This window comes from Syngnathoides biaculeatus, chromosome 18 (genome assembly GCF_019802595.1).
Source record: "Syngnathoides biaculeatus isolate LvHL_M chromosome 18, ASM1980259v1, whole genome shotgun sequence".
In the NCBI taxonomy this organism is placed as follows: domain Eukaryota; kingdom Metazoa; phylum Chordata; class Actinopteri; order Syngnathiformes; family Syngnathidae; genus Syngnathoides; species Syngnathoides biaculeatus.
The window spans coordinates 6,847,090-7,135,447 of NC_084657.1; the positions used below are offsets into that span (position 1 = coordinate 6,847,090).

The following is a 288,358-nucleotide window of genomic DNA, read 5'->3' on the forward strand; positions in this document are numbered from 1 at the left end:
TTGAGGAAAGAGACCAAGTCCTCTTCTGTTGCCTTTCTCTCAGCTGACTTTGGCAAAGCAAGTTGTAGTTTACGGCTACCTGAATGCAGGAAGCTACCGGCGCTACCTGGCAGGTAAATAAGCTACGACCCATAGGTTACCGTTTCTCTACGCTTACTTATTACAATGAGAAACCTACTCATTGCAGTGAGTAACTTACTCATTACAATGAGAAACTTACTCATTACAATGAGAAACTTACACATTACAATGAGAAACTTACACATTACAATGACAAACAAGTGAGTCCCCCCCAATGACCCTTTAGGGGCACCAGAGTGGAAAAAGTAAAACAAACAAAAATGCAAAAAAAAAAATGTTCAAAATATTGTTAAGCGGCGGCACAGTAGCTCAAATGGTAAAGTGTTGGCCTCACTGTTCTGAGCATTGATGAAAGTCCTCCGGATTTTCCTGGAATTCTGGATTTTCAAGTTTTCACGAAATTTCCTCTGGAAAATTGAGGAAAAATTGCCTAAAATTAATCCGGATGTTAGTTGACAACATTGAACGAACATGCGTCTGAGTTCGTTATTTTGCTTTCACAAGCGTAGTCATGTTGAGGCACCTACACTAGTAATCTACTTCTCTTGCATTCTCTCAAGACATCGCTTATTTTATTTTGTCTTGACATTAATTTGCGTGTTTATTTTATAAACGTTAACCAAACAAGCCTGCTCCAACCGGTATTCATCCGGAAACAGGACATGCAAGTTAACCGTATTGAGCATGTACGAAAGCGCACGTTCAGAACTGCTTCACGTAATGCGAGCGCATTTATGTCGAAAGTCATCAATATCATGAGCCATGTCAAAGGAAATTCAGTTATACCAGGGGTGCTCATTGTGTCGATCGTGAGGCAGTGTGACAGCGTAAAAAAATAACAACAACCACATTAGACTATCATCCACCTCGTCGCTTGATTCCGGTGTGGCCAATACCTCGAGCGCATGCACATAAAGGCGCGTTCTAGCAAGCCGGCCTCCTATTTACGGCAATCGCAGCAATGTTCTACTAATATTAATTTATATATAATTGGAAATGAGCATTTCAGCGTTTGAAATTTTAGTTCTCTATTTTAGTTTTGTATTTATTTTATTTTTAATTTACGGCTATCTTATATTAATCCAGTAAGTTATTTTAAGGCTATCCCGAATCACACCCACAATTTTATCTGCGAGCATGACTGACCACACCCGTACATTTTTCAAATGTGAGTCACTGTGTGTATATATTTATATCAAACTATTAAAGGGAACTCATTATACTATTAGTATTAATAGATATCTAAGATAGTGAGCAATGTGGTCCAGTGTATCAGTACAACGCGACATAAATTTGAGACTTAAACATTAATAATAATTATTACAGATGAACTTCTTTAACATGTTTTGCTGTACGGTGTAGAAATTCTAGGATATATTTTCGTGTATATTCTATATCTATACTACAATATGTATAATGTGGGGAAAGAGGCAATTTTAGATGGCTTTTTCCTGAATAGTTCACTTAATTCATTTGTCTTGAGATAAGATGGCATATTTTAAGCATATTTTAATGACAAATGTGACTTTGTGCTATCCAGTGACAGGGTGATGGGGGGCAAAAAAATCTGGGGTTGGCCCTTGCGGAATCTCTACCCAATTTTTTTTTTTTTTTATGGTGAGGATTTAGAAATTTTACTTTCAATTTTTGCCTGAATTTTGTTCACAGATATCGCCAGAATGCACCACAGCCATCCATTTTTCAAAGATTTCCCCCAGACCCCCATAGCAGGATTTCATACCTTCACTGCTCACGTTTGTATTTTCAGGAATTTTCACAAAAGTCCACTTTCATCTCTATCTGAGGACCCGGGTTCGATCCCGGCCCCGCCTGGGTGGAGTTTGCATGTTCTCCTCGTGCCTGCGTGGGTTTTCTCCAAACACTCCAGTTTCCTCCCACATCCCAAAAACATGCAACATTAACTGGACACTAAATTGCCCCAAGGTGTGTGATTGTTTGTCTCGATGTGCCCTGTGATTGGCTGGCAACCAGTTCAGGGTGTACCCCGCCTCCTGCCCATTGACAGCTGGGATGGGCTCCAGCACTCCCCGTGACCCTGGTGAGGATATGTGGCGAAGAAAATGGATGGATGGATGGATGGATGGATGGATGGATATTGAGAAAAATTGGTTAAAAGAAAAAAAAAGCCCTAAAAATTATCTATTTATTTATTTGAATCCTCTATTGATGATTCAAATGGGGGGCACAGTGGCAAAATTGGAAAGCGTTAGGCTCACAGATCTGAGGTTCAATTCCAGACCTCCCTGTGTGGAGTTTGCATGTTCTCCCTGTGCCTGTGTGGGTTTTCTCTGGGCACTCTGGTTTCCTCCCACATCCCAAAAATATGCAACATTAATTGGACACTCGAAATTGGCCCGAGATGTGACTGTGAGTGTACTGTTTATCTCAATGTCCCTTGTGAATGGCTGGCAACCAGTTCAGGGTGTAGCCTGCCTCCTGCCCGTTGACAGCTGGAATAGGCTCCAGTAATCCCCGTGACCCTTGTGAGGATAAGCAGCAAAGAAAGTGGATGGATGATTCAAATCAAACGAACACTTAATGAACTCCACCCGGAAAATAATGTGAAGTAAAAATGTGGTACATTGTGAAGTTAATGTTTGAGAACAGTGTTTTGGCAAAATCATTTTCTGACACCAGAACCAAGGAGACATTCTTGTCTTTGTGGATTTTTATTTAAAAAAAGAATTGGGTTCAATAAAAGGTACCCTACCTGAATCATTAGTGGGTTTTAAACCATTAAAATTTTGTTGTAACATTGGTGTAGGGAAGAGAACTTGTTTCAACCAAGACAGTATGATTAAAGTGCCACTGACATCCCTATATACAAATTAAAATAGATATTATGAAAATTACATATAATATTATTCACTTCAATGTCCATACAAACAAAAAAATGAGCAGCGAGGGTGTCATTCACCCGCAAAGTTGCGGAAGTCTCACTTGTCATCCCAGTGGCAGCCATATTGCCTGGAACGTCATTTACAGATGTCACACTGGGACAGTCGCCACTGAGAAGACGCAGTGGCACCTGCTATGGGAGACGGACAACAGAGATTTTCGGATTTTTACGAACTCTCTTCTGAGACGCAAACTTTTTACGAAGAAGAGAACATCTCACAATCGAGTGAAGTGACCGGGGAAATATGACCCTCTCCTTTCGAGTCATATTTAGATATGTGGATCACTCCTAAATAACAACAGACTCCCCAACAGACTGACAAGGAGCCCGATGAAATATTCAAAGTGATAGGCCTATAATTGTTCGATTTCCTAACTGTTTTACAAATCTTGTGTAGCATACTCAGGAGGACCCATACCGGGTGAAGTAACTACTTCAGGGGTGCCCAGACAGCGGTGGCCAGTTGGAGGGAGAGCACCTTTCTCCTCCCCGCACACGGCCAAACCACCTCCCCACCTGATCCAACTCTGCGTTAGGGATAATGCTGCAACCACCAGCGAATGACAACAATGCTCTGGCCGCCGGCAAGCGACAATGCCACTACCGCCAGGTATCGCAACGATGCAGTCGAAACATTTACCACCACTGACTTCTATAATTTATGAAGGCCCCATAGCTCAGTGGTTAGAGCATTGGTTTGGTAAACTAGGGGTCGTGAGTTCGTATCTCACTGGGGCCTCTACTCCCCAAGAGGGGTTGCGTCAGGACGGGCATCCAGTGTAAAAACTTTGCCAAACAAATATGAGTGTTCATCGGAGATGACACGCTGTGGCGACCCCTAACGGGACAAGCCAAAAGAAAGCTACTTACTTACGTGCTTTATGAAATTATTAGGACGTGGATCTTTTGTTACGCGAACAGAGCTTTTTATGATTGCTGCTTTCGGAGAGGTTGTTTGAGTTTGGTGACTAAATTCCTAGTTAGCTAGTTTGCTCATGTTACACACTACTAAGCTACTAAACTCTCTTTGTACTTCTTGTTTTGTGTTGTGTTGTGTGTGATTAAATTGTCTTAAAAGCAATACAAGTGCTTTGTTATATTTTGTTTGACCCAGGAATTTATTCTAGATTCACACGTAAAATGCTATAAACTGTGAGACAAATTAGTCCCCCAAAACTATTATTTTTTAATAGCTCTATACACATGTACTCGTTATTTAGAACCCACAAAGCTCTCATCCTTAGCACTTGTGCAATCCATTTTTTTTTTCCGATGAACCGGGTGTTTTGGAAAAGTGTGAAGAGTGAATCCATCCTCCCCAGTGTTCTTGCAAATTCCAGCAATACTACTAGCCGGCATTTTGGCTAACACGATGAAAAAAAAACCTTCTTTCGGCTTGTCACATTAGGGGTCGCCACAGTGTGTCATCTTTTTCCATCTTAGCATATCTCATGCAACTTCCTCTCTTACCCCTCCATCCTCATCCTTTCTACCAACATACTCTCTCGCCTCTGAACATGTCCAAACCATCGAAGTCTGCTCTCTCGAACCTTGTCTCCAAAACATCCAACTTTGTCTGTCCCTCTAATGAGCTCATTTCTAATCCTATCCGACCTGCTCACTCCGAACGAGAACCTCAACATCTTCATTTCTGCTACCTCCAGTTCTGCTTCCTGTTGTTTCTTCAGGGCCACCGTCTTTAATCTGTACACCACTGTTTTATAAATTTTGCCCTTCATCGTGGCACCTTACGCCAATTATTCCACCCCGCTTTGACCCCTTTCTTCACTTCCTTACCAAACTCTCCATTGCTCCGTATTGTTGACCCCAAGTATTTGAAGTGGTCCACCTTCACTATCTCTTCTCCGTGGAGTTTCAGTCTTCCTCCCATATATTTGGCCGGTGCAATAGGTATAAACCAATATAAACACTCGACACTGCTACTGTAAAAAACGTCCCTTCCTGGTTCTTCTGCAACACAATGCCTCAAGAGGATTTTCATGGCAGGAGATATATGACATCATGACGTGTGGTGAAAAAACAGATGGGTCCATTCCGGCTGAGTTTTTTAATTATTAAAAACATACTAAAAAACATGCTTTACATGTTGGTAGCACTTTAAGTTTAATCACATCTCTGTGATTGTGTCACAGACTAACAAAAGAAGTCAAGACAAAGAAAATGTGATGTGTTAGGGTGTGGAGCAGGCACAACTTGTAGTTGCAGACATTTCAATCACAAGGTAACTCAATTTTTTAATCGAGATTTTAAAACATTCTAACCTGGGACTGACATCTGTTGGCAATTTATTATTTTTTTTTTTTTTAGGCATAATTGCTAAATGCTGCTTCACGATGTTGGCTTTGGAGTTTGTACTCCATTATTGGACCTCAGTCTGTCGATCTCAGACCCCCGATGGATTTGTAATCCATTAACATTTCTCGTGTCCTCTCCCCTCTACTCAAATGACTGCACCAAAACTCAAAGCACCCGGGTGTCAAACTCCTGATTTTCGCAGATGCCACCACGATCATCGGCCTCATCAAAGTTGCATATCAATGGGAAGTGGCGAGACTGGAGCTTTCGTGTGACCAACACCACCTGCCATTGAACACTAAAGACTGGAAATAATTGTGGATTTCAGGAGGCATACTTCACCACAGCTGCTCTCATGCTGTCAAACAGTCATGTGTAAACTATCGAGACCTTCAAGTTCTTGGGAATTAGTCTCACAGGACCTGAACTGGGAGACATACATCAACTCCATCTTCAAAAAAGCCCAGTAAAGGATGTACTTCTTGCAGCTTCTGTGGAAGTACAGCCTGTCACAAGAGATGCTGAGCTCTACACAGTGGTCATCGATTCAGTACTGTGTACAGTGTGTCTGTTTTGGGGCAGTCACAAAAAAAAGGACAAGTTCCGACTGCAATGGACAATCAAAATCGCTAAATGGATTGTTGGCACCACCCTACCCACCCATGAAGACCTGCACACTACTCGAACTAGGACGGGAGTGGGCAGGATCCTTTCAAACCCCCCACATCCTAGCCACCAGCTCTTCAAGCTCCTTTCATCGGGGAGGCGCTACCGATCAATGCAAACCAAAACTAGGAGACATTCAAACATTTTTTTCCCCCCTCTTGCCATCAAGTCATTAAATTCTTGATTTTTCAAAGTGACTAACTTGTGACTGGGGAGTTTAGTACCTGTTACAAATTCCATTTTAATGTTAGTGTGGCGTGCTGAACTGCAGATTTGAAGCTGTGAAATGCAATAGACATCTGAAACAAAAGTCAAAGTAGCTAGCCGTCGCGCTTAACCCCCCAAAATATATGAGCTCTCCCGCTCTGGTTAAAAACATCCTGTGTTCACCCATATATTTTTGCTTTACTGTGCATTTTCCCCTGCCATTTTCAGCATGAACTTGACAAAATTATTTTCTCCAAAGTTTACCAGCAAACTGGGAATACAGCTATTTTGATTCAATGCAAAAGCCAGTTTTGCAACAATACCGTGTTAACCATTCCTGCTGCGGTCACGTGACTGCGGTCGGGAGACGTCGTTGCTGTGCTGAGGTCATCTTGCTCAGGGTTAACTACTCTCGTTCCTTCTCTCGTTGCACAGGTGACTTGGGTGCCAGGAACACCAAAGCCACGCTTCCTTGGTTGCCATGTTTTTTTTCCCTTCTCACCATCCTGCTGAGCCGCCTCAGTCACACAGCGACACACAACGCACACCCACACTGAAGTTATGACAATATCTGTAACACTCTTGATAAACCTATTCAACGGTCGCGCACAACTACCGTAATGAACTCAAGCAGAGCATCAAATGCAATACTTCCTCAACCTCAATAGTGATGATGAGGTGTGTTTGGTGAAATTAAAAGTATAATGTAACCTGTTACACATAGTACAGGTGTACCATAAAAATGAGGCCTAAAATCAATCAGTGCTCATTACTTGGGGCTTGACTGCACAGGAACAGACCGGGCCGATGCGTCCCTGTCTCGATCTGAGCATTTCATTGAATACAAAACTGAAGGTAAAAGCCAAGAACAAGCAAGGATGAAGTCCTGCATCTGATGATGTCTGTGTTCCAGATTTCAAGCTGTAATTAATTGCAAAGTATTTTAAACCAAGGATGGAAAAAGTCAAACTTTGTTAATTGCTCCTATGACTTTTTGGTCCCTTAAAAAGGTGTTGAGGCATGTATTGAAAATTTTTATTCCTAAACCTGCCTTATCTGCATGTACCCCTCAGACTAAAGCATAAAGTCTACATTTTAACTGCATTTCATTTCAAATCCATTGTTGGTTTACAGCCAAAATGATTAATTGTGTCAATGTCAGAATATTTATGCACTTGACTGTAGTCCACCGTGCTCTTTTGGTTGTCATCATATTACAAAAATAAAAATATTAACATTTACTGGAAATAAGCATTGTGAATCCATTAATACCTGTTCATGGCTCAAAAATGAAAACTGACAATGCAATATTTATCATCTTACAACAAGCTCACTTGTTCACTAGAACAGAGCATTTCTTGTCTTAATTCGTAACAGGGAAGTACACAACTGTCATGTAGGTTCAACCTAGTCGAGACTAATTATTACAATTGTTTTGGACTACAGGCAGTTGTAATGACATGAATTGCTGGCACTGCATTAAGATTAAAGTAACTGACAAGTGACGAAAGGAAAATTACATTTAAAGACCCTGACTATCCCATTTTGAACAACCTGCTGTTGTCATTCACCATTCCTTTTTTTGGGGGGTCAATTTACAGTTTCCAAACAGTCCAAACTGAAAACAAAATATATAACCTCTGATAATGTCCTACCTCCCTACAGATTTTACTTAAACGTGTATTATGAGAATGTTAATAGATGTTAGAATAGAATATAGTGAAGACTATTTTACTTTTATTGCACTTTCATTATTTGCTTAAATATGACCTTATACATTTAATCAACAGATAAAGTGTTGCCCATTTGCTAATCAGACAAGGATTTGTTGTGGAGCATGTGGTTGTCCTTGAGCTTTTTATGCCGAAAACCGGCTATATCCCAGGCGTTGCCGTGGAGATGAAGGACACCAGGTAAGGACCTGAAAGTTACCATCCCAGCCCAGGACCAGAGCGCGGGGGCGGGGTGGGGGCAGCCACTCTTAACCATGGACCCATACAATAAAAACCTCGTGTTACTGGGCAGCTTTTGTCTTCTTTGGCTATCCTGCCAGAAGACACACTTCTCGTGTGCGGCAGATACCTAGTTAAGTGTCTGTGCTTCTGACTTCTCCAGGTCGCGGCCAAAACCAAAAGGTAAGCAGGAGCCTGTTTACTGTCGAATTCTGCATATTGAACTGCCTAAATTTGAGAAGTTATTGGTATCAATTGTTCATGCCTCATGAGTTATTGAGAATAACAGATAAAGAGAATAAGAGATAAAGAGAATAAGAGAAGTTGTATATCCCGTCGTAGCTGACGTATATTGTAGACGTACAATTGCACGGTGGTGTTCACCTGTTACACCTGAGGGGGATGGGATCCCTTAAAAACAGAGGGTTTGCCGTCGGTTTGAGCCTGGGACGTCACAAGGTGGCGTACGAAAAAAAAAACGAATTGTATAGGCTAATTTGTTGCGCGATAGGAATTCGGTTGGGTTTAGTCGAAGAAGAGTGACCACTAAATTAAATAAATAATCATGGATGTTGAATTTGATCATGAATGTGCTGAATATGATCCAACTAAAGATTAAATATGCATTGAAATTGAGCAGCAAATATGATGCTTAATGTTGGCAAAAAAAAAGCAAGATAAAGAATGGAAGCGCGCATTAAAATAATGGCAAAAGCACAACTGGGGTAAAATTCGCGATTCAGACGGACTCACGATTAAGTTATGGGCAATGACAGAGACTATGTAAATATAATAAATAAGATAAATATAAATGTAAAAGACTATTAAAGATGTAAGCGACATATCAGATAAGGGCTCATGGAACTTAAAGAGATGAACAGAGAAAGGCGCACTCCGCATTTAATAATGGTGACGGTGACTGACTTTGGAACGGGACCAGGAAACTACCCGGTGCTGGTCAGGTGGCATGTGACGTTGAGGGCATCAAGGAGCCCATGAGGAAAAGAAGATGGAACTAAGAAACGTATTTGATATGTGGACGCGAGTGAAGGACCGCAAAAATGAGAAAGGAGGCACGTCGAATACGCACACACGCACGCGCCCTGAATCATACGTAAGTACGCACCACGCACGCAGGGGAAGCAAGAGGCGCTGAAGGGGGGTTGGTGAAAACGGTCTTGTTGATTTGATGTGAAGCGTCCTCTCGCAATGGAAATAACACGATGACGATTATTATTATTATATTACATTATGGCAGCACCGTGGCGCAGCTAGTAAAGCGTTGGGCTCACAGTTCCCGGGTTCAATCCCGGACCCGCCTGTGTGGAGTTTGCATGTTCTCCTTGTGCCTGCGTGGGTTTCCTCCCACATCCCAAAAACACGCCACATTAGTTGGACACTCAAGGTTGCCTGTAGGTGTGATGAGTGCGATTGGTTGTCTGTCTCTATGTGCTCTGCGATTGACTGGCAACCAGTTCAGGGTGTATCCTGCCTCCTGCCCGTTGACAGCTGGGATTGGCTCCAAGCACTCCCCAAAACCCTTCTGAGGATAAGCAGTAAAGAAAATGGATGGATATTATATTATATTATATAACAAGCAAAAAAAATGCTACAAGGGTGAAAACTTTTTATTTTCTCATGCTTTGTAGAATATCCAATTTTTGATAATATTACTTGCACTGTATGCGGTTTTAATTGTCTTTTTTAAATCTTGTTTTTCATTTTTATTGTTTTCATCCCATTTTAAATGTTTTATCTTTTTGTTCTCAAATGCCTTTAATCATGTAAAGCGCATTGCATTACCTCATGTATGAAATGTGCGATACAAATAAATTTACTTTGCCTATGATAGAGGCTCCGGCAGGTCCAATATACAAGCCGTTTGATCTTAAAAATGTTGATTGTCTTACTGCTAACTTCTCGTCTCTCTTCTGGTGGTAACGCATGGGTGTCTAGTTTTGTGGAAACTTTACAGGGGTATACACTTTGCATGGGAGACTGGAGACAAGCAGCATCTCGATCATGCATTAGTATTGAACACCGAGAAATCGAGACAACTGCAGGTATGCTTAACGTACCCAATGGAACCACATTGAGAGCACACTTCGAGCGTTTGGCCGCAGCTATCAGAGAGAGGTTCCCCACTCCTGTAACAGGCGCACCCACTTCTTTCCCCTATGTTAAATGACCCACTTGACTAACTGTACTAAACTTTGGACTGAATCGACTGGACATCATCCTGGACAGTCTGGTAAGGAGGCGGCTATGTTCAGGACTGGGATCCTGACAGGTCTCCCTGAACCAGTACAGACGACTCTTAAAGCTGAGCCTGACCTCCTGTCCAGAGATGAGTCTTGATTCAGACGACACTTAGTGCATCGCCTCAAAATTTATTTAAGACAAAAACAGGGTAATAATGAAATTACTAAACTCCAAAAACAACTTCTTAACTTGAAAGTAGAACAGGCAAGACGTAATGGTCCAAAACCACACCAGATGTAATTTTTTGGCAGACAACCACCTACACAGGCAGGTGGGTTCTAGGGTAATAGCCGGGGGGATACGCAGGAAGGCGTGGTGGGGCCGGGGAGAGTGCAACAACGTGATCAAGGGTGTTTTGGTTGTGGTTCTCTCGATCACTGGATTAAAGACTGTCTTACAGCTCCTCCACCTCAAGCTCCAATGCAAAGGCGTGGTGGCTGGTCAAACAACTGAGGGGGCCAAGGCAGAGGCAGAAATGACAGTTTTGGCAGCCCACCTTGGCAACAGGATGGACAGCAGCAGGTTGGACAGTACCACTAGGGGTGCCCAGGAAGCCAGGGGTTCCGGCGATGCAGGTGCCATTATCCCCATCTCTGTTGCGGGGTGAAAACTGAACACTCTCGTTGACACAGGGGCAACACATTCCACACTCAACATCTCGCTCCTGGACACTTTGTCACAACACACTGTGCAATTGATGGCCTTCTCAGGGACTCAACAGGCCCTGCAATGGACTCAACCCCGATCACAATCTTGGCTGGACAGACCTTCCACCATTTCTTTATAATGCCGGCAGCTGACACCTCTGGATAATGGCTTATGACACCTGAGAGTGAACCAACTCCAACTGTGGAGATTTATTGGGCCCAACTTGAACCAGAACCAGAAACACCGCTCAAACATCAATTTCTGTTGTAGAAGCCCTGATTAAACACTCTTAGGGCTTACCTGCTTCTACAAGATCCATACCATTGCACACAATATTACGACCTCAACCACGATCTAATACACATGGAAAACTTTGCATGCATACAAGGTGATGCTTGGGACATTACATCCGCACATACATACACAGTAAGAAGAGGGTGTAGCGGGATCCTGCTCTCTTACACCAGATCAAATGACATGGTACAAAATGCAGGAAAGGTCAGTACCCCACATTTCACTCGCTCTGTCTCCAGGACACGAGGCCCGGCAGCTGGGACCCATGGTGAAACCACTGACTCAAATGACTAACTGGGAGGACACACCACACCATAACGTACAGATCTCCAAATCTACATATGCATACCGCATCATTGTTCCGGATGCACCTCCGACAACTAATATCACCATATTAGAACACGAGGCCCTAACTAGAGAACACGGACATGCCTACTGTGACCATGACGACGCCGAGTCAATGTTAAACAAACTGCCTAAATCAGTTTGGTCCTCTGGACCCTTTGATGTTGGACATTGTACTCAAACACCAGACATTAAAATCACTGTTTTTCTAGGATCTCATTTTTACAGACCTCAATATCCTTGGCCCGCAGATGCTAACCAGGAGATGGAGGACACTCTCACTGGCCTGTGGAATTCTGGAGTCCTGGAAAAATCCACCTCCTCGTGGCGTACACCACTCAGGTCAGTTTTAAAAGCAGTTGGTAAGACTTGGCGTATGGCACATGATTTGAGAGCAGTTAATGTTAACGACAACATTGTTACCTCTACCACACCCCCACAGAATGTTGTCTACCATCACATCTGGTTTGAAATTCTTCATAGCAATTAATTTGGCAAATGCATTCTTCTGTGACCCACTCGCACTCGAGTGTAGACAGATATCAGGGACACAATTTGCAATACACCAGGTTGCCACAAGGCAGCTTTTTCTCCCTTTTATTTTCATTTTCACGTCTCGTGTGCGACAGATACCAAGGTAAGACCCGGACGTCTGTACTGCACATTCCTTTGTAATAAATCCATTTGCTTTTAACTTTTTCTAATCATTGGTCATATCTTCCTCGATTCTTGAACACACGTAGGGTCCAAACTCGCAAATCCCTACAATAGTTATTAGATGTTAATATGCCTCTATTCATTCATATTTTGGCTCCGATGAGGCTCTGTGGGATGTTCAAATAAATGATGGCACCCTATGGGTTATCAAGTGGGCTTCCTTCCGTCAAGTGTTTCGCTGATCGGCCCACGACACTCTCAAGAGGGTTCAGCAGTGAATCCCAGCATCCCAGTTTCACCCCCAAGGTGCCATCAATTCTTCTCAAGGCCCAACTGGGGGTCTTTCCTCTTTAGCCACAGCCACTGGCTGGCCTTTTCCACCGCCTTGGAGAGATCTCAGATTGCGTGCCGATGGGCCTTCCCTCTTACTCCCAACTGAGGAGCCTGGATGTTGAGGAGGCTATAAACCCTCTGCAGCCAACTTCCACTGGGCGTACCACTGCTCTCCAGCCTTGCTGTTGCACTTCAGCCGCAAGTCCTGCATGCCTCAGCCGCTTCTGCTCCTCATCTGCCGCCTCCCAGGGCACTGTGAGCTCGATGATGTAGACGAGCTTGAGAGAGGTAGAGCAAAGCACTAGATCTGGTCGTAGGGTGGTAGTTGCAATCTTAGATGGAAAGCAGAGCTTCTTGTCCAGGTCTGCCAGCAGCTTCCAGTCTCGTGGACTGCCCAGCTGTCCGTTGCCTGGTGGCTCGTTGGTGTGGCCGGTTTGACTCTCTCCCTCTCGAACGAACAACCTTGGTTGGCAGTTGGCTGACAAATGTGGGAGGGCGTTCACCCTCATCTGCTGGTCCTCCAGAACAGCAGCAAGACACTTTAGCACTTGGTTGTGCCGCCAGGTGTAACGACCTTCAGTAAGGCTGGTCTTGCAACTAAGCAGTATGTGCTTCAGTGTTGCAGGATTTTGGCATAACAGGCACTTGGGATCTTTGGCATACCACTGGGTTAGGTTTGTGGGAGAAGGCAAGACGTCATAAACAGCGGAGGATAAAACTTGCCCTGAACGCATCCATCTCCCAAAGCTCTTTCCAGGTGATTTTCCTTGCCTCCATTCCTTCCCAGGCCAATCACTGCCCTTGCTTGGCCTGCGACACAGCTTGGGCAGACGTTTGCGTTTCCTCTTCTCGACGTACCTACTGGACCACCAGCTTGTGCCGCTCAGCAGTCGTGGCCTTGCTCCACACTGGTCTACTGGCCCCGAGCCCAAGGCCACTCCTCCCCTCCTGCACTCGGCCAACGATGTCCTTGTGTCTGAGTGCTGCCTTTGGCTGTTCAGTTGTGGCCAGCGGTGTCCACTTCCTCCTAGTGGCCAGAATGGGGGCAGTCTGGGCTACCAGCGGATCGCTGGAATCCAGTAGCACCATTTCCAATCTTACTTTAGTGCACTTGTACTCCTCTGCCAGGCTGGAAATGGGCAGGTGTAAACATCCCGTTACCATAAAGCCCCATGCTGCTGAGGCACCTGGAAAACCCAAGCCACTTCCTCACAAATGAGATGATCAGTCTATACAGCTTTTCTACCTTTGAGAGTAGGATTTCAGAGGGTTATTGGCTAAAGGAGTCGAGGAAGTAACCCATACTGCAAGCACCAGAGCTTCAACTTCCCAGGAAGCAGGGTTCTGTCAATTCTTTCCAGGCCACTGGCCATCTCCTTTCTGAGCTGCTCTAATTGCTCTTTTGTCCTTAAGAGCGGCATAGTACCACCGGCCAAAGCTCTTCACAGGCTTCCCGGAGACAGTTGGAATTGGTTCCTCACCAATGTGAAAGCGGTGGTTTGACAGTTTTCCCTTGACAATGGAGATGCTTCTCGATTTACGCTGCTTGAGCTTCATGCGAGCCACCTCGATGTTGTCCTGGAGCTTCTTTAACAATCGTGCTGTGCAGGCCTTGGTTGTGGTAAGGTCATCCATGTAAGCTCTGACTGGAGGCAGCCTCACCTCAGGTCTTATTCACTGCCCACTAACCACCCACTGAGAGGCTCGGAGGATGACCTCCATGGCCAGGGTGAATAGCAGCGGGGAGATGGTACACCCAGCTCTGATTCCCACTTCCAGGTCCTGCCATGGAGTGGTGTACGCTCCTCAGAGCTGGATATCCTTGAAATAGGCCTTAACAAAGGTTTTAAGCGCTGCTGGCATCTTGAAATAGCCAAGCACTGTCCACAGAAGATGATGAGAGACTGAGCCAAAGGCGTTTGCTAGGTCCAGGAACACCACATGAAGATCTCTTCCCTCCTTTTGGCGACTTGGATCTGATGCCAGATGACGCTAGTGTGTTCCATGCATCCAGAGAAGCCAGGTATTCCTGCTTTCTGGATTGACGCGTCAATCAGGTTGTTAACTCGCAGGTATTCTTTTATCTTTATTATAAGCAATCACGCTGAAGAAAATTTTCCCTTCGACATTTAGGAGGCTGATCTGTCGGAACTTCCCAATCTCTGATGAGTCCTTCTCCTTTGGGATAGTTCTACGCCAGGCAGTTGGTATCTCCCTCTTCTGCCACACGACCCTCATCAGCTTTCAGTGGAATCCCATGACATCTGGTGTTTTTTTAGAGCCTACATGGAACTCCATTGGGACCAGGCGCTGATGCAACCCTTGCTCTAGTTGCTCTATGTAGAATATGGATTACCACACCCCACCTGGGTGGACTGATGTCCAGCTCGTGCTCTGGTGGATTGATTGGTGGCATATCCAGTGGGCGCATCACTTCTTCATGACAGCAGTCATCTGTGCAGGAATTTTTCAGGTGTTCTTCCAGGATGCCATTCGTCACAGAGAGTTCCGCTTTTCTCTGTTGCAAAGAGACTCTTCGCAAAGCTGAGGGATCTTTATAGAAACGTGATCTTGCATGCTCTTTCCTTAGTTTTTTTCCTCCCAGAGGTTTTCAGCTTTCCTCAGTGCTGCCAGCCTACCCTGGATTTCTTCCTGCAACAGGTTTATGCCCTCCCTCTCCTCCCACACAACTTCTTCAGCTACCTGCTCTCCTTGATCAGGCAATCTATCTCATTCTGCCTTATGGACTTTTGGGGGATAGCTGAGGCAGCATGTTTGCCTTCCACCACTCCAAATTAATCCGCCCCATACACATAAATGAGGTCACCCATCCTTTCCAGCTTCTTTGTACTGGTGCCTCTGATTCCTTCCAAAATGCTGAAGACATTCATGTTGACCTTCTTCCACAAAGCCTTGTCGCAGGCCTTTGGTCATTTGATAAATGGTGTACACCCCTGGATCTTCCTCTCTGCAGTTGGTCGTAGAGGTATATACACATTTCTGTTTAAACAAACTCCAGATAACATTTCAATTAAAATAGACTGCAAGTAACATACTGCAAAACAAAATGGCACAGGAAGATATTTCTGGCAGAGGGCAATAAATCAACTCATGAGACAGCAAGGTGTGTGTGGTTATTCAGCAGCAAGCTATCAATAAGCTATCAAAAGAAATGTGACAGGCAGACTACGGTACATTGATGTTGAGCCAACAAAGCAGTCTGATTGGAACTGAAATTTTACAACTTTATTTTTTAGCACGTTGGGCTGTCGAAAGGGTTCACCATCGGTGTCAGCATATGACAACGATATGGATAAAAATACAGTGCAGATGAAAAAAAAAAAACCTCACTAAAACAAAAAATGCTGTTAATTCAATTTCTTCATCGCAATGTGAAGTCTATGCTGTTGAGACAGAAGTGAAAAAAAGGACATCTCCAGCTAAACCAATCTGTTCAACAAATGGATATTACAAAAATGAAAAAAAAAAAAATTAACATTTACACTTCAATAAATAGTGTGACTATTTTTCCAATTCCAGTTATAATTCATCTTCTATGTGGTTTTCAGATCTGGCTTTCTCAGTTCCTGAAAATGAAAAGAGAAAAAAAGCTGTTTATGTTTAGTTTATGTTGAATAAGTTATAAATTTCACTTTTTAATTAACCTTAAGCCTGATTATTGCAAGATAATGAAAAAACTATGCTGTTAATTTCTAATTTACTGAATGACATTCAATTCACTTTTTTCCCCACACATTGGAAGCGTGTCAAAATTGTACAGCACCTGTTTCTGATTCTTCAGTGAGCAGTGATTGGCTGTCAGATTCTATCTGAGCAGTGCTTTCCTCTGTGGGCGTGTCATCACCTGGCAGCTTGTCTTCTAGGCTTTCTATATTTGAGATGGTTAAGTCATATGTTACGCATCACATCATGATTTACATGTGAAAAGAATTGTTGGTACCCCTCTGTTAATGAAAGGAAATAAATCGTCATAGAAAGCTTGAAATCAGAAAAAAATTTAAATCATTGAATCATAATAAAAGAAAGGAATGCTTTTGAAACTTATTTCAATAGAAAAAAAAACTCAAACAGGCCTGGACCAAAATGATGGTAACTTTTGTGTTGCACAACCTTTTGAGGAAATCAATTTCTGACTTTCAATGAGACTTCTGCAGATTCAGCAGGTATTCTGACTCATCTCCAGCATCTGTTGGAGCTGAAATATGGCATATGGAGAAAGCGCCCTCATATAAAAGACAAGGGGAGCAGTTTGCTCGTGAAGATCGGGCCAAAATACCTGGAGAGGTCCTGAAGTCTCATTGGAGAGAGGAGAAAAAAAAAAAAAAAAAAAAAAAAACACAAAAAAAGGTTTGATTGCAGTGATTACCCCAAAAGCTTATACCACAAAATATTACGCGTACCGCCATTTTTATCCAGGCCTATTTCATGTTAGTTTTTCAAATAACTGTTGACTAAAATTCAAAAGCAAAGTCTGATTTTCATTGGTTAATTTACTTCTTTGTTTTCTTTTGTCAGAGTTATGTTATTTGTGAGGCATCTGATCTGGATGCCTCCTGTACGGCTCTCTGGAGAGGTGTTCCGGGTACGTCCCACCAGAAAGAGAGCCCAGGGACAACCCAGGACACGCTGGAGAGACCATGTTGCTCGGCTGGCCTGGAAACGCCTTGAGATCCATCCGGAAGAGGTGGAAGAAGTGGCTGGGGAAAGGGAAGTCTGGAAATCCCTGCAACGCGACTCAGAAGCGGTAGAAAATGGATGGATGGATGTTATTGATGTGACCATGTGTGTTTTTCCTTTCATGAACAGAGGGAAACCAACAATTTTGTCACGTGAAAGTGTGCAAGTCATCACCCACCATTGATTGTTTCAGTGCTCTCCTTTGTAGGAGGGATTACTTTCTGTTCAGCTGTGCTGTTGGCTGAGGTGCTTTTGTCGGAGCTGGTGGTATTCTTGGCCTTGGCTTTAGACTTCGGTTTGGCAAACTTTGCCTTATTGAGCAGATAGTTGACTTCTCTGTCCAGCAGGGAAAGCTTTGCTTCAATGTCTTTTGAGAGGATGACTGGATGGTCTTTGGGAGAATGTTTCTCCTGCTTGGCGGCGGACTCATTCCTCCATGTCTGGACAGACGGTGTGGTTTTCATGCATTATACTTAAAAAAATACTCATTGTGCAACAGCTGAGAAACCCAAATGATTTGTTTTTGTAAAGTTTTTTTTTATTTATTTTTTTTTTTTTAAAAAAAAAAAGGTCACTACCTGACAGAAGTTCTAACAAATTTACACCATCTGGGCTGTACTACATCAACCAGAATTTATCCTCCAATGTGTTAATATGCCTATACCCCAGACAAGTGGGATATTGCAACAGTTACCTTTTCAAAAAGTCATGTGGAATCACAAAATCAGATAACCTCAAATACTAAACTGAAATTACTTGTCAGAGATTAAAACTTAATGGGAACCTAAACGATAATGACAAAGTCTTAAAGTACAGCTAGTAATTTATTTTTGAAATAGAGCTACAAATGATGAATTGTTTTTGTACACACCATAATTTGGTAAGGGATGGCCACAATTTGAAAACTATACATTCTCAATTGGTGATTAATAATGGTTGCTGCTGTAAATTGCTGCCCTTCTAAGTCAAATGTGTTAATATGCACACCTGCATTGTTTACCAGCGTTTTTCTTACATGTGCATTGCATTTACTTTGCTTCTAATGCTAGAAAAATAGTTGTCTTCAATGATGAGTTTGAAAGGATGAATGTGGACATCTCCACACTCAAGAAACACGGCCAGCAGACTCAGGCTCGCTAGGGGAAGACTTCCAATGAGCCACGGATACACGGATGGGCTTTGTAGTAAGAAAATCATTGCTGGCTATGATAGAACCAGGCAGCAACGGCTCAGGGCGACTACTCACCCTCCACCTGAACACCTTCACAGACCCTGTCACCCTAATCAATGCATACGCCCCAACATCGTACTTGTCATCTGATGCCAAAGACAAATTCTCAGAGACTCTCGAAGGCATTAGCAGTAGTATCCGCAGGAAGGAACAGATGGGCCAACTGGAAGACTTCAATGTCAGAGTGGGTGCAGATCACATCTCCTGGCCCTCCTGCCTTGGACAGTACACAGTGGACAGAATGAATGAGAACTGCCAACGACTGCTTGAGCTGTGTGGATATCAGAATCTGTGTGCATCGCCAATTCATTCTTCAAGACCAAGCCCCAGCATAAAGTCTCCAGGAGACACCCGCCCTCAACCGCACCTGCGTGACCTCATCCTTGTCGGACGCTTCGCCATAAAAAAATGTTCTTCACACATGCTCTTACCACACAGCGGACTGAGACAGACCACTAGCCAACGAGTACTGGACAGAGGTGAGTGAAGCCATCCAGACAGCAGCATTAACAGGGAACAACCGAGGGGTGTACAATGGCATCAAGAAGGTGCTGGGACCTATGCAGAACAAGACTGCTCCCATCAAGTCCTCTACTGGGGATATCATCATGGACAGAGGGCAGCAGTTGGAGAGATGGGTGGAAAACTATGCTGACCTCTACTCCGTGCAGAACACTGTCGCACCTGCAGCCCTTGCTGCCATTGAATGCCTGTCTGTCATAGACTAACTCGACGCAGAGCCCAATGCTGAGGAGCCTACCAAGGGCATTGACAGCTTAGCTTCTGGCAAAGCCCCATGCAGTGACAGGATTCCTTCTGACCTGCTCAAGCACTGTAAGACCACCTTATTGCTCCTGCTGCACAATGTCCTCTGTCAGTGCTACCAGGAAGTGGCAATGACTAGTAAGGGGGAAGTTTGAAAGGCACGACAAAGGATGAAAAATGGAAAGGCAATTGGTCCTTATGACATACCTGTGGAGGTTAGGGCGAAGAATGGAGGGAAAGTGGTCTAGTTCCCATTTTTAAGAACAAACACGATTTGCAGAGCTGTGGGAACTATAGAAGAATAAAGTTGATGAGCCACACTATGCAGTTACGGAAAAGAGGAGTGGACGCGAGACTCAGGACAGAAGTAAGTATCTGCGAGCAACAGTAAGGTTTCATGCCAAGAAAGAGTACCACATATGTATTATTTGCCCCGAGGATGCGAGTGGAAAAGTATGGAGATGGCTGTAGTGAACACTTATTTCCAGAAGAGGGAGGAACATATAGTGACCTACAAGAGCGGAGGGAGAAGCACACAGGTGGATTATATTTTGTGCAGACGATGTAATCTGAAGGAGATTACTGACTGTAAAGTAGTGGTAAGGGAGAGTGCAGCTCAACAGCATAGGATGGTGGTGTGTAGGATGACTCTGGTGGTGGGTAGGAATATTAAGAAGACAAAGGTAGAGCAGAGAACCATTGTGGTGGAATCTGAGAAATGAAGAATATTGTGCGGCCTTTCGGAAAGATGTGAGACAGGCTCTCAATGGACAGGAAGACCTCCCAGAAGACTGGAATACAACTGCCAAGGTATTCAGAGAGACAGGCAGGAGAGTACTTGGGGTGTCTTCTGGAAGGAAAGAGGAGAAAGACACTTGGTGATAAAACCCCAAAACACAAGAAGTCATCCAAGGAAAGAGATGAGCGAAGAAGAAGTGGGACACAGGACTGAGGAGAGGTGAAAGGAGTACATGGAGATGCGACGTAGGGCAAAGGTAGAGGTGGCAAAGGCTAAACAAGAGGCACATGAAGACATGTACACCATGTTGGACACGAAAGAAAGAGAAAAGGATCTGTACAGGTTGGCCAGACAGAGGGATAGAGATGGGAAGGATCTGCAGCAGGTAAGGGTGATTAAGGATAGAGATGGAAATGTGTTGACTGGTGCCGGTAGTGTGCTAAATAGATGGAAAGAATACTTTGAGGAGTTGATGAATAAAGAAAATGAAAGAGAAGGAAGAGTTGAAGAGGCAAGTGTGAAGGACCAGGAAGTGGCAATGATTACTAAGGGGGAAGTCAGAAAGGTACTACAAAGGATGAAAAATGGAAAGGCAGTTGGTCCTGATGACATACCAGTGGAGGTATGGAAGCAATTTGGAGAGATGGCTGTGGAGTTTTTGATCAACTTATTCAACAGAATACGAGCGGGCAAAAAGATGCCTGAAGAATGGAGGAAAAGTGTACTAGTTCCCATTTTTTTAAGAACAAAGGCGATGTTCAGAGCTGTGGGAATTATAGAGGAATAAAGTTGATGAGCCACACAATGAAGTTATGGGAAAGAGTAGTGGGGGCGAGACTCAGGACAGATGTCCGTATCTTAGAGCAACAGTATGTTTTTATGCCCAGAAAGAGGACCATAGATGCATTATGTGCCTTGAGGAGGGAAGTGGAAAAGTACAGAGAAGGTCAGAAGGAGCTACATTGTGTCTTTGTGGATCTAGAGAAAGCCTATGACAGAGTACCAAGAGAGGAACTGTGGTACTGCATGCGTAAGTCTGGTGTGGCAGAGGAGCATGTTAAAATAGTACAGGACATGTATGATGGCAGCAAAACAATGGTGAGGTGTGCCGTAGTTGTGACAGAAGAATGTAAAGTGGAGGTGGGACTGCATCAGGGATCAGCTCTGAGCCCCTTCCTGTTTGCAGTGGTAATGGATAGGCTGACAGATGAGGTTAGACTGGAATCCCCTTGGACCATGATGTTCGCAGATGAGATTGTGATCTGCAGTGAAATCAGGGAGCATGCAGAGGAACAATTACAAAGATGGAGACATGCACTGGAAAGGAGAGGAATGAAGATTAGCCAAAGTAAAACAGAATATATGTGCTTGAATGAGAAAGGTGGAGGGGGAAGAGTGAGACTCCAGGAAGAAGAGATAGCGAAGGTGGAGGACTTCAAATATTTAGGGTCAACAATCCAGAACAATGGTGTGTGTGTGGTAAGGAAGTGAAGAAACGGGTCCAAGCAGGTTGGAACAGCTGGCGGAAGGTGTCTGGTGTGTTATGTGACAGAAGAGTCTCTGCTAGGATGAAGGAGGGGTTCATACTCAGTCTGACCAAAAACATTTAAGGGCTTTTTAGGGGCATTCTTAGGGGCTGACACGAAAAATATTCAGGGCAGACACGAAAAATTTAGGGCCATCGTGGGAAATCAAGAGTAAGGAAAAAAAAAAAAGAACCATTCTTGGTTCATCAAATGTTCCAGTACCTCAGTACCTGTGACAGTGATCACCTGTCGCCCCTTGTGGTAGTTGTCATTGATATGACCATTGTCAACGTCTTCACATAACAGTAAACAGAAAAACTGATTCTAACTACAATTGCTACTATATACACAAATGTCTCCTACTGATGTCTGTTTCAGCACCCCTACTCTAGCTCCTTGAGCCTACTCAGTGCCTCCTCTTTGTTGCTGCAGAGGTGCCAAAGTGGCTCTCTTGTCCTTTGCTCTGCCTCTGAGTGCAATGGCCTCGGTGATAAACCTCAGATTCCTCTCTTCTTCTGCTTCCTCACACAGCCTGTCAGCCTTCTCAAGCTTCCCAAACTCCTTACTTTCAACCCAAGCTTCTTGAAAAATGCACTTCCCCGTGATACAAGTTGGATCGATGAAAGAACTACACGACGTCGTAACGAAGACGAAATGAAATGCCTACTCACGGAAACAAACAATGGAATATCGACAAGATGGCGACTAGTTGTCAACACGGTGACTTCCGTTGACAATTTTCGGCTGATTTGGACGCCAGACGGATCGCTTTTTTTTTTTTTTTTTTTAACTGTATTTTTTTTTTAGGGAGAATTTTGGTGGTAGAGGTCCTCCCTTAGATTTTTTTTTTAATTTAAGGCCTTTACCAGTTTTCGTGGATTTTAAGGACTTTTAGGAGCCCCTAAATGCACCTTCGAAAATTTTGGGGTTTTTAGGGACTTTTAGGGCCGCGTGCGAACCCTGTTAAGGGCAAAGTTTACAAAACAGTGGTGAGGCCGGCCATAATGTACAGATTAGAGACCGTGGCACTGAAGCAACAACAGGAAGCAGAACTGGAGGCTGCAGGAATTAAGATGTTGAGGTTCTCGCTCGGAGTGAGCAGGTTGGATAGGATTAGAAATTATCCCTTGAGAGGGACAGCCAAAGTTGGATGTTTTGGAGACAAGATTCGAGAGAGCAGACTTCGATGTTCAGAGGCGAGAGAGTGAGTATATTGGTGGAAGGGTGCTGAGGATGGAGCTGCCAGGCAAAAGAGCGAGAGGAAGACCAAAGAGAAGGTTTATGGATGTGGTGAGGGAAGACATGAGGGCAGTTGGGGTTAGAGAGGAAGATGCAGAAGATAGGCTAAGATGGAAAAAGATGACACGCTGTGGCGACCCCTAACGGGACAAGCCGAAAGGAAAAGAAGTAGAGGACATGTATGAAGTTACCAGAGCAGTGGTGAGGTGTGCCGTAGATGTGACAGAAGAATTTAAGGTAGAGGTGGGACTGAATCAGGGATCAGCTCCTCCCTGTTTGCTGTGGTAATGGATAGGCTGAGAAATGCGGTTAGACTGGAATCCTGTTGGACAATGATATTCATAGATGACATTGTGATCTGCACTGAAAGCAGGAGGTGGAGGAAAAGTCAGAAGGGTGGAGGCGTGCACTGGAAAGGAGAGAAACGAAGACTATATGCGCATTAATGAGAGGGGTGGAGGGGGAACAGTGATGCTACAGGGCAATGAGAACAGCTGGTGGGAGGTGTCAGGTGTCGTCTGTGACAGAATAGGCTCTGCTAGGATGAAGGGCAACGTTTATAAAACAGTGCTGAGGTCAGCCATGATGTACGGATTAGAGACGGTGGCACTGAAGAGACAACAGGAAGCGGAGATGGAGGAAATGAAGATGTTGAGGTTCTCTCTATGAGTGAGCAGATTGGATAGGATTAGAATTTAGCTCAGATGGAGAGCCAAAGTTGGATGCTTTGAAAACAAGATTCGAAAGAGCAGACTGGAATGGTTTGAATATGTCCAGAGGAGAGAGCGTGAATATATTGTAAGAAGGGTGATAAGGATGGAGTGACCAGGCAAAAGAGCGAGAGGAAGACCATTAAAAAAAAAAAAAAAAGTTGATAGATGTTGTGATGAGGCGGCACAGTGGAACACCTGTTAAGCATTGGCCTCAAAGTTCTGGGGAGCCGGTTTCAATCCTGGCCCCCCCTGTGTGGAGTTTGCATGTTCTCCCCGTGCCTGTGTGGGTTTTCTCCGGGCACTCATGTTTGTTCCCACACCCCCAAAACATGCAACATTAAATGAACACTTAAAACTGCCCCTAGTTGTGATTGCGAGTGCAACAGTTTGTCTCCATGTGCCCTGGGATTGACTGGCAACCAGTTCAGGGTGTACCCTGCCTCCTGCCTGATGACAGCTGGGATAGGCTCCAGCACTTCGGCGAACCTTGTGAGAATAAACAAAGAAAATGGACGGATGGATATACTGTATTTATAATGTATAACGTGCCAGAGGATGGAAAGCTTAAACTTCCGAACAAAACGTACCCTGCGTACACTCCAATGAGCCAGCAAAGACTCAAATATCCACAAACACCTAATTCATCCTTGAGTATTCAGCTTGCTTTTTATGATTTGATAAATATGATCAAAGACTAAGTGTACAGTAGTCACCACTTATGCCTAATGTATCCACTGAGAAAGCAGTTGATGTCAGATTTAGTTGCGCAATGGCAAGGTGATGTCCACCCGACAATCACAGACCGTGACTCGGTTTAAAACGTCATATCTATGTAGGCGATATTACTCGCATCTTGTCTTTATCAAGCAGCAGTCACAAAGGCACCACTAAAAATGATCAACTCAAGCTGCTTGACACCCATCTTCATACGCTGATCATTTTCACTGCTGGTTTATTCCTCTCTCCTGTCTTTGTGAAAACTTTGGCTCAAACTGAAAACGTTGAGTGGTTATCGCTGCCACTGCCACTTGTCGCTACTGCTCAGAAAACGGGTGAAACTGGGTGCAACCCCTTTTGATGTCAATACCCAGGATGCACTGTGATGCAAACACTGTCTCTAAAGTTTTGTAAAAACTAAATGATTCCTAAAATTCATCTTGGTACATTACTTTAATCAAAATTGATTAAACCAAAGTTGTCGAAATTCCTTTTGATTGTTACAGCCCTATTTCAACATGACAGATTCCCAGTGGCATTACCCCACCTATGTTATGGTAATGAAACCAGCTCAATAGGTATGAAAATTGTTGGATTTTGAAAGAAAAATGCGCTGAAAATTTACATCCGAAATTAGGTCAATAGTGTAGAAAAATCTAAATTCACCTACCTTTGTCTCATTTATCACTTTTTCTAACATATTCAGCTCAACTTCGGAAAATATTTGATCATCCTCTGGAATTAGTCTCGCACTCCTTGGAAGAATAGTAAAAAAAAAAAATAAGAAAAAGCAAAAGCAGCGGCCTCAAATTTCGATCAATCTCACCGCAAAAAGATGCTGGAGGTGTTGAGCATACTGTCCAGTGCAGCAAGGCGATCAGGCCATTTCTGTTGCTCTTCCACTCTGAAAAACATATCCTTGCACATATGCTTGAGCTGTGAAAGCTTTTCCTTTAGCTGATTGGTGGTGGCAGAGTAGCCTTCATCATCCATCCACACCGACGCTTCATTTAGCTTTGATGAAATCTGTTCCCTCTCCTCTTCTGTCAGCACCAGCTGGTAATTCTCCTGGTATAACTTGTCCTGGAAAAAGCATATAAATATGGAGTTTTGTAAGGTGTTTATTCTGAGGTCCTCGATCACTAGCCTGTATTTCGATTGAATTGTTCCATGCAAGTATTTTTTGGGACATGTTGAAAAAAGACGTCTTGGGAGCAGTCCTGTTCAACAGTGGTTTGACTCAAGGAATGCGGTAGCTGAAAACCCATATCTTGCATACATCCATGCGGGGTGGTTGTTGAAGCAGTCAAGCTCCAATCAACTCTCTGTGCATCTCCAACATTTTTGAATGGGTTTTGTTTCAATCATCTCCAGGATGAGTTTATCCCTAATACGTTTACACTTTTTATACCACATCTTTTCCTCACTTTGCCTATGAATGTGCTTAGACGCAGAGGTCTTCGAACAGCTTCTTTAGCCAAGACTTTTTGTGTCTTTCCCTCTTTGTGCAAGGTGTCAGTGGTTGTCAAATATCAAAGTCAGCAGTCTTACCTATGATTGCGTAGCCAACAGAACAAGACAATTTGAAGGCCTTTGCAGGTGTTTTAGTACCTGATTAGAGTGTGGTAACAGGTGTCTTCAATAGTGCACTCCTCTACAATCTTCAAATTTTATGAGATGCTGAATTGAGGTTTTCATTGTCAGTTATAACAACTAAAGAAATTATATTCCAATGACCAACAACTCTACACCTGCACTACCTTTAGGAGTGCTCCTGTGTTTCAAACTTGAATTTGAATTGGAGGCCGAAATGTTTTGAACTAATTGTAACTTGTTTCTAAGTTTCTGACTTGACTTTAATTTTAATTAGAGGCGGAGCAGTTTTGACCTAACCAACTTTTTATCCAGTTATCGAATTTGACAAAAGTATCAAAACAATCCCAACTCTTGTGCAAAATAGACTGATCATCTTGACAAATATGTTTACAAGTGGTGAACAGAAACATCACTGCAAGACTGGCCGATTGGCAAGCCAGTGTGTTTTGACGATGACATCACTGCGCAGGCTCTGAGGATTTCGACCAATTTCCATACCTTATTATGGTCGAGAGCGTGCCAGCTGACTTTGGGCAAGAGGCGGAGATAAACCAGGATTTATGCAACATCTATCGTGAAAGTCTTAATCATATCAGAAACTCCGTTTGATAAAATGTTCAAAAGAAAAATAGGGAGGACAACTATGTTTACCTCAAATAAGATCAAATAATTGTAAATATCAGCCAAATATAACCCAAGTTAACTGAAAATGCTGTAATTAAATGATTTCATTTCTGAAGGGAAAACAACGTTATGGAAAAAAGTTATTTGGTCCTGTGTGTAAAAACTCAGTCTCCAAATGTGCTGAACATAAATAATACTAGTACTTGAATGCAGGAGAAGCCAGGTTTGGATTAAGAGCATTTTAAACCTATTTGGTGGAATACACTGTAGATTGTAATCAATATTCACCAAACCTCAGTCAAGGTATGATATCACAGGGATGAATGGGAAAACAATTACAGTCACTCACATTTGAAAAACGTACGGGTGTGGTCAGTCATTCTCGCAGTTATAGTTACGGGTGTGGTCCACCAGTCATGCCCGCAGATAAAGTTGTGGGTATGCCGCGACTGCCATAAATAAGAAGCCAGCTTGCTAGAACGCGCTTTTGTGTGTGCGCGCTCGACGCATTGGCCACGCCTGAATCAAGCGACGAGATGGATGATAGTCTAAGGTCTTCCCAACCCCCAACCCCCCCCCCCCCCTTTTTGGGGACGCCGGCACATGATCAACCAAAACTGCCTCATGATCGACGCATTGAGCACCCCTGGTGTAACTGAATTTCCTTTGACATGGGTCATTATGTTGACTTTCAACATAAATGCGCTCGCAGTACGTGAAGTAGCTTGGAACATGTGCTTTTGGCATCACTTCCGTACATGCTCATTATGGTTAACTTGCATTTTCTGTTTCCGGGTGAAAACTGATTGTTTAGTTAACGTTTATGAAATAAACACGTAAATTAATGTCAAGACTACACAAAATAAGGGAGATCTTTCAATTTAAAATTTTTTCTACTCCTAACAAATTTTACACGTGTGATTTTTCGTGCTTGATTGTGCAGATTTGAGAGTGCAAAGGCCCGCGGTCGCGCTCGTGAAATGTGCCTATAACTAAACCGAGCCAACGATGAACTATTGAATTTGAATGGTGGCTTGCAGCTTTGTTTCATTTTTTTTAACCCACAATAATAAGTTTTTCTTGGTGTAAAACTGAATTATTGCTTGCAGAATATCTTGAGCAACGCATGTTGAAAGCTAAATGATGCTCCCAAACAGTTTTAAGGTTAATGTTATGTTGCCTCCGATATTTAAAATACAGAATTAGCTTTTTGTGCATTGTATTGTCTGTGCTTTCATCCTCAATCAGGCTGTACCAAGGTGTGATTTTAACAAACACCATCTCATCCTGTACTTTCTACTTTGGCTTCAGACCATACCTTTTTTTACTCAAAAAAAAAAAAAAAAAAAAAAAAAAAAAAGTCATCCAGTTTCACCACTTTTTATTCTATTATTCACATACCCTGACATCAATTAAAGCAACAGCACTTTTAACTTTTATCATTATCGAGTAAAAAAAAAAAGCAGCATGCTCTACGTAGCCCAGACTGAGTGGATGGTGTTTGTAATTATGAGTGTACCCCTTTAAGAGACGCGGGGGGGGGGGGGTGTCAGGTAAACGAGCAGGAGACCTTTTGCTCCCTTGTTAAAAAATAAATAAATTTGAAAAAAGTCAGGCTGTGGTTCATTGCGCTGGATTGGTTTTCATGTACCCTGAGAATATCTACGTATTTTTACTCGTAACAAATTCGTACTCGACTGTGCAGATGGCACAGGCCCATCAAATGTGAGTGACTGCAATTATCAAAGATGGAGAGCTTAATCTTACCTGAGTTTCAAAGATAAAAGCTTCTAGGCTGTTGAGCATTTTTTCCCTCTCTTGCTTGGCCATGTCTCGATCTGTCAAATCTAGCAACCTGAAAAAGATGAAAGTGTTTTGACTGATTAAAACAAGGAGAAAGACAAGGACTAAAAGGAGGTTGAAAATACATTAAAACTGATTATTTACTTCTTTTTGGAAGCATTAAGGTCATTAGCCGTGGGATCCAAGACATCATTGAGGATGAGCTCAATCGCAATGTCTTCGGAGATCTTTGTCTTTTTCAAATGTTTAGCGACGTTTTCATCATCCTTCTCTGCCTTGGATTTCTTTTCAGTGTTCTTTTCCTCCTGTAACAAAATCGACATACATATAACGTCTCATTTGCAAACAAGAAATTGTGGTAAAAATATACCAACCACAACCATGGTTTGCATTATTGTGTTTTCTGTTATCATACCCAATCTTAAACAGTTGCCTAAAAAGTGTCTACTCTTTGGAATTACAGTAGAGATTTTCGCACATTGCTGATCCAATGTATGTATGTATGTATGTATGCATGCACGTATGTAATCTGAACGAGGTTACTGTAAGGTAGTGGTGGTAGGAGAGAAGGTTGCTTGACAGCATAAGATTGTGTTGTGCAGGGTGACTCTGGTGGTGGTTAAGGAGTTTAAGAAGACAAAGGTAGAGCAGAGACCCATGTGGTGGAAGACCAAAGAAAAGGTTGATGGATGTGGTGAGGAAGGACATACATGACTGTGGGTGTTAGTGAGGAGGATGCACACGATAGCCTTTGATGGAAAAAGATGACACGCTGTGGCGACCCCTAATCAAGACAAGCCGAAAGGAAAAGAACCCTAACCTCGAAAGAAAATCATACGGCGGTCTATGGCATTACCCGGTGGTCAAATGGTGTAATGATACTCAAAACGTTTTCCTCAAATTTAAAAAGCTCTCGATCACAGTTGCAGGGAAAATATTCTAAGAAATTGTTCACAATGTAATGAAAAAACAATGTTTTAGAAGTCAATAGAGACAATAAATGGCCTAATGCAACACCCATCAAGTCAATCGCTCACTTGTTTCTGAATGGGGAAGAAAAAAAAAACATGATCCGAATTTAAAGGTCATCTTTGTGGCATTTTTTTTAAAATATATAATCTGTATTGGACTAAAGACATTTTTGTCCATCACTTGGATAAAGGATCATACAGGAAAACAAACAGTCTTTAGAAAAGTGCAATAATTGCATTTGTAATTATCAATTTTTTGTTCGATATTTTGGTGACTGAAATTGGTAAATTGGTTTGTTTTGCTTGAAAAAAAAATAGCAAAATAGTCTGATCAAGCAAATGATAAATTTGTGAGAATTTGGCACAAAAAAATATGTAGTGTGACCATAATTTACTCATTTTTTCCACATTTTTGCTTATTCTAAAGCTTGAGTAAAGTTTTCTAACAAAAAAAGAAAAAAATATCTTATGATGACAACATAACATTTTCAGACGTGTAAAATTATGAAAAAAAAATAACATTCAAATATATGGTCCACGTAAGATTTAGTGGTTGTCCCAGGGGAAAAGGATTAGGAGGCCTCATTATACGAGCTGGCCCCTTTTGAGTTCAACATTTTTACAATAAATCATTTTTTAAAATAAACCAATTTTCTCGCCTCCTACTAGAAATGAAATGCTTTGTATAAATATGCCTTAGCCTCAAGAAGAATTGTCCAATGTGAACAAGGCTCTAAAGAGCTTGTTGTATACCTATAATTAAGAATTCTTAACTTAGATGAAGTTGGAAAGGGTCACAAAAGTACGTGTGATAGCGTTGATATTCATCAGGCCATGATAAAATACTCTATAAATGGAAGGAGCAATGTTGACCAAATGATGTTCATATTTACCTTCACATCCGACAAGGGGCTTGCGTCTTCTATCTCCTCCTGGTTTTTCTCTTCCATGGTACTTTTCTCAGAGCCCTCTGTGGTACGCTCCCCGTTCTGGGTATCATCCTTTTTACTCTCCTCCTTCTCCTCTTTTACAGCTTCATCTCCCTCATCCTGAATACAGAGGTCAGTATTTTTTGTGAACTGTATTATCTCACCTGTGAGTATTCTCATTTATCCAGTTCATTTCATAGAGGATCGCCTCAGTTTTTGTGTGGAAACTAGGGTTGTGATGGGGGAAGAAGGAAAAGGGAAAAAAAAAAAATCTAAAGAGGCTAAATCGACCACAAAAATTGATGCAAAAAATCTGTCTCAGGGCCATACACACTATGAATAAAAGCATATTTGAACCACCAGGACCGAGATTATGTCATCTAGAACATTTTGCTGGTCTCCGCCTTTACCGGATATACAGGGACTATTGTTGCAGACAGATGCACTGTTGGACAAGTGAAAAACATTGCCAAAAGGTACAGAAGAGCATCTGTAAATGATTAGATACAATAAGGAAAAGATGGGCCGTGGAAACTATGGCCCGCGTGAGAGATCAGGACCGTTGGTCTTTTTAATCCAGCCTTCTAAAGATTGGTACAGAATTAAGGTTTTATGTGAATGATTACATTCATTTCCTTTTGACTTGTAATCACTGTCATTTCAACACCAGGTGGGGCAGTGACTTGATTTTGCAAAGACCGGACCAGAAGAATGAGAGAGAGCCCTTTCCAATTATCGCTCTTCTACTGGTCAGATCAGAACCCATTTGAAGCACTGTCCAAGAAAAGGCAACAGTGAGTGGCGAGTGTTAAAGAATGGACACCTAAATACATTGGTACCTCTATAGTTTCCATTAAGGCTGATCGAATTCAAAATCATGATCAATATTATAGATGCCACAATTAAATGAGCCTGATCATTGGTGATTCTTTTCTTTTAAATTGCGGGAACTGCTGCAATTAATGATTATAGGTATACTGTTTACATGATTATAAGGATTTGAATGCAAAAATAAAACAAATCAGGGGGAAAAATATGTATAGTAAAAAAAATGAAAAATTCAAAAGTTTGCAGCATGGTGGCACAGCTGTAAAGCAGCCTCATAGCTCTGAGGACATTCCGGCCCTGCCTGTGTGGGTTTTATACGGGCACTCTGGTTTCCTCCCACATCCCAAAAATATGCAACATTAATTGGATCCTCTGAATTGCGCGTCAGTGTGACTGTGAGTGCGACTGTTGTCTGTCTCCATGTGCCCTGCAATTAGCTGGCAACCAGTTTAGGGTTTACCCTACCTCCTACCCATTGACAGCTGGGATAGGCAACGCAAAGATTCAGGTTACAAAAAGCAATTTTTTTTTTGTCTGTAGTTACGAAAGAAATTCATGATACAAAAGGAAAAAATGGCGCTGGATTCAACCAAATGTAAACATCCTGTACTGTATCTTGGTGTGAAAGCGGCGCCATAGAGCTGCTCTCACATTGGCCACGGCTGGGGCAGTTTCCTGGCATCACATTGGCTAGAAGGGATGTCAATCTTTAGCCATGACGCACATCACTGAATCCATTGTCATACACTCACACACACTCGACAATTTTGCGAATTTATTCATCTTTTTTCAACATGTGTCCCAAGAAATTGATGGCCAGTGCCAGTGAGAAGACAGTTGTTTTGTCCATAAAAATAAAGTGGGAACTTTTCACAAAATATGGAAAAAAACATGCACGCATGGGGCTTCATGCTGCTGCTTGACTTGACAGGTTTGAAGTGGAGGTTGAACCTGAAGTTGAGGAAATTGTTTCGCTGGGAAAGGCTAAGGAGAACGTCACAAGTTGGTTCACCACGAGGATCTTTCGACTGAGAAAGCAAAAGGCTGGAAGCAATACAACACAATGCAGGAGCAGTTTATGGCTTAGTGGAGGAGCCAGGCACTATTAAGTCAGCCACAATAAAAGACGTGTTGAGAAAATTTCCGACATTTTCGAATGTATTCAGAAGAATCATCCGGAAAATGTGTTAAGTCGTCGGGCGATCACTCACTTTGATGACGTTTGCCTTGCACATTTCCGCAAGATAATTAAAAGCCGTCAAAGTCAAACATCCTTGGATTGGTACTTCAGGAAACATTGAAAGATAGTTTGTTTTGAATTTATAATTTGTGGAATTTATTAATTGCGTCGTGTGCGTCCTTCCGCTTCTGAAGATGCCACGATGCATTTTTGGTCACCATGTACTCAACACCAAAAGGTAAAATGAGCATAATTTTTTATTATTCTTTACATTTTGTACCCCTCCTCGAGCCGTCACCTTATCATGGTGGAGGGTTTTGTGTGTCCCAATGATCCTAGGAGCTAAGTTGTCTGGGGCTTCATGCCCCTGGTCGGGTCACCGATGGCAAACAGGTCCTAGGTGAGGGTCTAGATAAAATACGACTCCAAATCCCCTATGATGAGTACAAAAATTGGCTCTTGGTTTCCCTTGCGGACATGGGTCACTCTCGAAGGAGAGCGCCTGGTGGGCGGGCTTGGACCCATGGGGCTCGGTCGGGCACAGCCTGAAAGGGTAACATAGGTTCCATTCCCATGGGCTCACCACCTGTGAGAGGGGCCAAAGGCAGGGACCTTGGCGATCCAATCCCCGGCTCCAGAAACTAGCTCTAGGGACATGGAATGTCACCTCTTTGGCAGGGAAGGAGCCCAACAGGTCCTGTTGTTTGTACTTATTCACCAAACACCAGTGCAGAGTACCCACCCTTTTTGGAGTCCTTCAAGGAAGTGCTGGAGAGTGCCCCCTCTGGTGACTCCATCATTCTGCTGGGGGACTTCAATTCCCACGTGGGCAATGACAGTGATACCTGGAGGGGCGTGATTGGGAAGAACGCCGCCCCGATCAGAACTAGAGTGGTGTTCCGTTAATGGACTTCTGTCCTCATCACGGATAGTCCATAACAAACAATGTTCAGGCATAAGGGTGTCCACATGTCCACCTGGCACCAGGACACCCTAAGTCGCAGTTCAATTATCGACTTTGTGGTCGTGTCATCGGTCTTATGACTGCATGTCTTGGACACTCGGGTGAAGAGAGGGGCGGAGCTGTCAACTGATCACCACCTGGTGGTGAGTTGGCTCCATTGGTGGGGGAAAATGCCAGTCCGACGTGGCAGACACAAATGTATTGTGAGGGTCTGCTGGGAACGGCTGGCAGATTCCCGTCAGAAGGAATTTCAACTCCTATCTCCGAAAGAACTTTACTCATGTCCTGGAGGAGGCGGGGTACATTGAGTCAGAGTGGACTATGTTTGCGCCTCCATTTGTGAGGCAGCCGACTGGAGCTGTGGCCGTAAGCTGGTCGGTGCCTGTCGTGGCGGCAACCCATGAACACGTTGGTGGACACCAACAGTGAGGGATGCTGTCAAGCTGAAGAAGGAGTCCTATCAGGCATTTCTGGCTCTGGGACTCCTGAGGCACATGATAAGTACAAGCTGGCCAAGCGGAATGCAGCTTTGGTGGTCACTAAGGCAAAAACCTAGGCGTGGGAGGAGTTCGGTGCGGCCATGGAGAACGACTTCAGGACTTCGAGGAAATTCTGGTCCACCACCGCCGTCTCAGGAGGGGGAAGCAGATGAGAATCAGCACCTCAAAATCCAAGACTATGGTCCTCAGTCGGAAAAGGGTGGTGTGCCCTCTCCAGTTTGGGGATGAGATCCTTCCCCAAGTGGAGGAGTTCAAGTATCTTGGGGTCTTGTTCACGAGTGAGGAAAGAATGGAGGAGGAGATCAACAGACGGATCAGTGCAGTGATGCAGACTTTGAATCGGTCCGTTGTGGTGAACAGGGAGGCGAAGCTCTCAATTTACCAGTCAATGTACGTTCCTTCCCTCACCTATGGGCATGAACTGTGGGTCGTGAACGAAAGAACAAGAGAACAAGCGGCCGAAATGAGTTTCCTCCACAGGGTGAGAAGCTCGGTCATCCGGGAGGGGCTCAGTGTTGAGCCGCTACTCCTCTGCATTGAGAGGAGCCAGATGAGGTCGCTGGGCCGTCTGAGTCCGATGCCTCCTGGACGCCTCCCTGGTGAGGTGTTCCGGGCATGTCCCACTGGAAAGAGACCCTGACGACGACCCGAGACACGCTTGAGAGTGTCTCTCGGCAAAAGTGGCTGCAGAAAGGGAAGTCTTGAGTATCCCTGATGAAGCTACTTCCCCCGCGACCCTACCTGGAAGAGCGGTAGGTGGGTAGGTAGGTAGGTGGGTAGGTGGGTTGGATGGATGGCTGGACACTTCAGTCTGCTTCTGGTCCACGACCTGGTGGCAGCGAAAACAAGGAGGGTCCGGCAAACTCGATCTTACAATAAATAAATCCTGCCGATTTTGTACTGAATCTTTTTACTTGACGTGGGACGCTCCTGGTGACGATTTCAGTGGACTAAGAATAATTCTGTGAAATCTTAGTACGCAAATTGGAGACTTATTACGTTTGCGTTTGAAGCAGTGCAGCCTAGCTTAGCCTAGCCCCGCTTGCTAACAACTGGACCCATTAGAAATCAAATACTTACCGAGGGGGGTGGAAAAAAAAAAAAAAAAAAAAAAAAAAAAAAATCACTGGTGCCTACGGGACCTGCAAAACCTTTGTGTCGTGTACAATGAGGTCCATGAGTACAGGAAGAGTAGTGAGGAAGGTGGACAAGATGAAAGGCCGAATTAGGCTTGCCCCTCGGCCCGGACTTCTCTTGCTTGGTTGGCTTACAATGTGACTGAATTGTGATCAATTCGTTAACGTTGAAGATACATCGAACATAATCCTGTTCAACCAACGCAACTTGTACAACGAGGATCGTGAGAACGACTCAAGCTACAACTATTGAGAGGCATTGGTTTGAACCTCTTTGATCCCCATATCCTTTAAATCTACATCATCTTAACATTTATTTTATTTTTTTATACTTGAACCATCTTATCCACATACCCTTAGAACTTTAACATAGACTAGGTAGTATGTGAATTTTGTAACTCGTGCTGACTGTTTGACTGCTTCTATTTGTACTTTAACATAGATTAAGTTGTATGTGAATTGTGTACCTTATGTGTTGACTTTGTTGATTCGATTGCTTTTTTGACTATCTGCAGCCCTTTGGGGAACAATATTGCGCAACCTGCCGGCTAGTCCCAAGCCCCGATAAATGCAGACTGTTGCGTCAGCAAGGGCATCCGGCGTAGAACTGTGCCAAACATATATGAGCGTTCAAACAAATTCCATAACGGATAGGTCATTGCACGGGCTAACTACACGAGCCCCCGGAACTGTTGATCTGCAAGGCATAGGTAGAAATTCAGATAATGTAGGTCGAAGGCAAAAAAAGAGGAGGAAAGTGACTGCAGAAGAAGAGAAATGCACTGACCATACAGCTGTGCGTTGGAACTTTGAATGTTGGGACGATGACAGGAAAAGCTCGGGAGTTAGTTGACATGATGATTAGAAGAAAAGTTGATAGTGTGCATCCAAGACAGCAAGTGGAAAGGGGAGTAAAGCTAGAAATTTAGGAGCAGGGTTTAAATTATTTTACCATGGAGTGGACGGGAAGAGAAATGGACTAGGAGTTATTCTAAAGGAAGAGCTGGCGAAAGGCTCCGTCACACCATCACGTTCTGGTCAATGTCCTCTGAACATTTCAAACGTTCTATTTTTTGAGCGTTCTCAAACACAGATGACACATGTGGCGTGTGATTAATGTGTGTCTAACACACGAAAAGCGTGTAACAGCGACCAAATAAGATACCCCTAAAAATCATTAGCGTGTGCAAACGCATCATTGGGGCACGACGAGCGATTTGTCAACATAAGACGTGTGTGTTGAGCGTGTGACCAATGGGTGAATAACGACAGAAGAGTTTTGCTGGCGTGTTAATTTTTACAGTGGAACCGGCACTAAAACGTTGGAAAGTTCATAGTCACTTCAGTTGTTGTCGTGAGTTAGAACAGTGAGCATCATGCTGCCGAGAAGAAAAAAAGTTAGGGCGCAGACTTCAGCAACTAGCGTTGCTAGTAAGAAAGCTAAGCCTCTTTCATCACGAGCAATGTGTTTGGGGGAAAAACAGCAGCAGGAGGAAGAGCACGTCCGTGAAGTCACTCACCATGTGACACCCCCTGGGGACCCTAAACACCTTGCAAACCCCAGTGAGGATGGTCTGACAAAGAGACAAAAGAAGCAGAGAAAGGATTGCAGGATCCTGGACCGAGCTGTTGAGGATAGTCTGGTGGAGTTTTTCTGCGAAAACGAACTGCTGCTTTCTGGATCTTCTATAGTAGGTGCTCTCTACTGCATCTTAATATTAAATGGACCTTGGTTTTCCAAAGCATCGGTTTATATACCCATATGCATGGAAGTTCGGGAAAAGCTCGAATGACGCTCAATGGACACCAAACGACATTTCACTTTGGTTACACGCTGTGTGCGCTAGGGGATTGTTCAGTGGGCGTTGACATGTTGCCAGTGAGTCGTTCACTGCAAAGCAAACAATTAAGTATCAACCAAGTAAAGCTAGAGTTACGACTGACTAACGATAGGCAAACCCGTGCAATGCTCGGCGAACCTTAGTAAAATGTTCCATGGATGTTCTTGAACGTAGCAACGTTTAAAATTAAATATTGCTGAACGCTGGTCTCGGTGAGAACTTTTGTGCAAGTTCAAAACTTTTTTTTTCCCGGACCGGTGTTCTCCGCCGATTCCCAGCGATCATTGACGTTCACTGGCGTGGAAACAACGCTACTCTGGAGCTATCCCGGCGACCATGGGCGACTACCAATGTTTCCTCAAACGCGATAGGACGCTGGCCAGATCGTCATGGTGTGACGGGGCCATAAGAATTTATGTATCCAATCCAATATCCAATAAATGTCATTTCACTTCATGATTGTGTCCCACTTGTTGATTCTTGACAAAAAAAAAAAAAATATATATATATATATATATATATATATATATATTTTTTTTTTTTTTTTTTTTTTTTTTTTGAAGCCTGAAATGTGGCAAAAGGTTGAAAAGTTCAAGGGGGCCGAATACTTACTTTCACAAGGCACAAGGTTTGTACATATTGGTTGGTTTGTATATAAGGTTTTATGATATCCAATAAATGTCATTCCACTTCATGATTGTGTCCCACTTGTTGATTCTTGACAAAAAAAAAATATATCTATATATATATATCTTTATGTTTGAAGCCTGAAATACTAAAAAGAATACTTTCACAAGGCACTGTTTGTATATAAGATTTTATGATTAAATATTTAACTATATCTTTGTCTCAAATATGCAAAGTACAAATGTGTGTTTCTTTCGGCTTGTCCCTTTCGGGGTCGCCACAGCGTGTCATGTCAGATGAACCCACATCTATGTTTGGCACAATTTTTACGCCGGATGCCCTTCCTGACGCAACCCTTCTCAGGGAGTGGAGGCCCCAGTGGGATACGAACCCACAACCCCTGGTTTACCAGACCAGTGCTCAAATCACTGAGCTACGGGGCCTCTCAATAATGCAAAGTACAAATACTGTTTACATATTTTAAACATTCTGGTACCCACATAAACATACATCCCCCGCTACTTTGTGGCTTTTCACTTTTTGTGGGTGGTTCTGGTCCCAATTAACCGGAAATCGAGCGATTACTGTCCAATGCCTTGTCTGTTGTTGTAGAGTCCAATTAGCTTCCATTAAAAAAAATATAACCAAATTCAAAGCACAACATAACTATTTAGTTTGTGCCATTTGCAATGTGATAAATTCTCTAATTTTAAGATGCGATGACTGTCGGGAGTACGTGCAAATAGAAGAAAAATCGGTGAAACGATGAGATTTTCTCTTTTGATCTGGTCTGCAAAATGTGTTGAAGCCAATGTAGAAAGTGGATTTACAGAAGATAATGTGTGGATGGAATAACGCTAGACTACCTCACGTCACATTACACAAATTATTTGAAAGCAATTAAAATTGTACACAGATGTAAATTGGAAATCGGAATCAAGACTTTGTGGGGGAGAGTCCCAAAGAAAGAAAAAAGGAAAAAGGTGACATTGGTAACCAAATCGAACTCAGAGCATATTAAAATTCTCCTTGACAATGTTCTGCAAGCCATCAAAAGGAATGCCTCTCTGCTGCCACAAAAAGTCACAATCACAAGGCAAAATACCTGGGTGTACCACAAAGCAGACGGGCCAAAAGTAATGCCTTTGAATTTTCTAATTCAATCAGTCAATGTGAAGGATCAATTAAATCAATAAGTAATGTTAAAGTTCCACCTTAGCACACCAACATAGCTGAACGCACAGAATACACACAAAAAGCTAGTTCTATATTTCAAATATAGGGAACAAAATGTTCAACAATGTTTTAGAACCATGATTCAGCTGTCAGCATGGACTGCAAAAGAATATTGTGCAAGCAATAATTCAGATTTCACACAAAAAAAAAAAAAGACATACGAATGTGATCTTAAAATTAAATGAATTTGGAAACGAGCTTTCAAATTTAGAGTAAGCTTGCTTTGCAATTTTTTTTTTGGTGTAGTTCAAAGAACAAAAGTTTTACAAACTTACAATGAAAAAAAAAAAATCAATAGAAGTGTTGTGATGGGAATGTAAATGCTATGTGATCCTTTTAATAAGACATGTAACTCCAATGGATGACATGTATGCTGTTGCTTATAGTGGTCAAAGGGGCCACTCAAATTAAAGGAAACACTGCCTGTGACGCAACTGGGATTAAATTGGTACAGAAAATGGACCTATGAATTAAAAATACCCAAATACTCACTGTGAACACCATCTCATATTTAGGGATGTCAATGTGGTGAGATTTGCCAAACTCATTCAACTCTTTCAAATACAATTTAGCCCATTGTATTCATTGTGCAGGTTTTCACATTAATAAAACTTTTTTAAAAAAAGGCATTTTACAGGTGTCAGTATTAGATCCACTGTACTACATTTGCCAATAATTTACCTGGACTGGTTTGGTCACATTTGCGGATCCTCCTCCAAACAATGTGGAAATCGTGTTACCCAGTTCTGAAAGACAGTAAAATGTGGATTCCATTTTGTTTTGCTGCAATATAGCAAAAAACAATAGAGGCGACTCTTGCGTAAAGATTTGTGCTATTTTCAAAAGTCTGTCGCCGCTCTTTAAGCACTGCTTTTTCAAAGTTGCATTGTTTTTGTTGCCACTTCATACAAATTCAACATACCACTATGTTGGTGTTCATTAGAGATTGAGCATCTGGTTTGTATCTAAAATGTTCCCAGAAAATCATGGTAACGTTAAGTTTTGAAAATAATTCCGTTTATGCCTGGCCGTTACGAAATTGAGCCTCGAGTATGCTAGTGCACGCATTTGAAAGGCATGCACTCCCCCAAACACTCATATGCACACGGCAAATCAAAAAGGAGGGTGGCCTCCCTCTTGTAGGCCCTATCTGATCGGTTAGGAGACCAGCTGGGTTTCATGTGTCTGTTTTCGAGTCACTTTTTCTTTACCATGTACTATTGACGTTGAAGTACCATATTTTCCGCACTATTATGGGCACCTAAAAGCCTTTAATTTTCTCAAAAGCCGTCGGTGGACTTTATATATATATATATATATATATATATATATATATATATATATATATATATATATATATATATATATATATATATAATATTGAGCATTTGCAGCTCAATCAAATGGGATACATAACAGCCCCAACCTCTACTGTAGCGTCTATTCCATGCCTCTTATAATGTAGTGCGCTAGATAATGTGGTGCGCCTTATATATGAAAAAAAAAAAGTTTTAAAATGGGCCTTTCATTGAAGGTGCGCCTTATAGTGCGGAAAATACGGTACTTTTTCTCACATGAAAAGTGGCTGGCTTCAAACCAAACAAAAGGTGCTCCATGGTGATTTAATATCTCGATGTAAATACTACAATTCTGACCTTTTGTCTCATTCCTTTTTTATTCATAAACCCGAATGTCTTCGGTATACAACAAAAACAAAGGCCTTGGCCTTCCCATACTTTTGACAGAGAGTATAGAGCTCGTGCACGTGAAGTCACCATTTTCACGGCGTCTTATTGCCAGTCAAACAGAGCTGCTCAACGTTTACGGAGACATTGAACCGGAGGAGAGTATTTACAATACCAAAGACCTGTTGTGCTGTTGGTTGTCACAACAGACGAGTCAGATACTCAAAGAGCTCATTTTATAAACATACCATCTGAAAAGATCAATGGATTTCGGCAATTAAACGTGATGGCTAGAGCCCAACCAAACACACTTGCCTGTGTAACTATTGCTTCATTTCAAGTAGGGATTATTCTTAATCTCAAATTACCAATTAGTATCTAAAATCCAAAATTGACTCTATTGAGAACAATGCGTATTAAAAAAAAAAAAAAAAACGTCTCTCGCAGAGAAGTTTAGTGTGTGTGTGTTCGTGTGGCCGGAATACACTTCCTGTACAGAGGAGCTAAAGAAAGACTGTGTAAAACTAGGGGTCATTTATTTAAATATTGGCATTTGTATTGAAAAAAAATCTGAGTGGGTCCATCACTATGTGGCATTTATTCTTGGAGAACAGATCCAGCAACGAAGTATTTGTATGCGTCCAGACTTTTATACGCTTTCAAACTTTTCCTTGAAAATCTTGATTTACTCACCAGACACGTGTATATCCAGTTATCGGCGAAAACATCGACTTCAGCATTAAATATGGGTCCACTATCCCAAGTGTCTAATTTTTCCACATACCTTCATTTATTATCACTTTCCAAATATTTAACACTATCGGACAAAACTCTGGGCATCATGCAATAAGACATATTTTGGTTTCGTCTCAACGGAACAATGCTTTGTGTGACCGGCAATATGGCCAGCTCTATATCACGGCCCTATTCTTTTAAAAAAAAAAAAAAAAAAAAAAAAAGTTTGTAGATTGTTCTTTTTGGGGAGACTGGAACGGGGAATGGAGTTAGCATTGAACAATGCTTTGTGTGACCGGCAATATGGCCAGTCACGTAATTTTGGTGACGTAGGTGGATGAGCTCTATATCAGCCCTATTCGGCCCTATTCTTAAAAAAAAAAAAAAAAAAAAAAAAAGTTTGTAGATTGTTCTTTTTGGGGAGACTGGAACGGATTGAACACATTTCCATGCAATTCAATGGGTGATTTGAGACTAGAGTTTCATTGTTATGAGAGTGGTCAAGGAACAAATTGAACTCTTATCTTAAGGGACCGTTGTATTTGATTTTAGAAAGAGGACTTCTACCTCGTCTTGATGGACCTGCATATTTACACTAGTGAACCAATCAGGCAACAGCAGGGAAAACACCTTAGATAATGCTGAAAACAGTATTTTCTAAATTATCTTCATAAGATGCAGGGGTCTTTCCCTACCCCTGACTAAGTGATTAGAAGACTTTGCGTCCAAGACTTTTGTAGTGTATTAATCTAAGAGCATACTGGTTAATGTAGATTCTTCTTCCTTCTCCTCGACAGCAGTTTCAAAAACAGACTCTACCTGTGGAATAAAAAAAAAAAAAAAAAAAACCATTAACATTAAAAAAGGATGATGAAATTTGGAATTAAAAAAAAAAGCATTAACTTCATTAAAGGACGATGAAATTATCGGTTTTGCAGTTTGAGGATTTTACAATGCTACTGTCAAAACCTGTTGTACCAGGTACCCTATGGACAATTCTGCCTTTTGTGTAGCATATACAATGTGAATGCTTCCCCAGGAAAAGCATGGTTCCCCCGGACTAAGTATGTGTTAGGCAAAATGATCACTAACCCTATCCAGTAGGAGAATTCCACTTTCATCCATATTGAAGTGAGCCTTGATGCCCTTAGACTCTGCCTGACTGTGCTTTTGAAAGCTGGTACCCACTCCAGACAAATTGACAGTTGTCAGATTGAGAGAACCAAACATGCTACAATTTAGAAGAAAATAAGAGAAGAATGTGGTTAGCATTAAATCAAAGGGGCATTCAGTTCGAAAAGTCATACAATTTAGATAGGGTTATTTGAATGGAAACTCCAGATCGCAAACTATACTAATGCCAGCAACTACCTGAGATCTTCCTGCGACAGGAAGCTGAGATCTCCATAGTTTATATTGAAAGCAAAGTCGTCATTGTAGCGGTTGAATGTGATAACCTTTCGCTGTGGGTAGGGTGCCATCCTCTGAAAGAGGATACGTTTGTTGTGTTTCAAAGCTTTGGCGGCATCTTCCTCAACCTCTCGAGTGAACTCAACCTGACAAAATACAATCATAGGTGCTTAAGAGTCACAGAGATAGCCTACCAAAAAGAAAAAAAAAATCATTGCATACAAAGTAAATATAAAAAGAACAGTGCAATATGTCTTCTCATAGAATGTAGCTCACCTCTTAAGACAGTTGAGAAACCATTTAAGCACTGCAAACATTTGACAGACTAGAAACTGCATGCTAGAAAATATTTTGTTTCATTGTTCTTTCAAATTTCAATTTTAACAAAGTACACAACTCAAGGTGCTTTTCATTTTCAATTTTCCTCTACAGTTAACATCTCTGGAAAGACTGAAAAATGGTTGTTAACCAACGCTGCCCATTCAACCTGACTGAGCTTAAATAGGATCTTATAACTTGCAGAGAAATACCAAGAATGGAGGCCGTGATTGGTGTCAAAGAAGCTTTAAAAAAAAAAAAAAAAAAAAAAGAGCCAAAGGCCTTACACGTACCTACTGTTTAAATGTTTCAATCACTTTACACAACTGTCTGAAATTTTGAATTTGTCATTATGGGAGGGGTAAATTTTTAATGTGGAAAAAGTACTTTCTGGTGGCACTGCATCAGTGAAATTTCCCCTCATTATTCCTGTGTGGTGGGTCTGTCAAAAAAAAAGTTTCCACGTATTTAAAAAATAAATAAAGTGGACTGTAGTTGGGGCAGCCTCCTTCTCCCTCAAAACAATCAGGTTGTGTGCAAATAAGAGGGGCAAAAGCAACAATCCTGTTCCCTCCAGTCTTCTCTCTTCACCATACAAGTCCTGGGAGACTATGAGCTTGCACACTGGAATTGAGGACATTGTCTGGTGTAGCTGGTCAGGCCGTTACGAGAATGGCAGTCTCTCCCGCATCTGGGACAGATGAGTGGAGTTGCTGGTTTATATGCTTGGGTTGAGGCATTTCTTTGTCTCTTTGCCTTCGACAGTTGGGCGAGGGTCCCCCCTCAAAAGTTTGACAGCCACTCTTTCACTGTCCGTCTCCACATTAATTTGAAGCGTTTTCAGGTCTCTCTTGCAGACATCCATAAAGCGGAGTTTGGATTTGCCTATGGGATGGGTTCCTTGTGTCAGTTCTCCATAGAATAGGTCCTTTAAGTTCTTTCATCCTCCATATTGACTACATGGCCAAGCCTGCGCAGACGCCTCTGCTTAAGTCAACTGTTCATCCTAGGAACCATGGCTCTGTGCAATACGCTGGTGTTTGTCACCTTATCCTACCAGGTGATGCCCAGGATGCAGTGGAGAAGATTATGCTCCAGTTTGGTTCTCATTGTCCACGCCTTGCTTCCATAGGGAGTGCTCACGACGCAGGCCTTGGAGTTTATCAAACTCTCAAGTCTAGCCAGTGTAGTAGCAGCTTTGCCGATGCATCTGTCTAGCTCTGTGTCGAAAGAGAGAGAGTCAGAGATGGAGCCCAGATACTCAAAAGTCATGAACAACTTCTAGTGCTTAGTCAGAGAGTCTGATGTCAGGTGGAGAGCCTGTATCCTGCCCCATGATTTCCGTTTTCTTACGGGTTGATTGTCAACCTGGAGGCCTCACATGCCCAGCTGAACCAGTCCATGAGAAATTGAAGCGCCTCCACTGTATGGGTCCGATTGCTGAATTGTCCGTGAAAAGGAGATCATGAGGGGATTTCTGCTGGATCTTTGACTTGCCCTTGAGAGGTTATAGAGTTTGCTATCTGATCGACTTTGAAGATAAGATTCCCTCAGTGGCTGATCCAAAGGGGTGCTTGCTTCAGCAGGACAGTGAAATATATTCTGAACAATGTTGGAGCTAGGACACAGAGCTGTTTAACACCACTCTTGATCTTGAAACTCTCAGATTGAGCCATCGAAGACGACTGTCAGTGATTGTATCGTGGAAGGATTTGATGATGTCCTGCAGCCTGGGCGGCAAACTTCTTTTGGCAGGATCTTTAAGAGACCATCTCTGCCGACTTTGTCAGGTCCATGAAGACGACAAATAGCGTGAGTCTTTGCTCTCTGCCCAAGTAGGCACCTACTATCCTTCAGGTAAAGGCCACGTTATACTCCCGCGGGCGACAATGCCCGCATAGTATAACATGACCTACATATTGCCGCACGCGCGCACGCACACGCACACACACACGTTCTTCTGCTAACACACCCGGCAGTATCCACTCGTGTTGTCATCCACACAGTGGGTTAGTGGAATTTGAGTTAACAAGATGTAGTCAAATGGATACAAGATTTTATAGCAGTAGTCTGCAATCGTGAAATCAAATTTGTCTTGTAGTCTGATGAGTGCATAAAGTGTCAACTCTTAGCAGTTTCGTCTCCCCATGCAGCTGTCAATTATTCAATTTTCAAGAACTACTGGCCGTCAATTTACAGATCTACGTCAAAGAAACTAGGGAATGCAAAAAAAAAAATAAAAAATTTAAAAAAAAAAAAAAAAGACCATCACTTTTGTATTCTAATATACTTGGCACTATGGCAACACGGAGTAAACAACTTTTGCGGAGCCGATCAATAACATGATCGATCGGGGAATGACAAAGCCAATCAACCGAAAATGTTCATGGTCAGCCGATACCAATTTCATGGATCAAGTCGATGTAAAGTCTATCCACACTATGAGCCAGCTGCAGCTGCTTTCACCCTACAATCTCAGGAAGGTGACATACATCATGTAAAAATCTTTCAAGCCCAGTTATATTGTAGAACGTACAGCAATTCACTTTCTTTGGTTTGTTTTTTTTTTTCGTTTGGGAAATTTATCATAAGAAAAGGTAACTAATATATGGATAAATTGAACTAAGTGTGCCATAAAGTAGTCTATGTGAAATTCAATATTCAAACAATGTGCTGTAAATTTTCAGATTCAGGACTCCAATTTTCCTTAGTGTAAAAAAAGTGATGTTCAATTCCATTTAAAAAACATGAATTTTGATTATTACTAATTCAAAGGGAACGAAGAAAAGCCATTACAACTTGTTCGAGCAGGTAGTAAAAAGTCAATTTCCAGTAAGTGTTCAAATCTATCACTTCATAGTGTGTGTGTGTATATACAGTGAAGAAAATAAGTATTTGAACACCCTACTACATTGCAAGTTCTCCCACTTAGAAATCATGGAGGGGTCTGAAATTTTCATTGTAGGTGCACGTCCACTGTGAGAGAGAATCTTAAAAGAAAAATCCAGAAATCACAATGTATGATTTTTTTTTCAACAATTTATTGGTGTGATCCAGCTGCAAATAAGTATTTGAACACCTGAGAAGAGATGTTAATATTTGGTACAGTAGCCTTTGTTTGCAATTACAGAGGTCAAACGTTTCCTGTACTTCACCAAGTTTGCACACACTTTCTAATGAGTTTAGGTCTCAGACGGGCTAGGCCACGCCTGAATCTTGATATGCTTTTTACGGACCCACTCCTTGGTTTTCCTGGCTGTGTGCGTCGGGTCATTGTCATGTTGAAAGACCCAGCCATGACACATCTTCAATGCTCTTGACTGAGGGAAAGAGGTTGTTCCCCAAAATCTCACAATACATGGTAGTGGTCATCCTCTCCTTAATACAGTGCAATCGTCCTCTCCCATATGCAGAAAAATACCCCCAAAGCATGATGCTACCACCCCCATGCTTCACAGCAGGGATGGTGTTCTTGCGCTGGAACTCATCATTTGTCTTCCTCCAAACACGGTTAGTAGAATTATGACCAAAAAGTTCCATTTTGGTCTCAACTGACCGCAAAACCTTTTCCCAGGATTCCTCTGTATCATTCAAATTGTCATTGGGAAACTTAAGCAGGCCTTGACATGTGCTGATTTAAGCAGGGGAACGTTCTGTCTTATGCATGATTTCAAACCATGACATCTTTGTGTCTTAACAACAGTCACAGCTCTTTTCAGGTCATTGACCAAGTCCTGTTGTGTAGTCCTTTCTCAGGATCATTGAGACCCCATGTGGTGATATCTTGCATGAGCCTCCACTCCAATTGACCCCTCCGTACAGGGCACTTAACCACGCCTCCTGAAGTTACGTCACCCCACGTGTGCTAACCTCAAACAAACAATTAGCAAAAATGGCGGCGCAGGAAGAAAAGACGAGAGCGAAATTGTCCGATTTACCAGCTGATTTCTCACTCGCATTCTTAGCGAATAGTGAAATATCGAAAAGCAGACAGCAGGGCTTCAAGTATTTCAGCGAGGGGTATTTCAATGTATATGCATGCATATCGACGGAGAAATCATTGATATTAGTGCGAGATCTTTCCGGAGTCAGAGGAAGACCGAGAAGCCACTTAATATATTATAACCCAAAGACGAATTCGTCATTGACAGTTTCCTATTTTCGTGTTACATATCACACTTATGTGGAGAATCTGTATATGTATCTGTATAGCCGTTTGTGAACCACCATATGAAGGAAAAGAAGGCGAGGCTTGATTTAAGAGTTGTTTCTCTCGGTTTCTTTGTGTAACGTCACGCGCTCCCCTCAATAATTATTCTTGAACTAGTGCCGAACCTACGTAAGTCCCGACCGAGTAAGACAATCACTACTTTAGTGTCCTCAAACATCCTTCCTTCAGTCTTGGTGTCTCGGTGCACGTCGAAGGCTTTTAGGACTGCTAGTCCGGTTTAGCTTAGTTCATCGCCGAACAGAGACACATTTGTGCAGTCAGATCATCGCAAAATATCGCTCAACACAGATCAAGTGTGACAATCATTCACACGTAGCTATATTATGCAAGCGAAGAACTGCTAATTCATTTATGAGACATGTATTGAGAATCAAATATAGGGCACACCTTCGTGCTAACAAAGTCCGGTTTAGCTTATCTTGGGAGCCGCCCAACAGAGACACGATTGTGGAGTCAGATCATCGCAAAATATCGCTCAACACAGATCAAGTGTGTCAATCATTCACACGTAGCTATACTATGCAAGCGAAGAACTGCTAATTCATTTATGAGACAGGTATTGAAAATCAAATATAGGGCTTACCTTCGTGCAAACATATCTGTTCTGGTTGATTTTAGATGGATTCAGTTGATCATACGATCTTCCACAAAGTTTGATCCATCAAAGACATTTTTCGTACTGGGTCTTCGGTTTTGGAAAGGGTACGAATTGAACTCCAACTAGCCTTTCAGGATACCTGTCGTCACTATTCCAAAGTCCATGACTAAACCTCTTAACCATATCAATTGTTAAAGAACCCAAATACGCGATAAAACGCAAACAAAAGCTATACTGGACCATGCAACGTTGTCTGAGGTAATAGCGGACGCCAACTAGGGGCGTGGTTTATGCAGATCTCTGGCCTCTGATTGGTCAGCGACAGGCTGACGCAATTTCTACAGAGGGGTCATTTGAGATTGACAGTCATGTTTAGCTTCTTCGATGTTTTAAATGATGTGGACAGTGGACTTTTTTCACCAAGCTGGTTGGCAATTTCTCCGTAGCTCTTTCCAGCCGTGTGGAGTTGTACAATTTTGTCTCTGGTGTCTTTGGACAGCTGTTTGGTTTGGGCCATGTTACAAGTTTGAGTCTCTAATTGTATGGGATGAACAGGTGTCTTTATGCAGCTAACAACCACACACAGGTGCATCTGATTGAGGATTGATTATACATGAGTGGAGGTGGACTTTCAAAGGCGGACTAACAGGTCTTTGAGGGTCAGAATTCTAGCTGATAGGTGTTCAAATACTTATTTGCAGCTGTATCACACAAATCGTTAAAAAAAGAAAAAAAAAAAATACATTGTGATTTCTGGATTTTTCCTTTTAGATTATCTCTCTCAGAGGACATGCACCTATGATCAAAATTTCAGACACCTCCATGGTTTCTAAGTGGGAGAACTTGGAATGTAATGTGTTTAAATACTTATTCAGGGTTCATTCATACTCAGTCTGCCCCCAAAAATTTAAGGGGTTTTTCGGGGCATTCTTAGGGGCTGACACAAAAAGTTTAGGGCCATCGTGGGAAATCAAGAGTAAGGGGAAAAAAAAGACTCACCCAATGGTGCCATTAACTGTTCTTGGTTCTTTAAAGGTTCCAGTACCTCAGTACCTGTGATAGTGATCACCTGTCGCCCCTTGTGGTAGTTCTCATTGATATGACCATTGTCAACGTCTTCACATAACAGTATACAGAAAAACTGATTCTAACAACAATTGCAACTATACACACATTTACAAATGTCTTCTACTGATGTCTGTCTCAGCACCCCTACTCTAGCTCCTTGAGCCTACCCAGTGCCTCCTCTATTTGTTGCTGCAGAGGTGCCAAAGTGGCTCTCTTGTCCTTTGCTCTGCCTCTATTTGTTCTTGAATAGATTTGTACAGCTTCCAATTAACATTGGGGCCATCCATCGAGAGCTGGAACAGCTTTTGCTGACCGAAGTCACACACGATAGGGTCCAGACACTCCTGAAGATCAGTTGCTGCTAAATGTCCCAGGAATTCAGAGGTGAGGTACCAAGTGCGGACCCGAACATCAATCCACAATTGCACATGAATGTCCAGCTGCTTCTCTTGCATCTCATGATTTAGAGACTCAAAGAGGAGGACATACTTTCTGCCTCAGTAGAGATGAAAAGTGGGCAGTGATGCCAAATGTAGCCAGGTACGAAGTCTTCCTTTCCCCACAGTGGTAGTTTTTAGCAATGTCACTGTCTGGGAACATGACTGCAAACACTTTCGAATTATTTTCACAAGATTCATAACTGTAATGGCTGCAGATCACTTTCAAAGTCCACACGATCTCTGCCTTTAACGAGTCTGTTTTCGTGTATTGAACTACGTTCATAAAGCCTGACTTCTGGCTGGTGAAAGTCATCGATAACTGGAGAACTAACTGTAGGTGTGCATGCATTGCCAGTACTACTGCTTGAAGTTGATGCTTCACTATCTTGATATTTTGACAGAAACAGATTCATACTAACGGAAGATGAGACTGTTCGCCAAATCAGCGTGTATCCTGTTTTTCCGGTGCGACTCCAGTGCTTTGATGCCCATCTTTCCAAGCTGGTAACTCTGTTTGCACAGATGACAGTAGAACATGTGCCAATCTTTTGGATCTCGACGAACCCAGCTCCAAAACTCCTTACTTTCAACTCAAGCATCTTGAAAAATGCACTTCCCCATGATACAATTTGGATCGATCAAAGAACTACGCTAAGTCGTAACGAAGACGAAGTGAAATGCCTACTCACGGAAACGAACAATGGCATATCGACGACAAGATGGGGACTAGTTGTGAACACAGAGTGACTTCCGTTGACAATTTCCAGCTGTTTTGGAACCCAGACGGATCGCTTTTTTTTTTTTTTTTTTTTAAATAAATATATATGATTTTAGGGAGAATTTTGGCGGTAGAGGTCTTCCCTTTGATTGTTTTTAATTTAAGGCCTTTTTAAGGGCTTGACTGGTTTTCGGTGAATTTTAACGACTTTTAGGGGCCCCTAAATGCACCCTCGGAAATTTAGGGGGGCTTTTAGGGCCGCGTGCGAACCCTGTTATTTTCTTCACTGTATATATATATATATATATATATATATATATATATATATAAACAAACTGAAAACTCTACCAGACTGCCAGGGAATTCCAAAGTTGAGTTTGACAATATATTGGGAAAATGGATTGTTAACATGTGGCATGTGAATACTTTGGATAACTGCACTTGAAGTTTATTTCTGATGTTTTTCTTCCGTTTTGTTTGAACATTGGATTAGCCACTTTTGTTCTTTTTCACACCCAAAACAAAATGGGGGATATTCTTTACACGTTGCCCTGATATTTAGTGTGTGTGCCTGACAAAAGAGAGCAAAGGATTAATTATTTATTTTGACAGAAAACATTTGTGAACTGTTGTTGAGGAAAGTGACACGCGACTAAAGAGGTGAATTAATATTACCAAAATTATAATAGTCATGGGAGAAATATGCAGTCATATAACTAAAGATAAATAAAGTGACAAGGTTGTAAAAAGATGTTCATTACAAGGAATATTGTGTGCAAAGTTAAAAAAAAATAAGTACAGTGCTAAATTACAATTTGTCCATTGTTGATCCCTTTTAAAACCACGGGGCTCATTGGTGACATCGTGGTACGTGTTTTTCAAATAACCCTAACTTTTTCGTGCAGTTTTAATCATTCAAATGGCCACTGAAAGCTGTGAAACCAACATCATTGTGGTGCTGAAAGGGAAAATGAACCAACCTGAATGGGGAAAACTGCTGCATCACGGACCAGGAATGGCATGACTTTGAAAGCCTTACTTAGAACAGCAGCCTGATAAACTGCTCCCATGGCTGCTGCCTCATCTGCATTGAGATTTTTTCCCAACTCCTCTCTATTCGGAAAAATGTGTTTACACAATCCAAGATCAAAATATTGAAGTCATTTCATAATTTCAAGCATGCAAGTCAGATTTATCCAAGTTGACACTTACTTCCCCACTGCTTTCAGCAGCACTTCCTGAACCTTGGGGACACGGGTAGAGCCACCGACTAAAATCACTTGTTCAATTTCATCCTATCATCACAGAGATAGGATCAGATTAGTTTTCATCCTTTATAATGAATAATTCACAATTTCAAAAGATATTTTAAAACTATATTGAAAAACTGAAGCGATATAAAACCCAATTGTATGAAAATGCTCTGTTAAACAGAATACAATGACTTGCAAATCTTTTAACCTATATTAAATTGGATAAACTACAAAGACGCTTTAATGTTGAAACATGTACATTACTAATATCTCATTTTGAATTTGATGCCTAAAACACGCTCCAAAAAAAGCTCGGACTGTGGCAACAAAAAAAAAAGCTACAAAAAGCATAGGTTAATGCTCTGTCATTGCATGGAAACATGGTTAAACGATAACATTACAGACTATCATTGAGCTAGGTTGACAAACATGCTACTGGATAGACAGAGTGCTCATCGACGGAGGGAAGACTCATGGTGGGGGACTTTGCGTTTACATCAGAGATGCCTGGTGCCGTGACACTGCAGTGATTTGTCACTGTTCAAACGCAAGTGGAGTTGATGATCGTCAAATGGCAGTCTTTTTACCTGCCGAGGGAAATTTATGGCTATTCCACTATCAGGCATTTACAGCCCTTCTTCGCTCAACTAACAACAAGAGCGATGCACTGTATGAACTCCACCGGCTCAGTGAGCAGCAGACATCACATCCTGATGCCTTCCACATCGTGGCTGGGGATTTTAACCATGTCAACCCCAAGACTGTGTTTCCACAACTTCATGGACATGTCAAATTTCCCACAAGACAAGACAACATACTGGACAATGTTTACACACCTCACAAAGGACCGTATAATGGCCTCCTCCTCACAAAGCTGGGAGCCTCAGACCACACTGTCATGCTAATGCCTGCATACAGACAGCGGGTTAAGGTGATGCCAGCCAAGAAGAAGAGCCGGGGTATGGCCAGAGGGGTCATCAGAGGCACTGAAAGACTGTTGTGTCACCACAGACTGGAGAATGTTTGAACAGGCAGCCACCCGCAACAATATCACAGACCTCCAGGAGTACACAGAGGCGGTAACTGCCTACATGTGGAAGTGCATGGACGATGTCACGGTCTCCAGAACCATCTCTATTAAGGCCAATCATAAACCATGGTTGACAGGGGAAGTCCACAGGCTCCTGAAGGCCCTGAATGCGGTCTACAAACCTGGGGATGAGGTGAGCCTCAGGACAGCTAGGGAAAACCTGCCAGGTAGGATCAGAGAAACTAAGAGGCACTACGCCAGGAGGCTTGCCAACCGCTTTAGCGACAGACACCAGGAACACGTGGCATTGTATCCAGACCATCACGGACCACGACCCCCCAACCGCACAGACAACAACAACTCCTCTTGCCAGATCAGCTCAATAACTTCTTCGCTCACTTTGAGGCAGAAAACACCACCCCAGCACAGAAGATCCCTCCGCCTCCCAACAATCGCGTGCTGCTGTTGTAGCTGGATAGGGAGTGGAGATCACTAAAAGACTATAACGCAACGGCCTCCGGATCAGGTGACATTCCTGGCCACGACCTGAGAGACTGCGCACATGAACTCCCAGATGTCCACAGACATCTTAAACTCCTCATTGATCCAATCCATTGTTCTGATTTGCCTCAAAGCCACCACCATCATCATCCAAGTCCAAAGTAAGACATTTCCCTCTTGCTACAATGAGTACCACATGGTTGCACTCACTCCTATCATTAGGAAGTGCTTCGAGCAGCTAGTAATAGAGCAAATCAAATTTTCCCTCTCCCCCACAATGGACCTCTACCAGTTTGCATGTCAGTCCAACCACTCGACAGATTATGCCATCTGCATTGTCCTCCACTGAGCCCTCACCCAACTAGAGACCATAGACTCATGACAGAATGCTGTTAATCCAGACAGCATTCAACAAAATCATCCCTCAGAACATCATCCTCAAACTAGACCAGCTGGGACTCAACATCTCCCAGTGTAACTGGCTGGCTTCATGAGGGGGAGACCCCAGCCGGTTCGAGTCGGCAGCAACACCTCAGACCATCATGTTAAACACGGGTCCCCCAAGAATATGTGCTGAGCCGCCTCCACTAAAAACTCTGCTGACCCACAACTGAGTACCCACATGCATTGGGCACCCCTGATCTACGAAATTATTCACTAAATGCAAAACTAAAATTATTCTATAGTTTGACGACACAGCATGGGATACAGCCACTGCAGACCATACTTTTGTAGCACAGTCCTAAATGTTGTGAGGAATTAACCTTTAACCCTCAAGAACCCAAGATTTCCAAATCCTCTGAAAATTTTAGGTCCTAATGAAATTAATCAATAAACAAAGGAAAACAAAAACATCACATTTGTAAATAAAATAATGATTTACTTCTGGTTTATATAATGGGCCACATATGACCCAGTGGGCCTTAACTACCAAAAAAAAAAAAGTACATTTAGCGCAGACATATGAGACGTTGGGCTTTAATGGTAAAAACTGTGGTGTATTGTTTATACAGTTGGCCTTTAATTATATGGTGTCATGTGTGACCCCCATGGGTTCTCTAGAGTCAATATAGAATTGTAAAAAGGACTGTTCACACATGTCAGGATGAGCATTCTAACTTCTGCTTTCATTAGGTAAGGCTTTTGACTTAAATTATTTTGACTGGCCAGCGTGGCTACTGTAGGCAATATTCATATTGCGAACATACGGTTTCAAATAGCCATTGGCAAGACCATTGTTACGAGCACTAAAATAATCCACATAGAGTGGGTGGCTACTGAAGACAGACCAGTTTGATACTAGCACTTAAATAGTCCCCAAGATGTGAGTGGATATTGAACACTGACCAGGTTCATTTCTGAAGCAGTGAGGGCATCCTGCACCGGGCGAGGCACTCTTTCAAATAGATCAGCACATAGCTCTTCAAACTCTGCTCTGGTGACCTTAGCCTTGAAGTCAATTTCATCAATTAAACCTTCGACCTGAAAGAAACATCAGAACTGTGAACAAATTATATACAGGTAGATCAGTGGCACAATTACTTAAAAGTACAGTTTTTCATACAGTTCCCCAAAAAGGATGACATTCAGACACTATCAGTTACTCAATATCACTGATAAGGCTGCAAGATTATGCCAACGGTGTCCGGCAGCCTTCTCAAAATTTAAGGTTGGTACCCAAAATTGGTAGTATAGCGGTACCTCTAGTTACGAAATAATTCGCTCTGGAAGTTGTTTCATAATGTGAATTTTTCTTCGGTAGAAGTGCTTTTTATATGGAAATGGCCTAATCCGTTCCAAGCCCCCCCAAAAATAAGCATTCACAGTATATAATGTAAAAAATAAAATTATGGCTATGACTATTGAAAGAGTAGGGTGAGTGACAAGCAAAAGGCATCATGGGGGACAGAGGATGAGGAAAACGTTTGACAGCCGAGAGAAAACATATGTACGAATGTACACATGCACACAACTTAATTCCACCGAAGATTCTTGGGGTTCATGTAGAAGAAAGATGAATAAACTTACAAAAACTCAAAAGTTGTAATTTTCCAATGTTCGCTAGCTTGTGACAGCGTGTGATTTGGTGACACTTGATGTCCAAAGAAAACAAAAACCATCATGGGTGAAGATTGACATCCCCCCCCGAGTTAACGGGATTCCAGAAAGATGCTACGGTGATAGCCAATGAGAGCGCGGCTCTATCACGCCACACAAAAGATACTGGATGTTTACATTCAGTGGAATTGGGGGGCTGCAAATCCAGTGCCCATTTTTTCCCCCCTTTCGTATCCTAGCTTTTCCTTCGTAACAGTCACCTATTCTTCCAAGGAGGTGTTTCATAACCTGAATTTTGTGTGAGACGTTAAGTAGAGGTACCACAGTATATATTTTGTCGTTATTTGTATCTTTATTTTATTCTCACTGGGTAACAACTCCACGGGTTCAAATTTTAAGTGACAAGACAGTTGGAGTTTCTCATTTATCTAGGTTTTAGGAGAAAACATCCTGGTTCATGAAGGACAATGACCATAGGATTCCATTACAATACTTGGCATTTCATTAATGCCATGTAAGACAAAAGGACTGCGATGAAAAGGGTTATTAAAACAAAGCTCAAGTCTGCCTAGGACATTTGTACAGTCTATTGCATCTTACCAAATGTTTTTGGTTTCATGAATTATTGTAATAAATGTCTGTTTTTCATATGTATACAGTAGAATCTGCTGTAGGAATACATGATGTATTTTACCAAATTTTGTGTTGGAACTACAATTTTAGTTGTGTTTTGAGTTGAAATGGTTTCGTAATCCTGGTCATCAGCATTAGCCTTAAGTATTTGTGTAAGCCGTAATTACATGTACAATGGAATGGCGCTTAAACACCACCCACGGTTTACGAACGAACTACCTTGCAAAATTTGATTTGGTGTATGAACTATTTTTCATTTCATTCTGAGTGTCATGCATTACATAAATTGACAATTAGCCTTCAACATGGCTCCCAACATAATGAAAATGCAAGTGATTGTAGTATTAGGAGGCTAGAGAAAACGTGCTCTTGGCAGGGTGGTGAGCTCTTGCAGATGAGGTTAGGGGTTTCATGACTCTTAGTTTTATCAAATTGTTGAATTGAACAGGGACGCTTTTTTCAAATGGCCACTGCGATGCAGAATGCCAAATCAATCACTTTAGGTGCATGTAACACCACAGAATGGCAAACCCCCACAAATAGCAAGAAATATGCAACTAAGTATGTAGTAGTGTGAAATGTGTAATCTCGTCATTACACTCTGTAATGTGAGCAACATTTTGCATTGGTTATCTGAGAATACAATCAACAATTGTCAGTTTTGAAATTTCAACATGCATTAAAAGTAGTTTATGTAGAACACAATTTTATGACTGAATGAAGTTTCCAGTAGCTGGACTCACCTGGGCCATGAATTCTATGTTGGCACTCAGCACTGTCTTGAGCCTCTGCGCCTCCTTGAGTAACTTAGCCATAGCACGGTGGTTCTCTCTCACATCTTTTGAGGTTTTCTTCTGCTCGTTGAAACGTCTAACCAAATGGTCCCGGAGGCGTAAATCCATCTCAAACCCACCCAACCCACGATCAAACCTAGAAACCACAAAAAGAATGGACATATCTAGGTGCTACTACTATTTTGCCCTCGAAACAAATGAAATAAAAAGAAGACCTTGCAGTTCATTCAAAATGGTATACTTTCTGATACAGTCTGTTGGCATTGATATCTGGTTATCATTTGGTAAGTTTGCCCTTCCTATATTTGTACAGACTATTGTTGACCCAGTACGACTTTCAACCAGTGATGTTAACCAATTTTTGTGAATAAAATGATTTGGACAACCTGTTGAGTGCCATCTGTTTGTGCTATAGACATAAGTACAGTAGAGATCATCTTTTTAAGAAGGAGGGTGTGTTCCAACTACAGGGGGATCACACTCCTCAGCCTCCCTGATCAGGTCTATCCATTCAGGGACCAGATGAGATTTCACGGGCATCTGTTTAAGATGCCTCCAAAATGCTTCCCTGGTGAGGTGTTACGGACATGTCCCACTGGGTGGAAAACCCATGGATACACAGTCTCTCGGGCTGGCCTGTGAATACATTGGGATCCTCTCGAAAAAACTGGGGGAAGTAGCTGGGGAGAGCAAAGTCTGGTCTTTCCTGCTGAGACTGCTGCCCCCACTACCTGACCTAGGATAAGCGGAGGAAAATGGATGGATGCTCTCCTTAATAAATTAAAAAAAAACATGCTCAATTTTGAGTGTTGCTGTGAGGAACGTATTGTTTATTGTACTGTATCACGATTCAGAGACCTGTTAACATATTACGACCACGAATGTAGTTTATTTTTTTTGCAGACTCACCCAACACCTCGAATCTGCAACTGGGGCTGGGTGCCAGACTCCTTTGTTTTCACTGTCTGATATGTGACAATGGTAGCAGTTGTGCTGCCTGAGCCCATATCATAAAACATCACATTCTGAAAGGGAACAGTATCATGTTATAGAAAGTGGTTAGCTCTGTTTCCTCAATATATTATAATAAAATGACAAAAAAATGGATCACATTTAGCTTCAAAATAAGAACAATTTACATTCATAAATTTTGTAAAAAGTCATGTGATTGCATTAAGGGTTGAGGACTGACGAAAGCTTTTTGGAGTAATACTGAATTGTACCTTCCCAGTGCTGTCAATATCCTTCCTTCTAAAGACTCCATAATTCAAGGCCACGGCTGTGTTGTCATTGATGAGCTGAAGAACCTTCAGACCTGCCATATGCGCAGCATGCAGGAATGACCTTCGTTCTGCCTGATTAAAAAAGGCTGGAACGGTGATAACTGCATCTTTGATTGGCTGTTCTGCACATGTTGTGGAAAGAAAGTAGAGGAATACTCACAAATGGACAAATGAAAAATGTGATTGTTTTTTTTATCCAAAAGCAAACTGACCTGCAAAGTCCTGAGCCAGTCCACGAGAATAATTGAGCATCATCCCAAGAAGCTCTTCTGGTGTGTACTGCAATTTCCTGACAAATGGACAAAAATGTTTTTCTGTCCATTATAATTAATTGAAATAATTACATTTGTATTGGTTTTTCAAGTACCGAGGATTAATCAGCTGCAGCTCGTTCAAAATGCTGCAGCTCTGTTTGTGACCAGAACAAAGCAGTCAGAGCGTATTTACAAATCTAAAAAGTCTTTACACTGGCTTTCAGTTACCAACAGAGGTGATGTCAGCCCCAACTGTGAGTGTTATCAAATCCAGATTAAAACCTTTCCCCTACTTCCACTTTTCAGGGATATTTCTTGCACTAAACTGTTTTGTCTTCTTTTCCTTTCGGCTTGTCCCGTTAGGGGTCCCACAGCGTGTCATCTTAGCCTATCTCCTGCATCTTCCTCTCTAACCCCAACTGCCCTCATGTCTTCCCTCACCACATCCATAAACCTTCTCTTTGGTCTTCCTCTCGCTCTTTTGCCTGGGAGCTCCATCCTCAGCATCCTTCTACCAATATACTCACTCTCTCGCCTCTGAACATGTCCAAACCATCGAAGTCTGCTCTCTCGAACCTCGTCACCAAAACATCCAACTTTGGCTGTCCCTCTAATGAGCTCATTTCTAATCGCGCACATATATTCTGTTTTACTTCAGCTAATCTTCATTCCTCTCCTTTCCAGTGCATGCCTCCATCTTTCTAATTGTTCCTCTGCATGCTCCCTGCTTTCACTGCAAATCACAATATCATCTGCGAACATCATGGTCCAAGAGGATTCCAGTCTAACCTCATCTGTCAGCCTATCCATTACCACTGCAAACAGGAAGGGGGTCAGAGCTGATCCCTGATGCAGTCCCACCTCCACCTTAAATTCCTGTCACACCTCACCATTGTTCTGCTGCCATCATACATGTCCTGTACTATTTTAACATACTTCTCTGCCACACCAGACTTACGCATGCAGTACCACAGTTCCTCTCTTGCTACTCTGTCATAGGCTCTCTCTATATCCACAAAGACACAATGTAGCTCCTTCTGACCTTCTGTACTTTTCCACTAGCATCCTCAAGGCAAATAATGCATCTGTGGTACTCTTTCTCGGCATGAAACCATACTGTTGCTCCCAGATACTTACTTCTGTCCTGAGTCTAGCCTCCACTACTCTTTCCCATAACTTCATTGTGTGGCTCATCATCTTTATTCCTCTATAGTTTCCACAGCTCTGAACATCCCCTTTGTTCTTAAAAATGGGAACTAGAACACTTTTCCTCCATTCTTCAGGCATCTTTTCGCCCTCTAGTATTCTGTTGAATAAGTTGTCAAAAACTCCACAGCCATCTCTCCAAATTGCTTCCATACCTCTACCGGTATGTCATCAGGACCAACTGCCTTTCCATTTTTCATCCTTTGTAATGCCTTTCTGACTTCCCCCTTAGTAATCATTTCCACTTCCTGGTCCTTCACTCTTGCCTCTTCAACTCTTCCTTCTCTCTCATTTTCTTCATTCATCAACTTCTCAAAGTATTCTTTCCATCTATTTAGCACACTACCGGCACCAGTCAACACATTTCCATCTCTATCCTTAATCACCCTAACCTTCTGCACATCCTTCCCATCTCTATCCCTCTGTCTGCCCAACCTGTAGAGATCCTTTTCTCCTTCTTTCGTGTCCAACCTGGTGTACATGTCTTCATATGCCTCTTGTTTAGACTTTGCCACCTCTACTTTGCCCTACGTCGCATATCGATGTACTCCTTTCGCCTCTCCTCAGTCCTCTCAGTATCCCAATTCTTCTTCGCTAATCTCTTTCCTTGTATGACACCCTGTATTTTGGGGTTCCACCACCAAGTCTCCTTCTCCCCTTTCCTACCAAAAGACACACCAAATACTCGCCTGCCTGTCTCTCTGATTACCTTGGCTGTCGTTGTCCAGTCTTCCGGGAGCTTCTGCTGTCCATCGAGAGCCTGTCTGACCTCTTTCCGAAAGGCCGCACAACATTCTTCCTTTCTCAGCTTCCACCACATGGTTCTCTGCTCTACCTTTGTCTTCTTAATCTTCCTACCCACCACCAGAATCATCCAACATACTACCATCCTATGCTGTCGAGCTACACTCTCCCCTACCACTACTTTACAGTCAGTAACCTCCTTCAGATTACATTGTCTGCACAAAATATAATCTACCTGCGTGGTTCTACCTCCGCTCTTGTAGGTCACTATATGTTCCTCCCTCTTCTGGAAATAAGTGTTCACTACAGCCATCTCCATCCTTTTTGCAAAGTCCACCACCATCTGCCCTTCAAAGTTCCTTTCCTGGATGACGTACTTACCCATCACTTCTTCATCGCCCCTGTTTCCTTTACCAATATGTCCATTACAATCTGCACCAATCACAACTCTCTCGCTGTCTGGGATGCTCAGAACTACTTCATCTAGTTCCTTCCAGAATTTCTCTTTCAACTCTAGGTCACATCCTACCTGTGGTACATAGCCGCTAACCACATTATACATAACACCTTCAATTTCAAATTTTAGTCTCATCACTCGATCTGATACTCTTTTCACCTCCAAGACATTCTTAGCCAGCTCTTCCTTTAAAATAACCCCTACTCCATTTCTCTTCCCATCTACTCCGTGGTAGAATAATTTAAACCCTGCTCCCAAACTTCTAGCCTTACTACCTTTCTACCTGCTCTCTTGGATGCACAGAATATCAACCTTTCTCCTAATCATCATGTCAACCAACTCCTGAGCTTTTCCTGTCATAGTCCCAACATTCAAAGTCCCTACACTCAGTTGTAGGCTCTGTGCATTCCTCTTTTTCTTCTGACGCTGGATCCGGTTTCCTCCTCTTCTTTGTCTTCGACCCACAGTAGCTAAATTTCCACCGACGCCCTGCAGGTTAGCAGTGCCGGGGGCGGGTGTTGTTAACCCGGGCCACGACCGATCCGGTATGAGATTCTTTAGATGAACGCTCATATTTGTTTGACACAGTTTTTTACGCCGGATGCCCTTCCTGACGCAACCCTCTGCATTTATCCGGGCTTGGGACCGGCCTACAGATTGCAGACTGTTTTAATTGTACTTTTTCCAAATGTTTTTTGTATTTGAATGTTTGTAATCATGTAAGTGCATTGAGTTACCTTGTGTATGAAAATGTGGTAAACAAATAAATTTGCTTTGCCAAGTGTTCGCGAAACAAAGTAGGTGTTTCGCTATTCAGTGGAACCTCAACATGCATACCTGAAGTCAAAATTTGGCATTCAACCAAAACTTTCACGACAAAAAATGATGGGGGTTAGGGGGTATTAATGATTCCAGTGGGAACCAGTCCAAGAACAATTAATTGGGCCATAAGAGCATTGAGCCAGGGTCTTCAACTTGACAGTCTCCCTCTAACTACAACAAACATTTTCCAAACTTAACTGAAAAGGTAAATGGGGCGGCAAGATAGTTACAATTATTATGATCATTATAATTGCGATTATTCAGCTCCGTAGCGCAGTGGTTCGAGCACTGGTTTGGTAAACCAGGTGTTGTGGGTTCGTATCCCACTGGGGCCTCCACTTCCTGAGAAGGGTTGCGTCAGGAAGGGCATCCGGTGTAAAAATTGTGCAAAACATATGTGCGTTCATCTGAGATGACACGCTGTGGCGACCCCAAAAGGGACAAGCCGAAAGAAATTTTTATAATTCCGATTATTCACATATTATGAGAGGTAAAATGTTTATTTCACTAATTTTCAAAACATCAGTTTCAGTCCAAATTGAATCTGAATGATATAAATGTACACCCTCCGACCCCCGAAAAAAATGCTACTTTAACAATGGCTAACAGAAATTCAGCATTACAAAGTGCAATCATAAATTGCAACTTAATGCAACCCAATAGAGTTCATGCATAAAACAATGTCAGGCTATAAGCACCAACTTATTTATAAATCCTCGTCAATATAATGATCCGTTGAGGATGACTAAGAACCAATACTTTGGAAATTTTAAGATATATTTTCGATGAGGTGGTGGTCAGAAGGAGCTACATTGCGTCTTTGTGGATCTAGAGAAAGCAGATGACAGAGTACCAAGAGAGGAACTGTGGTACTGCATGCGTAATTCTGACGTGGCAGAGAAATATGTTAGAATAGTACAGGACAGGTATGAGGTTACCAGAGCAGTGGTGAGGTGTGCCGTAGATGAGAGAAGAATTTAAGGTGAAGGTGGGACTGAATTAGGGATCAGCTTCTTCCTGTTTACTCTGGTAACGGATGGGCTGAGAAATGAGGTTAGACTGGAATCCCCTTGGACCACGACGTTCACGGATGATAGTGATCCGCAGTGAAAGCAGGGAGGAACAATTAGAAAGAGGCATGCAGTGGAAAGGAGAGGAATTAAGATTATCCAAAGTAAAACAGATGATCTGGTGTGTTATGTGACAGAAGAGTGAGGCGAGCCATGATGTACGTTTTAGAGACGGTGGCACTCGAGAGAAAACAGGAAGCATAGCTGAAGGTGGCAGAGTTTCTCTCTAGGAGTGAACAGGTTGGATAGGATTAGAAATGAGCTCAGAGGGACAGCCAAAACTTGATGTTTTGAAGACAAGGTTCAAGCGAGCAGACTTTGATGGGTTGGACATGTCCAGAGGCGAGAGAGTGAGTATATTGGGAGAAGGGTGCTGAGGATGGAGCTGTCAGCCAAAAGAGCAAGAGGAAGACGAAAGACAAGGTTGATGGATGTTTTGAGGGAAGACATGAGGGCAGTTGTTGGTGTTAGAGGAAGCTGCAGGAGATAGGCTTAGATGGAAAAAGATGACGGGACTAGCCGGAATGAAAAGAAGAAGGTGGGGTGGATGACTGGTAAAAACATCTGCCTGCCAGTTCTGAGCACACGGGTCAAATCGGGTCTCATCTTTTGTGGGGTTTGCATGTTCTCACAATGTCTGCGCGTGGGTTTTCTCTGGATTGTCCAGTCTCATTCCACATCACAAAAACATGCATGGCAGGGCCCTGGCTAGCCTTTTTTCATCATTAGCCATTATTTTTTTTTTTTTTTTAATGGGCATCAAGTTGGCATCTGATGAACTGCACTTATACCACTGCCATCCATTGTTTTTAGGAAGATAATCCCAAAGTCTTATAAATTTTCCGTAGCATCCATAGGTAGCATGAACCGATGGCAAGAAAGCGTGGGTTTGACGGGGAACCCGGATGCAGTCTCCAGTGTAAAGAATTATTCGCTCAACTTCCAGTAAAGCTTCAGACAAAACTTTTGGCACGCTAAAGGCAGGAATCAAACACAAGTTCTTGTAATATACATAAATGTCTATAACACTACAGAATTGTATGCTAGGATAAACAGGCAATTTACATGTCTGCCAATTTTTTCGCCATTTTAAAACTTTACTCGCCAGACTCAGTATGTGTTCGCATATGCCGAATTGGCGAGTGGGTAGCGAGGGCCCTGCATGGTAAGTTAATTTAAGACTCTGAACTACTCATAGGTGTGAAAGTGAGGGCGAACATGTATTTATGTGCATTGCAACGCAGGTCAGGGTGTGCCCTGCTGCTGCCACAGACATAGCTGGGAAAAGCTCCAGTAAGCATCTGACCTTAGTGAAGATAAGCAATATGGAAATTTAATGATTGACATCTTTTCCTCCAAAACAACCATTTGCACTCAGATTCAAAACTACAGGCAATTTAGGGCCTCATATTAAACCATGCATGTTTTTTGGATGTGGGAGGAAAACAAAATTCCCAGAGAAAACTCAAAAAAAGCACGGGAAGAACATGTAAACGCCACACAGGCAAGGGTGGGATTTGAACCCCACTCCTCAGAACTAGGAGGCAGATGCGCTTACCAGTTGTCCACTGTGCTGCAATTTTTTATGCCTGTGATATGAAAAATAAGGCACACACACACTTGAGGTGAAATGTTTATATGCATCGTGAAAACATTTCATTTTTTGTCTCACTGTCTAAAGTTAAAAACTTAACTTCTCCTGTTTTAGGTCAGTACAGATCACCAAAATGATTAAATTTTGTTAAATGCCGCAAAATTGGGAGAGAGAATTCCTCAAAGAAATTTTCATTTTCTTCTTCGAGGTCAAAGGTTTGCATACACAAAAAAGTATTCCATCTTTAAAGAACATGGGGAAGCCCAGAAGATGAGGTCATGACTTTGGAAGCTCCGACTACAATAACTGACAACAACAACAAAAAAAAAAGTAAGTTTCTTTCAGCGTCCCCACAGCGTGTCATCTCAGATGAACGCACATATATGTTTGGCACAATTTTTACGCCAGATGCCCTTCCTGACGCAACCCTTCTCAGGGAGTGGAGGCCCCGGATATGAACCCACAACCCCTGGTTTACCAAACCACTGCTCTAACCACTGAGCTACGGGGCCTCAATAAGTTAACTGACAACATGTGAGTTAATTGATGGCACACCTGGGGATGTATTTAAGGCCACCACACAAACACTGATTCGTTGTTGGAAATCATAGGGGGTCGGGAGGAGTAATCTTCCATGAAATCAGAAAATCGTGGAGCTCCACCTATCTGGCTCATCCTTGGGTGCAATTTCCAGATGCTTGAAGGTTCATCTGTTCAAACAAGCCCAGAGCAAAAGCTAAAGACCTTGTGAAAATGATGGATGAAGCTGGACAAGGCTTTTTGGCCAGCAAAGGCTGGTTCGAAAAATTAAAAAAAAAAAAAAAAAGATATAGCCTCAAAAACGTGCCTTTGTATGGTGCTGCTTGTTGTTACGTGGAGGAATAGTTTCCTAACCTGATCAGTAAAAATGGCGGGTGCACGTTTTTAACATGGATGAAACAGGCCTTTTTTGCAAGAGGACGCCTATGCGTACTTCTTCAAGGACTGTGTTTATTAGGATTATAGGAATAATTGTGAATATAATTATCATACATCTGCTTCCAATAAAGAAATGCTTTGCTCTGCTTTAGATAATGTGGCAGCCACTTAACAGGAGATAGCACAAGAACATCTAATCATCAGAACTGTTAGAACCAGGAGCACCTGTTAAACAAATGATTACCACATATGTACTCTGCAATCTTCTACACACACGCGCGCACACACACACACACGTACACTTTGTTTCCAAATATGATTTTCTTCCCAGTCTCGTTTTTGTAACATCCATATAAATAAGGAGCGTTTTGAAACCAAATAGAGGTACTGAGGAGAGGACAATCAGAGAGTACGGTGGTGAATTGTACGAGACACTTCCTCTCATCTCTCCTCGCGAGCTGTCAAACGAACTGGTGTCTTTGCTTCCTTTTTTGTGTGGCAATTCTTCAGGTTAGTGAATTTAAAGCCTCTATGAGCCTCTCCTTTGCAGTGTGCGTGTGTGAGAGAGCAATAGACTGCACAGGCGTGTGGAGCACTGAGTGTGAGAAGGGAAAAACAAACCGCGAGCAGTTTCTAGTGTGTACGATTTACAAGTTCAGTCCCCCCGGCACCGTTAACCTGCAGGGCGTCAGTGGAAATTCAGCAATTGTGGGTCGAAGACAAAGAAGAGGAAGGCACAAAGCCGGCAACTGAATGTAGGGAGTTTGAATGCTGAGACATGACGATTAGGAGAAAGGTTGATATATTGCGCATCCAAGAGACCAGGTGGAAAGGCAGCAAGGCTATAAGTTTAGGAGCAGGGTTTAAATTATTTTACCATTGAGTAGGGGGTCATTTTAAAAAGGAAGAGCTGGCTAAGAACATCTTGGAAGTGAAAAGAGTATCAGATAGAGTGATGAGGTTGAAATATGAAATTGAGGGTGTTATGTATAATGTGATTAGCGGCTATGCCGTACAGGTAGGATGGAACTGAGAGTTGAAAGAGAAATTCTAGAAGGAACTAGATGAAGCCGCTCTGAGCATCTCAGAAAGAGAGAGTTGTGATTGGTGCAGATTGTAATGGACATGTTGGTGAAGGAAACGGGGGCGATGAAGAAGTGATGGGCTAAAGTAGAGGTGGCGAAGGCTAAACAAGGGGCATATGACGACATGTACCCCAGGTTGGACACAAAAGAAGGAGAAACGGATATTTACAGGTTGGCCGGACAGAGGGAAAGAGATGGGAAGGTTGTGTAGCAGGTAAGGGTGATTGATGATAGAGATGGAAATGTGTTGACTGGTGCCAGTAGTGTGCAGAATAGATGAAAGGATACTTTGAGAAGTTGAAGAAAAGAGAAGGAAGAGTAGAAGAGGCAAGTGTGAAGGACCAGGATGTGGCATTGATTAGCAAGGGGGGGGGGGGGTTCGAAAGGCACTTGGTCCTGATGACGTTCCGGTGAAGGTATGGAACCAATTTGTAGAGGTGACTATGGAATTTTTGACCAACTTATTCAACAGAATATGACAGAGCGAGAAGATGCCTGAAGAATGGAGGTAAAGTGTGCTAGTTCCCATTTTTATGAACAAAGGGGACTTGCAGAGCTGCGGCAACTTGTGAGGAATAAAGTTGATGAGCCACACAATGAAGTTATGGGAAAGAGTAGTGGAGGCTAGACTCAGGACAGAAGTAAGTATCTGCGAGCAACAGTATGGTTTCATGCCTAGAAAGAGTACCACAGATGCATTAATTGCCTTGAGGATGTGAAATGAAACACACAGAGAAGGTCAGAAGGAGGTACGTTGTGTCTTTGTGGATCTCGAGAAAGCCTATGACAGGGTACCAAGAGAAGAACTGTGGTACTGCATACGGAAGTCTGGAGTGGCGAAAAAATATGTTAGAATTGTACAGGACATGTATGAGGCCAGCAGCCGTAGCCGTAACATAAGAATTTAAGGTGAAGGTGGGATTCCACCAGGGATCAGGTCTGAGCTCGTTCCTGTGATAATGGATAGGTTGACAGATGAGGTTAGACTGGAATCCCCTTGATCAATAATGCTTGCAGATGATATCATGATATGCAGTCAAAGCAGGGAGCAGGTTGAGGAACAATTAGAAAGATGGAGGCAGGCACTGGAAAGGAGAGGAATGAAGATTATCTAAGTAAAACAGAATATATGTGCATGAATGAGAGGGGTGGAAGGGGAAGAGTGAGGCGACAGGGAGAATAGATAGCGAGGGTGGACAACTTCAAATATTTAGGGTCAACAATACAGAGCAATGGAGAGTGTGGTCAGGGAGTGAAGAAACGGGTCCAAGCAGGTTGGAACAGCTGGCGGAAGGTGTCTGATGTGTTATGTGACAGAAGAGTCTCTGCTAAGATCAAGGGCAAAGTTTATAAAACAGTGGTGAGGCCGGTGTGACAGTCTGAGCGCTCCCGGTGCTGAAAGGTCTCTGTGAGTAATGCGCATGTGGGTATATTTTGTAAACTTCCCGCCATTCTTAAACATCCCCATCCATGCTTCAACAACTTGTAACCGAGTGTTCATGCTCGCTATGGACGTGTCAGAAAGACAAAGACAACCAACGTACATATATGTGTATAGCTTTCTTTTTTGTTCTTTTTTTTAAAAGGTCTGTTTATGTTGAATTATATTATATGGCGGAAGGTGTCTGGTGGTCTATGCGACAGAGAGTCTCGGCTAGGATGAAGGGCAAAGTTTATAAAACAGTGGTGAGGTCGGCCATGATGTACAGATTAGAGATGGTGGCACGGAACAGACAGGAAAAAGAACCAGAGGTGGCAGAAATGAAGAAGTTGAGGTTCTCGCTCGGAGTGAGGAGGTTGGATTAGATTAATTAGAAATGAGCTCATTAGAGGGACAGCCAATGTTGGATGTTTTGGAGACAAGGTTCGAGAGTGCAGACTTCGATGGTTTGGACATGTCCAGAGGCAAGAGAGAGCATATAGGTAGAAGGGTGCTGATGATGGTGCTGCCAGGCAAACGAGCGAGAGGAAAACCAAAGAAAAGCTTGATGGCTGTTGTGAGGGAAGACGTGAGGACAGTGGGTGTGAGAGGAAGATGCACAAGATGGGCTTAGATGGAAAAAATATGATACGCTGTGGCGACTCCTGATGGGACAAGCCGAAAGGAAAAGAAGAAGAAATGTGTCTATTGTTTTGCCATCTATACATAGAAGATTAAAGAGGTGTTAAAAGCGCTCACTTTTTCTTTTTTCCCCAGAAAATTCCATCAACGTGCCAGCCACCTTGTCATGGAGCTAGATTATTAAATGATGAATAAAAACTTACTCTGAAGCTTTGAAGTAAACCGTCTCTCGAACTGGGTCGACTTGCAGTTGGTGCTCAGGAAACTGTTTCCGGTAAAGTGTTACTTGTAGGTTGTCGTGTTTCTTTCCCATGAGATTTCGCAGGTGTCGATAGACGGTTTTAGGGTTCTTCACAGACTGAAAATGCAACCATGAATTAAATAAAATGGCATGCGTAAGGGTGAAACAACAATCACCAGTATAAAATGTTTATAGATGGCAATTCACACAATAAAAATGTTACGATTGAGGATGTCATACCACTCCCAAAGCATTGTCACCGAAAAGTCTTTCATTTTCCTTGAGGCATACAGCTGCGGGTGTTTTCCTCCTCGACTCCCTAAAATTAAACCAGACGTGATAATTAAAGCAATGGGATAACATCCAACCTCATTGGTTTTACCTGCCACAGAATTACAGTTGTGATACCAGATGTGTGGTTCGTTGTGTGTTGAGGATTATTGCTACCCACTTGTTTAGAACAATTTCCATTGGGACACCAGGTTTAACGATTGCCATCTTCAGCCACTCACTTCCAACATCTATTGACATGACAGCCACAGAACCTGCAAAAATATACCACAAAAGGATTCCATTACAAATTGCATTAGATTTATTTCCCCACACAGAAGTTTTTCTGTACTGCTATAAATACAAAACAAGTGCGAATACCTATGTGATAAGGGAACATTGATAGAACCAGGCAAAAGACAGCAGCCAATGGAAAGTTTCTTTCAACCATGACGATCTGAAATGACAGTATGGAAACATTAAATTCAAGTTTTTCCACTTAACCATTTCATATACAGTGCAAGTAATATGGTGTTTCGCAGGGATAAATTTACAGTGGGTGCGTAGTCAGGTCCCCTTAAGTTTTTTTATTATTACATTGCAGCCGTTTCTACAATAATTTAAATTCAGCGCGCGCGCGCGCACGCACACACACACACACACACACACTTAATGGGACATTTTTTCAGATTGATTAAAAAAACAAATCTGTCATAAGTATGTAGACCCTTTATTGTGACATTTAACGTGGGTGCTGTCCATTTCTTCTGATCATCCTTAAGATGGTTCTAAACCTTCATTGGAGTCCAGCTGTGTTTGAATACTGGCTGGATCTGATAGAAAAAACGCACTTGTCTAAATAAGACCTTACAGCTCAATGTGCATCTCAGAGCAAATGAGAATCATAAGGTCAAAGGAACTGCCTGAAGAGCTCAGAGAAACTTGCGGCAAGGCACTGACCCAGCCAAGGTTACACTTAAGGCTCCTAGGAGCACAGTAGCCTCTCCAAACTCCCGAAATGGAAGACTTTTGGGATAATCAGAACCCTTCATAGACCTTGCTGTCCAGCCAAACAGAGCAATGGGAGAAGAAAAGCCTTGGTGAAAGAGGTAAAGAGGTGTGCCTGAGCTCCAGCGATGTAATCAGGAGATGGGATTACGTTTTCCATAGAATACTTGTCTCAATACACTATGCATAAAATGGGATTTGCTCCATTTCATATGTGAACAATGGACCAAAAATACAAGACGCCGATTTTCATATGATAATGAAATGCAAACCAATTAGGTCTTTTTGAATTTGGCTTACCTGACCTCCAAAATATTCAAATTTATTATTTTTTAAATTCCCTAATGCTAAGAACATTTTAATTGAACTGGAAAAATACACAATCACATCATAGAATACATACAGTGTTCCCATTATTTGCGGGGTTATGTTCCATACACCCTTGCGAATAACAAAAATCCATAAATATTGGATGCAATATATATATATATATATATATATATAAATAATGTGAGTCAGTGCACAATATTACGTCGAACTTACATATAGATTTGAGGCACTTTTACAAGACCCAAGCCAAGAATGCTCATCCTCCACCACCACTGAAAGGTATGAAATTAAATCATCCAAGAAAAAAATTGGGACCCCAAACATTAATAGTTGGTGATTGAGCCATCAAGGATGTGAAACGCTTTTGTAGTGAGAAGAATACCAAAGTACTGTGTTTTACAAATGACACGGTGTCTGATATCTCTCAAAAAATCCTGGAAAGCACTGATCAGCACCCAACTGTGAAATCTGTCATTATACCCACAGGGGCCCTGGATGTTCTCAAGCAGCAATGAGAGGTACTGAAGCGAGATTTCAATAATCTAACAAAAGTGCAAGGGAGTGATGCTGAGGTTTTTATAAGCAGATCTCTCCCACTTGTAAGATCTGGAGATGAACGTTTCTCAAGGCTCCGTCAATTGAATAGGTGGTTGGGCAAGTTGTGCACTGAACTATACGCGAGTTTCACTGACAATTTCTGCCTTTTTTGGGAGCGTAAAAATCTTTACAAAGCTGATGGTTTGTCTAAATAGACAAGGAGTTAAGTTTTTAGCTGCCAACATTTTCTACTGTGTGTGTCGTTCACCACCCTTTAAAGAAAAATGTTTACAAAAAACAAGGACAAAACGATCCAGGTGTTCCCAAACAATCGGAGGAACAAAAGATAAGGCAAGACAAGGTGCACACAGATTAATTTGCATCATCCAAACAATCTGATGAGCAAATGACAAATGGAATGTGCCAGGCCTTTAAATCTCCCACACCTCTTCCTGCCCCATTGGACCCATCCACACCTCAAAATCTCCCCTCTAAGACTACAACAACCATACAATCCCCAGTGGATGTTTGGTCCCCCTCTCCCAGCCTGAATACAATGTTGGGTCTGATGGATAGGATGAAGACTAATGTCAACAATGGAGTCCAGCCCATACAACAAGATCTCCCCCCCCCCCCCCCACCTGAAACCACCGTCCACTGAGAAGTGAAAGGAACCTCCTCCACCCATGAAGACTATCTGTAAAGCTTGACTGATATTTACTGGGTCTTTTCCAGAATAACTCAGACCCCTATGGAGCTCAGGCATTTTTCATCCCTGTAATACAAGGGACAGAAAGTTGTTCAAAAAGATATGGCACCAAAAAAGTAGAACTTCCAACTTAGTGAGGATAAAATGTGAGTCTATCAAACCATTCTCACCAGCCATCTCTGAGAGACTAGCTCTTTTTAATATCAAATCCCTGGGTAACAAATCAATGTTTATCAATGACATCATTAAAACCTATGGTCTGGACTTTTTGTTATGAAATGAAACTTGGTTAGCAGAAAGTTGAAATACCATTTTAAATGAGGCAACACCAGCAGAGTTTTATTTTATGAACAAGTGTTGAACATTGAAAAAAGGTGGTGGTATTGCTGTTATTTTTCAATCGTTATTTCAATGTAAAGAAATTATACCGGGTGATTTTAGCTCTTTTGAATGTGTGTTTAGTTAAGGGTGGCCCAAAGGTTATCATTTTAATAATTTATAGATTAAGATACAATGGAAAATTTATGGATGATTCTTCAGAACTGCTGTCAGTTATTTGTACGGAGTACAATTATTTACAACATATTTCCTACACCCAGGGATGTTTGCCTTTTACGGCTTTTATACTCATGCGGAAATGTGCAAGGCACAAACAAGGTCATTGAAGTGAGCGATCGCCTGACTAGTTAATCAGCTTTTCAGAGTGATTCTTTTGCATAAATTTTGAAATGTCATGTAATTTCATCGACATGTCTTTTATTCTGGCTGACGGAATAGTTGCTGCATCCTCCCTCTAAGCCGCAAACTGCTCCTGCATCGTTGTGGGTGAACCAACTTGGGTCGATGAACTTGCTTCTCAGTTTATGATCTTCGTGGTGAACCAACTCGTTTATGTCCTCCTTAACCTTTCCCAGTGAAACAATTTCCTCAGCTTCAGGTTCAAACTCCACTTCAAACCTCTCAAGTCGAGTAGCAGCAGCCATGAAGCCACACGCATGCATGTCTTTCATGTTTATCAATGATTACTTGTTTTGAGGGACAAAACAACTCTTCTTCTCCTTACAAGCACTGGCCATCGATTTCTTGGGGCCCATGATGAAAAAAGACGAATAAATCAGCAAAAAAGTTGAACTGTGCGAGTGTGCGTGAGCGTATGACAAAAGATTCAGTGACGAACATTGAGGAGTGCATCACGGGTAAAGATTTGCCAGTATGCTTACCGGCATGAATGATGTCCTGAGAGCCGCTAAGCATGCTGGGAGCGCTGCAAAGCATGCAGGGAGCATGTAAATAGCGTTTAAAGTGCAGGTCTTGCGCCCATTGTTTTGTGAGTCATTATTTATTTGCGAGTTATGTTATTTTGTTCGCTGTCGTGTGATTTCAGTTTCGATGTGACATTGTGTGTACAACATTGTCAGTAATGACCTGCCTACACACGTAGTGTGTGGGGCAATGTAAGCTTCTTCTGCTTACAGATGTGAAATGCTGTTGTTCCTCACTGCTTCGTGAGCGGCATCATATGGTAGCTTGTATATACACGCTAAAACGCGTGCTGGCATGCATGCTAATTTATTTGTATAGCGCAGTTCATACATGAGGTAACTCAACGTACTTTACATGATTAAAGGCATTTGAAAACAAAGATTAAACATTTAAAATGGGATTAAACAATAACGACAAAATATTAAAAAAAGAAAAACACATACAGTGCAAGTAATATGATCAAAAAGTGGATATATTCTAAAAAGCTTTCAACCTGGCTTTAAAAACCATTCACACTTGGGGCTGACCTCACTTCTGCTGGCAATTTATTCCATTTGTGTGCATCATAATAGATAAATGCTGCTTCACCATGTTTCCTTTGGACTTTGCCCTCCACTATTTGACCGGAGTCAGTCGATCTCAGAGCTCTTCTGGGATTGTATTCCGTAAGCATTTCTTTCATGTATTCAGGACATTAATCATTTAGTGATTTATAGACCAGTACCAGAACTTTAAAATCTACTCTAAAGCTGACTGGAAGCTAGTGCAAGTACTTTAGGATTGGAGTGATATGCTCTGACCGCTTTGTTTTGGTCAGAACCTGAGCTGCAGCCTTCTGAATGAGCTGCAGCTGTTTAATACTCTTTTTGGGGAGTCCAGTCAGAAGACCATTAAAGTAGTCAAGTCTACTCGAGATAAAAGCATGGATGAGCTTTTCTTGGTCTGCTTGACACATACAAGACGTCACGCTAGATATGTTCTTCAGATGGTACAAAGCAGTTTTTGTGATTGATTTGGTATGATTGTTGAAAGTAAGTTTGGAATCAATTGGAATACCAAGGTTTCGGACTTGGTCTTTGGTTTTTAAAGATAGAGAGTCCAGGTGTTTACGAACAGCAATTCTCTTTTCTTTATTGCCAAAAACAATTGTCCCAGTTTTGTTGTGATTGAGTTGAAGAAAATTTTGGCTCATCCAGTTATTTATCTGACTTAAGACAGTGGCACAATACCTCAATTCAACTGTAGTCATCTGGAGACACTGACAAATACAACTGTGTCATCTGCATAGCTCTGGTAGTCAAAATTAAAGGTTTGACTTATTTGACCCAATGGCAGGATATACAGGCTGAACAGGATTGGTACTTCAGGAAACCTTGAAAGTTGTTAATTTCTTTTGAATTTATAGCTTATGGAATTTATTGTCCGTGCCTCTGCCTCTGAAGACACCAGGATGACTTTTTGCTCGCCACGCACTCAACGCCAAAGGTAAATGAACATAATTTTTTATTATTCTTTACATCATGGACATTTTGGGCTTCCGGTTCCCGAACAGGTGACAACAAAACGAGGAGGCGCTGGCCAGCATGATTGTACCATAAATAAATCCTGCTGAATTTGGACCGAATGTTGTGAATACTCAATCTGGGACGTCCCTGGTGACGACTTCAGTGGACTAAAATCATATCTGTGTCATCATAGTACCCAAATTGGAGCCGTATCGTTCGCGTAAAAGCTTCAAGGCCTAGCTTAGCCAAGCTTGCTAACAACAAGACATCTGTAATCAAATATTTGCTGAGGAGGTAAACATCAAACGCTAGTACTTGCACGACCTGCAAAACCTACATATCGTATACAACGAGGACCATGAGTACTTATAGGAAGTTGGGCAAGTGAAAATGTCAACTTAAACTTGTTTCTAGGACCAGACTCCCTTAGCTTAGCTGGCTAAGAACGAGACGCGTTTGTGATCAAACCGTTGCTGTTGAAGAAACAAACGTTGGTCACTACAAAACTTGCACGACCTAAACAACTTATACAACGAGGCCCATGAGTACTTATAGGACATTGTACAAGTGGACACAATATTCAACTTACTGGCATGAGAGCCATTCTGGTTTGAATCTCATCCCCATATCCTTTAAATCTACATATTTATATTTTCCATACTCAAACCTTCTTACCCTCATCGCCTTTTAACTTTAACAAAGACCAGGAAGTATATGAATTGTGTACCTTATGTGCTGACTTATTAGATTGCTTTTTGACTATCTCCAGCCCTACGGGGAGCACTATATTGTACAACTTGTAGGCTGGTCCCAAGCCCAGATAAATGCAGAGGATTGCGTCAGGAGGGGCATCCGGCGTAAAACTGTGCCAAACATATTTGAGCATTCATCAAACAATTCCATAACAGATCGGTCGTGACCCGGGTTAACTACGGCAACCCCCGGCACTGTTAATGAAATTCAGATAATGTAGGTCAAACACAAAACAAAAAAATAAGAGGAAAGCAGCTTAGTCAGCAGAAGAGGCATGCACAGACCCTATAGCTGTGTGTAGGGACTTTGAATGTTGGAGTTAGTTGACATGATAATTAGGAGAAAGGTTGATATATTGTGCATCCAAGAGAGCAAGTGGAAAGGGAGTAAGGCTAGAAGTTTAGGTGCAGGGTTTAAATTATTTTATCATGGAGTAGATGGGAAGAAAAGAAGAGCTGGCGAAGAATGTCTTGGAGGTGAAAAGAGTGTCAGATCGAGTAATGACAACTGGGGAAGAAACATTTGCTTGTTGAATTATTCCAATGAAAGTGGAGAGATGTTCCTTTGCCATATTGTGAAACTGCAACGCACATTTCATCACTGGCCCCGGTGTCAATGGTAGATTTCAAATAAGGTATGTAATGTGGCATTGCATTTAAGGTTGACAACTCCTGAGGGAACTCTATTTTGCCATCGCCGTGACCACAAAAGAAGCTTCACTCCCGAAAAGCTATTTGATGTTGAAATAGTGCTGGTACCAAGAAATGTAGTTTAGGTAGAAGTGTCACTAGTACCCAGCACTCCTGCATTTTGTTCACATAATGTTACATGGGGACCACAGCGCAAGACCTCTCATGCTAGTTTTATGTGATGAAAAACCATAAAGCCTCAGGCAACAGATTCCTAGTCTCTGGATATCCAGTCTGCAGCCAAACAACTGACATATCTAAGGATTACTGGGTTACTGATTTTGTATCGATCCCGGAGTCTACAACCGATACAGTTCTGAGTTGTATCGCTTGCCTTTACGAACCGATACGTACGTATATGCATCAGTTTATTGTTCCCAACCCTAGTGGACATATGGAAATTCTATATGTTGCATGGATGTTCAGTGGAACCTTAACAGAACAGACTAATAGCGCTCGTGCACGCGATGTCACAGTTTACACGGCGCCGTATTGCCGGTCAAAAGATTAATGGGTTGCCGGTTAAACAAAGCTGCTCGGGAGTTTTTTTCCCCCAATGTCCAAGTATACTTCCATCTTCCCGATCAACCAATACTGCTATTTCTTCATTAGATGAGGATAAATCCGAGAAATCGCCGCTGGGCATAAATGGTGTCCCATGTAATCGAGCCTTTGTTGCGGCACGTAACACGTCACATCTGCGCACGTAGGTCATGTGACTCTTGAAAATGGCAGCCCCCCTGAAAATTCGTAATTGTCGATAAAAATCTTCTCAAAACACTTAAAACAGATGATTTAACATCATGTCAAAATAGAGTACATATTACATGACCTATTGCATAGGTGTCAAACTCTCGCCTGTGGGCCAAATTTGGCCCGCGGTGTAATTATACTCGGCCCACGAGTCAATTTCAAATTAATATTAGAGCTGGCCCACCGATATTAAAAAGTGTGACACACTTGTTAGGTTCCATATTAAAAAGGTTCATTTGTTCAACCTTGGCCCGCGACTTTGTTCAATTTAAAATTTTGGCCCATTGAATTTGAGTTTGACGCCCCTGACCTATTGGATACATTGTTAATGCAAATCAGTGGATTTCCCCTTTAAAGTCCTATTTTCAGACAGTTACTGATTAAAAATGTTAGGTATTCCTAATATCATTGACGGGGCAAATATAGTAGTTGTGACACATTGAAATACCCTTCTTGCATAATGGTAATGACAAAAGTGTATAACTGTAAAGACAAACCTAAAAATTCTGTGAGCCCTTCAAGCTGTGCAGACAAGTGCATAAATGCCAAAGCCATTACACTTGCAAAAATATACAAGATTATGAGAAGTAAAAGACAAGAGATTGTTTGGATACTTTCACAAATTCATACATCTTCAAATCTGAGGGAAAAAGTAGCAAACTGGCTTTTTCATCCTGGAACTTCAGCTCACAGATCACCTCAGGTGCTTTGAAGGTGGCATCAACAGTAAAGACAGGTTGCATGACAAAGAAGGCCTGTTTGTAAAAGAACCCAAAATAAAAGAACTCTGAAAACACTAAAGACGTACGTTTTAATTTTTCATGGAAAAGGCATTTCAGGAAAAGGAGAAAAATCCTAAAATAATACCAAAATTTAATTAGCATCTTCATAAAATGTTGGAAATCTTTACATTTCATTTAGGACACATAAAGTCATTTTGACAAACAACACTGAGTATTTAGTACTTACTATTTGGCATTTGGTTTATTTTTCCTCAGAAACTGCCATTAATTCAACTAGTCCCCGGAAAAGGAATTAATTTTATAAGGGGAATTCAGAGGGCCATTCCTTTACTGTTATTGATCAAATTATATGTAAATAAACCATTTAAAACTCAATCGGGCAGCATGGTTTTGCCGAGGAAAGTAGTACAATGAAAAAACACTTGACAAAGGAAACGTGAGGTCTGCCTTGTGTTCTCGGCCTTTTAAGTTGGCTTTGACTTTATTGTCTACATATTTAGTGGACAATGGGGATGGCTTTAATGTCTATAAATTTGTTAGAAATGGAAAGCAGACGATGCCCTTAATTACCTAACGTTGTGGATATGGACGGCTTAATGTTGCACGTTTCGCTTCCAATTAATACGGTACACAAAAGGCCTTTTCTATTTTCATGTATTAAGAAAGCTGCATGAAAATTGTTTGTATGACTACAAATTGGCAACATGCTAGTAGCTTGCAGTAGTGTGTCGACAGAACCGAATGACTGGAACCCTGCGTTAACTTACCTTTCTTCAGTGTATACTTCCTTTCGCGTTTCTTCTGCTATTAAACAACCACTTCGAGGCAATTTGGAAGGTATATGCCTTCGTGAGTTGCTACAAGGTAGTTCACCACCGGCTTCCCTTCTTCAGTGGGGCCCAGAACGCGGCGTCACCTCATTGGATCGACTCAGTCGCTGATGATCCAAGCACACGCACACCTTTTTTTAAAAAATATATTTCCGGTTGAATACAATATATAGTTTATGACATACAATTGTATTCTATATAATAATAATAATAATAATAATAATAATAATAATAATAATAATAATAATTACAGTTCTCAATGATAAGCGTTTCATTTCCTTTGTTGGCGAGTGGGGGGGAAACAACAGTCTTATTTTGGAAGGACAGGATTTAGCGTCCGACACTTACAACGTAGAACTTGCCAAGGCCAACGAGCCTGAATTCAGACTCAACCCTCAAGGTCTTCGCAATGTGATTGGTCCACGTGCTTTGAATATAAACGTAAACACAGGCAGTTGGTCCACGTCCATGCAAGGGGGATTATATCATGTCGATCATTTCTTTTAACAGGATATTCAATAATATATACTATTCCGATGTTCGTAAGCATAGATATGTATAGAGTGATACGATTCTCCCAACTAGGAGGCCCTTTCACATGTATTTTTTTATTATTATTATTTCTAATCTGGAATATTGATAGAAGACGCTTGATTGTTCATAAAACTGTCAATCATAGGTTGCGAAATGAGAAAGTTACGACTTGATTTCAGTATCCATGTTCCATTACTTTTCTGAGAGATTACCTTTTAAACATGGCCGCCTCGTAGTCATGTTGGTTACAGCCGGCACGCTACATCATGCTGAATCTGTTCCGAGGTCTATTCTCGTTGCTTCGACGGCATGCAAGGAACTGGTCTCGAGTCGCCGTATTTTTTGTTTTAAAACACTTTATTGATCATATATAAAACTATAGGAACGAATACATAAGTATTGTACGAGAGAAGAGTTGAGAGGATCCATCCATCTTCTGAGCTGCTTATCCTCACCAGGATCGCAGGTGTGCTGAAGCTGACTTCCGTCGAGAGGCACGGTACACCCTGAACTGGTCGCAATAGACGACCGATTTCCAGCCTTTATTTAACCAAGGCACATGTTTTCCAATTGAAACCCCTTGCAGCACACCAATACACAAAATGTAACAAAAAGTGGATACATTAATTACTGTATGTCCTCCCTGCCATACAATAGATGAACAAAGATGCACTATTTCTTGTAATTAAGTCATTTTTTGAGCAATTACTTAAAATGTTATAATGTCCCACTGCAATAAAACAACCATTCTCACCTGCAAACAATTTAGTCTTCAATTAAACTGCCATGTGTGTTTTCAGAATGGGAGAGGAAACCAGAGTACCTGGAGAAAACCTCCACAAGGATCCAGAGAACATGCAAACCCTACACAAGCGATGCCTAAATTTGAACCTGGACGTCGAAACTGTGAAGCAGATGTGTGAACCAATCGTCCATTGTGTCGCCAGAGCACAGGAGATTTTGAATAAAAATATGAACTGAAGATATAAGTAAGAAGCTGTTTTTTTCTATTTAGGGACTCACAGTAAATATTATAGTAATATATTGTGTGGTTTCCTTGTCTAAAATAAGGTTTTGAAATAATTTTGCAAGAATAAAAAATTAATTCATCATAAAGACTAAATTTATTCCTTTACTGAGGAAAGCAAACACTACATTTTTCAAAAAGAGTCAATAACTGTTCACCCTACATTGAATACATGTCCGTTAAATGCCGGTCTTTTTACATTCAGAGGGCGCGAATGACCCATTATCAAGGCTGTTTACATCCCATCGGATGTTAAGACTAGCACTGCACTTTCGCTTTCTTGCTGAAGGTCATCAATGAACAGCAGCGGCCTTACCCTAAAGGCATTCACATGACAGACAGGGACTTTAACAAAACCAATCTAAAGACTGTACTCCCGAACTTCTACCAGTATGTCAAAGGTCCAACAAGAAGTGGAAACATCGATCACGTGTACTTTAGTATTAAGCACGGCTACAAAACCACACCTCTCCCCCACATTGGTGAGTCAGACCACATCTCCCTGCTGCGTGTCCCTTTGTACACCCCTTGCAGACCCAGCCCCCCACCAAAACTGTTAACAACCTGGTCAGAGACTGCACTCAGAGAACTAAATGACTGCTTCCAACACATAGACCTTTTGGGGACCTGGAGAGATATGCAGAGACTGTTCTGGACTATATCAAGTTCTGTATAGAAACTGTGTGTAAAGAAAAGCGTCAGGGTTTTTTCAAACCAGAATACCTGGATGATCAGACTGGTCCGCTTTCTCCACAGGACCAGCAACAATGTCTTCAGGTCGTGTGAGAGCTCTTGACAGCACGGCTTGAGCTGAACAAAAATTTACTGGAAAAAAAAATGCCAAAACAGACTACAAGAGGAGGATACAGTCCCATCTTGCCAGCAACAGACCTTGGCAGGTGTGCCGGGTCTACAGAGCCTCATAAACTTCAGAAGCTACAGGTATGATGTGACATTAGGAGACACAAGCAACTCATTGTCAGAGGACTTCAAGAGCTTCTTTGCTCACTTTAAATCATCCCAGCAACACTTCGCTGCTCCAATGCCCTCCTGGCTCTAATTACTCTCCAACTACTACACCTCCAGGAGCACGATGTGAGGCGTGCGCTCCTGGCTTTGAACCGCAGGAAAGTTGCTGGCCTGGGTAGAGTACCAGGCAAGGTACTCAGAACATGTGCCCACCAGCTCTTCAGTGTCTTCTGCAGGATCTTCATCCTATCACTGACCCAACCAACCATCCCCACTTGTTTGAAATCTACGACAATCATTCCCATCCCCCAACAGAAATCCTTAAATTGCCACAATGACTACTCCCCTGTCGCACTCACACCTCTCATTCTGAAGTGCTTCGAGAGGCTGGCAAATAGATCAATGGAGGACCCCGCTGTGTTTAGCCACCCGGAACAACAACTGTGCTCCGGTAGGGTGCTCTATGTGAATTACGGCTCAGCCTTTAACACAATTACACCGGACATTCTGATGACTAAACTGGATGTCCCGCAAGTCCCTCCTCTCACAAGCACCTGGATCAAGGCCTATTTGACCAACAGACCCCAGATTCTTGGATGGACTCTGACTTTTCCTCTACCCACACAGTGAGAACTGGTTCGCCAAAGGGATGTGTGCCGAGCCTCCTAGTGTACTGTCCCTACACCTTCGACTGTATCCGAGCCCACAAAAATAAAATCAGCATCAAATTTGCTGATGACACAACAGTGGTCAGGCTGATCTCAAATCGAGACAAGGTACCCTCCAGAGAGGAGCTTCAGAAGCTCACAACCTGGTGCTCCGACAACAATTTGGTACTGAACACTATATAACCAAAAGAGATCATTGAGAAGTTCACGATGAACAGAATTGAATCGGGTCCGCTCTTAATCAATGCCGAGAGTGTGGAGAGAGTGCACACATTCAGGTTCCCGGGAGTCATGATCTCTGAGGACCTCTCCTGGACTGACAACATCTCAGCGGTCATCAAAAAGGTTCAACAGCAACTCCACTTCCTGAGAGTCATCATAAAAAACAACCTGGACACAAAATTGCGGCTGGCCTTCTACAGCCCATACATTGAGAGCCTGCTGACGTACTGTGTCTCCATCTGGTATAGGAGCTCCACTGAAGCAGACAGAACAAGGCTTCAGAGGACAATTAAAGCAGCACAGAAGATCATCGGCTGCCCTCACCTCTCCATGGCAGAGATTTACTCATCTTGGTCCCTCAGCAAATCTCGGGAAATTATTAAGGACACCACAGTTCTCAAGTGTTTGACCTCCTGCCATCTAGAAGGTGGTACAGATGTGCAAAAGCAAGGACCAATAGACTGACATTTTTTTTTTTTCCCCGAGAGCCATCACGCCCTGAACTGTCATCTTTTCTCTAGCCGTGCTATTAATGTGAAGGCACGCCGATTTCAGCATCTTGACCAATTCAATTTATGCATGCCATTTTGCACATCTATTTTTATTTCTTTTTACTCTTCTTCTTTTCCTTTTGGCTTGTTCATTAGAGGTCGCCACAGCGCGTCATCTTTTTCCATGTGCGCCGATCTCCTGCTACTTCCTCTCAAACCCCAACTTCCCTGTCTTCCCTCACAACATCCATCAACCTTCTACACAAGCCAAATTTCCACCGACGTCCCGCAGGTTAACAGTGCCGGGGGTGGACATTGTTAATCCAGGCCACAACCGATCCGGGATGGGATTCTTGATATGAACGCTCATATTTGTTTGGCAAACTTTTAAGATGGATGCCCTTCCTGACACAAACCTCTATTTATTCGGGGTTGGGACTGGCCTACAGACTGTACTGGCTCGTGCAACCAAACGGCTGCATTATTGTTTTTTATTTTTAGTTCATTTTTATTCTTATTTGTTTTTATTTGTAACCTTGTTTTTATGTATGCATTGACAAAGGAGAAGCGCTCCAATTTGATTGTACAGAGTATAAATCCCATTCATGGACAGCGTCCCATTTTAGGACATCATGATGTTCACACATTATATCCTTCAGTATATCAAAATATTTAAGTGTTTTAATCTGAAGATATAATTTGGTATCAGGAGAGGATAACTCATCAAAGTTAGCACAGAGTTATTTCCCTTTCCTTCCTGACCCAACATAACTGCCTCAAGTTATCATATAACTTAACCATAAACAAAAAAGAAGTGTTATTTCCTTGATTGTGGCCTGTTGGGAGACTTTTATCTCAATAAGGCAAAAAATTGCCTCTCTGCCCATTAAATAGGATCATAACAAAAAACGGTATTATTTGATTCATTCATTCAACTCTTTCAATCACAAACCGGGATACAACTTACCAAAATCTATTAGTACGGTGACATGGGCAGAATAGGAGTACAAGTGTTTCAGGTGATATTTCACCCACCCCTCCCCCCAAAAAAGATGTTTGCCAGGGTCGTAGGTATATATAGATGTAAAAGACATTTTGTCAGGTTCATCACTTAACTGCTGGAAAAATATATAAATAACAAGGACAGAAGAGGTCTTCAATTTGCTCATGAGGAGGACAGGTTCAGCTGACTAGCTGCACCTCCGAAACACATTCTGAGTCAGTGTCTATGTCTTGTGTCTCTTTTTATTGCTTTCTCAGGTCAAAAGTTTACAAATTCACCAAGTACAAATGGTGACGCAGATGGCAACACAAACACAAAAGTAAACATTTCTTCAAAGTTCAGCAGGGTCCAAAAAACATCTCGAGATGAGCAGGGCATCTAATTTAAAGCATGTTTATGGTGTTCAGGAGTACCGGCTTGAAGTCAGCAGGGGGAACATCGGCTTTCCAGGTTTTGCTGGGTCACACAGCCACTCCCAAAGAGAATGATTTGGGCAAGAATATTAGAAACAAATGCATGATGAAAGAATTTTAACCCATTTCCCTTGCTTTATTTGTAAGGATATACAGTAATAATATGGAAGTGTCTTAGTGCTTTTCCAGTGTAAATTATCAACAAAACATTTCCTATTGTAGTTGCCTTTAGCGCCGTATTTGGCAAAGATGTCTTTTCGCCCTTTTTTTAAGAGAAGTAAAACTATTGGAATACCATCTAGAACTTCACCAAGTTTTTTCGAGTAATTAATGTTAAATTTGCTCAGAAACTCAGAGTAACATAAAACAAGCCCGTAGTTATTTATAAATTGCTTTCCAGATCCATGCAATTTCTAAACCAGTATGGGGAAAAAAAGAAAGCTTGAGTCTTGTTTTGGCCCTCATTTTTTGTGGTTCAGTTAGTTCATGCTTTATTTTTCACAGTGAAGAAAAATAAGTATTTGATTACCCTGCTGTATTGCAAGTTCTCCCACTTAGAAATCATGGAGGGGTCTGAAATGTTCATCGTAGGTGCATGTCCACTGTGAAAGAGATAATCTAAAAAGAAAAATCAAGAAATCACAATGTATGATTTTTTAGCGATTTATTTGTGTGATACAGCTGCAAATAAGTATTTGAACACCTGTCTATCAGCTAGAATTCTGACCCTCAAAGACTTGTTTGTTCGCCTTTAAAAATGCACCTCCACTCCATGTATTATCCTGAATCGGATGCACCTGTGTGAGGTCGGTAGCTGCATAAAGACATCTGTCCACCCCCTACAATCAGTGAGACTCAAACTTGTAACATGGCAAAGACCAAAGAGCTGTCCAAAGACACCAGAGACAAAATTGTACAACTCCACACAACTGGAAAGGGCTACGGAGAAATTGCCCACCAGCTTGGTGAAAAAACATCCACTGTTGGAACAATCATTACAAAATGGAAGAAGCAAAACATGACGGTCAATCTCGATCGGAGTGGAGGCCCATGCAAGATTTCACCTCGTGGGGTCTCAATGATCCTTAGAAAGGTGGGGAATCAGCCCAGGACTACACGACAGGACTTGGTCAATGACCTGAAAAGAGCTGGGGCCACTGTTTCCAAGGTGACTGTTGGTAATACACTGATGATGATGTCATGGTTTGAAATCATGCATGACACGGAAGGTTCCCCTTCTTAAACCAGCACGTCAAGACCCGTCTTAGGTTTGCCAATGACCATTTGGATGATACAGAGGAGTCATAGGAGAAAGTTTTATGGTCAGATGAGACCAAAAAAAATCACCTCATTAAAGAATACAGAGAAGTGCAAGTTTACGATTAAAGTTCAATTCAGTTGTATTTTTTTTTTTTTTTACATTGTCAGTATTGACATTTCTTTCTCCACATGTGGAGCAATTAATTTTTTAACTTCTGGATGCAAATGGGATTTCATTTTATTAACAATATTGTGGCCGATCATGAATGTAGAAGTGATGCTTAAATATTAATATCACTTGTTTTTGACAGTTTGATGAATATATCCCATTTATATACTGCTCATTTGTGTGTGTTAATACAGCATTTGAGTACCATCCATCCATTTTCTTAGTCGCTTTATTCTCACGAGGGTCACTGGGGAGTACTGGAGCCTATCCCAACTGTCAATGGGCAGGAGGCGAGGTAACCCTGAACTGGTTGCCAGCCAATCACAGGGCACATAGAGACAAACAGCCACCCTCACAATCACACCCAGGGGCAATTTCGATTGTCCAATTAATGTTGCATGTTTTTGGGATGTGGGAGAAAACCGGAGTGCCCAGAGAAAACCATGCAAACTCCACACAGCCGGGTCCGGGATTGAATCCGGGACCCAAGAACTGTGAGGCCAATACTTTCCAGCTGATCCACTGTCCCACCCCTTAACAAGTTGAGATGATGGTCAAGCAATGGATTGGTTGGGAATCAAACCCCTGTTAACTACTTGGAAGGCAGCTATGCTAACCACTATATCACCAACACACCATTTGAGAACCAATCTTCATTATTTTAAGAGAGAAGTGCTTTCCTAAACTCATCAAAGGGGTGTTTCCAGTGATTGTGTGTTCGCTTTGAAGTAAACATTTTTGTGAACATAAACACAGAAAGAAACTTCTGTGCTGTATTTGAACATTCAGTTGGTATAATTCCTTTGTTATGGGGGTTTAGTTCAAGAGTAAACCTGAAGTGGAGTGTCAAGCAACTTGAACTTTAAACTGGAGTTTGAGACGCCTGACTTAAAGCAAACAACATTCAGTCTTACTAAATGCTATTATGTTAGCACTATTGGAACCTGTTGTTGTGGGCTATATATCCTCTCTCAGCGCAACTGATGGTAGTACTGGAATAAAACTCTTCAGTGTTTATGATAAACACATGGGCCTACTGCACAAAAGACCAGGATGAATAAGAGTATTCACAGGCCTGCTACAGCGCAATTGTAGGTCAAGATGGTGGTACATAGAGAGGCTAGTTTTATTTTGGGAGTCTTCAAAGTTTGGGAAACAATGAGTAAATATACAAAAGAGTGAAATATGCATGTCGATGCTCCAACTAAACCATACTGTACCAGTACGCCAATTCGTATCGTCCTTTAAAAATCTCAATAGATAACTGATTTGGTCTCAGCAACATTGGAAAGTTCAGGAATGCAGTCTGTTTGGGAATCTCTGTTAATGAAACATTTGTATCGTTTCATGAGTTGACCCACAAATTCAGCCTTTACAGAAACCAGTTTTTCAGATCTTTGCAAGTCAAGGATAATGCCCGAAAGCACTCCCCTGACATTCCTAATATTCCATCTACATTCTGACAAGTTTTGTAGTTAATCTTATATATTTGAAGCAGACTTGCTCCCTGCAAACTGAGGTTACGCAGTGACCCCCACGCAGTGGGATAAACTACATTCTTCAAAGTCGGCCTGGTGTGACAGTCCGACAGCAGGGCGCTTGGGCTCAAAAGTAATTAGGATGTTCACTCGGCCCCTGATCACGTTTCCAACTTTAGTCCAACACATTCTATTTCCTTTGTTGTATGCCAATTTTCCTACATTTGATCATTTCTTTTTATTTTCTTTCTTTAGTCTAACGTTTTGTGTATTTCCCTTTAGATCCCTTCTAGTTGTCATTAAATAACTTTCTTTCGACTCGTCCCGTTTGGGGGTCGCCACAGCGTGTCATCTCAGATGAACGCTCATATTTGTTTGGCACAGTTTTTACGGTGGATGCCCTTCCTAATGCAACCCCTCTTGGGGAGTTGGGGAATTGTAGTTGTCATTAAATATACTATAAAATTCCAGTCTTGATTGTATTTTGTGTTCTGAATTCAAGCAAACCTCTGTCATCTAGAACTCAAAAAGTGTGGCAACCTTCTGATTATGAGAATGATGAAAATGTTTCTCATTCCGTTAACTAATTTTGTCCACGTGAAAATTGACGTGGTACCCCTTTTGCGAGATAAAATAGCTTGATTTATAACACGAAAATTTCAAAGTATGAAGTGATCTTAAACGATCTATGTGTGAGCTGTATTCTATTTCAGTAGACACAGCAATACAGGATTTGTAAGCATGAGAAAACTATGATTAGCCTCTCAGTAAAGCTAGAGTGTTAACTTTTTTTGTGTGGGAAAACGTGGTTGGCATTTTCTCTTTCTGCTTTGTGTATCACAGTGCTTTTCAACCACTTCGCCACGGCACAGTACCGTGGTGTGGTGTAGTGTCTGGTGTGCTGTAGGAAACCATCCATCCATTTTCTACTGCTTTTCCAAGTCGGGTCACGGGGGAAGTAGCTTCAGCAAGGACACCCAGACTTCCCTTTCCCCAGCCACTTCTTCCAGCTCTTCAGGAGGGTCCCGAAGTGTTCCCAAGCTAGCCAAGAGACATGGTGTGTCCTGTCCAGCTTGTCCTGGGTCGTCCCCAGGGTCTCTTTCCGGTGGGACATGCCCGGAACACCTCACCAGGGTGCCGTCCAGGAGGCATCCAGATCAGATTCCCCAGCCACCTCATCTGGCTCTTCTCAATGTGGAGGAGCAGTGGCTCAACACTGAGCCTCTCACGGATGACTGAGCTTCTCACCGTATCTCTAAGGGAGAGCCGGGACACCCTGCGGCGGAAACTCATTTTGGTCGCTTGTATCCCGGATCTTGTTCTTTCGGTCACGACTCAAAGCTCGTGCCCATAGGTGAGGGTAGGAACATAGATCGACTGGAAAATTGAGAGCTTTGCCTTTCGACTGAGCTCCCTCTGAACCACAACGGACAGAGTCACTGCAGACGCTGCACCGATGAGTCTGTCGATCTCCCGCTCCATTCTTCCCTCACTCATGAACAAGACCCCAAGATACTTGAACTCCTCCACTTAGGAAAGGCTCTCATCCCCGACCCAGAGAGGGCAAGCCACTCTTTTCCGACTGAGGACCATGGTCTCAGATTTGGAGGTGCTGATTCTCATCCCAGCCGCTTCACACTCTGCTGCGAACCGCCCCACTGAGAGGTGAAGATCACGGCTTCATGAAGCAAACAGAACCACATCATCTGCAAAAAGCACCTCCAAACCAGACACCCTCTATGCATCGGATGCGCCTAGAAATTCTTTCCATAAAAGTTATGAACAAAATCGGTGACAAAGGGCAGCCTTAGCAAAGTCCAACTCTCACCGGAAACGAGTCCGACTTATTGCCAGCAATGCGGACCAATCTCGGTCGTACAGGGACCAAACAGCTCGTATCAGGGGGTTCAGTACCCCATACTCCCGAAGAACCAACTACAGGACTCCCGAGGGACACGGTCGAATGCCTTCTCCAAGTCCACAAAACACATGTAGACTTGTTGGGTGAACTCCCATGCACCCTCGAGGATCCTGTCGAGGGTGTAGAGCTGGTTCGCTGTTCCATGGCCAGGACAAAAACCACATTGCTCCTCCTGAATCCGAGACTTGACTTCCTGATGGACCTTCCTCTCCAATACCCCTGAGTAGATCTTACCAGGGAGACTGAGGAGTGTGATCCCTCTAGAGTTGGAACACACCATCCGGTCACCCTTCTTGAAAAGGGGGACCACCACCTCAGTCTCCCAATCCAGAGGCACCGTCTCCCATGTCCATGCGATGTTGCAGAGGCGTGTCAACCAGGACAGCCCCACAACATCCACAGACTTTAGGAAGGGCGAATCTCATCCACCACCGGGGCCCTGCCACTAAGGAGCCTTTTAACCACCTCGGTGACCTCTACCCCAGAGATAGAAGAGCCTGCTTCAGAGAACCCAGACTCAGCTTCTTCACGGGAAGGCGTGTTGGTGGAATTGAGAAGGTCTTCGAAGTATTTTCCCCACCAATTCACAATATCGCGAGTTGCGGTCAGCAGCGCTCCATGCCCACTATATACAGTGTTGAGGGTGCACTGCTTCCCCCTCCTGAGGCGCTGGACGGTGGACCAGAATGTCCTCAAAGCTGTTTTGAAGTCGTTCTCAATGGGCTCATCGAACTCCTCCCATGTCCGGGTCTTTGGCTCAGTGACCACCGAAGCTGCATTCCGATCTAATTTCACCTAATTGGCAAAAATGAATCCGCAGATAACGTGGAATCTCCGACTGTACATGCTGTCCTGTGATGGGAAGAGTAATTATGTAATACACTTCTATATCAGTAGGTGGCAACGAGTAGCTAATTTCTTGAAATAGTGATGCCAAGAGGTTACAGTGGCACTGTTGCTAACGAACCCATACTGTGACAGTTGAGCTGAGGTTTTTGAAAAGGAAAGATGCTAACTCAGAATTTAACTCTGGACAAAATTCTGACTCAGATGAACAACCAAGCATGAATGAAAGTCAAACTAAACCAAAGACTCTTTGCTCATGGAAAGTCTCTCCCGTGTGGCCATATAGTGAAAGCTTTCTTTCATTTGGATTTACTCTCACTGGGGATCCAACAATTATGACTCCATTGGTGCTTGGTGTGTGGTGAAAAGCCACCCAACAGTCCAATTCTTCCAAATAAGCTTAAACGGCATCTTGAAACGAAACACCCTTCACTTCAGCACGAGAATGCAGTTTTGTACGCCTTCAGCACACGCAGAGGAACAGGCAACGCTGATGAGAAAAAAAACAAAGATAAACAAGAAAACTCTTTAAGCAAGCTATCCCTGAACCTGTAGCCACATTTAATAAGTCACGGACTGTGGCAGAGATGATATTTCCCGCCTGAAAGCCATTTTAAATTTGATGCTTGGACCTAAAGCGGCTAGAAAATAGCCAAAGTCCCTCTTTCATTTAACACAATTTCCAGATGTATTGGTGACAGACATCAAAAGTTTAGTTTTGGAAATCATCCGTATTGGTAGTAAATTGCCATTGCAACTTGACGAGTCCACTGATAATTGTTTACATGCCCAACTCCTGGCCAATGTGCGGTATGTGAATCGAGGAAAAAAAAATTTGTCAACCATTGCAACAAACACAACAGAAGAGGAAAATTCTGAATATCAATAAATATCAACGTGAACTTAAATGAAAAATCTCCACGGGTCTCTGCACTGATGGAGCGGCAGCTATGGTCGGACACACGTGAAAAAGAGACCTCGATGTGATTGTTACGCACTGCTTTTTTTCCACTGTGAGGCCCTCGTAGCCAAGAACTTACCAGCAGACCAAGTTTTGGATGATGCTGTGTGCATGGTGAACTTTGTAAAATCACGACCCATGAAAAGTCGCATATTTTAATCTTTGCATAAGGAAATGGCCACAGAACATAAAGCCTTATTGTTTCATATGGATTTTGTCCCATGGAAAGTTACCGGCCCATGTTTTTGAACTGCTGGAAGAAATAAAAGTGTTTCTGGCAAATGAGAGGTTAGATTACGCAAAACTGTTTGCAACTGATGAGTGGTGTGCAAACCTGGCATACCTGGCTACATTTCCATCATCTGAATGAACTGAAAGCATGTAAGCAACGCTGAAATGATTACATGCTTACACGCACAGATAAAATAAATGGATTCCACTCTAAGATGCAACTCTGGAAACAACATGGAAAATGGAAATCTTGAAATGTTCATACTCACCAAGCAATGGCAAAGTGTTAACAGCAGCCACTGGGTGAAACATTTCAAAACATTTGAGAAGATGTCGTTTTATTTTTCTTTAGCCCCCATTCAGTCCCTTGACTGGGTGAGGGACCAAAACACTTGGTGGAAAGGACATGACTTTACAGGAACAGGAGGAACGAATTGAACTGAGACAAGACCGTAGTTTAAAGCTATGCATTGCTGATCTACCTTTAAACAGTTTTTGCTTAGCTACTACCAAGGAGTACCACATTCTGCCAAAGAAACTATGTTGACTTTGCTCACATTTTCCACATCTCTGTTCGTGGAGTTTTTCAAGCCTGACTACTTTAAAAAGTAAAACCAGAGATAATGAGAGCTGTTGAGAAAGAGCTTTCTGTGTCTTCCATTGATTTCTTCTCTATGTTCATCCAAAGAAGCCCAGGTTGAGTGACTAAAATATGAGTATTAAATGTTTTTTGTTTGTGTTTGATTTTTATTCACATGCTTTGGTGAGAACACCTGTACTGTGTAGCAAACGATCAATGATCAACGATGCCAGCCATTTGCCCCTCCAACCAGCTCTACTCCTATTGTTTGGACAGATCCCCAACCAACCCAAGTTACTGAGGCGCTGGGTAGCATTATAACTGATTTAGCAAAACAGATTGCTGATAGTTTCACAGCACAACAGCTGACACAGTTGCAGCCAGCAACAGTCTCCTGTCGGCCAGCCTTCCCCTTGTCATGATGAACAGCTGAAAGTTGTCGTTCAGTCTGACGCTAAGGCGCCACCATACTTTAGGAATGACCGCACAGATGCATTCTCCATTAATGAATGGGAGGATATGATGAGGTGCTACCTAGACTGGACTGTAAAGCACCTACAGAAGTGTTTGACCTGATGATGTCCAGGTTGACTGGCAAAGCAAGAGATGTGGTCATAGTACGCAGCTGCCCAGCATTGCATGGGTCTGAGATGCTGACTATTGTGTTTGACATACTTAAAGTGTAACTTCAGCGAGCTGACTTTCACCAGTCTGCCCATGGAAGGACTTTTACAGCACCATTCTGTGGCCTGGTGAAGATGTCGTGGATAACTTGATCCACCTCAACAAGTCTATCGATGCTGTAGATGAGTATCTTCGCAGTTGGGCAAACTGGTAGAAGACCCTAGTGCAGAGGTCGTTATGATGTTTATTAACCCCTGTCCCGATCCTAATCTTACCTTATCTTTTCAACTGAAGCCTCCCGAGGAATGGACTATAACTGAGGTTTAGGACCGGCTAGATAGTCATATGAGGATAACAAGGGTGACTGTAGTTCACTCACAAAATCCTAGGTGAGTTTCTGCCCCTGTCAGGGCCTCATTGAGCTCACCGGCCAAAGTGGTATTTCAGTGCCTGTTTCATTGATGTGTGAGACTACAGCTCACCCTATGGCCTCCCTCTCATCCACTGCAACCATTGGGCAATCTCAGTCACCTAACAGTACTGTGAATCTTGTCCCTTGCCTTATATGCAGCAGCTGACCCCTACTATCAACATATGGTGATTCTATTTGACAAAGTTCTGTCTTTGTGCACTGTTTCCCTTTCTACTAGTCAAAAGCGTGCCAAGCAGCTCAGTCCAGCTCAGTCTTCCTCGTGGCCAGCGGGATGCTCAACATAGATCATGCGAAGTTTGTGGCTCAGGGGCTCACTTAACCAATTTACACTCTCTGATTTACACTGAGCCTGTCTCTCAATTGTTACAGTCCTGGCCATGTGAGGTATGCATGCTCTCAGACTCCAAGAAATCCAGCTGCACCAGTGCTCCCTTCCTCCACACAGACTTTAAACTAGCCAGCTCATGTGACAAGAGTGGCAGCGTTCAAGATATGATATAGACACCAATGCACCAGATCTTTGGTCTGTGTACATGAATTGTTGCAATATGTACCCTGCTGACAAGACAGTTATCCCGGTGGGGGTCACAAAGTGTTGAAGGAGTGAGTGAGTTGTTTTATGCTCAAATTTCAATCAGCGGATCTGTGGGTTGGGTGACCTAAGTATTGTTGGCTGTGAGATGTCAGATGAGAAGAAGAGGTTAGCTGAGGTGGTGTTGGACCATCAAGATGTCTTTTCTACGGACAAACTGTATTGTGGTGAAGCCAAGGAGTTTATCATATTCACCTCATGGATGACCGCTTCTTTCGGCTACCTTTCCGACATATTCCCCAGCACACTATCATAAATTGAGAGATGTGGAGCCAGAAATGGAGATGAATGGCATCATCAGCAAGTCCATCAATAATTATGCCTCGCCATTTGTGATGGTTTGGCGGACTTGAGAATCTGCTCAGACTTTTGGTGGCGTAATGCCAAAACTGTGAAGGATGCCACCCTTTACCCCATTAGTCCGAGTGTCTTGCTGCTCTTGGCAGAAACACCCTCCTTCAGCACCATGGATCTCATCAGGAGTCTATAACACCCCCGTTCAAGAGTCTGATGGACTTTACACAGCCTTCACTACACCGATTGGCCTTTATGATTACAACAGGTTTCCTCAGGGCTTATGCAACAGTCCAGCTTCCTTCATGTAAATGATGTGCAGCATCTTCAGTGACATAAACTTTTCCAATCTCCTTTGCTATCGTGATGACTTACTGGTGATCACGTGTTCAGAAGAGGAGGCCCTGGAATCGCTCGAAGTTGTATTCTCTTGCCTGAGGGAAAGCAATCTGAACCTTGCACCAAAAAAATGTCACCTTCTCAGACGGTCTTGTCAGGTTCCTGGGCCATATGGTGGATGCTAATGGAGTTTGAGGGTCATTACTGGTTTCCAAAAGGCAGATCTCATGGATGCTCATCGTATTACCCCCATCCCCAAAGAAAGTGACATCATTCGTTGGTATGGTGATGTTTTACCAACATTTCATGGATGCTCTCTGATTACTAAGACACTCTTTGCTCTGACTGCAAGCCAGAAGAGGAGAACGAAAGGCCCCCATAGTCATGGGAAAGCTGGATATTTCTGTGAGTTGACTCTCATGATTGGACTCCTCTTATGCTGGACGACCAGGTGCTAGTGGAAAACAAGGGACTCCGTGGCAAACAAAAGTTTTCTGACAAATGGGAGCCTGTTGTATACACAGTTGTGGAATCTAAACCTGCTTGTCATAGCTACCGGATCGGGAAGGCCATGAACGTGTGGTGCAATGCAACTTGCTCCTTCAAGTGAAATTTCTACCTTTGGATGTGTGTTTGGATGACAATGCTCCCCATTGTGCCATTGTCATCACCCATGACTCCTCCAACTCTTCTTTTCATGAGCCTCAAGTGTCAACCGTGGACACTGTAGCTGCAGGAGCTGTCACTTCCCTTGCGGACCTGCTGGCCTCTTTGAGTGAATGTGATGAGGACCGTAAGACCATCCTGAGTCCAACAGTCTCCTGCCGACTCAGACCTCATCATGGATGTTCCATTTCTACCTGAGCAGTCTTTTCCTGTCCTCCATGGGTTGGGTAGCGTGAGTGCCTCCCCTCACCTTTCCGTTGGCTCACAGCCTGCACCTGTCGACGCTACTGGTCGTGGTGAGTCTAATATTGAGCAGACACTTGTTTCATGTTTTGGTAGAGTTGTTAGATTGAGTCAATGACTCAGGTTGAAACACTTCTTGGTATTGAGAAAGTTCAGTCCCCTGCCTTACATGTGTGACTCTGGTTGCTGTATTGAATTGCTTCTTTGAGAGTTCCTATATGAAGTATGTTGAACCACATTTTATTTATCTTGTGTCGATGCCCGAGTTTTGTATGGCCTGTGTGTGTGTTGCAAAAAGCATCACATTTTGTCATTAGAGTACAGTGTATTGTGAGATTCTGGTAGACGCCAAGCAAGTCTGATCTCTTAACCCTTTTTTTGTAGTGTCGCTGATATTGAAGATTTAACTCGCTGCAGGGGTGGCTTTTCTGGAGGTGGTTTCTGGTGGCCCAATTTGTTTGAGTTTTTGAGCATTTTTTGCCCTGGTTCCATGTGTGTATTGAATGGTCACACAAAATGTTTTCGCGTCTGACAAAAAGATTCCTCCCAATCCTGTGTAAACTGTGTATTAGCTTGATGATCCTCCACTTTAATGTTTCTTCTTCTGTGGTGCCGACTATAAGTGTTTTCTGTGGCCCCACCTCTAACATTTTATACCGTCTTCCTCTGGTTGTGAATACAAGGAGATCATCTCCAAAAAGGTCCCAGTGTCGCATTGTCCTTGAAACAGACACAATCCAGAAGAGCACTGGTCAAACATGTACTGTCGAACCATCAAACTCTCTGTCAGGCTTTGGCCCGTGATTTTTCAATCCGGACACCGCAACGGGGTTATCGGTAGCTTTTATTGTTAAACAGGAGACTCTCAAAATGCCTAAAGCGTCACCTCCTTGCTTCCCCTTTTATGGCTGTTTTCTTTCTTGTCCTTCATATCTTCTTTTGGTTTTAGCTTTCACACTTAATAGTACTTCTTTTTTCCCTTTTTTGAAACACCCTCTGTTTTGCTAGGAAGTCGCCGGGCTGAACAGTTTTTTGTGTGTTGTTTTCCTATTTCTACAGAACACTACAAAGACTACGTAAACGCTCACTACTATACTTTCTTTCAATGGTGCAATCATTTGACCTCATCATAGAGATATACCCACACTGGCATCTACTGTATATTCAAATATAAACACACACGTTGAGTAAGAAGTTCATCGATAACCTTGGTAGCCAAAATAGGGGAGGGTTGTATGCACTACTGTTGTACTTTAGTAACAGAATAGCTTTGAGTACCCCCCCAACCTGTGCCAACTTCGAAGGAATTGTAACCTATATCCACCATAAAGCTAGATTCAGCTGCTGAAGCAGACATGCTCCCTGAAAACAGGTGATACAGTGACCCCCCCGAACATGATAAACTGCGTTCTTCGAAGCCGCCCTCTTGCGAGAGTCCCACAACAAGACCCTTTGGACTCCAAAATAATTAGCAGGTCCCCTTGAAATGTTGGTTTACAGTCATCAAATAGTCCTTTCATCCTCTAAACCCAAGACAGCCCAAAAGGGATCAATCGATGATGGGAGGCAAAGACTACAACAAACTAGAGTATTTCCTAAAAACGTGCACACAAGGAGTAACCCATTGTCATTAGAGTATTGCAAGAATGACATCGCTTGATGCTTAACCAAGGACAAATGTAGTTTAATATTTCAAATGTATTCCCTGATATCTTTGTCACTGGTCTTTCAGTTTTTTTCTGAGCAAACCTTAGATTTTGAGAATTCTTTTGTCTTGATTTGCCTTCAAGCAGCATGTGATTTTAAACCATAAGCAGTTGATTTGTCAAGGTTAAAGTATAAACAGTCAGTCTGATATTGTTGACCTCTGAGTAAAGAAAATACCAATTTATGGTAATATTTGTTTTTAAATCATTCGCCCCCCCCCAAAAAAAAAAAAAAATTGTAGACAAGATTCAAGCTAATGGATGTGGGGTCTTCTCCAAGTCGGCAAACCCACTTGCCTAGGTCCCACCTCTACAGTATTTAACTCTTAACTCCAGTCAACTTGCTCTCGTGCATGTTCCCCCCCCCCCCCCTTTACTGGCTGGTAGCAAGAGAAATCTCACCCCTCCCCCTTTTGTCCTTTTATTTGGGCACACGGCTCAGTAACTGCGGGCCTTGGAGATGGAGATCAATCTCCCTAAACTCTGTAAAATCCTGCTGCCAAACCTCTCGAACTGTTGCTGTTTGGCTCACAGCCAATGAGTCCTCTCAACTTGTGAGTGAAAGCAGCCGGGGAGACAGACTGTCTTATTCTCCTAAGAAGGCATGACGCACAACTTTTCTGTCTTCTGCCTCTTTCATTTTTGTTTCATTTAGGTGGATCTTTTTCTTCAACCAAATCTGCTTCCAAGCTCCTGGAAAGCACCCCCAGGGAGACTGCTCCCAGAGGACAGCTGATGTCTGGACGTGAGTAGGCATGGCCTAAGAATTGCAGGGAAATTACTAGTTTCAGACAAAATCACAACTGTGTCCTCTGTCTCTCTCCCGTCAGCACAGGACGCAGTCAGCGCCCACATTTCCAACTTTAGTCCAACACAAGATGCTCTAGTTCCCTTTTCGTACGCTTATTTTCCTTCCTTTTACCATTGTTAGTGTAATTTTCTTTCTTTAATTAGATCCCTTTGTGTTTCCCTTTAGATCCCGTTTTGCTATCATTAAATATACTATAAAATGGCACTCTTGGGTTTTATTTTGTGTTCTGAGGTCATATAAACCTGTCATCTAAATCTCAAAATTTCAGTGTAGCAACCTTTAGATTACGACACCCATAAAAAGAGTTCTCCTCACTTTCTCTAAATTATATTGACATAAAACGTGACATGGTTCCACTTTGATGAGAGAAAAATCGCTTCATTTATAAAAATGCAATTTAAAATTACAGTAAACCAAAACTAACAGGTGTCGCTTCCATTTTTTTTCATCCTAAATTAATTACACATTTATTCAACCCATATACACGATATATTTATTCAATCAGAAACTAGCCAAGGGATGATAAATAAGAGCAAAAGTTGGTTAAAAGCAATACAAAATTACATCCAATCTTGCAATAAACATGGTTGAGAAGTATCGCAGATGTGACCTGGATATAAATAAGTACACTTTACCAGAGACATGATTCGGGTGAGAAATAGTGTTGCTTAGTTTTTTTTTTTTTTTTTTTTTTGTATTTAGTACTGTATTTTTCTAGCTGTTCCTCTTGGTACGGATGAGAAGGTCCCTCTGCAAATTCATTTCTAGATTCCCAACAGGTTTGCTGCCAGGTGGGTCCGTAAGCAGAGTGAGTTTGTTAAAAACTCCTCGGCCAAAGTAGTCAGCTACAACAGAGAATCCGTCATGAGAGCTCTGCAACTGAAAACCACAAGAAGAAAGAAGAGCTGACATTAATTTTCGTCTGACATTGATGTAGTAACAGTAAACGGTTTAAAAAAATGGACTGAACGAAAAAAAAAAAACATGCTTTAAAAAAGCTTGACTGAAAAGTTTAAATCACTACAATACATGGATATATCCAACAGCCAAGCAAAAGCAAAAAGGGGGACAGTCATATTTACAGATGTTACAGTACTTACGAAGCCCATCAATGTGGTTTACAATGACAGCGTCCTTATGCGCCGCCCACCATCGGTGCTTTAGTTAGCAAAGCGGTCTAGGGAACGTAGAGTGAAGAGGAACTAGAAACGTTGCTTATGTTTGTTTACTCTTGATAATAATGGCAAAAGTAAAAAAGAAATGCTGTTATTTTAAAATACAATGTCTGTCGGAATATGTGAATGTGAATAGATGGAAAGAATACTTTGAGAAGTTGATGAATGAAAAAAATGAGAGAGAAGGAAGAGGTGAAGAGGCAAGTGTGAAGGACCAGGAAGTGGCAATGATTACTCAGGGGGAAGTCAGAAAGGCACTACAAAGGATGAAGAATGGAAAAAAAGTTGGTCCTGATGACATACCGGGAGAGGTATGGAAGCAATTTGGAGTGATGGCTGTGGAGTTTTTGACCAATTTATTCAACAGAATACTAGCGGGCGAAAAGATGCCTGAAGAATGGAGGAAAAGTATTCTAGTTCCCCTTTTTAAGAACAAAGGCGATGTTCAGAGCTGTGGGAATTATAGAGGAATAAAGTTGATGAGCCACACAATGAAGTTATGGGAAAGAGTAGTGGAGGCTCAACTCAGGACGGAAGTAAGTATCTGCGAGCAACAGTATGGTTTCATGCCTAGAAACAGTACCACAGATGCATTATTTGCCTTGAGGATGCAAGTGGAAAAGTACAGAGAAGGTCAGAAGGAGCTACATTGTGTCTTTGTGGATCTAGAGAAAGCCTATGACAGAGTACCAAGAGAGGAACTGTGGTACTGCATGCGTAAGTCTGGTGTGGCAGAGAAGCATGTTAAAATAGTACAGGACATGTATGATGGCAGCAAAACAATGGTGAGGTGTGCCGTAGTTGTGACAGAAGAATGTAAAGTGGAGGTGGGACTGCATCAGGGATCAGCTCTGAGCCCCTTCCTGTTTGCAGTGGTATTGGATAGGCTGACTGATGAGGTTAAACTGGAATCCCCTTGGACCATGATGTTCGCAGATGATATTGTGGTATGCAGTGAAAGCAGGGAGCATGCAGAGGAACAATTAGAAAGATGGAGACATGGACTGGAAAGGAGAGGAATGAAGATTAGCTGAAATAAAACAGAATATATGTCTGTAAATGAGAGGGGTGGTGGGGGAAGAGTGAGGCTCCAGTGAGAAGATATAGCGAGGGTGGACGACTTCAAATACTTGGGGTCAACAATACAGAGCAACGGTAAGTGTGGTAAGGAAGTGAAGAAACGGGTCCAAGCAGGTTGGAACGGCTGGCGAAAGGTGTCTGGTGTGTTATGTGACAGAAGAGTCTCTGCTGGGATGAAGGGCAAAGTTTACAAAACAGTGGTGAGGCCGGCCATGATGTACGGATTAGAGACGGTGGCACTGAAGAAACAACAGGAAGCAGAACTGGAGGTAGCAGAAATGAAAATGTTGAGGTTCTCACTCGGAGTGAGCAGATTGGATAGGATTAGAAATGAGCTCATTAGAGGGACAGGCAAAGTTGGACGTTTTGGAGTCAAGGTTCGAGGGAGCAGACTTCGATGGTTTGGACATGTTCAGAGGCGACAGAGTGAGTATATTTGTGGAAGGGTGCTGAGGATGGAGCTGCCAGGCAAAAGAGCGAGAGGAAGACCAAAGAGAAGGTTGATGGATGTGGTGAGGGAAGACATGAGGGCAGTTGGGGTTAGAGAGGAAGACGCAGGAGATAGGGTAAGATGGAAAAATATGACACGCTGTGGCGACCCTTAACGGGACAAGCCGAAAGGAAAAGAAGAAGAAGACTGTGTTCGTAGGAACCTTAAGTACAGCAAAGTTTTTTTTTTTGTAACCTTGGCCAGATCTGTGCCTTGCTACAATTCTGTCTCTAAGCTCTTCAGGCAGTTTGACCTCATGATTCTCATTTGCTCTGACATGCACTCTGAGGTGTCAGGTCTAATTTAGACAGGTGTGTGGCTTTCCTAATCAAGTCCAATATGATCAAATACAGTTGGACTCCAATGAAGGTGTAGAACCATCTTAAGGATGTTCATAAGAAATGGAAAGCACCCAAGTTAAATATCACAATAGTTGTCGGTCTGATCTCAAAAGGAGTCGAGGCACCCTACACAGAGGAGGTCCAGAAGCTCACAACCTGGTGAACAGTCAACAATTTGGCACTGAAGACTTTAAAGACAAATGAGATCATTGCTGACTTCGGGAGAAACAGAAGTCAACCGGCTCCACTCTTCATCAACGGCAAACGTGTGGAGAGAGTCCGCACATTCAGGTTCTTGGGAGTCCTGATTTCTGAGGACCTCTCCTGGAAAGACAACATCACAGCGACCATTAACAAGGTTCAAAACCATCTCCAGTTCTTGAGAGTCCTGAGAGAGGAAGAAGAACCTGGACACAAGGTTGCGGTTAGGCCTTCTACCACTGATCTATCGAGAGCCTGCTGACATACTCTGTCTCAGTTTGCTGCAGGTGCTGCACTGAGGCAGACAGAGGAAGGTTTCATAGGATAATCAAAGCAGCGAAGAGGATCGTTGGCTGCCCTTTCCCTTCCATGGCAGACATTTATTCCTCTCTGTGCCTCAACAGAACTCAGAACATTAAGGAAACTACACACTAAGGTTATCAACTGTTTGAGCTCCTGCCATCTGGAAGGCAGTACAGATGAGCAAAAGCAAGGACCAATCAATAGATTAAGGGAGCCATGACCACCCTGAACTCCCATCTTTCTTCTAGCTGCGCTGGTAACGCAAAGGCACACTGTTCTCAATATCTTCAGCAATGCTTTTATTCACTTTGTTTTACGCGTGGAATTTTATTTATTTCTATTGAGTTTTTTTATTCTTTAATTGCTGTGGTGACCCTGAACGGGACAAGCCGAAAGAAAAAGAAGGTATTGATTTTATGTATGCACTGACGCTCTAGTTTTGTTGTATCGTTGTATCATGACAATAAATGACAGTCATTCATACATGAAAGAAATGCTCATGGAATATAAACTCAGAGCCCGACTACTCTGAGATTGACAGACTCGGGTCACAGAGTACAAAGCGAACATGGTGTAGCAATCCTTTTCACACAAATTTTCAGATTCATTCAAATCTTAGAAAGAACCATAGATGGTACTTTGTTGTCTGAAAGTGACAAATCTGCCCCAGCCAGTTGTTTCAATTTACAGATCCCTCTGGTGTATTGCTACAACATTAAGAGGCTCTCTCCAATGAAATTAATGAAGATGGCTCAAGTGAGAAAGACAGACCATTTGTAATAGAACCATAAAAATGATCTCTGCAGAAACTAGGATGCATTTGTGCTAGTTTTCATGGAAAGTGCATATTCTTCTTCGTCTTCTTTTCCTTTCAGCTTGTCCTGATAGGGGGTCGCCACAGCATGTGATCTTTTTCCATCTAAGCCTATCTTGTGGATCTTCCTAACACCCACAGTTTTCATGCCCTCCCTCGCAACATCCAGAAACTTTTTCTTTGGTCTTCCTCTCGCTCTTTTGCCTGGGAGCTCCATCCTCAGCACCCTTCTACCAATATACTCTCTCTCTCTCGTCTCTGAACATGTCCAAGATAAATCTGCTCTCTCTAACCTTGTCTCCAAAACATCCAACTTTGGCTGTCCCTCGAATGAGCTCATTTCTAATCCTATCCAACCTCCTCACTCCGAGCGAGAACCTCATCATATTCATTTCTGCTACCTCCAGTTCTGCTACCTGTTGTTTCTTCAGCGCCACCATCTCTAATCCATACATCATGGCCGGCATTACCACTGTTTTATAAACTTTGCCCTTCATCTTAGACTCTTCTGTCACATAGAACACCAGACACCTTCCATGGAAAATGCATATTTAGTAATGGAAAAATACTATACAGTACATCCAAAATTATAATAAGGATCTTCACAAAATATGTTGCAAATAATGCAACTTAATTTCAGACACCTACCTAATCGTGAAGACATTTTGGGATTAAAAGCTTGAAAAACAAGTTGTTGTTTTATCTTTTTTTTTTTTTTTTTAAATAAGAAACTGACCTTTCTGTGAATTACTACCAAAAACTCAAATCCTGTTCTAATATCAGTAAAATATTTTTTCAAAAGGAAATACAGTGGGCCATTACTTCACCATTAAAAAAAAAAATCAAATATGAAAATGACCCATAAGTACAAATATCAAAATATATGAAAATGTCCTATGCATACAAACAGATAATACAAGGAAATGTGCTTAAAAACAAACAAACAAAAAAAAGGTAATATGGTCTCATTTTAATTCACAACGCCATGTTATATATGTATACAGTATACATGTATACGGAGCTCAGCGGTGAGAGCACTGGTTTGGTAATCCAGGGGTTGTGGGTTCATATCCCACTGGGGGCTCCACTCCCTGAGAAGGGTTGCGTCAGGAAGGGCATCTGGTATAAAAATTGTGCCAAACATATATATGCGTTCATCTGAGATGACACGCTGTGGCGACCCCAAAAGGGACAAGCCGAAAGAAATTTTTATAATTCCGATTATTCACATATTATTATGAGAGGTAAAATGTTTATTTCACTAATTTTCAAAACATCAGTTTCAGTCCAAATTGAATCTTGAATTGATACGCTGTGGCGACCCCGAAAGAAAGAAAGAAAGAGAGAGAGACAGACAGACAGACAGACAGACAGACAGACAGACAGACAGACAGACAGACACACACACACACAGTGTTTATCTTGTTCACCAATTGTGTAAATAGCAAATATGTAAAAAAAAAAAAATAAAAACAAAAAAAAAAAATAAAAACAAAAAAAAAAAATCAATTGCAGTGTTACTACCTGTCTATTAAAGTGGTCATGCAAGTCACGCTTCTGGTCCTGGGCACGGAGCATATCCATTACTTTGCGGTTTTCAGGAGCACAAGTTGGGCACTCAGCCTCGTTGTCAGCATAGCTTTCAAAGCAGTGTTGGTGAAAGGAGTGGCTGCACAGGAAATGAACAGATGGGAGCTCCAGAGGACTGTTGCACATGTTACACTTGGTTTTCTGGAATATCTTGGCGCTGTGGGCATTTGAGTTACAGTTAGTGAAGCAGTTTCAACGTTTTTTTGAGAAACTTGACATGGATATATTGTTACTGTTGTCAATGCCACACCACACTTGAATTATTACTCTCACCTAATATTCAAAGGTAGCCCATGGTGGACCCAGTGCTGAATTGCTCTCCACATAATTACAGTGCCTTGTGAAAGTATTCGGCCCCCTTCAACTTTTCAACCTTTTGCCACATTTATGGCTTTAAACATTAAGATATACAATTGAAATTTTTTTGTCAAGAATCAACAAGTACGAAACAATCGTGAAGTGAAACAAATTTATTGGATATTTTATACTTTTTTTTAACAAATAAAAAATTGAAAAGTAGGGCGTGCAATATTATTCGACCCCTTTACATTCAGTGCAGCAAACTCACTCCAGAAGTTCAGTGAGGATCACTGAATGATCCAATGTTGACTGATGAGAGAAAGAATCCACCTGTGCGTAATCAACTCTCCGTATAAATACATCTGCTCTGTGATCATCTCAGGGTTCTATTTAATGTGCAGAGGGCATCATGACAACCAAAGAACATGCCAGGCAGGTCCGAGGTACTGTTGTGGATAAGTTTAAAGCCGGATTTGGACATAAAAAGATTTCTCAAGATTTAAACATTTCAAGGAGCACTGTTCATGCAATCATATTGAAATAGAAGGAGTATCAGACCACTCCAAATCTACCAAGACCCGGCCGTCCCTCTAAACTTTCACCTTGGACAACGAGAAGACTGTTCAGAGATGCAGCCAAAAGGTCCATGATCACTCTGGATGAACTGCTGAGATCTACAGCTGCGGTAGGAGAGTCTGTCCATAGGATAACAATGAGTTGTACACTGCACAAATCTACCCTTTATCGAAGAGTGGCAAGAAGAAATCCATTTCTCAAAGATAGCCATAAAAAGTCTCGTTTAAAGTTTGCCACAAGCCAACAGGGAGACACACCAAACATGCGTAAGAAGGTGCTCTGGTCAGATGAAACAAAAATCGAACTTTTTGGCCACAATGCAAAACCATATGTTTGGCGAAAAAGCAAAACAGCTCATCACCCTGAACACACCATCCCCACTGTCAAACATGGTGGTGGCAGCCTCATGGTTTGGGCCTGCTTTTATTGAGCAGGGATAGGCAAGATGGTTAAAATTGATGGGAAGATGAATGGAGCCAAATACATTCTGGAAGAAAACCTGTTGGAGTCTGCAAAAAAACTGAAACTGGGATGGAGATTTACCTTCCAACAGGACGATGATCCAAAACATAAAGGCAAATCTACAATGGAATGGTTCACAAATAAACGTATCCAGATGTTACAATGGCCAAGTCAAAGTCCAGACCTGAATCTAATCGAGAATCTGTGGGCGAAGCTGTAGACGGCTGTTCACAAACACTATCCAAACAACCTCACTGAGCTCGAGCTGTTTTGCAAGGAAGAATGGGCAAGAATTTCAGTCTCTCAATATGCAAAACTGATAGAGACATACCCCAAGCGACTCGCACCTGGAATTGCAGCAGAAGGTGTCGCTACAAAGTATTAATGCAAGGGGGCCAAATAATATTGCACGCCCCACTTTTCAAGTTTTTGTGACAAAAAAAAAAAAAAACGAAAGAAGGGGAGAAGGACCTCTACAGATTCGCCAGAGAGAGGGATAGAGATGGGAAGGATGTGCAGCAAGTAAAGGTGATTAAGGACAGGGATGGAAATATGTTGACTGGTGCCAGTAGTAAGTAACTAAGTAGATGGAAATGGTACTTTGAGAAGTTAATGAATGAAGAAAATGTGAGAGAAGAAGAAGAAGTAGAAAAGGCAAGCGTGGATGACCGTGAAGGGGCAATTATTAGTAAGGGGGGAAGTTAAAAAAGGCACTGAACAGAATGATAAATGGAAAGACAGATGGTCCTGATGACATACTAGAGGAGGTATGGAAGCAATTTGGTGAGGTGGCTGTGGAGTTTTTGACCAACTTATTCAATAGAATACTAGCGGGAGAGAAGATGCCAGAAGAATGGAGGAAAAGTGTGCTGGACCGCATTTTTAAGAACAAAGGCAATGTTCAGAACTGTGGAAACTACAGAAGAATAAAGATGTTGAGCCACACAGTGAAGTTATGGGAAAGAATAGTGGAGGCTGTACTCAGGACAGAAGTATCTGCAAGCAACAGTTTGGTTTCATGCCTAGAAAGAGTACCACAGATGCACTATTTGCCTCGAGGGTGGTCGTGGAAAAGTACAGAGGAGGTCAGATGGAGCTACATTGTGTCTTTGTAGACCTAGAGAAAGCCTATGACAGAGTACCAAGAGAGGAACTGTGGTACTGCATGCACAAGTCTGGTGTGGCGGAGAAATATGTTAGAATCGTACAGGACATGTATGAGGGCAGCAAAACCGCAGTGAGATGTGCCGTTGGTGTGTCAGAAGAATTTAAGATGGAGGTGGGACTGCATCACGGTTCCGCGCTGAGCCCCTTCCTCTTTGCGGTCGTAATGGATAGGCTGACAGACGAGGTTAGACTGGATTCCCCTTGGACCATAATGTTCGCAGATGAGATTGTGATCTGCAGTGAAAGCAGGGAACAGGCGGAGGAACAGTTAGAAAGATGGAGGTAGGAACTGGAAAGGAGAGGAATGAAGATTACCCGAAGTTAAACAAAATATATGTGCGAGAATGAGAGGGGCGGCGGAGGAAGAGTGAAGCTCCAGGGAGAAGAGATAGCGAAGGTGGACAACTTCAAATACTTGGGGTCAACTATACAGAGCAATGGAGAGTGTGGTAAGGAAGTGAAGAAACGGGTCCAAGTGGGGTGTAACAGTTGGCGGAAGGTGTCTGGTGTTCAATGTGACAGAAGAGTATCAGCCAGGATGAAGGGCAAAGTTTATAAAACAGTGGCGAGGTCCATGATGTACGGATTAGAGATGGTGGATCAAAAGAAACAGGAAGCAGAACTTGAGGTAGCAGAAATGAAGATGCTGAGGTTATTGGTTGGTGTGAACAGGTTGGATAGGATTAGAAATGAGCTCATTAGAGGGACAACCACAGTTGGATGTTTTGGAGACAAGGTGAGAGAAAGCAGACTTCGATGGTGTGGACATGTTCAGAGGCGAGAGAATGAGTATGTTGGTAGAAGGGTGCAAAGGATGGAGCTGCCTGGCAAAAGAGCGAGAGGAAGACCAAAGAAAAGGTTGATGGATGTTTTGAGGGAGGACATGAGGACAGTGGGTGTTAGAGAAGAAGATGCACAAGATAGGCTTCCATTGAAAAAGATGACACGCTGTGGCGACCCCTAACGGGACAAGCCAAAAGAAAAAGAAATTTGAGAAAGTTTAAAATATCCAATAAATTTCGTTGCACTTGTTGATTCTTGACAAAACATTTTCATTTTATATCTATGTTTGAAGCCTGAAATGTGGCGAAAGGTTGAAAAATTCAAGGGGGCCGAATACTTTCACAAGGAACTGTATAATAACCTTGTAAAAGGGTTATATAATTAATTCTCTTAAAAATTCTCAAAACAAACAAAAAAAAACAATAACATGAAATATTATTTTCCCAAATTTTCCAAAGATTAAACAAAGAAATCAACTTGCAGATAAGTATTCATAACTTTTGCTCAGTACTTTGTTCATGCACCTTTGGCAATTATGAGTGGTTGCCTGAGAGGCCAAACTCTGGTGGTGATATAATATTTTAAATTTTAGTGATTGTTTTGTTTTAGTGTGCTTACACTGGATTATTTAAGCACCTTGAAGAAATTATTAGTACAATTGGATTCATGGCAATTCTCACAAAAATCAAGGCTTTGCAATTGTACAAATGAGTAACTATGCTTAAAAGAATAAATCAATAAAGTTATTAAAATACTTGGGTTACACTGACATTCCAACACTACTTTATCTTGTGTGTGGATGTTGTGCACACAATGTCTATAATATTTAGAATTCTGCGATCAGGGTTTAAGGTTTTATGCTGTCGATTGCAGTACCATAGCTGTAAAATTTTCAATTTATTTATGTTGAGTCATATTGTCTTCGTCGTACAAGTTTGTTTGGGAGAGTCACTGATGGTGTAGTTGTAAACAAGTCTGACTTTGGTGCGGGCAGCGTGGGATCGATTCCCACTCAGTGATGGTGTCCATATGTGGGCACCGACTGGCTGGCGACCAGTTCAGGGTGTAGTCTGCCTTTTGCCAGAAGTAAGATGGGATAAGTTCCAGGACTTCTGCAACCCTTGTGAAGGTAAACGGCTTGTAAAATGGATGTTTGTTCGAGTTTGCTTCACAGCTCTTGTAGCCCTGCACAGTGTGAAGGCTGGGTGATCATGGAAAAAATAAAAGGTAAATTGGCAACCGATTGGCAACCGATGGTTCTAGGTGAGGTACCGGACAAAGCAAGGCTACATAAACCCCTTTGATGAGTAAAAATAATGAAGCTTGGGTTCCCTTGTCTGGATGCGGGTCACAGTGCTACCCCTCTTGAACAAGGTCTGGAGGTGGGGCTCGAAGGGGAGGTGGTGGCCGGGTCTGCACCCATGGGGCTTGGCTGGGCAAAGTCTGAAAGGGTAACATGAAACCCGAGTTGCGTTCTGTGATTGTACTTCTGCGCTCATCACAGGTTGTTCATAACAAACACCATGTTTAGGCATTAGGGTGTCCATATGTGCACTTGGCACCAAGACACCCTAGGTCGCAGTTCGATGTGCCCGCATGTCTTGGACACTCGGGTAAAGAGAGAGCCGGAGCTGTCAAGTGATCAACCTGGTGGTGACGTGGGAGCAGATGCCGGTCTGACATGGCAGGTCCAAACGTTTCGTGAGGTCTACTGGGAATGGCAGGCAGAATCCCCCGCCAGAAGGAATTTCAACTCCCACCTCCAACAGAACTTTGCTCATGTTCCAGGGGAGGCTGGAAACATTGAGTCGAAGTGAACTATGTTCTGCGCCTCCGTTGCTGAGGTGCCCCAATGGAGCTGTGTCCGTTAGGTTGTCTGTACCTGTTGTGGCAGCAATCCATTAATAGTGAGGGATTCCATCAAGCTGAAGAAAGAATAATATTGGGCTTTTTTGGCTTGTGGGACTCCTGAGTCAGCTGAGAGGTACCGGTTGGCCAAATGGAATGCAGCTTTGGTGGTTCCTGAGGCACAAACCAAAGCGTGGGAGGAGTTCGGTGAGGCCAGGGAGAACACCTTCAAGACGGCTTTGAGGAAATTCTGGTCCACTGTCCAGCTTCTCAGGAAGGGGAATCAGCAACAGCGCTGCTGACCTCGACTCGGGAAATTGTGAGTCAGTGGAGAGAATACTTCGAAGAGCTCCTGAATTCCACAGGCACGTCTTCCCAAGAGGAAAGTCTGGGTTCTCTGAGGTGGGCTCTCCTATCTTTGGGTTTGAGGTCACTGAAGTGGTTATAAAGCTCCTAAAAGCCCGATGTTGAGATAGGGATGACATTTGCCCAGACTTCCTCAAGGCTCTGGATGTTGTGGGGCTGTTCTGGTTGACACGCCTATGCAACATTGCATGGCCATCGGGGACAGTACTTCTGGATTGGCAGACTGGGGTGGAGGTCCCCCTTTTTAAGAAGGGGGACCGGAGGGTGTGTTCCAACTACAGGGGGATCACACTCCTCAGCCTCTCTGGTAAGGTCTATTCAGGGGTGCTGGACACTAAGGTCAGTCGAGAAGTCTAATCTCATATTCAGGAGCAGCAATGTGGTTTTTGTCTTGGCTGTGGACCAGCACGTGACAAGAGTAATGCAAACTAAAACAGGCAGACCTGCCATTAGCTTCTTTCCTCTTGCCATTAACCTTTTAAACAGATCACTTACAACTCCGTTGCAACACATTACCCATTTTGTCTTGAGATTGTTGTCAAATTTCTGTTGGGTCAGTTCTACGTTACTCATGTACTCACTGTAGCAGTCTCACCACTGTGTACTATTTTCATTCTGTAGTTGACCAATACTGGCCACTCATCTGCCTGGGTAGCATCTACACCATTTGCAAAATTTTGATTGTTCCAGATTATCGCACTACTCGTCACTTTAAACTGCATAAATTTCTTGACGTTTCCGTGCCATTTGCACAATGGTCATTACACTGGACTATTGTTCTATTAGTCATCTTAAACTGCTCAAATTGCTCAAGGAATCATCTTTTTGCACAAGCGTCTCCCCACCCCCTCACCTCCAAAAAATTGTACAGGCAGTACCACGTTTCTGGTAATCTTTTATTTCTCAGTGACTGTGTTTTTTTTTTTTGTCTTTATGTCTGAAATTCCTTGCTTTTTATATACTTGGCAAATAATGATCATTCTGATTCTGAACCTGTTGGCAAATAATGATAATACTGATTCTGAACCTGTTATTATGCATATATTAGTGGCACTGCATTCAACATGTCAATGCGACAAAAGACAATGCTGTTATAATGATTGAAACAGTTTATTTACTCCAAATGTAACTTCAATGGGAATATTTGTATTGATGGCCAACCAAATCGACCAGCAACATGGACCTGATTGTGGAAGATTTTCAGGGTACTTCTGAATGATGTAGGGAAATTTAAAACACATTAACCAACCTTGTCTTGAGCTCCTGGATCTCAGACCGTAGGTGAGCAGTTTCCTCCCGATATTGGCCTATTTTATATTCGTCGTCCTCAATCTGTTGGCTCTCCCTTTGCAGCTTGTTGATCAGATAGTCTTTGATAACAGATAGGGTTGCTGTCGAGTTGTGTGCCAGCGTCTGCACGACTACAAAAACATGTTTTGCTCTACATTTTTTTTAATGGGTAAAAAGAATATATACAATATGAAAAATACCAAGTAAAGGGGGCATCAGGTTGTTTTGGTCAATGTGACCCAAGACCTCACTGATGTAGGCCTTGCAGTCTTCTTCTTTTCTGGCAAAGTAACCCAAAGCTTGCTCCCAAAGGCAACCTTCCTGGTCTCCATAACGTTTACAAGATTCAACCACTTTGTCATACACCTCATTCTGCATATGGTAGTGCATAATCTGTTGGTAGCTGGGGGGGTAGGGGGGGGGGCAAATGGAGTGTCATTTAGATCAAATTATTATTATATGACCATTCACAGTAATAAAATACATGCACTTGGAGATATTTAAAATACAAAATACAAACTCGATGAGACTTTCTTTTGGAGTGAACAGTCTCATTGCAGCTATTATCTTTATGTTTACATGATGATTAAGTGCAACATTTGATCATCATCATCTAGTATTTTTTTTTTTTTACAGAAGTGACTAAGATGGTAAGTAAGGACACAATGGGGTTGAAGAGAAGGAATAATACAGTGAAAACAGTGTTGAATGGGTAGCTTTTCAGTTTTTTGTTTGTTTGGGTTTTTTTGGGTGGTGAGTGAGAAAGTGTGTCTGTTGGCTCCAGACAACGGAGAAAACTCCCTCCCCAGGTTTTGTACTTAGTACAGATGAGAGGAATAGAAGGTAGGTATCAGGAGACCAGAGGTTGTGAGCAGAGTGTGATGGAGTTCACTCAATGATGGTGAGGCGAGATTATCAAGGGTTTTACAGGTTGTGGGAAAGACTTTGAAGTGTAACCTTTGGGGCATGGGCAGCCGGTGGAGTTAACAGCGTACAGGAATGGTCGCAGGTCCGGAAGTGGATGAGCAGATGGGCAGTAGAGTTTTGGATGCACCGTGATTTATTGAGTGATTTTGAGGACAAGTTAGTGAAGACTGACGTTATAGTCCAGGTGGGAGGTTGGTCGTCCACTCCTCGGAAGGTTTGCCACTGTTCCCAGGTTCCTCCATATGAGGATAATGGCTCTGACAGCGAGTCGCTGCCTTGGAAATGGCTTTATAACTTTCTCCAGACTGATGGGTTTCAATCACTTTTTTTTTCCCCATTTCTTCTTGACTTTCTTTGGATCGTGGGAGGATGGATTGGTTCTTGAGATTTTTTTAGCCTTGTGTTAGACATTTTATGTATTTTATGTATTTTATATATATAAAAAATTAGTTCTACCTTCAATTTTCACAGACTTTGTTCTTCGATATCTCTGTGTCATGCTGTTCGTAACACTTTTCCCTAGAGAGACACTTCACTCCTTCAACTCTACGTTCAGACAAGATAAAAATATCACATTGGGATACTTATCAGTGGGCATTTAAATTAACTGACTAGTACAGTCTTAAATTCAATATCAAACATATTGAATTTTTTTAAAGGATTGTAATGGGGTTGTTATGGTGCAACCAGCAGTCATGACTGCGCAGCTATGTATGTTTTTTTTTGTCTTTTCTACATTTTTTGTGGTTTTAAATGAAGTATTGTCTTTGTGCGTAGCTGTTTTTATGTAATGTTTCTGTTTATGCGCGGCTGTGTATGTTATGCTCACATTGCTCTGACATTGAAACTTTCCGCGCGAGTACAAGAATGTAAGTGTTTTGCTTACCTAGATTGCGATAATTATCAGTGTGCATTCAAAGCTAACTAACTAGTACAGTCTTGGGTGCAATATCTAAAAGAATTTTTAAGAAGGATTGTTCTTTTCAGCCTCTTGGACATTTCCAAAATCAAACCCCATTGTTGCGGCTACCAGCAAATACAGGGTTATTCAGGAATCATCTGTCAATTCTGTGCTAACCTACCCATCCACTAACAATGCCGGCATCTTCTTCTCACTGGCGCGCCGTTGAGGGTATTTTTCCAGTATTTGTGTCCAATACAAATTGGACCAAATTACGTCCGGTATTTACAATGGTTGTTGGAAATGGTTTTTGTATTTTGCTGAAGTGAGCATTGATAGGATCATGTGTCACTTTATCAAGGTGGGGGGAGTTTTGTCTGGAATTGTTCTTCCACGATGAATGCAGCTGCAAACCCACAAGCTGTCACTGGACTAAGCTTGGCTGTATCACTTCGCACTTACGGTTTGTGTCCTGTGGCTTGTCATCTTTTCCATGTCATGTTGCTTTGTCGTCTTGGTAAAGTCTCTAATTTCTCACGCCTGTCATGCCATTTGTTCGTGATGCATGATTTTACTGTTCAGAGTCTGATGAACATTTTCCTGGCCTCGTCCCTCATGGTGTTTCGTATTCCTGTCTGCCTTAATGTTTTTTTTATTTTAACTTCAATCATTAGTGTTTGGCAATATGTTTTAGCAGTATGTGCTTAGCTTCATTAGCTATTGCCATTTATTTTGATTAATTGTGACTTGATTGAATAATCCAAAGGGGGTACTTGTGTTGGAAATGTTATGTATTTCAGATATATTAAATATTAGTTCTATTAGTTCTACCTTCAACTTTGAAAGATGTTCTTCTATCTTTCTGGTCATGCTGTTTGTAACTCTTGTCCCTGGAGCATTTATCCTCATGTTGTTCTATTGGCTTCATGTGTATAAAACATGGTACAGCTGGACATAGATAATTGTTTTGTTTGGTCTTTCTCTGTCTCTATCACTTTAATATAATGAAGGGGCTTATAGTCTGGACTTCAGGATGGCGTGACAACTCGTAGGACTTGTACATTTCCTCTCATTCCAAATATTTTTCTTTTTGAATTCAAAAGCAAGGTTGCAATGGTAAGGAGGAATTTATAAGTCATGGTGACCAATGAAACATGCTGTGGCTATTCTGCAATATGAACACTCGCTTGCATGCATGTGTTGTGTGTACAGACGTTTACTTACAGTTTGCCCTTCTCGTACAAGTAAAGGACACCCTCTTTAAAATTGTGCATCTGACAGAGGACCAGGGCTTTATCAAACACAGTGCTGTCACTTCTCAGGAGTGACAAAGCTTCACCCTGCAGGATCTTTTTCCTCTGCAAATAATTCATGTTGATAAAAATAAGATCATCAATAATTGTATGGCTTCTAAAATAGATCGGTAAAACAATAACAGTTCATAAATCTTTATAAATTTCAGTGGGTTTATCTGACCTCAGGATCCTTTTCATGTGCCCAGTCTTGCAATCGGAGCTCAAGCAGTGTGTCATAAACACCTTGAGGAGAATTGGGATCCACCTCAATCATGTGCTCTAGGTAGGCTTTGAGCTCCCGGGGGTGGTTGGCAAAAATTGGAATGAATTCCTCAGAGTTTGCCTGAAACAAAAATGCAGTGGGTACGCAAAGTATTCAGACCTCTGCAAATTTTTCACTTTTATTGGAGCCACAACACCATCAGTGACTACCATTTGCTAAAATCATTTAAGTTATTTTTTTTCCTTATTGCAATCAGCATCCCAGATTGACAGGAAAAAGAATTGAAGTCTTTTCAGATTTATCCATCCAATCAATTTCTAAGCCGCTTATCCTTATAAGGGTCGTGAGTGCACTGTAGCCAATCCCAGTTATCTTCGGGCAAGAGAAGGGGTACAACCTGAACAGGTTGCCAGCCATTCGCCAAAAAAAAAAACACCTGAATGACTCAAAGATGGTGAGAAATAAGATTCTCTGGAACAATATCAATCCCTTTACAGTGGAGCCCCACATACTAGCAGTTTGTTTTCATTTAGATTATTTTTTGGACCACTCATTTATTATTTATTAACATGGTACAAATTGCTCCACACAAAGGATTGTCCATTCTTGAGTCACCAACAAGAGGAACCCAGCAGAAAGTTCTCTGAGGACATGGCGAACGATACCCAAGCATTTCAATCAATCAATCAATCAATCAATCAAAAGCCTTTATTCTCATGATATGCTGTGCATACAATGAAATGAGTGCTACTCCACAAGGTGCAATAAAATAGAATAAAAATCGAAGAACATCTTGGTAAAAAAAAAAAAAAAAAAACATAAAACATCAAGGCACAGTTGTTGCTAAAATAAATAAATGCAGAAAAGTGCAGTTGTAAAATATTACATTACATTGTTATGTTCAGTGGTTTGAGTTCAAGGACTTGATGGCTCTGGGGAAAAAGCTGTCCTTGAATCTGGTTGTCCGTGTTTTGTGGGACCTGTACCGCCTGCCAGAGGGCAGCAGGTTAAACAGGTGATGACTAGAATGTGAAGAGTCCTTTACAATATTAGTTGCTCTGCAGTGATAGCAGGAGTTGGCAATGTCCTCTAGGGAGGGCAGAAAGCAACCAGTGATTTCCTGGGCGCTGTTGACCACTCTTTGCAGAGCTTTCCTGTGGTTCTGCAGAAGGCCTGCAGCAGCTTAGCTTACAAGTTGTTCTTCCTGAGCACTCTCAGGAAGTGGAGTCGGTGCTAGGCCTTTTTCACCACCGCAGTGGTATTTACAGTCCAAGTGCGTTTGTCTGTGATGTAGACTCCCAGAAATTTGAAGGAGTGGACTCTCTCCACACACTCCATTGATGAACAGTGGGACCGGGTCGACGCCGCATTTCCGGAAGTCCAGGATGATTTCCTTCATCTTTGTGGTGTTCAGTGTAAGGTTGTTTGTAGAACACCACTTTGACAATTTACCAATCTCATCTCTGTAGGCAGACTCATCTCCTTCTGAGATGAGCCCGATCACGGTGGTGTCATCAGCAAACTTGATCATGGAGTCGCTGGGATGGGCTGGTATGCAGTCATATGTGTACAGAGAGTAAAGCAGAGGGCTCAGTACACAGCCTTAGGGGGACCCGCTACTGAGGGTGATTGAGGAAGAGAGGTGTGGGCCAAGTCTGACAGACTGTTGACGGTTTCTAAAGAAGTCTTTAATCCAGCATCAGATGGAAGGAGATAATCCAAGGAGGGAGAGTTTGTCAACCAAAATATCTGGGATGATGGTATTAAAGGCTGAGCTAAAGTATATGAAAAGCATCCTGACGTAGTTTCCTTGGCGTTCAAGGTGGCTCAGTGCAGTATGGAGAGCTCAGCCACTCTACTCTTGCTTTGGCTTACTTTCTCTTCAAATCAACCTGTCGACCCATATGTCCAGCCGTCAGGAGAATCGATCTCCCTGCCCATCGTTTAATTAACAACCTGAGTAATAATTCCTGATAACCAAGTACAAATTGGTGCATACAGTGAAGAAAATAAGTATTTGAACACCCTGCTGTATTGCAAGTTCTCCCACTTAGAAATCATGGAGGGGTTTGAAGTTTTCATCATAGGTGCATGTCCACTGTGAGAAAGTTAATCTAAAAAGAAAAATCCAAAAATCACAATGCATGATTTTTTTAACGACTTATTTGTGTGATACAGCTCCAAATAAGTATTTGAACACCTGAGAAAAGATGTTAATATTTGGTACAGTAGCCTTTGTTTGCAATTACAGAGGTTAAACGTTTCCTGTAGTTGTTCACCAAGTTTGCACTCACTGCAGGAGGGATTTTGGTCCACTCCTCTACACAGACCTTCTCTAGATCAAACAGGTTTCTGGGCTGTCGCTGAGAAACACGGAGTTTCAGCTCCCTCCAAACATTTTCTATTGGGTTTTGGTCTGGAGACTGGCTAGGCCACGCCAAAACCTTGATATGCTTCTTACGGAGCCACTCTTTGGTTTTCCTGGCTGTGTCCTTCAGGTCATTGTCATGCTGAAAGAACCAGCCACGACCCATCTTCAATGCTCTGACTGAGGGAAACAGTCACCTTGGAAACAGTTTTCCCAGCTCTTTTCAGGTCATTGACCAAGTCGTGTCGTGTAGTCCTGGGCTGATTCCTCACCTTTCTAAGAAACATTGAGACCCCCACGAGGTGATATCTTGCATGGGGCTCCACTCTAATTGAGATTGACAGTCATGTTTAGCTTCTTCTATTTTCTCATGATTGCTCCAACATTGGACCTTATTTCACCAAGCTGCTTGGCAATTTCTCCGTAGCCCTTTCCAGCTGTATGGCGTTGTACAATGTTGTCTCTGGTGTCTTTGGACAGCTCTTTGGCCTTGGCCAAGTTACAAGTTTGAGTCTTACTGATTGTATGGGGTGGACAGGTTTCTTTATGCAGCTAACGACCTCACACAGGTGCATCTGATTCAGGATAATACAGGAAGTGGAGGTGGACTTTTAAAGGTGGACTAACAGGTCTTTGAGGGTTAGAATTCTAGCTGATAGACAGGTGTTCAAATACTTATTTGCAGCTGTATCACACAAATCATTAAAAATCATACATTGTGATTTCTGGATTTTCTTTTTAGATTATCTCTTTCACAGTGGACATGCACCTAGGATGAAAATTTCAGAAGTTACAATATAGCAGGGTGTTGAAATACTTATTTTCTTCACTGTAACTGGGTTTAAACTAGCAGTCACTTCATTCCCTTCTCCATCATTGCTCAAGGGACATCCAGTCATCCCGCTCTGATGTCATGAGATCATCCTTCTTTACAAATGTTTATCTGTACCTTTTGGGAGTAAAGTCCTTCTGCATTGGTTCCCCAATTTCTCCTGTAGATTTAATTACAGTCCCTAAAACACCACTTCCTGTTGTGTACTTTGTGTGTGAGGAAAACACTAAGACCGCTGTAATCGAGAACTATTTTTCATCCATGTAGCGAGCTGTAGGAATAATTGTGATCATAATTGTCATACATCTGCTTCAAATAAAGAAATGCTTTGCTCTGCTCTAGATAACGTGGCAGCCTCCTAGCAGGAGATAGCAAGAACAAAAACGTCTAATCAGAACTGTTAGAACTGCTGCCCGTTAAAGAAATGATGACCACACATGTATTCAGCAATCTTCCACACATGCACACGCACATGAACAAACATGTACACTTTGTTTCCAACTGTTTTGCTTGCCGTCTCCTTTTTGTAACATCCATGTAAATAAGGGGCGTCTTAAAACTAAATAAATAGAGGTGCCGAGGAGAGGATAATCAGAGAGTGCAGTGGTGAATTGTACGAGACAGATCCTCTCCTCTCTCCTCGCGAGACTTGAACTGGTGTCCTTGCTTCCTTTTTTGTCCTGTTTAATGAATGTCTGATTGGTGAACCTGACACGAGCCTTGTAAAATATCAATATTGATCGAGGTTTTTCCCATCACTTTTCTAAAAATGTATAAAAATAGAGACAGTGCCCTCCAACAGACAAATTATAATTTTTTAAGTTTACTTAATTAACTCGGATGTAGATGCAGGAATCTACTTTCTGACAGTTTCTTTTTTCAAATTCTTCATGCTTTTCCCAAAAGCAATATACTCTACACTATTCATGGTCCTGATGTCCCGCAAATAGCAGGAGTCCACTGTACAGTATTTCATTCTCTTCATGTGTTATTTTGTACTCCTAATTACCTTGTTATCTTAAGAACATGCCAATGCCCACCAACCTTGTTATGCAGGTTCCTCTCCATGTGGCTGTCAATTTCAGCGGTATCCCCACTTGGATGGTAGTTGGTGCATAAGCCCTTCAAAAGCAGTGTTGTACCTTCAGGAATATGATGCATTAATGTCTTTCCGTAACGCTTCATGTTGCTTTCAGCTTGTTCAAAAGGTAAGCGCCCAATGTAGCGTAATCCTTCCTCATAGTTCTGGGATAAGAAAGAAAATAATATGGTAGATGAGGACACTTAATACTATGTGTAGTACAGTACAGAGATACCTCTACTTGCAAAATTAATCTGTTCCGGAAGTTGTTTCATAACCAGAATCTTTCGTAAATAGAACCGCATCTTACATGTAAATAGCATCATCTGTTCCAAGCCCTAACCCCTGCCACATTCAAAGTACATAATGAAAAGAAATTATTTAAAAATATGTTATTTTACTTTTGCCATCTGGCGACTATGCGAAGAGAAGGGTGAGTGACAAGCAAAAGGCATCTTGGAGGCAATGCCGAGACAAAATATACGTATGAACGTATGCACGGACACAACTTAATTCCACTAAAATTTCATGGGGCCCATGGTGAAGAAAGAAGAATAAACTTTCAAAAAATACAACCGAAAAAGTCTTACTTTTCCAATGTACGTTAGCTGGTTACAGCCCCAGCATGATTCGGTGACAGTTGAGTGTCCAAGAGAGCAGCTATATCGTGCCACACAAACGAAGATACAGGAAATAAATCATCATCATGGGTAAAGACTGACGCCCGTCCAAGCCAATGGGATGCCAGGAAAATACTACGCGATAGCCAATGGGAAAGCAGCTCGATCGCGCCACACAAACCAAGATAAAGGATGTTTGTGTTCGGTGGAATTTGGGGAATCCAGCGCCATTTTTTTTTACATTCGTATGCTGAATTTCATTCATAGCTACAGAAAATATTTTTTCGTTTTGGAACCTGAATTTTTCGTTACTAGAGATGTTTGTTAGAAGAGGTACTACTGTATGGATGAACATGAGATTTTTTTTTTTTTTTCAATTGACGTATACAGAACTTTTTCTTACATTAAATCACTCCAAGTTATTCAACCCCTAAAATCCGGAGTGTGTAGGGTTTTCATATTGACCGTTTGAATGTGGATAACTTGAGAAGCGGGGATGAAAATATAAAAATAGTACCTGCATTTGGTTTAACATGACAACTTACAAAATTATAATAATGTTTGATTATTAATGGACGACTTTTCCTTTCGGCTTGTCCCGTTAGGGTTCACCACATCGTGCCATCATTTTCCATCTTAGCCTATCTCCTGCGTCTTCCTCTCTAACCCCAACTGCCCTCATATCTTCCCTCACAACATCCATCAACCTTCTCTTTGGTCTTCCTCTCGCTCTTTTGCAAGGCAGCTAAATCCTCAGCACCCTTCTACCAATATACTCACTTTCTTCGCTCTGTAGATGTCCAAACCATCGAAGTCTGCTCTCTCGAATCTTGTCTCCAAAACATCCAACTTTGGCTGTCCTCTAATTAGCACATTTCTAATCCTATCCAACCTGCTCCCTCTGAGAGAGAACCTTATTTCTGCCACCTCCATTTCTACTTCCGGTTGTTTTTTCAGTCCCACCGTCTCTAATCCATACATCATGGCCGGCTTCACCACCAAGTTAAAAACTTTGCCCTTCACCCGAGCAAAGATTCTTCTGTCACATAACACAACAGACACCTTCCACCAGCTGTTCCAACCTGCTTGGACCCGTTTCTTCACTTCCTTACCACACTCACCATTGCTCTGGATTGTTGACCCCAAGTATTTGAAGATGTCCACCCTTGCTATCTCTTCTCCCCGTAGCTTCACTCTTCCCCCTCCCACCCTCTCATTCACGCACATATATTATGTTTTAGTTCAGCTAATCATAATTCCTCTCCTTTCCAGTGCATGTCTCCTTTCGAATTGTTCCTCCACCTGTTCCCTGCTTTCACTGCATATCACAATACCATCTGCAAACATCATGGTCCAAGGGGATTCCAGTCTAACCTCATCTGTCAGCCTATCCATTACCACTGCAAACAGGAAGGGGCTCAGAGCTGATCCCTGATGCAGTCCCACCTCCACCTTAAATTCCTCTGTCACACCTAAGGCACACATCACCATTGTTCTGCTGCCATCATACATGTCCTGTACTATTTTAACATACTTCTCTGCCACACCAGACTTACGCATGCAGTACCACAGTTCCTCTCTTGGTATTCTGTCATAGGCTTTCTCTAGATCCACAAAGACACAATGTAGCTCCTTCTGACCTTCTCTGTACTTTTCCACGAGCATCCTCAAGGCAAATAATGCATCTGCGGTACTCTTTCGAGGCATGAAACCATTCTGTTGCTTGCAGATACTTACTTCTGTCCTGAATCTTGCCTCCACTAATCTTTCCCATCACTTCATTGTGTGACTCATCAACTTTATTCCTCTATAATTCCCACAGCTCTGAAGAACGCCTTTGTTCTTAAAAATGGGAACTAGTACACTTTTCCTCCATTCTTCAGGCATCTTTTCGCCTGCAAGTATTCCATCTCTCCAAATTGCTTCCATACCTCCACCGGTATGTCATCAGGACCAACTGCCTTTCCATTTTTCGTCCTTTGTCGTGCCATTCTAACTTCCCCCTTACTAATCATTGCCACTTCCTGGTCCTTCACACTTGCCTCTTCTACTCTTCCTTCTCTCTCATTTTCTTCATTCAACTTCTCGAAGTATTCTTTCCAACTATTGAGCACAAAAGTGGCACCAGTCAACACATTTCCATCGCTATCCTTAAGGGCCACTGTCATTAAATGCATGATTTTTAGTATGTTATACATGAAAATAATGGCAGCCGACATGGACCCATGCGTTTTTTTTTCCCCACCACAAAACATGATTTTGACGTATAGAGCTTTTTGTAACTCCCATCATGAAAATCCTCTTGAGGGATTTGTTTTCGAGAAAAAGCAGGAAGTGACGTACGAGGCAGGACCGCCCTCAAATGGACTCATTTGTTTCTATTTGTTTTACCTCCGGGAAGGTAGCTCGTTTTTCCTTCGTGTTAGCCAAAATGCCGGCTTGTTGCATTGCTGGACATTGCTTGAACACTCGGGAGGATGGATTCACCCTTCATAAGTTTGCAAGAGACCCGGTTCGTTGTGAAAAATGGATTGCACGGGTGCAATGGGCGAGAGCTTCGTGGGTTCCAAATGACAGGTAGGTGTGTATACAGCTACTAAAAAAAAAAACTTGGGGGGGGGGCGCGCCGTAATCCATAAATCAGGGTTGTTAAATGTGTCGATGTGCACATCTGAAGGCTACTGTACAGCGGCCGCTGAAGGATGGCCTCTGAAGCCCTTGTGGATCACTACTGGCCTTGTTGCCCGGGGTGGCTCATGTCCGCAGCGGAAGTGGGAGTTTATCACCGCCGAGCAGTGGTTGATAGGGCGGGGAGGTGGTTTGGCTGTGATCGCATGTCATTGAAATATGGCTTGAAACAATAGGGTAATATTGCCCCGGTAACTTCACTCGGTTGTGTGATGTTCTCTTCTTCGAAAAGAGCTTCCGTGTCAGAAGGGGCGTGTTTGTCTCCCATAGTAGTGTCCACCGCGTGTTTTCAATGGCGAATGTCCGGGCTGACGTCATGGACAGGGGATGCAGTCAATTTGGCGACCACTTGGATGTCGTCGAATGACACGTCACTTTGCGCATGGATGACGCGCTCTTCACTCATATTTATTTTTTCATATGGACATTGAAGTGAATAATGTTATATGTATTTTTTATTTCAATATCTATTTTAGAATGTTTATAGGTATGACACTAGACCTTTAATCACCCTTACTTGCTGCACATACTTCCAATTTCTATCCCTCTGTCTGCCCAACAAGTAAGAGATCCTTTTCTCCTTTTGTGTCCGACCTGGTGTATATGTCGTCATATGCCTCTTGTTTAGCCTTTGCCACCTCTACCTTTGTCCTACTTCACATCTCAATGTACTCCTTTTACCTCTACTCAGCCCTCTCAGTGTCCCACTTCTAATCTCTTTCCTTGTATGACTTCCTGTGTTTTGGGGTTCCACCACTAAGTCTCCTTCTCCCCTTACCTACCACAAGACACACCAAGTACTCGCTTTAGAGATGAAAGTGGACTTTCGTGAAAATTCCTGAAAATACAAATGTGAGCACGAGGGGGGTGGGTTTTTTTTTTTTTTTTTTTTTAAATGGATGACTGTGGTGCATTCTGGCGATATCTGTGAACAAAATTCAGACAAAAATTGAAAGTAAAATCCCCGACCAAAAGTCCTGACCCAAAAGAAATTGGGCAAAAGTTCCCCAAGGGCCAAGTCAAGAATTTTTTTGCCCCCCATCCCCCTCTCACCGGATAGCACAAAATCCCATTTGTTATTAAAATATGCTTCAAATATGCCAGTTATCTCAAGACGAATTAAGTGAACTATTCAGTAAAAAGCCATCTAAAATTGCCTCTTTCCCCACATTATACATATTACAGTATAGATATAGAATATATACGAAAATATATCCTAAAATTTCTACACCGTACAGCAAAACATGTTAAAGAAGTTGATCTGTAGTAATTACTATTAACGTTTAAGTCTCTAACTTGTTACGTCGCGTTGTACTGATACACATTGCTCACTATCTTAGATATAGATCTAGTAATACTAATAGTATAATTAGTTGCCTTTAATATTTTGATATATATATATATATATATAAACACGCAGCCTCTGACATTTGAAAAATGTTCGGGTGTGGTCAGTCATGCTCGCAGATAAAGTTGCGGGTGTGATTAGGGATGGCCTGAAAATAACTTACTGGATTAATATGACATAATTGTAAACAAAAAATTAAATAAATGCATAACTAAAATGGAAAAAAAGTTCAAACTCAGAAATGATCATTTCCAATTTCAACTGATATTAGGAGAACATGATATAAAACGGTATTTAAAATTTTTCATCAATAAAAATTCTTGACCTGACAAACTTTATCTGAAGCAAAGTTCAATGCACTGGCCTCTCAAGGAATAAACACGAACGGTCTATACTCGCAATGTTTTGAAAATGCTGAAAGTTTATTTCAACATAATCAGCGTTAGTGGCAACAAGCTCACGATACATTGCAAACAAACATTCCTGTTGGCAATCGTGGCGTATTGTTGTAGGAGGGCCATGCACCACGGGACTGCCGTAAATAGGAGGCCGACTTGCTAGAAGGCGCCTTTTTGTGCATGCGCTCGACGTATTGGCCACACCCGAATCAAGCGACGAGGTGGATGATGGTCTTAATGTCTCTTTTGGGGGGGCACGCCGTCACACTGCCTCGCAATTGACGCAAAGAGCACTCCTGGTATAACTGAATTTCTTTTGACATGGCTCATGAACGTAAATGTGCTCGCATTACGTGAAGCAGTTCTGAACATGCGCTTTGGTACATGTTTCGCAATTTTCCCTCAATTTTCCGGAACAATTTCCATGAACATTTAAAAATCCGGAATTCCGGGAAAATCCGGAGGACTTTCATCAGTCTCTTGCCTGACTCTCTGATCACCTTGGGTGTCGTAGTCCAGTCTTCCGGGAGCTTCTCCTGTCCATCGAGAGCCTGTCTCACCCCCTCCCGAGAGGCCACACAACATTCTTCCTTTCCCAGCTTCCACCACATGGTTCTCTGCTCCTTTGTCTTCTTAATCTTCCTACCCACCACCAGAATCATCCTACACACCACCATCCTATGCTGTTGAGCTACATTCTCCCCTACCACAACCTCCCAGTCAGTAACCTCCTTCAGATTACATCATCTGTACAAAATATAATCCATTACAATCTCCACCAATCACAACTCTCTCTCTCTCTGTCTGGGATGCTCAGAACTACTTCATCTAGTTCCTTCCAGAATTTGTCTTTCATCTCTAGGTCATATCCTCCCTTTGGGGCATCGTCGCTAACCACATTATACATAGCACCCTCAATTTCAAATTACAGCCTCATCACTCGATATGATACTCTTTTCACCTCCAAGACATTCTAAGACAGCTCTTCCTTTAAAATAATATGTACTCCATTTCTCTTCCCATCTACTCCGTAGTAGAATAATTTAAACCCTGCTCCTAAACTTAGTTACTTAACCTTACTACCTTTCCACCTGCTCTCTCGGATGCACAATACATCAACCTTTCTCCTAATCATCATGTCAACCAACTCCTGAGCTTTTCCTGTCATAGTCCCAACATTCAAAGACTCTACACTCAGTTGAAGGCTCTGTGCATTCCACTTATTCTGTCGACAAATCCGGTTTAATTGGACCTTCCGTGGACTAAGATTTTGTCAGCCATGGCATCATTAAACACAAGTGCTCTTTAAATAGTTACAGGGGAAAGCCACAAGTGTTCTTTTGGGTGCCATGACCACCTGACAATACGGTATAATATCCTGTAATCCCTCTCTACTTCGCAGATCATCTATCACGGATTCAGTGGTTTTAACAGGAGCGACAGTTTTCATGGATTTTTTTCAGGGAGAAATTGTCTAAATGTTATCAATTATTTTAGCTTTCACAGTTTATGGCACAGCTTCCGTCTCTACAAATTTAGTGGCAACACAGTAATCCCTCTCTACATCGCGGATCATCATCATCATTAGCGGATTCAGCGCATCGCGGATTTTTGGCTTTAATCTGAAATGAGAGGGGTATTTACATCCAAAAAGGTGGATGGTGTCGTCTGGCCCACTACAATTTTGTTGAACAACCTGGTAAAAAAAAACTCCACAGCCACCTCTCCTAGATGCGTCCATACCTCTAAAGATATGTCATCAGGACCAACTGCCTTTCCATTTGTCATCCTCTTTAGTGCCTTTTTAACTTCCTCCTTATTAATCATTGCCACTTTCTGGCCCACCATACACACCATTATTTCTTGTCTCCCTTAATTCTCTTTTTCCTCATTCATCACCTCCTCAAAATATTCTCTCTATTCAGCACACTACTTGCACGACTTAATACATTTCTAACTCCATTCCTATCACCCTAACATGCTGTACATCCTTCTTATCTTTATCCCTCTGTCTGCCCAACCTGTAGATATCCTTTTTTCATTATTTAGCATTAAAACTGGCATAAATGTCATCATATGCCTCTTGTTTGGTGTTTGCCACCTCTACCTCCGCCCTACGTCACATCTCAATGTATTATTTTCTGTTCTCTTTGGGACTCTCAGTGTCTCACTTCTTAACTAACCTCTTTGCTTATATCACTTCCTGTTGTTTGGGGTTCCACCACCAAATCTTCTCTCCTTTCCAACCATATTAGTTTGGCAAAGTCTTAAGACGGATGTCGTTACTGACACAACCCTCTGCATTTATCCAGGCTTGGGACCAGCCTACAGTTCACACTTGCTTGTGCTGCCAGGGAGCTGCTTGAGGTGAGCAGCAGCATAATGTACGATCAGGTGTAGCAGTAATGCCAGGTCAACACAGACAAAATGTTTAATGCATTAGCGTGTCATAGTTGCTTCCGTGTTACTCTGATTTGGTTTTTTTTTTTTTTTTTACCTTCAGATCTTCCAGCTGGATTTTTAAATACCACTCGTGGTGCATATGCCTCTCTGCCAAGAAAACAGCATGTCTGTGGTAGCCGGCCTGTCGAAGAACCTTAATGGCGATCTCAACATCAAAGTGAACCTCGCTTTCACTGCTCTATTGAAAACAGTACAGAGGAACACAATCAGAACATATGGTGTAGGAGTACTCATTTTCTAGTAATGGAAGCATAAAAAGACTGCATTGATGATTGGGACCTTTTTCATTATATCTGCCTCTAAGTCACCTTAATAAACTCTTCCAGCTTCAAACTGTCCTTCAGTTTAGTATAACAGTTGAGCAGCAGTGTGGTGTGGTCTGCATTGGCCAGTGATTGCCGGTGCAATGCTTGTAGAAATGCAGTCAGGTTGTGGATCCTCTGTGCATCCAGAAATTTCCTTATGACATAAGATGGCTCAAGTTTTCCAATCGTGCTGTGGGAAATGAGATAGAAAACACAAAAATGTTTGTCTTCATTTCTAGAGAAACAAAGAAAATTCAACGTAACGAGAGTTTTAATACCCTTTTAACTGCCTGTAAAAGCAGGTGTTTTTCCTCCGTGTTGTTCAGAGTAAATGTCACTGATGCATAATGGGTGGGGACAAAGTCAACCTGGCAATTTTGTACTTTGGTAAGTTGTACAGGTTAAAACATTCCATTTTCAAAGATGCTGACCTTCACAATGGTTGCGGGAGTGCTGGAGACGACCGGAGCTAACTTCAACTACATTGCTACCTCTACTGATGAAATTAATCAGTTGCGGAAGTTGTTTCTTAAGGTGAATTTTTTGTAATTTTGTAACATGGAAATTTTGTAACGTGGAAATAGCATAATCCATTCCCAGCCGCCCACCAAAAATAAGCAATCAATGTACATAATGTAAAGACTTGTAAAAATTCTGTTCATTTACCTTTGGTGTTGGACGATTATGTGAAGAGAATGGTGAGTGACGAGCAAAAGGCATCGAGGGGGACGGAGAAGACAAACGTTTGACAACTGAGAGAAAACATACGTACGGATGTACACAAAACATTCCATTTTCCAAGATGCTGAACCTCACAATGGTTGCGGGAGTGCTGGAGACGACCATAGCTAACTTCAACTACATTGCTACCCCTACTGATGAAATTAATCAGTTCCGGAAGTTGTTTCATAACGTGAATTTTTTGTAATTTCGTAACGTGGAAATTTTGTAACGTGGAAATAGCATAATCCATTCCCAGCCTCCCACCAAAAATAACCAATGTACGTAATGTAAAGACTAATAAAAATTCTGTTCATTTACCTTTTGTGTTGGACTATTATGTGAAGAGAAGGGTGAGTGACGAGCAAAAGGCATCGAGGGGGACGGAGGAAGCAAACGTTTTACAGCAGAGATAAAACATACGTACGAATGTAAACAAGCACACCATTTAATTCCACTAAAGTTTCTTGGGGCCCAAGGTGAATAAATAAGTGAAATGTAGAAAAAAATGACTTGGGAAAAAAAAATAAAATAAAAAAAAAAAGCGAACGAAAAATTCACAAAAAAGTTGTACTTTTCCAATGTGTGCTATTGTGATAGCAGGAGCATGATTCCGTGACAGTAGTATCCAAGGGAATTAAAAAGCATCATAGGTAAAGACTGACATCCCTCCTCGCCAATGTGATTCCATGAAGATACTACGGCGATAGCCAATGGGAGAGCAGCTCTATCGCACTACACAAACCAAGATAGTTTATGTTCAGTGGAATTCAGGGAATCCAGTGCATATTTTTTTAATTTTGTATTGAATTTACTTTGTAACTAGAGACTATATTTTTCCGAGGAGTTTCGTAACCTGAATTTTTCGTTACTGGGGAAGTTCGTCAGTAGAGGAACCACTGTAATTGAGTAACCGACAACTATTCATTTATCAAATTAAAAAACATCTATTTTGATAACCAAATACTCTTGTTTCACTTAAAATAGTCCCAACACTCTGAATTTCAGATTCTCAACTGTAAATATTCTCACGTTTTTCTCATCCTCCATGAATGCAGACTGATTAGCTTTGTGTTTTATCAAAATAAGACAATTTCAGACATTTTGCTTTTCGAGTTAAGAAAATAAGTGTTTGAACACCCTGGTATATTGCAAGTTCTCCCACTTGCAAATCATGGAGGGGTCTGAAATTTTCCGCATAGGTGCATGTCCACTGTGAGAGAGAGAATCTAAAATGAAAAATCCCGAAATCACAATGTATGATACTTTTAACGATTTATTTGTGTGATATAGCTGAAAATAAGGATTTGAACAGCTGTCTATCACCCTCAAAGACCTGTTAGTCCCCCTTTAAAAGTCCACCTCCACTCCATGTATTATCCTGAATCAGATGCACCTGTGTGAGGTCGCTAGCTGCATAAAGACATCTGTCCACCCCATACAATCAGAAAGACTCAAACTTGTAACATGCCCAAGACCAAAGAGCTGTCCAAAGACACCAGAGACAAAATTGTACAACTTCCACATGGCTGGAAAGGGCTATGGTGACATTGCCAAGCAGCTTGGTGAAAAAAGGTCCATTGTTGGAGCCGTCATTAGAAAATGGAAGAAGCGAAACATGCCGGTCAACCTCAATCGGCGTGGCGCCCCATGCAAGATATCACCTCGTGGGGGTCTCAATGTTTCTTAGAAAGGTGAGGAATCAGCCCGGGACGACACGACAGGACTTGGTCAATTACCTGAAAAGAGCTGGGACTACCGTTTCCAGGGTGACGGTTCGGAATACACCAAGACGTCATGGTTTGAAATCATGCATGGCATGGAAGGTTTCCCTGCTTAAACCAGCACCTCTAGGCCCGTCTTAAGTTTACCAATGACTATTTGGATTATACAGAGTAGTCATGGGATAATGTTTTGTGGTCAGATGAGACCAATTTTTTTGGTCATAATCATACTAACCGTGTTTGGAGGAAGATGAATGATGTATTCCATCTCAAGAACACCATCCCAACTATAAAGCAAGGGGGTGGTAGCATCATGCTTTGGGGGCACATCGGACAGGACGACTGCACTGTATTAAGGAGAGGATGACCACGGCCATGTATTGTGAGATTTTGGGGAACAACCTCTTTCCCTCAGTCAGAGCACTGAAGATGGGTCATGGCTGGGTTTTTCAACATGACAATGAGCAGAGCACACAGCCATGAAAACCAAGGTGTGGCTCGGTAAGTAGCATATCGAGGTTCTGGTGTGGCCTAGACAGTCTACAGAACTAAACCCAATAGAACATTTTTTGAGGGAGGTGAAACTCCGTGTTTCTCAGCGACTGCCCAGAAACCTGTCTGATCTCGAGAAGATTTGTGTGGAGGAGTGGGCCAAAATCCCTCCTACAGTGTGTGCAAACCTGGTGAACAACTACAGGAAAGGTTTGACCTCTGTAATTGCAAACAAAGGCTACTGCACCAAATATTAACATTGGTTTTCTCAGGTGTTCAAATACTCATTTCCAGCTGTATCACACAAATAAATTGTTTGGAAAAAAATCATACATTGCGATTTCTGGATTTTTCTTTTTAGAATATCTCTCACAGTGGACACGCACCTATGTTGAAAATTTCAGACCCCTCCATTTCTAAGTGGGAGAACTTGCAATATAGCAGGGTGTTCAAATATTTATTTTCTTCACTGTATGATGAAACAACTAAACACGTAGAGCTACAAAATATAGGCGCACACAAATGTGGCATTTCCACCAACAGTAAAAATTAATTTTCAAAATACCTTGGGAACAATGTGGGAGAGAAAATCTTATTCTTGGCCCAAGGAAGAAATGTGACACATGATCTAATTACCGAATGTACTGCTGAATGGCACCATCATGGTCTCCCTTCAGGTAGAGGTGATCACCATACTGTCTGAAGATCTCAGATAATCCATCACTGTCAAGATGCTGGCTTTTAGCCAGGTTTATGGCCATTACAAATAGATTCTTCTTAAACAGCATCTTGAAAAAAAGAAGTTGTTGGGATAGTAAAAAAAAAAAAAATTCTGCAGTCAGGTAAATAGAGAATCAAGACATTCATTCAACAAAATTACTGTTACTACATCATGTATATCGTATACAGGTTATTCACAAGACTTACTTCCAGCTTTGTCTGCGTGTCCTTCTCCTGAAGAATATACACTGTCCCATCTCTGGTGAGGACGTAGAAAGAGCCCCACTCAGCCACAACATCAATGACATCATCAAATAAGGCGCTATAGGCAATTAATTTGTTGTCCAAGTCATAGATTGTCAGAAGCTGTCTGTCTGATGGGCAGCTGTCCCTGCTACCAAACCTTGTCCTGTACAGGCATTGACATACAAACATGGATTTTTCCTTCAAAGGAATAAAATTGGTGTTAACTAAGACTAAAATGAAACCTCAAATCAATAAGAAACGAGATTTAAAGAGGGAAAATTCACGATTAGGGAAAAATGGCATGAGAAAAAGGTCAAATATTACATGTAATACTGTGGCTGAAATAACTCTTTAAAATATTTATCTCAAATATATTTCCAAAGGCGCTATTGACCTGAAAATGTCACCAGATGTTGAGAACAACCAAAGTAATCCATCCATACAAAGAAAGTACAACAATTAAGATCAGAAATTGGATTGTGTGTCATAATGTGGAATGAGATTTAACTGGTATTAATACTTTGTACAAAAGTCTTTGTTTGCAATGACAGATTCAAGAGGCTTCCTATATTGAGAAACTTGTTGCATGCATTGCTCTGATTTTGGCCTATTCCTCTTCACAAGTAGTTTTCCAATCTTGAATGTTTCGTGGGCTTCTTTTATGGACCTTGATTTTCAGGACATTCCGTAGGTTTTTCTATTGGATTCAAGTTAGGGGATATACTGGGCCATCCAGCAGCTTTATTTGTTTTTCCTTTTAAACCAATTGAGAGTTTCCTTGGCAGTATGTTTTGGATCATTATCTGTCCACCTCTGTTTTATCATTCTCATAGATGGCAGCAAATTTTTGTCAAGAATGTCTCAGTATATTTCCCCAGACAATTGTTCTTAAATAATATGAAGTTTACCAGACCCAATTGCTGAAAAGCAGCCCCAAAGCATCATGTTCTCAAATCTGAACTTCACGGTTCCTATAGCGTTTTAAGGGTGATGTGCAGTGCCATTTCTCCTCAGAATGTGGTGTGCATGATGGAATTCAAACAGCTCAAGTTTGCTCTCATCCGACCAGACTAAATTTTGCCATTTAACTGGCTTGTCCAAATGTTCAGTATCTTGGCTCAGGCTCAGACGTGGCTTGATCCAGGTGTGCCAAGAAATTTGCTTTCCTCCTCTTCTTCGTCTTTGAAGTCTTCAAGGACTCTTTCTATATCGATATTACCAACAGCCTTCTTTCAAGTATTTCTCAGTCATGTTGGGAGATATGCCGAGCTAGCAGAGCTGCGGCTCATGTTTACACCGCTCTTCCGTTACTCTGCAGCTCACTGTAAAGTAACGTTAGCAGTATGTGTGAAATGCAGAGCGCTGGGATGTTTATTACAATTTTGGGAGCGTTTCTCTGTTTCTGCCGTTGCAAATGAGTTTTGCTCTCCGGAGACACTCCACACAAGAAAACCTTTTTTCTCTACAGCACATCTTTGTGAAGAGAGCTTCCGCTTCAGATGGGATAGGCCCCTTACTCGTGCTGTGTCTGCATCATCGATCAGATGGCGCCATGAGTGAAACAATGGTTGGGAGAGAAATGGCAGGAATGAGAGAGAGATGTGGCTGGATCGGCACCTATATCACCCATTTTTAAATTCATTTCTTGATTGGGACCTGCCAGATTTTCAAAAAATACCGATGCTGATATGTGCAAAGATTCCAGTGCCGATAATCAGGCAAGCCGATAATTGGATTATCTCTCATCTGAATACTTTCCATACCCACTTTAAATAATTGAAATTGGTTCAATTGTGAGCCCTGGCATTATAATCTAAGAAATTTTAACCTTTATAATGGAATTATGGAAATAATTTTTTCCACCATATGACCATTTTTGAAAAGGGTCTGTTTTCTCCCGTTCAAGCTTGAAGGCATCTTTTTACTCACGCAGTTGACATCTCTCGCATTGCATCACATGGCTTACGTATTGCCCCATTAGGCAGCACTGCCAAGTCGGTGTGCACGTCAAAAAAAAGTTTCTGCGCGGAGAAAGTCGGGGTGACCATTTCTCATGATTAGTTTGTTTTAGTCACGTGGAGTAATGATGTATTCACTGTTCCTCCCAGCTCCACATACCACCTATGGCTACCACATTCTCAATCGATTTTGCCATATAATTAAACATATTATTTGGTCATTTAGGTCCATTTGTTCAAGCAGACACTGTTCCACGGTTGCCATTTTTGTTGATTTGTTCCTTATTATGGAAAGGAAAAACACCTACTGGAAATAACCAAAAAGTGCTGAGCAAACTCCACCCTGAGGCTTCCTAGCCAATAACAGCTCATAATGACACCTCTGACTTCGAGAAGAACTGCAGTATATTTTCAAAACTGTGTGCGAGTTTCGCATGAGTACAAAGGCAAACTACACGCGGGATACCCCCAGTGACATCAGCGCGTTCGCTGGACGTGCAAATATAAGGAGGCTTTAAATCTCTTAATTTTTTACATGCCTGGTTTACGTTCTCGTAAGGAGCGTTGATCTTCTCAACAAGGTACACTGTGACCGGCTCCAAACTTCAAGTGTTATACGATGTTTCACTTTCACGGGGCGCTGTACATATGACAGCCACCAAAATGCGTTGAAAGAAAAATACCTTAATTTCCGGCCTATAAGCCGCGACTTTTTTCACACGTTTTCAACCCTGCGGCTTATGCAGCGATGCGGCTAATTTGGGCATTTTTTTTCTAACGGCCGCAAGGGGGCACTCTAGCGGAAAAGGTAAGAGTGAGACCAGTGGAATATATCTGCCGTGGAAGTCACTTTTACCCGTCTGGCCCTGTTAACGCTCTGCTAGCGTGTTACTGCCGTGTCTGTGATTTTTACCAGTATGTTTTTTTAAGTGGCCCTGTTAGCGCGGCGCTAACGGTAAACTCTGTGTACCGTTTTTCTTTGTAAATATCTCGTGTTTCGATGTTGATTTTAATGTTGGCACTTGCGGCTTTCACACAGCTGTGGTGTATGTACAGACAAAATGGTATTTCCTTTACAAATGTACTGGGTGAGGGTGAGGCTTATAACCAGGTGCGCCGCGAATTACGGTATTTCACTTGACAGCAGAATATGCCCATGTACCAATTTGACAGTGAATGCCCACATTCCAAGGTCGCACAAGGGTTTGTATATGACATACTTATGTGGAGGGGAGAATCTGCACAGACAGAGAAACGCAGACCTGTAGGCATTTTCTCAATTGCGCACACAGGAGAATATGCCGTTTAACCCTCTCTGGACCAAATAAAATTTTGCAGAGAGAAAAATCTGATACTTTCAGAAAATGATACTCTGGACTTGGAATTTTCGATTATATTAAACCTGTTGCAAATTTTCAACGCCTGCTCAGAAAGGGTTAAAGCACAAGTGAAGACAAACCCAAACTTTTCAGAAAGATTAGAATTAATCACTGCACTGAATATTATTCTTTCATTTACATCATTTGCAATCTTACTTGCTGTGTCTGTATTCAAGGTTAGTGTTCTTACTTTGTATTCCAAATAATTAAGAAAAGATATCCATGATGCCAGCGGGTCAAAAGCTTGGTTCCATCAAAAGCAAAGCAGGGACCTCGTTCGTCCGGCTGATACAGGTACACACATTCATCACCAGCCACAATAAACTGAGAATCTTGTGAGGGATCTGTGAGGCAGGAGCAGCGAAGAGCACACCCATGTGTATCCAGCTCTACTTTTGGATATTCTTTGACAGACAGGCTGTAGCACTAAACAAGGCAGAGAAGGTGATGGATTTTGACATGAATGTCACAGTAACAATATCAACAGCATTTCGTGGTTGACAAAGAAAACCACAACAATATCCAGTACTCATTTACTCTCGTAGCTCTCAGACTTACATGGACTTTCTCAAGAGTGGCAACAAACAGATGTGTGACTTTTGCAACCTGACGAAAGGCAAGGCCTGTGACTGCGATGGTTCCCTCATGCAGAATGAGAGTTTTACTGTGACGATCTCGAGTGATGTCACCTTTGGTCAGAACCACACTGCCATCTGTGAAGCCTGTCAAGAGACAAAGTATACCTTTGAGCCTACGTCAAGGAAACTCTCCGAGCGTCATGCATTGGAAAATCAGAAAGTAAAGAAACATTTGCTCCCCTACACACCAATAGCCATAAAGTTCAGGTTCTCATGTACACTGAGGCAGGAAACTTCCGCTGGTTTGTTGCCTGGAATTGCAGGGAAAATTCTTGTGCAGAGGGGACTTCCACTGTCTCTTTTGTCCAAGTTCCAGACCTTTACCTGAGAAACAATTAGAATTAATGCCTGCATGTAACAGAACAAAAGGTCTCATGTGAAAAGAGTCAGATGATACTTACCAGAGGGTTGATTCCATGTTCATCCTGTCCAACTGTTACAAGAATACTGTGTTGTTTCAGTTGGTAGATATGGGTTACTCGTAATTTATAAGCCTGAAAGGTGGTCAGCTGCATGAGTCGCGTCAAAAGCCAGATGTTGCCACTTATATGTAATATGGCTAAGGAAAAATATACACAAAAGCAGTACATGCCTAGTATTTTGCTAAATGCATGCTATCTAATCCAATACAGCATTTTTTTATGCTGCCGTGATTTTCAATATGTCCTGTACTGGAAAAAACATGCTTATCAATCCATCCATTTTCTGAACCGCTTAACCTCACGCTGGATGCTATCCCAGCTGTCATCGGGCAGGAGGTGTGGTACACTGAACTGAACTGGTTGCCAGGCGATCGCAAGACAGATGGAGACAGACAACAGTCACAGTCACAATCACATCTTAGGGCAATTGAGAGTCTCCAATTAATATTGCATATTTTTGGGATGTGGGAGGAAACCGGAGTGCCCGGAGAAAACCCATGCACACCTCACCAGGGAGGCGTCCAGGAGGCATCCGAATCAGATGCCCCAGCCAGCTCATCTGGCTCCTCTCAATGCAAAGGAGTAGCGGCTCGACACTGAGCACCTCCCGGATAATCGAGCTTCTCACCCTATCTCTAAGGGAGAGCCCGGACACCCTGCAGAGGAAACTCATTTTGGCCGCTTGCATCCGGGATCTTGTTCTTTTGGTCATGACCCACAGCTCATGCCCATAGGTGAGGGTAGGAAAGTAGATCGACTGGTAAATTGAGAGCTTCGCCTTTCGACTGAGCTCCCTCTTAAACAACGGACCGATACAATGTCTGTCTCACTGCAGACACTGCACTGATCCGTCTTGTCAATGTGACGCTCCTTCCTTCCCTCACTCATGAACAAGGCCCAAGATAGTTGAACTCCTCCACTTGGGCAAGGATCTCATCCATGACCTGGAGAGGGTCTGACTGTGGACCATAGTTTCTGACTTGGAGGTGTTGATTCTCATCCCAGCCACTTCACACTCGGCTGTGAATCACCCCACTGAGAGCTGGAGATCACTGTTTGATGAAGCCAACAGAACCACATCATCTCCAAAGAGCAGGGATGCGATGCTGAGGCCACCAAACCAGACACCCTCTTTGTCTCAGCTGCACCCAGAGATTCTGTCCATGAAAGTTATGAACAAAAATCGGTGACAAACGGCACCCTTGCCGGAGTCCAACTCTCACTGGAAACAAGTCCGACTTATTGCTGGAAATGTGGACCAACCCGGACAGCGGTCGTACAGGGACCAAACAGCTCGTATCAGGGGATTTGGTACCCCAAACTCCCGAAGAACCTCCCACAGGACTCCCCGAGGGACACGGTCGAATGCCTTCTCCAAGTCCACAAAACATATGTCGGCGAACTCCCACGCACCCTCGAGGATCCTGCCGAGAGTGTAGAGCTGGTTCACTGTTCTATGGCCAGGACGAAAACCACATTGCTCCTCCTGAATGCGAGATTTGATATCCCGCCGGACCGTCCTCTCCAGTATCCCTGAATAGACCTTACCAGCGAGGCTGAGGAGTGTGATCCCCCTATAGTTGGAACACGCTCTCCGGTTACCCTTCTTGAAAAGGGGGACCACCGCGCCAGTCTGCCAATTCAGAGACACTGTCGCCGATGTCCATGCGATGTTGCAGAGGAGTGTCAACCAGGACAGCTCCACAACATCCAGAGACTTTAGGGAGTCCGGGCGAATCTCATCCACCACCAGGGCTCTGCCACCAAGGAGCTTTTTAACCACCTCGATGACTTCAATCACAGAGATAGAAGAGCCCGCCTCAGAGCACCAAGACTCTTCCTCACGGGAAGGCGCGTTGGTGGAATTGAGGAGGTCTTCGAAGTATTCTCCCCACCAATTCACAACATCCCGAGTTGAGATGAGCAGCGTCCCATCCCCATGATACACAGTGTTGTTCCATGGACTCACCGAACTCCTCCCACACCCGGGTTTTTGCCTCAGTGACCATCGAAGCTGCATTCCGCTTGGGCACCCGTTATCTATCAGTTGCCTCGGGAGTCCCACAGGCCAAAAATGCCTGATGAGACTCCTTCTTCAGCTTGACAGCACCCCTCACTGTTGGTGTCCACCAACATGTTCTGGGGTTGCCGCAATGACAGGCACCGACCAGCTTACGGCCACAGCTCCGGTTGGCCGCCTCAGCAATGGAGGCGCGGAACATTGTCCAGAGACTCAATGTCCCCCGCCTCTTCCGGAACGTGAGCAAAGTTCTTTCGGAGGTGGGAAATGAAATTCCTTCTGACAGGGGAATTTTCCAGCCGTTCCCAGCAGACCATCAGAATATGTTTAGGGCTGCCTTGTTGGACCGGCATCTTCCCCCACCATCGGAGCCAACTCACTACCAGGTGGTGATCAATTACAGCTCTGCCCCTCTTTTCACTTGAGTGTCCAAGACATGCGGTTGCAAGTCCGATGACACGACCACAAAGTTGATCATCGAACTGCAACTTAGGGTGTCCTGGTGCCAGTTGGACATGTGTACACCCTTATGCCTGAACATGGTGTTTGTTATGGACAATCCGTGATGAGCACAGAAGTCCAGGAACAGAAGACTCGGGTTCTGATCGAGGGGGCCATTCTTCCTAATCACGCCCTTCCACGTCTCACTGTCATTGCTCACGTGGGCATTGAAGTCCCCCAGCAGAATGATGGGAGTCCCCAGAGGGGGTACTCTCCAGTACTCCTTCTAAGGACTCCATAAAGGGTGGGTACTCTGAACTGCTGTTTGATGCATAAGTACAAACAACAGTCAGGACCCGTCCCCCTACCTGTAGGAGGAGGGAGGCTACCCTCTCATCCACAAACCAGGGGGCAAAAAGTATACCCACACCTGCTTGGCGCCGCTCCTTGTGGGCAACTCCAGAATGGAACAGAGTCCAACCTCTCTCAAGAGGAGTGGTGCCAGAGCCCAAACGGTGCGGAGAAGCGAGTCCGATACTTCTCGACTTTTCCCAACTTAGGGTCCTTCCGTGCCAAAAAGGTGACGTTCCATCTGCCTCAAGCTAGTTTCTGTAGCCGGGTATCGGATCGCCAAGGCCACCGGGTATCGGATCGCCAAGGCCACCGTCCAGCTCACATCGCACCCGACCCCTATGGCCCCTCTCACAGATGGTGAGCCCATGGGAAGGGGGACCCATGTTACCCTTTCGGGCTGTGCCTCGCCGAGCCCCATGGGTGTAGGCCTGGCCACCAGGTACTCGCCTTCAAGCCCCACCTCCAGGCCTGGGTCCAGATGGGCGCGCGGTGACTGTGTCCGGGCAAGGCAAACGAAGATCCAATTTTTGTACTTGTCATAGGGGAATTGGATTCGTACTTTGTCTGGTCCCTCACCTACGACCTTTTTTCCATGGGTGACTCTTCCATGGCCATGAAGCCCCGGACAACTTAGCTCCTCGGATCATCGGGACACACAAACCTCTCCACCACGATAAGGTGATGACTCCAGAAGGGGACGAGACAGTTCTTCGAGATATCATTCTATAGAATACCATCTTATAAAATGAGAAAACAATGGATTTCGGCAATTAAACGGGATAGATGGTGCCCAATGAAATACAAACACGTGTGTCGCGATCATTTCATTTCAGGTAGGAATTATTCTTCTCAATCTCAAATTATCAAGAAGTATTTATAATGCTAAATTGACTCATTTGAGAAGAATGCATATTTAAAAAAATAATAAACCATCTGTCGCAGAGAGGTTAACGAAGGTTAAAAACTGTTAAAATGGAATCTATCCGCTCTGTAAATTTAAGTCGGGTTCAAGAGCAAGTTCAAGAGCGGGTTCAAGGATTTTTCTGCGTGGAAAAGGAAAGGTGACACACCCAAACAGGTCCATCACTTGGTCAGATTGCTTCTATTTGGTACGATATATGAAATAACTTGACGTTGTCGCCTTGCTTTGATTGGGATCAGAATATTCAACGTGGACGTAGCACCACAATTCGTTTCATTTTCGCTGCCGAGTTACGACGGAACAGCTTCTTACCATGCATAGCTGAGCAGGCTAACATCTGAAGGATATCTCCAAGAACAATATGACCACGTCCAGAGTCGCAAGCCGATATTCCACTTGGAAGATCAAAGGTTTTCCCATCATCCAAAGGATCCTTCACAGTGTCTTTATCAAAAAATGTAAATTTTCTCCATTGCAAGAATGCTGCCATCGTGTTAACGTTCACGGCGAAGCTCGATTGCAAAGGACAATACAAACGTCATGTGACACCTTAATCACGTGAGCAAACCGGAAAAGTTGTCGACAGCATCCTAGAAATAAACCTGCCGGTTTACCGACCCGCCTGAGCGCCTGCCGTGGTGGCCATGTTGCCAGGGGCAACGTTCCCATCACAAGCAGTAGCGACAGTGGGAGGGCGTGTACATTTTACGTGTGGGAGACGGGAACTGAGGAGCGAGAAAAAATATGTTAAAGAGAGGAAGACCTTGATGCTGTCTGTAAAAAGGACTCAAAAAAAAAAAAAAAAAAAAAAAAAAGGCCTTCCGAGTAGCAAACCAAGATTCCTACCAAAACCCTTTTTGTAGCATATACATATAAAGATGTGTGCAATGTTAAAAATGCCATCCGTTGTATAGGAAAACAAACATTAAAATAAAATCCAATATTTGAAGTGATGATGAGGGGAACAGAGGATCAAATAAAAGTAAAGCATGTCGTTTTGTTGTTGTCGGTTTTTTTTCTCCATTTAATTGGCTTGTTTTGGAGTTACTGATGGTCTAGTGGTACCCATGCCTGACTTCAATGCTAACAGCGTGGGATAAATTCCCGCTCAGTGATGATATTTATATGTGGCCTGTGCCTGAATGATGGCCAGTTCAGGGTGTAGTCAGCCTTTCCCCCCAAAGTTAGCTTGGACAGGATCCCATGACCCCAGGATAAGTGGCTTGGAAAATGGATGGAGGGATGGTTGGTCTATTTTGTCTGCCACTGCTTCTTATGGGAAAACTTTTTGTCCACAGTCAAATATTTAGCAAATACAGTGAAGAAAATGAGTATTTGAACACCTTGCCATATTGCAAGTTCTCCCACTTAGAAATCATGGAGGTGTCTGAAATTTTTATCGAAGGTGCATGTCCACTATGAGAGAGATCATCGAAAAAGTTAAAAATAGAAATCACAATGTATGAGTTTTTAACGATTTATTTGTGTGAAACAGCTGCAAATAAGTATTTGAACACCTGTTATCAGCTAGAATTCTGACCCTCAAAGACCTGTTAGTCTGCCTTTAAAAGTCCACCTTCACTCCATGTATTATCCTAAATCAGATGCACCTGTGTGAGGTTCATTAGCTGCATAAAGACACCTGTCCACCCCACATAATCAGAAAGACTAAAACTTGTAGCATGGCCAAGACCAAAGAGGTGTCCAAAGACACCAGAGACAAAACTGTACAACTCCACACAGGTCGAAAGGGCTACGGAGAAATTGGCAAGCAGCTTGGTGAAAAAAGCTTCACTATTGGAGCAATCATTAGAAAATGGAAGAAGCTAAACATGACGGTCAATCTCAATCCAAGTGGAGCCCCATGCAAGATATCACCTCGTAGGCTCTCAATGATCCTAAGAAAGGTATCAGGAATCAGCCCAGGACTACACGACAGGACTTGGTCAACGACCTGAAAAGAACCAGGACCACCGTTTCCAAGGTGACTGTTGGTAATACTCTCAGACGTCATGGTTTGAAATCATGCATCTCAAGACCTGTCATAAGTTTGCCAATGACCATTTGGATGATACAGAGGAGTCATGGGAGAAAGTTTTGTGGTCAGATGAGACCAAAATGGAACTGTTTGGTCATAATTCCACTAACTGTGTTTGGAGGAAGACGAATGACGAGTTTCATCCCAAGAGCACTATTCCTACTGTGAATAATTGGGGTGGTAGCATCATGCTTTGGGGGTGTTTTTCTGCACATGGGACAAGACGACTGCACTGTATTAAGGAGAGGATGACCACATTCATGTATTGTGAGATTTTGGGGAACAACCTCTTTCCCTCAGTCAGAGCATTGGAGATGGGTCGTGGTCACATGACAATGACCGGAAGCACGCGGCCAGGAAAACCAAGGATTAGCTCCGTAAGAAGCATATGAAGATTCTGGCATGGCCTAGCCAGTCTCCAGACCTAAACCTAATAGAAAATCTTTGGACGGAGCTGAAACTCCGTGTTTCTCAGCGACAGCCCAGAAACCTGTTTGATCTAGAGAAGATCCGTGTGGAGGAGTGAGCCAAAATCCCTCCTGGAGTGTATGCAAACCTGGTGAACAACTACAGGAAACGTTTGACCTCTGTAATTGCAAACAAAGGGTACTGTACCAAATATTAACATTGGTTTTCTCAGGTGTTCAAATACTTATTTGCACCTGTATCCCACAAATCAATTGTTAGAAAAAATCATTTTCTCTATTTCTCTCACAGTGGACATGCACCCACGATGAAAATTTCAAACCCCTCCATGATTTCTTAGTGGGAGAACTTGCAATATAGCAGGGTGTTCAAATACATATTTTCTTCACTGTATATCCTCCTTCCATGAAATCTCTACATCAATCATCCCTGTCCCCAAAAATCCAGCCATTGACCATTTGGATACTTACAGATCTGTTGCATGTAAGCCTGTGATCATAAAGTGCTTTGAGAGGCTGGTTGCATGTCACATAAGGGACTCACTCCCTCACTCAACCCTCACCAGGTTGTCTACAGGGGAAACCAGTCCACCGATGATGCCATCGCAATAGCACTTCACAGTGCACTTCGCCACCTGGAACACCAAGGGATCAATGTGAAGATGCTCCTCATAGTCTTTAATACCATCATTCCAGCTATTTTGATTGGCAAACTCTCCTTCCAGGGGCTATCCCCTTCCATCTGATGCTGGATTAAGGACACTCTCACAAAACGTCCACAATCTGTCAGATTTGGCCCATACCTCTCTTCCTCCAACACCCTCAGCACCAGGTTCCCACAAGGCTGTGTAGAGATTCCTCTCCTGGTGGCACGGTGGGTGGTTCAGCTGGTAAAATGTTGGCCTCACAGTTCTGAGGACCTGGGTTCGATCCTGGCACCCCCTGTGTGGAGCTTGCATGTTATCCTTGTGCCTGCGTGGGTTTTCTCCAGGCAATCCAGTTTCCTCCCACATCCAAAAACATGCGACATTAATTGGACACCCTAAATTGCCGCTAGGAGTGATTGTGAGCGCGACTGTGTTCTGTATCGATGTGCCCTGCGATTTGTTGGCAACCAGTTCAGGGTGTACCTTGCCTCCTGCCTGTTAACAGCTGGGATAGGCTCCACCACTCCCGTGACCCTCGTGAGGAAAAAGTGGCGAAGAAAACTGATGGATGGGTGGATGATTCCTCTCCTATACTCTCTGTACACACATGACTGTACACCAACCCATCCCAGCAACTCCGTCATCAAGTTTGCTGATGTTACCACCATGGATGAGGCTGCCCACAGAGATGAGGTTGCAATACTGTCAAAGTGGTGTTTAGCAAACAACCTCACACTAGACACCACAAAAATGAAGGAAATCATCCTGGACTTCCGGAAGTGTGGCATGGACTCGGTCCAACTGTTCATCAATGGTGTCCACTCTTTCAGATTTCTGGGAGTCCACATCACAGACAAACTCACCTGGACTGTAAATACTGTGGTGGTGGTGAGAAAGGCCCAGCACCGACTCCACTTCCTGAGAGAGCTCAGCAAGAAGAATCTGGAAGCTAAACTGCTGCTGGCTTTCTATAGAACCACTATGGAGCCATCAACACCTTGAACTCAAGACCACTGAATATAAACACTACCTCACCACCATAATGTAAATCTGTGCAACTTCACTTTCTTTTATTTTGCTTTTCTACCTCAAATGGGTAATTTTACCAATGCCTGGACATGGGGAATAAGACTCTCAACACCATTTTTTTTTTTTTTAGTTCTTTTTAGCAATAACTGTACCTTGATTGTAAATATCTTTAGCTGAGTCACTTTATCTCACATCTAATGTTTTATTTTATTACATTTAAATTGATTGAAGGACCTTGTGGAGTCGCGCTTATCTCGTTTGGACAATGACAGTAAAGGCTTTTCATTTGATTTAATTTGATATGTGTCGGACGGGACAGTGAGGACTGGTGAGTACATCCACCTCATGGTTCTGAGGAATCAAATACGGCCTCATCTGTATGTTCTCCCTGTGCCTGCGTGGGTTTTCTCCGTGTAGTCTGCTGTCCTCCCTCATCGCCAAAACATGCATGAAAGGTGAATTGAAGACTTTCAATTGTCCATAGATTTAAATTTGAGTGTGAATATTTGTTTGTTTAAATGTGCCTTGCGATCTGCCAGCCAGTTCAGGGTGTACCCTACGTCCTGCCCGCAGTTAGCTGGAATATGCTCCATTACACCCATCCAGTGAGGATAAGTGGTGTAGAAAATAGTTGCATGTGTATCACACTTCACTGTAAATCTATACTTCATAAGAATCTGTGGTATGACATGGTCATATTGTACCTCCTCAAAAAAGGGTGCAGCCAAATCTGGTGTGACTAATTAGCACCAGTTTGGTGTGGTGTAGTGTATTCTAGTGTAGAACCTTGCTAAACACACTAGGTTAACGTTATAAATAGACGCTTTTTCCTCCACAGGAATGCGACAAGACCAGCAACAACCACCAACACAAGGACAAAACTCCCCAAAAAACAAGCCAAGTGCCAAAATGACAGTCACAAAATGTACTGTAATGATAAAGTTCCTATTGCAGGAATATTAAATGAAATGAGACTGAAGCAAAAAAAAACCCTAAGTTTTGACAGGTTTCCATTTAAAATGTATGTACTGAATTTCAATGTCTTATGTAGTTCACGTGGCGGCATGGTGGAGGAGTTGTAAAGCGTTGGCCTCACAGTTCTGAGGACCAGAGTTCAAATCCTGGCCCCACCTGCGTGGAGTTTGCATGCTCTTCCCGTGCCTGTGTGGCTTTTCCCTGGGCACTCCGGTTCCTTTGCACATCCCAAAAACGTGCATGAATTGGAGACTCTAAATTGCCCCGAGGTGTGACTGTGAGTGTGGCTGTTTGTCTCTATGACCCCTGTGATTGGCCGGCAACCAGTTCAGGGTGTATCCTGCCTCCTGCCCAATGACAGCTAGAATAGGCTTCAGCACTCACGTGACCCTCTTGAGGATAAGCAGCTCAGAAAATGGATGGATGGATGGATGAAGTATTTATGAATTAAACATTTCATTTCATTTATGACACCTCTTTGAGCCGTCACCTTTTTGTGGTGGAGGGGTTTGTGTGTCCCAGTGATCCTCGGAGGCAAGTTGTCTGGGGGTTCGCACCACTGGTAGGGTCAACCATGGCAAAAAAGGTCCTAGGTAAGGGACCATGCAAAGTGTGACTCCATAAACCCTGATGACGAATCCAAATATTGGATTTATGTTTCCCTTGCCAGGAGGCCGGTCAACGGGGCCCACCTCTTGAGCCAGGCCTGGAAGTGGAGCTTGAAGGCGAGCACCTGGGACCACACCCATGGGGCTCAGGCGAAGACAGCTCGAAAAGGGTATGTGGTATCCCCTTTTCCATGTGTTCACCATCTGTGGGAAGGGTCGGGTGCAGTGAGGGCTGAGCGGTGGCTGAAGGCTATCCGATCCCCGGCGAGAGACGCAAGTTGTAAGGACGTGGAATGTCACTTCCAAGGCAGGGAAGGAGCCCGAGTTCGTGTGTGAGTTCGAGAAATTCCGACTAGATATAGTCAGGCTTGTCTCCACACAGGACTTGGGGTCTGGTACCAGTCTTCTTGAGAAGGGTTCGGCTCTCTTCCACTCTGGTGTTGCACATGGTGAGTGACGCCATACAGATATGCGTGTGGTTATTGGCCCCCGGCTCGGTGCCAGTATGTTGGGGTTCACTCCGGGAAACAAGAGGATAGACTGCCATCAGGTGAGGGCATGGGTTCTGACCGTTGTTTGTGCTATGCACCAAACAATGGTTCAGAGTAACCAGACTTTTTGGAGTCCTTAGAGGGAGTGCTGGAGAGCGCTCCCATTGCTTTGCTATTGGAATTCTATGTTCACGTGGCCAATGACATTGAGACCTGAAAGATTGTGAAGAACGCCCTCCCCCACCACCACTCCTCCTTCTGATCAGATCCCAAGCAGTATTCTGTTGCTAGACATCTGTGTCTATCACGGTTTGTTCATAACGAACATCATGTTCAAGCATGAAGGCCTTCATCTTTGCATTTGGCATTTGTAGTTGTGTCATTGGGGGAGTTGTCGATTGATCATCACCTGGTGGTGAGTTGGTTTCGATGGTGGAGGATGATGGCGGTCTGACAAGGAAGGCCCAAACAAACCATGAGGGTTTGTTGGGAATGTTTGGCAGAATCTCCTATTGGAAAGGGTTGTAAATCCCACCTCTAAGAGAACTTTGGTCATATGGTCAGGTCATGCGGGGGACATTTACATCTTTTGTCTTCGTTTCACTTTTTGAGTTTTTTTTTTTTTTTTTTTTGAGAGGGTAGTAACTTTGGTTTCGAGGCTTCGTTGGGGATCTATGAACACATCACATGTTTTATGCACGGCGATGTGCCTGCCTATGCTGAAGTGATTGCTAAATTTAGCATTTATCTGCTGACATATGAATGTTTCTGTATTCTTGTGCACTTTTTGGTCTGTTTCTTCTGCGAGTTCAACTTCACCACATTTTTTTTAGAATTGTGCGACGGGCGGTGGACCACAGGAAGTTTTGGTGAGCTCATTGGTCACTCGCGATCACACCTAGGGGCACTTTAAAAGCAAAGCAAAGCAAATTTATTTGTATAGTGTATTTCATACATGAGGTAACTTAATGTGCTTGACATGATTAAAAGCATTTGAAAACAAAGGGATAAAACATTTAAAATTGGATAAAAACAATAAAAAATGACAAACAAAACCTGTATAAAAAAGACAATTAAAACCACGTATAGTGCAAGTAATATGATTAAAACATAGATATACTCTTAAAAAGCATGAGAAAAAAGAAGGGTTTTCAACTTGGAGTTAAAAACATTCACACTTGGGGCTGACCTCACCTCTGTTGGCAACTTATTCCATTTGTGTGCAGCATTGTCATTAGCAAGACTTGTCCAAAGGGGTGTGGCCACACCACTGCTCTGGGCGGTGACACCTGTCATTGCTCATAGCTATTTCACATTGGGACTGTAATTAGACAGGCATTTAAAGGGCCACTGTCATGAAATGGATGATTTTTAGTATGTTATTAATGAAAAAACGGCAGCCAATATGGGCCCATGCGTTTTTTTCACCACAAAACATGATTTTGACATAAACAGCTTTTTGCAACTCGCGCCATGAAAATTCGAGAAGAAGCAGGAAGTGACGTAAAGGACAGAGGTGCCCCCAATGGACTCATTTGTTTCCATTAGTTTTACCTCAGGGAAGGTAGCTCGTTGTTCCTTCGTGTTAGCCAAAATGCCGGCTCGTTGCATTCCTGGACATTGCTTGAACACTCGGGAGAATGGATTTACCCTTCATAAGTTTGCAAGAGACCTGGTTAGTCGTGAAAAATAGGTTGCACGGGGGCAGAGGATGAGAGCTTCGTGGGTTCCAAATGACAGGTAGGTGTGTATACAGCTACAAAAAAAAAATACTAACATAACAAAAAATCCGCGTACGAAATATATCGATGTGCACGTCGGACGGCATCGTGCTGCTACGTTGCTTAACCAGCGAAGGCTGCGCTTCGGGCTCGCGGACGGCGGCGGCTCTGAAGAACGCAGCCGACAATGCCTCACTCAGCCGCATGCAACGACAACGCAGTAAAGTGCCCCAGCTCGACGATGTTGTCATCACGTACTGCAGTGGCTATCAACAACCCTCTAAAGCAGCACGGCTCAGCTCCGTGATAAGCCACCTTGGCGCAGAAAATGAGCCCCATCGGCCGGCTGCGATGAGCTGCAATGGCTCATCTCCGCCGCAGAAGTGGATCGGATGGGGAGGCGGTTTGGCCGTGGTCGCATATCATCTGAACATGACTCGAAACAATAGTGTAATATTACCCCGGTAACGTCACTTGGTAGTGTGGTGGTGTTCTTTTCGAAAAGAGCTTTCGTGTCAGAAGGGCCGTGTTTGTCTCCCATGGTAGGGTGCACCGCGTGTTTTCATTGGCGAATGTCCGGGTGCGTCACGGACAGAGGATGCAGCCAATATGGTGACCACTTGGATGTCGTAGAATTACACTTCTGCAACTTTGCGCATGGATGACGCGCTCTCCGCTCACATTTATTTTTTTCGTATAGACATTAAAGTGAATAATGTTATATGTATTTTACATTACAATATCTATTTTAGAATGTTTATAGGGATGACACTTGACCTTTAAGTTGGAGTTTTTGTCACTGGCATTTGCCAATTCATTGCTTTGAGTTAGTGAGTTTGCACTGGGTCACCGGGTGCGGACACTGCTTCTGAAATAAACCCCACTGGACATTATGCCTTTGCCTCGGATTCCTGCATTTGGTCCTCCCCCGCACCACTTGGCTCGTGACAGAATGAACTGGTCAGACACGGACCCAGCGGACTCAAAGATTAATCACGTTCCTGTCCTGGCGGCGACCCTTCCCCGGCCCCCTGATGACCGTGTCTCGGCGGCGACCTGTCCACGGCCGCCTGACGACCTCATCTTGGCGGCCACAACACCTCCACGGCTGCCTCACGTTCCTGTTTCGGTGGGTACGGCGACCAGTTCCTGGCCGCTTCGCGTTCCTGTTTTGGCAGCGATGTGACTTGTCCCCGGCCAGTTCGCGACCAGGCTTGGCGGCAACCGATCCCTGGCTAGGGCTGGAGCACTGCCAGGAGGGGAGTGGCCTGGTCGCCGCTCTGGTCGGTGTACCTCTGGCACTCATCACAGCTGTTGCGCATCCGGCACGTTAATTGAACATGTATTTATGTTAGTTTTCGTCAACCCACTGGACATTATGTGTTTGCCTAGGATTCCTGCATTTGAGTCCTCCCCCACACCGATGGCTCGTGACAAGGATATGACCACGTTTGCTTTGGACTCTGCACTCCATTATTAGACCTGATTCAGTCGATCTCAGAGCTCTACTAGATTTGTATTCTGCCAGGATTTCTTTCATGAATTCGTGACCTAAATCATTTAGTGATTTAAGACCAGTGGCAGAACTATTCTAAAGCTGACTGGAAGCCAGTATAAGGACTTTAGAATTGGAGTTACATGCACTGACCTCTTTGTAATGGTCAGAACACATGCTGCAGCATTCTAAATGAGCTGCAGTTGTATAATGCTCTCTTTGTGAGCTTTTCAGCCACAGCAAACAGAGCACGAGTATTGCTGAGGTTCTGACTGATGATTTCAGAAAACAGTTGCTCTCTAGCTCTGACTAACTGTTGGTTAAAATTACAAAGACAACATTTAGTGTCCAATTTATGTTGCATGTTTTTGGGATGGAGGAGGAAACCGGAGTGCCCGGAGAAAACCTGCACAGGCACGGGGAGAACATGCAAACTCCACAAAGGCGAGTCTGGGATTGAACCTGGGACCTCAGAACTGTAAGGCCAATACAACATTTGCACCACTGTGCCGCCACTTAAAAATAATAATGAAAAAAAAAAAGTCAACCTTCAAACATGTATTTAAACTATAAACCATGAACATTTCTGAAAAATAAAGTTAATTAATTAAGTAATTAATCGGTTAAATTGAGCTCATTACTTTATGACTGCCCCGTGTAGATTTTACTTTCTGCCACTCCATCGATGTAGTTGTTCATGTCAGTATTGCAATGAATTAACGCTACCATTAATTTTAACCCCTCCTGCAAAGGAGTGGAGCCTTCAATTTGAATGGAGTACACTTTTCGTGTAGTTTCAATTACACTATAAAAGTGGCAGAAGTACTTTCCAGAGGCTAACATTTACCCATTCATAGACCAATGAGCAGACTGCTGCCATACAAGACGATACCAGCCCGACTAGGAGAAATTTAGGGTTCAGTGTCGTGGGCAAGGACAACAACAGCAGAGTCAGAGCTGAGATTCAATCTTTTCATCCCTTCGGTCTCTGGACAACCTGCCCAAACAACTCATCCACAGGCATTCGGTTTAGTTTGTCTGGTCAAGTGTTTAAATTGACAATGTTCACATCACATCACCTTAATAAAATGCATTCCACAACTGTCAATCTGGCTATCTGGTTTATGTATGATTTCAAATTGAAAAAAAAACGCAAGAAACTCTACGCCATGAGGAATAGTTGCCATTTTAATAAGTCTTCAGTAAGCAAATTATTGTGTCAGCAGAAAATGTATAAAGCCGAATAATTACATCAGCAGTGTTATAACAGGGGCTGAAAGCTCGTGTGTACAAAGAGACAAAATGGGCGAAGTGAATTCTCAACTAGCAGGTTAAATAAGGCAAGGCTCCATTTGTCAACTGATCTTAAAAAACATTTCAATCGGAATGAGAACCTATTAAGTAGATTAGACAAAATGCTTTAAATGTAAAGAGGTCAAGATATACAGTGAAGAAAATAGGTATTTGAACACCCTGCTATATTGCAAGTTCTCCTGCTTAGAAATCATGGAGGGGTCTGAAATATTCATCATAGGTCCATGTCCACTGTGAGAGAGAGAGAGAGAGAGAAGAGAGAGAGAGAGAGAGAGAGAGAAGAGAAAAATTCAGAAATCACAATGTATTATTCTTTACTGATTTATTTGTGATTTTGCTCCAAATAAGTATTTGAACATCTGAGAAAACCAAAATTAATATTTGGTACAGTAGCCTTTGTTTTCCATTACAGAGGTCAAACATTTCCTGTAGTTGTTCACCAGGTTTGCACACACTGCAGGAGGGATTTTGGCCCACTCCTCCACACAGATTTGATCTAGATCAGATAGGTTTCTGGGCTGTTGCTGAGAAACACAGAGTTTCAGCTCCCTCCAAAGATTTTCTATTGGGTTTAGGTCTGGAGACTGGCTAGGCCACGCCAGAACCTTGATATGCTTCTGACAGAGCCACTCCTTGGTTTTCCTGGCTGTTTGGTTCGGGTCATTGTCATGTTGAAAGACCCAGCCACGACCCATCTACTTCAATGGTCTGACTGAGGGAAAGAGGTTGTTCCCCGAAATCTCACAATACATGGCTGCGGTCATCCTCTCCTTAATACCGTGCAGTGGTCCTGTCCAATGTCCAGAAAAACACCCCCAAAGCATGATGCTACTACCCCATGTTTGACAGTAGGGATGGTGTTCTTGGGATGGAACTCATCATTCGTCTTCCTCCAAACACGGTAAGTGGAATTATGACCAAAAAGTTCCATTTTGGTCTCATCTGACCACAAAACCTTCTCCCATGACTCTGGTCGTTGGCAAACTTATGACAGACCTTGACATTTGCTGGTTTAAGCAGGGGAACCTTCCGTGCCATGCATGATTTCAAACCATGACGTCTTAGAGTATTACCAACAATCACCTTGGAAACGGTGGTCCCAGCTCTTTTCAGGTCTTTGACCAAGTCCTGTCGTGGAGTCCTGGGCTGATTCCTCACCTTTCTAAGGATCATTGACACCCCACAAGGTGATGTCTTGCATGGGGCTCCACTTCGATTGAGATTGACCGTCATGTTTAGCTTCTTCAATTTTCTAATGATTGCTCCAATAGTGAAGCTTTTTTCACCAAGCTGCTTGCCAATTTCTCCGTAGCCCTTTCGACCTGTGTGGAGTTGTACAGTTTTGTCTCTGGTGTCTTTGGACACCTCTTTGGTCTTGGCCATGTTACAAGTTTGAGTCTTTCTGATTATGTGGGGTGGACAGGTGTCTTTATGCAGCTAATGAACCTCACATAGGTGCATCTGATTTAGGATAATACATGGAGTGAAGGTGGACTTTTAAAGGCAGACTAACAGGTCTTTGAGGGTCAGAATTCTAGCTGATACACAGGTGTTCAAATCCTTATTTGCAGCTGTATCACACAAATCGTTAAAAAAAAAATCATCCATAGTGATTTATGTATTTTTCTTTTTAGATTATCTCTCTCACAGCGGACACGCACCTACGATGAAAATTCAGACCCCTCCATGATTTCTAAGCAGGAGAACTTGCAATATAGCAAGGTGTTTGAATACTTTTTTTTTCTTCACTGTACACAGCATATAGAAAAAAAAAAAGCCTGCAAATACATTCCCGTAAAGTGTTCAAAGACCATTCACTGTATTACTTCTTCTTTTCCTTTCGTCTTGTCCCATTAGGGGGCGCCACAGCGTGTCATCTTTTTCCATCTAAGCCTGTCTCGTGCATCTTCTTCTCGAACACCCACTGTCCTCATGTCCTCCCTCACAACATCCATCACCCTTTTCTTTGGTCTTCCTCTCGCTCTTTTGCCTGGCAGCTCCATCCTCAGCACCCTTCTCCCAGTATACTCATTCTCTTGCCTCTGGACATATGCAAACCATCTAAGTCTGCTCTCTCGAATCTTGTCTCCAAAACATCCAACTTTGGCTCTCCCTCGAATGAGCTCATTTCTAATCCTATCCGACCTGCTCACTCCGAGCTAGAACCTCAACATCTTCATTTCTGCTACCCCGAGTTCTGCGTCGTGTTGTTTCTTCAGTGCCACCGTCTCTAATCCTCACATCATGGCCGGCCACAACCACTGTTTTAGAAACTTTGACGTTCATCCGAGCAGAGACTCTTCTGTCACATAACACACCAGACACCTTTCGCCATCTGTTCCAACCTGCTTGGACCAGTTTCTTCACTTCCTTACTGTTGTGTATTAATTCGTCACAAATTGAATGTTTTTATTTTACGAATGCCTATCAAAACAACAACAATAAATCCGTTTAAACTCGTGTCAACCACCCCGAACCAACTTGTCCTGCAAACAAAAACATCAAAACGGGAAAAGCTCTTATGAATGTACGTTATACAAACGAGTCTGATAAACTTTGAACTGGTTACATCTTTGCTGAGCTTTTCCGGGTTCACACTTTTCGGGACCAAATTTTATACTTTCATAGCTTACAGTAAAATCAATACTTATTCAAAATGACAGTACTAACACAAAAAGGTTTTTAACAAGTCATGCATGTCCATCCCTCCATTGTCTGAGCCGCTTATCCTCAAATGGGTCACGAGAGTGCTGGAGCCTATCCCAACAGAATATACCCGCTTCAAAGCCAATTAATAATTTTGCTTTTATTTATCATGTGCAAATATTACACCAAAAGAATTCAGCGGTCCCTCTTTTTTGAAGTCTCATTCATTTTGGACACTGTTGTGCTGACCGTTACCTGGAGATTCATACACCGAGAGAAAAAAAAAAGTACGTCTTGCTAAAACAAAAATTAATTCCAAAATTCCTTATCCTTTACTTTTGGCAATTTGTCAATAAAATCACTTTCTATAGGTAATTTATTTCTGCACATCATTTTGTTTATGCAAAGGACTTACTGATGACAATGGGTTTAACTTCCATATTGAAAGAATACAAAAGTAAAATTGAACGGCTTTATTTGTAAAAATAGCTAAAAGGGGAACTTCCATACACAGCCGAGAGCAGCACAGGTCCAGGGCTTGGGGGAGCAGTGAGCTCGCTCGCACGGCTCAAGGGAGTCACGAGCGAGCTGTGGGGCTTGGGGAGGGAGCTCACGGCTCCGCCGCTCAGTTGATCGGAAAGACGGAGGAATACTTCCATACACAGCCGTGAGCGGCACTTTGTACATTTAACTTTTAACACCCGTAAACTAATTCGATAAATGTAGGTGTGTTTCCTAATAAAAACACGTATCAGCTACCTTTAATGCAAGGGAATTATGCCTTTTTATTTAAGTATTTTTTTCGGTTTTATTTTATTATTTGATTTAATCAGAAGGGTATTTTACATATCCCAAAGAAAGGCTGTCAGGTCCACAAAAATAGTGCAGAGGAAGGAAAAGGATGAACAAGGAAAGGACAGTTTTCCTTCAAAGAGGGTTTGTCAATAACAAGTAAAATAAATATCAACAAAGTTTCACTGATCAGCACAGTAAATGAGGACAAGATTCTGGCCAACTTCTCTCATGAAGCTCTCAGCAAAGCCCCTCTGGCCACTGAAACAAGACATTAAATCAAACAAAGCTTTTAAACGACATTCCTGGTAAATGTCACATCAGAGGCATAACAGAGTCAGGACTTATCCGTCTTTTTGACAGGTGTGTCTTAAAGCTCAAGTGTCGTCAAACGGATAATTTTTGGTATATTATTAATGAAAAACCCACAGCCAATATGGTCCCATGTGTTTTTTCACCACAAAAAATGATTTTGACGTATACAGGTTTTTGTAACTCCCGCCACGAAAATCCTCTCAGGGATTTGTTTTCGAGAAGAAGCAGGAAGTGACGTAAAGGACAGTCGCGCCCCCTCGTGGACTCGTTTGTTTCCATTAGTTTTACCTCTGCGAAGGTAGCTCGTTGTTCCTTCGTGTTAGCCAAAATGCCGGCTCATTGCATTGCTGGACATTGCTTGAACACTCGGGAGAATGGAATTACCCTTCATAAGTTTGAAAGAGACACTGTTCGTTGTGAAAAATGGATTGCACGGGTGCAGAGGACGAGAGCTTCGTGGGTTCCAAATAACAGGTAGGTGTGTATACAGCTACTAAAAAAAAATAGTTTGGGGCGGAGCACGTAATCGGTCTCTCTCATAACGTAGCAAAAGATCCTCGTATGAAATGTGTTGATGTGCGCATACATCTACTAAAAAAAATAATAGTTTGGGGCGGACCACGTAATCGGTCTCTCTCATAATATAACAAAAGATCCACGTATGAAATGTGTCGATGTGCGCATCGCCCAGCCAACAATGTCTCACTCAGCCTACAACGTAGCTCGCCTCCACCCCCTCCTTATATAGCACGGCGGGCCGAAACTCAGACACACAGGCTGAGGCGCCGCGTTCGGCGGTCACATCTTCCGCGAAGGTTGTGCGTCGGGCTTTGCGACAGGGGCGGCTCTGCAGAACCCAGTTGAGAATGCGCTACTCAGTCGTGTGCGAGCATGAAGCACGCCGGCTCGACTGTGAACACAAAGCAGCACCGCTCGGCTCCGTCATAAGCCACACCGGCCGGCTGCGATGAGCTGCGATGGCTCATCTCCGCCGCGGGAGTGGATTGGACGGGATGCGGTTTGGCCGTGATCGGAAATCATCTGAATATGGCTCGAAATAATCGGGTAATATTGCCCTGAGGGCTCGAAACAATAGTGTAATATTGCCCCGGTAACTTCACTCGGTTGTGTGGTGTTGTCGTTTTCGAAAAGAGTTTCCGTGTCAGAAGGGGTATTGGAAAAATCCAAATATCTCTGTTGTTCGGCTTCCATAGTAGCAGGCACTGCATGTTTTCAACGGCGGAAGTGACGATGACGTCAAGGACAGATGACGCGACTAATATGGCGACCACTTGGATGTCGAGGGACACTCAATTGCGCAACTTTGTGCATGGATGACGCGCTCTCCGCTCACTTTTTTTTTTTCTCGTATAGACATTCAAATGAATACTGTTATATGTATTTTTCATTACAATATCTATTTTAGAATGCTTATAGGATTTCAGCCACACTTTAAGTACCAAGTCACATAACTATTGCCTCGTTAAGATTACACTGCACTGCTATGTTGCTGTGGCAAATAATTTCAACACAAGAGCGGTTGGAATGAGTCTACATTCAAACTCATGTTAAATGGGAATCAACACACACCTGCCATAATTTAAACTGCCTCTCATTTCACCAAAATAAAGTTCAGCTTTTCTACGAGGTCTTTCTTGATTTTAAATGTATTTATTTTTTTTTTGCTTTCTAGCAGAAGCCGGAAGGTTTTGTGCAAACAGACCTGGACGACATTGTGAGGCTCAATTTAATTGATAATTTATTAATCCAAGACACTGTATATAGTTATATAGTATAGCTCATCAATTATGTATACATTTTGCTACTCCGCGTTTTTCATCTCTCTGACCAAGGCCCTCCTTCCTTGGTTACTCACCCAGGTCTGACGGCCTCATATAAAAAGGTTGCTGGTGGTTCCAAACTTCTTCCATGTTCAAATAATAGTAAGCACAGTGTTTTTCGGGGCCTTCAATGCTGCTGAAATTCTTTTGTATCCTTTTTCAGATTTGTCCCTTGACACAATCCAGTGTCAGAGGTCTACAGATAATTCCTTTGACTTTATTGCTGGTTTCTGCTCTGATCAGCATCCCAACTCTCAAGACCTAATATATACAAGTGTGTGTCATTCCAAATGACGCTCAATCAACTGAATTTAGCATTCAAGTTGTAGAAGAATCTCAAGGATGATCAGTGAAAATCAAACAGACCTGAGAGAGAGTAGGAATGTGCTGCTTCGATCAAAAATGATTTATTCCCTATGACGTCATCACTTCACACGTGACCAGCGCCCATGCCCGCTGACGTCACCTCTTGGGACGTGTGTGTGTGTGTGTGTGAGTCCAACGTTCATCTGCATGTAATTCTAATTACTTTCAAATGATTTGTGTAGAATGTGACGCTTGATGTAGTCCAACTTCCATTCTATCCACACGTTTCCTTCCATAAACTTCCTTTCTACTTTGGCTTCCCAACATTTTTCATACCAGACCTTTCTTTTTCAAAAAAGAGAACATCTTGTCCAGTTTTATCGCTTTTTCTTCTATTTGCGCATACTCCAATATTCATTGCATCTGCAATCATTACATCACCGCAAATAATACAGTGGGCCGTTGCCTTTTCAAAGTTCATTGTTCACGGCACCGCATATTCATGAATTTTGTTTTCATAATGTACCCTATATCTTAACTTAACTTAATCTTAACTTCACTCCTAAATAAACAGGACGCCTTATGTCCATCCTGTGTTCCAAAATCTGTAAATGTTGTCATGTGACTAGTCCAATGCTGTCCACCTGAACACACTGGTTACATTTTTAGCATGCATGCTAAGATGTGGTCTAGCCTAGCGTGTATGCAAGCTAACGTGATGGCACTCACAAGACCGTGAGGAACAGTGTTCTCTCTAAACTCCATACTGCTTATGTGGAACTCTGCACACAGGGTTCATACTCAGTCTGACCCAAAAAATTTAAGGGCCTTTTAGGGGCATTCTTAGGGGCTGACACAGAAAAAATTTTGGGCCGACACGAAAAATTTAGGGCCATCGTGGGAAATCAAGAGTAAGGAAAAAAAGACTCACCCAATGGTGCCATCAACCGTTCTTGGTTCATCAAAGGTTCCAGTACCTCAGTACCTGTGACAGTGATCACCTGTCGCCCCTTGTGGTAGTTCTCATTGACATGACCATTGTCAACGTCTTCACATAACAGTATACAGAAAAATAGATTCTAACTACAATTGCAACTATATACACAAATGTCTTCTACTGATGTCTGTTTCAGCACCCCTACTCTAGCTCCTTGAGCCTACCCAGTACCTCCTCTTTGTTGCTGCAGAGGTGCCAATGTGGCTCTCTTGTCCTTTGTTCTGCCTGAGTGCATTGGCCTCAGTGATAAACCTCAGATTCCTCTTTTCTTCTGCCTCCTCACACAGCCTGTCAGCCTTCTCAATAAGCGTTGATATGTCAGTCTCTATTCTGGCTTTTTTGGCTTTGAGGCAGTAGAGATGAAAAGTGGGCAGCGATGCCAAATGTAGCCAGGTACGAAGTCTTCCTTTCCACACAGTGGTAGTTTTTAGCAATGTCACTGTCTGGGAACATGACTGCAAACACTTTCGAATTATTTTCACAAGATTTGTAACTGTAATGGCTGCAGATCACTTTTAAAGTCCACACGATCTCTGCCTGTAACGAGTCAGTCTTCGTGTATTGATTGTATAAAGCCTGACTTCTGGCTGGAGAACTGTAGGTGCGCATTAGGGATCGCAAGCAGTTACAAATAACCGGTTATAACCGGTTTTCGTTTTTTTTTTTTTTTTTTTTTTTTAAACGAAACCGTAATCGGACTTTCGAAATCGGTTAAAATTTCCAATCATTTCTTCCGGTTCCGGTACTCCACATTGCGCTATTTTTTCAACATCATTTCCACTTTTTTCAAGTTTCGCTGTTAGAGTAAAGTTGGACTCAAAAGAACATTCAGTTAAATCAAAGAAACATCAAACATGGCATTGAGGAAACGCTCGGTATACTTTCATGCCCTTTCTGAAAGTCCGAAAGAAGAATGTTAACATTAAAACATTTTTACAAAAAAAAAAAAAAAATTAACAAACGAGTGCGTTGTTGAAAGCCACATTCAACAAGCTTGTTTGTCAATATTGTATACAAACTACCCCATTACCGCGGAGTAAATTAACGATCGAAAGTGTAGCGCCGGAGAAAAGGAGCCGGAGGCGGAGTGTCGGACACAGGAACAAAAATTGTTTTATTGGCAGACATCAAAACACTACTCGCATAACGGGGAACTCTGTGAACTCGTCACTCCGGAAGAGCAACAACAAAAACAGTCCGTGCGGGACACCGCACCCCAACTCGAGGTCCCGCGGGTGAATTATGTAAACACCACTATGGTACCGTTTTTTTTTTGCTACAGTTGTTCGGTTAAAACCGGTTATGATAGTAAGCGTTTTTTTGCGATCCCTAGTGCCCATCCACTGCTTGTACCACTGCCTGAAGTTGATGCTTCACTATCTTGATATTTTGACAGAAACAGATTCATACCAACGGAAGATGAAATAGTCTTTGCCAAATCAGCGTGTCTCCTGTTTTTCCGGTGCGACTCCAGCGCTTTGACGCCCATCTTTTCAAGCTGGTAACTCTGCTTGCACAGATGGCAGTAAAACATGTGCCGATCTTTTGGATCTCGACGAACCCAGCTCCCAAACGCCTTACTTTCAACCCAAGCTTCTTGAAAAATGCACTTCCCCGTGATACAAGTTGGATCGATGAGAGAACTACGCTACGTCGTAACGAAGACGAACTGAAATGCCTACTCACGGAAACAAACAATGGAATATCGACAAGATGGCGACGAGTTGTCAACACGGTGACTTCCGTTGACAATTTCCGCCTGATTTGGACGCCAGACCGATCGCATTTTTTTTTTTTTTTTTATTAATTCAGATTAATTCATTTTTAGGGAGAATTTTGGCGGTAGACGTCCTCCCTTTGATTTTTTTTAATGTAAGGCCTTTTTAGGGGCTTGACCGGTTTTCGCGGATTTTAAGGACTTTTAGGAGCCCCTAAATGCACCTTCGAAAATTTAGGGGTTTTTAGGGACTTTTAGGGCTGCGTGCGAAACCTGGCACATGGACATTGTGCTGCATGCAAAAATAAATAAAGTAAAAATACAACCTGAATTGAAAGTACCATATAACATAACTATTCAGTTTGTGCCATTTTGTAATGTGATTGAATGAGTGACGGGTGAATTGCTGCATCCTATTCACATACGTACTTACGCACCCCGTCAACCGATGTTTACAATGACAGGGTCCTTATGCGCCGCCCAACACTGGTGTTGAGTTCGCAAACATTTTTGGGCACGGTAGAGCGAAAATGTGCGAGACATGTTACTTTAATCTTTTACCCTTGTGGTGAAAGTAAAAAAGTAAAAAAAAGAAATGCACTTATTTTGAGATGCAATGACTGTCGGTGTATGCGCAAATAGAAGAAAAAGCGGTGAAACTGGACAAAAGATTGTCTTTTTCTAGCGAGAAAGTTCTGGTATGAAAAAAGTAGAAATTTAGTTTACGGAAAGAAACTTGTGGACTGGATGGAAGATGCACTTACTCAAGCGGAGTGGTACATTATTGCAGGAGAGAACAAACGACTGGGAGAAAAAGAACGAGCTGTGTTAGACGCTAAAGGAGATCTCACAGCTTGTGGATATTTGTGCTACATTTCAAGCTTTCAGTGCAGTGTGAAAGAGGATTTAATTCGATGACTCATATCAAAACAGCATCTCAAAATCATTTTGAAGTGACACATTTGGACCAACTGATGCTCATAAAGTCCAAGCAAGTAGCAGACGAAGCCATCAACCTGGACAAAGTGTACAATCATTGAAGAAGTGAGAAGGACAGATGTGAAAAAGTAAGGTAAATTTTAAGTCAGATTTGTACATATTCTAGTGACATTTATAAAAGATGTTTTATTTATGGCTATTAATCATTAAATTATATTATGACTAGATCATTCATGGGTAGGAGAAATGCTAACAAAAGGCAATGTATCACAAGCTACAGCACACTTTACTGTGGAAAATGGGAATGTTTTAATGTGAACAAAATGTTATTTCTGAAAGGTGTGTATGTCTCATTTCTTCCAAAGCAAGAAACTCACCCAAGGCCAAAACTGGACTTCACTGGCCTAAGCCAAAGCAGAACTCTCACATAACATACTACAAATCTCACAAACGATGTTCAATCAAAGACTTTTGTCTTTTTCATTTTGAGTGGGGCAAATGAGTTACATTAAAAGTTAACTAATGGAAATTGCTGTTGTAATTTGATTCTTTTAATGAGCCATTTAAACTTTCCATGGTCCCAGGTGTGATACAGGTGTGTGGCCACAGTGAGCACCTCTGATGTTGCTCACAGTGGCCTCAGTGTGCTCAGGGAGCTTGTCTCTGTGGCCAGACATATGAAAAATTAGAGGCAACATTGGTGGGCGGTGCTTCGAGGCGAGGGGGGATGGGAGGAGGATCTTGACGTGGTGGATCCTGGAGTCGAACATAGTCTTCACCCTATCCATCCGACCTAACACAATAGCATAACTAGCAAATAATAAAAAAATAATGACGGAAGAAATAACTGATTATTTAATAACTGCATTTTCAACACTATTTACATTCTTTTGGGATGCTAGAGTCTCTTCAGAGCAGCTACTGGCTGGTGCGAAAAACTGGGATTTACGTATGACCCGATTTGTCAACTAATTGTAAAAATAATTGGCAACTAGTGAATTATTATATTACTACATGCACAATACCTTTAACTGCTATACATCTTGGCTGATTTATAACGTGGAATTTGGAAGGCTACACATATTCTCTCCACTTTAATGTTAACGAGCAGCAAAAAAAGGAAATACAGTATTAAAGTTCGCCCAGCTAAACATAAAATTGCAATTGTTCCTCACTTTGTTGGGAGCGCCATCATATGGTAGCTTACATTCACGCTAAAACACATGCTAGCATGCATTTAAACAATGTAACCAGTGTGTTCAGGTGTACTTCATAGAACTAGTCACACAATTACAGATTATAAAACTTGTTGTGCACTTAAGGTGCATTTTGTGTGTGTTTCTTTCGGCTGTCCCTTTTGGGGTCGCCACAGCGTGTCATCTCAGATGAACGCATATACATGTTTGGCACAATTTTTACGCCGGATGCCCTTCCTGACGCAACCCTTCTCAGGGAGTGGAGGCCCCAGTGGGATACGAACCCACAACCCCTGGTGCTCTAACCACTGAGCTACAGGGCCTCTAAATGCACTTAAGGTGCATTCTCCAATTTGAAAAATTTAAGACTTTTAAGTTTGGTTTATGGTTGCGAAAACTTGGTACATATAAATAGGGGCGGCATGGTGGAGCAACTGGAGAGAGCAGGGGTGCTCAATGTGTTGATCGTGAGGCAGTTGGTCGATCGCGTCACACCGTGCCAAAAAAAAAAAAAAAAGACATCAGCCTATCATCCATCTCATCGCTTGATTCAGGTGTGGCCAATATGTCGATCGCACGCACATAAAGGCGCGTTGTAGCAAGCTAGCCTCCTATTTACGGTATCTCTTTTGCTTTCTCCACAGCAGTCGCGAGAGGCTGGATGCTTGAAGAGTAGATCTTGGGGTAAAGAAGTCTGGGTTCCCCTGGGTTAGAGCGTTGGCCTTACAGTTCTGAGGACCGGGGTTGAAATCCTGCCCCCCGTGTGGCGTTTTCATGTTCTCCACGTGCCTGCGTGGGTTTTCTCCCGGTACTCTCCACGCCTCTTACATCCCCAAAGACTCTCGTTAGGATGAGCGTCTCCGAAAAGTGATGGATTATACATAGGTATTTAAATACTGCAGATTTTCGTTATTCGTTGGGGGGGGAGACGTAACTACCGTGAATAATGTACTTATGTACGCATGTTTGAAAGTTTACATTAAAAAAAATATCAATTAAAAAAAAATGCCTTAAGATATGTTTTCACTTTATCATGGAATATTTTTTTTTAAAAAAAGAGAACTATATTCAAATCACCTTTTGAATAAGTCTGTACCATTGGAAAATGTGGAAGACATGAAGGGGTGTGAGTATTTTTTTACTTTATTGATCGAAGAATATGAGGTTTCGCTTAATTTTCAGAATAATTTATTCCATTTCAGTGCCTGATTTTGTAAATCTATTCAATACTTTTAAATTACACAGACAACTAAAACAAAGGTAAACATTTTTCTCTCCTGCCTGCACCGAGGTATTTCTAATGTAATGTGAATCTGGTAACTGCTACAAGTATACAAGTATTTATTTCAGTTTTCATCAGCATAGTGCCTTCTTTTCCTAATTTTCCTCAAGTATTTCTTCTACATCAATAAGATTACTGGTGCCTGAGATGACTGAAGTATGTTTACGTGTACTTCTTCTCGTCTACATCTTGCATTTATATTATAGTGCAACTACGCAGAGAGCATATTTTTGGTACTATTTTACAATTCACTAAACATTTATAGATGAAATGTTCAAGGCCAGAGTATTGCCTTCAATTTAATTTGCATCATAATTTATAAACATCAGAAATGCTGGACATTAATTAAAGTTGAACTGTATTGTAATCTTAATTGTCTTATTTTTAGTTTGCACATACCTCAAACACTTCAAATTGGAAGCTTCTGATGGTTATATAGCATATAACAACACATACCCCTGTCCGACACATTTGAACAGTCATATGTAGAGTTCTACATCTAAAATACCTTTATCAGCTATACATCTTGACTGATTTAGCCTTCATATACAGTGTGGAAGTTGAAAGGATGCACATATTTTCTCTACTTTAATGTTAAGGATCAGCAAAAAAAAAAAAAAAAAAAGAAGCAAATATCAAAGATAACCGAAGTAAAAATAAAATTCAGTTTTGAAATGATTCAAATCTACCTGGATTTGTGCAGCTGTGCCTACTACACAAGTAGCTGTATGACTATGGCGTGAATGAATAATGTGTGCAACTTGTTAAAGCTTCTTTAAGTATCAGGAAAAGCGCGCCAAATGTAATGCACATTATTACTATTATCTAGCCCTATGGTAAAGGTAATTACCCCCTAAACTTAATACTGTAACTGGTTGGCCCAGCCTCAGCAGCAACAATTGATAAGCATTTTCTAGAACTGGCAATGAAGTCTTTCACATCGCTGTGGAGATATTTTGGTCCACTCTTCCTTGCAGACTTGTTCAGCAACACTTTAGACACCACTGGAGGGTTTTCAAAAATGAATGTCCTTTATAAGGTCAATCCAAAGCATTTCAGTCGGATACAACACTGGACTTTTGGCTAGGCCACACCAAAACCTAAATTTTGCTGTTTTTAACCACTTAGAGGTTGACTTGCTGATGTGTTTTGGATCGTTGTCCTGCTTCAGAAACCAAATCCGCTTCAGCATGAGGTCACAAATTGATGGCTGAATATTCTCCTTCAGGATTTTCTGGCAAAGAGCAGAATTCAGAGTTCCATCAATTACAGCAAGTCATCTGGGTCCTGAAGTAATAAAAGCTGCCCCAGACTGTCATACTATTATCACCATGTTTCATTGTTGTTATGCTGTTCTTTTTCTAGAATGCTCCATTACATTTATGCTGGACGGAAAAATACACAGCTTTCGAAAGTTTCAACTTTCATGTCGACAATCCATAGAATATTCTCCCAAAAGTCTTGGGAATCATTCAGACATTTTTCAAAAAAAGTAAGGCATGCCTGTGTTCCTTTTGCTCAACAGTGTCTTTTGCTTTATAACTCTACCGAGGACGCCATTTTCCCCCAGTCTCGTCGTTAATTTTGAGTCAGGAACACCAACCTCAACGCAGGCAAGGCCAATCAATCCTGTCCATGATCAGCAGCTGATACAAGTTTGTATTCGGTCCCTTTAGCAACACCGATCTGTTCAGGTGTCGGAACTGGCTGGATGGTAGGCACTGATCCAGGTTTTAACATTTTTTTTTTCAACATTTAAAACCCATCTCAGACATGAGTACACCAGTAAAAGAGTCTGGGGCAATTGTTCACTGCATATGACAGACTGCTGACTAGATTTTGAAAAATTAGCTCTCTTCATTTGCGCAAACCTGACCCACTGTCTTCTGAGGCTTGGTTCTTTGGGAAAATAATGTAAACTGTGACCAGAAGAATTCAAATTGTTACAAAACTGAACCACACGTTTCTTCACCATTGTTACGGATTGATTTTAGCTTACATTCATTGAGAAATTCTCAAAATGTTTTTTTTCCTGTCAACAAGCTGTGTGCAAGCGAAAAAGTTGCTTAGTTGTGACGTCAGAGGTAAACCATCACGAAACCATCACGAAAGGGGGCGTCCGGGAAACTAGGTCAATGTTCGTGGATTTTAATTCATAAAGACATTTTTTGGTAAAAACATCGAATGAGATATGCATTTTGTGGTACAGTTGAACATATATTTTCGTCTAGATAAGATAACTTGTGCTCGAAAATTGACGTTCCGTACACTAAGAAAGTCACACGCCTGTCTATATAAGACCTTACAGCTCACAGTGGATGAATGAGATTCATGAAGTCAAAGGAACTGCCTGAAGACATAGACAGAATTGTGGAAAGCCACAGATCCGGTCAGGGTTACAAAAAAAAAAAAAAGAACTGCTGCACTTGGGGTTGTGAAGATCATAGTAGCTTCCATAAGGCTTAAGAGGAAGACGTTTAGGACCAAAAGAACCCTTCCTAGAGCTGTCCATCCAGCCAAACTGAGCAATTGGGGGAAAAGAGCCTTGGTGAGGTAAAGATGAACCCAAAGATCACCGTGGCTGAGCTCCAGAGGTGCGGTTGGGAATGTCAACCATCACCACACCCTCCCACTAGTTGGGGCTTTACGGCAGGTGTATGCCAGAAAGTCTCTCCTTAGTGCAAGACACATGGAAGCCTGCATGAAGTTTGATTGAGAAATACCTGAAGGACTTTAAGATTGTGAGGAATAAGATTCTCTAATCTTATGAGACCAAGAAATAACTTTTTGGCCTTAATTCTAAGCAGTATGGGTGGAGACAATCTGGTACTGCTCATCATCTGTCCAATCCAGTCTCAACCATGAAGCATGGTGGTGGCAGCATCATGATGTGAGGTGTTTTTCAGCTCCAGGGACAGGATAACTAGTTGCAATTAAAACAAAGATGAATGTGGCCAAGTACAGAGATATCCCGGACAAAAACCTTCTCCAGAGGACCTCAGATTGGGTTGAAGGTTCACCTACCAACAAGACAATGAGCCTAAGCACACAGCTAAAATACTGAAGGAGTGGATTCAGAACAGAAATGTTCTTGAATGGCCCAGTCACTACCCAGACTTAAACCCAATTGAGTGTCTCTGGAAAGACCTGAAAATGGCTGTCAACCAACGTTCACCATCAACCTGGATTGCCAGACTGGGGTGGTGGTCCCCCTTTTTTAGAAGGGGTGGGTGTGTTCCCACTACAGCGGGATCAAATTCCTCAACCTCCCTTGTAAGGACTATTCAGGGGTGCTGGTGAGGAGGGTCAGTCGGGATGTCGCATCTCAGATTCCGGAGAACCAGTGTGTTTTTCGTCCTGGCCGTGGAAATGTGGACAATGTCTAGACCCTCGGCACGATCCTCGAGGGTGCATGGGAGTTTGCACAACCAGTCTACATGTGTTTTGTGGACTTGGAGAAGGCGTTTGATGGTGACCCTTAGGGAGTCCTGTGGGGAGGTTCTTCTGGAGTCTGGGGTACCAAACCCCCTGAAACGGCTGTTTGGTCCCCGTACAACCGGTGTCAGAGTTTGGGCCGCATTGTCAATAGGAAGTTAGACTTATTTCTGGTGACAGTTGGAGTCCACTAAGTCTGCCCTTTGTCACCGATTTTATTAATACGTTTTATGGACAGAATTTCTTGGCACATCCGAGACGTAGAGGGGGTCCTTTGTGGTGGCCTCAGCATGCTCTTTGCAGATAGTGTGGTTTTGTTGGCTTCATCAAGCTGTGATCGCCAATCCTCACTGGAGCGGTTTGCACTTGTGTGAAGCGGCGAGGATGAGAATCAGTATCTCAAATCTGAGAACCTGGTCTTCAGTTGGTAAAGGGCCTTGTGCCCTCTCCGGGTTGGGGATGATATCCTGTCCCAAATGGAGGAGTTCAAGTGCCTTGGGGTCTTGCTCACGAGTGAGGGAAAAATGGAGCGGGAGATCGACAGACATCAGCGTCTGCAGTGATGCGGGCTTTGGATCGGTCTGTTGTGGTAAAGAGGGAGCTAAGTCGAAAAGCAGGGCTCGAAATTTACCAGTCAATCTGCGTTCTTACCCTCACCTTCGGTCATGAGCTGTGGGTTGTGACCGAAAGAAAAAGATCCCGGATACAGGCGGCCGAAATGAGTTTCCTCCGCAGGGTATCTGGGCTCTCCCTTAGCAATATGATGAGAAGCTCGGTCACTAGGAAGAGGCTCAGTTTTCAGCCGCCACTCTTCCACATTGAGAGGAGCCAGATGAGGTGGCTAGGGCATCTGATCCGGATTCCTGCTGAAAGCCTCCCTAGTGAGGTGTTCTAGGCACGTCCCACTTGAAAGAGACCTTGGGGACAACCCAAGACATGCTGGAGAGACTACGTCTCTCAGGTAGCCTGGGAATGCCTCGGGATCTCCCTGGAAGAGTTGGATAAAGTGGCAGGGGAAAGGGAAGTCTGGACATCCCTGCTAAAGCTATTGCCCCTGCGACACAACCCAGAAAAGCAGTAGAAGATGGATGAATAGATGAGTCTTCATACTTATGGCTCCATGATATTTATTTATATTAATAAATCTGGAAAAATTTTTAAAAATTCTTTTTTCTGTCAATGTGGGGTGATGTGTGTACGTCAATGAGGGGGGAAATGAATTTAAATACCAGCAAATGGCTCCAAAAAAATTTAAGGAGGTCTGAATACTTTCTGTACCCACTGTGCAATCATAGAAAACATTCTGTTGCTCCTGAAAAATCAAGACAAAATGCTCTAAAACAGTTGGCAACAAGGGATTTTCTTCTCTGTAAATGGCTGACAATGAATGAGCTAAGATTCTGCTGATTGTTATTGTTCTATAATACTATACTACTAATACTATAAATTTATTGGCAGTGGAACCTCAGAATTCGAATGATTCGTGAGTCGTAGAAATCGGACTTCAACCCCCCAAAAAATCTGAGTATAAAATGTCATCGAGTTACATCCAGTTTCACAGAGTCCCGAGCAAAGCCAAAGAATGCCAAATTCACATGGGATGGTTGCCGAGATGAACCACTACCCACTTCAAGTCAGGCAGTCATTGCGTGAAGGTGCACATTCGCGAGTACTCCTCAATATTTTTAATCTTTTATTTGTCCAGTCTTTTTTTCGCCATGGGCCCAAGGAAACACAGTAGTGCGATAAGCAGCAAACGAAAAAGGAAAGTCGTCTTATCCATAGCGGATTTAACAAAAGGAGATAATAACGAAGTATGAAAAAGGTGCGCATGTTACGGATCTCGCTAACTAGTATTGTAAGGCTAAGTCGACTATTTTGACTATCCTTCCTTCTTCTTTTCCTTTCAGTTTGTCCCATTAGGGGTCGCCACAGCATGTCATCTTTTTCCATCTAAGGCTATCTCGTGCATCTTCTTATCTAACAGCCACTGCCCTCATGCCTTCCCTCAAAACATCCATCAACCTTTTCTTTGGTCTTCCTCTCACTCTTTTGCCTGGCAGCTCCATCCTCAGCACCCTTCTACCAACATACTCACTCTCTCGCCTCTGGACATGTCAAAACTGTCACGTCCCATCGGAACGAGAGTAGGACCCAAATGCATGACTCGGACGATGCCAGGTAGTTCAGGGAGAAACGTTTATTATATGCCGAGGTCGGGCATCGAGCAGGCAGTCCGGTGCAGCAGCGGTAGTTGGGACGTCGGGCGAAGGGAGCAGGTGAGCGGGCAGGCAGGAGTCGGTACACAGGGGAACGATCAAATCAGGCAGAAGTATCAAAGGAGTCAGGCATACAAGGTTGGTCGGAGAACAGGCGAAGGTCGGTACACACGGGTTGTCGATCAGGTATACGAGAGTGCCGGAACGGGACATGAAGCTCAACGAACTGGCAGGCACCAGTCGTCATCGGGGTGATATAAATACACAGACTAATCAGCCCGCATGAGACGCAGGTGAGCGCCTCAATCAGCGCACTCGCACGGGCACCCATGCAGGCACCCGCACAGCTCGTGCTGGAGCGGCAGGATCATGACAAAAACCATCTAAGTCTGCTCTCTCGAACTTTCTTGCCAAAAGATCCAACTGTGGCTGTCCCTCTAATGAACTCATTTCTAATCCTATCCAACCTGCTCACTCAGAATGAGAACCTCAACATCTTCATTTCTGCTACCTCCAGTTCTGCTTCCTGTTGTCTCTCCAGTGCCACTATCGCTAATCCGTACATCATGGCTGGCCTCACCACTGTTTTATAAACTTTGCCCTTCAACCGAGCAGAGACTCTTCTGTCACATAACACAGCAGACACCTTCCACCAGCTGTTCTAACCTGCTTGGACCCGTTTCTTCACTTCCTTGTCATACTCACCATTGCTCTGGATTGTTGACCCCAAGTATTTGAAGTCGTCCACGCTCGCCATCTCTTCTATCTTTGGCCTCACTCTTCCCCCGCTACTCCTCTTATTCATGCACATGCATTCTGTTTTACTTGGGCTAACCTTCATTCCGCTCCTTTCCAGTCCATGCCTCCATATTTATAATTGTTCCTCCACCTGCTCCCCTGCTTTCACTGCATATCACAATATTATCTCCGAACATCATGGTCCAAGGGGATTCCAGTCTAACCTCATCTGTCAGCCTTTCCATTACCACAGCACACAGGAAGGAGCTCAGAGCTGATCCCTGATGCAATCCCACCTTCACCTTAAATTGTTCTGTTATGCCTACAGCACACCTCACCACTGTTCTGCTGCCCTCACATGTCCTGTACTATTCTAACACATTTCTCCCCCACACCAGACTTCCTCATGGAGTAACACAGTTCTCTCTTGGTACTCTGTCATAGGCTTTCTCTAGATCCACAAAGACACAATGTAGCTCCTTCTGACCTTCTCTGTACTTTTCAATTAGCATCCTAAAGGCAAATAATGCATCTGTGCTACTCTTTCTAGGCATGAAACCATACTGTTGCTCACAGATACTGACTTCTGACCTGAGTCTACTCTCCATTACTCTTTCCCATAACTTCATTGTGTGGCTCATCAACTTTATTCCTCAAAAGTTACCATAGCTGTGCAAGTCCCCTTTGTTCTTAAAAATGGGAACTAGAACACTTTTCCTCCATTCTTCAGGCATCTTCTCGCCCGCGAGTATTCTGTTGAATAAGTTGGTAAAAAACTCCACAGCCACCTCTCCAAATTGCTTCCATACCTCCACCAGTATGTCATAAGGACCAACTGCCTTTCCATTTTTCATCCTTTGTAATGCCTTTTCAAATTCCCCCTTGCCAATCATTGCCCCTTCCTGGTCCGTCACACTTGCCTCTTCTACTCTTCCTTCTCTCTCATTGTCTTCATTCATCAACTTCTCAAAGTATTCTTTCCATCTATTCAGTACATGACTGGCACCAGTCAACACATTTCCATCACTATCCTTAATCACCCTTACCTACTCCACATCCTTCCCATCTCTATCCCTCTGTCTGGCCAACCAGTCGAGATCCTTTTCTCCTTCTTTCGTGTCTAACTTGGTGTACATGTCGTCATTTGCCTCTTATTTAGCCCTCGCACCCTCTACCTACGTCACATCTCAATGTATTCCTTTTGCGTCTCTTCAGTCCTCTTAGTGTCCCACTTCTTTTTTGCTACCCACTTTCCTTGTATGACTTCCTGTATTTTGGGGTTCCACCACCTAGTTTCCTTTTCCCTTTCCTACCAGAAGACACACCAAGTACTCTCCTGCCTGTCTCTCTGATCACCTTGGCTGTAGTAAGCCAGTCTTCCGTGTGCTCCTCCTGTCCATCGAGCGCCTGTCTCACCTCTTTCCGGAAGTCCCCACTGCATTCTTCTTTCGCAGCTTGCACCACCTGGTTCTCTGCTCTACCTTTGTCTTCTTAATTTTCCGACCCACCACCGGAGTCGTCCTACACACCACCATCCTGTGTTGTCGAGCTACACTCTCCCCTATCACTACTTTCCAGTCAGTAACCTCCTTCAGATGACATCAACTGGACAGAATATCATCCACAAGTGCACTTCTACCTCCGGTCTTGTCGGTCACTATATGTTCCTGCCTCTTCTGGAAATAAGTGTTCACTACTGATATTCACATCTTTTTTTGGAAAGTCCACCACCATCTGTCCCTCAAAGTTTCTTTCCTGGATGCCGTACTTACCCATCACTTCTTCATTACCCCTGTTTCCTTCAACAACATGTCCAACATATCGACTATCCTAAAGAATAAAAATGTGATAAAAGACAGCTAGTGTTGCCATAGGAGTGACTAGCATTCTAAAGCAAAGGCCACAGAAAATAGAAGAAATGAACAAGCTACTGGAGAATTACCCAGTCAAATCATGGAGTCTAACGTCAGCGTAACCCTTCCACATTCACTCCTTCCACATCCATCCATTGCTGCCATCACAACATGATCAAAAAGGTAAATGATACACATTTAAGTTGCTTTAAATTTATGTGTTTTTTTAAATACAGGGTGTAGATGTTTTTACATAAATAGGAATTAAAATGGGAATTTACAATTTGGACGGTGGTCACGGATTAAACATTATACATTATGAATTTACATTATTTCCTTTGGAAAAAAACGTTTCAGATGTTGAACAAAAAGGACTTTGAACACCTCACCAAAACAAATTCTATTCGAATTCCAAGGTCCCACTGTAGCTTGCAAACTACTATAGTGAACTTTAAAAATACACAACTTTTTCATTTTATTTTGTTCCATGAGTGATTCAAAATGTCACAAATACAAACGTACACAGAGTAAATTTATTGAAATGCTCCATGACAACATTCTTTGGGGTTGGAACAATCAGGTGACCAAAATTGCACTGATTCTCACTACCTGTGAATGTTTTCCATGGCTGCCACTTCAGCAAGAGCAGCTAAACTAAAGAAAGCAGGTAGTTCCTGTGTGCAATTGCTCCCCTCCACTGGTCTGGAATCACCGTAGCACCCTTTTTCATTCCATAGTGTAAGTTGGGGTAATGGCATTTTATCCTGCACCTGGTTCAGATCCGTAATTTTGTCTGCAAAAGAAAGACAAAAACCATACAATTCTTGAAGAACTTTTAAGATATTAATTCATGGCATGCTCACATCACCTGTGATATTTAAGGGGAAATCCACTGGTTTGCATTAACAATGTATCAAATAGGTCGTGTAATATGTACTCTACTTTGACAATGTGATGTTAAATCCTCTCTCATTTAATAGTGTTTTGAGAAGATTTTTATGAACAATTACGAATTTTCAGGGGCGCTGCCATTTTCGCGAGTCACATGACCTACGTGCGCAGATGGGACGTGTTACATGTCATAACAAAGGCTCGATTACATGGGACATCATTTATGCCCAGCGCTGATTTCTTGGATTTATCCTCATCTGATGAAGAAATACCAGTATTGGTTGATAGGGAAGACTAATGCAGCCCTATGGGGGCACAAACCCGTGCAATCTGTAGGCCGGTCCCAAGCCCGGATAAATGCAGAGGGTTGCGTCAGGAAGGGCATCCGGCGTAAAAACTGTGCCAAACAAATATGAGCGTTCATCTAAAGAATCCCATACCGGATCGGTCGTGGCCCGGGTTAACAACGCCCGCCCCCGGCACTGCTAACCTGCAGGGCGTCGGTGGAAATTCAGCTACTGTGGGTCGAAGACAAAGAAGAGGAGGAAACCGGATCCAGCGTCAGAAGAAAAAGAGGAATGCACAGAGCCTACAACTGAGTGTAGGGACTTTGAATGTTGGGACTATGACAGGAAAAGCTCAGGAGTTGGTTGACATGATGATTAGGAGAAAGGTTGATATTCTGTGCATCCAAGAGAGCAGGTGGAAAGGTAGTAAGGCTAGAAGTTTGGGAGCAGGGTTTAAATTATTCTACCACGGAGTAGATGGGAAGAGAAATGGAGTAGGGGTTATTTTAAAGGAAGAGCTGGCTAAGAATGTCTTGGAGGTGAAAAGAGTATCAGATCGAGTGATGAGACTAAAATTTGAAATTGAGGGTGTTATGTACAATGTGGTTAGCGGCTATGCACCACAGGTAGGATGTGACCTAGAGTTGAAAGAGAAATTCTGGAAGGAACTAGATGAAGTAGTTCTGAGCATCCCAGACAGCGAGAGAGTTGTGATTGGTGCAGATTGTAATGGACATATTGGTAAAGGAAACAGGGGCGATGAAGAAGTGATGGGTAAGTACGGCATCCAGGATAGGAACTTTGAAGGGCAGATGGTGGTGGACTTTGCAAAAAGGATGGAGATGGCTGTAGTGAACACTTATTTCCAGAAGAGGGAGGAGCATATAGTGACCTACAAGAGCGGAGGTAGAACCACGCAGGTAGATTATATTTTGTGCAGACGATGTAATCTGAAGGAGGTTACTGACTGTAAAGTAGTGGTAGGGGAGAGTGTAGCTCGACAGCATAGGATGGTAGTATGTAGGATGATTCTGGTGGTGGGTAGGAAGATTAAGAAGACAAAGGTAGAGCAGAGAACCATGTGGTGGAAGCTGAGAAAGGAAGAATGTTGTGCGGCCTTCCGGAAAGAGGTGAGACAGGCTCTCGATGGACAACCGAAGCTCCCGGAAGACTGGACGACGACAGCCAAGGTGATCAGAGAGACAGGCAGGCGAGTACTTGGTGTGTCATCTGGTAGGAAAGGGGAGAAGGAGACTTGGTGGTGGAACCCCAAAATACAGGGAGTCATACAAGGAAAGAGATTAGCGAAGAAGAAGTGGGATACTGAGAGGACTGAGGAGAGGCGAAAGGAGTACATCGAGATGCGACGTAGGGCAAAGGTAGAGGTGGCAAAGGCTAAACAAGAGGCATATGAAGACATGTACACCAGGTTGGACACGAAAGAAGGAGAAAAGGATCTCTACAGGTTGGCCAGACAGAGGGATAGAGATGGGAAGGATGTGCAGAAGGTTAGGGTGATTAAGGATAGAGATGGAAATGTGTTGACTGGTGCCAGTAGTGTGCTAAATAGATGGAAAGAATACTTTGAGAAGTTGATGAATGAAGAATATGAGAGAGAAGGAAGAGTTGAAGAGGCAAGAATGAAGGACCAGGAAGTGGAAATGATTACTAAGGGGGAAGTCAGAAAGGCATTACAAAGGATGAAAAATGGGAAGGCAGTTGGTCCTGATGACATACCGGTAGAGGTATGGAAGCAATTTGGAGAGATGGCTGTGGAGTTTTTGACCAACTTATTCAACAGAATACTAGCGGGCGAAAAGATGCCTGAAGAATGGAGGAAAAGTGTTCTAGTTCCCATTTTTAAGAACAAAGGGGATGTTCAGAGCTGTGGGAACTATAGAGGAATAAAGTTGATGAGCCACACAATGAAGTTATGGGAAAGAGTAGTGGAGGCTAGACTCAGGACAGAAGTAAGTATCTGCGAGCAACAGTATGGTTTCATGCCTAGAAAGAGTACCACAGATGCATTATTTGCCTTGAGGATGCTCGTGGAAAAGTACAGAGAAGGTCAGAAGGAGCTACATTGTGTCTTTGTGGATCTAGAGAAAGCCTATGACAGAGTACCAAGAGAGGAACTGTGGTACTGCATGCGTAAGTCTGGTGTGGCAGAGAAGTATGTTAAAATAGTACAGGACATGTATGATGGCAGCAGAACAATGGTGAGGTGTGCCTTAGGTGTGACAGAGGAATTTAAGGTGGAGGTGGGACTGCATCAGGGATCAGCTCTGAGCCCCTTCCTGTTTGCAGTGGTAATGGATAGGCTGACAGATGAGGTTAGACTGGAATCCCCTTGGACCATGATGTTCGCAGATGATATTGTCATATGCAGTGAAAGCAGGGAGCATGCAGAGGAACAATTGGAAAGATGGAGACATGCACTGGAAAGGAGAGGAATGAAGATTAGCCGAAGTAAAACAGAATATATGTGCGTGAATGAGAAAAGTAGAGGGGGAAGAGTGAGGCTACAGGGAGAAGAGATAGCGAGGGTGGACGACTTCAAATACTTGGGGTCAACAATACAGAGCAATGGAGAGTGTGGTCAGGAAGTGAAGAAACGGGTCCAAGCAGGTTGGAACAGCTGGCGGAAGGTGTCTGGTGTGTTATGTGACAGAAGAGTCTCTGCTAGGATGAAGGGCAAAGTTTACAAAACAGTGGTGAGGCCGGCCATGATGTACGGATTAGAGACGGTGGCACTGAAGAAACAACAGGAATCTGAACTGGAGGTGGCAGAAATGAAGATGTTGAGGTTCTCGCTCGGAGTGACCAGGTTGGATAGGATTAGAAATGAGCTCATTCGAGGGACAGCCAAAGCTGGATGTTTTGGAGACAAGATTCGAGAGAGCAGACTTCGATGGTTTGGACATGTTCAGAGGCGAGAGAGTGAGTATATTGGTAGAAGGATGCTGAGGATGGAGCTCCCAGGCAAAAGAGCGAGAGGAAGACCAAAGAGAAGGTTTATGGATGTGGTGAGGGAAGACATGAGGGCAGTTGGGGTTAGAGAGGAAGATGCAGGAGATAGGCTAAGATGGCAAAAGATGACACGCTGTGGCGACCCCTAACGGGACAAGCCGAAAGGAAAAGAAGAAGGTTGATAGGGAAGACTGAGGAATATTTCCATACACAGCCGTGAGCAGCTCGCCCGCTCAGTTGATCAGGAAGGCGGAGGAATACTTCCATACACAGCTGTGGACGGCACAGCCCTGAGCGGTGCCGGTCATGCTGCCGTGGGCCGTGTAACTAGTTAGCATGCCAGAGTCTCCTTCGTTATCTGCGCGATTGAGCTCTCCACCAGCAGCCCAGTACAGAGCCCGCGCGCATGCGGAACGGAGGACGTGTGTGTGTGGGTTTCAAGCGAGAGGTGGTTGACAGCCAATCGCAGCACACACAGAGACAGACAACAGTCACAATTCACTCACAAATTTAAAGTGGCCAATTCATGTTGCATGTTTTTGGGATTTGGGAGGAAACTGAAGTGCCCAGAGAAAACCCACGGAGGCACGGAGAGAACATGCAAATTCCACACAGGCGAGGCAGGGAGTGAACCCTGGACCTCAGAACGGTGATTACAACGCTTTCCAGCTGCTCCACCGTGCCGCCATTATCACTAATCAAGTGGAATTGGATAATTTCCTGCAGCACACCAGAAGACCTCTCATGGCACACTAATGTGCACACTCAACCAACTTGGGTTTTGTTCTTCATCGGTCTTCCTCCAAACCTTTGTCCCTTTATTCCCAAAAGAAGGGCACACTTTACTTTCATTGGAAAAAGAGGACAAAGGAACACTAGCCAACAGTCCAGCCATCCTACTCCTTGGCCCACTTGAGACACTTCTCAAGTTGGCTCAGGCTCACAAGTACCTTGACCTGAGGAATCAAACACTTATAGCACATCTACCAGATGCGTCTGAATGTGGTGATTTTTGATGTTGTGACTCCCATCTTATTCCAGTCCTTCTGCATCTCTGCTAGACTCTTGACTCCTCTGATAATTAGCTTAAATCCATGGTCATCTCTTTTGCTGGTGCATCTTCTGCCAAGTTTTATTCTTCCACTAGACGTTCCATTCATATGCTTTGCCACAGCGGTTTTATGAGCTGGAAGCCCAAATAATGTAAAAATAAACTTCTTTTTTTTCTACTTTTCTCTTCTACTTTTCCTTTCGGCTGGTCCCGTTAGGGGTCCCCAGAGCATGTCATCTTTTTCCATGTAAGTCCATCTCCTGCACCTCCCCTCTAACACCAACTATCCTCATGTTTCCCCTCACAACAACCATCAACTTCCTCTTTGGTCTTCCTCTTGCTCTTTTGCCTGACAGCTCCATGCTCAACACCCTTTTACAAATGAAAACATTCTCTCGCCCCTGGACATGTCCAAACCATCGAAGTCTGCTCTCTCAAACTTTGTCTGCAAAACATCTAACTTTGGCTGTCCCTCTAATGCAGTGGTCCCCAAATGTTTTCCTGTGAGGGCCACATAACTTTCCGCTTCTCCGATGGGTATCAGTTTGTAAGAGAAAAAGTGTTAATGCAGGAGTATCTAAACGTAAAAATTAATTTTTTTCCCAGAAACCCACACAAAATCAAATAACCTTTTCTGGATTCTTCACAGAATAAAAGTCAAGAAATAAATAATAACACTCTTAATGAAATAAAGACTAAATATCCCTCCCCAGGTTACTCACAGAAAAAAGCCAGGAAATAAATTACACTATTAATGAAATAAATAATAATCAAATCTCTCATTCAGTCCTAATGAAAAAAAAACACTCTTTCATCTTCTGCTGCAGCTGGATAAATACATTACCGCTATTTTTTCAATGTCTGATGATAGTACTCACTGATAGACTCGCGGTATTAAAGACGTCTTCTCGGGACAGACCTCCTCCGCGACAACATTCATGCATTTCTTGACAAACTCTCCATCAGTGAAAGGTTTACCGCTGCTTACTATCAGTTGAGGAACCTGAAAGCTAGCCCGAACAGATGACTGGTTCAGGTGAGCTTGGTGTACAAATATATTTTGGTTAGCTAACATTCCACTTTTTAGCTTTGACAGTTTGTCTGCTCGCATTTGGCCTTGGAAGCTATTGTACCTGTCTTTGTGACGGGATTCAAGGTGTCTCCGCTGATTGTATTCTTTGAATACCGCTACCCCATCTTGACATGAGACAGATAGCTTTTCTTTGCATTGAACAAAGAAAATAATTGTTTGTCCACTCTGGGAGAAATACTCTGCATTCTGAATGAATTTTTCTCTAACGTACTTTTTTGCCATGATTCCATTCTCTTTGAGAGGGGCGCATTTAGGATTTTTTTCTGCCAGGTAAGGGCACAGACCCCAGATGGGTGGAACAATGTCACGTTATGTGTTTATGAAATAGTTACTAACTAATAGTTAATAATGAAAATAGTTCAGAATTAAGGAACATTTTATTGCAAAAGCCCAACTTTATTATCAAATACAAATATACATAGATGAAAAATAAAACTACTCTCTACTACTCGGAGGCCTACGTGCGACATAAGTGCGTAAACAAAGGCTCCTGGGAACTCCGGGCCGGCAGCTGCAGATGGTTCTTCGGACGGGAATGACGCGGAGCCCAACAAGCGAGCTCCAGCGGCGGGCCCCGAGCCGAGCTTTCAGGCGGCGGAGGCCTTTAGCCGACCCTCTACCGAGCCACTCCCACGTCGCAGTAGCCACAGACTCTCTGCTGACCCAAGCTCATGTTGCGGTGGCAACAGATTTCCTGGTGGACCACGCTCATGCTGCAGTAGCAACTGACCAGCGACCAAGCCAAGTCCACGTCGCCGTAGCCACAGACCCTCTGCCACGCCATGCCCATGTCGCAGTGGCAAAGGACCTTCCATCAAATCCCCCTCACGCCACGGTAGCGACTGACTCGTTTCCGAACCTAGTTCACGTGGTGGCAACAGACCCGCTGCTGCATCACACCCACGTCGCGGTGGCGACAGACTACCGGGCGAGCGTCAGAGTAAAATAGCGGACTTTGTGAACAAAGACAAGCATGCCATAGCACCTCCATTGCTTGTTTTCCAAAAAGACAAAACTCAGAAGCGACCTGCAGAGGGCTTAAGTACAAAGGATGAAGAGGATTCAGATAAAGATGAGACAAGCTATTTTCCTAGAGTGAAAAGGGGGAGGACTTTATCATTCCCGTCACTCCATTCTGTTTCCAAGAACAATGTATTCATGCCCCCCAGTTTCTGCCAGTCTCCCAGAGGGAACTCTGACTCTGAGCCAGACGAGAAGCCAGTCGGCTTCCGTCTAAAGCCACCAACTCTCATTCACGGGCAAGCGCCCAGTTCAGATATGCCAAGTCGGAAACCGAAAGAGCAACAACGCAGCATTCTGCAGCCTGCGATTCTTCAGGTGCCACCCTCCAAGTCCCACGCACCTGTGCAGGCGGCGATAACTCCATGGCCGCCTCCCACTCCTGTCCCGGCAACGATGACTTGGCCGCCCCACGTCCTGTTCAGGCGGCGATGACGACTCCCCGGCCGCCTCCCGCTCCTGTCCCGGCGGAGACAGGTATGCGGCCGCCTCACGTTCCTGTCCCGGCAATGGCGAAGGTTCATCAGACGCCTCACGTTCCCGCACTGGCAACGACGACATCACAGTCCCCTTTGTTCCGTCTCATATTCCTGGCTAGACTGCGACCGGCCCGTGGCTGCCTCCCACTCGTGCTTCGACGGCGACCCGTCCCCGGCCGCCTCACGTTCTTGACTTGACAGCGACAGGCATTCTTCCATTTCACGTTCCTGTCTCCACAGCAACAGGTATACGGCCGCCTCATGCTCCTGTCTCGACGGTGACCACCTCACGTCCCCGTCTCGACAGCTGCCGCCTCCCTCTCCTGCTTTGATGCCAACCGGTCCGCGGCCGTCTGCTGACAACGCTTCAAGGAGAACCGATTCCCGGCAGTCTGAGGACCACACCACGGCGGCAACCAATCCTCGAACGCTCCACGACCAAGCCTCGGCGGCAACCCATCCCCAGCCGCCTTATGACCTAGCCTCGGCAGCGACCAATCTCCGGCCGTCTCACGATCAAAACTCACCAGCAACCGATCCCCGGCCACCTTATGACCTACCCTCGGCGGTGACCGATCCACAGCCTCCTCACGGCCGATCCTCGGCCACCTCACGACCACGTCCTGGGAGGTCTTCGTCCGGAGCCGTCTCCTGCTCCCGTCTGGTTCCTGGTTTGCCTTTGGGTTCCTCCTCGTGGACGTCCGCCCAAATCACCCCGTGGCAACCCTGGTGCTTGGCGTCCGAGCCGACCTCCTGACATGCTCAACCTCGCTTTGGGTGGCCTGGACGGCCACCAGACAGAGTAGAGTTGGGGGTCCGTGCCCTCCCCCAGGCTTACTTCCACCCTCCCCTGGTCATGTTTTTTGTTCTGTTTTTTGGTTTTGTCCTGTCTGGGATGCGGCTTAAGGGGGGAGCGGGGGGGAGGGTTTCTGTCATGAGCAGGACTTGGCCACTGCCAAGAAGGGTGTGGCCACGCCACTGCTCTGGGCGGTGACAGGTGTCACTGCTCACAGCCGTTTCACATTTGGACTGTAATGAGACAGGCATTTAAGTTGTTTTTTGTCACAGGCATTTGCCAGTTTGTTCCCTTGAGTTGCATTCACTGCCAGCATGAATCTCCACCACCGAGAGAGTGTAATCTGAGCTATCCTCGTCACAGCGATTCTGTGCCACCATAGTTTAGTCCCGTCTTAGCTCATGTTTCCAACTTTGCCTCCTAATCATCAGACCTCACTTCATGTTTTTGGATTTTGCTTATAGCCTAACGTTGTTGTGCCTCATGCTTCGTTCCCGCACTATTGTGATTCTGTTCCTGATCTCCCGTGTACAGACCTCTGCCTGCCCACTGACCTGCCTCCTATGCCTGACGTCCTTGTTACTGCTGCTCCCGCTGACCGCCTGCCTGATCCCCGACACTGGACTGAATAAATTCGTTTCCCGAAGTGCCTATACAGCTCCCAAGTCATGCATTTAGGTCCAACCCCATGTTCTGGTCGTGACAGTGTTCACCATTTGTCATCCATCGCTACCGTGTACCTCCATCACAGTCTGGTTTGGGCCCACCACAAAAAAGGAATAATTCAGACTGCAGCGGACAATAAAAATCGCTCAACGGATTGCCGGTACCATGCTACCCAATATCGAGGATGAGCAGGCAGGATCCGTTCGGACCTCCCACATCCTGGCCACCAGCTCTTCAAGCTCCTTCTGTCGGGAAAACGCTACAGATCAATGAAAGTCAAAAGTAGCGGGCTGTAGATTTCCTTGGTGTACCTAATAGTAGGGCTGGGTGATATGGCCTGAAAATAAAATGGTTGACTTTTTCACAAAAACATTAAATTTACTAAACAAGTTTTGCTTTTATTTTAAGAAAACAATGTAGTCCCTATTTCCCTTTTGGAACTAATGTGCAAATCTTCTGTCTTGAATAAGATACTTCTGTATACATAAAAATAGCAATAATAAAGCCACTCCGACACTGGAACTGATAATGTGCAATTTTAAAAGTTTTCTTGAGCTTTGTTTTTAAAAGCAAAAGAGTGCCACTTGTCTCCCCATCTCTGTGAAAATGAACACGATAGTGTGGTTCATGGATGATAGGACATGAAGTATGTACTTGTCTTATCTTTTCTACATTTAAACTCGTATGACTGCATGGTTTGACTGGACCACCTCTTTAATTGCAGATTAAAACGACACCCCCTCCAGTACTGCTGTGAAAAAGAGTAAGGCAACTTCAGCAATATTTGTGGCTAGGTAGTACATACTGTACCTGGAGGCTAACTCTAGCTAATCCTACACTTAGAAGGAATAGTGTTTGAGTGGCATATTGGGAGTTAAATGAGACCAAAAAATATGCAGGTATGCCTTACTTGATTTTTGATTTGACTGATTTACCATCTTCTAACAGGTTCACATGCTTGTTTTTGGTACAGCTCTCTCATTACAACTCTAATTAGAACCTGTATGACTTCACAAGCAAAACCCAAAACTAAACAACCATTTATTGATTTAATAATCAATGTAATGGTACTCATGTGGGGAATCAGTCACATTTTTCAATGGATTTGCACTGAAGAACTATGGAGGGTTCAAATAAAATGTGGAGCCACTGCAGATTGAAATGTAAAAAAATAAAGTGGCCTCACTTTTCCATGTTGAAATAGTAAAAAAAAGGAAATTAGTCATAAGAGACTTCTTCTAACAAGGAAATAGGTTCTTTTGGTTAGTTTAGTTCATCCAAATGAATCCGGAGACAAAAGTAATTGCCCACCGATGAGTTCAACTCACTGTAACCTAGGCAAAAGTTTTGGTAACCCAAGCAAAACTGGTGAAGGCTACTTACGAATCTCAATCCTTTGTTGAATTAGTCTGCTGCTGCTTTGTCTGTTCATCTTCGCATGGAAAAACTACTTTGACAGACATGGCAGAGGAAAGCGGATTTTGGAAACTACCATGGCAGACAGTTACTTTTATAAAGCTAAATTTTATATACCAGACAAAACAGTCATTTCAGTGAACTGTGCGTTATGGCAACTAAGTGAAAAAAACATCAAAGAGGATCGATTGTAATACTTACCCTCAAGCAGAGATACACTGCAATCAGCTGTCCGTACCAAATGTGTTATCTTTGTCTTCCTAGCCTTCCTCTTCTGGCTACCAACTAGTATATCCATACTAGGGGTGCCTTGCACATCTGGGCAGATTATAGCATTGGTGGCACATGATTTGGCCTTTGAAACAGAAAGCAACACGGTGGAATCCCTCTGTCCCACTGCTGTTGAAAAGGGTCTTATTAGAACAATTACAAACACTACAACAACGCTACTAACTCTACACAAAGTACTGGACCGTATTTTCCGGACGACAGAGAGGCTAATAAGCCGCAACCACTGGTTGTGGCGGGGTTTTCCATACATTAGCCAATCCGGACCATACGCTATAGTGTATGTACCGGTATGCTTTTAAATTACACAATTCACATAGAAAGACTGTAAATGTTGATTTACATATATTGCTTCCAAACGCTGATTGTAACATGGCAGTAAATCAGCTCAAACATAACAGAAAAGTCATTTTATTCAATTTATTTTTTATTTATGTTTACAGAATCTGTTATATGGGCCCTCATGCTATCAAAAACAAACAATGGTTTTTTTTTTTTCCACCCAGTGAAAAAATGCTCCCAAATGCCCATTGTAACTAGCGCCGTCTTCTTCTTCCCCTTCTTCTATGCTTTCGATGTCACGTCGTCTTCTTCTACACCTGTTAGCCATCTGCACATGCTGAAAATTATAATGCATTATAGGGAACGGTCGCGTTTTAACCATTACGTTCGAACAGGTTTTGGTTGTAAACAATTTTTTCCCCAGTTCAAAAAAATCCTCCCATAGACCTACTGTAACTACCACCGCTTTCGACACTGGAGGTAGTTTTGGCTTCTTCTACAATTTTTAAGTAACGTCTTCTACACACGGGAGCCATCTGCTTATGCCCAAACCCATTGGGAACAGTCACATTTTAACCATTACGTTCAAACAAGTTCTTGTTGTACATTTAAACCTATAGCCGCTAAAAAAAAAAAAAAAATATTTTAGCTGCATGGTTACATAGGAAGCAGAGTTGACAGTGCCAGAAAAAAAGTAGAGGCTTGTAGTCTGGAAAATACGGTAATCCAAATTATTCGTACCACTGTATTAATCTTATGAAGGAGATAGGTCATATCTATGATTGTTGTTGGTCATTTTTGTGTTAGCTAAGCATTTGAAAATGTAAAAAGTAAGTTATCTCACTGAAATTCTTTTTCAGAATATTGATATCCATGCCAAGATTCTAGACCATAATTTTCTACTACACCTGGTTTCTCCTTTAAGTATTTGTGCTTCCCAATAATCTTGTGGAATGAAGTCTTTTTCTGTGATGGAGATGGTCCTAATACAGAAAAATACAAACAAAAAAGATGAGCATGAACATGCTGTGTTACAGAGCCCACACATTGTTTTTAAACAAAGCCTAAACAACATGATGGTGGAAAACATTCCTTTACACACAGCACAAATAATTTCATAATTTTTTCCATGCATTTCCTTTTTTTTTTTTTTTTTTTAAACTAACTTCTGCTTGACATTTGAGCCCAGCTCTTAGTGAATGGACAAATGCAAACCCAATAACAGCTGATTTTCCATTACAAAATCTTTCTGCCTTACATTCCAGACATGAATATTATTTTTATATTCAACAATAAGACATGGGTTGACTGGTCATGCCTGGAAATGGGGTGAGGGATGACGGTCAAATGAGCCTCCAAATATGCTGGTGATTATAACTGATGCCAGCTCATGTTGTGTAAGAGATATTAAACCTTACTGTTCAATAGTGTTAAGAGTACTCTCAGCCAGTGAGTTAGCAGCCTGGACTCTTAAGGCTCTGGGCAACCAAGCGACACGATGAAACAATATTGAAATGTATCACGGTGTACATGGTTTGCCAACTGCTTTCATTAGTGGCTGATCTGACTGGTACTAGTTTTGCCGGGATTCAAAATTTCACTGACGGTAAAAATACATTTCTTGGTTTGAAGCGAGCTGTGAACCCCCAGCTGCACTGGTTAAAGCCAAGAGGTAAAAGAGACAGCCTAAATATAGTAATAATAATAACATTATTAAATCATATAAGCAGACTAATAACTAAGAAGACATCCTTGGGAAAAGGTTTGCCCTGTACTAATTAAAAGAGAAATGAAAGATAGAAGATACTTTTATTGCCAAGTCTACAATATGTGGAGCACATACAGCGGGTTCTTGTACTCAGTTGCCTACAATACTACAGAATAGAATAAATAAACACTACAAAGAAGCTATAAACCCAAATCCAATAAAGTTGGGATTTTGTCTTAAATAAAAACAGAATAAAATGATTTGCAACTCATGTTCAACCTATATTTAATTGGATACACTACAACGGCAAGATATTTAATGTTCAAACTGATAAACGTAATTGTTTTTAGCAAATAACTAGCGAACATGACACATGAGGATGAGGTGCCATTGTTCGGCACTCAGCCCACGTTCCCGCAGAAATGGGAGGACAAGGAGATGCAACATTTGTGGCCCACACATGAAGTGAATTGACAACGAGAAGCTCAGAAGAAAGACTGAACAGCCGTCCCAAGCATGGTGGTGAGTCGGGACAATGAATGCCTCAAGAGCGTCAGCTACAGGCGAAGTAGTGTGGCGGCAGATGCAGATTTTTGTCACTCACACTGGGTGAAAAATGCAAAAAATGTAATGCAATGTTAATGCAACATTAATTGGACAGTAAATTGCCCATAGGTGTGATTGTCAGTGCGGCTGTTTGTCTCAATGTGCCCTGTAATTGGCTGGCAATCAGTTCAGGGTGTACCCCGCCTCCTGCCCGTTGACACCTGGGATAGGCTCCAGCACTCCCCACGACGCTTGTGAGCATAAGTGGCTACGAAAATTGATGGATGGAATGTTAATGCAAGCAGTGAGATAATTGGGACAATCCATAGCCGCAAAACACAGGAACATTCGACTGTGGGGCCGGTCCACACTAGAAGAAAAATGTTCTTGTTGTCTGAAACCCAATAATTCATCCATCAATTTTCTGAGCCCCTTTTCCTCATGAGTGTTGCGGGAGTGCTGGATCCAATCCCAGCTGTCTTCGGGCAGCAGGCAGGGTACAGCCTGAACTGGTTGCCAGCCAATTGCAGAGCTCATGTAGACAGAGAATAGTCACACTCACAATCATACCTAGGGTCAGTTTAAAGTCTCCAATTAATGCATGTGGGCGCAAACCGGAGTGCCCAGAAAAAAACGACGCAGGCACGGGGAGAACACGCAAACTCCACACAGGTGGGGCCAGGATTTGAACCCTGGACCTCAGAACAGTGAAGCCAATAGAAAAGGACTAACGCCAGGCTTTGCTCACTCTTTTGCAATGCTCTTGGAACCTCCTCTCTTGGGTACCTGCCCTCCCACATGGAACGCTCCACTCTCTTGACACCGCTTGACAAACTACTCGTCTGATTCCTTGCGTTTTCGTGTCGGCAGAGATCTACCCTGATCTCGCAGAGTACGCTGCACGGTCTCATGCTCACCGAGGTGATGCGGACCCGTCAAAGAGCAGCATCGACAGACGAGCAAACCTGCCCGTGATCGAACCACACAGAAACTGGCCTGCTCCAAATCTCCTACAAGCATCTCTTCCCTTGACTTGAAACTAGAAGGTTGACCCACCTACCTCGATCTTGGTCAATGCTTGTAAGTGCAACCTTCCAGCCTACTAAAAGTCCAGATTCAAGTAAATTTGGGTTAAATTAACAACAATAGCAAATCCTACTGTCTGGCTCACTGACCCCACCCCAAATTCCCATCCCATTCTGTATGAAGGTGATATGTTTTTGTCTTCTTCTTTGCTCCAGCATTCATACTTATGCTTGATAAGCTTTCTTTACTTTAAGAAAAAAGTGAGGGCTTAAAATAGGGGGGAACTCGCTGACAACCGTGTTTAGCTGTACTAAGTTCCGTTGGATGCACACGCGCAGTGAGCTAAAAGGTCATAAAAGTATGGCTGACGTCTTTTTTTTTTTTTTTTCCTCTCTCGATCGACGCATTCAGCACCCTTGATCCAAAGCAATGGTGAGTGTGGTAAGGAAGTGAAGAAATGGGTCCAAGCAGGTTGGAACAGCTGGCGGAAGGTGTCTGGTGTGTTATGTGACAGAAGAGTCTGCTAGGACGAAGGGCAAAGTTTACAAAACAGTGGTGAAGCCCGCCATGATGTACGGATTAGAGACGGTGGCACTGAAGAGACAACAGGAAGCAGAACTGGAGGTGAAATAAAAGAAGATATTGACGCTCTCTCTAAGAGTGAGCAGGTTGAATAGGATTAGAAATAAGATCATGAGAGGGACAGCCAATTGGATGTTTTGGAGACAAGCTTCGAGAGAGTAGAGTTCGATGGTTTGGACATGTTATTCTTAATCTCAAATTACGAACTATTTATACAGTGAAGAAAATAGGTATTTGAACACCCTCCTATATTGCAAGTTCTCCAACTTAGAAATCATGGAGGTGTCTGAAATTTTCAGTGCATGTACATTATGAGAGAGATCATCGAAAAAGAAAAAAAATGGAAATCACAATGTATGATTTTTTCACGATTTATTTATTACAGCTGCAATTAAGTATTTGAACACCTGTCTATCAGATAGAATTCTGACCCTCGAAGACCTGTTAGTCCGCCTAAAAAAGTCCACCTCCACTCCATGTATTATCCTGAATGAGATGCACCAATGTGAGGTCGTTAGTTGCATTAATACATCTGTCCACCCCATACAATCAGTAAGACTCAAATTTGTAAAATGGCCAAGACCAAAAACCTGTCCAAAGACACCAGAGACAAAATTGTACAACTCCACATGCCTGGAAAGGGCTACGGAGATATTGCCAAGCATCTTGGTGAAAAAAGGTCCACTGTTGGAGCAATCATTAGAAAATGGAAGAAGCTAAACATGACGGTCAATCTCAATCAGAGTGGAGCCCCATGCAAGATATCACCACGTGGGGTCTCAATGATCCTTAGAAAGGTGAGGAATCAGCCCAGGACTCCACGAGAGGACTTGGTCAATGACCTGAAAAGAGCTGGGACCACCGTTTCCAAGGACTGTTGGTAATACATTAAGACATTATGGTTTGAAACCACCCATGGCACGGAAGGTTCCCCTGCTTAAACCAGCACATGTCAAGGCCAGTCCTAAGTGTGCCAATGACCATTTGGATGATACAGAGGAGTCACAAGTCACAAGTTTTGTGGTCAGACCAAAATGGAACTTTTTGGTCATAATTCTACTAACCGTGTTTGAGGGAAGACAAATAATGAGTTACATCCCAAGAACACCAAGCATGGGAGTGGTAACATCATGCTTTGGCGGTGTTTTTGTGCACATGGGACAGGACGACTGCACTGTATTAAGAAGAGGATGATCGCGGAAGGAAAACCAAGAAGTGGCTCCGTAAGAAGCATATCAAGGTTTTGGCATGGCCTAACCAGTCTCCAGTCATAAACCCAATAGAAAATCTTTGAAGGGAGCTGAAACTCTATTTCTCAGCAACAGCACAGAAACCTGTCTGATCTCGAGAAGATCTGTGTGGAGGAGTGGGCCAAAATCCTTCCTGCAATGTGTGCAACCCTGGTGAACAACCACAGGAAATGTTTGACCTGTGTAATTTCAAACAAAGGCTACTGTACCAAATTTTAATGTTGATTTTCTCAGGCGTTCAAATACTTATTTGCAGTTGTATCACACAGATCGTTAAAAAAAAAAAAAAAAAAAATCATACATTGTGATTTCTGGATTTTTCTCTTTAGATTATCTCTCTCACAGTGGAAATGCACCTACAATGAAAATTTCAGACCCCTCCATGATTTCTAAGTGGGAGAACTTGCAATATAGCAGGGTGTTCAAATACTTATTTTCTCACTGTACATTTCTTGTGTGAATATGATGTGGTGATTCAAGATTTCAAGAACGAGCCATCACCAGATTGTGGTGGAGGGGTGTGTGTTTCTTGATGATCCTAGGAGCTAAGTTGTCTGAGGCTTCATGACCGTGGTTGGGTCACCCATGGCAAAAAGGACCTAGGTGAGGGACCAGGCAAAGTATGACTCCAAAAACCCTATGATGTGTACAAAAATTGGATCTTGGTTTCCCTTGCCCGGACGTGGGTCACCGGGGCCCCCCACTGGAGCCAGGCCTGGAGGCGAGCGCCTGGTGGCCGGGCATGCACCCATGGGGGCCCCATGGCATAACCCGAAATGGTAACATGGGTCCCCCCCTTCCCATGGCCGTTGGGGTTGAGTGCGATTTGAGTTGTGGGGGTGGCCAAAGGCGAGAACCTTTGTCATCTGATCCCCGGCTCGATGGACACAGAATGTCACGTCTTTGGCAGGGAAGGAGCCCGAGTTGGTGCGCGAGGTCGAGAAGTTCTGACTAGATATAGTCGGACTCGCCTCTACCCACCGCTTGGGCTGTGGCACCACTCCTCTTGTGAGGGGTTGGACTCTGTTCCACCCTGGAGTTGCCCACGGGGAGCGACGCAGAGCAGGTGTAGGAATACCTATTGCCCCCCCGGCTTGGGGCCTGTACGTTAGGGTTTACCTTGGTGGATGAGAGGTTAGCCTCCCTCTGCCTGCAGGTAGGGGAACGGGTCCTGACTGTTGTTTGTGTTTATGCACCAAACAGCAGTGCAGAGGACCCACCCTTTTTGCTGGAGAGGGCCCCCTCTAGCGACTCCATCATGCCGCTGGGGAACTTCAATGCCCATATGGGCAATGACACTGAGACCTGGAAGGGCGTGATTGGGAAGAACGCCCCACCCCCGATCAGAACTTGAGTGGTGTTCTGTTACTGGACTTCTGTGCTCATCACGGATTGTCCATAAACACAATATTCAGGCATCAGGGTGTTCACACGTCCACCTGGCACCAGGACACCCTAGGTCCTAGTTCGATGAGCGACTTTGTGGTTGTGTCATCGGACTTGCGACCACATGTCTTGGACACTCGGGTGAATAAAGGGGCGGAGCGGTCAACTGATCACCACCTGGTGTTGAGTTGGCTCCGGTGGTGGGGGAAGATGCCAGTCCGAGGTGGCAGGCCCAAACGAATTGTGAGGGTCTGCTGGGAACGGCTGGCAGATTCCCATGTCAGAAGGAATTTCAACTCCCACCTCTGAAAGAACTTTGTTCACATCCCAGAGGAGGCAGGGGACATTGAGTCCAAGTGGACGATGTTCCGCGCCTCCATTGCTGAGACAGCCTAACTGGAGCTGTGGCCCTAAGGTGGTCCATGCCTGTCGTGGCGGCAACCCACGAACACGTTGGTGGACACCAACAGTGAGGGATGCTTTCAAGCTGAAGAAGGAATCCTGTCAGGCATTTCTGGCCTGTGGGACTCTTAAGGCAGCAGATAGGTACTGGCTGACCAAGCGGAATGCAGCTTTGGTGGTCGCTGAGGGAAAAACCTGTGTGTGGGAGGAGTTCGGTGAGGCCATGGAGAACGACTTCAGGATGGATTCGAGAAAATTCTGGTCCACCGTCTGGCGTCTCAGGAGGGGGAAGCAGTGCACCATCAACATTGTGGCTAGTGGGGACGGCCTCTGCTGACCTCCACTTGGGGTGTTGTGAGTCGGTGGGGAGAATACTTTGAAGACCTCCTCAATTCCACCAACATGCTTTCCCACAAGGAAGCTGAGTCTGGGTGCTCTGAGGCGGGCTCGTTTCCGGTGAAAGTTGGACTGCGCCAAGGCTGCCCTTTGTCACCAATTTTGTTCATAACTTTTATGGACAAAATTTCTAGGCGCAGGCGAGGGGAGAGGGTGTCCGGATTGGTGAAGTCAGCATTGAATCTCTGCTCTTTACAGATGATGTGGTTCTGTTGGCTTCATCAAGCCGTGATCTCTCCCTCTCACTGGAGCTATTCACAGCAGAGTGTGAAGCGGCTGGGATGAGAATCAGTACCTCTAAATCCGAGACTATGGTCCTCAGTCGGAAAAGGGTGGCGTGCCCTCTCCAGGTCAGGGATGAGATCCTGCCCCAAGTGGAGGAGTTCAACTATATTGGGGTCTTGTTCACGAGTGAGGGAAGAATGGAGCAGGAGATCGACAGATGGATTGGTGCAGCATTTGCAGCGATGAGGACTTTGTCTCAGTCCATTGTGGGAAAGAGGGAGCTAAGTCAAAAGGCGAAGCTCTCAATTTACCAGTCGATCTACGTTCCTACCCTCACCTATCGGCATGAGCTGTGGGTTGTGCGACCGAAAGAACAAGATCCCAGATACAAGCGGCCGAAATGAGTTTCCTCCGCAGGGTGTCTGGGCTCTCCCTTAGAGATAGGGTGAGAAGCTCGGTCATCGGGGAGGGGCTCAGTGTCGAGCTGCTGCTCCTCCAGATTGAGAGGAGCCAGATGATGTGGCTGGGGCATCTGATGCGGATGGCTCCCGGAAGCCTCCCTGGTGAAGTGTTCTGGGTATGTCCCACCGGAAAGAGACCCCGAGCACGACCCAGGATACGCTGGAGAGACTATGTCTCTTGGCTGGCTTGGGAACGCCTCGGCATCCCTCTGGAAGAGCTGGAAGAAGTGGCTGGAGAAAGGGAAGTCTGGGTATCCCTGCTGAAGCTCCTTTCCCCGCGACCCTACCTGGAAAAGCAGTAGATAATGGGTGGATGGATGGATGGATTCAAGATTTTTCGGTCAAAACGGCCCTCTGAAAGAAACCGTAACAACAACTTGGCCCACGACAAAAATTTGACACCCCTGATCTAGAGATATCAAGGTAAGTAAGCGGCAAGGCCGAAAATCAACATGAAATGCCCATGACCTTCGATCCCTCAGACGGCACTACATAAAAAAAACTGACATCAATGTGGAAAGGATATAAACCACATGGGCTCAGGATCGCTTCAAAAAAAACAATGTTGGTAAATACTGTTATTCTCTACATCTGTAAGTGCAACTTAAAACTCTACTATACCAAGCAAAAGCTATTTATCTATAACACTCAAAAAAGCTGCCGGATTCTCTGGACCTGAGTTAATCTAAGATGGACTGATGCAAAGTGGAAAAGTGTTCTGTGGTCTGACGAGTCCACATTTCAAATGTTTTTGGAAATTGTCGATGTCATGTCCTCTGGGCCAAAGAGGAAAAGAACCATCCGGTCTGTTATGAACACTAAGTTAAAAAAGCTGCATCTGTGATGACACCATTAATGATTAAAGTTACATGCAGGTTTTATGCTGCCATCGAAGAAATGTCTTTGTCATGTATGCTCCTGCTTAATTTAGCAAGACAATGCCAAACCAGATTCTGCATGTGTTACAACAGTGTGGCTTTGTAGAAAAAGAGTGCTGGTACTAGACTGACGTTTTATTTGGTGGAGATGAATCCAAGCCTCTTCGGTCCAAAAAACTTTGTTCCAAAACTTTTGTGGCTCATCTCTGTACTTTGCAAAATCCCATCTGGCCTTCTCGTTCTTTTGCTTATGAATAGTTTGTATCTTACGGAAAAAGCCTCTATATTTCTTCTCTCAAACTCATATTTGATCAATGGATTGCGTCACCTTCACCCTTGCCCTGTGGAGGTTGACAAACCATTTTCTCTGGCAATTTGAAGAAAATACATCCAAACTAATTGGAAGAAGTTTCAACATGACAAGATAATGACAAAACACAATGCCATCACAACACAGGACTTCATCAGGGGAAAACGTGGAAGGTCTTTGACTGGCCATGTCAATCACGGGACCTGAAGCAAATCATGGATGCATTTGAATACTGTTAGAGGGCACTGTATTGACCTTGCCGTTCCTCTACTTTTGGAGGTCACTGTACTGGAATGGCAAGATCAATTCCTTTGTTTTGCTCTCTACTAAAGACATTTGGTTGGGTTTCAGATAATAAATATATAGATAAAATTTCATATTTCTAGCTTTTACTTCATGCCATTTACTTTGTGTTATTACATGTGTTAACTACGGACAGAGCATCTTTTGTTTGCGTCCACCCACCTATCAAGTTTTTAAAAGTATTTTGAACAGACATTACATTGGCTTTAGGTGAATAACATTTAAGGAGTAGCCCTTACTAGCAGTTTACAGAAAACTAAATCAGTAAAAGCTTCATCATGCAACAAGACAATGACCCAAAACGCACTGCCAACACAACAAAGGACTTCATCTGGCTGAGAAAGTAAAACATTTTAGACTGGCCAAGTCAATCACCTGACCTTAACCATCATACATTTGACCTCCTTCTGAAGAGGATATCAAAGGGAGAAATCTCCAAAAACGAAAAAACAACTGAAAGAGGCTGGAGTGAAGTCCTGGAAAAGCATTTCAAATGAAGAATACAACAGCTACGTCTTTTCCATATATACCCCTGCTTATTTGAGCAAGACAATTCCAAACCACATTCTCCGTGTTTTACAACTGTGGCTTCGTAGTAAAAGAGTGCAGGGACTAGAGAGCCATTTCATTTGGTGGAGGTTAATGCAAAGCGCTTCAGTCCAAAACACTTTATTCCAAAACTTTTGTGGCTCATCTCTATACTTCTTTGCAAAATCCCATCTAGCCTTTTCATTCTTTTTCTGTTTTGTATGTGTGTACAGTGATACCTCTACTTATGAAAGTCTCTACTAATGAAAGATTCAGGTTACGAAAAGCCTCCCCGGAAAATTTTTGTCTCTAGTCAGGAAAGAAATTCAAGATACAAAAGGAAAAAAAATTGTGCTGTATTACACCGAATGTAAACATTCAGTACTGTATCTTGGTTTGAACGCGGCGTGATAACACTGCTTTCCTACTGGCTATCACCAGAGCATAATCCTGGCATCACATTGGCTAGGAGGGATGTCAATCTTTAGTCATGATGTGCATCCTGTCTCTTGGTTTGTGTGGCGCAATAGAGCACGCGATAGAGCTGTTTTCCTATTGGCTAGCACGTGGCATCTTCATGGCATCACATCCCTCCATTGGCTAGGAGTGAGGTCAATCACAGTGCTTTGGAGGCATTGTGAACGCGAGAGGTTATCCGCACACAGTCTAACAGTGTAGAAAATGGCGGCTAGAAAGGAGGAGGGAGGGAGAGAGAGTTGCTGGGTGGGGCTTTGATGATGCGCAGCCAATCATCTTCAAAAAGCCGATCTGGCTTTTTTTTTTTTTTTTTTTTGCTTCATTGGTCCACGCGCGCCGGGAATGTTCCCTTATATCAATGCGCCTTAACGTAATATAGGACATACTGTATGCAGATCTGTCTTTTTTTAGGGCTGGGGTAGTGGGGGATGAAAAAAATTTGATGTGCTGAAGTCACAAGACGTGAAGCGCGAAGTAGAGATGGATTACTGTACAGATCCTTGGCCAACCCTTCAAAATAAGCACCTGACTCATCTCCAAACTGAAAAAGATCCATAGTAGCGACCTTTGGTGCATTGCTGTGGAACACATCATTAATTCCGGTGCCTCCTGCATTGCACCATGAACAGGGATCCCATCTTCTTCCCACAGCACGTCATGCTGTGTGCCATCATGGCATTTGTGAGGAAACATTTTTTGAATCTTCAGAGTCTTGGTTACCTTTATTCCTTATTATTGTCAGCGCTTATGAGGCGAAGCTCCACAGTGCTAATAACGCAGCCTCTTGCCCTCCGTTCGGCTACAATCAGTAGCAGTTTCCTAAATCTCTGGGAACTGCACAACTCTACCACATCCCAATGCTCTTCCGTATGCTTTTTGATAGATTATTTTGTCCTTGATCTTCCTCCACAATCTCACATTCGAGTCAGCCATTTTGAACTGCCACGGTGCTTCGAGGTTTCTCAGTTCTCCAGCAGCAGTGATGACAGTTTTCTTTTAAAAGCGGCTGCATAACAGGAACTAAACATTTTTTGTCTCAGCTTGAGTTAAAACAAACTCACAGGCAGCTGGCGGCGGACATTACCGCAATACATAAAAATGTAAATGTTGAAATGTAAATGTATACCTTTTTTAACCACCCTATTTACCTGCATGCAACTATACCAGTCACTCACATTTGGAAAAATGTATGGGTGTGGTAGGTCATGCCCGCAGATATAAAGTTACGGGTGTGGTCCACCAGTCATGGCCGCAGATACAAAGTTGGGGGTGTGATTAGGGATGGAATCACCGCGACTGCCGTAAATAGGAAGCCGGCTTGCTAGAACGCGTCTTTATGTGCATGCGCTCGACGTATTGGCCACACCTGAATCAAGCGACAAGTGGATGATAGTCTAACGTCTTTTTTGTTTTTTGGCATGCCGTCACACGATCAATCAAAACTGCCTCGCGATCGACGCATTTAGTACCCCTGGTGTAACTGAATTTCTTTTGACATGGCTCATTATGTTGATGACTTTCGACGTAAATGCGCTCGCAGTACGTGAACCAGCTCGGAACATGTGCTTTGGGCATCACTTCCGTAGATGCTCAGTACGGCAGTTGCTCACATTTGAAAAATGTACAGGTGTTGTCAGTCATGCTTGTAGATAAAGTTGCGGGTGTGATTAGGGATGGAATCTCAAGTCCTTAAAATAACTTACTGGATTAATATAAATCTAAATTAAAAATAAAATAAATACATAACTAAAATCGAAAACACAAATTTCAAACTCAGAACTGATAATTTCCAATTTGAACTCATATTAGTATCGAGATGAAAGAGGACTTTCGTGAAAATTCTTGAAAATACAAATGCGAGCACTAGGGGGTCCAGGGAAAATGGATGGTTGTGGTGCATTCTGGCGATATCTGAAGAAAATTCAGACATAAATTAAAAGTAAAATTTCGAAGTCCTGACCCCAAAAAAAAATTGGGCAGAAGTTCCCCAAGGGCCAAGCCCAGATTTTTTTGCCCCCAATCTTCCTATCACTGGATAGTACAAAAATCACATTTGTCATTAAAATATGCTTAAAATATGCCATCTTATCTCAGGACAAATTAATTAAGTGAACAATTCAGTAAAAAAACCTCTAAAATTGTCCTTTTCCCCACATTATATATATTATAGATATAGATAATACACAAAAATATATCCTAGAATTTCTACACCGTACAGCAAACATGTTAAAGAAGTTGATCTATAGTAATTACTTTTAACGTTTAAGTCTCAAACATGTTATATCGCGTTGTACTGATACACTCGACCACATTGCTCACTATCTTAGATATAGATCTAGTAATACTAATAGTATAATCAGTTGCCTTTAATATTTTGATACACACAGTCACTCACATTTGAAACATGTACGGGTGTGGTCAGTCATGCTCACAGATAAAGTTGTGGGTGTGATTAGGGATGGCCTTAAAATAACTTACTGGATTAATATAACATAACTGTTAATTAAAAATAAAATACTATTTATTGTTATTTACAAATACATAACTAAAATAGAAAACTACAATTTAAAACAGAAAATGTGTTATATCAGAAATGATAATTTCCAATTTCAACTGATAGTAGAACATGATACAAAATGGTATTTAAAAATTTTCATCAATAATCAATAAATTGATCTGCCAAACTTGATCTGAAGAACAGTTAAATGCACTGGCCTGTCAAGGAATAAACACGAACAGTCTATACTCTCAATGTTTTGAAAATGCTGAAAGTTTAATTCAACATAATCGTCGTTAGTGGCAACAAGCTAGCGATACATTGTAACAAACATTCCTGTCGGCAATCGTGACGTATTGTTGTGGGTTGGGGGGGGCACGCACCATGGGACTGCCGTAAATAGGAGGCCGGCTTGCGAGAATGCGCCTTTATGTGTATGCGCTCAACGTATTGGCCACACCTGAATGAAGCGACGAGGTGGATGATAGTCTGGTTTTTTTTTTTCCTTTACACCGTCACACTGCCTCGCGATCAACGCAACTGAATTTCCTTTGACATGGCTCATGATGTTGATGACTTTCGATGTAAATGCGCTCGCATTACCTGAAGCAGTTATGAAAACGCGCTTTCGTACATGCTCAGTACGGTTAACTTGCATTTCCTGTTTCCGGGTGAATACCGGTTGTTTTTGAAGTAGTCTTGTTTAGTTAACAACCTTAATTAAATAAACACGCAAATTAATGTCAAGACCAGACAAAATAAACGACGTCTTGAGAGAATGCGAGGGGAGGGGCGTTACTCTTACTAGTGTAGGTGCCTCAACATGGCTATGCTAGTGACAGCAAAACAAAGAACTCAAACGCATGTTCGTCCAATCTTGTCAACTAATATCCGGATTAATTTTAGTCAATTTTTCCTCAATTTTCCGGAACAATTTTCATGAAAATTTAAAAATTTGGAATTCCGGGAAAATATGGAGGACTTTTTTTCTATATTAGTAGAAGATGATATAAAACGGTATTTTTAATTTTTTCATCAATAAAAATTTTTGATCTGACAAACTTTATCTGAAGAAAAGTTAAATCCACTCCCCTGTCAAGGAATAAACACGACCGATCCATGCCCGCAATGTTTTGAAAATGCTGAAAGTTTAGTTCAACATAATCGGCATTATGGCAACAAGCAAGCGATGCATTGTAACGAGCATTCCTGTCGGCAATCGTGATGTATCGTTATAATCTAGCGTAATTTACGGCGGTATCTATTCTCCATCCATTGATGAAAGCTAACAGTAGATGCACCACCTACAGCATGTACAGGGGAAAATTTTTCAACTTCAAGATAACGTGTGACACGAGGAAAATGACCGTTAGAACTTAGATGAAGTCAAAGTATATCACAATCTCACATTTATTTTCGTTAGCTTGGGTGCACACGCGCAGCGCCGCGACTGCCGTAAATAAGAGGCCGGCTTGCTAGAACGCGCCTTTATGTGCATGCGCTCGACGTATTGTCCACACCTGAATCAAGCGACGAGGTATATAATAGTCGAACGTCTTTTTTTTTTTTTTTTTTTTTTTTGGCCATGCAGTCACATGTTCAACCAAAACTGCCTCGCAATCCACGCATTGAACACCCCTGGTGGAACTGAATTTCCTTTGACATGGCTCATTACGTTGATGACTTTTAACGTAAATGCCTCGCAGTATGTGAAACTCTGAACATACACTTTTGGAATCACTTCCGGACATGCTCGATACGGTTAACTTGTATTTCCTGTTTCCGGGTAAAGATTGATTGTTTAGGAGCAGGCATGTTTAATTAACGTTTATGAAATAAACACGTAAATTAATGTCAAGACTACACAAAATAAGCGACGTCTTTCAATATCTATTTTTTCCTACTCGTAAAAAATTTTACGCAGGTGATTTTTCGTGCTCGACTGGAGATTTGAGAGTGCGAAGGCGCGTGGGCACAAACGCGGTCGTCAAATGTGACTGCTAGCTATACAATGTAATTTTATTTTTATTTTTAATGTATACCTTAATATAATGCGGTCTATTGGCTTTTTGAAAATATTTTGGGGAAAATGTACATTATAAACGTGAAATTACAGTATATGGCAGGCATACAGCAGTTAAATCGATAAATATGATGCGCCTTATGCTTTTTGCATTCAGCACATTCTGGTCTTTGTCTCTTTGTAGCACAGTCATGTCACACAAGCCAAACATCTTGTTCATTTGGCATTATGTGCTATCGTTCCATGCTGTTGTTTTTTGGTGGTGGAGGGGTGGGGGGGGGTTCCAAGTGAAGAAGGAATCCATGACCATTGGATGGTGAACGTCACACGGGAGGGGAAGAAACATGCTGAGTTATGGGTACCTAGCAAGCATTCCAAGCACTGTACTGTTTTGAAAAAGCATTGGATATATAAGTGTAGTTTGGCAGAGGCTGAAACGAGCTGAAGTGCCAATTTTCATTGGGACATCAACTGTCAGCAATAGATCTAAATCTGCTATGGTCTAGGGGAAAAAGACCCACGCAGTGCCTTTTCAGTACTGTCGTCTCCACTTTTGCCTATATGGCTAGCTAACAGACACATAGCAAAGACTGTGTGTTGTGTGTTATAACGTGACTCAAGCGCGGGGCACATAATAGATAGGAATAATGGATCCTATGTAAAAGCTTATACTGTGTTACTGAAACATATATGAAATATAATAAGCATAGTCACACTAAAAATATTGGCATCCTTGGGGTTGGATTATTTCAAGCTATGACTGTATAAAAATATACGCTTTTGAAATACCATAACATGGAGCCATTGGCCACTCCAACCTCCTGATCAGCTCAAATATCTACGGTTTGGTGATGTTCAGTTTCAGTTTGGTGCTCCTGTATATCGAAATCCTCCTCCTCCATATAATTCAAAACATTGCTTGCCAGTGTGTATAGTATGTAGTGCACTGTGTTTGGCAATTGTAACATCACTTCTGGTAGCCTTTGCGGTGGATAGAGTAACCACACCCAGGTGTCTTGAGGTTCGGGGATGTTCGGGGAGGATTCAATATGCATCATACAACACCTAATTTTTAGCTAAACCAGGGTTGAAAACCTCTGGACGTTGGAAACATGTTTTACAGAAAATAAACAATGCAAATATTAATTTTAACTGACCACATAACACTTTTGTCATCCGATCTTTAAGGACACGAACGGGGTGAAAAATATTTTTAGGATGAGGAAGTGCACAAGTTCAAGTGGCATAGATATTTCATGGAGAAGTACTCCATTAACAGTAAATTCTGCTATTGATACAACATAGTATACCACATTTGCTGATAATACTGGCCCTGCCAGCCTAAAATTAAATATTTTTTAATTAATTGGCATTACTTGTAATTTATATTTATTTTGAAAAATGTAAAATCTGACTTCAAAAAGGTTTCATTTTGGAATTTATCGTCAAAGTGTATCTCTCCAATGCAATAAAAATGGAGGAAATGTGAATAACCTATTTAACAGTCTACATAAGAAAAAGGCCCATCTGGATCCTTGCGCGTACTGTATGTGTTGGAAGAATGTTTATATTAATATTCATTACATTTTGTTCTCACCTTTGCCTGTTTTGGAAGTATCCTCATGGGCCAAAGACCAATCAGTCTTCTTTCTCTTCATGACAGAAGACCATTTCTTATCAAATGTTGTTGGATTATACTGTGGTAGGCTGTTAAACTTCTTTTCAAATTCTTCTTCAAGTTTTCTGATGAGTTGAGATTAGTATTAATATTATTAACCATATATACAAAGAGAAACAAACTTACAACAGGCCATTTCTCAACAGTGATCCTACAAGCAGTCTGGACCCACGGAAAATTAATTCAAGTATATTTTTTTTGTACACTAAAATTTATGATTAATACAGTGACTCATATACAGTGTGCTCTTGCCTGTTTGCAGTTCACTGTTTGTGACCCTGCATATTTATGGCTTTTGGTCTTGTTTTTTTTTCCCCCTTCATAATGTACTGTATTTTCACAACCATAAGGTGCACTTAAAGTCCTAAATTCTCTCCTAAATAGAGAGGGAGCCTTGTAATCTGGCTGAGTTCCAAAATCTCTAAATGTTGTACTGTGACTAGTCCAATAAACTACATTTTAACCCACTGGTTACACTGTTAGCATGCACGCATGCTGGCATGTGTTTTCAAATATGTAAACTACCATATGATGGGACTCACCATCCAGTGAGGAACAATTGCAACTTTACATGTAAGCAGAAAAAGCTTACATTGCGCCACATACTGACAGTGCAGGCAAGTAATTACTCAAGATGTTGTTCACACTCATGGTGTCACGTCGGAACAAAAATGATCACACCACAGCAAACAGAATAGCATAATTAGCAAATAATAAAACAAATACAACACTGACCGGAGAAATAATTTACACAAAACACACACTTTAAATGCGACTTGCAAACTCCCAGCATGTTTTGTAGCACTCCCAGCATGCTGCTTGGGTGTTCAAGTGTACTTCATTGGTCTAGTGACACAGCAGCATTTACAGATTTTGGAACTTGTTGTGAACTTAAGGTGCGCTGTTCATTTTGGAGGAAATGTAAGACTTTTAAGTGCGCCTAATGGTGCCAAAAATATTATCATACATAGGTATTTTAATACTGTATCCATTTTTTGCAGATTTTCATGATTCATGTGGGGGGTAATGAACATAAACCTGCAAATAAAGAGGGAACACTGTTCTTAATCAGTTTGTCCCTGTTTTCCTGCTTGAATTATCAAGTTACCTTAATATAGTCAAAGCAGCATGACTTGTAATTTCTGTAAGATTTACCAAGCACTTTTACAGGAAAAGAACTGGTGTGTGTAGATAGTCTTTGCTGCTTTAGTTTGCCCAACTATCAAGTTTGGTTTCCACATATGTAAATTTTCGCAAAAATATCCGAGTAATGTGGCTCACCCTTGTGAAGAATAATCTTTGGACTTGGATTTTTTTAGTCTCTTGGTGTTATTAGATGACATAAGGGATAGTGTACAGCTATCTTCGCCAATGTTTGCTTCATGGTCGGAAGCACGAAAGACACCTCTTTTACCTGTAGATAAAACCATCATATTATTGGCCTTGTTCAATAAAATAATGAGAAAACATTGGATATGTAGTGGTCAAACAACAAGTACCACGGTCAATATTGGCTCTCAGCGAAGTCAGCATCCCTTCAGAAACAAGGGTCTTGTACAAGGCGCCTTTACAGCTCCTCTCGGATTTCCTTGCACCATGGGTCTTTGTATTGGCCTTAGAAGGCATTTCCATCCTATCGTAATCCTCTTTGACCATCAGAGATGAAGACTTGTTGGAAACTTTTTGGCATCCCTCCATGCTGTTCTGAATTTCTTTGCTTTCTATACTTGTTTCTTCTATCTCTGTAATAGGACTCACCTCTTCTTTTATTTCCATTTTACAGGCATGATATTGCGTATACTTTCCACTATCACCATCCATATCTTTTTTTTTGACAGAAGTCTTAACTTGGAGCTCACTCTTCATTTTGGGTGGATAAGACATATCACCACCTGAAACATATTGGATTTTCATCTTGGGCTTCTCTGAACCCCTCCAGACACTTTCATCCATAGTCTCAATTCCAATCATAACCCCTACATCAACATCTGTAGGATTTTTAAGAAATCCCTTTGTAGAACGAAGACTTTCATCATTATCAGTGAATATAAGCTCCTCTTTGTTCTTCTTTTTGACACATTGATTTTGGCTTTCAAGTTCCAGGGGAATTTTTTCAGTCAAAGTGATCGGGGAGTGGGAAAGTAATGTATTAGAGGTGAGAGGGCAAACAACATTTTCCAAATTCTCCTCTTGAATCTGAAGACAACTGGCTGTAGTTTCATGGAAAGAGACTGAAGATGAGCTGGTTACTTGCCGAGATACAGCTGTGTCCATCTTCCTAGCTTCAGATGCTAAACACATCTGAATAGAAACAAAAACAGTCTTTAGTCAATTTTATGTTTGACTCGAACTATCAAGCAATAACCTTCTGTAATGTACAGTATGTACATATGATACCATTGTTGGTATCTCTCTGTTAATTAAAAAAAAAAAATCAGTGGTCACAGAAATAACTATAGTAAAATGATAAAAACAACGAAAATTTTCAAATGAAAACTAGAAATTGATTTAGTTTAGAAGTTGCTTTACTTCTGTAACCACTGTTTTTCTTTGGGGAACAGCATCAACGATTTTAACGTACTTCTATAACCAAATACTTACAGAACACACCTACAGTCCATACATACATATGTACAGTAAATACAGTATATATATATATATATATATATATAATTATAGAGTGTGGGTGAAAACTAACTGCATTAAAAATTGGGAATAAATAAACAGTGGTACCTCGACTTACGAATGTCTCTAGACATGAAAAATTCAGGTTACGAAATGTCTTCTCGGAAAAATATTGTCCCTAGTTACATAGTAAATTCAGGCTATGAACAGAAAAAAGTAGGCGTTGAATCCCCCAAATTCTACCGAACATAAACATCTTGTATTTTGGTTTGTGTGGCGCGATAGAGCTGCTCTCCCTTTGACTATCGCTGTAGCATCTTCTGGACATCCCATGGGCTAGGAGGGACGTCAATCTTTACCCATGATGCTTTTTTATTCCCTTGGACACTCATGATGCACACCCTGTATCTTGGTTTGTGTGATGCGATAGAGGTACTCTCCCATTGGCTATTGCATAGCATTTTTCTGGCATCCCATTGGCTAGGAGGGACGTCGATCTTTACCCATGATGCTTTTTTTATTCCCTGGGATACTCGACTGTTACCCAATCATGCTTGCGCTGTCACACGTTGTCAAAAGCTAACTCATTTTGGAAAAACAAACTTTTTCCATTTGTGCTTTTTGCAAGTTTATTCTTACTTCACCATGGGCCCCAAGAAATTTTGTGGAATTACGTTGCGCGCATGCGTACGTTCATACGTATGTTTTCTCTCAGCTGTCAAAGTTTGCCTCTTCCTCTGTCCCCCACGATGGCTTTTACTTGCAGACGTGATTTGACTGAATGAAAAAAGACTGAATAATTACTGATATAATAATAAATAGCCAGGGGTCTGCAAGCATGATCAAAGGATGATCACCAATTTTAACATGCAAGTTTTATAAATTCTATTATGAATGAAATATATCTAGTACATCTTTGAAAAAATGCTATTGTTTTCAAAATGTACACAATATGATCGTTCATTATTTAGGTGCATACCTTAACCCCAAAAAAAATTACAAATTCAACTAACTACTAAATTGAATTCAGATCTGCATCATGGCATGCAAGCGTGCTTTCATAGAGTGTATATTGTATCCATTCAAAAATGTTTTAATTTATTGTTTTAGTAAATGATTGAAACGCATGAATTTGACAATTATTATCGTCATGTGTGGATATCAGTAAATAATACATTTTTACAAGTAACTACTTCTGAACTCTCACCTCATTATTGATTACCCTGTCAGCAACTGGGGTTGGTTGTTGGTGTTGGGTTGACAATGTACCAGCTGTGGAAAAGTTCGTTTTTATTGCTTTCAGTTGTTTGAAGTGTTTTTGTCGTTTCGCATGAACTTCCAATGCCTGGAAACCTCTTTATCTATCCATAGTCAATAGTATACTGACCCCATGTGCACGATGCTTTACCAGGTCGATCGATTTTGCGAATGAAGTCGCTTAACAGAGTGGTAACTTCCTTCTTTCCAACTGTATCGACGATTTCTCATTCCATCCAATGCCATCGGAATTTATTTTTGACATATCCATCAATTTCTTTCACTGGAGAGGAGTCTTTCCTCTTGAGCACAGTCATCGTGTTCACTTGAAAATGGCCCCGTGATCTGCCTCGTATACAACAACCGTTTTCATTGGTCAGGAGGAACACATTCGACTAATTAACAGGCGTGTATCTAATCTTCCACCTCGGTTGCAAAAGTCGGACCGGAATATGAACGAGGTTGGATTCTGGCACGGGTTACAGTCGGAATATTGCAGAAAAACTGAGAATATATATATTTTTTTTATAAATGCAATTTAAAAAGTCAGTATTCCGCCTATAAACGTACTTGTCATTCACTACTCTTCGAATAGTCGCCCAATGCCAAAGGTAAATTAACATATATATATATATTTTTATTATTCTTTGCATTATGTACTTTGAATGGTTATTTTTGGTAGGGTTGTCGGGGGCTTGGAACAGATTACGCTATTTACATGTAAAATGCACTTTTACATACAAAGAATTCATGTTACGAAACGACTTCTAGAACGGATTCATTTCGTAAGTTGAGGTACAACTGCTGTATACTGTATATAAATACAGTAATCCCTCTTAACTTCGCGGATCAACTATTGCGGATTCAATACATTTACGGACCCCCCCTTAAAAAAAAACAAAAAAACGCCACCATACATTAGTACAGTAGTGTAGCGGGATGCCACATTGATAGGGTATAATGCGGCATCCCCAGCAAGACAACAAGGACCTATGAACCAAAAAATTTAAAAAAGGGGAAAAAAAACTGCCATTTACCCCTACTTTGCGGTTTTTCACTTTTCGCGGGTGGGTCTGGTACCAATTAACCACGAAAAACAAGGGATGACTGTATAGTTATCCCTCGTGACTTCGCGCGACACTTATTCCGGCTTCAGTGCATCACAGCCCCCCTTGGCCCCCAAAAAAGCCAGATCGGCTAATTGTACATAGTATATTACTTTAAAGAGCAAAAAAAAAAAAAAAAAAGAAAAAAAAAGCCCAATCAGCTTTTTGGAGCTGATTGGCTGTTCATGATTGAAACTTCACCTAGCAACTTTCTCTCTCCCTTCCTTTTGCTGCAATTTTCTAAACTGTTAAGAGTGTGTGCGGATAACCTTTGTAGTTTGTATGTATGCCGACCAAGCACTGGGCTGTTGACAAATCATTCCCCAAAGCACCCAAGCAGAATGGGAAGATGCAAAATGAGAGGATTGTTCAAAATGGGACCTGTGTTCACTTTCGAGGACGAGGCTTTTCGGCAAGCAAAGGTTGGTTTGAAGAATTTCCAAAGCCCACAACAATACGCTACGAGCTGTCAACTTCAGCAATAGTGCTGATGGTGTTCTGACCTTTTACAGGGTGTTGGATTAAATGAATTAATTGTACATAAAGTTCTCATATTTGTTCCCTTGTTTTGCTTTTAATGCTCTTTTGGTATGCTTAATATGCTTACATTAACTTGCGTTTTCTTTGTTTGCTTACGGTTGCTTTGTTTATCGACTCAGGGTTGCTTTATTTATTACATTTGCTGTGTTTGTTATGTTTCAGACCGCCCTAAGGAAATAAAAAAGAAGATTCATGGAGATGTGGCCAGAACGACGTGGAGATGGTGAGAGAAACACATCCCGCGTTCTCCTTGCGAGCAAAAGTTCCTCTTGTTGAGTAAGGGGTGCCACACCGGCGAAACAGACAATGTAATAACACGGCAGAAGTGATGTCACAACAGTGCGTCGCAGACATTCGGGGCTCCACAAGAAGACATCATGCATTTGCTTTGTTTGTGACTTTCTAAACAGCAATAAATTACATACAATTAACTAGGCACTTATACTGTTGTCATTTTTGTCTTAAGTTTGTAAAGTATAAATGCTGTAGTGTTGATTAAATATTCTGGTACCCAATCGGCGGCTCTCGCAGAAGTCTACAAGTGATGAATGGTAACTGTACAGTAATATAATACAATAAGTGTTTTATAATTTAGATTTATATTAACAGGACAAGCCAAAAGGAAGATTATACATTAATAATACTGTACATATTTATAAGGTTTTATAATTAGAGATTTAACTAAAAACCTCTTTTTTCTCAAATATGCAAAGCACAAATACTGTTTCATATTTTAAACGTTCTGGTACGTACATAAACATACATCCCCCGCTACTTCGCGGTTATTATTATTCACTTTCTGCGGGTGGTTCTGGTCCCAATTACCTACGAAAAAAACTGTTTTGAATAAAAAAACATTCGTAATACACTTATTTAAACAAATTATATTTAATTAAAATGAAAGTCAATCACATTTCAAAGTAAGCACTTTCTTCGGCCATCCATGCCTCCATCCATTTTCTGAGCCCCTTATCCTCACAAGGGACGCAGTTGTGCTTGGAGCCAACCCAGCAATATCCAAATAGGAGATGGGATACACTCTGAACGGGTTCCCAGCAAATCGCAAGGCATATCTAAACACACAACCATTCACTCACATTTACACCTTGGCGTAACTTCGAGTCTTCAATTAACCAACCATGCATGTTTTTGGAATGTGGGAGGAAACCGGTGTGCCTGGACAAAACCCACCCCGGCATGGAGACAACATGCAAACTCTGTACAAACGGGGACGGGATTTGAATCCTGGTCTTCAGAACTGTGAGGCAGATTCTCCAACGTGCCTCCCGTTTCTTCAGGCAGTTTCCTCAAATTTTTATATTACTGAGTACCTCCAAAATCTGTCTCAAAGTTCTCAAAGTGTGCATTCTGTGTGTTTTTTTTCGCTTGTTTTCAGTGATACTGGAAATCCTTTGAGCAAGTTCTCATGCCTGGTGCCTGAGTTACTTTTCACCCACCCTATACATATATTGGATGAACAGTATATCGTCTATACACACACACACACACACACACACACACACACACACACACACAAGTTAAATGGACTGTAACAGTTTCTGATTTTATCATACGAAGCCAAAAAAATACAGATAAGAGTATAAAGCTATCACTGAGAATATGACGAACACTTATTGTGAAGACGTTGAACATATTCTGTATATAAAGCCAATAAGCAGATTTACCTCAGCAAGCTGAAAGAGTGCAGACCGTTTGCACGATTTTCTGTCAGGCAGTATGGATCCCAATGACTGCTAACAGAAAGAAAGCATGTTTTAGAAGGTTCTTTCCCTCATGAAAGTTGTGTACCAGATGCTACTGTTGTCTAAATTCAGTACGACGATGTCAGTAATATGGACTTTCTCGTAATTGAACAAACCTCTGATTGTAGCTCAAGTGAGGATGGATATGTTTTGCAGCCACAACACGTTAACACTGTTACAGAAATACATTTCAAATATTACAGCTGCAGGCTACTATAAAGGCCCTCGCACCCCTGATCTGATTGGGCTATTAGCAGAGAGTAGAACTACCACATCGGAATCAGAATCAGGTTTATTGGCCAAGTATGTAAACAACACACAAGGAATTTGTCTCTGGTAGTAGGAGCCACCTTATTATGACATACGTTGGGTACAAAAAAGAAAAAAAGTCAACATTTTTTTAACTCACAGTTGTGAAAAGTTGTACAAAGGATGCAGCGTTGTACCATTTAGAATGCTCAATAGAGTGAAAGTGCAATGACCATTGTGCAAGGGGTTTCAAGTCTTCAAGGAGTGTATGCAGTTTAAAGTAAGTCGTGCAATAGATTATAGTACATAATTCAAATGGGGCCATTCTGACAAACACAAAGACCAAGCAGAACACTGGCAGCATCTTGCAGTGGAAGTGTAAGTTAGCTGTTTAGGAATTTAATTGCAAGAGGAAAGAAGCTGTTGGAATGCCTGCTAGTTTTGGTTTGCATCGTTTGGTCGTGCCCACCCAATGGAAGGAGCTGGAAGAGCCAGTAGCCAGGATGTGGAAGGTTCGATAGGATCCTGCCTTTTCCTGTCTCAGTGGTGACAATCGGTTTAGCATTTTTAACTGTGTGTGGCAGTCGGAGTTTGTCCTTTTTGTGGCAGCTCCAAACCAGACTGAGATGAAGGTATACAGTACTGATTCAATGATTGCTGTGTACAGCAGTCCCACCAGCACTTGTAGCAGGCCGTACTTCCTCAGAAGCCACAAGAAATATATCCTTTACTTGACTTTTTTGAGGATAGAGTTGAGGTCTCCCACTTCAAGTCCTGGGAGACTGTAATTCCCAGGAAATTGAAGGTCTCGACGGTTGACACAGGACAGTTAGACAGCGTGAGGGCAGTTGTGGTGAAGGATGCCTCCTGAAGTTCACAATAGTCTAGTGTGTTCAGCTCCACGTTGTGTTGGCCACACAAAAGCTCCAGTCTTTTCACTTTCTTGTCAATACACAGACTCGCTAGACAGTCAGGTGCATTAAGGTGCAGTCATTTGTGCAGACCAAGAAGAGCAGCGGGGACAGGAAACAACCTTGGGGTGCCCGGTGCTAATGGTGCATGTAGATAACGTGGTTTCCCCCAGCTTCACCTGCTGTGTCCTGTCCATCAAGAAGTTGTAGAGCCACCTGTCAGGGGCGTGGCCACGCCACTGCCCTAGGCAGAGCTGCCTCCGGCAGCAGCTCCACACCTGCACCGTATTGACACGAATTAGGCCAAGCATTGAGTTTGTCATTCTCAGTTGCCAGTTTGTTATGCTTGAGACTGCAGTAGTCTGCGTGAGAATACGAGCCTCTTGTTATGTATTACCCTCGTTGTCATAGCCACCGTTCCTGTGCCACCAAAGCTAAGTCAAGTTTTGTTCTTTGCCTATTAGTGATCCAACCTCATTTTTCACATTTTTGGACCTTCTCTGTTGCCACGTGTTTTTGTACCTCTGCCTCTTTTGGACTGCTTAACTGTGTATGACCTTTGCCCCCCCTCAACATCATGTCACTGCCTCTGAGTACTGCATTTGGGTCTGACTCCATGTTGCATGCTCGTGACAGAACGAACTGGCCATACATGGACCCAGTGGACTCAAGACACGATAAAAGTGAAACATCAAGTTCAGCGGGATGAAGAATTTGTTGCCCTTCAAGTGCAGTGGGCCAAAGAATTTGCTGCCTTCAAACTCCTTTTCAAGGATCATTGTGTCCAGAGGCATTCAATGATGAAGGAGTTGGCCTCATTGGTTGGGGTTCTTGTGCACCGGGTTCAGGGGAGGAGATTAGTTGACCAGCCACCGCCCTTCTTTTAGTTCCGGCTTGTGGCGTTCACCTCTCCCTCCTGTTTCAACGGCCCAAGGTCCACGACGACCAACCTTCGCATGTTCACTCCAAGAGTGTTCAACCCATGGCCGTCGATTGTTCGTGCACAGGACTCATCTGCGCCCTACACACAGCGTCCATGTAGTGCGCAGCTTTATGCCTCCCGCTACACTCAGCCCAAACCACACCAAACAAAAGCTGCCAGTCTGTTAACTATTTCTATTCCACCTAGGTTTCCCAGCTCACCTTCCCGAGTCTGTGAACATTCTGTCACTTTTGTATCCACTTTAACCAAGCCGCTATGGCAGGAGGTACCTGATGACCCAACAGCTGCCTCTTGCTCACGTCTCAGTGGTGCCTGATCCATAGGTGTCTCTCGCTCCTGTCTCGACAGTGCCTGAATCCCGACCAGCTCTTGCTCCTGTCTTGGTGGCGCCTGAGCCCACACCTCAGTGGCCCTCGACCCCGAGCTGCCTCTCACTTCAGCAGCCCTTGACCATGCCCCGGTGGTGCTTGACCAGCGGCAGCAGCCGCCGCCTTTCACCCACGCTTCGGCAGTGCCCAAGCCCCAGCTGCCTCTTGCAAACGCCTTGGGGGTGCTTGACCATCAGCAGCAGCAGCCGCCGCTGCCTCCACCTCTCACCCACGCTTCGGCAGTGCCCAAGCTCCAGCTCCCTCTTGCAAACGCCTCGGTGCAGAGCCCCACACACCGACTATTGACCATGCAATGGCGGTGCTCGACCAACAGCAGCAGGATCAGCCACCGCCACTCACGAGACCACATCTTAATGTGCCTTGGGATAGGCTGGCAATCAGTTCAGGGTGTACCCTGCTTCCTGCCAGTTGACAGCTGGGATAGGCGCCAGCAACACACCCACAACCCTTGTGAAGATAAGCGGCTAAGAAAATGGATGGATGGATGGATAGATAGATAGATGAATGGATTGTCTTAATTGGGATTGTGCAGTTAGCTGAGGTCAATTCCATCAGATTTTGGATGACAGGCAGGGTACATCCTAGACTGGTCACGAATTGATAATGGGACACAAAAGTCAGTCATCATCACAGATACACCTTGGGAATATTTTGTGATTTCAATCAACCTACAATGCATGTATCTGGAAAGTGAGCGACCCCCCAAGTAACCAGAGAAAACCCATTTAAGCACCAGGAGAACATGTTGTCATGTGCTGCCCTGCAGTACCAGTATGAAACCGAGCAGGCGCTTCTGTGTCCTTGAGATCCCCCTCGTTTGCAGCAGTTTTTTTCCCCCAATCTGCCTCATCACCACCAGTGTATACAAGTCTGCCTGTTCTCAGATATCAGATAGCCAATGTATTGCAGTTACTTTTGGTGGTACCACTGACCAGTTACATCACGTAAGCCACGCTGTTACCTCATTCCTTTGTTGATTCCTATGTTTCCTTTTTCTCAGTGCTCTCATATGTTCCTGTTCCACATCACTTCTGCCAACGAGCCAGGCGCCTGTCCTTTCCACTGCCTGCCATCTGTCTTCGCCCTCCGCCTGCCAACACATCCAGGACCACTTTCATTACCTACCTAAATAAAATTGTTCTTCACCATTTATCTACCTCTGCCTAATCTTGGGTCCAGCTCCTCACCATTCGTGAAGCAAAAACACCACAAAGGAAGGCATAAACCAAAACCAGAGAGGCAAACATGCTGCTTATTGTAGCACTGATATGCTATTTTAATATTGCTTCATCACTAACATGATGTAATGGCTTTCATTGCTTTGGAAACTCTAGCGAATATGTACTCATGTTATTATTTTTATTACTAAGTAGTATTACAGTACAACCTCAGTTCTTGAGCAGAATCCATTCCAATAGGCGGTTTGAGAGGGGATTTGTCCGAAAATTTCTCATTACAATTCATAGAAAAAGCAATAATACGTTCCAAACCTAAAATACAGGCTGTTTAAAGCTTTTTTTTTTGCATTTCCTGATATTAAACTGCATAGTAAAAATACACGTATAATTTAAATACTTTATACAATGAAATAATTTGAGAAATATATTTATTTTTCCTTAAAATGTATGCTTTAGTAGTAGAGTAGGCTTGGCTGGGAGTGCATTACTTTATCTGTAGCGACTGGGCCCCGAGCCTTGTAAACTTTTTTTTTTAATCAACAAAAGCGCAGAATAACTTTAAACAAGCAATAATGAGGGGGAAAAAAAGCAAAGAAAATTAGTTTTTTATTTTTACAAAAATGAACATACATTAAGTCGAGTTAACGAAATCTTGATTTTGACGTATACAGCTTTTTGTAACTCCCGCCATGAAAATCCTCTCGAGGGATTTGTTTTCGAGAAGCAGGAAGTGATGTAAAGGAGAGCGGCACCCCCAAATGGACTCATTTGTTTCCATTAGTTTTACCTCCGGGAAGGTAGCTCGTTGTTCCTTCGTGTTAGCCAAAATGCCGGCTCATTGCATTGCTGGACATTGCTTGAACACTCGGGAGAATGGATTTACCCTTCATAAGTGTGCAAGAGACCCGGTTCATTGTGAAAAATGGATTGCATGGGTGCAGAGGACAAGAGCTTCATGGGCTCCAAATAGCAGGTAGGTGTGTATACAGCTACTAAAAAAATAATAGTTTGGGGCGGACCACGTAATCGGTCTCTCATAACGAAACAAAAGATCCATATACGCAATATGTCGATGTACGCGTCGGACGGAGTCGAGCTGCTGCGCGGACGGCGGCGAATCTGAAGAACCCAGCCAAGAATGCCTCACTCAGCCGCGTGCGCGCAGTAAAGCGCCCTGGCTCGACGGTGTTCATTGCATACTGTGGCGGCTATGAACAACCCCCAAAAAGCAGCACGGCTCAGCTCCATTATATGCCACCACGGCGCCGAAAATCAGCCACACCAGCTGAGGCACCGGGTTCGGCGGTCACGGCTTCTGCGAAGGCTGCGCGTCGGTCTTTGCGGCAGGGGGCGGCTCTGAAGAACCCAGCCGAAAATGCCTCACTCAGCCGCGTGCGCGCAATAAAGTGCCCCGGCTCGACTGTGTTGTTCATCGCGTACTCCGGCGTCTATGAACAACCCCCTAAAGCAACACCGCTCAGCTCAGTCATATGCCACACCGGCCGGCTGCAATGAGCCGCGATGGCTTATCTCCACCGCGGAAGTGGATCGGATGGGGATGTGGTCTGTCCGTGATCGCATATAATCTGAATATGGCTCAAAACAATAGTGTAATATTCCCCCGAGGGCTCGAAACAATAGTGTAATATTACCCGGTAACTTCACTCGGTTGTGTAATGTTCTCCTTTTTGAAAAGAGCTTCCATGTCAGAAGGGGCGTGTTTGCCTACCATAGTTAGGGTACACTGCGTGACGTCACGGACGGAGGATGCAGCCAAAATGGCGACCACTTAGATATCGTAGAATAACACTTCTGCAACTTTGCGCATAGATGATGCGCTCTCCGCTCACATTTATTTTTTCGTATAGACATTGAAGTGAATAATGTTATATGTATTTTTCATTACAATATCTATTTTAGAATGTTTATAGGGATGACACTGGGGCTTTAAGTATCAAATCTCTTGGGCAGGGGTGACTCGCCCCCTGAAAGTTATTTTCTTTTCCCAAATAACTTATCTAGTGTCACTTCTTTGGAGCCATGATTGGGGGTTAATAGTCCTCAATCGGAAGAAAAAACAGTCAGTAAATGTAGCTACTGGGGCTAGTCTGCATACAGAGGTTGCGTTATACACAATACGTGGGTGGTATGTTATTTCCGGGTTTTTTTGGCGGTGTTGGAATTGACAATAAAACACGTCATGGGTCAGGTGGTCGGGCCGCGCATTATTATTATATTATTATTATTATATTTCCGGATTTTTTCGGGAGCATTCAAGTTCCGGATTTTCGTCTGAAATGAGAAGCAAATAAATAAATACATATCTAAATTTTAATTCGAAAAACTATTCATTCGAAAATGGGGACGTTCGAGAACCGAGTATTCACTGTATTATTCATCCATCCATACTATTATTTTTCTTTTATTAATGAATATGATTTTCCTTTTTTTTTTTTTTTTTTTTTTTAGTAGATGAGTCAAAAGATAGAAATATGTTCAAACAGGCCATTTTCAGTTATTTTAATAACATCTGCTCAAGCCGGCAGCACGGATGCTCAGCTGGAAAGCATTGGGCTCACAGTTCTGAGGTCCTGGATTCAATCCCAGCCCCGCCTGTGTGGAGTTTGCATGTTCTCCCCGTGCATGTGTGAGTTTTCTCTGGGCACTCCAGTTTCCTCCCATATCCTAAAAACATGCAACATTAAATGGACATTCTAAATAGCCCCTAGGTGTGATTGTGAGTGCGACTGTTTGTCTCCATGTGCCCTGCGATTGGCTGGCAACCAGTTCAGGGTGTACCCTACCTCCTGTCCGTTGACATCTGGGATAAGCTCCAGCACTCCCGCGACCCTTATGAGAATAAGCGGCTAAGATGGATGGATGGATGGATGGATGTCAAAAGATAACCGCAACATATTTGTGTCGTGGCCCAAATGAGGTGGCAATTGATCCCCAAACCACGAAACACCTATACAGTTCCTCATTGAGTTACTGAGATTCAATTTACATATGCTATAAATTCACCAGGTTTAAGTGTCTCAGAAAGAGTAAGTTTGTTCTCCCCCACTTACATTGGATTTTTAGGATCACAAGCTACAAATATGTGGTCTTGCAAAAAACTGAAGGGCTGTACCTGCATGTGATGAGCCACAGAAAATATTTTTTCCACTTATCCTCCGATTCCTTGTAGTACTCCCAATGAAAAGGATGTGTTTAGTGCTCCAGAATGGATTAAAAGACATTTGTACCATACCAAAAGTTGAAGTGTACATACAAAGCGTTCACAAGTGACTTTAAATTGTAACTTACCTCTCGGCTTGTTAGTGCATGTTCTCCAGCTAACAGTAGCATACTGAGGCCACCCATCTTAGTTGGATCTAACAATAACAGTCATAGAAATGCCATGATCTATATGCACACGAACCAATCTTTTCAGTGTTGTTTATACATACCAGCCATGGCAAAGTTCAATTGTGGGGCATCAGGTTTTTGCATTTTTCCGGCAGTGGGTGAGTCCTTGGATGTAATTGAAGTGAAGGACCACACCTTTTTGCGAGCGTTACAAACTGTCTGACACGATGGCCTCTTAACTGGCTTGCTGTTGGTGGGACACCATTTATAGCCTGGGTTTGCCTTCATAAACGCCTCCTTGTACTGAAAAGGGAAAAAAAGTATTGCACCAAATTTCAGAAATGGCCCAAAATGCATTTTTGGTTTCGGACAAAAAGACATTTGTCGCCAAAACAAAATACTCAAACCACTGTGTCCTGTGCGCTTTTCTCTACAAAAAAACTGAGCAGTGCCACCAACAACGAGGTGATATGCTACATGGGTGTCACACTGTTTAGTGACAACAAAGGTCCAAAGTATGTTTTAAATAGGGCTTGATGGCAACAAAACAAAAGAGTAAAATAACTACCTTGAGAAACATGTGATGCAGTGAGCTGAGCACGTAATCGAGAGCAAGGAAACAAAATCAGCCATGGCTTGGAGTTACCCTCTGAACATGATATTTTGACAAAAGATGTCATTCAATGTCGTTTGTCTAGGAGTGTCTCCAAAGCAGTACTGAACAAATAAAGCCAATATACGAGGTCGGTCGTATATGCAACAAACCTGTTTAATTATATGAACAAGTACCAACAGGTACTTATGTGCCAGCCGGGACCACTAATAACACAGGTTATATGAACAGATTAACATGGATTTTTACAGGTGTTAAGACACTAAAAAGAATCCCACTGCACTACTCGTCAGTACCAGTGCCTTTCTCATTTCCCACATTCTGTCCTGTCCTACCATTTCCTGGCCTTTCTCATCTCATGCTCTTGGTTAATTATTGCATGTCCTCACAGAGTGTACCACCAATCCACAAATGAGACCACAATTTGACTCTTGTAATCCCCTATTTTCTTTTTCCACTCAGTCCATCTGTCCCCTAAAACCTTTTCTTTATGGCTGGATTTTTAATCAACATCAGAAAAAAAAAAATAATTAAGGAGTATTTGAAATTCCCCCTTACACAGCAAAACTGTCCCAGAATCATCTACGATTCATCAAGGCCATCCTCAACCTGGATAGGACAGGTTTAAAAAAAACTGCATGAAAGAGACCCATCACAACTTGTTAGCTGTGTAGGATTGTATACCTTCACAAGGTATGGTCACTCCCAACTCAAGAGGGCACATGAACAGGTCTGTCCAAAGCTTCTCACTGAATACCTGAATGATTGAGACAATGATTGGGAGAAGGTGATATGGTCAGTTGCCCACAGTCAAGCATGGAGGTGGAAGGATCATGCTTTGGGATGTTTCTCTTCAAGTCTATTTCACAACAACAAAAATATGGATGGAAATGTGAAATCCTGGATGACTGACTACTCCTTTCAGACAGAAAACTTAAAATGGGGCATCCAGCACAACAATGACCCAAAGCACACAGGGTAGTAAATAAAACAGTGGCGAAAGAAGAAGCATGTGGAGAGGCCGAGCAAGTCTCCAGAAATGTTATCGAATAATCTGTGGCGGGAGTTGAAACTTCAAGTTGCCAAGGTACAGGCTCAAAACAAACATTTAGAGAGGATCTGTAGTGAGGAGTGGTCCAAAAGTCCTCCCGAGATGTGCACAATTCTGGTTATCAACTACAAGAAATATCGGACCTCTGTAGTGACCAACAACAACTTCTTTCCCGCCCAATGAATTGCAAAATAATTTCAATAATTATTTTTAGGTGATTTTCTAGATTTTCTTTTGGGTATTCCGTCCCTCCCAGTTAAAATACACATACCATTAGAGTAATAGACCATTCGTGTTTTTGTCAGTGGATGAACTTACAATATCAGTGAAATAATTACTTCCTCCACCGTACATCAGGAAAATCTTTGCGTCGGAAATCATTATTCATTTTTACCTGATTCCCTTACAAGAAATAACAGGAGTCTAAGAAATTCCACATCCATTGACCCGTATGCAGGAATTTATTTCACACTGGATGACTTTTGGTTAAAAGGTTCCTGAAGCTGTTTCAAGCCACTCAATCGTTTTGGATCATAACTTTCTAAATGAACCAATGTCATCCCTGATTTGAATTGCAAACCACGAATCCTAACACGAATGGATTCATTTCTGAAACAATTTATTACACCCCTACTTTATATCAATCCCAGTTCATAATTGTCTAAAATGAACAAACAGTTCTCACCTCCTTGGCCATATTGGTGTATTTCAGCTTCTCTGCAGGCTCCAACACAGCCCACCAGTCGGCCAGGATCTTGGTAGCCCCTCGGTTGTCCAAACGAGGGTGTTCATGTCGCACCAGGGAACGATGGCGTTTGCAGAAGAGAAGAAAGGCATTCATCGGTCGACGAGCTCGCTGTTCATTTACGTCCTCATGTACGTCCTCTGATGTGCCACCACTCTGGTCTTGAGACACCTGGCCTTGGTCATACTACAGTGGTTGCGAAAAAATGTTAAATTTCAATCAATCACTTACTCACTCCCTTCTTCCCTCTATCTGTCTGTCCCTATCTATACATCCATCTTCTGAAACCATAGGTGTCCGCAGGCCAGCTGAGAAACAGTCTCTCCAGCGTCTCCCCTTGGATTTTCCTCTAGGGCCTTCTCTCCATAGAAGGTTCCAGAAGCCCGACCAGGGAGGCTTGCAGAGGGCATCCTTATCAGATGCTGACCCACCTCATCTGGCTACTCTCTATGCAGAGGAGCAACGGCTCGATCCTGAGCACCTCTGGATGACCAAGATTTTCATCCTCTCTCTATGCGAGAGCCCGGATACTGTAAGAACTCATCTTGGCCGCTTGTATCTGCGATCTTGTTTCGGTCACAAATCACAATTTGTGATCATAGGTGTGTGTAACAACATAGATCAATCAGTAAATTGAGAATCATTGCATCTGCATCTCTGCAGACACTACACCGATCTCCCTGTCAATCTCTTGCGCCATTCTACCCACATTCATGAAAAAGACTCCAAAATACAGGAACTCCTCCACGTGGTGCATGATCTTCTCCTCGGCCCAGAGAGAGCACTCCACCCTTCTCGCACTGAGGACCATGATGTCAGATTTGGAGGTACTGATTTTCATCCCCGATGCCTTACATTTGGCTGCAAACCACTCCTGTGAGTGTTGAAGATCATGACTTTATGTCACTATCAGACCCATATTATCTGCAAAAACGAGAGACGAAATCCTACTAGCAGTAGCTTTAGCAGTGAAGACTTTCCTCTACAGAATCACTTCCTCCAGCCCTTCCAAGGGGATTGCGAGGTGTTACCAGGCCAGGCCGAGAGATGTCATCTCTCCGCGACTCCTGGGGCGTCCCTTGGGTTTCTCCCGGTAGGATATGCCTGGGACACCTCACCAGGGAAGGCATCCTAAACAGATGCCAGAGCTACCTCATCTGTCTCCTTTCAATGCCGAGGAGCAGCGGCTGTACTCTAAGCTACGTCCGGATGACCAAACTTCTCAACCTATCTCTAAAGGAGAACCCTTTTTGGCCATGTGGTCTCTTATTTTTTCTGTCGATCAAACGGTAAACAGAGAGCTTCGCTTTTCAGCGTAGCTGTTTCTGTACGACAACATACTGATACAAAGTCTGGATTACTGCAAACACTACACTGATCAACCTTTCAGTGTAAGTTCTATTTTTCTCTCACTTGTGAACAAGATTGCAAGATATTTGAACTCCTCCATTTAGGGAAGGAGCTCATCCCCAACCTGGAGAGGGCACGCCACACTTTTCCGACGCTGATTCTCCTCCCAGCCAATTCACAGTCTGCTATGAAACATTCCATTAAGAGTTGGTGATCATAAACTGAATAAGTAAACAGGACCACACCATCTACAAAAAGCAGATATGTCATACTTGGGCGACCAAACCAGACGCTATCTACACTTCAGCTGTGCCTAAAAATTCTGTCCATCTTTTTAACCACCTCAGTGACCTCAACCCCAGAGATAGGAGAGCCTGCCTCAAAGACCCTAGACTCTGCTTCATCATGGGAAGGTGAATTGGTGGAATTGAAGAAGTCTTTGATGTATTCTCCTAACCGAGTCAGAATGTCCCAATGTGCAGCATTCCATCCCCACTATGCACTGTTGATGATTAACTGCTTCTCTCCCCTGAGACACCAGATAGTGGATGAGAATTTCCTCAAAGCCGTCTGGAAGTTGCTCTCCATGGTCTGAACTCACATGCCCAAGTTTTTGTCTCATAGAGCACCAAAGCTGCATCATGCTTGGAGAGCCAGTACCCATGAGCTCCCTCTGATGTCCCCCTTGACGGCATCGCTTACTGCTGTTGTCCACAATAGTTTTCGGCGATTGCTGCAACGACAGGCACAAACCTCCTTAAGGTCACAACTCCGGATGGTTGCCTCAATAATGGAGACATGTAACCTGGTCCTCTCAGATTCAATGTGTCCCCCAAGATGTGCTTCAAGTTCTGCCGAAGGTGGGAGCTCGTGATGATTGGTTGACAGCTTCAAACTTCTCTTTACCAGAGTGTCTATGACATGCAGCCCCAAGGCTGATGACATGACCACAAAATCGATCATCAAACAGCAGACAAGGGTGTCCTGGTACCAAGTGCCCATGTGGACTCTCTAATGTCTGAGCACGGTGTTCGTTATGCACAATCCATGATGAGCACAAAAAACAGATAATTATTTGATTTTAATACAGTCAGAGATCTTTGAAAAATGCCCTTGTTTTGACTTCCATTTATGTGAAAAAAAAGTTAATTCAATGGGCGTGCAAAAAAACAAAATCACCTGTATAAGCTCCTCTTCATCCTCTTCTTCCTCCTCCTCCTCCTCTTCCTCCTCCGAGAAATCAAATGGCTTTTTAGAGAGCAGCGGGTGCCACTGCACGCATTTACGCTTGGGCCGTTTTCCAGCGGCATCCACTCCGGCAGGATACTCTTGACACCTTTCTTCACCCTTCATGGTATGCCCGCACCTAAGGGCAACACATTTGTACAGTGACTTGGATACATGTTATGACCACACATTGACAATTTTTGAGAACATGAGAGCGAAAGGATGGGTGAAGCAGTGAAACAAGTTACCAGAAAATTAATATTAATGATGTGTTGAGGGGCACATCTGCCTTACAGTTCTGAGGACCAGAGTTAAAATCCAGCTGCTTCTGTGTGGAGTTTGCATGTTCTGGGTCTCCTTCTGAGATGACCCCGACCACAGTGGTATCATAAGCAAACTTGATGACCGAGATGTTGGGATGGGTTGGTGTGGAGAAGTGTGTATACAGCTAGTACAGAAGAGGACTCAGTACACAACCCAGAGGGCACCCGGTGCTGAGGGAAGGAGAGGAACGCGCACATGCACACACACATGCACACACACACAAAAACACAAACAACTCCCCGTCTCAAAGGTAAAAAAAGTCAGCTACATCGCCAGCGCCTCCAGCAGAAGTGTCCGAGTGACGACCGGTAACTTTACAGTAATATAGAGTGAAGAAAATAAGTGTTTGAACACCCTGCTGGATGGCAAGTTATTCCACTTGGAAATCATGGAGGGGTCTGAAATTTTACATCGAAGGTGCATGTCCACTGTGAGAGATATAATCTAAAAATTTATTTTTTAATGATTTATTTGTGTGATACAGCTGCAAATAAGTATTTGAACACCTGAGAAATCCAATGCTAATATTTGATACAGTAGCCTTTGCTTGCAATTACAGAGGTCAAAGGTTTCCTGTAGTTGTTCACCAGGTTTGTACACAATGCAGGTGGGATTTTGGCCCAGTCCTCCACACAGATCTTCTCTAGATCAGTTTCAGCTCCCTCCAAAGATTTTCTATTGGGTTTAGGTCTGGAGACTGGTTAGGCCACACCAGAACCTTGATATGCTTCTTACAGAGCCACTCCTTGGTTTTCCTGGCTGTGTGCTTCGAGTCATTGTCATGTTGAAAGACCCAGCCACAACCCATCTTCAATGCTCTGAATGAGGGAAAGAGGTTGTTCCCCAAAATCTCACAATACATGGCCGCGGTCATCCTCTCCTTAATACAGTGCAGTTGTCCTGTCCCATCTGCAGAAAAAAAACCCCAAAGCATGATGCTACCATGCTTCACAGTAGGGATGGTGTTCTTGGGATGGAACTCATCATTCATCTTCCTCCAAACATGGTTAGTGGAATTATGACCAAAGGTTCCATTTTGGTCTCATCTGACCACAAAACTTTATCCCATGACTCCTCTGTATCATCCAAATGGTCATTTAAGAGGGGCCTTGACATGTAAACACCAGTTTAAGTAGGGGAACCTTCCATGCCATGCATGATTTCAAACCATGACGTCTTAGTGTATTACCAACAGTCACCTCGGAAACGGTGGTCCCAGCTCTTTTCAGGTCATTGACAAAGTCCAGTCGTGTAGTCCTGGGGTGATTTCTAAAGATCATTGAGACCCCACAAGGTGATATCTTGCAAGGGGCTCCACTCCGATTGAGATTGACCATTATGCTTACCTTCATCCATTTTCTAATGATTGCTCCAACAGTGGACCTTTTTTCACCAAGCTGGTTGGTAATTTCTTCGAAGCCCTTTCCAGCCGTGTGGAGTTGTACAATTTTGTCACTGGTGTCTTTGGACAGCTCTTTGGTCTAGGCCATGTTACAAGTTTGAGTCTTCCTGATTGTATGGGTGGACAGGTGTCTTTATGCAGCTAACGACTTCACAGATGTGCATCTGATTCAGGATAATACATGGAGTGGACGTGGACTTTTCAAGGCGGACTAACAGGTCTTTGAGGGTCAGAATTCTAGCTGATAGACAAGTGTTCAAATACTTATTTGCAGCTGTATCACACAAATCGTTAATAAAATAATACATTGTGATTTCTGGATTTTTCTTTTCAGATTACCTGTCTCACAGTGGACATGCACCTACAATGAAAATTTCAGACCCCTCCATGATTTCTAAGTTGGACAACTTGCAATATAGCTGGGTGTACATACTTATTTTCTTCACTGTAATACATTAAGTGTTTTCACGATTTATTTTTATATTATAAATGTATAATACTGTATATACTATATTCATAAAGTTTTATCATTAAAGATTGAACTAAATACTCATTTTTGTCTCAAATATGCAAAGTACAAATATTGTATATATTTTAAAGATTCTGGTACCCACATAAACATACATGGCCCCGACTTCGTAGTTTTTCACTTTTTGATGGCAGTTCTAGTCGCAATTAACCATGAAGAACAACGGATTACTGTATTCTGTATTTATATTATAATAGATTTTGGACTTAAAGGCTTTTATCACCTGAAACAACCCGGCCAAGACAGGATGATGTTTTTATGAAGGGAAAAACCTTGATTGGCACGTGCTTGACTGAGTAGAGGGGCACCTAATCAGGGTACTGATCATTGATAGCCTTAACTGATGTATATGAGCTGCATCGGAACCAAGGAATCGCAGCAAATGACAGAGGCAGCTACACAAAGTAAGGTTTCATTGAAAGATAATTCGTCCAATAATGCGAGGACAACAACTGTTTGCTAACGATAACTTCATCCATCACAGAAGACAACAGGCACAAAACACCACGACACTGCATTGTGACCGAATACAGCATTGTTGGAATACAGCATATGGCCAAACTGTGGAAATAATAGATATATGACATTATTTATCTCTATGGTGTGAAAAACCAAGTGTTTTCACGCACAAAAACAGTCTGGGGAGCTCAACGAACTGGGGACCGCAGGCTTTCTAAAAGAATTACATTTATATTGTGCATTGTTTGAATTTCAGTGGTGTATTAATTTTTCCATAATTTATTCATTTTTTGAAGCATTAATATTAATGTTTGTAACTGCAAAGCCTTGATCTTAGTGAGGTTAGTACAGGACACAGTCAAAGCCATTATTATCTCTTGCTTCTCATACAGTGCAGATGTTTTTTATTTGCTCTAGCCCTGCTTGCTTTGCCTCTGTTGAAACTTTTTTTTTCTTTCTGATAAGCTCGTTTTCCCTTCTAAAATATTTTGTTTATAGAAGCAGCGATTCCTGGATACTTTTAAATCTGTGGGACTGTATTTTTAATTTTTGTGGATAATCAGTTGTTTCATCCTTATGTGACCATGGCCTGCTAATTAGCACAAGCCTGGTGTTAGCAACAAGACCAGCCGTCAAGATGCTTCTCTACTGAGGACTATCATGGACCAGTTGTGAAATCTGTCATTATACACACAGGGGCCCTGGATGTTCTCAAGCAGCAATCAGAGGAACTGAAGCAAGATTTCATTAATCTAACAAAAGCGCAAGGGATGGATGCTGAGGTTTTTATAAGTGGACCTCTCCCACTTGTATGATCTGGAGATGAACGTTTCTAAAGGCTCCGTCAATTGAAAAGGTGGTTGGGCAAGGTGTGCACTGCACTATACATGCGTTTCATTGACAATTTGTGCCTTTTTTGGGAGCGAAAAATCTTTACAAAGTAGATGTTTTCTGTCTAAATAGACAAGGGGTTAAGTTATTAGCTGCCAACATTTTCTACTGTGCGTCATTCACCGCCCTGGAAAGAAAAATGTTTACAAAAACCAAGGACAAAAGGATCCAGGTGTTCCCAGACAATCGGAGGAACAAAAGATAAGGCGAGACAAGGTGCACACAGATTCATTTGCGTCATCCAAAAAATCTGATGAGCAAATGACAAATGGAATGTGCCAGCCCTTTAAATCTCCCACACCTCTTCCTGCCCCATTGGAGCCATCCACACCTCAAAATCTCCCCTCTAAGACTACAACAACCATACAATCCCCAGTGGATGTTTGCTCCCCCTCTCCCAGCCTGAATGCAATGTTGGGTCTGATGGATAGGATGAAGACTAATGTCACCAATGGAGTCCAGCCCATACCACACCAAGATCTTCCTCCCATCCCACCCTCGCCTGAAACCACCGTCCACTGAGAACCGAAAGGCCCCTCCTTCACCCATTGTTGGAATTTTATATTTCTAAATCATCATAAACTGCCACTCATCCAACAATACTCGTACTCGTTCTGCAATAGAAATGTATCAGGAAGCCGGCATTTTCACACACGAGTGGATTTATTCCTTCAACAAACACCTGGGTCTCGGGTCCCTCTCATTACAACCCTGTAAGTCTCTTGTTCCCTCACCCGACATACTCTACATCCGAGTTTCCCAGAACAATTTTAAAGTACAATCTACTGATTCACTATTGGTTGTGTCTCCTTCAGGTATCCTTGGCGCTCTCTCATTGGTCTCCTTTGGTCTGCCGGATGTTGGCCCGACTCCTCCCCTGCAGACTCGCGTGCTGGCCCCTCCTGGTGGTGGTTTCCTGACAGTAGTTTTTCCACCAACTGCCTCTGAGTCCTGTCGTCTCCGCATCCTCCTTGCAGTTAGCACCGTCTGTTCTAAAACATTCCATTCTTGCAAATTCTTGCACCACATACCCTGTTTCGTTCCACCAGTCACACGCTCAGCACTTTACAGTCTCACACTTTCATACACAGGATGTAGCAACATCTAATGAACTACTTTAAGATCAAACTCTTATATTCCTTTATTATGAAGACCATTTGTAAATCTGACTGATATTTACCAGGTCTTTTCCAGAATAACTCAGACCCCTATGGAGATCAGGCATTTTTAATCCCTGTAATTACAAGGGACAGAAAGTTTGTCAAAAAGATATGGCACCAAAAAAGTAGAACTTCCAACTCAGTGAGGATAAAATATGAGTCTATCAAACCATTCTCACCAGCCATCTCTGAGAGACGAGCTTTTTTTAATATCTGGTGATTGGGTAACAAATCAATGTTGATCAATGGTTGCACGCAGGGATCGCCGCAAATAGTAACCGGGAAGTGTTGTGTGCTCAGAGCCAACAAACCAAGTATAACAACGAGTCCATGCTCTGTGCTACTACTACTCCCGCCATTGAGCAAACAAAACAAAAATAACAATGTTCAAGTGTTTGAGCCAGAACACACACACGCGGAAGTCGACGTATTGGGAGGGGCGTGGTGCTGACGACGAACAATAACAGTCCCATTATATGGAGTGCGAAGATTTGATGCTTTTCTTAGGAGTTGGTTTCGATGCAGAGAATATATAGCAGGTGGCCAGACTTTTTTTTTTTTTTTTTTAATACCATGTTGTACTTTTCAAGCCGCAAAGCTTCTCGCGATCGACCGGTGGAGGGGGGGGGGGTTGCATGCGCGCAGCCCCATAAATTCAAACCGGGAAGTGTTGTGTGCTTACACGTATATATCCACCCATCCATTTTCTTGGCTGCACGATAGTCGAAGGAATGCTGGAGCCTTTCCCAGCAGTCAATGGGCAGGAGGAACGTTTACACACACGCAGACAAAGGGAGAACATGCAAACACCGAAGTTCGGGATTGAACAGCTGCGCCACTGTGCCGCCTCATAAAATATGTTGTTGCTTATACAGTATGAGCATGAGAGGCTATAACTAAGCAGCTAATAACCAGTAATGATTAGATGTGTGCAAATTTCCCCTGCTGGTGAACGAGCCTCAACTGTGACAGCCACAGCTTTATCCTGTCAGGTTAACTCCATGGGAGGTTAAAGAAGGAGAAATTTGGGTGCGTTTTCTCAGTTTTGTCGCACAACACGTCGGCATCTTGGCTTAACTAGAACGAATGGTCTGTAATGCTAAGCACCAGTGACGTCAGGGGCGGAGTCAATGATGTTTTTTCCCGTTTGGCTGTGAAAGCTGGCACAGATCCAGATTTTGCTTGGATTTCAAAATATTCTTTATTTTCAATTTTTTTTCAATTAATGTAAAAAATATATGTAATAATAATATTACTTCACATTGGAAGGTTAATTGTACATATGAATTTTGGGGAGAGTGTTCCTTTAAGGATATGGCTATTTCTGACCATTTTTGTGTATTTTGTGTAAAAAACAACCTCTCTCTCTCTATTAGGAAAAGGTACATAATAGAGAGTACTACCAGTAGGTTTATGGAGACTGTGGCTGTGCCACAGACTGAATGCTGTGACAGTTGATGAACTTTTGGACAATTTCACCTTGAAAATCACAAATGCCATGAATGCTATTGCTCCTGTTAAAACTAAGACCATTCTGAGGCGACCAAGAACACCGTGGAGGAGAACACAGATGGTCAAGAGATCTAAATCGGAGTGTAGGAAAGCAGAACACAAGTGGAGAAAAACTAAACTCCAAATTGACAATGACCTCTACAGACAGTGTCTTTGTAATTGTAACCAAGAGTTAGTTAGAGCTAGACAGCAACACTTTTCTGAAATCATCAGTAAGAACCTCAACAATACTCGTGCTCTATTTGCTGTGATTGACAAGCTTACAGCCCCCCGCCCCTGAATCAAATAGATCCAGAACTTGTAACAGCTGGCAAATGCAATGAGTTGGCCTGTTATTTTAGTGAAAAAATACAATCTACCAGGTCAAATGTCAGCCCAAATCAGCAAAAAGAATGATCTCACATCTGAAGCCACCCAGGGAAAACTCTTATTAACTTGTCAGAATTTTATACAGTTGACCAAAAAACTGAAGAGAAAACTGTCCAGCAGTTGAAACCATCAACGATCTGTCTCGACTCAAGACCATCTGACTTTTTCAAAGCTATTGCGAACGCAATACTACCTGATTTGCAGCAAATAATCAATTGCTCACTTCAGTCTGGCGAGGTTCCCAAAGTTCTTAAAGTAGCTGCTGTTAAGCCTGTTCTAAGAAACAGAGCACTGGATGATTCCAAGTAAGCAAGATATAGACCCATCTCAAATCTCCCGTTCATACCCAAGATTCTTGAGAAAGTTATTTTTAATCAACTCAGCAATTTCTTGAATTTAAATGGATTTTTTGACAAATTTCAATCAGGTTTCCGAACTCATCACAGTACAGAATCTGCTCTTATCAAAGTGATAAATGATATAAGGTTGAATACTGACTCGGGAAAGGTGTCAATTTTGGTCTTGTTGGATCTCAGCACGGCTTTTGATATGGTAGATCACAATATATAGCTAAACAGGTTGGAAACGTGGGTAGGACTAAATAGAACGGTCCTGTATATGCTCCCATTGTGTCAAATTCTTCAAAACTCTAATTTTGACTACCAGAGCTATGCAGATGACACACAGGAGCTGTGTCTCCAGAAGACTACATTTCAATTGAGGTATTGTGCCACTGTCTAAATCAGATAAATAAATGGATGAGCCAAACTTTTCTTCAACTAAATCACAACGGAGACAATTCTTTTTGACAATAAAGAAAAGAATTGCTGTTAGTAAACACCCGGACTCTCTATCTTTAAAAACCAAAGACCAAGTCCGAAACCTTGGTATTCCAATTGATTGCAAACTGACTTTCAACAATCATACCAAATCAATCACAAAAACTGCCTTCTACCATCTGAAGAACATACCTAGAGTGAAATCTTGCATGTGTCAAGCAGACCAGGAAAAGCTCATCCATGCTTTTATCTCAAGTAGACTTGACTACTGTAATGGTCTTCTGATTGGACTCCCAAAAAAAGAAAATTAAACAGCTGCAGCTCATTCAGAATGCTGCAGCTCGCCTTCTGACCAAAACAAAGCAGTCAGAGCATATAACTCCAATCCTAAAGTCCTTCCAGTCATCTTTAGAATAGATTTTAAAGTTCTTCTATTGGTCTATTAATCACTAAATGATTTAGGTCCTGAAAACGTGAAAGAAATGCTTATGCAAAACAAACCCAGTAGAGCCCTGAGATCGACTGACTCAGGTCAAATAGTGGAGGGCAGAGTCCAAAGCAAACATGGTGAAGCAGTATTTAGCTATTATGCTGGACACAAATGGAATAATTGCCAACAGAGGTGATGTTAGCCCCAAGTGTGAATGTTTTTAAATCCAGGTTGAAAAATCTTCTTTTTTCTCATGCTTTTTAGAATACATCAACTTTTTGATCATATTACTTGCGCTGTATGCGGTTTTAATTCTTTTTTTTTTAATATTCTGTCATTTTTATTGTTTTTATGCCGTTTTATCTCTGTTTTCAAATGCCTTTAATCATGTAAAGCATATTGAGTTACCTTGTGTATGAAATGCACTGTACAAATAAATTTGCTTTGCTTTCCTGATAATTAATTGGTACCCATGATTTACTCAAGTGCCTAAATAATACAGTATAAAGATGCTATGTACAAAATAATCACTCAAACCTAATGGACTATATTATCAGGACTATATCCGGTCAGTCCCAGTTCTGACAGGGTCACCACAACTTCACTCATGGGCCACCAATCAGGGTTGTTGGATCCTGATGGGGAAATATTCTGAGACAATTCCTGAAAAGATGCGAGTGTCTGTGTCATGAAAATCTGGTACTTACTGAGGAAATTATGAAAGTACTGAAATGTTTGATGAGTGATGAAGATGGATCTGCCAGTCTTTCTGTCATGCAATGAAGAGTTCCTATAAAATACAGAACACAATTGTCAGTTTTGCATGACCTGGCCTTCTGCGCAACATTTTACAACCATGGTTGTAAATTCGAACAGATACTTACACTTGCACAAGATCACATTGATTCTTAACAAGTGTCTGATCCGATTACACTTAATTTCAATAGTACATTCAACCAAAAAATAGGCCAAAGCTGTACAACAACTGGATACATGTCAAAGTGTCGCACATCTTAAACCTGGGGTGTCAAACTCAGTTTTATCAAGGGCCACATTGTAGTTATAGTTTCCCTCAGAGGTTTCCAGTCACAAGAGGGGAAAAAAAAAATTAAAAAAAAAATGAGTCGGTAGGTCGGTATGAATTCCCCCCCCCCCCCCCACTACCAATAAATATATTCAGTGTGTTAATGTAGCTTATGTTTTAGCTATAAATTATATAGATATTTATTTAATCACATTTTCAACTTCCCAATAATGATTTGAAATCACTGATGTGCATACCTGGACAACATACGTAGCTTCTTCTTTGGATACTGAACTTAGGAATGAGGCGCTTGCTCAGTCGACCTCTTTCAGGACTTTGTTAAAAAGGCGGTGGTTTCCCAGATCAACATTTTTTTAACGGGAAGGAAAGGTCTTGACTTTATCTTGGCAGCTGTCGTCATAGTAACAAATGCATCAATTTTTGGACCGTTCAGCAGCGGCATTTTTCCTCAAATGAAAAATCACTACCTTAAGATCTGGATCGAACTTTAATAATGACTCAAAATCATCAGGACATTCGCATTGGATGCCAACGTGCATTTGCCCCAGTCACAGTGCTTTTATCTCAGACAGCATGTCATCTCTAAATTCTTTTGGGGCAATTTGTTTGAATGCATCCTGAAGAGTTAAAGAAGGGCTCACCTTTCTCAACGTATTACGATGTATTCGCCATTTAAAATAAGCGAGAAAGCAAAATGACACGCCGTCCGCCATGATGTGTGATCTGCGTGAGGCAGACGGCGAGAAAATCACTTCCTGATTGGTTAATATTTGAGACAGTACCCGGGTTACTTCCCTTGTCCAGACTTATGTCCCCTTCGTGTAAAAAATAAAATGCTGACTTGGGCAATTTTATTTTCTTTTGAATATTTATGGTCGGTTTTTGTACACCATGACCTGGAAAGATACACAAGAGTTGTACTGGACTACATCAAGTTCTGTATAGAAACTGTGTGTGTGAAGAAAATCATCAAAATCAGAAACCTGCTTGAAATCCACAACAATCATTCCCATCCCCCCACAAAAAAAATCCCTTTTAACCCACATTCTGATGATGAAACAGGACATCTTGGGCCTCCCTCCTCTCACATGCAGCTGGATCAAGGACTTCTTAACAAGCAGACCCCGCAATGTGAGAATCAGCTTCTACCTTTACTCCACCTATACAATGAGCACCGGCTAACAACAGTGTTGCGTCCTGAGCCCCCTCCGGGACAGTCTCTACAAATTTGACTGCACAAAAATAACATCGTCAAATGCACTGAAGACACAACAGGATCTCTCCGGGACAGACAACATCTCAGCGGTCATCAAGAAGTTCCAAGTGCATCTCCACTTCCTGGGAATCCTCGGGAAAAATAACTTGGGACACAAAATTCTTCTACCGCTCATCAATCGCGAGCCTGCTGACATACTGTGTCTCCATTAAGTACGGGAGCTGCACCAAGGCAGACAGTGTAAGTAAGGTTGAGGAAAATCAAAGCATAGATGATCATCTCTCTCCCCTCCGTTGCAGACATTTTTTCCTCTTGGTGCCTCAGCAGTGCTCAGAACAAAAAAAAAAAAACCTACTACACAACCCGGTTAGCAAATGTTTTGAGCTCTTCCATCTGGAAGGCGGTACAGATACGCAAAAGCAAAAACCAACAGACAATGGAACAGGTTTTTTCCCCAGAGCTATAACCACCCTGAACTATCATCTTTCCTCCAGCTGCACAACTAATGCAAAGACACGCTGATTTCTATCTCTTTTGGAATATTTTTATGCACTATTTTACACATGCATTTTTATTTAGTTTGTATTCTTATTTTTTTATTTTGCTTCTTATGTATGCACTGAAGCATGAGAGGCTTTTCGATTTCATTGGACAGTTTGTATAATGACATTAAATGGAATTCATTCTCCCTGTGTGGGTTTTCTCCGGACTTTCTGGTTTCCTCCACTATCTCAACAACATGATGACTCCAAATTGCACGTAGGCGTGAATGCACAAACCTGCATTCTGCTTGGCCAACTTGTACCTATCAGCTACCTTGAGAGTCCCACAGGCCAAAAATGCCCAATAGGATTACTTCTTCAGCTTGACAACATCCCTCACCGCTACTGTTAACCACCTCACCAATGGAAGCGCAGAACATCATCCACTCAGACTTGATGTTCTCCGCCATTCCCAGAACATGACCAAAGTTCTTTCAGAGGTGGGAGTTGAAATTCCTTATGACAAAGGATTCTGCGAGCTGTTCCTAGCAGACTCTCACAGTGCGTTTGAGCCTGCCACATCAGTCTGGCATCTTCCTCCAGCATCGGATCCAACTCACTACCAGGTGGTGATAAGTTGACAGCGCCCCCCACCCCCATCACCAGAGTGTCCACGACATACGGCTGGAAGTCCAATGGCACGACCACAAAGTCGATCATCAAACTGCGACCTAAGTTGTCCTGGTGCAAAGTCCGCATATTGACACCTTTATGCTTGAACATGATGTTCGTTATGGACAATCCCTGATGAGCACAGAAGTCAAATAACAGAGCACTGTTTGGGTTCTGATCAAGGGCTGGGGACCCACTCCTCTCTACCACGCCCTTCCAGATGTCACGGTCATTGCCCACCTGACCAATTAAGTCCCCCAGCAGAACGATGGAGTCCCCAGCGGGAGCATTCTAGCACCCCCTCAAAAGGACACAAAAAAGGGTGTATAATTTGAACTGCTGTTTTGGGCAAATGGTTCCATGATTCCAAGATGACGTGAAACAGGAAATGTCCCACCATGTTTTTTGTTCCCAACTGAATAAATTGGGTGGGATGATTGTGTTTTTGTGGATTTCACAATGAGGTTTAAAGACATCATCGTGGTAGCATTACACTTTGGAACGAATTCCATTAATGTCACTCAATTTTCTGTGATTGTACAGCTCACCTGTGCTCATGGTACAGCTCACCAGCTCACTGAGCTTTGTGGACGTCGCAGAATTTTTTTCTTCTCATGGGCACCTGGGAACTCTGTATCCACCCTCCTTTTATTTTGCCGTGATCGGACAATCAGACCCGGTCTCTTCCCTTCACTCTCTAAGCTTGGCTTGGAGACCATGATGATGTGTTTCATTTGTTCATCTTTGCTTTCACCGTCGTAGAAGGTTTCTTTTTTTTTGTTTTTTTTTTTCTCATGACTGAGCACATGGACCCACCGTCTTTTTTTTGCCGCGATCACCATCCTTAAGTATCGGTACCACACTGCGGCCTCATGACTGAGCACATAGTCCAGACCGTCTTTTTTTTGCTGCGATCACCCTCCTTAAAGGTCAAGTGTCGTCAAACGGATGATTTTTGGTATATTATTAATGAAAACCCCACAGCCAATATGGTCCTATGTGTTTTTTCACCACAAAACATGATTTTGACTTATACAGCTTTTTGTAACTCCCGCCATGAAAATCCTCTCAGGGATTTGTTTTCGACAAGAAGCAGGAAGTGACGTAAAGGACAGTGGCGTCACCTCGTGGACTCATTTGTTTCCATTAGTTTTACCGCCGGGAAGGTAGCTCGTTGTTCCTTTGTGTTAGCCAAAATGCCGGCTCATTGCATTGCTTGACATTGCTTGAACACTTGGGAGAATGGAATTACTCTTTATAAGTCTGCAAGAGACCCGGTTCGTTGTGAAAAATGGATTGCACGGGTGCAGAGGACGATAGCTTTGTGGGCTCCAAATAACAGTTTGGTGTGTATACAGCTACTTAAAAAAAAAATAATAATAGTTTGGGGCAGACCACGTAATCGGTCTCTCATAACGAAACAAAAGATCCACATACGAAATATGTCGATGTGCACGTCGGACGGCGTCGGGCTGCTGCGTGGACGGCGGCGAATCTGAAGAACCTAGCCAAGAATGCCTCACTCAGCGCGTGCGCGCAGTAATGCGCCCCGGCTCGACGGTGTTCATTGCATACTGCGGCGGCTTTGTGCATGGATGACATGCTCTCCGTTCACTTTTTTTTTTCGTATAGACATTGAAGTGAATACTGTTATATGTATTTTTCATTACAATATCTATTTTAGAATGTTTATAGGGATGTCAGTCCCACGTTAAGTATCGGCACCACACTGCGCCACAGCGTGGGGTACACATAAACGCCACTGGGCCGGCAGCCCCCTGGTCCCGTACTAAGGACGGGTGACAATGGTCTACAGTCCCTCAGACAATCAGGATGCATCATCAGATACATGGTTTCCCTTAGCGTATTAGGACACAGAACACAACGCGTATTCATACACTGTAAAAAAAAAAAATAAGGAAATAAAAGCCTCCTAAATTGTAAAAAATTACACAAGAATATAAAAAGGCCACAAAGTGAACTGCGCTGTACCTAAGGAACACTGTAATTTAGTTGTGGTGGGGGATACAGTATTGGCCAGGATCTTGTAAAAATGGCTCAAATCTCATAAGTGTGATGTCAATGATCATTGAGTTGCATCCTCTTTTCTTGCCCATTGATGTAGCTACCATCCACAGCCTCAAGTAACACAAAACAGGTATTCTCTCCTTATTACTTCAAATTGAATTTACCTGACAGAATATGGAAAAAAAGTATTGCTTGGTCATACTAGATGCATTCTCAAAATGGGTAGAACTCTATTCAACACAGCATCCCGACTTATCAACATCAGCAGGATATCAAATTGGTGGAACCAGGAGACTGGATCCTGATGAGGAGCGAAAAGAAGCACTGGTATTTTCGTAAGTGGGAATGTCCATTTCACGTTTTGTTGAACACTCGCAGCTGTAAAAATTAGGTTGACTTGGATTCATTTGGCACATTCCAGAAAGGTAATTTCAGTCTAGGATCCGACTGGGGAGGTGAGCTAAAGACTGGTTAACAAGCTGGGTGGAGAGTTATAGTATCTCAAAATAGCTGACGGCCAGTGAAGAAATTTAAAGACACTAAACCTATAGGGATACCTAGATGAAATACCTACCCTAAAGTGGTTAGGTCCCGGAATGGGATGCTGTGGAGTGTTCGTAACCATCGTAACATTCTTCCTGCTTTTGAGAAATCTGTGGGGTGTCGTAATGTCATGCCATGCACGACAAACCTACGGCAATCCAAAACCTAAATGATCCACAATTGGGTTCTCCAAAACCTAAATGATCCACAATTGGGTTCTCATACGTGCGATGATGATCCAAAATTTATTTTATAATAATCCCATGGTCAACTCCAACAGATAGGGGAACAAGGAGCAGTGTTTAGTCAAATTAAGTGGTATATGATGAATAATCTGAATGCACATGAATTGGGACACTTTGGTGACGGATGAAAATAATGAAGGAGGAAATCCATGTTTGGGCTTTTTTCCTCTGGGTCTACATCTCTGGTAATCCACGCTTCACTTGATGCTTTGTGAAAAGTACAGAGGTAACAGCTAGCACCCTTTCTCCTCGAGCAACATTAGAAAAGGTAAGGGTGATCCAAAAGGTAAAGGTTGATGAGTGGTTTCATGTAATAACAGTCATTTTGGGACAAAATAATAATAGTCTTCGTATGGTGGAACAAGCAGCAACAGTTTTATCAAAAGATTGCGTCGTTTGCATGGGTACCAGACCACTTTTACAGATTATACCAGCGCTATTACCAGATAATTGCACCTTGGAAGTTATGAGTAAAACAGTACCTGATAATGAATGCAAAAATTGGGAATCTGTATATCCATTGACTTTTTTTGAAAAATTAAAAACATTGTTTTCTGATTTTCACCAGGTATTTCACTTGCGTCCATTTGCTCGGAACCAGAAACAAATTGGGAAATTTATCAGCAATGATGTGTAAAATCATTTTGCTGATTGAGAATTCATTGAAGCTATTGTCACATAGTGACATCTGGTAGTGGTAAGGAGATAACGGGCTTTTTAATAAATTGCCCAAGAATGTAACATTATTGTACTTTATTCATCCTATGTCTGTTATTGAATCAACTTCGACTGTACAGGCAATTTCATTTGAATAATGGCATAGAAGAGACGAGCTGAATGCCAAGAATAAAAACGATCCACCTGCGCATTGGTGTTCCCGTGGTGTTCCGAGTGTAAATTGGCTGACCAAGTGGCCACTGGATTTGAATCTTTCGTGTGCTGGTGGTGTGCAACCAACAAGAACGTGGAGAGAATAAATCACCACAATGTCAAAATTGGGAAAATGGACTCAAAGGTGTTTTTTGAGGCTGTGCATGAACAACACGGAGCCACTTAATGCCATTTCAAAACCAAATAGCCATGGACATGCGCCTGGCTGAAAAAGGTGGTGTCTGCGCTCTCTTTGGGGAGCGATCCATCTTCATCCTGAACCGTATGGCTGCTGATGGTGGTCTGACCGAGGCTATAAAAGGCCTTAGACTCCTTGACGGTAAAGCGAATGAGCACTCTGGTGTTGACACCTCCATGTAGGACAAATGGATGAGTGTGTTCGGCAAATAAAAAGCACTCGTCTCATTTATTTCAATTCCATTGCGGTTTTCACAGCTATTTTGACTTTGTGTGGTTGTTGTATTCTCTGTCTGCGATCTTGCCGAAACTTAATTATTGCCACAGCAATCTCATCCATGGAAAACAAAATGGCGTAGATGTATCCTTTGCTGGGGACAAATCATGAGGGAGTATTCTGGATGACTTGCCTGATCTGTTTCCAGATCCCAGCTGTTATGACGATGCATAAACAACCATTTTTCCTCTGAGTGTATCAAAATTGTCGAAGATCTGGCAAAGTGTCTATTTTGGGTGATGTGAGAATTTTAGCAAATTTTCATGTTAGATTAATTGGATATAAAGTTATCTCATATTGGCTTTCTTGGGTTTTTAATGCAATGCAATCGACAGGCACATTAGGTGCCATGGAAACTTTGCTATGATGTACTTTAACAATGTGATGCAATCAATTTACATTGGGTGCCGTGGAAACACCAGACAGTGATGCAGAAGACAACAGAGACTGACGATATCCAGTGGATGGTGAAGACATCGCAAAGACTCACATGGACTATTTTTGTTACGGTTGCTTTGTTTGTCACAATTTGCTTTGTGTGATGCGAACCACGCTAAGTAATAAAAAAGTGGAGACGTGGAGATCTGATTAGAACGGGTTGGAGATTAGGAAAAAGACACATCCCACGTTCTCCTCGCGAGCCAGAAGTTCCTCGTTAATTGTCCTAGGCTGTTTAAACCTGACATTAAATTGGTCCTTCGAGCCGGATCCCAAGATGCCTGAGGATTCCAGCGGGTGTGTTGAATACCAGAAAGACCGTGGCCACGGCAGACTTTTTCTGAGTCTAAAGACCCTTTCCGGTCCACGCACCTACAATGAAAATTTCAGACCCCTCCATGATTTCTAAGTGGGAGAACTTGCAATATAGCAGGGTGTTCAAATACTTATTTTCTTCACTGTAATTGTGATGTGGTGGATCTTCTTATTTTTCCCGTGTCTAAACACCTGTAAGAACCTGTGAGTTGACATGTTAGTACAGTGATAAGATAAGACAATGATACACACTGCTAACACAAAAAAGGGCTTCATCAGGGGGAAAAAAAAGGACGGTCTGAGACTGAACTTCTTACCAGTGCAGGCCTGGAAAACCATTTCAAACAAAGAATGCAACAGTCTCATAAAGTCAATGGGTTGCAGCCTTGTTGCAGTAATTGCAAGTAAGGGTTATGCCACCAATATTAAAGAATTTAAAAAAAAAAAAATCGAATAATTCAGACCCAAATTGTGACTGCACAGCTACTGTTTATATTATACCACCTTGGTTTAATAACTCCTATTTTCAAAAAGTTATGATTACATATTTTAGGCATTCGTCATAAAAGTAAAGCTTATTGAAAGAGCAAATACTGGTGGCCAACCGAAATAGTTATTTTCATTGGTGAAAAGACTAAACTACAGACGTATAACGACAGCTTCATAAAAATTGTGATTTCCAAAATTCACAGGTTGGTTTAAAACTCTGTGGCTACAAGAGCTTAAAATGATCCAAACATGCAAACACTGATGACATGGAAAAGTTATAAATGCCACTGAAAATTTTATGCTGTAAAATTCACATTGTTATTTCAAAAGTGATCACATTTTCAATAGCTGTATTTCAGTTTAACTTTTCAATGTTAACAAATTCGCCATATAAAAAAAATTCAGCCTTCAAAATTCACTGGCAATATTTTCAGTCTCTTGAGAGTCAAGTGGCTACAATTCGCTGTCTGCAATTCAAGTGGCTAGAATTCGCTGTCTAAATTCAGTGTTCAGAAGACCTGAAGTAACCCTGCCTTAATTGCCTTAACTATCCTTCCAAACTGTACCTAGTGAGTACCTTTGACTCCACTAAGTCGTGCATTTTAGCTCCACCCCCGTGATCTGTTCCAGACAGAGGGCACAGGGGGAGCCTCAGGCCACATATTAGTCCTCCGCGGACATCTATGTAGATGTTCAATATGTGGAATGGATCTAGCTGCCAGTGTTCAACGAGTACGAAACAGCATATGACATTGGCGTAGGCAACAGTGACCACTCCACCTTCCCTCACCCCAGGAAAAAGTAATCAGATCTATAAGCTTTAAGTAAATGGCCAATTTTGAGTTCAAAAGAGTGAATTTTGCCAAAAGGCTACAGATTTCCAGGTATGCAATGTTAGATACAACTCAACAATTATTGTATTAAAGTTTATAAAATGTATAAAATGTAAAAAAACTCAACTATTAACATCACAAATAAATTACTTTTTCCTGCAAGTATTTTTTCAATAGAATTATCTCAAAATTAGTGATGCATCAAAATAAAAAGTCTTCCTGGAACCAAAAGAAGAATAAGAATTTAAAAAAGAATGAGAAACTCAAGACCGAAAGTCAAAGCACCGGAAAATAAAAATTTGCCATTTATTAGCAAAAGTGTAATTAGGGCTATGACTAATGAGGAGCCAACCTATAGAAATCCATTTCCAGAACATCCATCCATCCATTTTTTGAGTCGCTTATCCTCACAAGAGTCACGAGAGTGCTGGAGCCTATCCCAGCTATCAACGGGCAGGACGCAGGGTACACCCAGAACTGGTTGCCAGCCAATTGCAGGGCACATAGAGACAAACAGCCACAATCACAATCACACATGGGGGCAATTTAGAGTGTCTAATTAATGTTGCAAGTTTTTGGGATGTGGGAGGAAACCGTAGTGCCCGGAGAAAACCCACACAGGCATAGAGAGAACATGCAAACTCCACACAGGGGGGCCAGGATTTGAACCAGAGTTCTCTGAACTGTGAGGCCAACACTTTACACTGTGACACCGTGCCCCCACTTCCAGAACAATTTGTCTGAATTTCTGCTGGACAGTTATTGCAGTATATTATGTAACTGGATTTTGAATGCATTTGGATTTCGAATGCATTTCCTATGGTTTTTGCTTTGTGGTAGAAATTAGGTGGCACCAAGATACTCACACATGCCTAGACTCTCCCAAAACTCAAGATGACAACACGGAAAAGATGTGACGTCATGTGAAAGGAATACAATGCAGTATTCTGTAAATAAAGCAAATCAGAAAAGAAATCTAAGATTGATTCTGAAGAAAGCCACTCGTTGCAAATCCAACTGTCTGGAAGAGTTAGCTCAGACAAGTGAAAGCCAACCCACAGTCAAACTTTATGCCTGATTGGCAATCACTCAGGGAACAGAGCTACCTGGCAGCTGATAATGCAAAAGTAAACAAACTCTATGAACACCTTCTCCGACATCTAGGATCAGCAAAGTACTATCTTGTTACCTTCCTGCCCAGATTTCAGCGCGAACCAAAAAAAAAAAAAAAAAAAAAAGAAGCTCTTCAACTGCCATCACGATTGTTCCGCACCACTGTTTTGTTTACATTGTTGCAGCAGCACAGAGTGGCAGCTCTTTTTAATGTGAAACATGCATACCGGCGGCATGGTGGTGCAGCTGTAGAGCATTGGCCACACAGTTCTAAGGTCCAGGGTTAAAATCCCGGCTACACCTGTGTAGAGTTTCCGTGTTCTCCCTGACTTTTCTCCAACTATTCCAGTTTCCTCCCACACCCCAAAAACATGTGTTAAGTGGAGACTCTAAATGCCCCCTAGGTGTGATTGTGAGTGAGACTGTTGTCTATCTCCATGTGCCCTGCAATTGGCTGGCAACCAGTTCAGGGTGTACCCTGCCTCCTACCAGATGCAGGGATGAGAATGACCAATTTGGAAAAAGACTGAAAATGTCTGTCGATAGGGGGGGGGGGGGGGGGTGATTTTCCTCCTGGATATTTTTTGCTCTTATCGGACCACAGAGTGTACAGCACTTTGCTGGGAATGTCCACTTTTTGTATGTGTTCGGTTAGACATATTGATACCGTTATCGGTCCTATCTGCACGGTTACATTTTTTTCAAGCCATGCCTGTCTGAAACAGTTTTTGATTCCAGCATCCTTGTCAATTGCCCTCACTCGATCTTCATCCTTTTTTTTCTAACACTTTCGCCATCGTAAAACTTTGAACACACTGTCACTCAGTTTGGGCTAGCTAAGTCCCACGCTCCATTACTTGGCTAACTAACAAGTTCCACTGCGATTTCTGAGAACCGAGAACACATGTACATGGCAATGATGAAACTCGATTAATCACTAACACGATTGGATCGTTATACTGTATAGCTCTGTTGTCCAATCGCGTAATCTGCCGCAAACAAGTTTTAATGTTTATGTTGCAAAATGCAAATATTTACACTACCGAGCAAGTTACAATGGCATATGATAGTCGTGCTTGTGCTAGCACGAAGCTGAACTCGCAGCTCGGAGCCCACCACCGAGAGGCAGGCGCACGATACCCTACCCCCTGAAATTTTCTCAACGGATTTGCATTTATCTCGAGAATGGTCATTTTGGTCTGAAAAAGTCGGAAATCCACCGATCGGCGGAAAATTCTCATCCCTGCAGATGACAGCTGGGATTAGCTCCAGCACTCCCGTGACCCTCGTGAGGATAAGCGGCTCAGAAAATGGATGGATGGATGGATATGCATAACATTCAATAATGTGGTTTCTCAATCTTGGTGGAAGTCTCGCAGAGTAGTGAAAAAAATAGAAAATAAAATCGATCTCCATCTTCCTTAGAGTATTAGTAATATATTTATCGAATTGAGTATCTTTGTCTTTCATCCTGCACTAATTATAACCACTCAGACCGATGACTGTACACTTAAGTCTTGATGTGTGTGTCTTTCGGCTTGTCCCTTTCGGGGTCGCCACAGCGTGTCATCTCAGATGAACGCACATATATGTTTGGCACAATTTTTACGCCAGATGCCCTTCCTGACGCAACCCTTCTCAGGGAGTGGAGGCCCCAGTGGGATACGAACCCAAAACCCCTGGTTTACCAAACCAGTGCTCTAACCAATGAGCTACGGGGCCTCATACTTACTTATGTCTTGATATGGTCCTAATAAAAGGTAGAGACATGCAATAATTGAGACACTTTCACAAATTCCTACATACATCTCAGACATAACATTGATTTTACTGTCTACAATTTTGTGAATGCAAAATAGCTGGCTGGTCTAGTTCTTCAGCTAACAGATCCCTCCAGTGTATTGCCACAACATAAAAATAATAATTAACGGTAAGGACAGCCGGAGTGACAAAGAACGACCATTTGTAAAACATTAAAAAAGGAAATCTGAAGACACAAAAATGCATGTGCAGTGCTGAATAATTAATTTAAATCATGTTAAATTTCATTAAAAGTTAAATTAAGCAATAGTAGAATATTTTGATTGTCTAAAAAATTTAATTAGCATCCACAGAAAACATTTCTTACAACAGTTATAGTTAAGACATTTTGGCATTAAATATCTGAAAAAAATGTTACTTACATAAATACTTTGTCTTATAAATTATGACCAGATGATGGATAAAAACATTCTCATCAATAAAAAATACATAATTCCATTCATCCATCTTTTTCACTTTGAATTTTCCCATAAAAAAAGGAAATTCTGTAAGCCATGTCTTTATGGTTCTTGATCAAAAATGATTGAATGAATGATTGAATGAATATATGCAAATGAATCACTGAGCGTTTCACGTGAAAAAAAAAAAGATGCGAGTGGGGCGAATACGCCACACAGTGCTCTCACTTAAGGGCTAACAATTTTCAATCACCTTGCAAAATTCACTCCATAGTCTCGCAAGCCCAAAGAGATTCCATCTTGCTTTGGCTTCGAGGATAAAAACCCATTCGAGGTATTTCAGATTGTCAAACACACTGATGCCAATCCCCCTGAAATGTACCACACTACCCCCGAAAAATAGTTACAAACATTAATGAGGCTGGTCCTATTCTGGACACGCATTTGGATTTGTGTGCGGAATTTTTGCAATACACTAGTTTTTGAGGCACATTCAATCACTAGAAATAAAGTAGCTAGTTAGCTTGCGAGCGTTAAACCATGCTAACTGGATGTGTCACCGTTTAAAAACAAAATGATGTGAACAGTGCGAGCCTGTTCAAAATAAAGATAAGAAAACCCCACTGACATCACAAACATAATCCAACACAAAACACATTTGAAAGGGAAAAAGGGCAACGGTCGGTCATCATCTCCAATGCAACGATAGGAACATTTTTCACGGTGATAAACGGTGACGCGCATGAGTTACGGCCGAGTTTAACCTGAAAATTGATAAAAGATTCATGTCATCATGGATATGTTTTAACGTACCTTATTTCTTTTTGGACTACTTTGAGGCCCTCTCATCATTAATGTCGTCCACCTTTTAATTTATGGACACGTCCGAACAGTTAAGCACAAACTGTACTCAACACAACGGAGAGTTTCACTTATGAAGAAGCTTGAAATCCGGAAGCCACATTATTTGTCACCAAATTAAAACAAACAAACTGCATCGCGAGATCCCGTTTAATCGTAAAAAAAAAGTCTCAATATTTAACCTTTTTTGCTCGTCACCATCTCATTTATTATATGAAATATTTGTGTGTTCAATTTAATACAGTTAATGAATTTAGATCCTTGCATGTGTGGTTGATATATAAATGACCGAATTTGCTTGATGATTATTGTTTTCATATTTGATGTAACACGATTAACTTTTGACTTTATCGTATCGCTGTAAACCATTGGGTAACATGATGGTATGAAAGTAGATGTTTTGTGGAAGAATGTTATGATAAATCAAACCGGAAGTATTGTCACCTCCGGTTATTGTGAAGGAGAGTAAAACAATTGTCCAATAAAAATCGTATCAAATAGAAACTGTAGACTTAATTTTCGAGATTTGACATTAAATGGTCAATTTACAATAAATTGTCTGAAAACGTTTTTCTTTCAAAAATTCGACTCCCATTTGGTAGACAATCCCACTCCATATAACCACTCCAACTGAGTGACTTATTCATGTCCATGTCCTTTTTCCAAGCCACCTATCCTCACAAGGGTCACGGGAGATCTGGAGCTTGTTCCAGCTAACATCGGGTAAAAGGCAGACTACACACTGAACTTGTCACCAGTCAGTCACAAGGCACATATTAACACCATCACTGGCAAGGAATTGATTCCACAGTGCCTGAACCAAAGTCAAGTGTGTCTACCGCTTCACCATCATTGGCCTTAAACCTATTCTTATGAACTTATAATACTGTATTGATAAATGTACTGTTAAAATGTGGGCCTTTCATCTGTTTTTTTTTTTTTGTCACAGTGTCTCATCTACAAGGATACTTTTTCCCCTCATGAATACTCTATAAAATAATAGGGACATCTTATTCAAACAGAAGTTTCTTTTCTTGGAATACTTGTTTCAAAATTGTATTGGTAAATCAATTATTTAATAGGGATGGTCTTTTTCTCACTTTCTCACATGAAAATATCCCTGTCACACCTGTACATGATGCCAAGGTCTTTGGTGCGATTTCCTCTGGGATCTCTGTATGTTATTCAAGTCGTAACAGAGACTTTCTTCTCAACAAGTGTTGTTCCCAACAGACACCCTTGTAGAAAAATGTTTTTCAGTCATCTTCATAACAATTTTATCAGAGCTTTATTCCAAAGAGATATTACTACATTCTCTTGCTAAGAAGTAGCGTGTGCTTGGAAAAGTTAATGTTAATGAGAAAATGGTCCTCAGATGCGCTTGGGGAACGTCCGAAGATATCCTGCTATGCTATGCTACTCCTCTTTCGCAACTAACAATCGGGATTTTGATGGAAAGTTGCGACAATGGAAACGCTTTCGAAACTGAATCTGTACACTCTGGTATGATTTTATCGCAAAATATGTCTCCAGGGAGAATATCATCTGCTGATTTGTCCAAGACATTTTCAGGGCAACTATAGCTGCAAATGATCATCCATAGGTTCACCTTTCACGTCCTGCAACAGAAAAGACATTCGTTAAAAATTTGATTTTTTAATCAAATAAAATATGGGTACGCATCTTTTTGGGTCACCCTGTACATTGCAGGAGAACAACTTTCACTTTGTTAGTGTATCACTGTCATTAACGGGGCTCGAGGGTGGACCCAAATGCACGACTCAAGAGACAAGCAGACAGTGCGGAGGAAACCTTTATTCGGTCCGAGGTCTGGGATTAGGCAAACAGTCCAAGCAATCAGAAGTAATAGTACGGCAGGCTTACGAGGGTGGTCAGTGGACGGGCGTGGGTCGGTACACGGATAGCAGAAGTCAGGCAAACAGGAGTGCAGGAACGAGGTATCAAGGACAAGTCGTCCCCCAAGTCCTATATATACTGGGAGGCATCAGCTGGAACAAGGTGCAGGTGTGCTCTGACTAATTGGCTGGCCACGCCCAGCCTGCCCAGGAAGCCTGGAGCATGACAATCACTGACCTGCTGAATGAAGTGTGTAATGTTTCATGCCAAAGAGTCAGGTTAGGGATACCAAATGTGCGATGTCATGCAAAAGAAATGTCTATTTGCCTATTTGTATCACATTGGACTTTTAAGACAGAGCACTGGGTTCTATCACACGCCATGTCAAATGAATACACCCACTCACTTAAGACAACAATGATATTACTCCTGATCTTTCCAAGTAAAAAGTACTCACCCTGCTGTAGATGCGCAGTAAGATTCCACCATTTTATCCTGTTGGATTTTAATATGAAATTTGTGCGACGTCAAACTTTTTTGCATCGGTCGCCAACATTTCCTGTAACTCTGACATTGTCCTGCTCCGTCCATAATCTTAATTCTGTGTACATATCCTTGCATGAAATAGTTTAGACCTCTCTGGAGAACTCTCTGGGACAAGTCTGACCAATTTGGGAAAAAACATACCCCAATACTATCTGGAATACGCGATAGAGAATCGACTTCCAACACGTTATGTTCAATCGCCATTTTGAAAGCTTGTGTGACGACTGAAAGCGCGGAGCTTAAGGTCGTCATCGGAAAAGTCCATAACGGATTATCCAGCAATTCTCTCTGGAATTTACTTGGAGCAAAGCCGAAGATATGGGACAACTGAAAGGGAGGACACAACACCAGCAGATTACTGAGGAATCCTGGCCTGCATTGCGGTCTGCCTCAACCCCAAGTAGGCGGCCATGAACAATCACTACAGTGAAGAGCAAGAAAAAATGCAAAATATTGACATCAGACTTACAAATAAATTTGAGTCACTTTTACAAGACCCTGGCCAAGAATGCTCATGTCACGACCCATCGATACGGAGGGAGGACCCAAATGCAAGAGTCGGGAGACGCAGAGGTAATTCGGGAAAAAGGTTTATTGTTCCAAGGTCAGGGATCAGGCAGACCGTCAGGTGCAGCAGCGGTAGTCAGGACGTCGGGCGTAGAGAGGAGGTCCGTGGGCAGGCAGGAGTCGGTACACGGGAGATCGATCAAAGAAGGCAGGAGTGTCAAAGGAGTCACCCTTACGGGGTCGGTCGGAGAACAGGCGGAGGTCGGTACACACGAGTTCATAATCAGAGATATGGGAGTGCAGGAACGGGGCATGAGTTCCAACGATCTGGCGAAGACCAGTCGTCCCCTGGGTCCTATATCAACCGGAGTCAATCAGTCAGCATGAGGCGCAGGTGTCCGCCTCCTAATCAGTGAGGCTGTGGGAGAACCCGCACAGCCAGGGCTGGACCGGCAAGACCATGACAGCTCATCTCCAAACCACCACTGAAAGGAATGAAATTAATTCATCCATCCATCCATTTTCTAAGTCACATATTCTCACAAGGGTCGTAGGAGTGCTGGAGCCTATCCCAGCTGTCATCGGGTAGGAGGCAGGGTACAACCTGAACTGGTTGCCAGCCAATTGCAGAGCACATGGAGACTGACAACAGTCGCACTCACAATCACACTTAGGGGCTATTTAGAGTCTTCAATTAATGCATGTTTTTTGGGATGTGGAAGGAAACTGGAGTGCCCGGAGAAAACCCACACAGGCACGTGGAGACCATGCAAACTCCCCACACAGGTGGGCCAGGATTTGTTCCCTGGTCCTCAGAACTGTGAGGCCAATGCTCTACAACTGCACTACTGTGCTGAAATTAAATCACACAAGAAAAAATTACGACCTAAAATGTTAATAGTTTACAAAGACCCTAAAGAGAAATGGGAGGGACTTGTTTAGAAAAAAAAGAACTTGTTTCTCATTGTAATGACAAAGTTTGTCATTGTAATAAGGAACTTTGTTGTCATAATGAGTCACTTTCTCATTATAAAGGTTACATTTTTCTTTATAATGAGTAAGTTTCTCATGACAATGAGAAACTCGTCCATTGCATGTGTGCATGTATATCCAACAATCTATTTCCTGAGCCGCCGCACAAGTGTCATGGGGTGTGCTGGAGCCTATCCCAGCTGTCAACAGGCAAGAGTACACCCTGATCTGGTTGCCAGCCAATCGCAGTGCATATCAAGACAAAAAGCCGCACACACAATCACACCTAGGGGCAATTTAGAGTGTCCAATTAATGTTGCATGTTTTTGGAATGTGGGAGGAAACCGTAGTGCCCGGAGAAAACCTATGCAGGCACGGGGAGAACATGCAAACTCCAAACAGGCGGGTCTGGGATTTAACCTGGGACCTCAGATTTGTGAAGCCAACGCTTTCCAGCTGTTCCACTGTGCTGTGCTACTGTGAAGGATGGGGGTGGTAGCATAATGCTTTTGGGGGTGTTTTTCTGCACACGGGACAGGACGACTGCACTGTATTAAGGAGAAGATGATCGCGGAAGGAAAACCAAGAAGTGGCCCCGTAAGAAGCAAATCATGTATTGTGAGATTTTGGGGAACAACCTCTTTCCCTGAAGATGTGTTGTGGCTGGGTCTTTCAACATGACACTGACTCGAAGCACAAAGCTAGGAAAACCAAGGAGTGGCTCCGTAAGAAGCATATCAAGGTTCTGGCGTGGCTTAGCCAGTCTACAGACCTAAACCCAATATAAAATCTTTGGCGGGAGCTTAAACTCTGTGTTTCTCAGCAACAGCCCAGAAACCGGTCTGATCTAAAGAAAATCTGTGTGGAGGAGTGGGCCAAAATCCCTCCTGCAGTGTGTGCAAACCTGGTGAACAACTACAAGAAATGTTTGACGCCTGTAATTGCAAACAAAGGCTACTGTACCAAATATTAACATTGGTTTTCTCAGGTGTTCAAATACTTATTTGCAGCTGTATCACACAAATAAATAGTGAAATAATCATACATTGTGATTTCTGGATTTTTCTTTTACATTGTCTTTCTCACAATGAACATGCACCTACGATGAAAATTTCAGGCCCTCCATGATTTCTAAGTGGGAGAACTTGCATTATAGCAGGGTGTTGAAATACTTATTTTCTTTACTGTAATTTGTACTTTTAGTAGACAGCAAAGTTGCAAATTTATCCGGGCTGCGGACCGGCCTACAGATTGTCCTGGCTTTCGCCCCCATATTCCATTTTATGGAAGGAAACATCAACTTAAATGTCGACCTTAGTTTTGCCTGCTAGAGACGTGTTTGTGATCAAATCGTTGCTGTGGAAGAAACATTGAACGTGGACTCAACCGTCAACTACGAGAGTGAGAGCCATTGTGCCTTGAATCTCTTCCAACCACATAACCTTTCAATCGCCATATCCTTTATATTTTCACACAGGTAGTATGTGATGTGTGCCTTATGTGCTGACTGTGTTTAATTTCTTTTATTTGACTTTAACTTTAACAGATTAAGTAATATGTGAATTGTGTCTTACGTGCTGACTTTGTTGATATGATTGCTTGTATTGATTATCTGCAGCCCGAATGGGGCACAATCCCTGTGCCAATCACAAACCCGTAAAAATGCAGATGGTTGTGCCAAACATATATGAGCGTTCATCAAACGAATTCCATAATGGATAGGTCGTGGCCCGGGCTTCCTACGGCCACATCCGGAAATGTTAATCTGCAAGGCGTAGGTAGAAATTCAGATAATATACGTCGAAGACAAAAAAGAGAAGGAAAGTGGCTTAGTCGGCAGAAGAAGAAGAGGAATACACAGTCTTGGAGGTGAAAAGAGTATCAGATTGAGTGATGAGGATAACATTTGAAATTGAGGGTATTATGGATTATGTCATTTGCGGCTATGCCCCACAGGTAGGATGTGACCTCGAGTTGAAAGAGAAATTCTGGAAGGAAAAAGACAAAGTTGTTGTGAGCATCCCAGACAGAGAGAGAGTTGTGATTGGTACAGATCTCAGTTGACATGTTGGCGAAGGAAACAGGGGCGATGAAGAAGTGATTAATAAATACGGCATTTAGCAAAGGAACTTTTGAGGGTCAGATGGTGGTGGATTTGGCAAAAGGGATGGAATTGGCAGTGGTGAACACTTATTTCCAGAAGAGACAGGAACATAGAGTGACCTACAAGAGCGGAGGTAGAAGCACGCAGGTGAATTATATTTTTGTATGGACAATGTAATCTGAAGGAGGTTACTGATTGTAAGGTAGTGGTGGGGGAGAGTGTCGCTCGACAGCATAGGATGGTGGTGTGTAGGATGACTCTGGTAGTGGGTAGGAAGATTAAGAAGACAAAGGTAAAGCAGAGAATCAGGTGGTGGAAGTTGAGAAAGGAAGAATGTTGTGTGGCCTTTCGGAAAGAGGTGAGACAGGCTCTAGATGGACAGAAAGAGCTCCCAGAAGACTGGAATACTCCTGCCAAGGTACTCAGAGGCAGGCCGGAGAGTACTTGGGGTGCCTTCTGGTAGGAAAGGGGAGACTTGGTGGTGGAACCCCAAAAACACAGGAAGTCATTCAAGGAAAGAGATTACTGAAGAAGTGTGACATGTGGAGAGGACTGAGGAGAGGCAAAATACATTGAGATGCGAAGTCGGGCAAAGATAAAGGTGGCGAATTCTAAACAAGAGGCATATGACGACATGTACACCAGGTTGGATACGAAAGAAGGAAAAAAGGAGCTCTATAGGTTGGCCAGACAGAGGGTTATGAAAATGGGAAGGATGTGCAGCAAGTAAAGATTTGGTTAGCGAAGGATAGCGATAGCCAGTCGATGGAAAGAGTACTTTGAGAAGTTGATGAATGAAGAAAATGGGAGAGAAGGTAGAGTAGAAGAGGCAAGTGTAAATGACCAGAAAGTGGCAATGATTAGTCAGGGGGAAGTTTGAAAGGCACTGAACAGAATGAAAAATGGAATGACAGTTGGTCCTGATGACATACCAGTGGAGGTATGGAAGCAATTTGGAGAGGTGGCTGTGACGTTTTTGACCAACTTATTCAATAGAATAATAGCGGAAAAGAAGATGCCAGAAGAATGGAGGAAAAGTGTGCTAGTCCCCATTTTTAAGTACAAAGGCGATGTTCAAAGCTGTGGAAACTATAGAGGAATAAAGATGAAGAGCCACACAATGAAGTTATGGGAAAGAGTAGCGGAGGCTGGTCTCAGGACAGAAGTATCTGCGAGCAACAGTATGGTTTCATGCCTAGATAGAGTACCACAGATGCGTTATTTGCCTTGAGGATGCTCGTGGAAAAGTACAGAGACGGTCAAAGGGATCTGCCTTGTGTCTTTGTAGACCTAGAGAAAGCCAATGACAGAGTACCAAGAGAGGAACTGTGCATGTGCAAGTCTGGTGTGGCGTAGAAATATGTTAGAGTAGTTCAGGACATGTATGAGGGCAGCAGAACAGCGGTGAGATGTGCCGTCGGTGTGTCAGAACAATTTAAGGTGGAAGTGGGACTGCATCAGGGATCCGTGCTGAGTCACTTCCTGTTTGCGGTGTTGATGGATAGGCTGACGGATGAGGTTAGACTGGAATCCCTGTGGACGATGATGTTCACAGATGATATTGTGATCGGCAGTGAAAGCAGGGAGCAGGCAGATGAACAATTAGAAAGATGGAGGCATGCACTAGAAAGGAGAGGAATGAAGTTTGGCCGAAGTAAAATAGAATATATGTGCATTAATGAGAGGGGCGGAGGAGGACCAGACTTCGTAAGGCTCCCCAGGAGGAGAGCCCCTTGACACCACGGGAAGGTACCCGGTCTTCGTCCCGTTCTGCTGCTGATGATATTTTACATATTGTCCACTGCATTTCATGTGAAAGTCAGAAAAAAATGCATGAACAGCTAGTAGCTATGTTGCTAAATTGAGAAAAAAAAATGCTGCCATCTTCTTCCTTTTCCCGTGCCAGATTTCATCCATGTGTCTTTGCCAGATGTCCGCCAAGAATAGGATTGTCACATTGATTCACACATGAAAATTATAATTCTTTTCAGATTATCTTGCTACGTAATATCTTTTTCCACCTTAATTTAGAATTTTTGAATTTGGTTGAGATTTTCTGTGGTTCTGACAGCGATAAAAATTTCAGCAAGAAAATCCATGTTCATAGGATTTGTCATTGATAGATAAATATGTCCTTGGTTCATTTTTAATATTTGTTAAGTTTGAAATCGTTGCTGTGATGCAATCACTTGGTTTGAACCTTAAACTGAGAAAACTTGAGCAGATCTATCCATTTTCCCAGGCCGCTTATCCTCACAAGGGTTGTGGGAGTGCTGGAGCCTACCCCAGCTGTCATTAGGCAGGAGGTAGGGTACAACCCGAACTGGTTGCCAGCTAATCGCAGGGCACATGTAGACAAACAACCATCACACTCACAATCACAATTTAGAGTGTCCAATTAATGTTGCATGTTTTTGGGATGCACAGGGAGAAGATGCAAATTCCACACGGGCGGGGCCGGAATTGAACCCGGGTCCTCAGAACTACTAAAGTAGTTACTAGTTACTAAAATATCTGAAAATGGCCTGTTTAAACATGTTTCTATCTTAATAAGAAACATATTTTTTTTCCTTTCAAAGAGTACTTTGGGGTCACAGGTTACCTCATGATCTCCACTAGTATCAGGGAAAATGTTGACTTTTTTTTTTTACATAAATCCCGATATGAAGCCTTTAAACTTCATCCGATTTTAACAAACTAAGGATCAATTTAGTCATGTAACACTCCTCTCTAGCCAATGATGTAGTAAATTTTGATATTTGATATAAATATTAGAAATGATGCTATAATATGTATGTATCAAAATAGGTTCTTTCCCCAGAAATGAGTCCGGTTACAATGTTGTTTTCCAAATTCAAACCATTCCTCTTTTGCTGTGGCTAATCGTGTAAATAAGATTCATCAGATTTGATAATTTAAATTAATATTGGGGAGGTATAGTGTTGGCTGGCAACCACTTCAGGGTGAACCCCATCTCCTGCCCGTTGAAACCTGGGTTTGGCTTCAGCACTGCCGCGACCTTCGTGACGATAAGTGGCTCAGAAAATGGATGGATAGAAATGAATCTTGCCTTACATGGAACTCAGGGCCTCTAAAGCTGTGAATCTCGACCTTGATTATAATTCTGATTTCATGACTAGTGAGCTTCGTTAAGAATTTAAAACATCCAAACTTTTTTTTTTTTTTTTAATGCTGTTGTTTGTGTCGCATTCTCTGGCATCGAATCTTCTCGAAATTGCGGACTCCGGTTTAAAGCCTCGCGGGTGACGTTAGTTTGCGAACACATAACGCCATATAGATAGCGGTCACTCTAACTTCCCCGTCACAAAAATGCCCATTGGCTGTACGTTGAGTACGCATGCAAAACGTTGCGTGTGATTGGATGCTTTGACCGTAATAAATAACGGGCAGCTCGCTAGTACTTCCCTTTCCTGCTTCCGTACAAAGGACGAGGCATCTCTGCGCATCTTTCTCTTCGACCTCCTCACCTCTCGAAATTAGACCAGATTAACTGCTTTGGTTAGTCACTCTTGGACGTTTGTTCTGTAATTTTCTCGTTGATGGCAGAGTGGTATGGTAACGTTTTGCATGATTTTTCGCTTGTGATTGTTGTATAAATCTGATCGAATGATTCTTGCTCAGAGATTTTTCACATTTTTGAAAGTGTTGGTTTGTCGTGTGTTTAATATATATATATATATATATATATATATATATATTAATCGAAGTCGCATTCGCTAATGAGCGGGTGGGGGCGGGTGACATTCGCGAATGTTCCCGAATGAATCAAGCTAACGCTAGGTTGCATTCTGCTTTGGTGTTGAGACAAACCTTTAAATCACGTACAGAAATTGTCATTTGGACAATTTTCAAAATTTCGTTTCGTTTAAACTGAACTGAATTTAACAGCCAACATACGCGCGGTCTTGTCGAACATGGATAATGACATTCTCGGACCATGGACACCATTTTGTACTGTACGTCTCATTTTGGATGCGCTTAGGCGAACTCGAAACGATTTCTTGTAGTTCACAAATGCAGTTCTTATGTTGCCTTATATTTGGATTATGAACGTTGTAATGATGTCAAATTACGTTAGTAAAACCGTAACCTGCCTTTCTGTCAAGGTTGTCCAGTGTTTGGTAATTCAGTACTAAAAGTAAGTTTCTTTCGGCTTGTCCCTTTCGGGGTCGCCACAGTGTGTCATCTCAGATGAACGCACATATATATTTGGCACAATTTTTACGCCGGATGCCCTTCCTGACGCAACCCTTCTCAGGGAGTGGAGGCCCCAGTGGGATACGAACCCACAACCCCTGGTTTACCAAACCAGTGCTCTAACCACTGAGCTAATTCAGTACTAATGAAATGTAAAGATATTACATTTTATTTTTTATTTCATTAAAATACTGAGAAAATGTGTAAATTTATCCTTTGTCAATTTTGTTTTACTGAGAAGAATGTGATCATGAATTATAATCCATGGTCTGTACTGCTTATCCTCACTAAAGTCACGGGTTTGCTGGAGCAGTCTGGGTGAGAGGTAGACCCTGAGCTGGTCAAGTTTGACAGACAACCATTCACATTCCAATTTAGGGTTTAAAATGAACCAAACCCCCAAGAACTTATATAATTTTAAATCCAGGTTTTTTATTATTTTTTTTTTATGGAGATGAAACTACCAAGGGTCAGTTAATTTAAAAGCAATAAAGATAATGAAAATGTTATCAGGTACTTTGCTTTAAGTAATTGAGTCTTAACATTACATTTTCAACAGAGTAACTCGTAACAACTACACTTATCTTTCCAACCCTAAAATTATTAATATAGCATATATACATTATATATTTGAATGTTACTGCCAATGTTCTACCTCTCCTGCCACATTTTGATCTGTAATTTTTTTTTTTCTTTTTTAATTCCGTAAAACGTTTCATGTGCTTGCATATATTTTTCAGAGGAACAGCAAGCATGTCGAAAGGACCAGCAGTTGGTATTGATCTGGGGACCACCTACTCCTGTGTTGGTGTCTTCCAGCATGGAAAAGTTGAAATCATTGCCAATGACCAAGGCAACAGGACAACACCTAGCTATGTGGCCTTCACAGATACTGAAAGGCTGATAGGTGATGCAGCGAAGAACCAGGTTGCAATGAACCCCACCAATACAGTGTTTGGTAAGTAGGGTGGTTATTTTAGAGCCAAATATTCAGATTTATGTACGCTTCTGTGAAAGCAGACTTGGTTTTTACTGTAGTCAGTGGTGTGCATTAATTGCTATAGGGGAAAAGTTAAAAAAAACAAAAACTTTCACCTTTTGTACATGTATGCTCCCGCGAGAGGTGTACACTTTCATTCTGATGCCCCACTGCCACCAAAAGATTATGAAAAAGGTGTAGCCTACACTTGAACTTGACTTCCAATATGTCCTCAGTCTTCTATAACCTGGTGGAATTTGATTTTTTTTTTAAAATATAAATATGACTTAATCAATTTATTGGCAGTTTTTGTTTTATGATAATGGTTGACAATTTAATTTGAATTCCATTGAAATACATTTTGCCCTTCAAGTTTTAAAGAATTCTACCCATCTTAGAAGTTCTGCCTGAGTAATCAAACATGAGCAGAACCGTGTGCCTTCTCGTTTACAAAATAGTCAGTGCTGTGAATTTCAAAATAAGAACAAAAAAGTGTTTTGTTAAAATAGTGGTTAACATGATAATTTGCAGGGGGATAACTACTGAAAAATGCAGTCAATCAGTTGCCTTTTGGTGAAACCAGCTGTTGCAATTTCAAAATAGGCCATTGATCTGAATTGTACAGATCTGGTGTTTTTCCTGGGGCAGAGACTGTCCTAGGGTAAAGAATTCTTTGTCATGCAGCTCTGAAATTGTGACTGGCAAAACTTATTACTTGCAAGACTCCTCGTGTTAAGTTTCTGTTTTGGCAGTGATTTGCCCCACATCATATGGTATTGCACACACAATCATTGAACAGCAAACTGCTTCTTCATTGAATAAAGTACCGTATTTTCCATACCGTGCAAAGTTTTTTCATATAAAGGTGGTACTGCATTATAAGGCACATAGAATACACGGTACAGTAGAGGCTGGGGTTACATTATGCATCCGTTAGATGGCGCTGCACGAAAGGCTCAATATTGATCCATACATAAGGCGCACCTGATTAATAGGGTGCACTGAGAAAATTTAAGCCATTTAGGTGCACCTTATCGTGCGGAAAATATGGTAAATGTTTGTCGGCCCGATGTGTGGATTTTTTTGGGGGGGGCACGTAAAATGTTGTTGCAGGTATCGACTTCGGTTTATTTAATTTGATCTTCATACTAGGCTTTACACAATCAAGTTTTTTTTTTTTTTTTTTTTTTTTTTTTTTTTTTTTAAGAGCCAATCGGCAAGTTAAAAAAACTGATCTCTGACCCGATCACCAGATTGAAAAATTAGTCTATTTAAATGACTTGTTCATTTACTGTATATACTTTTGTACTTAATTGCTCAAATATATACTTAAACTATTGTTCATTGTAATTTGTATTCTGTCCCATTTGAACTATATAGAGACTAATGTAATAAAAAAAAACTAAATTATTGTAATATTTCTTCACCCACACTGAAGTTTTTGAGCATGATTCAACAGAACAGCAGCATGTTTATACACAAGTGTTAGCGCTACCCCTAGTTTGCAAGGCTACATAATTTTTTTGTCTTCTTACAAGGCTCATTGAGTGCGTGAACATACCTCAAGAATTTCTTAAGTCCTCCTGAGCACCGGTGACCGCCACGTTTACCCCCCCCCACCCTTTTATTCTTATAATACAGTTGGCGCGATCCACTATTGTTAATGTCTCCACGGTAATGTGTATCCAATCTCATTTGAATTAAATACATAAAGCCCAGTGATTGTTTAAAAAAAAAAAAAAGGGGGGGGGTGTATCTGAATACAAGTTTTGAATCCAGTAGTCTTAACATAAGTGCAAATTTGTCTAGTCAGATTCCGGTATTATGTCTGTCTCAGGCATGTTGTCCACCCTGTGTGTTTTTTTTTTTTTTTTTTTTTTTTTTTTTGGGGGGGGGGGGGTTAATAACTTTATAGACTGTCAGATATTTACAGTTCTATGTCAAAAGACGTAAGAATATTGGGTGGGGGGACTGTTTTGCGAAATGTCATTTGCAAAGTTAATGGCTCAACAAATTCAACCGATCAGCATAGAATGCTCATGATCCTCCTATATCACCGATCAAATTGGCGTGGACCAGTTCATACTAATTTTTATTATTTTAAAAAATATTTTTTTAAATACATTTGAGTGACTACTTTTTACTTTTGTCATTCTAAAGTAACAGGACTCCTACTTGGGAACAATATTTGGCAACTGTACCTAACTCTGCTGATAATCTTTTCATGTTTTTACAGATGCCAAGAGATTAATTGGCCGGAGGTTTGATGATTCAGTTGTACAATCTGACATGAAACACTGGCCATTTATTGTAGTTGATGACAACACTCGCCCAAAGGTTCAAGTTGAATACAAGGGTGAGACGAAGTCCTTCTACCCAGAGGAGATCTCCTCAATGGTGCTTACTAAGATGAAGGAGATTGCCGAAGCTTATCTTGGAAAAGTAAGGTTTTAATGATTATTGTTTACAAAGACTGTTTTGTGACTTGCATTTGCTTTGTTTGCAGTCTGTCAACAATGCTGTAATCACAGTACCTGCCTACTTCAACGACTCCCAGCGCCAGGCTACAAAGGATGCGGGAACAATCTCTGGTCTGAATGTCTTGCGTATAATCAATGAACCGACTGCAGCTGCTATAGCCTATGGATTGGACAAAAAAGTAAGTTCAAAGTTTAACTGCTAGGAATTTTGTAAGGCTTAGCTTTCTTTGTGTTGTAACAAGTTTCATTGAACAATGTTATATTTTCAGGTTGGTGCAGAGAGGAATGTGCTCATATTTGATCTTGGTGGTGGCACCTTTGATGTTTCAATTTTGACCATTGAAGATGGAATCTTTGAAGTCAAGTCCACTGCTGGTGATACTCATCTTGGTGGAGAAGACTTTGACAACAGAATGGTCAACCACTTCATTGCCGAGTTTAAGCGCAAGTACAAGAAAGACATTAGTGACAACAAGAGAGCTGTCCGTCGTCTTCGTACAGCATGTGAAAGGGCAAAGCGTACTTTGTCATCCAGCACTCAGGCAAGCATCGAAATTGACTCTCTGTATGAGGGAGTTGATTTCTACACCTCCATCACCAGAGCTCGCTTTGAGGAACTCAATGCCGACCTCTTTCGCGGCACACTGGATCCGGTGGAAAAATCACTGCGTGATGCCAAAATGGACAAAGGGTTAATTCATGACATTGTCCTGGTTGGTGGCTCTACTCGCATCCCCAAGATCCAAAAGTTGTTGCAGGACTTCTTCAATGGAAAAGAACTGAACAAGAGTATCAATCCAGATGAAGCTGTTGCCTATGGTGCTGGTAAGTATCTTCATCCAGCATAGCTCGCAAAATTATAGGCTCTTATCAAATTTAACCCCCCCCCCCCCGCCAATAAATGCCGATAATTCACCTTTCAGTGAAACTTGCAATTTCTGACTCAAAATAGGACAAACATGAATCCTACAGACCCCGATGGGGTTTTCGTTGGCAGGGGGGTGGGTGTTGGGCGTAGTCTGTTACATACTTGAACGGCTGCAGCTTGTGCTAACCTTACTTTACGAAATTACAATGATCTGCACAACACTGGCAGAGCTCAAGAGATTGATCTTTTCCTGTGGCCAGTATTGGTGAATGATTTTAAATAAACAATATATATAAAGTGTTAGTGCACGTCGTGCTGCGTCTTTTGAGAGCACCGCAAACTACTGCAATGTTCTTTGACAGGCTCAGTGTAGCTTCTTCTCTATGTACGCTTGAGGTAATCTTGTATGCATGCTGAAGGTAGTCATCTACATATTGGAGTTATCTCTGCGCAGGGCCAAATAATGAGTGACTACTTTTAAAAAAAAAAAAAAAAAAAAAAGGGTCACCTTTTTCATGCTTTCGGTGTTTTTCACAGCTGTCCAAGCTGCCATCCTCTCTGGTGACAAGTCAGAGAATGTCCAGGACCTGCTACTACTTGATGTTACTCCTTTATCTCTTGGTATTGAGACAGCTGGAGGTGTCATGACTGTCCTGATCAAGCGTAACACCACCATTCCTACAAAGCAGACTCAGACCTTCACCACTTATTCCGATAACCAGCCAGGTGTGCTCATTCAGGTCGGTACACATTTTTTTTTTTTTTTTAAATAAAGGAAATTAAAAATGTTGCCATTCTATTTGATAGGATGCACATTGTATGTATTATTTCTTACTGACAAAAGTTTGATAATGACCTAAATCTTGGGTGGAAGGAACTAAAATTTAGCAAATGGCTCCAATACAACTGGAAAATTTGAAAGGCTTCTGAATACTTAGTGCCCAGTCTTAGCAGAGCTGTGAAATGTTAATTATGCACATGCAGATTTAAATGATTCTGATTAGGACTGGTGGGGGGAGATACAGGATGCTTTTCATGTGGCACAGCTTGAAGCAGTGCTTGAGCCATAAAAATGTTTTTTGGCATGAAGACACTTGTTTTTCTCCTTACTGCATTCTTTAGTCTTCTAGGTGTCTTAGTTTATGCTCTCTGGGGGCTGTTTGATCCCACCTAAATTTATTTTTTGTGAGGCCTGGTGGTCACCTTTTTCATGGCTTTGGTGTTTGCATGACTTATTAAATGCTACTTTTACCCTCCAACAGGTATATGAAGGTGAACGTGCTATGACCAAGGACAATAACTTGTTGGGCAAGTTTGAGCTGACTGGTATCCCACCAGCACCTCGTGGAGTTCCTCAGATAGAAGTGACATTTGATATTGATGCAAATGGCATCATGAATGTCTCTGCAGTTGACAAGAGCACTGGCAAGGAGAATAAGATCACAATCACTAATGACAAGGGTATAGTGTTAATTTTAAGATACTTGACAATTACAAAAAGTCAATTGTAAAAGTACAGGTTTAACTGCTTTTATATTTGATATAATTTTAGGACGTCTCAGTAAGGATGATATTGAACGCATGGTTCGAGAAGCTGAGAAATACAAAGAGGAGGATGATGTCCAACGTGACAAGGTTTCTGCAAAGAATGGCCTGGAATCTTATGCTTTCAACATGAAATCAACCGTGGAGGATGAAAAGCTTTCTGGCAAAATCAGTGACGATGACAAGAAAAATATATTGGACAAATGCAATGAGGTCATCAGCTGGCTTGACAAGAACCAGGTATGGGTTGGTTTTTTTTTTTTTTTTTTTTTTTGAGAGAATTACCAAATCTAAATTTTTCGGAACAAAGGCGATGTAAAGAGCTGGCAACCATAGAGGAATAAAGGTTGAACCACATAATGAATTTATGGGAGAGAGTACTGGATGCTAGACTTAGGCCAGAAGTGACTATTTGCAAGGAACAATATGGTTTCATGCCTAGAAAGAGTACCACAGATGCATTATTTGCTTTTTTGCCAGCTATGATGTAGGGATTAGAGACAGTGACAGCAGTTCTCCCAAGGAGTGAGCAGGTAGGGTTAGAAATGAGCTCATTAGTGACAGCCAAAGTTAGATGTTTTAGAGAAAATCTTCAAGAGCTGGTTTGGATATTTCCAGAGGAGAGTGAGTGCGTATATTGCTGGGATGTTGGACCTGCCACTGAAATGGGCAAGAGGAAAACCAGAAGGTTGGATCTTGAGGGAAGACATGAAGGCTGTTGTTAGAAAGATCTAGGAGATGGGTTTACATGGGAAAATAGTGTGATGTGGCAACCCCTAAAGGGACTAGCCAAAAGGAAAAGACTTGTCTCTATTGGCTTAACACATTGTAGCTTTCTAAAACTTTGTCATGCTCTTCAAACTGTCAAAACGCAAGTCGCAAAATTGTTAGTCACAGGTGTCTGTTACTTGCGCCACTGTAACATGAGCCACTGAGAACACAAGGATTAGCTAACATGTCCACCTTGTCATTTATTTGTCTCGTCCTACTGTCATGGGGGGTTAACAATTATTGGTGGTTCACACATTTTTGTATTTTTTTGGGTAGACTGCTGAAAAGGATGAATACGAGCATCAGCAGAAAGAACTGGAGAAGGTGTGCAACCCTATCATCACAAAGCTGTACCAGAGTGCTGGAGGCATGCCAGGTGGTATGCCAGAAGGTATGCCTGGTGCATTCCCGGGTGCTGGTGGTGCTGCGCCTGGTGGTGGATCCTCTGGCCCAACCATTGAGGAAGTTGACTAAGTATTCCTTCACATGCGAACATATTTCTCCATCTAAGAAAGTAGCCCTCTTGTAGCAGTTTTATCATGCTGAAGAGTGTAATTATGGTTAAAAAACAAAACGGGGTTTAAGTTTTTTGTTTGGAACTGGATTCAACAGCTGAAAGGGACACAATCCAATTGTTCTGGTTCATTAGGAATGTATTCTTTTTGTTGACAATAAAACTTGACCCTTTTTTGCATCTAAACTGTCTTGCAATAATTCTTTCCATCCAACCAGTGTACATGTTTTTATTTTTTTTTTTTTTTTTTAAGTACGTTTCAGGATATGTGTTGAAGAATGATGCGTGTGCGTGCTTTTGAAAGGGTGGCACTCCTGTCCCCAAAGATAAGTTTTGTGACTGCAAGCTGGTTGCACAGTTCCAGAAAGTTGAGTGATATGAATGTTGGAACATTTTTGGTGTCAAGCAAGATGTATGCGGCCAATCCTGCTCACACCCAACAACCCTGTATGTTTAATTGGTATGAAGTCACCACAAACATAACTACAAAGTTACTAAGAATTGAAGCACAACGATGGCCCCTTCCAGCCTGTCAATCACTTGGACAATAATGGTCAATTAGATAGCTACATTGTCTTAACACAACCCTCTTGCCATGTTGTCCCACAAGCAATGCTGGTTGTCAGTGGCGTGCGCTTGGAAAAGTTGTTACGAAGAAAATGGTCCTCAGATGCGCTTGAGGAATGTGCAATGCTGATGAAAGATATCCTAAGTTACAAGGGGCCTGGTTTTCCAAAGCCTAAAACAGTTGACTAAGTAATTTGGATTAAGGCTTCCGGAAGAGTGAATGGACAATCTCAAAAAAACAAAAATGCTGTATGTAGTGAAGGAGAAGTATCTTAAGTTTGATTTAATTCAGTGCTTTATACATTGCAGAACAATTTTTTACTTTGTGTATCACTGACCTGTTGAATGAAGTGCGTAATGCTTCATGCCGAAGAGTCGGGCTAGGGATACTAAATGTGTGATGTCATGGAAGAGAAATGTCTATTTTCCTATGTGTATCACCTCTGACTTAAGACAGCACTGGGTTCTATTATGAGCCATGTCAAATGAATACACTCACTCAAGACTACAATGTTACTCGTGATCTTTCCAAGTAAAAAGTACTCACTTTGCATCGATCGCCAACATTTTGCTATAACACATTTGCGTCCTGCTCCGTCCAAAATCTTAATTCAGTGTACATATCCTTGCGTGAAATAGTTGAGACCTCTCTGTAGAACTCTCTTGGACAAGTCTTGACGCAGCATGACAAAAAAACATACCCCGATACTATCTGGAATATGCGAAAAGAGAATTGACTTCAAACGTGCTGTTCACTCGCCATTTTGGAAGCTTGTGGGACATGGCTAAGGGGGCGCATCTTAAGATTGCCATCGGACAGGTCCATAGCATGCAACGTTTTGAGTGGGGAAAAATTTTGGGACATTTCCTGTCAGCTAACAGTTAATGGAATCTTTTCCCCAGAAATGTCAATGGCCAATTGCTCCATGGGTGCCCCCACCTGGTACTGCTGCACGGGGGGCATGCGAGAACTGCGTTGGCTATTGTCCTTTCCAGATGTCACGAGAGTGCATGTGGCTCTTGATCTCTTGGTGATATCCTGGCCAGTAGGACCGGGAGCAGAGGTGCAGCGGAGACTTTGTGATTCTGAAGAAACCATTTCCAGTCAAGCCATGGACAACTCGGAGCACTTGCATCCTCAGGTTACGGGACACCAGAAGTTGAAGGACGTCACGTGCCAGCCGGATTCTTCCACCGGCAGTAGGACAGCTGGTCGTGGACAACAGGCCAAGCCACCATGGGTGGAGTGAGTGGCGCCTCCGCCTCCCGTTTCCGTCCAGGAGTACTGGCGACGACCGGTCCGCGGCCGTCCCACACTCCTGCTTTGTCGGCAACCGGTCCACGGTCGCTCCCCGTTCCTGGTTCGACGGCGTTTGGCACACGGTCGTTTCACGCCCCTGTCTCAACGGCAACAGGATGGCGATGGCTCATTGGCGTCCTCACGTTCCTGTCCAGCCGACGACAGTTCGCGGTCGCCCCACGCTCCTGCTTCGTTGGGGACCAGTCTGCGATAGTCCCACGCTCCTGCTTTGTCGGCGACCAGTCCGGGGTCGTCCCACGCTCCAGCTTCGTCGGTGACCGGTCCGGGGTCGTTCCATGCCCCTGTCTCGACAGGAACAGGATGGCGATGGCTCATTGGCGTCCTCACGTTCCTGTCCAGCCGACGACGGTTCGCGGTTGCCCCACGCTCCTGCTTCGTCAGCGACCAGTCCGCAATTGTCCCACGCTCCTGCTTTGTCGGCGACCGGTCCGGGGTCGTCCCACGCTCCTGCTTTGTCGGTAACCGTCCTGCGGCCGCGTCTAGGGAAGCCTTCGTCTGGAGCTGTTGCATGCCTTATGGTTCCTGCTTCGCCGTTAGGTTCCTCCCCGAGGCCGTCCACCTGAATCGCCCCGTGGGGATCCCGGTGCTTGACGCCCGGGTCGTCCTCCTGACCTGTCCAGCCGGACGCCCACCAGACAGAGTGGGGTTGGGGGGGGGTGCCCTCCCCCGGATATGTTAATTTTTGTCCGTGGGTTTCTTTTAATTCGGCACGTCTGGGAGCCGTGCCTTTGAGGGGGGGTTCTGTCATCGTCCTGCCGGTCCAGCCCTGGCTGTGCTGGTGCCCGCGCGGCCGCACTAATTGGGAGGCGCACACCTGCGCCTCATCCTGGATGTTAATGTTGAAGAGGTATCGAACGTGAGTAACTGCATAATCTTGTTCAACCAACACAACTTGTACTACGAGGATTGTGAGAATGACTCAACCTGCAACTACTGAAGTGAGAGCCATTGGTTTGAATCTCTTTCATCCCCATATCCTTTAAATCTACACATAGGTAGTTTATGAATTGTGTCACTCATGCTGACTTTGTCAATTTGACTGCTTCTATTTGTAGTTTAACATAGATTAAGTTGTATGTGAATTGTGTACTTTATGTGTTCACTTTGTTTATTTGATTGCTTGTTTGGCTATCTGCAGCCCTTTGGGGAACACAATATTGTGCTACCTGTAGGCCGGTCCCAAGCCTGGATAAATGCAGAGGGTTGTGTCAGGAAGGGCATACGGCGTAAAACTGTGCCAAACGTAAATGAGCGTTCAGCAAACGACTTCCATAACGGATAGGTCGTGGCCTGTGCTAACTACGCCCGCCCCCGGCACTGTTAATCTGCAAGGTGTAGGTAGAAATTCAGATAATGTAGGTCGAAGGCAAAAAAGAGGAGGAAAGCAACTTATTCAGCAGAAGAAGAAGAGAAATGCACAGACCGTACAGCTATGTGTAGGAACTTTGAATCTTGGGATTATGACAGGAAAAGCTCACGAGTTAGTTGACATGATGATTAGGAAATAGGTTGATATATTGTGCATCCACGAGAGCAAGTTGAAAGGGAGAAGGGCTAGAAGTTTAGGAGCAGGGTTTAAATTATTTTATCATGGAGTAGATGGGAAGAGAGATGGAGTAGGGCTTATTCTTTAGCAAGAGCTTGCTAAGAATGTATTGGAGGTGAAAAGACCATCAGATCCAGTGATGAAGATGAAATTTGAAATTGAGGGTGTTATGTATAATGTGGTTAGCGGCTATGCACCACAGGTTGGATGTGACCTCGAGTTGAAAGAGAAATTCTGGAAGGAACTAGACGAAGGAGTGCTGTACATCCAAGCCAGAGAGAGAGTTGTGATTGGTGCAGATTTCAATGGACATGTTGGCGAAGGAAACAGGGGCGATGAAGAAGTGATGGATAAGTACGGCATTCAGCAAAGGAACTTTGAGGGTCAGATGGCGGTCGACTTCGCAAAAAGGATGAAATTGGCAGTGATGAACGGTTATTTCCAGAAGAGGCAGGAACATATAGTGACCGACAAGACCGGAGGTAGAAGTGCACTTGTGGATGATATTCTGTCCAGTTGATGTCATCTGAAGGAGGTTACTGTCTGTAAGGTTGTTGTGGGGAAGAGTGCAGCTCGACAGCATAGGATGGTTGTGTGTAGGATGACTGGTAGCGGGTAGGAAGATTAAGAAGGCAAAGGTAGAGAAGAGAATAAGGTGGTGGAAGCTGAGAAAGGAAGAATGTTGTGAGGCCTTTCAGAAAGAGGTGAGACAGGCTCAAGATGGACAGGAAGAGCTCCCGGAAGACTGGAATACTCCTGCCAAGGTACTCAGAGGCAGGCCGGAGAGTACTTGGGGTGCCTTCTGGTAGGAAAGGGGAGGAGACTTGGTGGTGGAACCCCAAAATACAAGGAGTCATACAAGGAAAGAGATTAGCGAAGAAGAAGTGGGATACTGAGAGGACTGAGGAGAGGTGAAAGGAATACATTGAGATGTGTCGTTGGGCAAAGTTAGAGCTGGCAAAGGCTAAACAAAAGGCATATGATGACATGTACACCAGATTGAATACGAAAGAAGCTGAAAAGGCTCTGTAAAGGTTGGCCAGACAGAGGGATAGAGATGGGAAGGATATGCAGCAAGTAAAATATGTTGACTGATGCCAGGAGTGTGCTAAGTAGATGGAAAGAGTACTTTGAGAAGTTAATGAATAAAAAAAATGGGAGAAAAGGCAGCAGGTGTGAATGACCAGGAAGTGGCAATGATTAGTAAGGGGGAAGTTAGAAAGGCACTGAAGAGAATGGCAAACGGAAAGAAAGTTGGTCCTGATAACATACCATTGGAGGTATGGAAGCAATTTGGAGAGGTGGCTGTGACGTTTTTGACCAACTTATTCAATAAAATAGTAGCGGGAGAGAAGATGCCAGAAGAATGGAAGAAAAGTATGGTCGTTCCCATTTTTCAGAACAAAGATGACATTCAGAGCTGTGGAAAGTATAGAGGAATAAAGTTGTTGAGCCACACAATGATGTTATGGGCAAGAGTAGTCGAGGCTAGACTCAGGACAGAAGTAAGTATCTGCGAGCAACAGTATGGTTTCATGCCAAGAAAGAGGACCATAGGTTTATTATTTGCCTTGAGTATCCTCGTGGAAAAGTACAGAGAAGGTCAGAAGGAGCTACATTGTGTCTTTATAGACCTAGAGAAAGCCACTGACAGAGTACCAAGAGAGGAACTGTGCATGTGCAAGTCTGGTGTGTCGGAGAAATATGTTAGAATCGTCCAGGACATGTATGAGGGCAGCAGAACAGTGCTGAGATGTGCCGTAGGTGTGTCAGAAGAATTCAAGGTGGAGGTGGGACTGCATCAGGGATCAGCTCTGAGCCCCCTCCTGTTTGCGATCTGCAGTAAAAGCAGGGAGCAGGCGCTGGAACAATTAGAAAGATGGAGGTACGGACTGGAAAGGAATGAAGATTAGCCAAAGTAAAACAGAATATAAGTGCATGAATGAGAGGGGCGGTGGGGAAAGAGTGAAGCTCTAGGGAGAAGAGATAGCGAGGGTGGATGACTTCAAATACTTGGGGTCAACAATACAAAGTAATGGAGAGTGTGGTAAGGAAATGAAGAAACGGGTCCAAGTGGGGTGGAACAGTTGGTGGAAGGTGTCTGGTGTGTTATGTGACAGAAGAGTCTCTGCTAGGATGAAGGGCAAAGTCTATAAAACAGTGATGTCTGTTTTCGATATGTGGCACTGAAGAAACAACAGGAAGCACAACTTGAGGTAGCAGAAATGAAGATGTTGAGGTTGTCGCGCGGAGTGAGCAGGTTGGATAGGATTAGAAATGAGCTCATTCGAGGGACAGCCAAAGTTGGATGTTTTGGAGACAAGATTCGAGAGAGCAGACTTCGATGGTTTGGACATGTCCAGAGGCGAAAGAGTGAGTATATTGGTAGAAGGGTGCTGAGGATGGAGCTGCCAGGTAAAAGAGAGAGCGGAAGACCAAAGAACAGGTTGATGGATGTGGTGAGGGAGGACATGAAGACTGAATGTTAGTGAGGAAGATGCACGAGATAGGCTTAGATGGAAAAAGATGACATGCTGTGGTGACCGCTAATCGGGACAAGTGGAAAGGAAAAGAGGAAGAAGTTATTGATTGGACCAGCAGAATGTGAGTGTCTCAACAATGGCACAAGGCAGAAAATAGTAAATATGCTGATTAGGAATCTAATGACTTAATCCAGAGGTAAAAAAAAAAAAAACCAAAAAAAAAACCACATGCCTGCTCATTTTGACTTGCATTGATTGGTAGTGCATTCCCGACGGAAGGAGCTGGACGAGCTGGTGGCCAGGATGTGGAGGATCCGAAAGAATTTTGCCTGATCTGGACCTAGTTCGCGTTGCGTGTAACTCCTCAATCGTGGATAGAGTGGTGCCGATAATCCGTTCAGCTATTTTGATTGTTCGTTGCAGTCGGAGTACATCCTTTGTTGTTTTTTTTGAGGATGGAGTTGATGTTCGTCTCCCACCTCAGGTCCTTTGAGACTGTAATTTCCAAGAAGGGAGGCCGCGAGCCCAGCTTCGATGTCCGGGGAGGCCGTTAGCAGCGTTTCGACGGCGGCGGAGGCCTTTAACCGAGCTTCGAGGAGGCCGTTAGCTGAGCTTCGGTGGCAGCGGAGGCCTTTAGCCGCGCTTTGGCGGCGGCGGAGACCTTTCGCCAAGCTTCGGTGGCGGCGGAGGCCTTTAGCCTAGCTTCGGCGTCCGAGGCTAACTGCCGCCAACGCCTGGAAGCTCGGCTCGCGGCCTGCCGCTGGAGCTCGTTTGTCATGCTCCCCATCATTCTTGTCCGAAGAACCATCCGCGGCTGCCGGCCCGGAGCTCCCAGACCACCAGTGGTGGTCTTGTGTGGCGTGAACTTGCCATATTTCGCTTACAGTTATTTGGGGATTTGTGTATTCTGTTGTGTTTACAGCATTTTTGTTTTACAATTGTTTTTTTTGTGATTGCAGCATTTTTATGTTACATTTTATTTTTTCTGAGATTACAACAGTTTTATTTTGCAGTATTTTTTACAGTAGTCTTTTTTTGTGTGTGTGTGTGCGATTGGTGTTGCGTTATCTTGCAGCATTGTATGGGTTCTTTTCACTGATGTCACATTTTTGGCTGAATTACCCAATACACCACTGCCCGCTACCATTTAACCTCTCTACCAAACGCCTATTAGTGTTGTAGCCTCCCGAATGCTCTCCGTTACTGTTTGTGTTTTTATGTTTCACGGGCGTCTCGGGACTCAAGTACACAAGAGAGGACTTGCTATCCATCAGAGAGCCTTCTTCTGACTTTTTTTTCGACAACTCTCACCAGTTCGCTGAAGCTTTTTGCAGAGTTGCTAATTGGCGTGCTCTTCAAAGCCTTGCGACGAAGCTGCTCGCATTTGGGATACAAGTCCGCCTTCGAAAGCGGGGACATCGTCTAACGCTTCCGACAAGACTTTGGACGTTCTGTGGCTCTGTGCTTCACGGAGACTTGGCTTTGTGGACGAGTGCCCGACACTGCTATCATGCTGCCCGGCTTCAATCTCCATTGTGCTGATCGTGCCGCCGAGTTAATAAGCTTAATTGATACTTTTCAGAAGGCCAACATTACAGTTAAGCTCCTTATTTGTGATTCACTTGAAAGATCCGGGAATTTTGTGAAATACTGGATTTATTTATTCTTTTGTCTTTCTGCCTTGTCATCAAATTTTAAACAAATAATGAACATTTCGCTTTGCTTGTGGTGAAGTACAGGTTGTACTTTTTGGAAGAAAAAAAATTAATAAATGGTGTTTGCCTCGATATTATAAAAATAACATTCCACTGCCTTTCATTTTCCGTGTTTGCAAATAGGTAAGTGCCCATATATCTTTTTTTTGTATGGGCACTTACCTGTATGCTAACACGGAAAACGAAAGGCGGTGGAATTTGCTTTTAAATCAACGAGGAATGGTGCAGGGACGTTACAGAGCACACACTGCAGCCCACTTTTAGTGACTGTTTATTAACTGTAAGCCGTTTTATTCGCCACGTGAGTTTACATTCCGCCTCAACATAATCAAGCTAGCATGACTGCGGCGCTGATAAAGCTTGCCGAGCGGATAAACGAGATTGAAAAAAAAAAAAACACCCAGATTCGCTGCTCATTATTCTAGGGGATTTTAACACAGCTAAACTTAACCAAGAACTCCCAAAATATGGGTTGTTTTCACGTGATGTCACCTGTCGTGCTACCTTGGCCAAATAGCTTACAAAATACCATCAAGACCCCAATTTTTGTTAGCTACAACAACCTAACTCTCAAAATAAGACTGAACTAACCATTCACAAAGTGTTTTGAGCAGACAAGTGTCCGATCCCACTGCTCCTCGTCTGTCACATAGAGTAAAAGTCAAGGGCACAATCCTCCGCCTTTGCGACGCAAACCTGAGTCCGATGATGTGTGTATGCCTGTTAGCCTAATAGTCAGTCTGGGCTTGATGTGCTGTCGGTCGCACAACGGGTGACCTCACGTGAAAATAACCCATTACTACACCTACTACCATAGTAACTATACTTTTCACGTGACATCATGAGTCACATGACTTATATTTACGACGCATACTGGATGGCAAAACTACAATACAACTCGCGTTTTTTTAGTTATCTTTTTGTGAATATTGGGTTGCTTATCACCATCTTACGGCCTTTTTTTTTTTTTTAATCATGGTATTTCATTGTGTGTCTTATGGTTGTAAGAACAGCCAGAAAAAGGGGTCTGACACTTCAGGCATTGTTTACCTTTTGTTTGGCATTCAGCTAATTTACTGTGGCATCCTCCACACTTTTTACATATCTTTACGGAGATCTTTGGGCTATCAATATGCCTACTAGTACCCGCAGTGAAACTTTGCTTTCCATGTTTGCATGAACCTCGTGGCTGTTGCTAACCATACCCTTTAGCTTCACTTTTTCTAACTCGTGGGGGCGGGCTATGCCGATCGCTTTTATCGAGCGTGAGCGCTGGCCCCTGGCTGTGTAATATTTCGCGCACACTCTGTGAGTTCGTGGCGAAAACTATGCGGTCTCTGACCATCTCATCGCTGTTTGTGTAGTTACAGTCTTTAACCAACAGCTTGAGTTCTGTCACAAAGTGCTCACATGACTCACAGTTACCTTGTGCCTTCTCATGAAATTTATATCTAGCAAATATGGGGTTTGTTTTCGGAGTGAGGTAATCAGAGAATTTTTCGTCATCGGTTTTTAGCAACTTATCATCGTCTCAGGTCAGTGTCCACGTATTGCCGACATCCCGTCCTTTAACTCCCATCCACAGCAGGAGGAACTGCACTTTTCCTCTTCAGCTCTGTTTTTAAGCGGTCCTGTGAACATGAGTTTGGCATGTTGCTTGAATCTCCGCCATGCATCTGGTAAATTGGATGAGTCCCAGTCCATCGTCGGGCTTGGAACACCGAACGTACACCTCCGTCGTGGTCACTTCCTCATTGTTTTTGTTCATTTTTTTTTTCCCAAGTCGATAGTTATACTTCGTCCCTCTGACACCATGCTATGATCTTGTTGTTGTGTTTTTGAATAACGTAGACGTGAGTCCAACTGTACTTTTTTAACGTGGGTGATATTTATTTCGCTCCCCCCAACAACCTCTCTAGCTCACTTCCTTATCGTCCTGTCTCGTCGCGCCCCGCCGACGTCGATACAATCACAGTTACACCACACTTGCTATATACGAGAAGTACTTATAGCTCAATGTAATAACAACGAGACAATACTTGCTCTCGGGTTTCACACGTGGCTTCTGTCTTTATTCCTCAATCCAGCACAAATGCCTCAATCACCTCTGGTTACAGTGTTTGTTTGTCAAAGGACTTTCAAGATAAAAGATTAAACGATCACTGTAGCCAAAACATTACAGTATACACTTATCGCTTCCTAGCCATAATATGTACACACGATCATGCAGTCCAAAATGGCGTTGTAAAAAAAAAAAAAAAAAAAACAGTGGTCGGCGTGACGTCAATGAAAAGTATCTATTATTCAGCTCCAGAAAGCCTGTCGTTGAAATCATATAAAAATGTTCTTAACATATTTCCTGTGTCTATTAAAAAGACACTGAAATCGCACTGCAAATTTTACAGTGGCCTAAAACGTTTACATGATTGTATCGTCGTCAATGAAAAGATCGAAAAAACATTTGTCTTTTATTGCGTGTTCTGTAGTGTTTTCAAAATTTTCGCTAATTTCCTCTGCATTTTCTGAAGGCTAAGCCTCCGTGTCCGTGAAATCAAGCGACGTATGGCGTCAGGTTGATTTTCATGTGCCCATTAAGGTCATTTCTACGTAGTTTGAGCTTTGTTTTGATAGCGACCTGATGCCATAGTGACGCCTCGGGGGAGTCTGCAGCATGCAAGTGTGATGAAGAACGGCAGACCTCGGGAGGTTCATTTCTGCAATGTGGGTCTTTGAAAGCCCAATGTACGCTTCTGTCTCCAAGGTTACTGTGTCGCCACTTGTTTCCGTGTAATTTTTCGTCATATAGTTGAACGATCCAGCACTGTAGCTAATACTTTCCGTCTAGAGTCATTCTGACTTGGCAAAAGAACTTGATCGAAAGTGAGACTTACGGTCAAAACACCCTCCTTGGCAGCGGAGACGTTCAGGTAAGTGTCAGAAATAGTACAAGATAGGCTATTAGTGCAAACTATTGCGTTGCTTATGTCGTAAACACAGTTTTATCGACGAAAAACTAAATTGAGTCCACATAGATGCAATGTTTGCTGCTTCATATCTGCTTACTCACACTTTTTTTTTTTTTTAAAAAGGTTGCACACGTAGTTGAAAACAATACTGGAATCAACATATACCTCTCTATTTTCCCCCACCATTTTCAATTGGAAAACAACATTTGAAAAACGTAAAGACTATTTTGTTATGCTTTAACGCCAACACACAAAAAAGCGAACATTTTCTGATGGATAAAAAAAAATAAATGAAATAAAAAGGGACCACTGGACTCAATTTGATTTTAACTATTTATGCAGCACATCCGGGTTTGGGTTTAAGAGGCCTGCTCATTCCAGTGTTCGGCAAGGACACCATCACATTAGAAACTGCTTGAAACTCAACACATTTGTGGCTCGAGGAGCTGGTCCTTTGTCTTGAAAAATAAAGAAAAAAATCGGATGAAATTTCGACCTCAAAAAGTAAAAACATTATTGAATAAACCCAGAGTTTGGAGATTTATTTAAAAAAAATCAGAAAGTTTAAAAATGTAGTCAGTAATGTAATCCGAATTGGTCTACAACAGTATTAATGGAACCATTACTTTGGATTACTTCAAGACCAGATATGACTATCTATCAATCCATTTTCTGTGCCGCTGATCCTCACGAGTGTCACAGGAGTGCTGGAGCCAATCCCAGCTGTCATTGGGAAGTAGGCAGGGTACACCCTGAACTGGTTGCCAGCCACTCACAGGGCACATGGAGGCAAAATAACAGTTGCACTCACAATCACACTTAGGGGCAATTTAGTCTCCGATTAATGCATGTTTTTGGGATTTGGGAGGAAACTGGAGTGCCCAGAGAAAACCCACCAGGCACGGGTAGAACATGAAAACTCCACAGAGGTGGGGCCGGGATCGAACCCTGGACCTCAGAACTGTGAGGCCAACGCTTCACAGCTGTTCCACCATTCCACCCAAATATGAATAAAGAAATGAAATGAAACCCCATTGACATACTATAAGTGCAATTCAGTGAGGATTTTAGAAGAGTCCATTTTTTTTTCTCGTGATTAAACCATCTAAAGCCATGCTAGCTAGCTACTCTCACTAATCAATACCTCCATGATTTTTGCACGCAACCTTAAAAAAAAAGCAAATTTCTTCTTCCTCCTTTGTCTAATTTGTAATATATTTCTTTGTAGGGGTTGACAGCTTTCTTAAGGCAGACTTTCATCTCCAGCTCACATATGGATGACAGCTTGAGAGCTATACCTCCCAATCAGAGAACAGCTGTTCTGACTCATCAGTGGGATCTTCTGCAGACAGACACGGAGCGCTTGGCCCAGGAGGCAGTCTGCAAACAGCAGCAACAAATGCATACTGGTGAATACGTACTGCCTAGTGGAAAGCTGGATCCCAGTTTACAGAGAAGAAATTCTGAGGTTGCAGATGCAAATAATGATCCAAGTGAAGATGACATGGCTTTTGATAGCATTCAAGTGGCAGCACATTCTAAAAGAGCGACCGAAACTGGAAGTGACACTCACAAAAGGTACTTTTTGTATTACAATGAAAAAAATATTCTCATCCCATGTAGAGGAGATGTCAATTGCTCTGAGTGAATTTGTGTCACCGTTCAACACTGGGTGTCAAAGACACCAGGTTTTGTGTCATTATTGTGATGTAGTGCTGTGAAAAAGTGTTTGTCCCCTTTAAGTTTTGTTTGCACCGTTTCCCCACTTTATTGTTGAAGATCAAATTTTAAAGTTTGGGGACTTTTTTTTTTTTTTTTTTTTTTAAATTGAAAAAGTAAAATAAATACACAGATGTAATACAGGGAGTCGTCGGGTTCAAACGGCCTCAACTGAAAACGTTTCGACTTTTCCGTCTTTTTGTCTAGCTAATGTCCAAAGTGCTCACCCGTTTTGTGTGCGCCGGGTGTATCTTCGCATTTTTCCATCCTCCTTTTTCAGACATTATGGCCCCAAAGAGGAATGCTGTGTCTTTTAGCAATGCTTCTGCATCCAAAAGAAAATCCATTACCATGGAAATGAAGCTCAAGATCATAAAAACATCTGAGAAAGGAGAAACACCGACGAACATCAGTGAAGAGCTCAGATTCAGTCAGTTGACCGTGGTGACAATTATTAACGACAAAGCCCGTATTTTAGCGCACATGAAGGGTTCCATTCCGATGTCGGATAACAGTGATCACAAAACAACGTTCTTTGAGACTTGTCGAGATGGAGAGGCTACTTATGTTATGGGTTGCAGGACCAGATTCCTTCGCAATAGCTAAGCGCAGCCCCCGCTTCTTCTTCTCCATCCACCTCTCAGCAGTAATAGCAAGTACAGCATCATATTTTTTTCATTTCAATGTATTTGTTTTTTTATAATAAGTATTTAGAATTTTATTTTGAAAATCTGACTTACAACAAAATTTGAGTTACGTTACCAGCATCGGAACGGAATTTCCGGACTCCCTGTATCAGGGCTCAGCAACCTCTTTGAGGCTGCGGGCAACTTCGTGAGCATCGGTCATATGAAGGGCGACGTGACCTGTTTGCGGCAAATTTCAGACTCTGTTCATTACACGTACATAAAATATTTTTGTTTTAATTTATTGTAGTGAATGACATTACAGGTATTCACGTAAGCAAGTCAGATTCAGAATTTAAAGCACAAATAATAGTAACAATTTGTGGCCTATGGTATTTTTAGAACATACCTCGCGGGCGCCTTATATGATCCAAGCGGGCTACCATTCACCCGCGGTCACCGCGTTGGTGACCCCTGACCTAAAAAAATAAGTGTGTGTGTGTGTATATATATGTGTGTGTGTGTATATGTATGTGTGTGTGTGTGTATATATGTATGTGTGTGTGTGTGTATATATGTATGTGTGTGTGTATATACACAACACATATATGTGTATATATGTATGTTGTGTGTATATATGTATGCATATATATACACAACACATATATATATATATATATATATATATGTGTTGTGTGCACTTGTATTGCTATCCTTTTGTGGACCAACCCTTGGCAAAACACCTTTTTTGTTAACGACATTCCGCTTTGTGAGGACATTTTGGATGGTCCTCACAAAGTTAATGCTTAAATTAGCTCCATTAGTCCTAATAAATGTTCTGTAAAAGTTACAAAGAATGTCCTCAGGGAGCAAGAAACCTCAGAACCTATGAGTACACACATGTCCCCTGTTGCACTTGTGGATACTACAGGCGAAAATTCAATCCAATTTTCTGATTGGTCAAGGCAAGGGAATTTTCTGATTGGCTGTTTCAGTCATGTGACCTCAAAGCCCCTTGCTGCACAAGGAGGAAATGAGGCAGACAGCACATTTCAACTGAATAAAAGCTGTAAATAAAGCATTTGTCAAGTAATATAACTTATAAATTAGTCATGTTACTGATTTATTACTTAATGTGAGTCATTAAATACAATATAGATAGATAGATAGACGGAAAAACCACAACTCTCAATCTCTAAGAATGTTCCCAATTTATCTGATGACATTAAAGACTGCCATTTGTGTTCTTTGCGTTTGTGTTCTTTTAAATTAAAATTATTATAATTCTTTGTGTTCTTTAATTTAAATTACAGATTCTCTCAAATATTCAGCCACCCTGTGTGTCTAAGTTAAACATACTAAAATAAGAGGCCCAGCGCTAAATTTATGCAGATGACAGCTGTATCACAAACAAGGAAATGTTAAATGTCATGGATGCTGTAGCTCCTATTAAAAGTAAGACACCTTTGAGTAAGCCTGGAATAAAATGGAGATGCACTATGATCGTAAAGGCTTTTAACGTATAAGAAAAAAAAAGGTGGTTCAGTAATACTTCTGTATGAACTTGCTTGTAACAGGACCTCTGATGAGAGAGGACAAAGGTGTTGACACTTCTCCACTTTTCTCATTTGCACTTTTATTTTTTACACAGTATTATTTGTGACATATTGTGATATTTTTGTTTTGGGTAACTATCTGTACCCATTTTTTAAACGTAATTCTCTCTTATGTACGCATTGAGCTCGAGGCCAGAAAATTGAGATTGTGCATCGACACATCATGCGCATTGAGTGTTCCGAATTGCAAACGCGTGTGACTTTGCCAAGTATGAAAGGTCACCGCCATGAAAGGTCACTGGCACGAAGGCCTTTTTTTTTTTTTTTTTTTTTTTTTTTAGAGGAATTATCTAGAGCTCATGAATGTATTGAGATTGAGGTCTGAAAATGGAGATTGTGCATTGACACATCATCAACAATTGACCCCTCCGTGGATATTGCGGAATCCGCGTCACTGACCAATCAGAGGCCAGAGATCTGCATAAACCAAAGCCCGTTTTTGCTCCCGCCATTTTCTCAGACAACATTGCATGGTCCAGTATAGGTTTAGTTAGCGTTTTATCGTATATTTGGGTTATTTAACAAAAAATATGGTTAAGAGGTGTAGTCACGGACTTTGTAATAGTGACGACAGGTATCCTGATAGGCTAGTTGGTGGAGTTCGATTCGTACCCTTTCCAAAACCGAAGACCCAGTACGAAAAATGCCTTCGATGGATCAAACTTTGTGGAAGACCGCATCATCAACTAAATCCATCTAATATCAACCGGAACACATATGTTTGCACGAAGGTATGCCCTATATTTGATTTTCAATAGATGTCTCGTATAAATGAATTCGAAGTTCTTCGCTAGCATAACACTGCTACGTGTGAACGATTGGCACACTTATTCTTTGTTGAGCGATATTTAGCGATGATCGGACTGCACAAACGTGTCGCTTTCTTGCCGGCTCGCGGCCGAAGCTTAACCAGACTGTGTTTGCACGAAGATATGCCCTATATTTGATTTTTAATACACGTCTCGTATAAATGAATGAAACGTTCTTCGCTAGCATAACATTGCTACGTGTGAATGATTGAATGAAATCAGAAGCATGGCGTTTCTCTCAGTTAAGAATGTTTTGTATTTAGAATCTATAATATATCGTTGATTTGAATGAAATCAGAAGCATGGAGTCTGTCTCAGTTCAGAATGTATTGTATTGTATTTGCCATTTTTACTGTTTGTCTTATGTCAGCGCACGTGGCGTGACGTCACTTCAGGAGGCGTGGTTAAGTGGTTAATTGAGATTGTGCATCGACACATTATGCGCAATGAGTGTTCCGAATTGCAAATGCGTATGACCTTGTCAAGTATGAAAGGTCACCACTATGAAAGGTCACCGGCTCTCAGGCTTTTTTTAACGTAATTCTCAATAGCTCATGAACGCATTGAGCGAGAGGCCTGAAAATTGAGATTGTGCATCGACACATCAGGCACGATGAGTGTTCCGAATTGCAAACGCGTGTGACTTGTCAAGTGTGAAAGGTCACCACTATGAAAGGTCAACGTCACGAGGCCTGTTTTTTAAGCGTAATTCTCAATATCTCATGAACGCATTGAGCTAGAGGCCATAAAATTTAGATTGTGCATCGACACATCATCCACAATTAATGTTTCGAATTGCGAACGCGTGTGACCTGCCTAAGTATGAAGATCGTCACTAGGCCTGCTTTTTAAGCGTAATTCTCTATCTTATGAATGCATTGAGCGAGAGGCCTGAAAATGGAGATTGTGCATCGACACATCATGCACGATTAATGTTCCGAATTGCGAACGCGTGTGACCTTGCAGAGTATGAAAGGTCACTGACACTATGCCGTATTTTAACATGTAATTCCCAGTTGCTCATGAATTGATTGAGCAAGATGGCTGGAATTTGAGACTTCACATCCACACACCACGCACAGCAAGTGTGGCATTTTTCAAACTCATGCACCCTTCCTGAGTTTGAAAGGTACCCCCAATAAGCACCAGGCCACATTTTCATGCTTAACTTCTCATACCTCACAAAGACAGACAGACAGAGTTTGAGGGTTGAAATTGGAGCCTTTCCATTGAAACAACAGGGATGCAGAGTGTGGCAAGCTTTGAATGTCTGAGACCTTCTAAAAGATCGCCGCTAACTAGCCACTAGCCCCTATTTTTACACTTAATTCCCAAAATCGCATGAACACATTCAGTTAGAGAGTTGTAATCTGAGACTGTGCATCGACATATCATGCGTGGCCAGGGGTTTGGATTTCAAATGCCTGTGACCTTCCCAAGTATAAAAGGTCATCTCAACTGGCCCAATTTTGATGGGTAATGTCCAATAGCTCATGAACGCATTGAGCAAGGGACTAAAATTTGATGCTGTGCATCCACATGTTACGCGCAGTGAGGTTTCCAAAATTCCTAAGATGTATGCCCTTCCTACGTGTGAAAGGTCACCCCTGTAAGGCCCCATTTTGAGACTTAATTTCCAATATCTCATTAACGTATTTTGAAAGAGGGTTCAAATGTGAGAATGTTCATCAACACATTATGCTTGGTTAGTGTTCTGAATTTCGATTGTGTGTGACCTTCCTGAGTCTAAAAGGTCAGTGGCAGTGGCCTCCCAGGTGTCTAAATTAATTTCAAGGGGTTTCAGGTCTCTCTTGTAGACATCCTTAAAGCAGAGTTTGGGTCTGGCTGAGGGGCGGGTTCTTGTGCCAGCTTGCTATTGAGGTCCTTTAGAATTCCTCTGTCCTCCATGCGCTTCTGCTTAGTCAAATTGTACATGCTGTGAACCATGGCTCCATCCAGTACATTGGTGTTTGTCACCTTGTCTTGGCAGGTGATGCGGAGGATGTCTTTGGAGACAGGACATGTGCAAGGCGCTAAGCTTGTGCTCCTGTTTGGTTGTCATTGTCTGCCTCACTTCCATAGAGGAGAGTGCTCACGACACAGGCTTGGACTTGAGTGTGCGCTGTCATTTTGGTGTTTCTCCAAGCTCTCTTGTTGAGTCTAGCCATTGTAGTAACAGTTTTGCAGATGCATCTCTCTATCCCTGGGTCTAGAGAGAGAGAGCCAGAGATGGTAGGACCTAGATATTCAAAGTCGTGAACAACATTGCTTTGTTAGAGAGTCTAATTTCGAGTGGAGAGCCTATATCCTGCTCCATGACTTGTGTTTTCTTACGGCTGATTGTCAACCCAAAAGCCTCGTGTGTGTAGATGAGGCAGTCCATGAGCAATTGAAGCTCTTCCGCTGTGTGGGTCACGATTGCTGCGTCGTCCACAAAAAGATGATCACGGAGACATTTCTGTTGGACCTTGGATTTGGCCTTGAGAACGAGAGAGGTTATAGAGTTTGCTGTCTGTTCTAGTTCAAATATAGATGCCCTAAGTGGCTTATCCAAAGGTGTGCTTCAACAGGACACCAAAAAAAAATATTCTGAACAGTGTTGGAACAAGGACACAGCCCTGTTTCACACCACCCTTGATCTTAAAACTCCGAGATTGACCTATCGAAGACGACTATAGTCATTCATTCATGTAATTGTGGAAGAATATAATGATTAATAGCAGCCCAGGTGGGGACCATATTTTTGGCAGGGTCTTGAAGATACCATCCCTGCTGACTGTAAGGCCTTCATCAGGTTTATGAAGGTACAAAGAGTGCCAGTGTTTGCTCTTTGCATTTCTCCTGCAGCTGTCTGAGGGAGAAGACCACATCAATGATGAATCTGTTGGGACGCAAACCATACTGAGATTCGGGGTAGATTTTTCTCTGCAAGTACCTCGAGACTCTTCAGAGCAACTGTAACAAACAGCTTCCCAACAATGGTGAAGAGGGAGCTGCCACGGTAGTTGTTACAGTCATACATGTCATCTTTGTTTTTGTCTTAGGTGATGATGTTGGCATCCCTCATGTCTTGTGGTACTTCTCCCACCCTCCAAGCACAGGCAGAGGAGATGGTGCAGCTCTTCAGCCAGGGCATTTTGTAGCACATCAGGACCTTGGCTAGGATAGTGTCTTTCCCTGGGGATTTACCAGTGGTGAGGGAATCTATGTTGTCTTGCAGTTCTTCGAGGATTGGTTCGCTGTCCAACTCCTCTAGCATAGGCAGACGATCAACAGCATTGAGGGCATCTTCTGAAACAATGGCCTCCCTAGTATAGAGGTGGGAATAATTCTCAACCCAATGTTCCATTTATTTTGGTCAGTGTTTGAGGATGTGACTGGAAGAGGATTTTAGAGATGCTGTTTTCATTTGTATTGGTAAAAACGGCTGCTTGGCGCTGTCATACATCTCTTTGATGTTGGCAGTGTTAGCTGGAGTCTGGACATTCGAGCAGAGCTGGAGGCAATTGACATTGGCACACCTCTGTCCAACCTGCGAGACTTTTCTGCGGGCTTCCCATTGGGTCAGCAGGTTCTGTTTGATGTGGCTAAATTTATAGACAGTTTCTGTCACAACCCATCGATACGGAGGGAGGACCCAAATGCAGGACTCGGGAGACACAGAGGTAATTGGAGAAAAAGGTTTTTTTCTCCAAGGTCAGGGATCTGGCAGACAGGCAGGTGCACCAGCCGTAGTCAGGACATCGGGCGTAGAAAGCAGGTCCGCGGGCAGACAGGAGTCGGTATACGGGAGATCGATCAAAGAAGGCGGAAGTGTCAAAGGAGTCAGGCTTATGGGGTTGGTCGGAGAACAGGCGGAGGTCGGTACACACGGGTTCACGATCAGAGATACGGGAGTGCAGGAACGGGGCATGGGTTGCAACGATCTGGCGAAGGACCAGTCGTCCCCAGGGTCCTATATACACCGGGCCAATCAGCCAATGTGAGGCGCAAGTGTGTGCCTCCTGGTCAGCGCGGCCGCGCAGGGACCCGCACAACCAAGGCTGGACCGGCAGCACCATGACAGTTTCAGACTTCTTAGCGTCAACTGCAGGTCTCATAGCCACAGTTTAAGTTTTAAACCAGTGTGTTGACTTTTTGGTTTGCTTTCCAAACGCCAACATTGCTGAGGTGTACACAATGTCAAGTATTCCCATCTTTCCTGGGCTTTGTTGCTCTGCCAGGCTGGTAGACACTTTTCCAGAGCTGTGGCAAACTCTTCTGCCTTTGTTGGGTTTTGCGTGTTCCTGGTGTTGATGTGTGGTCAGTCAGCTCTCTTTGAGTGACAGGTTCTTCTGGTCTGTAGTTCAACCTTGCTGCACACTAACAAGTGGTTCGTATTGCAGTCAGCGCTTTGGTAGCTGCGTGTTGTGTTGTCTTGCTATCTTGTATAATAGACGAGACGTATTTCAAGGATTCAATCTTTACTCACAAGTTGTCAACTATGTACCGTTAACCAGGCGACTTCCGTATCTTCTATATACTACATATCCAGCTACTGAGCATGCCGGGTAATGTAGTTGTTATTTTCTCGAAACTATAACACCACACGGGTGAGCTGAACTCATGGGAGTGCGGAACATCTGAGAATACGATCAAGTTGGTGATAGTGCTAGGAGGTGGGGTGTCTCCAGGAGACTTGATGTATTGGTTTATGGTGCTCATTCATGATGAATCTATGTGCCTACACCACGCCTATCCACCCCTGGAGTCACCCAAAGTCTCGAACCCTCAAGTATAAATGGGCAACCATTTTATTGGCCTCCGGAATGGCCCACGCCGGCCAAGCTGTTCCGCATCCTGTTAATAGGAGCTGCCATTGAGGTCAATCCCAGGCCTGTCCTGCCTCTGCTGCTCAAAATCGATTCATCGAAACATGACGTCTGTTCGCTAGACCAAGTGCAACGGTTGGTGCCACCTCACTCGATGCTCGAAATTAAGCTCAAGTCGGGACTGGAATGACCACTACGTAGCGCCATGTTGCACCACTCGTCCACAACCAGACGCAAACTGCCAAACTAAGCCTCGACAAGTTCCATCCGCCTTCCGCATCCTGCAGTTAAACTGCAACGAACTGTTAGATGATGTTAGAATGGCCAAGTCAAAGTCCAGACCTGAATCCAATCAAGAATCTGTGGGCAGAGCTGAAGACTGCCGTTCACAAATGTTCTCCATCCAACCTCATTGAGCTCGAGCTGTTTTGCAATGAAGAATGGGCAAGATTTTCAGTCTCTCAATGTGCAAACTGATAGAGACATACCCCAAGCGACCTGCAACTGTAAATGCAGCAAAAGATGGTGGTACAAAGTATTAATGCAAGCGAGCCGAATAATATTGCATTCAGATTTTTATTTCTTAAAAAAGTATAAAACAGCCAATAAATTTTGTTACACTTCACCATTGTGTCCCACTTGTTGATTCGTGACATTTGTTTGAAGTCTGAAATGTGGCGAAGGGTTGAAGGGTCCGAATACTTTCACAAGGCACTGTGTGTGTGTGTGTCTGTCTGTCTGTCTGTCTATCCTTCTTACTGTGAATGCCTGTTTTTTGAACTCCTTTATTAACTATTTTACTTATTTCTTCAGAACTAGACCAGCCAGCTATTTTGCATTCACAAAATTGTAGACAGTAAAATCAATGTTATGTCTGAGATGTATGTAGGAATTTGTGAAAGTGTCTCAATTATTGCATGTCTCTACCGTTATTAGGACCATATCAAGACATAAGTATGAGGCCCCGTAGCTCAGTGGTTAGAGCACTGGTTTGGTAAACCAGGGGTTTTGGGTTCGTATCCCACTGGGGCCTCCACTCCCTGAGAAGGGTTGCGTCAGGAAGGGCATCCGGCGTAAAAATTGTGCCAAACATATATGTGCGTTCATCTGAGATGACACGCTGTGGCGACCCCGAAAGGGACAAGCCGAAAGACACACACACACTTATTTCTTCAGCTTGTCCTTTGCAGCACCAACTGTTCTTTCTTCCTGCTCTTTGTTCAATGTCGCACTGTAGGGAATTTGATGTGTTACTGGCAGTTGTCTGGGGAACATCTCACTGATTTTCAAACATTGCTTAGGAAACTTGCATCATTTAGGAGGATTTTTTTTATTTCCCCACAAGGTGGATGTCCTCCACATGGTCCTTTTTATCTTGTGTGACATTCCATTTGGACAGTCGAAGACTGCAGGGGACAAACAAAGCTCCTCGAAAAACTGCAGGGGACATGTCCTCTGTGTGGCCCACCCCACCCCTCTCTAATTTACACCTGTGCTTGTTACTGAACAGTAGATGCGTCAGACTCAAGGCAGCAATCGACCAATTTAGTTATTTGAGCAAAGTTGCCAGTAGATGGCAGCAATGATATTTGTCATCGTGCTGAGAAGTCACTATATGGAGAACAGAGTAGTATTTGCAACAATAAGTATATTCTCACTGTATTTCAATGGATTGATAAAATGTCATCAGAATCAGCTTTACTGGCCAAGTCTTTTACAGGACACATGAGACATTTGTCTTTGTTAGTTGGAGTCCCTCGAGTTTATCAACAGTCACTATGACAAGTTATAAATTTATGACATAAAATAAACAAGTATTGAATCACTGAGGAATGAAATTCACTATCACTAGTGTGCTACTGCTGGCAATCCTAAACTACTAATGCGATGATCTGATTTAGTGATGGTTGGGAAAATGGCAAAGATTTCTAACATACATAAGCGGCCAGCAGTAATAAACCACCATGTGCTTTTGTGCAGTGCGATAAAACGGTGAGTGCATGTACGTTCTTATTAAAGTAGAATCAAATGGGAGGAAAAAAAAAAAACTTTAGTAAATTTGAAACATCACTTCAAACATCATATTGTTGACAACTTGGAGAATGAATGAATGGACTAAAGAAAAAATGCTCATTATGTGAAATCAGGCTTCAAAATGGTCAAGAATTGAGACATTTTTCAGCATGTCTAAAGTTCAACCTTTCCTGTCAATGAAATACACAGACCACCTTCACTCTCTCACAACTCATTTCCAGCTTTAACCACTAGCAAGGGATGGCAGATGTCTGTTTTACTGCTGACTCATGACCAGCGAAGCTAAATAATGATGTGGCAGCACTGCTTGCAAAATAGAAAAGTGGACTGCACTTATATAGCGCGTTACACTATTACAGTGCCCAATGGCCACTTCTATTCAAACATTTTGTGATTTGGACCAAAAAAACAAATCAGTTTGGTTGCACTTTCACATTAGAATAGTTTGTGAAATAAAAGATTAAATGAGGGCGGCACGGTGGCTCAGCTGGAAAGTCTTGGCTTCACAGTCCTGAGGTCCCAGGTTCAATCTCGAAGCCGCCAGTGTGGAGTTTGCATGTTCTCCCCGTGCCTGCGTGGGTTTTCTTCGGGCACTCTGGTTTCCTCTGATATCCCAAAAACATGCAACATTAATTGGACACGCTAAATTTCCCTAGGTGTGAATGCGAGTGCGGCTGTTTGTCTCGATGTGCCCTGTGATCGGCTGGCAACCACTTTAGGGTTTACCCTGGCTCCTGCCCATTGACAGCTGGGATAGGCTCCAGTACTCCCTGTGACCTTTGTGAGGATAAGCGGCTAAGAAAATGGACAGCTGGATGAAGATGAAATGAAGGATTCACATTCACTTAAAATAATTGCTGTAAATGTTTGCATAAACATTTTAAAATTTCACAGATAACTGCAAGATAGGAGTCCTAATGGGACCTTTTTGGCCTGTGGGTTGGCCAAGGGAAATGTAACATTGGTTGGTCGCTAAAGCAAAAACTTGGACATGAGAAGAGTTCAGTGAGGACATGGAGAGATTTCCGGAAGGCTTAGAAGGAATTCTGATACACTGTCCGGCATCTCTGGAGAGGCAAGCAGTGTACCATCAATCAACACCGATTTATGAGGATGAGGCACTGGCGACCTCGACTCGGGACATTGTGAATCGGTGGGGAGAACACTTGGAAGACTTCTTCAATACCACCAACATCCCTTCCCGTGAGGAAGCAGAGTCTGGGTTTTCTGAGGTGGGTTCTCCTATTTCTTGGGCTGAGGTCACCCAGGTGCTTACAAAGCTCCCGGTGGCAAGGCCCTGGGAGTGGAAGTTTCTAAAGGCTCTGGATGTTGTGGGCCTGTCCTGGTTGACACGCCAGGTTCTTCACCTCTGCTCTAACCAGTCACTCCAGAGTGCTGCCGGGATGGACATCAGTACCTCCAAATCTGACACCATGGTCCTCAGTCAGAAAATGATGGCCTGCCCTCTTCAGGTCAGGGATGACATCCTGTATCTTGGAGTCTTGTTCACACGTGAGGGAAGAATGGAACACAAGAGTGATGTGGACTTGGTCTCTTGTGTTAAAGAAGGAGCTAAGATGAACCTTTCAATTTACCCTTTACCGATGGTCACAAACTGTGAGCCATGACTGAAAGAACAAGATCCCAGATACAAGCAGCTGAAATGAATTTCCTCCACTGGGTGTCCAGCCTTTCCTTTAGAGAGAGTTTGAGAATGTCAGTCATCCGGGAGGGGCTCGGAGTCGAGCCACTGCTCCTCCGCATTGAGAGGAACCAGATCAGTTGGCTGGGGCATCTGATTCAGATGCCTCCCAGACGTCTCCCTGGTGAGGTGTTCCGGGCACGTCTTAGTGGAACGAGACCCAGGGGACAACCCAGGACACAATGGAGAGACTGTTTCTCTCTGCTAGCCAAGGAATGCCCCCCGGAAGAGCTGGATGAAGTGGCTAAGGAAAGGGAACTCTGGGTATTCCTGCTAAAACTACAGCGCTCGCAACCCGACTTCAGCTAAGTGGTAGAAGATGGATGGATAGGGATAACTGCAAGATAATTTTAACACAAAAAGAAAGCATTGAAAAGATTGAAACCTTTATCATTTAAACATCACATGGATAATTTAAGATAAGCCATGAATCCTCACTGAACCATGGAATGGTGTTTAAGTGGAACATGGCCAAATTCAGCAAAAAGGAGAATACAAGATTTCATTTGAGGTAAATTACGGTTTTGTTTCGGGTCAATCCAAAAAAGTGGTCACTCAGGGACCAATAAGAATTGTTTACTGTAAGGAGTGCCCTTCGTTGATGTAAAGCACAACATCACTTCCGTTTTCAAATACTTGTTGACTCAAACTTTTGTTACGTCAGAAGAAAACAAGGAAATTTACTCTCATGCTGTCATTAACCAATGGTGAATATTCATCTGCGACCAAAGTATATTGTTTCAGAGGACAATGACCTTGGTGCATCTACACAAAGGGTTCTATCTGAAAGAGCCATGGCAGAGGACACAATCCCATGGCCAACATGTTCTCATAGTCCTTTTCTACCAACTCCTCAAAACAGATAAGCCTTTTCACACAATGCCACTGCATACTTTATAAACCCCGTGCACATTCCTTATTCAAGTGAACGAATCCCATCTAAGCAGCTCCATTCATCTCTGTGCACGGCATTTTTTTACCCATTTACTCAATGTTGGAATATAGTGTTTTTGAGTACAGTCCATGCAACTATTTTCTTTCATTGTCACAGTTTTTTTTGTGTGTGCTTGCTTTTGTATGAGGACCTCTATCCCCTTGGGCAAATTCAATATTTTCCCATCAGACCCAACTGCATGGATTAATGCATACTTTAACTAGTTTGAGTCTAACTCATTAGGGAGACATCCTTTAGCCTTTCTGTCTCATTGAAAAGAAACAGTCCATGAACTCCCCACCCCAACAGACACACACACACATTCATGATGTTTGTGGGGAATTAAAGCTTCTTTTGTGTTCCCCACCTAGTAAGCACAAAGAGCCAGCTTTGATTTAATTTACTTGCATCTTTTCATTGCCACTAAGCATTGAAGACAGTAATTTTGTATCTTGCTCATAATCTGAAAATTGCCATTTGTGCACTATTCCCTAGATAGTACCTCTACAATTTACTCTCATTTATCTCGAGGTGAACATACAAAACAAACCATAATTACAGGAATGCAGTTACCATTACCATATGATCTTAGCTTGAGGACATCGTTCTGATAATGTTCTAAGTGTACCTTCTTTTTGTTATTTATGCATACTGTTTGGCTTGTTACTTAAAAGAGCCAGTGGTTATGAAACTACATGACTGAGGTTGCTTATCAACTAGGAGCAATTCTACAGGGTGTCCCATACGTCTCCATACATAGGAAAAATAAACATTTCTTGACATAAACCATTTTCATTTATATAATATGCTATTACTTCTATAATATGCTGATTGTACATCTTCAACCACATCTTGCTTGATCCAAAACTCTTGCTGTTATTTTCAACTTGACAAGTTTTGCCACAAAGTTGTGTGTGATACTGTGTTGTATGTTTTCTATTAAATGCGCTTGCAACAATACGACTGCTTGCTGAACCGGCCAATCGGATGATTTCAGTCCGTTGCTCTTTTTTCAATGTAAATTAAAGAAATACATGCTCGAACCAAGTATGTATGTCTCCTATGTATGGAGACCTATGGGACACCCTGCAGAATCTGAGCTAAAGCCCCTCAGCCCCTCACTTTTACAATCAACCTTATTGGTCAGATAGTCCCAGAACAATTCAGAAATTATAATTTTACTTAAACACAATGCAATTTCAATTTAGGCTTTGGCCCTTTTGTTTAATGAAATCTGAAGCAAAGACTCCATGTTATGTCCAGTGAAGAAAATAAGTATTTGAACACCCTGCTATATTGCAAGTTCTCCCACTGAGAAATCATGGAGGGGTCTGAAATTTTCATTGTAGGTGCATGTCCACTGTGAGATAGATAATCTAAAAAGAAAAATCCAGAAATCACTATGTATGATTTATTATTATTATTTTTTTTAACAATTTGTCTGATACAGCTGCAAATAAGTATTTGAACACCTGTCTATCAGCTAGAATTCTGACCTTTAAAGACCTATTAGTCCACCTCTGCTCCATGTACTATCCTGAATCAGATTTACCTGTGAGGTCGTTAGCTGGATGAATACACCTGTCCATCCCATACAATTAGTAAGACTCAAACTTGTCACATGGCCAAGACCAAAGAGCTGTCCAAAGACACCAGAGACAAAATTGTACAACTCCACACAGGTGGAAAGGGCTACGGAGAAATTGGCAAGCAGCTTGGTGAAATAAGGTCCAATGTTGGAGCAATCATGAGAAAATAGAAGAAGCTAAACATGACTGTCAATCTCAATCAGAGTGGAGCCCCATGCAAGATTTCACCTCGTGGGGTCTCAATGATCCTTAGAAAGGTGGGGAATCAGCCCAGGACTACACGACAGGACTTGGTCAATGACCTGAAAAGAGCTGGGGCCACCGTTTCCAAGGTGACTGTTGGTAATACACTAAGACGTCATGGTTTGAAATCATGCATGGCACGGAAGGTTCCCCTGCTTAAACCAGCACATGTCAAGGCCAGTCTAATTTGCCAATGAGCATTTGGATGATGCAGAGGAGTCATGGGAGTACGTTTTGTGGTCAGATGAGACCAAAATGGAACTTTTGGTCATAATTCCACTAACTGTTTGGAGGAAGACGAATGATGAGTTTCATCCCAAGAACAGCATCCCTACTGTGAAGCATGGGGGTGGTAGCATCATGCTTTGGGGGCGTTTTTCTGCTCATGGGACAGGACGACTGCACTGTATTAAGGAGAGGACGACCATGGCCATGTATTGTGAGATTTTGGGTAACAACCTCTTTCCCTGAAGATGTGTTCTGGCTGGGTCTTTCAAGATGACACTGACTCGAAGCACAAAACTAGGTAAACCAAGGAGTGACTCCGTAAGAAGGATATCAAGGTTCTGGCATGGCTTAGCCAGTCTCCAGACCTAAACTCAATAGAAAATCTTTGGCGGGAGCTGAAACTCAGTGTTTTTCAGCAAGAGCCCAGAAACCTGTCTGGTCTAGAGAAAATCTACGTAGAGGAGTGGGTCAAAATCCCTCCTGCAGTGTGTGCAAACATGGTGAACAACTTCAGGAAACATTTGACCGCTGTAATTGCAAACAAAGGCAACTGTATTGAATATTAACATTGATTTTCTCAAGTGTTAATTACTTATTTGCAGCTTTATCTCACAAATAAAACATTAAAAACCCATACATTGTGATTCCTGGATTTTTATTTTTAGATTATTGCTCTCACAGGGGACATGCACCTACGATGAAAATTTCAGACCCCTCCATGATTTCTAAGTGGGAGAACTTGCAATATAGCAGGGTGTTCAAATACTTATTTTCTTCACTGTACATTACATCTTGTTATTCTCTAGTAGAAACAAAAAGATCATGGATAGAAGCAGCCAAGATGAGTTGCCTTCATAGGGTGTCTGGCCTTTCCATAAGAGATAAGGGCAGCACGTGGTCACAGAAAGGGCTGAAGTGTAGAGCCGCTGCTTCTCCGCTTCCAAGAGAAGCCAGATGAGGTGGCTTGCATATCTGATTACGACACCTGTCTGGTGAGGTGATCTGGGCACTTTCTACTGGGAGGAGACCCCGAGGATGAACCATCAGCACATGCTGGAGGCACTGTCTCGCAGCTGGATGGATGGACTTTCTCTAATAGAGCTGTAGGCTATGTTTATGAGAGGGTTGAAATCTTATCCAGAAGGATGATGATGATGATGATCAGTTTGTCTCACTGTATATCCAAGTTGAGACATAAAAGATAAGGGAAAAGTGCTGGCTAATCATCGCTTGCAAACGTGATAAAATGGACAGATGGAGAAAAAAGTGTTGGCTATTTGTACTGAGTGTCTTCTTCTGTTTTCCTTTCACATTTTAGCAAACTGGATTCCTCTGATGTCTACTCGGAATTGCCCGATGACCCAAACTGCAACATCAACAAAAAGGGAGCTGCCATCACAGGGAATTTAAATCGCTCAGTACTGGAATGTCACCACTTTCCTAGGCAAACATCTGGGCAATCGCAGAAGCCATTCATAAGAGGATATAGATACATAGCTGACACAAGTTCAACACTTCTAATGATTCCTACTTTTGCGGGCAGTGATTGTGATCAGCCATTCCACCTACACCCCCAAGATGACCAGGTTAGCTCAATAACAGCCCAACTCTGGCACAGCAGTACTTTGTGTCGTTGCTCACCGAAATTCAATTCTTCTCGTGGTTGTTGTGGTAGAACTACCCATGAGCAGTCCAAAGACCAGGTACAAAATAGCTGTGACAATTTGGATACAAATATCAAAAGATCTCTTGAGCTGCCAGAGCACATGGAGGAAAAGCATACTATGTACTTCAAAGAACATCAGACCTGCTATCAGAAGGAACTGCAACACATACCTGGAGGATCATTTCATATCTCACCTACAACAGCGAGTTCTCAGACTCTTGGAAAGAAAAAGCCACAAACCCAGACAGAAGACCTTGTAGAACGTAATAAAATAACACTGGGCCGCATCACATCTGATCAAGGATCCTATGTGAATATGCATGCACTTCACCAGAAGAAGCATCAGACTGTGAAAAAGGTATGTGTTTTTTGGAACTCTTATCCAATACAATTGGTTCCCATAAAAACTGGAATGCTATAGACCTTCTGTCAATTGACATAAAGAATATAGATACAGTATTTCTGACTATTTTTGTATATTTCTTGAATTACAGATTCTTCTAAAAGTTAAGACAAGCTCTACAGTGAAGAAAATAAGTATTTAAACACCCTGGTCGATTGGAAGTTCTCCCACTTAGAAATAATGGCGGGGTCTGAAATTTTCATCGTAGGTGCATGTCTACTGTGAGAGAGATAATCTAAAAAAGATTTTTTTTAAACGATTTATTTGTGTGATACAGCTGCAAATAAATATTTGAACACCTGTCTATCAGCTAGAATTCCAACCCTCATAGACCTGTTAGTCCGCCTTTAAAAGTCCACCTGCACTCCATGTATTATCCTGAATCAGATGCGGCTGTATGAGGTCGTGAGCTGCATAAAGACACCTGTCCACCCCATACAATCAGTTAGACTCAAACTTGTAACATGGCCAAGACCAAAGAGCTGTCCAAAGACACCAGAGACAAAATTGAACAACTCCACTCGGCTGGGAAGGGCTACGGACAAATTGCCAAGCAGTTTGGTGAAAAAAAGGTCCGCTGTTGGAGCAATCATTAGAAAATGGAAGAAGCTAAACATGACTGTCAATCTCAATCAGAATATAGCCCCATGCAAGATATCACCTCGTGGGGTCTCAATGATCATTAGAAATTTGAGGAATCAGCCCAGGACTACATGACAGGTCTTGATCAATGACCTGAAAAGTGCTGGGGCCACCATTTCCAAGGTGACTGTTGGTAATACACTGAGACGTCATGGTTTGAAATCATGCATGGCATGGAAGGTTCCCCTGCTTAAACCGGCACATGTCAAGGCCCGTCTTAGGTTTGCCAATGACCATTTGAATGATACAGAGGAGTCATGGGAGAAGCTTTTATGGTCTACGAACTGTGTTTGGAAGAAGACGAGTGAGATCCATCCCAAGAACACCATCCCTACTGTGAAGCATGGTGGTGTAGCATCACGCTTTGAGGGTGTTTTTCGGCACATGGGACAGGATGACTGCACTGTATTAAGGAGAGGATGATCGCAGCTATGTATTGTGAGATTTTGAGGAACAACCTGTTTCCCTCAGCCAGAGCATTGAAGATGGGTCGTGGCTGGGTCTTTCAACATGACAATAACCTGAAGGACACAACCAGAAAAACAAAGGAGTGGTTCCGTAAGAAGCCTGTCAAGGTTCTGGCATGTCCTCGCTAGTCTCCAGACTTAAACCCAATAGAAAATCTTTGGAGGGAGCTGAAACTCCGTGTTTCACAGCAACAGCCCAGGCTACTGTACCAAATATTAACATTGATTTTCTCAGGCGTTCAAATACTTATTTGCAGCTGTATCACACACAGTGATTTCTGGATTTTTCTTTTTAGATGATCTCTCTCACAGTGGACATGCACCTACGATGAAAATTTCAGACCCCTCCATGATTTTTAAGTGGGAGAACATGCAATATACCAGGGCGTTCAAATACTTATTTTCTTCACAGTAGAACTTGTTAACTTTTGGAAGAATCTGTAATTCAAGAAATACACAAAAATAGTCAGAAATACTGTTGCTATAGTCTTTGTCAATTGATGGAATCTCAACATCTTTAGGGATGGCCAGGTTAAATGTGACTGTGAGCTGTACTCCCAATATGTCGAGGTCAAATGTGTCTAGTATGGCAAAGAGTTACAGTGCCCTCCATAATTATTGGCACCCCCGGTTAAGATGTGTTAAAAGCCTTAAAATAAATTCAGTGTTTATTGCAGAAGAATACTGTCACACTAAAAATTTTTGAAAAATGTAACCTTCAACTCAAATGAATTGTAAGAAATTGAAAAAAATCCCTGACTAAAAAAATATTTAGCATTTCATCACCTGTTCCACAATTATTGGCACCCTTAACAATTCCCAGGAAATAAATATAATTGAAGGATTTCTGTCATTTCTACAGTAGTTTACAAAGTTTACCAGAGTATATAGGAACATCAAATTAGTAATTCATCACTTCTTGTTTCCCTGGGGTATAAATATGACATGGGACAGAGGCCATTTCTCTTATTCACTCTTAAACATGGGAAAGACAAAGGAACGCAGCATACAAGTGAGGCAGATGTGCGTTGACCTTCACAGGTCAGGCAGAGGCTACAAGAAGATTGCCACTCAACTGCAGCTGCCCATATCCATTGTGAGAGGAATAATTAAGAAGTTCAAAACAACTGGAACAATGGTAAACAAGCCTGGAGGAGGACCGAAGTTTATTTTGCCACCACGCACAGTGACTAGGAGGATGGTAAGAGAAATCAAAAGATCTCCAAAGCTCACTCTGACAGAATTACAACAAATGGTAGCATCCTGGGGTCACAAAGTCTCCAAATCAACCATCAGGCTCTGTCTACACGCCAACAAGCTGTTTGGGAGGCATGCACGGAGAAAACCTTTCCTCACTCACAATCATAAATGCAAACGTCTGGAGTTCGCCAAGCGGTATTGGGGCTTCAACTGGGACCGTGTGCTTTTGTCAGATGAGACCAAGATTGAGCTTTTTGGCAACAAACACTCAAAGTGGGACTGGCATGCCACGAAAGATGCACATTGCTATAAAGCAACTTATACCCACTGTGAAGTATGGGGGTGGGTCAGTGATCCTGTGGGGCTGTTTGGCTTCCAAAGGCCCTGGGAACCTCGTTAGGGTGCATGGCATCATGAATGCATTGAAATACCAGGACATTTTAAATCAAAATCTGTTGCCCTCTCCCCGAAAGCTGAAGATGGGTCGTCACTGGGTCTTTCAGCAAGACAATGACCCTAAACATATGGCCAAATCTACACAAATGGTTCACCAGACACAAAATCAAGGTCCTCCCATGGCCATCTCAGTCCCCAGACCACAACCCCATTGAAAACATGTGGGGTGAGCTGAAGAGGAGAGGACCCAGGTCTCTGAATGCTTTAGAGAGATTCTGCAAAGACGAATGGCTGAAGATCCCTCTTTGTCTTTTGCCATCTTGTGAAACATTATAGGAGATTAGGTGCTGTTTTGTTGGCAAAAGGGGGTTTTACAAAGTATTAACACCAGGGGTGCTAATAATTGTGACACAGTATTTGTTGTCAAATAATAATTTCTTTGTGGGAATTTTTTCCCCACTGAATAAATGCACTTGTATTGAAGGTTGGATTTTTCTCTTTTTTTCCATTAAGGTCCCATATTATTTAGGAAAAAAAAATATTAGAAGCTAAAAAACACATCTTAACCAGGGGTGCCCAAAATTATGGAGGGCACTGTATTTTGATGTTTTTCTCCATGTTATTGTCAACATGAATGTTAAAGTCCCCCATTATGACAAAATAGTTGTAGTCTGTACAAATACGTTCTGAAAAATCATCCATAAATATTTTTTTGTGTATCTTAGAGTTCTATAAATAATTGAAACAATCACCTTTGGGTCACTAACTAATAAACACAGATATTCAAAAGAAAATCACCTAAAATCACTCAGTATAATTTTTTACACTGAAATAATGACTTAAAGATAACAGCAATACCACTACCCTTTCCCCCTGTTTGACACTTGTTAATAAAATTAAAATTTTCTGATGCTACTTTCTTTTTACCACATTTCATTTAATAACAAAAAGTCAAGATCATAGGTTGTAATGATGTCACTAATCAGGATTGATTTTTATTGATTTTTTTTTTTTTTTAATTTTTTTTTTTACCCTATTAAAAAAATAGTCTTGCAGTGATAACTGGAGACAATGGTTTGATACTCATTTTTTCCTCACTAAATTGGAAGTTCTACTTTTTTTTGTGCCATATCTCTTTGACCATCTCTCTGTCCCTTGTAATTACTGGGATGAAAATTGCTTAATCTCCAGAGGGCTCTGAGTTATTCTGGGAAAGACCCAGCAAATACCAGTTAAATTTACAGACTAGATTCTTCATGTAAGCAGTATTTGAGGTGTGGCTTTAAATCCATCCTCAGATGTATCGTCACTTAACCAATCAGGAACTTCCAAAGTCATGGCCTCATCATCTGGGCTTCCACATTGTTCTTTAAAGACACAGTACTTTTTGTGTGTGTAAACTTTTGAGATGGAGAAAAATACAAAGTTCTCTAAGTAGTCCTCAGTTTTTTTTCATTTAACAAAACGATACAGTTTTGGTGATCCAGCCTGACCTTAAACAGGAAAGGTTTGGTTTGATTTGACTTAAGACAGTGAGGAGAAAAACATGTGTTTTTGCACTTCTGGCTTCAACTGTAAAGAAATATCCATCCATTTCCTGAGCCACTTATCTTCACAAGGGTCACAGGAGTGCTGGAGCCTATTCCAGCTATCTTTGGGCAGGAGGCGGGGTCAAACTACTTGCCAGCTAATCACAGGGGACACAGAAAAAGTCAGACTAGGATTCGTCGAGGGTTGTACTCTGGCAATGCTGCCCTTTGCCACTGATTCTGTTCATAACATTTATGGACAGAATTTCTAGGCGCAGTTGAGGCGTAGAGGCTGTCTGGTTTGGTAGCCTCAGTATTGCGTCTCTGCTTTTTGCAGATGATGTGGTTCTGTTGGCTTCATCAATCCGTGATCTCCATCTCTCACTGGAACGGTTCGCAGCAGAGTGTGAAGCAGCTTGGATGAGAATCCATCCATCCTTCTGAGCTGCTTATCCTCACAAGGGTCGCAGGAATGCCCAGAGCCTTATTCCAGCTTTCTTCAGGCAGGAGGCGGTGGCCAACCTGAACTGGTTGCCAGCCAATCACACAGCATATCGTAACAAACAAACATTCATAATCACAATTACACCTAAGGCCAATTTAGACTCTCCAGTTAATGCATGGTTTTCACATGTGGGAGGGGTGCCCAGAGAAAACCCACTCAGACACAGGGAAAATATGCAAACTCCACAAAAGCGGTGCTGTCACTTGAACCCTGGTCCTCAGAACTGTGAGGCAGTTGCTCCACTGAACTGCCTGGAAATAAATAAATAAAAATGAAAAAACAAGGACAAAGGTTTAAAGTATGCGAGTGCAACCCAGACATGTTTTGGTCATCGTTTCAATTCATGTTAGCAGCAATCCATTACTTTCATACCACCCGCAAGTACCCTGGCACCTTTGCAAATATCATGAGAAACACAGTCATTTAGAAAATAATAATAATAAATACCAAACGTAGGAGTGCAATCAAACAAATCACCACCAGGAGCTGCACTCGCACTTTATTATTGGGGTGGCTGTACCTCAGACTTCATTCAGTGATCAAAGGGTTAGTAGTTAAATTCGTGGCTCAAATGTCCTTGAGCAATGTACTGCACTCCTCCTAATTTTCTTGGTAGCCTTTGCGTGGCAGCAGTCGCCGACTGGTGTGTAAGTGGGTGAATGTGAGGTTGTGCAAAGTGCTCTGTGACGGCAGTGATAAGTACGAAATAAATGCAAGCCATTCATCATTTGTTTCTGTCATGCAACTGAATATCAGATGCAAGGTTTCAATGGAGGTTACTTTCGGCTTGTCCCTTTCGGGGTCGCTACAGCATGTCATCTCAGATGAACGCACATATATGTTTGGCGCAATTTTTTACGCCGGATGCCCTTCCTGACGCAACCCTTCTCAGTGGGATACGAACCCCCCAACCCCTGGTTTACCAAACCAGTGCTCTACCCACTGAGCTACGGGGCCTCCAGATGCAGGGTTTCAATCCTGTTTCTTTAGTAACATTTTAACAGTCAGTTTTGTTTTTGTTAATAGTTGCTATTTTCTTGAGTTTATTTAATTGTTACTATTCTTCAGTAACTACAATTTCTCGAAAGCACAAAACCTCCACACTTTTATTTGACTTTCAGCTTGTCCCAGCAGGGGTTGCCACAGCATATCGCTCCCATGATTTTTTTGGCACAATCTTCATAGTGGTGCCTTTATTGACACAACATTCCTTTGCGCGAGTGTATGTGTGTGTGTGTGTGTGTGTGTGTGTATATATATATATATATATATATATATATAAACAGACATTCATCCATTTTTTTACCCACCGATCCTCACAAGGGTCACGGGACACTTTTTCATCTGGTGACTACGGTACTAAGTTAATCACCATTGTTTAAATGCAATTATAGAAAATCGAACCTAACACACTTAAAAAGACTACAATGATATTATTCATGATCTTTCCAAGTA

The 288,358-nt window shown here is 42.6% G+C and overlaps 5 protein-coding genes and 1 long non-coding RNA gene across 17 annotated transcripts in view; 3 read left to right on the forward strand and 3 right to left on the reverse strand.

Moving 5' to 3' along the window:
• Positions 1 to 15,912: 15,912 nt before the first annotated feature.
• Positions 15,913 to 77,270, reverse strand: hyou1 (hypoxia up-regulated 1). Its single transcript, XM_061802600.1, has 24 exons — positions 77,080 to 77,270; positions 68,404 to 68,479; positions 68,204 to 68,297; positions 67,993 to 68,071; positions 67,715 to 67,869; positions 57,512 to 57,588; positions 57,240 to 57,421; positions 56,926 to 57,041; positions 55,966 to 56,152; positions 53,879 to 54,013; positions 50,960 to 51,042; positions 50,728 to 50,860; positions 42,336 to 42,520; positions 42,057 to 42,195; positions 41,726 to 41,783; positions 39,226 to 39,290; positions 30,197 to 30,352; positions 28,477 to 28,637; positions 28,297 to 28,384; positions 25,136 to 25,392; positions 24,980 to 25,064; positions 17,558 to 17,819; positions 16,466 to 16,570; positions 15,913 to 16,268 (listed from the first exon to the last, which is right to left on the reverse strand). Exons 2-24 carry the CDS (start codon positions 68,471 to 68,473, stop codon positions 16,222 to 16,224), a joined length of 2,919 nt encoding a protein of 972 aa, XP_061658584.1. The 5' UTR covers positions 68,474 to 68,479; positions 77,080 to 77,270; the 3' UTR covers positions 15,913 to 16,221.
• Positions 77,271 to 77,576: 306 nt separating this feature from the next.
• LOC133491461 (uncharacterized) lies at positions 77,577 to 86,956 on the forward strand. The gene is made up of 3 exons (XR_009792414.1): positions 77,577 to 78,175; positions 78,477 to 78,665; positions 79,460 to 86,956. It is a non-coding gene; the product is annotated as an uncharacterized LOC133491461 (long non-coding RNA).
• A 9,164-nt stretch (positions 86,957 to 96,120) lies between these two features.
• vps11 (VPS11 core subunit of CORVET and HOPS complexes) lies at positions 96,121 to 136,520 on the reverse strand. 2 transcript variants are annotated; one of them, XM_061803673.1, is made up of 16 exons: positions 136,239 to 136,520; positions 132,137 to 132,281; positions 131,924 to 132,059; positions 131,656 to 131,819; positions 131,288 to 131,523; positions 127,722 to 127,923; positions 127,431 to 127,582; positions 123,862 to 124,048; positions 123,588 to 123,731; positions 116,000 to 116,200; positions 111,714 to 111,875; positions 111,462 to 111,595; positions 108,610 to 108,812; positions 108,369 to 108,540; positions 101,552 to 101,774; positions 96,121 to 96,502 (listed from the first exon to the last, which is right to left on the reverse strand). In XM_061803673.1, exons 1-16 carry the CDS (start codon positions 136,382 to 136,384, stop codon positions 96,338 to 96,340), a joined length of 2,772 nt encoding a protein of 923 aa, XP_061659657.1. In that variant the 5' UTR covers positions 136,385 to 136,520; the 3' UTR covers positions 96,121 to 96,337. The 2 variants fall into 2 exon arrangements, with proteins under 2 accessions (XP_061659657.1, XP_061659658.1); XM_061803674.1 differs by having other exon boundaries at positions 96,122 to 96,502; positions 132,137 to 132,229; positions 136,207 to 136,343.
• A 19,611-nt stretch (positions 136,521 to 156,131) lies between these two features.
• On the reverse strand, positions 156,132 to 237,760 carry LOC133491622 (HMG box transcription factor BBX). 7 transcript variants are annotated; one of them, XM_061802978.1, is made up of 15 exons: positions 235,778 to 235,927; positions 222,689 to 222,771; positions 214,079 to 214,265; positions 211,490 to 211,735; positions 209,242 to 209,443; positions 209,099 to 209,166; positions 205,573 to 205,701; positions 202,042 to 202,110; positions 196,328 to 197,129; positions 196,110 to 196,242; positions 194,748 to 194,893; positions 179,061 to 179,135; positions 177,784 to 177,978; positions 167,523 to 167,706; positions 156,132 to 159,902 (listed from the first exon to the last, which is right to left on the reverse strand). In XM_061802978.1, exons 3-15 carry the CDS (start codon positions 214,250 to 214,252, stop codon positions 159,893 to 159,895), a joined length of 2,433 nt encoding a protein of 810 aa, XP_061658962.1. In that variant the 5' UTR covers positions 214,253 to 214,265; positions 222,689 to 222,771; positions 235,778 to 235,927; the 3' UTR covers positions 156,132 to 159,892. The 7 variants fall into 7 exon arrangements, with proteins under 7 accessions (XP_061658962.1, XP_061658960.1, XP_061658961.1 ...); XM_061802976.1 differs by lacking the exon at positions 235,778 to 235,927 and adding an exon at positions 237,710 to 237,760 and having other exon boundaries at positions 156,133 to 159,902; positions 177,784 to 177,981; XM_061802977.1 differs by having other exon boundaries at positions 156,133 to 159,902; positions 177,784 to 177,981; positions 202,042 to 202,107.
• A 7,411-nt stretch (positions 237,761 to 245,171) lies between these two features.
• On the forward strand, positions 245,172 to 253,372 carry hspa8 (heat shock protein 8). Its single transcript, XM_061804190.1, is given in 10 exon segments — positions 245,172 to 245,330; positions 246,770 to 246,987; positions 249,245 to 249,450; positions 249,515 to 249,667; positions 249,758 to 250,313; positions 250,894 to 251,096; positions 251,619 to 251,817; positions 251,909 to 252,141; positions 252,949 to 253,053; positions 253,055 to 253,372. Coding segments are annotated over 9 exon segments (2,007 nt in total). The 5' UTR covers positions 245,172 to 245,330; positions 246,770 to 246,782; the 3' UTR covers positions 253,202 to 253,372.
• Positions 253,373 to 255,874: 2,502 nt separating this feature from the next.
• jhy (junctional cadherin complex regulator) overlaps positions 255,875 to 288,358 on the forward strand; it is a 99,487-nt gene continuing 67,003 nt past the window's right edge. Inside the window, exons 1-5 of one of the 5 annotated variants that reach the window (XM_061804184.1) lie at positions 260,940 to 262,497; positions 263,466 to 263,579; positions 263,664 to 263,745; positions 265,013 to 265,362; positions 281,414 to 282,119. In XM_061804184.1, the coding sequence (XP_061660168.1) occupies positions 262,469 to 262,497; positions 263,466 to 263,579; positions 263,664 to 263,745; positions 265,013 to 265,362; positions 281,414 to 282,119 (1,281 nt within the window). In that variant the 5' untranslated portion in view covers positions 260,940 to 262,468. Of the gene's footprint in view, positions 256,013 to 258,337; positions 260,701 to 260,939; positions 262,498 to 263,465; positions 263,580 to 263,663; positions 263,746 to 264,736; positions 264,748 to 265,012; positions 265,363 to 281,413; positions 282,120 to 288,358 lie in introns of those variants that run through there. The other 4 variants (XM_061804186.1, XM_061804188.1, XM_061804185.1 and 1 more) reach the window with 4 other exon arrangements.

What these genes read in the sequence shown, in the direction of transcription:
- LOC133491622 (XM_061802976.1), bottom strand. Translation starts at nt 214,252, where the DNA reads ATGAAGGGTGAAGAAAGGTGTCAAGAGTATCCTGCCGGAGTGGATGCC. An exon ending in ATGCACTAACAAGCCGAGAG is followed by an intron (nt 205,702 to 209,098) that starts GTAAGTTACAAT and finishes ATGTGTTGGCAG; the next exon opens with GCGGAGGGCGAAGACAGATG. An exon ending in TACTTCCAAAACAGGCAAAG is followed by an intron (nt 179,136 to 194,747) that starts GTGAGAACAAAA and finishes TTTCTGTATTAG; the next exon opens with GACCATCTCCATCACAGAAA.
- vps11 (XM_061803673.1), bottom strand. Translation starts at nt 136,384, where the DNA reads ATGGCAGCATTCTTGCAATGGAGAAAATTTACATTTTTTGATAAAGAC. An exon ending in AGAGGAACCTGCATAACAAG is followed by an intron (nt 111,876 to 115,999) that starts GTTGGTGGGCAT and finishes TTTTTGTTTCAG; the next exon opens with GCAAACTCTGAGGAATTCAT. An exon ending in TTGTACGAGAAGGGCAAACT is followed by an intron (nt 108,813 to 111,461) that starts GTAAGTAAACGT and finishes CTACCCCCCCAG; the next exon opens with CTACCAACAGATTATGCACT.
- hyou1 (XM_061802600.1), bottom strand. Translation starts at nt 68,473, where the DNA reads ATGGTTGAAAGAAACTTTCCATTGGCTGCTGTCTTTTGCCTGGTTCTA. An exon ending in AATGTTCCCTTATCACATAG is followed by an intron (nt 68,298 to 68,403) that starts GTATTCGCACTT and finishes ATATTTTTGCAG; the next exon opens with GTTCTGTGGCTGTCATGTCA. An exon ending in CACTGAAGAATCAGAAACAG is followed by an intron (nt 16,269 to 16,465) that starts GTGCTGTACAAT and finishes TTTCATTTTCAG; the next exon opens with GAACTGAGAAAGCCAGATCT.